General features: G+C 41.2%; 5 protein-coding genes, 1 long non-coding RNA gene and 1 pseudogene across 7 annotated transcripts; 3 read left to right on the forward strand and 4 right to left on the reverse strand.

The window, feature by feature from the left end:
• Positions 1 to 19,586: 19,586 nt before the first annotated feature.
• On the forward strand, positions 19,587 to 54,327 carry LOC307130392 (uncharacterized protein). The gene is given in 25 exon segments (XM_079823354.1): positions 19,587 to 19,772; positions 20,010 to 20,123; positions 20,295 to 20,405; positions 20,598 to 20,708; positions 21,130 to 21,237; positions 22,369 to 22,452; positions 23,394 to 25,145; positions 26,105 to 26,276; positions 26,280 to 26,347; positions 26,349 to 26,519; positions 28,161 to 28,334; positions 28,462 to 28,635; positions 28,761 to 28,884; positions 33,326 to 33,462; positions 34,019 to 34,129; positions 34,297 to 34,407; positions 48,399 to 48,524; positions 48,724 to 48,834; positions 49,332 to 49,406; positions 50,010 to 51,764; positions 52,259 to 52,423; positions 52,526 to 52,651; positions 52,779 to 52,952; positions 53,082 to 53,255; positions 53,403 to 54,327. Coding segments are annotated over 25 exon segments (6,438 nt in total). The 5' UTR covers positions 19,587 to 19,719; the 3' UTR covers positions 53,560 to 54,327.
• A 13,686-nt stretch (positions 54,328 to 68,013) lies between these two features.
• LOC307130393 (NACHT, LRR and PYD domains-containing protein 3-like) lies at positions 68,014 to 93,487 on the forward strand (annotated as a pseudogene). The gene is made up of 12 exons: positions 68,014 to 68,057; positions 68,344 to 68,457; positions 68,686 to 68,784; positions 68,983 to 69,093; positions 69,275 to 69,385; positions 70,491 to 71,177; positions 87,426 to 87,536; positions 88,344 to 90,107; positions 90,338 to 90,705; positions 91,583 to 91,756; positions 93,048 to 93,221; positions 93,325 to 93,487. The product of its transcript is annotated as an NACHT, LRR and PYD domains-containing protein 3-like (transcript).
• Positions 69,831 to 75,658, forward strand: LOC307131061 (ribonuclease inhibitor-like). Its single transcript, XM_079824474.1, has 9 exons — positions 69,831 to 69,905; positions 70,491 to 72,226; positions 72,347 to 72,511; positions 72,611 to 72,727; positions 72,839 to 73,012; positions 73,106 to 73,276; positions 74,525 to 74,695; positions 74,776 to 74,949; positions 75,061 to 75,658. Exons 2-9 carry the CDS (start codon positions 71,292 to 71,294, stop codon positions 75,215 to 75,217), a joined length of 2,064 nt encoding a protein of 687 aa, XP_079680600.1. The 5' UTR covers positions 69,831 to 69,905; positions 70,491 to 71,291; the 3' UTR covers positions 75,218 to 75,658.
• A 164-nt stretch (positions 93,488 to 93,651) lies between the features above and the next one.
• epha4l (eph receptor A4, like) lies at positions 93,652 to 149,313 on the reverse strand. Its single transcript, XM_079822658.1, has 17 exons — positions 149,131 to 149,313; positions 148,281 to 148,348; positions 140,186 to 140,849; positions 118,110 to 118,265; positions 115,802 to 116,137; positions 108,397 to 108,521; positions 107,976 to 108,135; positions 104,387 to 104,501; positions 103,990 to 104,042; positions 103,792 to 103,905; positions 103,523 to 103,708; positions 99,833 to 99,894; positions 98,605 to 98,814; positions 97,947 to 98,096; positions 97,554 to 97,747; positions 95,173 to 95,334; positions 93,652 to 95,075 (listed from the first exon to the last, which is right to left on the reverse strand). Exons 1-17 carry the CDS (start codon positions 149,225 to 149,227, stop codon positions 94,961 to 94,963), a joined length of 2,967 nt encoding a protein of 988 aa, XP_079678784.1. The 5' UTR covers positions 149,228 to 149,313; the 3' UTR covers positions 93,652 to 94,960.
• A 12,807-nt stretch (positions 149,314 to 162,120) lies between these two features.
• Positions 162,121 to 164,262, reverse strand: LOC307131154 (ladderlectin-like). Its single transcript, XM_079824641.1, has 6 exons — positions 164,225 to 164,262; positions 164,029 to 164,096; positions 163,725 to 163,819; positions 162,847 to 162,972; positions 162,565 to 162,673; positions 162,121 to 162,391 (listed from the first exon to the last, which is right to left on the reverse strand). Exons 2-6 carry the CDS (start codon positions 164,087 to 164,089, stop codon positions 162,324 to 162,326), a joined length of 459 nt encoding a protein of 152 aa, XP_079680767.1. The 5' UTR covers positions 164,090 to 164,096; positions 164,225 to 164,262; the 3' UTR covers positions 162,121 to 162,323.
• Positions 164,263 to 205,590: 41,328 nt separating this feature from the next.
• On the reverse strand, positions 205,591 to 209,371 carry LOC307130522. Its single transcript, XR_013817049.1, has 5 exons — positions 209,328 to 209,371; positions 209,140 to 209,204; positions 206,380 to 208,949; positions 206,098 to 206,206; positions 205,591 to 205,857 (listed from the first exon to the last, which is right to left on the reverse strand). It is a non-coding gene; the product is annotated as an uncharacterized lncRNA (long non-coding RNA).
• A 55,653-nt stretch (positions 209,372 to 265,024) lies between these two features.
• LOC307130395 (uncharacterized protein) lies at positions 265,025 to 266,186 on the reverse strand (the record flags this gene model as incomplete). The annotated part of the gene is made up of 3 exons (XM_079823357.1): positions 266,092 to 266,186; positions 265,857 to 265,969; positions 265,025 to 265,679 (listed from the first exon to the last, which is right to left on the reverse strand). The coding sequence occupies exons 1-3, from the start codon at positions 266,092 to 266,094 to the stop codon at positions 265,025 to 265,027; spliced, it is 771 nt and encodes a 256-aa protein (XP_079679483.1). The 5' UTR covers positions 266,095 to 266,186.
• Between the last annotated feature and the right edge of the window lie 22,172 nt (positions 266,187 to 288,358).

Genomic DNA, 288,358 nt, shown 5'->3' on the forward strand with positions numbered 1-288,358 from the left:
GGCTGAGTGTTATTCTCTGAAGCGTAAAAATAAGGCGGCAGGTCAACCAGCTTCTTATCGATCAGAGGTGGGTTTGTGTGTTTTGAACATGCCTGTGAGTGGGGACGATGCTAATAATGACAATCACAGTTTTGCACCTTTTATAATGGATGGCTTTGTTTCTTTGCCTGGTGAGTCTGGTGAGCGGTTAAAAATTCCTGTAAAAATTCTGCGTGATACTGGCGCCTCACAGAGTTTTATCGTTCAAGATGTGTTGCCTTTCAGTGAAAAGACTTTTACTGGTGATAGTATTCTTGTACGTGGATTTGAAATGGGGTATGTTAATGTCCCTTTGCATGAGATTTCTCTTGTGTCTGACTTAGTGACTGGCAATGTTACCATGGGCGTACGCCCTTCCTTGCCTATTGAAAATGTAGCAGTGCTACTTGGTAACGATTTGTGTGGTGGAAAAGTTTTGCCTTGCCCCATAGTGTCTCATGCATCTCTGAAAACATGTTCTGATGACTTGTCAATTAACTTCCCCGATGTCTTTTCCTCTAGCGTGGTTACGCGTGCTATGGCGAAAAATGAAAAAGAGAATGAAATTGAGGATCAACTTAATCTTAGTGATACTTTTATTGCTCGACCTTCACTCTCTAGCGACAGTGATTTACTTTTGAATTCTGCCTCACTGTCGTTTCCTTCTGATGTTCTTAATTTGTCTATGAGTCGAGAGCAGCTTATTAAGGAACAGAAAATTGACCCATCTCTGTCTTCTGTCTTCAAAGTCAGGGTGCACTCGAGAGGTTCCATCAAACGTTGAAAAATATGCTCAAGTGTTTTTGTCTCGAGTTTCAGCGCGATTGGGATGATGGTGTTCCGCTTGCTCTTTTTGCTGTGCGCGAGGTAGTGCAGGAGAGTTTGGGGTTTAGCCCGTCGGAACTTGTTTTCGGGCACACCGTTCGTGGGCCTTTGAAGCTGTTAAAAGAGTCGTGGCTCGCTGAGCCTAAGGAGTGTCTCAGTTTGTATGATTATGTGTCCAACTTGCGTAATAGGCTTAGTCGTGCATGTCAGTTGGCCAAAGATAATCTAGGTCTTTGTCAAAAGAGGATGAAGCAGAGGTTTGACCAGAAGGCTGTTTCTCGAAGCTTCAGTCCTGGTGATAAAGTTCTGGTGTTGATTCCTGGGATGGGTTCTGCTTTACAGGCTCGTTACAGTGGGCCTTATCGTGTTGAACGGCGCTTGAATGATTTGAACTATGTCATCTCTACTCCAGATCGAAGGAGAAAGACCACACTATGTCATATTAATCGTTTGAAATTGTATTGTGATCGAGAAGGTTCAATTTCTAAGCTCAAATCTCCTGGCACGTCTGTTGTCAAACATGATGCTTGTGCTACGGAAGTGGCGCTGTCTAAGACATGTGGTGCTGAAGTTGTTTCTTCACTGGTGGTGGTGAAGCCAGATAAACCTGCGTCTCTGTCGGTACAACAGGGTGTTGTGGCGAGTGCCTTGTTGGAAGATGAGGGTCGAGTTCCATCCGTTGAAGTTATTGAAGGGAGAATGAAGAATTCTGAGATTCTTAATGACCTTGATTCATTTTTGTCTAAGCTGTCCACATTAGAACGTAATGATTTAATCTCCTTGATTAACCAACATGAGAGTTTGTTTCCTGATGTGCCTCGTCGCACAACGGTAATTGAACATGATATTGATGTGGGGGCGACATGCCCAATCAAACAGCATCCTTATCGCACAAACCCATATAAAAGGTTGTTGATTCAGAGTGAGGTAAAATTTATGTTGGAAAATGGCATTGCAGAATCTAGTAATAGCTCGTGGAGCTCGCCCTGCTTACTTGTTCCAAAGAGTGATGGTTCCATGCGTTTTTGCACAGATTTTAGAAGGGTGAATGCCGTTACCAAACCTGACAGTTACCCATTACCGCGTATTGACGATTGTGTTGATCGCCTGGGTTCCGCTGTGTTTGTCAGTAAAATTGACCTGTTGAAGGGTTACTGGCAAGTCCCGCTGACCCTTCGTGCCAAAGAGGTTTCTGCCTTCGTGACGCCAGACCATTTTCTGCAATATACAGCCATGGCCTTTGGCCTTCGAAACGCCCCTGCCACCTTTCAGAGGCTCATCAATGGCGTTCTTGAGGGTGTGCCAAATTGCGAAGCCTATTTGGATGATTTGGTGATTTATAGCGCCACCTGGTCTTCGCATATGACCCACCTTTCAACGGTATTCCGCAGGCTGTCGGGAGCTAATTTAACCATTAACCTGGCTAAGTGTGAGTTCGGCCAGGCTACTGTGGTATATCTGGGTAAAGTGGTTGGCCGTGGGCAGGTGCGTCCTGTCCAGTCTAAAGTGGAGGCGATTTTGAATTATCCTCCTCCAACCACTCGTCGCGAGCTCCGTCGCTTTCTTGGCATGGTAGGTTACTACCGGTCATTTTGCAAGAATTTTTCAACTTTTGCCTCGCCCCTTACAGATTTGCTTAGTTCGAAAGTGATCTACCACTGGACTACACGAAGTCAAGTTGCTTTCGAGTCGGTTAAAGCTCTGCTGACTACTGCGCCTGTGTTGGCCGCTCCTGATTTTTCCCAGCCTTTTTCCATCGCTGTTGATGCGAGTGACTTGGGAGCAGGAGCTGTTCTCTTGCAACATGACAGGGATGGTCTTGAACACCCCGTCTGTTTCTTTTCGCGCAAATTTAACCGTCATCAGCGTGCTTATTCGACCATAGAAAAGGAAGCCCTTGCTCTGGTGCTCGCCGTCCAGCATTTCGAGGTTTATGTCGGAGGTGCTGCATGCCCGGTGGTGATTTATACAGATCACAACCCCTTGGTTTTTCTTGATCGCATGCGCAATTGTAACCAGCGCTTAATGCGCTGGAGTTTGATTCTTCAAGGTTACAGCTTGGAGATTAGGCACATTCGAGGACGTGATAATGTAGTTGCAGATGCATTGTCTCGTGCTTGAGGGAAACCTCCTTGCAAATAAATTGTGGGACTTTTATATATAAAATGTATTGTTTGCACATTAATATATATATTTTTTCCCCTTTGTTTCAGTTTAACAGTTATGGAGCCGTTGCTGAGTGGTTTGTAAAAAAAATTATTTTGAAAATATTTATTAATTATGTAGTTAATTTAAACCCCAATTTATTTATTTTTAAGGGTGGGGGTGTTACGCTAAAGAGTGAAGTGAACGGTGTTTATGCTGCTTTGCTGCTGTTCCTTCTTTTTCCCCTAGAGGCCGCGCTGCGTCCGCTGGTTGCTGATTGTGGGTTGGGCCACCGCTTTAAAGGCGCTCCGTTTGATGTCCGGAAGTCTCTCACTTTCTGATTACACCTGCTCATCTCGGTAGACGGGGCGGAAGCTCCAGGGGAGGTCCGCTCATACATCTCGCTATGTTCCTGGAAGGGGATGAATTATTGTCCTAGTTCATTAGTAATTTTGAGAGCTGGTGGGATTTTGGTGGTGGGTTTCATGTTGTTTATTTTAGCGGTAGTTTAGTGTAGCAGCTAGAGGAACCGGAAGACTCACAACCAACTTGTCTTTTGTTTTGGACGGGAGGTAGGCAAGTTTCATCTTTCTTTGCAGACATGTATAGTCAGGGTTGTTTCTTTTGTTATTTTTCCCACCATGCTCTGTTTGTCAAATTTTATCTTTCATTAAATTAATTTGTTGCACCGTCATTGCGTCTCTATGGTCTCATTATATGTTATGTTGTGCCATTCTCTTGTTTATTTAATGGTGACGCCTTTAAAAATCACGCCTTTTGTGGTCTGATTGGTTGAAGGACTATCCAATTGGGTACAGAGTCTTTTGAACTATGCCCGTTGATCACGCCTTTTGTGGTCTGATTGGTCAACACAGTCTCACTCCCACTCGTCACATATTGACGCTTGGTCAGGACCCCTCGTCGTCACTTTTTTACGTGCAGGGTACCCCTTGAAAGGCATTTTTCGACGTTAAGGGTACTGCAGTGATTCCAATGAGACACCTTTGGCGTCATACACAGACGTGTTGGGCATGTGAATGTTATCATGATGTAACTATTTATTGGGTTATAATTTTTCCATTATGACATGTTGGAGTATGATTCTCAATTTAATCAGCCAGCATTATTTTATTTACATTTATTGATTTGTATTTACGCTATTCAGACACGTTTGAAAGTAGCCCAACCCCGCCCCTTAACCTACCCATTTGCGTTATATGATATAAAACAGAATATAACAGACAACATGCACACTTTATTGAAAAATGTCAAGTATTCCAACTGTTCCGAGGCCAAACGATTGATTTGTGTGAAGAAAAGACCCAAAAGCGATCTGCGTTTCCCTCCGCACCCCGGCGTCATATTGAAGACGCCACAGGTACGGCCATACCCCTCGGCGTCAGTCTATAGACGAACTGGGAACTCCATTGCTTTCAATGGGAAACCTTTGCCGGTATTCTATCGGTATGAAATCTCGCTGAAGAAGTCTCATTCAGAATACATCGCGATGTTTGGCATCAGTGCACGTGGGCCACATGTTGGTGAGTAGCCATGAATATTTGATATAAAGTATTTTCTGTCGTTATTGATCAGATTATGTTCAGTCACTGCATTATATCTTTCATTTCCACTCAGGCTTCGCTTTTCTTTGCTTTCTAAATCAACACACCTTGCTAATTGGGCGATTAAACACTGTCACGTGACATGCTATAGACCTTTTAAACAGTTATTCATATTTAATAATAACAACTAGTGTAGTTCCAACGTGGCATTTGTAGTAGAAGCACAATAAAAACAACCTTAGTTGTAATGTGATGATTGTTGTAAATAGACAGTATCCACAACACTTACCATGCTTTTTAATGCCTTTTAATGTAAAATCCAAATATTGTGATGTAAATAGTACTTTGTCCTGTATATAATGTATCTGTTATATATTATGACTTTTTCTCTTTTTTTTTTTTTAACCTGAAACGACCAAAAGGGCCTTTCGGACTCAGTCAGCCCATTCTTGTTCATGGAAAAGTAATGGAGAAGACCGAAAGCAGCAACAGCAAATATTTGCAATGGTAAGTATGTGTTGGTTTGAACTCTTTATCAAGCATTTGTTGTTTCTTAAACATATTCTTACAAACCCCATGGCTCAATCAGTGAGAACATGTTCTCAAAGTCTTAATAATTCACAAGATTTAACAAACTGTCAAATTCATATGATACTCGTACATATTTGTACAAATACTCGTACATAATCCTGCAGCTTTTACTCCGACTCCTGCCATTGGCTACAGCCTCAATTCCTGTACATATTTATCATGATTTTTGTAAATCAGTTGCGCCCCTTCTTGGAAAGCAGTCCCAGAAAGAAAAGTTTATATTAGGTCCAATGTATTCTTTAAAATGATTACAAATTGGGCCATTGGGGAGGTCTCTTCACACCTCATGACCTACCTCTGTTTGCAAGAGCGGAAATGCTCACATAACATCAGATATTCAATTATTTTGTCATCAGTTGCACTGCTGATAACGTCCTGTTTGCATGTAAATAATTTACGTGATCAAAAGATTAAGTGAATAATCAACATTTTTAAACAAATTCATATGTGCTATTAAAAATATACTTTTAATAATGGAAATGCACACCTATCAGTGAACTTGTTACATAAATGTATTTAACATTTAATTATGCAACACTTTTTACAGAAGGAAATCCTACAGTTATGTAAAGGGACAACAACAACATCATCATCATGTCCTGTCCTGGGCACACTGGGCAACATGTGTCCTCCAACATATTCGATCTGTGGCCACGTTCTTCACATCTTCTCATGGAACACCTGCATTCTTCAGGTCTTCACGAAACATCTGTCTCATGTCTTCCTTGGTCTTCCCTGTCTCCTGCGTCTTCCTGGTGGTGTCCACTTCATAACTGTTTTGGGGTGTTGTTGTTTGGGCATGCGTAGGATATGTCCAGTGAGGTGCACCCTTTGCTATGTCACAGTTTCTCTAAGTCTTCACGTGGAGTACCACTCCTCCTCATGATCTCTTCGATATATGCAGAACCAATATTCATAAACTGTACTTGATATCTGCTTATGCCTTTATCAAAAAAGCATCATTGCTCATCAGGAGTTTTAGTAAAGGACATATTTATTGCCATCGACTTCATGATGCTATATTCCAATGTATATATCTGCATTTGTATATTTGCATATATATGCATTTGTATAACAGTGTTTGTTTGAACAAATGAAGATAGTGAGAGTGAACACCTTTTGAAATCAATATGTATTCATTAAACCTTTTATTACAGTGGGATAGTATTCACTATAGTAAATGTCCACCATAACTAAATATATGGTATCATTATATCACTACCTTGCTAATGTAAATGTAACATGAATGTATTTTATTAAAGCATTTTCTTACTGAAAATGGTTAACATTTATAATAATCATTAACTATTTGAATTGGCCTTTCATTTAGTTACAATAGAAGTGAACAATAATCACAAGGATATAGTTTATATAGTTTTAAAGTTGAGAATGTAAAATGTTCTTAATGTTTTTGCCTATTTATTTCTTAAAGGCAAGAAACCAATATATTTTCAGATAAAGTTTAACCTCATTTCTTTTATTTGTACCGCAGCATGGTTATTTTATACTGTTGTGCAGTAGTTTGGCCGCTACATTTGTATTTAAACTGTTTGACATTAAATATTGGAATATGCTTACAAAATTGTGTGCATTCATTATGCTTTTGTTACATTTATTTTAATTCCAAGAGTTCAGATGGTGAACGATGGCATAAAGAAGTGATCTAATATATATATATATATATATATATATATATATATAAATACACACACACACACATATATATATATATATATAGAGAGAGAGAGAGAGAGAGAGATTTATGCATCAGTTTAACCACACAAAGGAGATTTTTGTTTTAAAATGTGAGTTGTATTAATTAATTAGAAGAAATAAATATTTAGCAGCCTAAATATTAAATATTTAAGGATATCCCTTCAGTTGGAACCGGATGAGATCTGTCATCATTTTCCATAAATGGACAAGTAAGTGTGACGCCTCTGTTCTGCTGCGTTGTCATTGGCTAGGACTTTATCGCAGAACTCGCTGTGATTGGACTATCTTTTAACCGATATAAAACGGCGTTTCATGTTACAAAGTATGTTTTGGTGTTATTGTTACGTTAGTAATACGTTAAGTTAACTATAAAGTGTCGCTATGTTGTGAGAAATTACTCCTTTACCGAGATCCCAACCCTAACCCCAAGCATTTCTGCACACTTCAATGAACTACAGCGCCATGTTTCCCATTGCATTGATACACTGACAAAGGTATATGGGTAATGTAGTTTAAAACGTTTAATAATGAGACAATAAATGTTAAGTAAATGACATCTTTAATGGACAACTGGATATCTAATTATGTTCATTGTGTAAACCTTTATGACATATATGAGGGGCAGGCTGAAATTTGATATTTTACTGTGAGCACTTTTAGAAAACCTTTATGCCAGCTTTCCATATCTGTCTGAAAACTGTGCCCAACATTATTTAGTAAACATAGCATAAGCAGTTGTCCTGCCAATTTTCTCTGTGATACGCTAACCAGACTTTGAGTAACAGCCATTTGAAATGTGCTTTTTTTTGCCCTTCCAGGGGCCTCTACTGGGTCCCTGAGGGCGGAAGGGCAGTACAATATACACAGATCTATTTTCCTCATCATGGAAAACAAACTTTGAGTCACATTTAAATATCAGAGTATTTTCTCTTTTCTATTCTAACATCATGCTTGTATTAGGTTTTGATGGGTATTGTGAGACCATCTGATGAAATACAGAAATATTTGAAAGAAATGTAATATAATTATTAATATTTATTTTCTTTTATGGATAAACACCCATAAATATAATGGATGAACCCACAACAACTTGCCATTATCCAGTTTCCAGTGTTAACAAAAACTATTTAGATTTACACTTCACTATTATTATTAAATATAGGACAATGCACCATTAAGTAAAATAACAAAAGAGACATTGCCAAAATTGTATGTATTTTCACGTACCTGACATCGGTAATGTGCATCCTTTAATTTTTATTGCAGTAGTAGATGTACCGGATTTATCAACATGGATCATCGTCAGTTAAGCTTGAAGTGTTTGAAATCCTTCCCTTTATTTCACTGAAAACTGGCGTATTGTCACAGCATGCAAATACAACTTTTTGGTGCATTGTACCAAATATAATATAACCAGATGAAAAATTTTTATGTTTCAAGTAAAATAATATTGTTAATTACTTTGATAACCTAAATCAACTCATAAAATCTGTATTTACTTAAAAAACACCATACACAATATTCACCATACTTTATCACTCAACTCTTTATTGGAGGATACAGTATACAGTTGATAAAGTAGCATAAAGAAAAATTAGATTCAAGATAAATAAAAATGGGTCTTCAAAAATACATTAACATCATATTAATCCATTCACAGCTGCTGAAGCCACACAAATGAGTGCCACAGAATCCCATCCAGTCAACTATGATACAGAAAACAGATTTGATATTGTGTTGAAAAATAATGATTCATTATCACAGCTAGACTGGTTTCTTGCTCTTCCCTCTATCATGTTCATGTTCTATCCTGTTCTTCTTCTTCTAAACAGTTTGCCCACTTGTACCCTACAGTGTATAACTGATAAACAGATGATGTGGTCACTGATGTGGTGTAGCCTTTTCTCAACCAGAGGAAGAAGTTGTAACATCCCATTGTCAGGCATTCTCCAGTCCTGGTCTAAAAGTAAAAGAAAAAACACAATTCAAATTAAATTTAATGTAGTCAGGTTAGCATATGTTCTGCATGATTTAAGCAGTGGTTGGCTACTCTGGGCCTCAGCATCCATTGTCCTGCAGATTTAGCTCCAACCTCAAACCCACCTGCCTATAATTATCTATAAGTAAACCTGAAGACTTTAGTTACAAATTCCAGGCATGCTCGATTAGTCTTGGAGGTAAACTCTCCATTTCAAAAGGCCCAGATTTGCCCATTCCTAATTTAAATTTACAAAGCCGCAGTCAGTACATTATATAATATACACATTGAAGCATTATGTATATAATATTGCAGCACATTATATTAGCCAAGTACTGACAAAAAATATTTTACCCATATCAACAGCAACCTTTTAAACAGCAGATCTTTAAAAATATATTTTAGAAAGGCATGGTCTCTTCTTAGCCTTTGCCAGTGATGCTAGATTTCTTTTAAGACAACATACTCTTCTGTTACTTGTTTCAAGAGCATCACTTGTGATAGGCTGCACAATGTAAAATTGTTAAAATAAGGCAATACAATAGGTACAGAGGCACAAGACTTACCATGCTTATGAAGCACCCATGGCCATGCATAGTTCTCAGAGACTGGAATTTTTGCCTCTTGTATTCCTCCTTGGCTGCACATTAGTCTTTTCCTGTAGAATCTTCTGAAGTGTGTGCCTTCTCTTGCTATCCATCTTAAAACACAAATGCAATGTGTTTTAGTCTGTGGAGTATAAAGCCTTGTTTCAAGCCAAAAAACTAACCAGATATTTCACATAATTCAAAGAACATTTACTATTTGATTCCTAATATATGCCACAACTCATTATCTTCCAAAGCTACACAGAACCACCCATGGTCTACAAAACAATAGAGAAATACCTGGAGTTTATACCAACTAAATGCTTTTTTTAACCCTTCAATACATGTCTGCTTTTATCTAAGACAAACAGACGGTGCCATTTTTAAGAATTGAAGGCCAAAAGTGTTCCAGCCTTTAGGCTAAAAGGCAATCATTTTAATAATAATTGTATCAAAAAGGGAAACAAATATTTACCATTTTAGATAAATCCAAGATACAGAACCTAATTTGCTCATTTTAGGAGTTATAAAAAGATTTAGACATGAATAATGGTGTGTATTTTATCAGAGTATAGAAAGAATGATCACCGCTGTCCTTTGAGAGATCAACATCAAATTCTGTACTACATATTAAAGCAAGACAATACATCAATACAAGACATACCAACGGACTTGCGCACTTTTCTGTCGTCTTTGGGCACAAGATGGCCATGTTCCTTCCTCACCCTAAACAAAGGACTTATTCGATTAGCTTGCTTCGATATAAGGGTCTGGTCTTTCTTCTCTGCTGTAAAACAAGAAAGTCTCACTTACTTTATGTGCAATTACTATTGTTTTTGAAACATATACATTAAGACAGTTACAATAAAATGAATTTACATACAATTCAGGGGAGCATTTCATGAGTAAATACTGATATACTAAAAATATTATTTACCTGATTACGGCAAGATTCACTACAACTAACTAGTAGCTCTTGTGAGGGTTGGCTCATAAAAGTAATCTGCAAGTAATCCTGCAAAACAGAAAGAAAGGAAATTTCATTACATTGCATGCAAGTTGTGATTTCATACATAACTGTTTCTTTCTTTAAAAAGTGTTGCATAATTAAATGTTAAATACATTTATGAAACAAGTTCACTGATAGGTGTGCATTTCCATTATTAAAAGTATATTTTTAGTAGCACATATGAATTTGTTTAAAAATGTTGATTATTTACTTGATCTTTTGATCACGTAAATTATTTACATGCAAACAGGACGTTATCAGCAGTGCAACTGATGACAAAATAATTGAATATCTGATGTTATGTGAGCATTTCCGCTCTTGCAAACAGAGGTAGGTCATGAGGTGTGAAGAGACCTCCCCAATGGCCCAATTTGTAATCATTTTAAAGAATACATTGGACCTAATATAAACTTTTCTTTCTGGGACTGCTTTCCAAGAAGGGGCGCAACTGATTTACAAAAATCATGATAAATATGTACAGGAATTGAGGCTGTAGCCAATGGCAGGAGTCGGAGTAAAAGCTGCAGGATTATGTATGAGTATTTGTACAAATATGTACGAGTATCATATGAATGACAGCTTGTTAAATCTTGTGAATTATTAAGACTTTGAGAACATGTTCTCACTGATTGAGCCATGGGGTTTGTAAGAATATGTTTAAGAAACAACAAATGCTTGATAAAGAGTTCAAACCAACACATACTTACCATTGCAAATATTTGCTGTTGCTGCTTTCGGTCTTCTGTCCGAAAGGCCCTTTTGGTCGTTTCAGGTTAAAAAAAAAAAGAGAGAAAAAGTCATAATATATAACAGATACATTATATACAGGACAAAGTACTATTTACATCACAATATTTGGATTTTACATTAAAAGGCATTAAAAAGCATGGTAAGTGTTGTGGATACTGTCTATTTACAACAATCATCACATTACAACTAAGGTTGTTTTTATTGTGCTTCTACTACAAATGCCACGTTGGAACTACACTAGTTGTTATTATTAAATATGAATAACTGTTTAAAAGGTCTATAGCACGTCACGTGACAGTGTTTAATCGCCCTATTAGCAAGGTGTGTTGATTTAGAAAGCAAAGAAAAGCGAAGCCTGAGTGGAAATGAAAGATATAATGCAGTGACTGAACATAATCTGATCAATAACGACAGAAAATACTTTATATCAAATATTCATGGCTACTCACCAACATGTGGCCCACGTGCACTGATGCCAAACATCGCGATGTATTCTGAATGAGACTTCTTCAGCGAGATTTCATACCGATAGAATACCGGCAAAGGTTTCCCATTGAAAGCAATGGAGTTCCCAGTTCGTCTATAGACTGACGCCGAGGGGTATGGCCGTACCTGTGGCGTCTTCAATATGACGCCGGGGTGCGGAGGGAAACGCAGATCGCTTTTGGGTCTTTTCTTCACACAAATCAATCGTTTGGCCTCGGAACAGTTGGAATACTTGACATTTTTCAATAAAGTGTGCATGTTGTCTGTTATATTCTGTTTTATATCATATAACGCAAATGGGTAGGTTAAGGGGCGGGGTTGGGCTACTTTCAAACGTGTCTGAATAGCGTAAATACAAATCAATAAATGTAAATAAAATAATGCTGGCTGATTAAATTGAGAATCATACTCCAACATGTCATAATGGAAAAATTATAACCCAATAAATAGTTACATCATGATAACATTCACATGCCCAACACGTCTGTGTATGACGCCAAAGGTGTCTCATTGGAATCACTGCAGTACCCTTAACGTCGAAAAATGCCTTTCAAGGGGTACCCTGCACGTAAAAAAGTGACGACGAGGGGTCCTGACCAAGCGTCAATATGTGACGAGTGGGAGTGAGACTGTGTTGGATTGGTTAAAGGACTATCCAATTGCGTACAGAGTCATTTCAACTATGCCCGTTGATCATGCCTCTTGTGGTCTGATTGGTTGAAGGACTATCCAATTGCATACAGAGTCAATTGAACTATGCCCGTTGATCACGCCTCTTGTGGTCTGATTGGTTGAAGGACTATCCAATTGCGTACAGAGTCATTTCAACTATGCCCGTTGATCATGCCTCTTGTGGTCTGATTGGTTGAATGACTATCCAATTGCGTACAGTCATTTGAACTATGCCCGTTGATCACACCTCTTGTGGTCTGATTGGTTGAAGGACTATCCAATTGCGTACAGTCATTTGAACTATGCCCGTTGATCACACCTCTTGTGGTCTGATTGGTTGAAGGACTATCCAATTGGGTACAGAGTCTTTTGAACTATGCCCGTTGATCACGCCTTTTGTGGTCTGATTGGTTGAAGGACTATCCAATTGCGTACAGAGTCATTTCAACTATGCCCGTTGATCACGCCTCTTGTGGTCTGATTGGTTGAAGGACTATCCAATTGCATACAGAGTCAATTGAACTATGCCCGTTGATCACGCCTCTTGTGGTCTGATTGGTTGAAGGACTATCCAATTGCGTACAGAGTCATTTCAACTATGCCCGTTGATCATGCCTCTTGTGGTCTGATTGGTTGAATGACTATCCAATTGCGTACAGTCATTTGAACTATGCCCGTTGATCACACCTCTTGTGGCCTGATTGGTTGAAGGACTATCCAATTGCGTACAGTGATTTGAACCATGCCCGTTGATCACGCCTCTTGTGGTCTGATTGGTTGAAGGACTATCCAATTGCGTACAGTCATTTCTACTATGCCCATTAATCAAACCTCTTGTGGTCTGATTGGTTGAAGGACTATCCAATTGCGTACAGAATAATTTAAACTATGCCTGTTGATCACGCCTCTTGTGGTCTGATTGGTTGAAGGACTATCCAATTGCGTATAGAGTCAATTGAACTATGCTCGTTGATCATGCCTCTTGTGGTCTGATTGGTTGAAGAACTATCCAATTGCGTACAGTCATTTTAACTATGCCCGTTGATCACACCTCTTGTGGTCTGATTGGTTGAAGGACTATCCAATTGACCTATCGGTAAGCCCTGCCCCCCTTAGTTAGGTTTGTATGTTAGCAGGGACTTTAATCGTAACTTAACGAGAGTATGACAAACAGAAAATCCTCTCAGGATACCTGAATCAGTGTTACAGTACCTCAGGCACGACTTCTTAGCATTTTTGTAGCATAAACACCATCAAACCGATGAGAGCTTCGGATTTTCCAATGTTTCTCTATGGGGCTGACACCTAAAGATGTCCGAGTTCCGGTCCCAGCGCAACTGATACTCAACTGCTATTGGCTCATCTGCGTTCGAGGGGAGGGGCTTACCGATAGGTCAATTGTGTACAGTCATTTGAACTATGCCCGTTGATCTCGCCTCTTGTGCAGTAGAAAATACAGAGCAGACTCCCAGACCAATGTTCAATCTTAAAAAATAGAACTTGGTCTGGTGATAGCCAGACAAGATATGTACATCAAAGGTCATCAAACCTATACATCTCACCATTACAAAGATTAATTCAAGCTCATTTCCTGTTCTGGCGGTGAATATGCTTGTTTGTTACTTATTTGTTATTTGTGTATGGATTGTTTGGTGTTATAAAGGTTGGACTGACATTCTGCAGGAGTGAATGTGGACAAAGTACCAGCTCTCAGTCAGCACATGAAAGCATAGTTAACACACTAATAGTGGAAGCAGGACATCAGCTCACACATACACAAGTCACTCATTTTGGCTGCACTCTTTATTTGTAATGAATGCACCTGCTGTTCCTCACATTTATGGATTATGCAAATGTTTGTCAAATGGACTGTTTTAAAAGGAGAAAAATCAAACACTCAACCACCTCATCTCTCCTTGTCACGGCACATTCAGTACGCCTAGCTGCTCGCTGGTTCTAACAGGATTACGGTTCTGAAGGGGAGAACTGCAGGGCGCTGCAGTGACCTGTGGAGAGATGAAATATGAGTGTGATGTGCTTCAGGACGACGTCTCAAAGTGCACAAATCACTCTTCTTAATTTGGGTTTTGATAGAGGTTTATAAATTATACTTAAAGGACAAAACCTGAAGCTATAATTTAAGCCCACATTTAATAGCTGTATAAATAATTGCATAAATAAAATCCTAATAAAATATTATAATTTCTGTAATTGAATTATAAAAATATGTAATTGTAACTGAATCATAATTATATTATTTATTTATTTAGTGGAAACCTTTGTTACCCTTTTCTAGAAATACATCTGCATATTCATGGCACCCTTACTAGAAGCTTATTTGCATTAACATGCTGGGAAATGCTGAGAGAATTATTACATCATTGAGATGATCTCATGCCTCTGTCACCAATATGATGAACATGGAAATCTGAAGAAACCAGCGCAATAATAATATAGTTGTATGAGGAGTCCCGACTGATGTGTAAAATTCAAATGAGTGTCATAGTAAAATAACCGGAAAATTGATTACCCAATACTGTCTGTAATCCATAAAACTAGACTGCACTGGAAGGAAAATACAACAGACATATACACAGTGTAAACATAAACAAATAACATTTTCACACCAAGGCCTGTTCAAACCAAGGTCAATAACTATAAAGATAACAAATATATAGTTCTAAAAATTGATCGAGAAACAAGATCGTTGGAATCACTTTCAGAACGATTTTGTACAGCTGATGAATGATAAAAACATTGACAGCCAATCAGAATCCATCCTGCAGTAATGAGCTCAAGACATGAGCGACAGACAGAATAAACTGAAATATATCAACGACTGCTGTGGACACTAATATAGTTAACGTTGTTGGTTTACATCTCTTTAGTACGGAGCCCCTAAAGGGACGTGGTGGTGGAAAAAAATTAGGATGGGAGGATATTTTTTTTCCAAATCGTTTGCGTTCCCTCGCAAAACTTTTGCGTTCCCCCGAGAAACTTTGCGTTCCCTCGCAAAGATATTTGCGTTCCCCCGAGAAACTTTGCGTTCCCACGCAAAAGTTTTGCGTTCCCTCGCAAAGATATTTGCGTTCCCTCGCAAAAGTTTTGCGTTCCCTCGCAAAGATATTTGCGTTCCCATGCAAAACTTTGCGTTCCCTCGCAAAGATATTTGCGTTCCCTCGCAAAGATAGATGTCCCACGGGCCGTTTCAAACAGCTCAGTAGGCTACGTTAAAGATATTGTATCCATTAATGGAGCGGTTAGAGTTAATTTGAACTTGGACTTAGGCTATAGCCTAGGCGAGTGCTCAATGAGTTCGGTGAGCTAAACGTTGTTAAAACACAATGTCTCTTTAACGTAGACAACAAGCTGCAACCTATTTTTCCTCAAAACGAGCCTTATAATATAAATTAATTGGGTCTATATGAGCAGGCGGCTGAGAGACAAGTCCGAAGGGACTGTCTGCAAAGTGCAAAACCCGAAAAGCGTATAGCCTACTACAAGTCATAACTTCAATGTTACACACTGTGTCTCCAAATTCAGTTTACAAATCAATGGTCACTTAGTTTGATAAAAACACTTAGTTTGATAAAATTTGCTTTTGCATAATTGTTAGGATTATTTTATTAGGAAAAATGTTCAGCAAACTTCACTGAAATGCACTGTACTGTAGCCTACTCTCACCAAATTCAGTTCACACATCACGCTCTCCTGCTGCTCCTGCTGGTTATACAACGCTTAGTTTGGCAATAGCACATAAAAATAATAAAAGTAATAGCACATATCCATAGGCCTATTCTTTACACAAATGATGTTGGTACCCAGCTAAAATACAGTAGTTGCAAGTTCCATAGCTTTTGTATGATAATTGCTTACTAATTTTGATGGCATTACACTGTATAGCCTACTGTATTAGTATATTGTAGTAGGAGAGCATTGATTGTTATTGCCTATTTTTTAGTAACGCCTTTCGGGTTTTGCACTTTGCAGACGGTCCCTTTTTACTTGTCTCTCATATATTAAGGCTCGTTTTGAGGAAAATTATGTTGCAGCTCGTTGTCTACGTTAAAGGTGTCATTTGTGTTTTGAACGTTTTTAGCTCACGAGTTATTGATCCAGGAAGTTAAAATCTGTGTATACATTGCCAACTACTGAACTCCGAAGCACTGTATTATTTATACTTAAGCCCAAGTTCAAAATAACTCTAACCGCTCCATTAATGGATACAATATTGTTAACGTAGCCTACTGAGCTGTTTGAAACGGCCCGTGGGACATCTATCTTTGCGAGGGAACGCAAATATCTTTGCGAGGGAACGCAAAGTTTTGCGTGGGAACGCAAATATCTTTGCGAGGGAACGCAAAACTTTTGCGAGGGAACGCAAATATCTTTGCGAGGGAACGCAAAACTTTTGCGTGGGAACGCGAAGGTTCTCGGGGGAACGCAAATATCTTTGCGAGGGAACGCAAAGTTTCTCGGGGGAACGCAAATATCTTTGCGAGGGAACGCAAAGTTTCTCGGGGGAACGCAAAAGCTTTGCGAGGGAACGCAAACCATTTGGAAAAAAAATATCCTCCCATCCTAATTTTTTTCCACCACCACGTCCCTTTAGGGGCTCCGTACTTTAGAGAGAGCCATGTGTCTTTAATAATCATTATCGATTGTTAATTATCGATGTATATTGAACTTATTATTTGTTAATGATATAAACGAATGTGGGTATATTTACGTTTCATGCCTGAATATTCAGCTGTAATGCTGTCTTTGTGGGGTTTGAAACTTTCTGAGGTAAAATCGACTGAAGATTTTCGTGCACAATAACAGATTCTTCAAGAGTGACAGTATGAATTATGAAAATATTTTTTTTAAAGCTAAACATTGCTGTGCAATAACTACTATCATGACAACCAATGCCTTACAGATGTAAAGCCTTCGGACATTGGATTAGTGCAACGCTCACGACCAATTTGTACGTATTTTACGAGGTGGCTAATTCGTACAAATTTGTATGACCTCACTCGTAATTTGTACGTTTGGTCTAAACCCCAGTGACGGGTAGGTTTAGGGGCAGGGTTTGAGGTAGGTCATTCGTACGAAATTTGGCAACTCGTCAAATACGTACACTCTAAAAAATGCTGGGTTAAAAACAAACCAAGTTGGGTTGAAAATGGACTAACCCAGCAATTGGGTTGTTTTAATCCAGCATTTGGATTGTTTTAACCCAGCGATTGGGTTGTTTTAAGCAAACATTTAACCCAACCGCTGGGCTAAAACAACCCAAATGCTGGGTTAAAACAACCCAATTGCTGGGCTTATCCATTTTCAACCCGACTTGGGTTATTTTTAACCCAGCATTTTTTAGAGTGTAGGATTTAGCAAAAAGGTTGTACAAATTCGTACGGATTAGCCACCTCGTAAAATATGTACAAATTGCCATGAGATCGGGTTGGAATAATCAGCTGTAATGCTGTCTTTATGTGGTTTGAAACTTTCTGAGGTAAAATCGACTGAAGATTTTTGGGCACAATAACAGCTTCTTCTAGAGTGACAGTATGAATTATGAATGACATTTTTTAAGCTAACGAGGTGGCTAATTCATACAAATTTGTATGACCTCACTTGTAAGAATTTGTACGTTTTGTCTAAACCCCAGTGACGGGTAGGTTTAGGGGCGGGGTTTGAGGTTGTACAAATTCATACGAATTAGCCACCTCATAAAATATGTACGAATTGCCGTGAGATCGGGTTGATTGGTGTCATTACAAGGTAAACTCCAGCGAAGAGTTTTGCGCACCATAAATGTCCTGCAAACGTGCCACCAATGCTCACAGGATAAATCAAGATACAATATTTACACAAGATAAAAAAGCAAAACAAAAATTCATCAAAACACACTGTGACTAAGCAGTCTCTGAAAATGTACCTAGCAAGTATTCACATTGGTCTACACTTTATTTAGATTCTAACCCCCTCAAGCCAACCGTCGCGCTGTCGTGATCAACTCTTATCAGTGTACTTCAGACTTAGTGAAGTTATTAAGCGTAATTTCGGGAGGAGTACACCCATCTTATCTTCCAATTAATACCAAGGTATAAAACCAGCAGCTTACCTCTTCAAATGTTTGGTTCCTGCAGCATCCCTCCTCCTCCCCTGCTCCTCCTTTTGTACAATTTTGCCTGTTATAGGGGGGCAATCGGAGCTCAGGTAGAATATCCTCTCCGAGCCCCTCTATAGCAGACAGCAAGCCAAATCTGTTTACCACTTTCACTAAGTTTATATGGGCACACAAACTCGTGAACTGAAGTGTGGCTGATTATCTTTCATGATAACATGATATCAAATCTGTCTAGACTTTAATGAGCAAATGCCTTTGTTTTTCTATACAAGATTTGTTCGGAAAACATTGAATATTCAAACCAAATATTTAAATTTGTCAACATTCAAAATAGCTCATGAACCCTTCTCTTTCCTGTTTAGAGGGCAGTAAGTCATCACAAAGATTAACTCACTCACTAAAAACAAATCAGTTTTAAGAGAAATTAACAGAATGCTATCTATTTAAAAAATAAATAAAATAGAATAATCTGAAGACGAACAAAAATACTCAAACTGTAGTCTACACAATGCTATATGGTTTGTTTCACAGACAAGATGTAAGCCTAGTCCCAGACTAAAATGCATGGTTGAACTGTCTTCACTGAAAACAACTTAAAATATGTCAGTGCCATTGTTTTTTTTCTCAAAATGCACACTTAAAAAAAGCTACTTAAACGTCCTAATTTAAACTAAGGTCTAATCTTTTCTGTGAAACCGGGAGCATGGTTTTAAATCAAACTTTACAGTATTTTGGTACAAATTCATCTGTCACTTGGTAATGTGGTTCATATTTATACTGTAGCCCAGTATCTGCTCCAACTGTTGGGCTGATGAATCACCAACTTGTCAGTTTCAAGATTTACATCGCAGGTATGCAATGAGAAAAAGGAAAACATATCATTATGTTGTTTCATGAGACTGAGTGGAATCCAGAGCACAAACTGCACAGACAAGATAAAATCTCAAGTTTTTCAGTTATATTTTTTTAGAATATATTTGAGTGCTATAAAAAGCAAGGCTTCCACTTCAATTACATCTTAATTTATCATCATAAAATGTATTTATGTTTAGTCAGCCAAACCTGAAAGTATATGTGAACTATATATAACTAAACCAGGGAGGTACTTTACCCGACAGCTCATGAACCAGTTAAACCAGTTTGTGAAGATGTGTTTTAGTCGTTTCCTTTGTTTTTCTTCCTCATTCGCTGTTCTTTATTTGATTTTGATGGACACAGACTTCAGAATAAATCTGTTCAGCAGTTAGGAAGACAAAAACACCATTATGAATGCTGAAGAAGACACTGATTATCACAAGACTTGTGATGGAGAGAAAAGGTGAGAGAAATATTTTTGATTGTTTGTACATGTATCAAAACTGTCCAGATCAAAGCAAATTCAGTTCAAACCAACTTTAAAGTTAGTTTAAAACATACTGCTCATAGTCCAGCATAGCATTTTTACATTTAATGTACCATTATATTACAAAAGACATTGACAATCTTAACATAATTTGAGTGAACGCGATGTTGAATTGCTTTGAACTATAAAGATAGGTTGTGTTGTATCTGACAGTGTTCAGCAGGAGAGAGCACATTCACCTGTCCTCAGTGTTTTGTCCATGAAGAGTGACAGATCAATGAAAAAACCAATTCAGTTCAAAGCTGAAGATTCTCTGGTTAAACAAAGGTACATTTAATCACATTTAAGTTTGCATGTGGCTTTGCATACCTGTGCTGCTTTTGATCCTGTAGTAGCAAGATGAAAATATTTTCTTTGCAAATAAAGAATTATTAAAGATTAATGAAGCCAACTATTTAATGTACAAATTCTGAGAGACAGATATTTTTTTTTTTTCAGGTCTGAGGAGAGATCACATTCACCTGATCCCAGTGTTTTGTCCATGAAGAGTGACAGATCAATGAAAAAACCAATTCAGTTCAAAGCTGAAGATTCTCAGTTTGATCAGAGGTAAATCCAGTATATATTTTATGTGACATAACGTACATTACCTATAATTTTAAGGTGCTATTGTGAAGTAGATAAACTAAAAACTTGCTGGCAAATCATTTTTCTTTATATATTTTAATGCCATTGAAATGTTTTCTAGAAAATAATTATTATTTTAAATTATGGTGAGATGTATTATGTTTTATTTTTGAGGTCTCAGAAGAGAGCACATTCACCGGATCCAAGTGTTTGGTCCCTGAAAAGTGACAAATCAATGAAAAAACCAATTCAGTTCAAAGATGGAGATTCTCTGGTTAAACAAAGGTACATTTAACAACATTTATGTTTGCATGTGGCTTTGAATAACTGTGCTGCTTTTGATCCAGCAGCAAGATGAAAATTTTTTCTTTGCAAATAACGAATTATTAAAGATTAATGAAGCCAACTTTTTAATTTACAAATTCTGAGAAACATGAAAACACTTTTCATTTTGTCCATGAAAAGTGACAAATCAATGAAAACACCAATTCAGTCAAAAGCTGAAGATTCTCTTTTTGACCAAAGGTAAATCCAGTATATGTTTTACATTACATATAATTTTTGGTGCTATTGTGAAGTAGATAAACAAACAAAAAAAATGCTAGCAAATATTTTTTTCTTTATAAATTTTGATGCGATTGAAATGTTTGCTAGAAAATAATTATTATTTTAAATTATGGTGAGATTGATTATGTTTTTTTTTTAGGTCTCAGAAGAGAGCACATTCACCGGATCCAAGTGTTTGGTCCCTGAAAAGTGACAAATCAATGAAAAAACCAATTCAGTTCAAAGATGGAGATTCTCTTGATCAACGGTAAATACAGTATAGCTACAATATAGCTATTTTATATGACATAGCATTGATGATTTTAGCTCTATTGTGAGACGGACAAAAGTAAAAATTTGTTGGCAAATTATATCTTAACATTGATGACAAGCGGTTTGTTAGAAAACAATTATTATAAACTGGTCAGATGGATTATGTTGTTTTTTCAGTACTGAGGAAAGATCACATTCATCTGATCTCAGTGTTTTGTCCATGAAAAGTGAGAAAATAATGGTGCAAACTGACGAGCACAAACCTTAGTAAATCACCTTGCGTGATTCATTTAAATACTGCAAAAATAACCCTGTCCACGCCTTTTCAGCGCTAGTTATTTACTGCATGTCTTTAGTAAATCCTAACAGTAGTTCTTTAAGCAGAACTGCGCTAATCAATTGTGCTTCACGGACAGTTTATCAGTTCGGACCAAAATAGGTCAGCACAGTGAGCTACTCTCGATCATGTGACACAGTTACTACACAGTGCTGGGAGATCCAGTGAAAAAAATCTGTTGAATTTGCCACAGAATTAAAAACATCGCTGCAAAGTCTGTATATAAAGTCTTTGATCGCTGCGAGATCTAGTGAGAAGCATTCAGATTCGGTGCAGAGTTTTCTAACCACAGATATCAGATCAAACAGCGCTGATGTGAAAACCAGGAGCAACATTGAGCCATGAACAAACAAGTTCAGTCCACAAATCAGCAACATTCACCATGTATTTAATGTCGTGATACTACCTGTAACTATGGTATTGTGACAGAAATAGTCAAACGCTTACAAGTACTATACACATCTTTTTCCAGCACTTCAAAACTATAATATTATAATCTTTAAAGGTCCCATGACATGAAAATTTCACTTTATGGGTTTTTTTTTTAACATGAACTCAAATAACACATTCTACACTAAGTAGCTCATTGGTTAAGATTTGTGAAAATAAGAACAAAGTTTGGTTTTGATAGAAGAACATGTTTTTCAGTGAAGCATTCTTTTTCGACAGAAGTTTGTTTATTATGTATGAATTGTTGCACTGAATGTGTTTATATTTTTGAGAAATGTATATATAAGAAATGGAAAAAACTATAATTAAACAATAAATCTAAGTTTGTTGTTTTTTCAGTTCCATGGAGAAATCACATTCATCTGATGTCAGTGCAATACAAATACCAATTCATTCGAGAGATAAAGCAAATCTACACCAAAGGTATGTTTTCATAGCACATCAGTTCACCTGTTGATCTATGCTAGAGAAGTGCACTTACTGTGCTTCATAGTTCAGAGAGGGGGATCTCGTGACTCCCCATGTCAAACTCAGTTAATAAGGATAAATACAAATAATTTTTTAAATCTCACCAGATGCAGGGTTTCAGCAATGAACAGCAGAGCATTTCAGACTTACTTATTGTTCAGTGACAAGTTGCCTTCATGCAGATCTCTCCTCCCAGTTTATGTTTTTTGGGAAACTGAAAAATAACACAGAGTAAATGACAGTGAAAACTAGAAAGGAGATAATACAAATGTTTAAATTGATGTGCGTAAGGAATAGGCTAAAATCTAGGTTATTATTCAATTAATATATTGTCTATGGCATTCATTACCCTATTAATCAGTGTAACTTGAAATATATGCTGTAAAAAAGCAACTGAGACATTAATCAATTTAACAGCACTAATATATATATATATATATACACACATACATACACATTGATCAGGCATAACATTATGAGCACTGACAGGTGAAGTAAATAACACTGATTATCCCTTCATCACGGCACCTGTTAGTGGGTGGGATATTCCCCAGACCTCCAAATTCCCCAGATCTCAATCCAATCGAGCATCTGTGGGATGTGTTGAACAAACAAGTCCGATCCATGGAGGCCCAACCTCGCAACTCGCAACAGTACTTAAAGGATCTGCTGCTAACATCTTGGTGCCAGATACCACAGCACAACTTCAGGGGTCTAGTGGAGTGTTTTGGCAGGAAAAGGGAGGCCAACACAATATTAGGAAGGTGGTCATAATGTTATGCCTGATCGGTGTATATGTATGTATACATATGTATATATAATGTATAGATCACATACATTTTCTAACAATGAGAACGTTTTTGTGGTTTGCTTATGAAAAGATTTTATCTTTACAGACATGATCCGCAAACACATAATCCAGAGATCCACCAAAGTTTAAAATCTTACATTAAAACAAAGCATGAGTATGTTTTGGAAGGACTGGGAAAGCAGGGAAAACCAACACTCCTGAATGAGATCTACACAGAGCTCTACGTCATAGAGGGAGAAACTGGAGAAATCAGTAATAAACATGAGTTTACTAGGATAGAAAAAACTTTTACTGCAGCAAGAGCAACAATATCAATCCAATGCAATGAAATCTTTAGACCTTTACCTGGACAAGACAAACCCATCAGAACTGTGCTGACAAAGGGAGTCGCTGGCATTGGCAAAACAGTCTCTGTGCAGAAGTTCATCCTGGACTGGGCTGAAGGGAAAGAGAATCAGGACGTCCAGCTCCTATTTCCACTTCCTTTCAGAGAGCTCAATTTGATGAAGGACAAGAAGTTCAGTTTAGTTGGTCTTCTTCAAATCTTCTTTAGGCAAGAGACAAGTGTACATCTGATTCAAAACTCCTCTGTCGTTTTCATCTTTGATGGTCTGGACGAGTGCCGTCTTCCCTTAAACTTTCACAGGAATGAGACTCTACAGGATGCAACTAAAGAGACATCAGTGGACGTGCTGCTGACGAACCTCATTGCGGGGAATCTGCTTCCCTCTGCTCTCATCTGGATCACCTCCAGACCAGCAGCAGCTGATCTCGTCCCCTCTCAGTGTGTCCATCGAGTGACAGAGGTACGAGGATTCAATGAGCCACAGAAGGAGGAATACTTCAGGAAGAGAATCAGTGATCAGAGTCTGGCCAATACAATCATCACACACCTGAAGTCATCGAGGAGCCTCTACATCATGTGCCACATCCCAGTGTTCTGCTGGATCTCAGCCACTGTTCTAGAGAAGATCTTGAGTGAAGCAGAGAGTGGGGAGATCCCCAAGACTCTCACTCAAATGTACACACACTTCCTGATGGCACAGATCAACATCAAAATCACAAAGTATACTGAGAAGGAGGAGAAAGAAAAAGAGATGATTTTCAAACTAGGGAAACTGGCATACGAGCAATTGGAAAGAGGCAATGTGATCTTCTATGAAGAAGACCTGAGAGAGTGTGGCATTGATGTGACCGAAGCATCAGTGTACTCAGGATTGTGCACTCAGATCTTCAGAGAGGAGCTTAGCTGGTATCAGGGGAAAGTCTTCAGCTTTGTTCATCTGAGCATTCAGGAACATCTAGCGGCTCTATATGTGCACCTCTCCTTCCACAACAACAGCGAAAACATGATTGAAGCACATGAATCTGAAACGCCTGCGACAATGTTCAACTTACACAAGTGTGCTGTCAAAAAAGCCTTAGCGAGTAGGAATGGACATCTCGATCTTTTCCTTCGCTTCTTCTTGGGACTTTCACTGGAGTCAAATCACAGCATTCTAGAAGGGCTTTTGGTGAAAAAGACAGACAGCTCATTGGAAAGAGAGAAAACTACTGAGTATCTCAAGCAAGAATTCAAAAAACTGTTTTGTCCAAACGATTGTCTCCTTCTCTTCCACTGTTTAAATGAACTTAACGATCATTCTATGATTGATGAAATTCAAAGAAACATGACCTGTGGAAAGCAAAACATGTCCCCAGATCTCCTGCCCGCATTGGTTTGTATTTTAATAACATCAAATGAGAGGCCTGAAGAGTTTACTCTTCAAAAATATGGCAGATCAGATGACAACTTAGAATGGCTGCATGCTGTGATCAAGTTATATACAAAGGCCCGGTGAGAACATCTTAGAATTGTATTAAATGTATGCATGCACGAAATTGTTCATATACAAGGAAACATATTTTGTTGATCCTGGAACAACATTCCTGTCTGAAAATGTAGTCCTAACACTATCCCTACCCCTAAACCTAACCCTACCCATAACTTTCTGCAGGTTTAATGAAGGTACATTTAAGACGAATTTAAGGGATCATAACACATCAATATGTTCTCTAAATGTAAATGTCTAGGAAGAACAGTTGTATTAGCAAAACTTCAAAGTTAGAAAAAAACAACTCATTTTACAAAGAAGTTGAGATAATTTTGAGATAAGAAATCTTGTGAAAGTGATTTTATGATTAAAAGAACAAATATCTGCCAATGGGTTCATAAAAATCAACTTAATTCAAATGCAAGTTATTTTCTTATCCATTGACAGATATTTGTTCTTGTTTTAAGCATAAACTCAATTTATCTGAAAACAAGACTTAGTTTTAATGTGTTTAATGTTTTAATTAAATTACATTTTATTAAATCAAATTTAATCAAAAAGCATGTCTAATTAATTGCAATCATGAAACAGACAATTTAACAGCAATTTATTAAAAGTTTAAATGAAATACGTTTAATTTTTTCTCAAATTACATCTTTTACTTTTATTCCATTTTTATGAATGGATTCTGCAGTTCGGTCCATGTTTTCTGCATCGCAGAAATCATGGAGTCCTAATTGAATTCCATGATATTGAATTTAAGACTTTTCGCTCCAATTTAAGACATTTTTAAGGCCTTAAATTGTGGAAGGTCAAATTAAGACTTTTTTAAGACCCGCAAAAACCCTGATAATAGGTTAATAACACTGACATAGAAGCACCAAACCTGTAAACCTGTAAACTTGCCCTTCAAATCTGACTGTTTGATTAGAATTTCGTAACAGTCTTTCGTAAAAGATATTTATACAGCCTATTTTGTCAGGTTGAATGACTGCAATATCACAGATAAAGGTTGTGCACTGCTGACTACGGTTCTTACATCACAATCCAATGTGAGAGAGCTGGACCTGAGCCACAACAACTTGCAGGACTCAGGAGTAGAAATACTCTGTGTTGGAGTTAACAGATCACCACGTGGAGCAGCACTGTATGCTTAAATTCATTTAAAGGAATATTGGAAAATTATTACCTTGCATATCATACTGTACTTACACAATTTAACAAATTGTTTCTCATATCAGAATAAAGGAAACTGAAATAAAGATGCAAAACAAAGTTTTGGCACCAACATGTGGTTCACATAGTCAGCATAAACATGGGAATGAAGAAAGTCTCCTACATTTACATCACAGAACTGCTGGCCTACAGGACATGGAGTGCAGCCTGGAATCTCTGAAGTAAGTTCTCTATGGCCAGTTGCATTAAATGTTTAGACTAGTCTTACAATCTTTAAGACAGGTCATAACAACATAAAGGCCTGTTCACACCGGGACGATTTTTGTGCGCGTTTATCGCCGACGTTTAACGCCTCGTGACTAAACAAAGGGCGCCAATGTGAGTGTGCACACCGACGCGTAAAACGGCAGGTGTAAAAGCGTCATTTTAAAAAAAACGCCTCGGGTCCGTATTTTTATTTTGACGCGGCGCGTTAAAAACTGGCCGACCAATGAGAGCAGCGCTTTTGTTCACGTGCCTGGAGCTGCTGAAGTGACATTAAAACACGACTTGGTGGCGCTCAGGCACAAAACGGTCTTGCCGAGCATGCATTGATACGACGAAGAAGTAGTAAGTAGACAAAGAAAAAAATGAGCTGATAATGCTGCCTGCCAGTTAGCAAAAAGTGTTTGAATGGTTTTGGCCATAGACATAACATATCTGTGGTTTTGGCAAGCACATAAATACTCTCTCTCTTTTTCTTCTGAGTGACAAGCGAGTGTCAGAAGCGTAAAGTGGCACAGCACCACTTTGTGTACCGGGAGCGCTATCTACTGAATTTGCACGTTGGCTGAGAACGATGACGTTGATGACGTGTGCTAGTTTGATTTGTAGTTCAGTAATGGCGGCGGCGAAAAGATTAGAGCGAAGCCATTAATTCCGTTGTGGCACCGCTGCCGAATATCCAGAAGTTAAAGCCAGAGCAAGAACAATCTTTGCTGAGTTTTTTTGGAGGCCATGATGTTGTGTCCCAGGAAAAGTTTGATTTTCCAGCTCGCTCCGTTAGTGGTGAAGGAGTTGGCTCAGCTGAAGCCCCGATAAGTTTATTGTTTCGCGTGCGGTCGCAAGTTATTGTCATCATTTACAGGGGCTAGTCAGTGATTTTATTGCCGTCCGTCTCCCACCACCCGCGTAAAAATCCCCGGCCAAATTACCTACTGTTTTAGACAAACAGCAAGGTTGTGTGGTAATTGAATTGCTGTCCGAATCCACATCTCTGAGTTTTCAAGAATGTATAACTTCAAAATTCACTGTTTATATCCTTTTTGACCACTGCAGAGCACCGTGTGGTTGCGCTGTAATTTGGATGCATTTCTAGACTTGTATTTCTTTAAATGCTGGCAAGTATTTTCAAGAGCAATATATTTCATCACCTCTCGAAAAATAAAAGGAAGAAAAGCACGTAAACATTCGAATTGGGCCGTTATTTACAGCAGCATTTATTCTTATCATACCAAGCATATTATATTTTATTTACAGCAATCATGTTAAAGACCACGTGAGAGGCGCGTTCCCGAACACAAAACTCTCCCCTCCACCGTGAATAAATCACCATCCGAATGCACAAGGTTTTATCACTGAGGTGGCATGCACAATCTGCACATTTATTTTTACGGATTTCCAAGTGAGAAAAAAAGGCGAACGGCATTATTTAATTTAACTCTTTAATAACTCTTTTAAACTTGAATATTAATCATGCATTCATATTTTTACAAAACAGACTGACATTAATATGGTACAAATATATTTATGTACAGCAAATTTAAGTAATTTTGATGTGCAAGGTCTTGAGATGTCAAATGTATTACCTCTCATTGCAATAGTCTGAAGAACTGTGGAGTAACAGAAGCAGGCTGTGTTTCCCTGAGCTCAGCTCTGAGTTTAAACCCTTCTCATCTGAAAGTGCTGGACCTGAGCTGGAATAACATAGGAGATTCTGGAGTGAAACATCTCTGTGCTGCTCTGGAGAAGGTTCAGTGTGCATTGGAAACACTTAAGTGAGTTATAACACAATTTTATCTAAAGAGTTAATAACAGGTGTCATCCAAATGGTATTGAATGGAATAATGTCAATATAAAACATGTTAATAAAGAAAAACAATTATTTTTAAATTTTGCTTTCAGTTTGGACAAATGTGGAATGACGGGGAAAAGTTGCGCTTTTCTGGCTTCAGCTCTCAACTCAAAGACCTCCAATCTGACACATCTGGATCTGAGTATTAATGACCTACAAGACTCAGGCGTGAAGAAGCTCTGTGTCGGACTGCAGAATACTCACTGTACACTGGAAAAGTTGAGGTAAAATCTGGAAAACTTTTACTTGTATTACTCTGGAAAACTTTTAAAATCTGACTATGCATCTCTTAAACTAAAAAGTAATAAAACACTGACCTGGGCTTACAAATCCATTCTGCTTTCCTCAGGCTGTCCAACTGTAATGTTACACATGAAGGTGTGGCGGCACTGACCGAAGCTCTGAAATCAAATCCATCCCACCTGAAAGAGATCGATCTGCTTGAGAATGATCTGGAAGAGTCAGACCTGAATGTGCTTTCCATGATGCTAGAAAAGACATCATAAAAACCTAAGAAAAAAAACCTACACTAACAAAAATCTTAATGACACCAAGAAAGCAAAATTTAAGCTTTGATCGTTTTAATAAGTTGTATTCTGAATTATATTACATATGTAGCCTATGTATACAATTGGTTTAATAAACATCAAGTATACCATATACAAACTATTAGTTATTAAATTATTTTATGATCTACATACAGAAGAACATAATTTACGGTCATACACAAGAAGCACCAAAAGAAGTAGTAGAAACTGTGAAAATGAAAATAACTCATTTACATGTTTTAATGTATTTTTAAGTGCTACTGCTTGCAATGAGAAAGAGATTAATGGATCTAAGTGGACCGCTCTCAATATAGCTTTTCACACTTGAAATAGTTAACCCTGGGTAATTGTAAACCCCGGGTAAACCGTATCCTAGGTTATCTTGCTTCACCTTTCACATCGCTCATAATTCACCTGGGGTTAATAATTGCTCTATAGGAATTATCATATACGAATTTCCCAGTTAAAAATTGGACACGAACGCGATGAGCTCGTAATCACGGCTTCAGAAGTGGAAGTATGACATTTCCGATAGCACGTGAAGGCAGCATTAATCCAGGCAAAGTCACGCCAAACTGCCTGAGCGCAAGGAATTGTGGTAGCTAGATGTAAACAAAGCATGGTGGACAGTACCGGGCTTATGCTCATTTACAATCATTTATATTGCCAACGGTGCTTACTCCTTGCTTATTTGAGGGAAACGGAGGAGAAAAACAGAGCATAAGACAAGAGAAGCTGTTATACCTTTTATTTTATTTTATGTTATTTGTGAAACTAGTTTGAAACCTGCTGATAAAAATGTAACGTTACGCCGTTTTAATGACGGACAAATTGCACATTTGCACACATTCGCTGGTCAAAACCCCCTTAACTGCATCGCATTTGAGTTTGACTTTTGTAAAATGTTAACAATATATTGATAAGTATACAACATCTGAACAACATATAATTTGTTTTTTGTTCGCCCCGCGCTGTTTCATACTGGAACTTACAGAAAGCGACTAGTGTGATCCTCGTCGTCACCTAGGTAACATATCTTTGATTCATGATTGCTGATGATACACTTGATTTATTAACATTTAATCGTGTTAAGGTAATAATATAAAATGATGGTTATTATTCAAGGCTGTTAATATGCACACATTATTCGTTATCTAGCTATTTTTTTATCTACAGTGTTCTATACTCTCTCTGCTTGTCTTGTATAAATGTAGTAAAACATGGTTTGTTGTAGTAGTAACAACAAAAAAAAACTACAGAATCAGATCAATGCGAAATATTTATATTTTATCATGTAGAATGCAATATATATATTTGGACGGTAAGATTTTTAAATGTTTTTAAAAGAGTCTCTTCTGCTCTCCAAAGGCTTCATTTATTTGATCCAAAATACAGCAAAAACAGTAATATTTTGAAATATTTTTACAATTTAAAATAACTGTTTTCTATTTGAGTATATTTTAAAATGTCTTTTTTTTCTGTGACCAAAGCTACTCTTCAGTGTCACGTGGTCCTTCAGAAATCTTTTTTAATTTGCTTTTCACGGCAACTGTAGTTTTCACTCTATTTTTTTTTTCTGTGCTGGGTTATTTTAGGGAAAGTGTAGTGAATAAGAGACATAATATTTATGTTATTATGGTTGTTATTGATAGTGAATAAATCTAAAGCTTTTGAGACTATTATTTTGCATCATTGATTTTGTCATGAAGCTATGACCATTTCTTCCATTTATGTAGGCTGTAATAATTATGTAATAAATAATCTTTATTATATATATATATATATATATATATATATATATATATATATATATATATATATATATATATATAATAAAAAAAGGGGTGCCCTTTTTCAGTTTCAACACATGCCCCTCAAAAGGTCTGTGCACGGCCCTGGAAATAACGTGTATGGCTTCCATAAACACCGCATCCGTAGGCGCTGCCATTGCTGTTTCGCGGACTAGACGTCAGAGCTCGTAACTGGGAGTACATTGATCTAGTACGAGTTCACGGATGGGAAGTTACAGGTTTGACTGCCGTTCCAGTGCACTTTCATGGGTCGAAGGTTGGAAAAACATGGGTTACGGGTAGCCTAGAACACAGCATTACTCCTTGCTTATTTGAGGGAAACGGAGGAGAGTTCACGGGTGGGAAGCCACAGGTTTGACTGCTGTTCCAGTGCACTTTCACGGGTAGAAGGTTGGAAAACCACACATGTATTTTTTAACAATAAAAAATCATACAAAATCAACAAACCTTTAACTTATTATCTGTTAACATTACAAACGAATGTGTGCATTTATGTAAGTTACATACATGAAAAACCAGCTGTAATGCCTTTATGAGGTTTGAAGCTTTCTGAGGTAAAATCGAAGTGTTTCACGCGCTGTGCATATGTGTTAGGTCACAGTACTTAAACAAGAGTAAAGTAAAATATAGATATAGCCGGCTGAGGTACAGCCCCGGTATGATTGGCTGGTGTCACTCAAGCCTGTGAACCAATCAGTGTTTCTACTACACTGATTGGTCCGTAGTGTTTCACAAGTGTGTGTGTGGTGTAGGTATTGGGTGTGTGTGGTAAAGCTGAGGACCTCTCCTTATTTCCTCCCTTCCTTTTATTTTTGTATTTTGATTTGAGTTTTCTACTGATTGGATGTTTTTGTTTATTAATTTTTGTATGTTTAAATAAAGTGATTTGCCTTTTATACTCTGTCCACGTCTCCATGCTCACCCTGCCCTTAAGCAACGAACCTGTGTGCCCTTGTGTAGGGCTGTTATTTCCTGGTGTAGTCTAGGTGGCGTAGTCGAATATCAGTTAAAGTTGCCTTTGTTAACCTGCAGCTCTTTTCTAACCTGACCACTTCACCACATATAAAAAATTATCAAAACACACTGGGACTACAGTTTTCTCTGAAGATCCACTTGATAAGTATTCAGAGGCCTACCCTTTATCTAGATTTTAGAACGCTTATGACGTGTGGCTGATTATATTTGATTACAATAAAATCTGTCTATACTTTCATGAGTCTTTTTTATGTTTCATTTAGAAAATGTGATATGTTCACACAAAAGTAGTTATATTTCAACATTCAAAATAGCTAACCCCCCCCCTCTCTGGTTTAAAAGGCAGGTGATGGGATGAATGTCATCAAGTACATCAATAACACAGATGAACACAGTAACAATAAGTTTCAAATGAATAAAGACCTGCTAAAAACATAAAAAAAACATCAAAATCAAAATCAAATAGGCCTACAAACATCAGTAGATGAAAAAACAGAAAACTCAATACTACAGTCTCCACAAGTAGCAACATTATTGCTTTAATGATTTATAGCAGTATTTTCAATCAAACTTGGTAACGTGGTTCATATTTATACAGTATCTGCTCCTTCTGTTAGAGGCTGATGAATCACAAACCTGTCAGTTTCAGAAGATTTAGCTCCGCCTTCACAGAGCAGGTAAGCAATGAGAAAAAGGAAAACACCATCATTCTGTTATTTAATGAGACGGCGAATGGTGTCCAGAGCACACATGGTAAGTACAACTGCACAGACTGAGAGAGTAATGTTCGATAGGTTACATTAGGCAGGATCAATCATTTTGGGTTAAAACATAAATACTAAAATAGATTTGACACTGTCTAATCTGAAGCTTTTCAGTTATATTAGTTGCAGAATGCATTTGAGTGTTATAAAAGTGTTATAAAAAGCACAAAATAAATGCTATGATTCCACTACAACAATCTAATTTTATCACAAAATGTGTATTTAAATTGTGTATTTATGTTTAATCAGACAGTCAAAGAGTCAAAGCCTTACACAACCTGAAAGCATGTTAACTACATAACTAAACCAGGAAGAAACTTTATACTGACAAAACTCAAACCAGTCAAACCAGCCTCTGAAATATTTTTGACCTTCTTCCTCATTCCCAGTCATTCGATTTCATAGTCTTTGAGAAAGTAAAATAATGTTTTTTTGTCTTTATTTGATTATGATGGACAGACTTTAGAATAAATCTGTTCAGCAGTTAGGAAAACACAAGCACCATAATGAATGCTGAAGAAGGTTATCACAATACTTGTGATGGAGAGAAAAGGTGAGAGAAATGTGTTTTGATCATTTGTACATGTATCATATTTATATAGATATAAATCAAATATAAATTAATATTTTAAAGAAGCATATTCTTTATATTAATATGCTTAAATGACAGATTCAAATTCAGTTCAAACAAACTTTAAAATTGTACATTAAATGATACGGTTTATAACCCAGCACAGCTAATTACATTTTATTACAAAAGACATTGACAATCTTAACATAATTTGAGTGAACCTGATGTTGCTTTGAACTATAAAGATGGACTGTGTTGTATCTGACAGTGTACAGCAGGAGAGAGCACATTCACCTGTCCTCAGTGTTTTGTCCATGAAAAGTGACAAATCAATGAAAATACCAATTCAGTTAAAGGCTGAAGATTCACTGATTACACAAAGGTACATTTAATCACATTTATGTTTTTATGTGGCTTTGTATAACTATGCTGTGTTGCTTTTGATCCTGTAGTAGCAAGATGAAAATAATGCTTTCTTTGCAAATAACCTTTGATTAATAAAGATTAATGAAACCAACTGTTAATTTACTTGCACATAATATTACATTTTTGAGAGATATAGATTAATAAAACCAAATGTTTTGTTGACAAGAACATAATCTTTAACTTTGGAACTTTTTGAAAGGTTGTTGTTTTTCAGTTCTCTGGAGAAACCGGATTTACCTGTCCCCAGTGTTTTGTCCATGAAAAGTGACAAATCAATGAAAATACCAATTCAGTTAAAAAAAGGAGATCCTCTGGTTGATCAGAGGTAACTATATGTGAGATAGCTTTGATGTTTTTCGTAATATTTTGAGATAAAACTAAAATTTTGTAAATTTTTTACAGTATTGTCCTGGATCAGTTGTTGAAAAATCTTGATCACATCAACTTTTACTTGGAAGCACATAAATGTTGTTCAGTGGTGAGATTGAGATTAATTATGTTGTATTTTTCAGGTCTGATGAGAGATCACATTCACCTGATCCCAGTGTTTTGTCCCTGAAAAGTGATAAATCAATGAAAATACCAATTCAGTTAAAGGATGGAGATTTTATATTTGATGAAAGGTGAATACATTATAACTAATTACCTGGTTTGGTGCTATTGTGAGACAAAACTAAAAGTTTGCTTGCAAATTCTGTCTTTCTTAAAAAATATTTATGAAATCATCTTTCATATGCTAGAAAAAAATCATTTTGAACTATGGTGAGATGGATTATGTTGTTTTCTTCAGTACTGAGGAGAGATCACATTCACCTGTCCTCAGTGTTTTGTCCACGAAGAGTGACAAATCTATGAAAATACCAATTCAGTTCAAAGCTGAATATTCTCTGGTTAAACAAAGGTACATTTAATCACATTTATGTTTGCATGTGACTTTGTATAACTGTGCTGTGTTGCTTTTGAGCAAGATGAAAATGTTTGCTTTCAAAAGCTACACTCAATGCTGCATGAAGCTTATGCATATGGGAACGTCTAATCGTGACCAGCTGTTGAAATAGTGTGTAAACACGTCAATGAAATTGACCCGGAGGTATTTATAGCCTTGGCCGGTGACGTCATACGCGCACCTGCTACACGAGGCTATAAATAGATGAGCTCCAGTTGTAGCCATCAGGTCTTTTTGTTTTCAGACCAACTCTGTGTTGGTGTGTGAATACAAGTCTCTGAAAAACGTCTCCGGTTACGTATGTAACCTAGGTTCCCTGAGAACAGGGAACGAGACGCTGCGTCAGCTTGACGCTACGGGGAACGCCTTCAGCGTGACAGGTGTCTGAATCACAATCGAATCACGTCAATCCTATTGACCGGCGACAGCCCATGACATCATCAAAGTGCGACCAGGAAGTATATAAGGGCGCCTTACCAACATGACACCGCCTCTTCGTCTGAAGGGACTGTTCGGCGGGCAGGCCCTGAGGCATGGCAAAGCGACGCAGCGTCTCGTTCCCTGTTCTCAGGGAACCTAGGTTACATACGTAACCGGAGACGTTCCCTTTCGAAAGGGAACTCGCGCTGCGTCAGCTTGACGCTACGGGGAACGAAATACCAACGCCACCATGCCGAGGGGAGTGCATGCCCACTGGCAGTGACAACTGTCAGGACAAGCAAATTCAAATGAAATGCCTGAACCACTCCCCCTCTGGTCACACAAGGCTGTCAGTGACAGCATTCCCTACGGTCATAGCCCGAGCTATAAGCCTCGTCAGGAACCTTAGTGCGGCTGCACGAGGTCCTATTCAGGCCGCTCAAAGGCCTGGATCCAACCCATTCAAAGGAAGGGGGCTCCTTTAAGGGAATGTGGCTAGGGGGCCCTAGGGCGCCCCAGCCAGCCACTAACGCCGCCAAGGCGGCCTAGCTTGGTGCCTTTTTCAAGGGGCACTTCGGCCGGGCCATCCTTGTCTGTTCGAGAACAGAGCCTCTGGATACTCGCCTCCTGAAGAGGCATCCAGTCCAAGGGACTGCAGAATGGCAGTGTCCTCCTCGAGCCGGATCTCAGAGACGGGCATCCTGGTGAGCAGTACTCAGCATAGCGCTTTCTACCCTTGCCAGCGAGGGGAGTCAATCTGCTCGATCCTAGGATCTACTGAGCTATTATCAAGTAGAAACACTCAGGAGGCCAGACTGGCCTAAAAGCTGATCCAACTTGGGAGGCCTCGCGAGGGGCCTACGACCATCTGATCAGGCCCAGGCAGCTTCGGGCTCACAGACGACCCTCGGAGAGAGGGGAGCTTAGGAAGGGTCTGCCCGGTAGGTAAGCCAGGTTGTAGGCTAGATTCCCTCCCATGGGAACCAAGTAGCAGAAGCGACCTCAGTCGCGCCAGGGTAAGACCATCCTCAGATGCTGCCAAATAAGGGGCAGATACCACTAGCTGTCAGCATATGCCAGTAAACAGTTCTTGAACTGAGAACCCAACCCCTCAGGGAGGCCTAGTGAGGCCTATTGCATGATAGCAGTACATGCCAAATGCTCGAGGAACCGACTCGGGAACTCGGCCAAAGGGAGGCCAGATAAGGCCCATCCCCATAATAGCAGTCGAAGCCCACTGTCGATGCAGCTGGAAACAGGAGCTCATCCCCTCAGGGAGGCCTGGAGAGGCCCGCTACCTAATAGCAGGCTATGCTAGCCGCCCGAGCATTCTGACTCGGGAATTCCCCCTCAGGGAGGCCCAGTGCGGCCTATCGCCTGGTAGCGAGCTCACCGGGAGGCAGAGTAAGGCCTACCATCTGCTAGCAGTCCATGTTAGTCCACATGACTGAAACCTTGGGGTGTGCCATCAGGGGAGGCCCGGCTTGAGGCCTACTCCCCACGGCAAACCTTCAGGGGGGCCTGGTGAGGCCCGCTACCTGGAAACCCCACATGCCTGCTGCCAGAGGCATCCTGGTCCCGGGGCTCACCCCTAGGGACAGTCAGGCAGCCGCACTGACTTATCATGGTCGACTGGCGTCCATGGAGCCTTACAGCAGATCCGCGGAGGCGGCTTCCTGTTGTGGCAGGCACGAGACTGGCTGCTATATCTCCCGGCTGACAGCGGCTCCTCTGCTGGCTGACAAGACAACAAAGATAAGTTATTAGTTGATAATTCTGCTACTTGAGGCCGACATCGTTGGGGAGTAAACACATAGCAATACCAAAAAAGGGGCCGACTTTGCAAAGGCCAACTTTCCGAGGCTGACTACCTATCTAGGTTGCAGCTATTAATCGCTAACCTCCCCAACGTCGGGACTCACTCGCAAGGAGGCCTACTGAGGCCTACCACCTGACCCGGAGTCTACTGCCCAGACAGCCCAAGTTGGCTGCTCACAGCCAACTGGTTTCCCCAAGGTCCCAACCTGGGGCTAATCCATCCCAGCGGCCCACTTTTCGGGCCTACTGTATGACAGTTGCAGTCTTACCAGCAGCGCCTACAAGCTCTGGAACCTAATTACATTACTCATGACAGGATACTCGGCAAAACAACGCCCTGGACCCCCTAAACGGGGGGAGTACCACGTACGCCACCCGCCCAATGAAGGACCTAGCTTTTGAAGCGGCCTATCGTTTAAATGCAAGGGCGTCAGCCATGGCAATGCTCTGGCTACAAGGGAGCTCACTACCAGACCATTTTTTACAAAGGTTAAGAAGTGCTGCTCAACCCAAGCCATGGGTGAGGCAGAATGATACAGAGCTAGGTTAGCGAAATACTCTAATCTACCCTGTTTTAACAGAGGAGTACTGCCACATGCCAGGCATAATTCCAAAGAACTGGCGGCTTTAAACAACTAGCTCTGGAGGGCAAAGTTGAACAACATATACAACATCCTTACATCAAACAAAAAAGATGGCCTACCCCTCCAAGCGACCACTGGCTAGGTCGCTATCACATCCTGCACAGCACCATCTGCATTGCTAGTAAAAAAAAAAACCCCGAACACAGAAAAGGGGGCGGGCCTTGGCCGGACGACTCTACGTAAGAGACGGCTACATTAGGGAATTTTTTTTTTTTTTTAACCCTAGAAGCGTAGGCCAAAATAGATCTAAACCTGTTTTGTTTTAATGGGCTCTAGATCTAACTGTAGTTGTAACAGTCTGATCCCAATTCTCTAGCCAGTCTTACACTGAGAGAGGACGCAGGCCGCTCTACCCTGAGGTGGCTACCAGTTACAAGCTTGAAGCTGGGAATTCTTACACGCAGCCTTCCTACATTCAGAGAAAAGCGCTACACACCCGCAGGAATGAGCCGGTGATATTCCCGTTTTTTTTTTTTTTTTGAGATAAAAAACATAATCAACAGCGAGCAAAAACCTGCTGAATATACTTTTAAAGCAACTGGCTTGTAAAATGCATTCGTTCTGGCCGTCCAAACAGGGGAACTATAGACCCTACAGAAATATCCAACTACTCCAAAGTGATCCCGAAATCCTCAGCAGGGAGCATGGAACAGAAAATGTATTGATATTTTCCCCACAGGGGACTTACCCGCTCGCCTGCAGCGCGCCATTGATATTCAACCACAATCTTTATTCATAATGTGTGTGCTTAGGTGCAGCATTACCACCGACCCGCTCGAGGGCGCTCTCACACACCAGGCCTGGCGGGCCGTCAGAGATTGGGGTACTTCCTTTTCCCGCTCATCACGGGCCCACCGCCTGATGTAAGAGGCGTAGGGGAAAAGGGAATTATTAGAAGGAGGAAGGGCCTGCGTTAGTCTAGCGCCTCCTCGGAGGCGGAGACTGATCCCAACGTGGCCCTCCACGGCGCTGGTTCCGGGTCACTTGTCCGACGTCCTTCCTCTTCTGAGTGCGGGAGTCACGCTATTTCCACTCCCTGCTCCAACCAGGAGGGGGCGCGCGAGAAGCGACGCTGGCTCGCTGGTCCTGCCGCCAGTCCTCAGACCGTGACGGACTGGAGCTTCCCACCTGTCTGGGTGCCGCCCCGGATCTCCGCGGGATGCATGATCTAAATGCCGCCGAGCGCGCCCTCGCCTCTCTAAACCTTCCCACCACCGCCTCGACGGAGGTGCCGAAGAGTTCAGAGGGCGAGACCGGGGCATCGAGGAGAAAGGTCTTTTCTTTCCCCCCGATGTCCGCCAGGTTCAGCCACAGATGTCTCTCCGTGGCTACCATGGCCGCCATCGAACGACCGATGGCGACCGCTGTTTGTTTGGTAGCCCGGAGAGCAAAATCTGTGGTGCGACGCAGCTCGGCCATCGCATCAGGGGGTAGGCCCTCCCCCTGATCGAGATCCCTCAGCAGATCAGCCTGGTAAGCTTGCAACACCGCCATAGTGACGCAGCCTGACCTGCCGACGTGTATGCCCTGCCGTTAAGGCGTGAGGTGGTCTTCAGCGCCTTAGAGGGCAGGGCGGGAGTTCTCAGTGTCGATGGCCTCCCAGACGCGAGATAGTTTGCGAACGTCTCGTCGATTGGTGGCATCGACACATAACCGGACTCGGCGGATCCCTCGACATCAGCGAAATTCCCTTGCTGATAACGAAAGATCCGGGCCGAGTACGGCTTCTTCCATGCCCCCGAGATCTGATCATGAAGATCGGGGAGGAATGGAAGGCTCCCGGGAGCTGCTGGATTGACGTCCGAGAGAAACCGATCATCGAGGCGGCTCGAATGCGCGGGCTCTCTCCTCGCGCGCCGCCACTGTAGCTGCAGTCTAGCAGTGGCACGCTCCATCACTTCCAGCAGCTCGTCATACACGGGGCAGGGCGGCTGAGAGGGTTCAGCCTCAGCTGATACTTCGTCACCACCCTGCTCAGCTACCCCTTGCTCATCCGGAAGAGCACCAGCTGACGAAAGGGAGGAAAGGTCTGACTCCTCCCCCGGCAGCTGCCCCTCGCGATCTGACCGATCGTCAGAGAGAACCACGCCTCTCTCTAGACGATGAGCCAGATCCATCTGGGAACCCCATGATTGCAGCCGGCGCTCGACCTCAGCACCGGCGGGACCGTCCCCAGAAGCTGGACCCACTTCCCTCGAGAAGAGGGCCAGACGAGAGCGGAGCGTCTGGATGGGAAGACGCTCGCAGTTGGCACAGGAGGCTCCCTCGAGAACCTCCCGTGCGTGCTCTTCCCCCAGACAAAACACACAAAGGGTATGTGTGTCCTCAGGTGTAAGGAACCTGGGACACGGATCCGCGCACTTCCGGAAGTTATGCTTGGACTTCCCTGTGTGTTTCATTGTAGCTTTTGTGATTCTTTCTCTCGAAGCAGACAAACAGTCCCTGAAGACGAAGAAGCGGTGTCATGTTGGTAAGGCGCCCTTATATACTTCCTGGTCGCACTTTGATGATGTCATGGGCTGTCGCCGGTCAATAGGATTGACGTGATTCGATTGTGATTCAGACACCTGTCACGCTGACGGCGTTCCCCGTAGCGTCAAGCTGACGCAGCGCGAGTTCCCTTTCGAAAGGGAATCTAAAAATCTCTCTCTCTCTCTTTCAAGACTCAACTCGAGATCTTTGTTAGGAGTTAGTTTTCAACTGATAGTGTGCAGACTTCTCTCTTTCATCTCTGTTACATCAAGTGAAACGAGTTCAAGTTAAAAGAAGTTACATCAGTTGAGAATGAGTCAGCAGCAGTGATGCCAGTAACGCGTTACTTAGTAACGCATTACTCTAATTTGACTACTTTTTCCAGTAACGAGTAATCTAACCCGTTACTATTTCCAAACCAGTAATCAGATTAAAGTAACTTATCCAAGTCACTGTGAGTTACTATTTTTGTCATTTTCCTTAGTAAAAATATATATTTTTGCTTTCTTGTTTAGTCTCAGCAGTTGGTTTTCCGACATAGAGAATTACGAGGCGGTCGCTCCGTCTGTCGACAAAACACAAGACAGGCAGTCTTGCTCAGATTAGACATGTCGTGATAATTTAATAATCATCAGAAATATATATTGTCACATTATCCTTCAGCAATCATTATTAGTATATTATGATTTGCTAGTAGCCTACAAAGTCATCTAAAGCCATTCCATAGCTGAATGTCTTTCCTCCGCTGTAGCTGTCAATCATTCTCCATTCAAACTGCGCGTCGCGTTCGGTTCCAGTCAGCAGCTGCACGGTAAAGCTCACTCCAATATGATATATTCCCGTTATAATACTTGATATGTTGATAAAATAATTTATCTTCCTGGAGTTTATCTAGCGGTTTCTGAAAGATGTTGTGCTCGCTACCCATGTGACAACACAATGACTATTAATTAGCATCACACGCACAATAACCGGAATTTAAAACTGTGAAGAAACAAATCATCAGTGAATGTTTGGACCGATATAGGCTACATAGTAGACTAGGATTTATGGGCTCAACGCTCATCTTCTCTTTAAACCGTGAACTTTTCAATGTGCACTCGCGCTGCACTGCACACTCTGACTCCATGTTGCTTTAAGCGCATCATTCTGCACCCGGGATGCGCATAAGCGCTTTGTTGCCGCTCTGTTTTGACGCGTTTCATATATTTTCATAGTTTTGTGCACTTAAAGATTATTAAAAAATATATTGTTCTCACGTACCGATCATATATTTGTTGTCCCTTTACAGAGCTGCACATTACGTTTACAATAAAATATAAATCTTGTAATTTTATCTTATTTGTGTAGGCCCATATAATTATTTACATTCATATATAAATATAAATTAAAAATTAAATATAAATTGTTTTTCATAAATGTATTTAATAAGAACACAAAGTAATTTGTACCTTTTCATTAACATGTTTAGATTTTATAAAATTAGTCAAAATATTTTTTGGGAGATACAATTTCAGGAGATACATTGTTGACGTTACTGTTAAAAATGCACTTTCCAATAAAGTGTTGGCAAAAACGGTTGTCATTTTTATGTTGAGGCTGCAGAGGTGTTGTCGGCAACTGATGAATGTAACTAATAAAGTAACTTGTAATCTAACTTAGTTACTTTTAAAATCAAGTAATCTGTAAAGTAACTTAGTTACTTTTAAAATCAAGTAATCTGTAAAGTAACTAAGTTACTTTTTCAAAGTAACTGTGGCAACACCGGTCAGCAGTCTAAACGTTGTGGGCCTCCATGCTCTCGCCCGATAGCAGACGTGGACACTCACAATTACTGCTTTGTGTGTTTGGGGAAAAGCATGCAGTCACTGCATTGAGTCAGACGAGTGCGAGCATTGCGAGCCTTTACAGTTAGAATGCTTTATGCTCGTCTTGGCTACTTTCAGTCCACACCCGTGTTCGGGATCTCAAATGGGTTTGTTGACGAGCAAGAGACGGGTCCGTCCCTTTTGCTTGCTCGCTCACCAAATCTACTAGCCTGGATGCCAGCCGAACTTAGCCCCGCCCACAACATTTTTACTCGGGCAGTTCGGTCTGGACTTGTTCGGTAGAGAAGTAATTATGAAACTGTTCGGACCAATGAAATTGTCAGGGCGGGCAGACGATGATGGACAGATGATAAACAGTAACGTAATCATCCACGTCATCAAAGGCGCTCGGGTTGAGTTTGGTGTTCTAATCCTAAACGGAGAACTTGTTCGTATATGCATTCACCTTTACTATTTCTCTCAGAAATGATGATCGTGTTGGTAAGTACTCTGTGTATCCTTAAATTCTTTTTTTTTACAACACCGGCAAAGATCGTTTAAACTCATCTTTTTCTTCTAACGTTAGGCTACTTATTCCAGCGTGCGTGCAGGGTTGCCAAGTTTGGTAACACTTTATTTTGATGGTCCCTTTTGAACATTATGTTGACTATAAGTAAATTTGCAACTACATGTCAACTAACTCTCATTAGATTATCAGTAGACTGTCTGCTTAATGTCTGCTAACTCTTTATTGTGATGGTCCTCCAACAGACATTCTACTGACTATAAGTAACTTTGCAAGAACATGTCAACTTATTCTAACCATAACCCTACCAGTCTACTTATACTCTACTAACACTCTAATGAGAATTAGTAGACATGTAGGTGCAATGTTATTTATAGTCAACAGAATGTGTTAAAGGGACCATCAAAATAAAGTGAAACCCCAAGTTTTTACAACAAAACCCGCAATTGCTAACGTTCCTCAAAGCTAGCCCAAAACAAGCCCAATAGCTTTCCAGGGGAGGTTCTCCGGGAAAAAAAAGGCATTTGGGGGGTAAAATATGTGTTATTTTGGCAGGGCTGGCAGCTTAAAAATCGCATTCCTGGGTCTGTATATCACATAATTAGGGTCGCTTCAACCCGCGGACATGGCAACACAGTGCAGTTGAGTTCTGTTGACATTTGACAACTAACGTTATGCGTCGCTCCGTTGCTCTGATTGGTTGTAGGTCTATCCAATTGAGGATTTTCCTGGTTCGGTTGAAACACGCCCCATAATCACAGCCCAATGGAGCAGTATCAGACTCATATTCTGACTAGAATTGAGTATGACGACGTCAGGCTACAAATCTACATGTTTTCCCGCGCGATCTTGAAGCGCGCTCCGGCATTATTTCAGCTCGCACAGGGAATGATAATGAATCTCTGGGTCCGCGGACCTCGTGCAGCCGACCTGCGATCGTTTCTCACATGATAGTAAATCCATGATGAGGAGTTTATTGAGGTGGTTGTTCGCGCGGTGGTCAGGGCAAAGTTTGTCTGGCACCGTGAATGAGAGATCCCCAAACGCAGTGAGCTTGAGGTTACTGTCCGGTGGCAAAGTCATGGAGAAAACCATTTACTTCACGTGTTTTTGTGCCCTTGACGTAAACATTTTCGACTATCGTGGGTGCGAAATCACGTGGGTATGTAGAGATTCCCCAGGTGAAAGAGACAGTCGCAAGCTATCTCTCGCCTGGGTCTGCATTTTTCATTAAAGAGACATACCTCCCCATGAAGCCATTTAGAAAATAAACTTCGGCTTTCGTGGGCAAAGCTTATATACTGTATATGAATTATATATTATATATTATTTTATATGGAATATATATGAAATATATATTGTATATGATTTATATAAGAATAATAAATATAAGGGGACAGGCTGGTGCTGCGCTGCACACTATGGCTGTCTTGCAGGCATACCAGGCTGACCTCTTGAAGGATTTGAGTGGTTTATTTGGTGACTCAGTAAACTCTGTAGTGGCCAGATTTAAAGGAGTGGAAGAAACATGATGAAGTGTTCACTCAGTTTCTTCCTCGATGCACTCAAGGGGAGGGGCTGTCAGCCACATAACCTCTCTTCGGTCCTTCAAGATTAGGGAGGTAATAAGCAGAGTGTGGCCAGTCGCGCTCTCCTTCGTAAAGACTGGATACCGGCTCGTCCTCCTCAACAATCTCACAGGGCAGACCTCGGGACTATCATCAATATAAGAAGTCCGATGGTCTGGTGCCCAGTCTGCCCCCACGGGACAGGGTGTGTCAAACATTTGCTCACCCCACCCCATTATCCTCAAAACCACTCCATCCCTGCCGCCTCTGGTCCCACACGAAAAAATACTATAGTATATTATAGTAAAATTACTCTAGTAAATACAATAGTGTTTTTGAACCGTACTATAGTAAATATACTACAGTAAATTAAGTGTAGTAAATACTATAATATACTACAATATACTACAATTTACTGTAGTATCTTTACTATAGTATGGTTCAAAAACACTATAGTATTTACTAGAGTAATTTTACTGTAATTTTACTATAATATACTATAGTATTTTTTCATGTGGGGTGATTCGGGGAGGCAGCGGTTTCCAGTGAAATGTTAGACGTTCTGTGTTTAAATCCTGCTATCATCCCGGACATAGAACATCTTACAGCCCCTCAACAGGAAGTGTTAAAACTATCACTCTCAGAGTCTGGCAGTGTGGGAACTTCTGCCAGGCGTTTCTGCATGAGTGTTAAGCACAGTAAAATTAGTAAACTAATTTATTTGTCATCCTCCTTGTTTGAACGGCGTGGTCTCCATTTCCGTGAAGGCGTAGTTGGCGCTCGTACTGTCACAAGAGCTACAAACTACATTGACATTTATGCATTTGGCAGACGCTTTTATCCAAAGCAGTGCCCACAGTGCTTTCAGTGCCCTTAATACAGGGGCAATCCCCCTGGAGCAACATGGAGTAAAGTGCCTTGCTCAAGGACACACTGGTGGTGACCACTGGGCTCGAACCAGCAACCTTCTGCGCATCAGTTCCATGGTTTAACCCACTGGACCACCATCTCACCAAACTAGTCCAATCTTAGATCTTCGAGGCTTAAACCGTGAAGCAGTTAAAGTACTCAAGGTCAAGATATTACCGTGAAGACGGTCGTGCCGCATATTCAACATTGATTTGGCACAATTGATCCGAAGGATGCATGTATTCACATATAAAGACTGCCACAACACAGGAAGTTCCTGAGGTTCGCTCTTGGGGGCAAAAGCTTACCAATTTTGGGTCTTTCATTCGGCTAGCCATGTAACTGCACATATATACGAAATGCATGGATGTATTACTGCTCCATTAGGATTCCGGGGCATTCACATTTTGAATTACATAGGCGATTGCTAATATTAGCACAGTCGCATGAGATGGTGCTTCAAAACAGAGACAGTGTTAGCTCATCTAGTTTCTCTAGGGTTGAGACTCAACACGAGAACACAAGAAAAGTGTTCTTTCTCCTGCCCAGAGAACGACTTATCTAGGGTTTGTTTGGTTTTTGGTCACGAGGTGGGCACAACTGTTTCCCGCTCTAATCAAGACCATTCAGTATACCCTGAGCAAAGTCAGGCTAGACCATGATCACCTGATCATCAGCACCTAAGAGTGTTAGGTCTCATGGCATCAGCATCCACGGGTTTCCCTTTGGGGTTGTTGCACATAAGACCGTTTCAGTTGTGGCTCAAAGCCAGAGGACTTTAGGGGCAATCCTCAGGCAAATAAAGTGGTGCGCCATGTGGCTTCGTACACTAACTATGTGGTTCATTGTGAGATGGTGGTCCAGTGGGTTAAACCATGGAACTGATACGCGGAAGGTTGCTGGTTCAATCCCAGCGGTCACCACCAGTGTGTCCTTGAGCAAGGCACTTTATGTTGCTGCAGGGGGATTGTCCCTGTAATAAGTCCCTGTGACTTCCCTGTAAGTCGCTTTGGATAAAAGCGTCTGCCAAATGCATAAAAATGTAAATGTAAAATGGTTCAGACCCCGGTTCTTGCCTTGGGTCCCACTCTAAGTTACTGATGACAGACGCTTCCCTGACGGGCTGGGGTGCAGCCTTAAGTGGTCGTCCAGTCCATCAAGTTGATGGCTGTATTTCTGGCCCTGAAATACTTTCTCCCCCAATTGAGGGGCTGTCATGTCCTAGTGCGGGTGACAGTACAGCTACAGTCTCATATACAGGTGCTGGTCATATAATTAGAATATCATCAAAAAGTTGATTTATTTCACTAATTCCATTCAAAAAGTGAAACTTTAATATTATATTAATTCATTACACACAGACTGATATATTTTAAATGTTTATTTCTTTTAATTTGATGATTATAACAGACAACTAAGGAAAATCCCAAATTCAGTATCTCAGAAAATTAGAATATTACTTATGACCAATACAAACAAAGGATTTTTAGAAATCTTGGTCAACTGAAAAGTATGAACATGAAAAGTATGAGCATGTACAGCACTCAATACTTAATTGCCTTTTTGCCTGAATTACTGCAGCAATGCGGCGTGGCATGGAGTCGATCAGTCTGTGGCACTGCTCAGGTATTATGAGAGCCCAGGTTCCTCTGATAGTGGCCTTCAGCTCTTCTGCATTGTTGGTGTGGCGAGCAGCGAGGCTGAGGGACCGTGAGAGCGGGCCATTATGATGATGAGCGCCAGCTGCGTGCCGCATCGGTCTCACGGAGGAGTGACGGGAGTATAAAGGAGGAGCAACGACAGTGAAGGACGAGAGAGGACCAGGCCTGGATTATGATTTGTATTTTGTTTACGTTTTGTTTATGTATGTGCGCGGCAGTCACCCCACCTCCACCAAGGGGCACGGCAGCGCTTTTTTTTTTTTTTTTTTTTACATTCAACAATCAAATAAAAAACTTTAATCAAATAAATGAACAAACAAAGTGAAATTAAAAGCGGCAACCCCTCACGGACGACTGCCGCACACATACATAAACAAAACGTAAACAAAATACAACTTAAAGTCCAGGCCTGGTCCTCTCTCGTCCTTCACTGTCGTCGCTCCTCCTTTATACTCCCGTCACTCCTCCGTGAGACACGAGGCCGATGCGGCACGCAGCTGGTGCTCATCATCATAATGACCGCGGCCTCGTCCCGCTCTCACGGTCCCTCAGCCTCACTGCTCGCCACAGTTGGGTTTGGCATATCGCATCTTCCTCTTCACAATACCCCATAGATTTTCTATGGAGTTAAGATCAGGCAAGTTTGCTGGCCAATTAAGAACAGGGATATCATGGTCCTTAAACCAGGCACTGGTTGCTTTGGCACTGTGTGCAGGTGCCAAGTCCTGTTGGAAAATGAAATCTGCATCTCCATAAAGTTGATCAGCAGCAGGAAGCATGAAGTGCTCTAAAACTTCATGGTATACGGCTGCGTTAACCTTGGACCTCAGAAAACACAGCGGACCAACACCAGCAGATGACATGGCATCCCAAACCATCACTGACTGTGGAAACTTTACACTGGACCTCAAGCAACGTGGATTGTGTGCCTCTCCTCTCTTCCTCCAGGCTCTGGGACCCTGATTTCCAAAGGAAATGCAACATTTACTTTCATCAGAGAACATAACTTTGGACCACTTTTTTCCTGTTTGTCTTTAGCACAGGCGAGACGCTTCTGACGCTGTCTGTTGTTCAAGAGTGGCTTGACACAAGGAATGCGACAGCTGAAACCCATGTCTTGCATACGTCTGTGCGTAGTGGTTCTTGAAGCACTGACTCCAGCTGCAGTCCACTCTTTGTGAATCTCCCCCACATTTTTGAATGGATTTTGTTTCACAATCCTCTCCAGGGTGCGGTTATCCCTATTGCTTGTACACTTTTTTCTACCACATCTTTTCCTTCCCTTCGCCTCTCTATAAATGTGCTTGGACACAGAGCTCTGTGAACAACCAGCCTTTTTTGCAATGACCTTTTGTGTCTTGCCCTCCTTGTGCAAGGTGTCAATTGTCATCTTTTGGACAACTGTCAAGTCAGTAGTCTTCCCCATGATTGTGTAGCCTACATAACTAGACTGAGACTAACTAGACTTTGCAGGTGTTTTGAGTTAATTAGCTGATTAGAGTGTGGCACCAGGTGTCTTCAATATTGAACCTTTTCACAATATTCTAATTTTCTGAGATACTGATTTTGGGATTTTCCTTAGTTGTCTGTTATAATCATCAAAATTAAAATAAATAAACGTTTGAAATATATCAGTCTGTGTGTAATGAATGAATATAATATACAAGTTTCACTTTTTGAATGGAATTAGTGAAATAAATCAACTTTTTGATGATATTCTAATTATATGACCAGCACCTGTATACAAAAAAAACCAAAAAGTTTTAATGGCTACAGCTGGAGCTCATCTATTTATAGCCTCGTGTAGCAGGTGCGCGTATGACGTCACCGGCCGAGGCTATAAATACCTCCGGGTCAATTTCATTGACGTGTTTACACACTATTTCAACAGCTGGTCACGATAAGACGTTCCCATATGCATAAGCTTCATGCAGCATCTCGTTCTGCTTTATCAGGGAACAGGGTTACAGTCAAGTAACCCCAAGCGTTTTCTTTGCAAATAACCTTTCATTAATTAAGATTAATGAAACAAACCTTTTAACTGACTTAAGATATAGAGTAATAAAACCAAATATTTTGTTGACAAGAGCATAATCTTTAACTTTTGAACTTTTTGAAAGGTTGTTGTTTTTCAGTTCTTTGGAGAAATCGGATTCACCTGTCCCCAGTGTTTTGTCCATGAAAAGTGACAAATCCATGAAAATACCAATTCAGTTAAAAAAAGGAGATCCTCTGGTTGATCAGAGGTAAATATAACTATTTATATGTTACATAGCTTTGATGTTTTTGGTAATATTGTGAGATAAAACAAAAACTTTGCTTTCAAGTGATATAGTATTGTCCTGGATCATTTCTTGAAAAATCTTGATCACATCAGCTTTTACTTGGAAGCACATAAATGTTGTTCAGTGGTGAGATTGAGATTGATTAGGTCGTCTTTTTCAGTTCTAAGGAAAGATCACATTCACCTGATCCCAGTGTTTGGTCCCTGAAAAGTGACAAATCAATGAAAATACCAATTCAGTTAAAAAATGGATATTCTCCATTTGACCAAAGGTAAATCTATTTATCTTTATGTTTGCATCTGGTAAAGCTGTGATAATCGTAGCCTTACGGCTATAAATAACATTTTGTTTGTGAATGTTTTAAATATTTTTCCTCAATCCCTTACACACTAAATCAGATTATAATATTTTCAAACCATTTCTTTATTTCTAAAATCAAAGATGCATTTCTAAAACATATAAATATATAAAAACTTCACAAAGAACTGTCTCAGTCTCATTCAGAATGAAAGAGAAATGGATATAGATATAACAAACCAAACTCAAATAACACATTTTCTACTAGCTACTGTTCATTGGTTAATTTTTGTGAAACTGATGCCAAAGTTGCAATAGAACAGAGTTTTTGAGTGAAGTTTTTTATTATTTAACATTTTTTGAGAATGTTTATAGTTTTGACCAAATATTTTTTTAAGAAATGCATCTAAGCAATGGAGAGAAAACTCAAATCAATATGAATTTAATGTATATTAATAATGTATTTTTCAGTTCCCTAGAGACATCAAATTCACCTTATCCCAGTGCAGTACAAACGAAAGATAAATCAAAAATACCACACCAGAGGTAATGTTTCATTATATGTTCATTCAATGTTTACACTAGAAAGGTGCACTTCCTGTGCTTCTCAGGTCAGAGAGGGTGAACGGGGGTCTGATGGCTCAAGGATAAAACAAGGTTGAGTACAGAGTATTTGCCATTAACTCTTGCCAGCTACAGGGTTGCAGCAATAAACGTCAGGGCATTTCTGACTTCCTCATTGTTCATTTGCCATCATGCTGATCTCACACATTATTGTTATTTAGAAAACTGAGAAATAATGCATAGTAAATCAAAATTTAAGTACTATTCAATTAATACTGTATCTTGCTTATGAGAATAATCACTCTTCTATTTTTAGCAATTTGTTCAAATACAGAAGTCACAGTCTTCATTAGTAGAAAAAGCTATCTAATAAAATTTTCCACAAAAATGTACGACATTACTGAGATTACAAAAGAGGAAATACACATGATATCCGTGTTTAGGATATTTATCTGTTATAAATCAATTGATATTGTTGAATATAATGAAAAAGTTTTTCAAGTTTCCACTTAACTATATAGCCTACACAGGCTAGAGGCACTGTAGTTTTATTATTTGCTACTAAAAAGATTATGTTTTTAACAGACATGATGCTCCTCATCCAGAGATCCACAAATTATTCAAATATTGCATGAAAATGAAGCACCGGTATATTTTTGAAGGGCTGGCAAAGCAAGGAAACCCAACACTCCTGAATGAGATCTACACTGAGCTCTATATCACAGAGGGTGGAAATGGAGAGATCAGTAATGAACATGAAATTAAAAGGATAGAAAAATCATTGAAGGCTGCAGAAGGAGCAACAATACCGATCCAATGCAATGACATCTTTAGACCTTTACCTGGACAAGACAAACCCATCAGAACTGTGCTGACAAAGGGAGTCGCTGGCATTGGAAAAACAGTCTCTGTGCAGAAGTTCATCCTGGACTGGGCAGAAGGGAAAGAGAATCAGGACGTCCAGCTCATATTTCCACTTCCTTTCAGAGAGCTCAATTTGATGAAGGACAAAACACTCTGTCTTTCAGATCTTCTTCATGTCTTTTTCCCTGAAACAAAAGAAATGGAAATATCCAATGATAAATATAAAGTGTTGTTCATCTTTGATGGTCTGGACGAGTGTCGTTTGTCTCTGGATTTTCAGAGCGATGTGAGGTTGTGTGATGTAAGTGAATCAGCCTCAGTGGACGTGCTGCTGACGAACCTCATTGCGGGGAATCTGCTTCCCTCTGCTCTTATCTGGATCACCTCCAGACCAGCAGCAGCTGATCTCATCCCCTCTGAGTGTGTTCATCGAGTGACAGAGGTACGAGGCTTCAATGAGCCACAGAAGGAGGAATACTTCAGGAAGAGAATCAGTGATCAGAGTATGGCCAATACAATCATCACACACCTGAAGTCATCGAGGAGCCTCTACATCATGTGCCACATCCCAGTGTTCTGCTGGATCTCAGCCACTGTTCTAGAGAAGATGTTGAGCGAAGCAGAGAGTGGAGAGATTCCCAAGACTCTCACTCAAATGTACACACACTACCTGATGGCACAGATTAGCATCAAAAACACAAAGTATACTGAGAAGGAGGACAAAGATAAAGAGATGATTTTCAAACTAGGTAAACTGGCATACGAGCAACTGGAAAGAGGCAATGTGATCTTCTATGAGGAAGACCTGAGAGAGTGTGGCATTGATGTGACAGAAGCATCAGTGTACTCAGGATTGTGCACTCAGATCTTCAGAGAGGAGTTTGGCTGGTATCAGGGGAAAGTCTTCTGCTTTGTTCATCTTAGCATTCAGGAACATCTAGCGGCTCTATATGTGCACCTCTCCTTCATGAACAATGGCAAAAACGAGCTTGAAGCACATGAATCTGAAAAGCCTGTGACAATGCTCAGCTTACACAAATGTGCAGTTGATAAAACTGTAGCAAGCATGAATGGACATTTTGATCTTTTTCTTCGTTTTCTCATGGGACATTCAATAAACGAGAGCCTCCTAAAAGGGTTTTTGGTGAAGAGGACAGGAAGTTCCCTGGAAAGAGAGAAAACTATTGAGTATATCAAGGAAAAGATAAAAACAATCCCTTGCTCAGAAATGACTCTTGTTATGTTCCACTGTCTGAATGAACTCAATGATCATTCTCTCATTTCTAAAATCCAAAGCTACATAACCTCCGGAAAAATAAACAGCGACACTCTGTCCCCACATCTCTGGTTGGCTCTGGTGTACATCTTAATGACATCAAATGAGAAGTTCAATGATTTTGAACTTTGTAAATATGGAAGATTGGATGCAGCCTTGATCTGGCTGCTTCCTGTGATCAAGTTGTCGAAAAAGATTTTGTGAGAACATCTAACTTCTTATATGACCTGTTTAATATAAATAATATAAAAAAATAAATAAACGCCCATGTCTATTTACACTGAGTGCGGCTAATCGACTATATTGGCGAAGGCCATTTTCACTAATTTGGCTCACCATTGTTCAGATATTTTACCTTTAGTACAAATAGCAAATTACTTCCATTTACACTTTGCATGAGTAACATTTATCACTATTAGCATTTAGTCAAGGCGACCACTAGTCACTGCTCTATCCACTTTGCATTTGGGTGGTGCCAACCTTAGTAGTTGGTGCCCTATGCAGGCTCTGTATGCTGCGTATATTGAGTGGTGGTACTGCACTTAGTGTAAATAAGGTGCCAATTGTTGCTATTTATACTTGGAGCACACAGTATCTACCACAACTTAAACTCAGTGTAAATAGTATCTCCCTTTTTTACATTCAGTCTAAAGAGCCACTGCCAACTAATATAGGCTACTTGTACTTTTGGCAGGTTGAATGAATGCAATATCACATATAAAGGCTGTGCAACCCTGTCTATGGTTCTTTCATCACAATCCAATGTGAGAGAGATGGACCTGAGTCACAACAACCTGCTGGATTTAGGAGTAGAAATACTCTGTATTGGAATAAGGAGATCACAAGACATGGCATCACTGTATGTTTCTGTGGAAAAAAGCTAAACATCAGAACATTATTACAAATGACATTGTTTACAAAAGAAGCCATTTGATTGATGAATGTTTCAATCTCATTTCAGTGTGAAGGAATGGTTCATCATTAAGCAAATTGATTCAGATGAACTGTGTAAGCAGGGGAACTATGAAGATTATATATGTCTCACTGCAGGACTACAGGACACAGAGTGTAGACTGGAAACTTTGAAGTAGGTTATCTTAAATACTTTTAAATTATTCTTTATCACGCAAATTGTGCAACCTGTTTTATGACAACATGAGTTTTACTATATGATTGAGACTACATTATACTGCATATATTTCTTCTCTGTGTAGTCTGAAGAAATGTGGTATAACAGAAGCAGGCTGTGTTTCCCTGAGCTCAGCTCTGAGTTTAAACCATTCTCATCTGAAAGTGCTGGACCTGAGCTGGAATAACATAGGAGATTCTGGAGTGAAACATCTCTGTGCTGCTCTGGAGAAAGTTCAGTGTGCATTGGAAATACTAAAGTGAGTTATAACAAAATTGTATCTAAAGAGTTAATAACAGGTGTCATCCAAATGCTATTGTATGGAATAATGTCAATATAAAACATGTTAATAAAAAAAACAATTCTATTTAAATTTTGTTGATTTCAGGTTGGACAAATGTGGAACGACAGAGAAAAGTTGCATGCTTCTGGCTTCAGTTCTCAGCTCAAAGACCTCCAATCTGACACATCTGGATCTGAGTATTAATGATCTACAAGACTCAGGCGTGAAGAAGCTCTGTGTCGGACTGCAGAATCCTCACTGTACACTGGAAAAGCTGAGGTAAAATCTGGAAAATTTGTACTTGTATTACTCTAGAAAACGTGCAAAATTGGATTAAAAAACTATTAAAATCTGACCATGCATCTCTTAAACTAAAAAGTAATAAAACACTGACCTGTGCTTACACATCCATTCTGCTTTCTTCAGGCTGTCCAACTGTAATGTTACACATGAAGGTGTGGCGGCACTGACCGAAGCTCTGAAATCAAATCCATCCCACCTGAAAAAGATCGATCTGCTTGAGAATGATCTAAAAGAGTCAGACTTGAATGTGCTTTCAATGATCTTGGAAAATACATCATAAAAACAGAAAAAAAGGGAAAAAAAACCCCGACACTAACACAAACCTTTAAGACACCTAAAGCAATATTTAAGCTTTTGATAAGTTGTATTCTGAATTAGATTACATATGTAGCCTAGGGGTGTCGCAATATACTGGTATTGGCGATAACCATGATATTCAAAGCACAAAATATCGACATTGTGTTAATTTAGGGTGTGGCAATATACCGGTATTGGGGATAACCACAATTTTTTAAATGAATAGTCCAGTGTCCCGAGTCCAACTGGAGCCTGTGTTTTTTTTCTCTCGCTCTCTATTACACACTGTTGCAGCCATAAACATAGTTCAGCTCTGTTTTTAATGTCAAAGTAGTTATATTTCTATATTTATATTGTCTATTTTTGTATTTGTATTTGCAATCAAGTCATGGCCAATAACATTTATGTTAATATTTATTCATCATTGGCTATTGTTGAACTTGACAGTATTTTCTCTCTTGTTATTTCATAGGGAGCTTCAAAGAAGATTGATCAGTAACAGAGTATTACCCTGTGTTTATCAGTATCCAATTATGTTTGTTGGGTAAAAAAGAAAAACTAAATAAACAAAGTCAAAATGTATTTGAAATTTTAACTTTTTCCCCAAAAGTTTCTATAGACATCGCAATATATCGGTATTGTGATTTTTTTTTGGCCACAATAACCGTGGTGTGAAAAATCTAATATCGTGACAGCCCTAATGTAGCCTATGTATACAATTTGTTTAATAAACATGAAATATACCATATACAAACTATTTGTTAAATTGCTTTATGATCTACATGCAAAATAACATAATTTACGGTCATACACAAGAAACACCAAAAGAAGTAGTAGAAACTGTGAAAATGAAAATAACTCATTTACATGTTTTAATATGTTTTTATGTGCTACTGCTTGAAATGAGAAAGAGATTAACGGATCTTCGTGGACCACTCTCAATATAGGGCTTTTCACACTTGAAATAGTTAACCCTGGTTCATTGTAAACCCCGGGTAAACGGTATCCTGGGTTATTTTTCTTCACCTTTCACATCACTCATAATTCAGCTAGGGTTAACAATTGCTGCCTCCACGTGCTAGAGGAATTATCATACACAAATTTCCCAGTTAAAAATTGGACACGAACGCCCTCTCAAATCAAAATTTGAATGTGATGAGCAAGTAATCACGGCTTCAGAAGTGGGAAGTATGAAATTTCCGATAGCACGTGAAGGCAGCATTAATCCTGGATATTCAAAAGCTGATGGGTTAATTTTATGCTGCATTCCAGGCAGGTTTTTGAGCCCGTAAATTACGACTTCAAACCACGACTCACGACATTGTAGCGTTCCAGGCAAAGTCACGCCAAACTGCCTGAGCGCATGGCGGCCTGTACGGGGCTTATGCTCATTTACATTTACATTTAACATTTACATTTAGTCATTTAGCAGACGCTTTTATCCAAAGCGACTTACAAATGAGGGCAATAGAAGCAACTAGAACAGTCAAGGGCAACAATATGCAAGTGCTGTAACAAGTCTCAGTTAATCTATTACAGAACAATCATTTCTATCGCCAAAGGTGCTTAATGCTGCGTTCCAGGCAGAACAAAAAAGAAAACTCAATACTACAGTTTCCACAAGTAGCAACATTATTATTGCTCTATAGCAGTGATTCTCAATCAAACTTGGTAGACATATTTATACAGTATCTGCTCCATCTGTTAGGCTGATGAATTACAAACCTGTCAGTTTCAGAAGATTTAGCTCCGCCTTCACAGAGCAGGTAAGCAGTGAGAAAAAGGAAAACACATTCATTCTGTTATTTAATGAGACGGCGAATGGAGTCCAGGGGCCTCATTTATAAACGTTGCGTACGCACAAAAGAAGGCGTACGCTACTCTCTACGCAATAATTGGTATTTATAAAAAGCAAACTTGACGGGAAAATGTACGGTCCTTCATGCAAGCTCTGACCCAGGCGTACGCACAAAAACGGGTGAAATGAGAAATGGTGACACCGTCGGCAGATGGAAGAAACACGTGAAAGTGTGTGAAACTGTAGAGCGTTATGTAAAAGAAATGGCAATACTGCCTCTCATAAATAACTTGAAGACTTCATAAAGCAAGTATTACAATTAACAGCCTACACGAACACCCGGTTGATCGTTCTGCAGTGTAAAACAAACAAAATCAAACGAAAATTACAACAGAAATGCAAAAAAAAAAAAATGGTAAACAGAACGAAATAATGTACAAAACTGATATTCTCGTCAATGTGTCCGTCTGGCGGAGCAGATATAGATGCAATTAGATAGACAGATAGATAGATAGATAGATAATTAGGGAGATATATAGATAAATAGATGGATAGATGTATTAATTGTCCACTGGGGAAAGTTGTTTTCATAGTAAAAATTTCTTCATCAGCTACGGAAGCATGGTATTCATGCAAATGCCTTTAGTTTGTTTTATTTTCGATAAAATAACATATGACGTATGTCTCAACCATTCAGAAAGCTGCAAGAAATTACATTTGCACTAACATCCTGATGTTATTAATGCCTCAGTTACACTGAGTACGATATATGTGTGACATCATTATCGCGAGACTAGCAGATGGTTGAAAAACCCTGTGTGTGAAGAACATGAAGCTTGAGTAAACAGTGATTGAAGCTACACCAGTCTCTTCTCTTTATTGCATATAAAGCTAGAAAACCTGCCAAAGGGCAAATACAACATGGTGTCAGAGTAACGAAGACCCACGCACAGCGAAGATCATGGAAACGTATGGCATTCCCGCACCGCGGATGGATTGGAATTCAGCCAACTTGCCCGAAGCATGGAGGCGGTTCTAACAACAAGCCGAGCTGATGTTTTCTGGCCCATAGCGGGAGAAACGCGAATCAGAGAAGTGCAGTTACCTTCTTTTATGGATCGGGGAGAAGGGACAGGACATATACAACACCTGGATACTTTCAGAAGACGAAGCTCAAAAGCTACAGACATACTACGATAAGTATGCAGCTTATATTACTCCCAAATCCAACCCAATATATGCCAGATATCGCTTCCATGATAAAATGCAGGCCGACGGCGAAACATTTGAACATTTTATAACTGCTGAAGCTACTCGTGAAAGACTGCGGCTACCCAAACAGTGACGAAATGGTCAGGGACCGCATTGTGTTCGCCACGAACTCCCCGCGGGTCCGTGAAAAGCTGTTAAGTCAGGGAGCCGAACTAACATTAGAGAAGGCCATAGATATCGCCCGCTCCCACGAGCTTGCACAGATGCAATTAAAAGAGATGACTGGATCAAAAGACGCCCAAAAAATTTATGCTGTGAATGCAACAAGACAACGACAAAATGCACACAGATACATTAAAACGAAAGATCATAAACCAATGCACAGAGAATGTGACAGATGTGCAGGCTCACACAGCCCAAGGGAAACGTGCCCAGCTCAAGGCAGACAGTGTATGAAATGTAAAAAGTACAACCATTTTGCAAAAGCCTGCAAGACCAAGAATGCCGCTCCACCAAAGCCTCAGAGGAGACCTGTGCATGCTATTGAGCAAAATAATGAGGAAGAGCAGTGTGAATTGTTTATTGACAGCATCACAACGGTGAATACAAACAAAAGCAATGTACAGGCTTATGCAGACATTAAAGTTGGACCTAGCCAGCAACAATCAGGTTCAAAATAGACTCGGTGCGGAAATTAATGCAATACCAAATAACACTTTTAATGCATTATTTAAAAGAGTGCCCATAGCACCACCCGCACAATCTGTTACAGCCTATGGAGGCAACGCATTGGAAATCCGAGGCACCTGCACGCTAGAATGTGAGCACGACAAGCACTCAGCGCTGCTAGAGTTCCACATTGTCAAGGCCAAAGCACCGCCCATTTTAGGTTTAAGTGCCAGTTTAGACCTAAACCTCATTAAACTAATAATGGGAGTAAGTAAAGAGGAAACAAATACGTACAACGACCCGGAGACCATACTAAAGGAGTATGCAGATGTTTTCCAGGGCATTGGAGAATTCGCTGGAGAATGTACATTCCGGGTCAGCCCACATGCAACGCCAGTGGTCTACCCTCCACGCAGAGTCCCCATCGCACTACGAGCTCGGCTGAAGGAGGAGCTCGACAAAATGGAGGACAACAACATCATTGTCAAGGTAACGGAACCCACTGAATGGGTTAATGCCCTAGTGGTAGTCGAGAAACCTAAAAGCAAAAATCTGCGAGTGTGACTAGACCCCAGAGACCTCAATAAGGCTATTCAGCGGCCCCACTATCCACTCCCCACACTTGAAGATGTCACCACAAAGCTCACGGGAGCCCGCTACTTCAGTGTCCTAGACGCAAGGTCAGGCTACTGGGCCATTAAGTTAAGCACAGAATCATCAATGCTGACCACATTTAATGCACCGTTTGGCAGGTACAGGTTCCTCCGACTGCCCTTTGGGATCAATTCGACACAGGACGAATTCCAGAGGCGCGTAAATGAAACGTACGAAGGCCTCAAAGGTGTTGCTGCCATAGTTGACGACATCCTTGTATTCGGTAAGGACAAAGAGGAACATGACACTAACCTAAGAGCCATGCTACAACGCACAAGAGAAAGAGGACTAAAACTGAACCCCGACAAATGCCGTGTTGGAGTCCAAGAGGTTAGCTATTTTGGCCACAGGCTCTCATGTGAAGGCATCAGCCCAGACCCACAAAAGGTAAAAGCCATACAAGAGATGCAGCCACCACAGTCCAAACCTGAGCTAGAAACCTTGCTAGGCATGGTCAACTACTTGGCCAGATTCACGCCACACCTCTCAGAGGTGAACGCACCGCTCAGACAATTGCTAAAACAAGATTGCGAGTTCATATGGGATGCTATCCACGACAAAGCGTTCAAGCAGATCAAAGAACTGATCACAAATCACCCAGTATTGACATACTTCGACCCAAAGAAGGAACTCACATTGCAAGTATATGCCTCAAAGAGTGGCCTAGGTGCAGTTCTACTCCAGCACGATAAGCCTGTCGCCTACGCATCCAAATCACTTAACAGTACAGAACAGAATTACGCCCAAATAGAAAAGGAGCTGTATGCTGTACTGTTCGGGTGTAAGCGTTTCCATGAGTACATGTACGGTAGAACAGTAACTGTAGAATCCGACCACAAGCCACTGGAGGCGATACTCAGGAAGCCTCTCGCCTCAGCCCCCCCTCGTCTCCAGAGGATGATACTCCAACTCCAAAAGTACAATATTCACATCCTCCACAAACCTGGGAAACAGATACCAGTGGCCGACACTCTGTCACGCAAAGCCATCGAATATCATGACGACAGCTTAAGCGAAGGCATGGATGCGCAGATACACACCCTGATAACCAACCTCCAAGTAAGTGACAACAAACTGAAGGAAATAATAGCAGCGACAGTACAAGAGACCCAACTTATGGCACTGAAGCAGGCCACAAAGACCGGTTGGCCCGACAAAGGCAAACAATGCCCACTACTCATTCGGGAGTATTGGAACCACCGATGTGAAATTTCCGAAATCGACGGCATAATTTTCAAAGGAGAGAAAATCATAGTCCCCCAGAGCTTACGAAAGGACATGCTAGACCGCATTCACATGGGACATATGGGCATGGAGAAATGCAAGAACAGAGCACGAGACCTTTTATTCTGGCCGCGAATGGGACAGGAGATTGAAACAATGGTGGGACAATGTAACATTTGTCAGGAACGACGCAGTGCCAACACCAAAGAACCCTTAATATCACACATCATCCCTGAAAGACCATGGCAAGTGGTAGGAACTGACCTGTTCACGTGGAACGAACAGAACTACATCGTCATAGTAGACTACTATAGTCGATACTTTGAGATGGAAGGGCTCCACAGCTGCACTGCAACAGCTGTCATCACCAAACTCAAGGCAGCCTTTGCGCGCCATGGCATACCCGAGCGTGTCATCAGCGACAACGGCCCCTGCTACAGCGCAGAGGAGTTTCACAGATTTGCAGCGGCATGGGATTTCAAACATACCACCACAAGCCCCAGGTATCCTCAAAGCAACGGCCTAGCGGAGAAAACCGTCCAAACTGCAAAGCACAACCTTGGAAAAGCGAGAGCTGATGACAAGGACTACTATCTTGGACTCTTAGAATACCGCAACACTCCCGTGGATAACCTAAATTCCCCAGCTCAACTCTTGATGAGCCGCAGGTTACGATCAATTCTTCCCATAACTGCTGCACGACTCCAGCCCCAAGTCACCCCTCAGCATGTATTCCGGAACCGCAGAGGAGCATGTCAGCGCAGACAACAGTTATACTACAACAGGTCTGTAAAAGCTCTACCCCCTTTAACAGCAGGGACACACATCCGTTTCCATCAACAGGATGGCTCATGGCAGCCAGCCAAGATAACACAACCTGCTAGCACACCCAGGAGTTACCATATCCAAACCGAAGACGGACAAATGCTTCGACGCAACAGACGACACCTCCGCAAGACAAGCGAGAGCCCAAGTACACCAGAGAACCACCAGCCTACACCACCCCACAGTGATAACCCAGACCCGCAACCTGAACTCGTTCAACAGCCAATTAGCCAGCCACGACAGGAACAACCTGGCTATATCACAAGATTCGGCCGTGCAATTAAGCCCAGACAAATTCTTGACCTATGACCACAAGACTAACCAGTCATGCAGAACGAAATCGCTATTATACGTTCAAGCTAGGTTAACATGAATCGTTCATGCTGTACTGCCCTTAAGCAATACGAAAGTGGAAAGTTATGTTTCCAAGTTTTTCTACCAGGTTGGCATCTAAATGCATCCAACGCCATAAGGAGCCTAAGGGAGTATTTCATACCCTTGTTGTTATATCAGACGCATTTGATTTAACCATTTGAGGATTTTCATTTCTATCAAGGGTTGTTAATAATTCAAACCCAATTTGATGTTGAGTCATGTTTAAAGTTTGTTTGCGTTCTGTAAAATTGCTTTAGTCAGGATCTGCACACTTAGAGATCATGCCATGTTTCTTTAAAGAGGGAGATGTAACATCCTGATGTTATTGATGCTTCAGTTACACTGAGTACGATATATGTGTGACGTCATTATCGCAAGACTAGCAGATGGTTGAAAAACCCTGTGTGTGAAGAACATGAAGCTTGAGTAAACAGTGATTGAAGCTACACCAGTCTCTTCTCTTTATTGCATATAAAGCTAGAAAACCTGCCAAAGGGCAAATACAACACACTGAACTATTTCCCATTTCCACGTAGATAATAGGGATAGGGATTAATAGGGATTCCCCAATAATTGCCGCCAGTCTCTCATCAAGAGGGGTCAGCTCCGGTGTCCCCTTTCCCCCACCCGTGGCAGACACTCTGGCGATGGAGCACTAGACGCTTTTTTGCCTCGACTTTGATGTCCGACCATTTCTTTTTTTTTTCGGCCATGGTCCGAGGTTGTGAGGCTACAGCATACGGCGTCTGCAACCTTTTGCACCTCAAGTGCCTTTTTGGCATTAGTAATGCCCACACTGTGCCCTCCAAAAAATATTTTTCTCCTCTTTTCCACCTTGCCAACGATAATTTCTACTTCACATTGAGTGAAGTTAAGTTTTTTTGATTTCCTCTCTGTATTTGCCATGATTTTGCAATCGATGAATATTAACTTGTGGGCGTTTCACAGACTATTTATGGGCAACTATGGGCGTGACATGAAGCCGCAAAAGCTGCGCTACATTTAGAATTGATTGTGATTTATTAAGGGAAAACTGCGTAGGATGTGCGTGCGCACAGTTTTATAAATCCGAATATGTGCGTACGCACGTCCTATGTTTCATCCGTACGCCACTTCTGACGCAAATCCTACGCAAAGTTTTATAAATGAAGCCCCAGATCACACATGGTAAGTACAACTGCACAGACTGAGAGAAGAATGTTTGATATGTTACATTAGGCAGGATCAATCATTTTGGGTTAAAACGTAAAGACTAAAAATACATTTGACACTGTCTAATCTGAAGCTTTTCAGTTATATTATTTGCAGAATGCATTTGAGTTCAAGTGTTATAAAAAGCACAAAATAAATACTATGATTCCACTACAACAATCTAATTTTATTATCACAAAATGTGTATTTAAATTGTGTATTTATGTTTAATCAGAAATACCATGTTTTTAATCTGAAAGCATATTAACTACATAACTAAACCAGGAAGAAACTTTATACTGACAAAACTCAAACCAATCAAACCAGCCTCTGAAATTTTTGTGTCCTTTTCTGTTCCCTTTCGTTCAGTCACTACGACGTACGTTAGTGACTAACGAATGGGGGTTTCGCTTAGAAGCCAATCATCTTCATCGTATTCAACAGCGCCCAATGGCAGTGCCAATGCCATGGGCATGCGGAATTTGCATGCGTAACTCCGCCCCACCTCGTGGGTATATAAGGAAGTACGCTGCGAACATCGCATTATGTTTCTGCTTTGGAGCCAAGAGGATCTCTTCACTCCTACAAGCCTGAATTCTGAAGTCTTCTCTTCAGTCTTCGAGAGACCAGCGGTTCTCCAGGGTGTTGGTGTTACGGCGCGTTCCAGCGATCTCATGCTGCCTGCCTGCTGATCTGTGCAGTGATCTGCAACAGCTGTGTGTGTGTTTCCCTGGGCGCTTCGGCACTCTGCAGAGCTTTCCTCTCACAAAAAGAGCTTGCGCGTGGCACGTCTTTTTCAAGACGGTTCGCCCGTGCACTTCCGGGTGCGATCGATCTCCGTTGCTGTCTATGGGCACATTCACTGCTCGATGTGTTTGGGCTTCAGCACGTTCGGGCAGTGTTTGTGGATGCGTCATGTTCCCACTGCGGGAACGTGACCATCGCGATGTTGCGGTCGAGACTCAGTGATCTCCGTGAGGAGAGAGAGTCCCCTCTGCCACACCCCAATCTACCGTCTCCGAGTGAGGCGGTACTTTGGCTGGTGGCCAGGGTGACCTGAGTGCGGTGCCGTGGTATTAAGAACCCCGACGATCATTCCTCGGGCCACGCCCCCTCTTGCACATTGCTTAAACCCGCGAGTGTTGGACTGAAACAGCGGCCCGTCTCTGACGCCTCGTTCGTTTCGTTCACGCTCCAGATAGCAGTGAGATGTCGATCGCCGCATCCCAAGGTGGGCTGGAGTCCTTTGGGGATGACGATTAGGAGTTGTGCTCCGCCTCCGGGTGTATCAGCGCTGCCTGATCCGACCTAAGGTTGACAGCCATGTTATCTCGGGCAGCCGCGAGTCTCGCGCTGGTGTGGAACTCCGCCCAGTCGCGAGTGCTCGTGGTTGCGCGATTGGTTTTTGGGGACGGCACCCGACAGCTGTTGGGCCCCGCCCCCAATGCCTTTCGCTCCCGAGGTGCATGAGGAGATCACGCGGTCCTGGAAGTCCCCGTGCTTCCCGCGATCGTTTGGTGGCCTCCTCCGCCTTCTCTGCCCTTGATGGGGCCGCGGCCTAGGGTACACTGGGGCCCCCTCACCCCCACTGTTGAACTCTCTGTTGCGCACTACGGTGTCCACAGGGGGCTTGACGTGGCGTGGTGTGGCTGTCCTAAGCACCCTCCCAAAGCCTGTGGGCTCGTCTACTTCGGTGGCGTGGTCCTGCAGAGCTACGGGCAGGCCGCCGCCCCTTTGCACATGCACAAGGGTGGAGCCGACCCAGGGCTCTTCATTGAGCTGCGTGCCGCGACTGATCCCGCCCCCGGGCGGTGAAGGTGGCCACATGCTCCCTGGGTCGGGAGATGTCCACAGCTGTGGTCCGGGAGAACACCTGGCCTTACCTGGTGATTTGGAGGACGTTGAGTGGGCCCGCCCCCTCAACTCACCCATATCCCAGGCTGGCCTCTTCGGCGGCGCGGCTGGGAACTGCGCCCAACAGTTCTCGGCCGCCCCAGAGCAGACTGAGGCTGTAACACGTACTGCCCCGGCGGCCAGCTGCTGCACCAGCCGCCGGCTCAGTCGCCTCAGTCCGCTCGCCGCCGAGGGCGCCCTCCCTCTTCCCGCCCGGCCCCAGCAGCAGCCTTAACCTGGGCCGCGCCGTGGAGGTGGTTGAGGATGTCGCCCAGTCCGCTCCCCAGCCTGGTTAAACGCCACGCTGGAGGTGGACAACTCAGAGATGGGTTCCAGTTCTTCCCAGGGGATGGTAGCAGGGCCTCTCCTTCCCCCGGTGGAGGGCCGGGGGAAAATCCTTCCGCTGCTGGCCCCCGGGCTAGCAGCGCTTGGGAAGAACTCATGTTCCTGTCTCTGAGGACCCAGAGACCGGTGATGACAGTGCGCGCCACCCACGGGTCCCGCCACTCGCATCCCTCTCTGTCGCCAGCCTCCTGGCAGAGCAGACCCCAGTGGAACGCGCGTCCTTCCCTGGTCTCCTCTGTCAGGACGCAGCCGTTAACCGCACCCCCACACCGGGACGCCCAACAGCCTCCCTTGTCCGGGTCGGTAACGCTGCATCGCTGCCCCACTCCGGGTACACCTGTAGTCCGATTGACCCCGCTGGTGCAGTTCCTGGGAGCCTGGCTTCAGATTCCAGGGCTGTCCCGCTGGGTCGCGAAGACAGTCAGGTGCGGCTACGCGATTCAGTTCGCGCAGGTTCCTCCCCGCTTCCGGGGAGTCCGTTCCACTATGATCGGGGCTAATGCCCCCGTCATGCGGGCGGAGGTTGCCACCCTACTGGCGAAGGGTGCGATCGAACCTGTCCCTCCAGCCGAGGTGAATTCCGGGTGTTACAGCCCGTACTTCATTGTACCCAAAAAGACCGGTGGGCTTGACCGATCCTGGACCTGCGCGTCTTGAACCGTTACCTCCACCGGTTTCCGTTCAAGATGTTGACAGCGAAACGCCTTTTCGAATGCGTTCGTCCAGACGATTGGTTGCAGCGATCGACCTGAAGGACGCCTACTTCCATGTCTCCATTCTACCTCGACACAGACCGTTCCTACGGTTTGCTTTCGAGGGGCGGGCATATCAGTACGCAGTTCTACCATTCGGGCTATCTCTGTCCCCTCGCGTCTTTACGAAGATTGCCGAGGCAGCCCTTGCGCCCCTTCGGCAGCACGGGGTTCGCATCCTGAACTACCTCGACGACTGGCTCATACTGGGTCACTCTCGAGAGCAGGTTTGCGGACACAGAGATTTGGTGCTCCATCACCTAGCCCGTCTGGGCCTTCGGGTCAACTGGGAAAAGAGTAACTTTGCCCCGCGCAGAGGATCTCTTTTCTCGGTATGGATATCGACTCGGTCGCCATGTGCGCGCAGCTTTCGAGCGAGCGCGCGCAGTCTCTGCTGACTTCCCTTCGACAAGTCGAGGGCAAGAGTGCGGTTCCACTGAAATGGTTTCAGAGGCTCCTGGGGCATATGGCATCTGCAGCCGCGGTAACGCCGCTCGGATTGCTTCATATGAGACCGCTTCAGCACTGGCTACGCGATCGAGTCCCGAGATGGGCATGGCGGTCTGGCACGCTCCGGGTTCAAGTGACTCGGGCCTGCTTACAGACTCTCTCCCCGTGGTCGAACCTCAGTTTTCTACGGACCGGAGTGTCCTTAGAACGAGTTTCCAGGCATCTTGTTGTATCAACAGATGCGTCATCCATGGGCTGGGGTGCCATGTGCAATGGACAAGCAGCCGCGGGCTCCTGGATAGGACCCCAGCGCCTTCTGCATGTCAATTGCCTCGAGTTGCTGGCAGTACGGTTCGCCCTGCACCGCTTCCGAGCGTTGCTGAAGGGTCAACATGTACTAGTCAGGACAGACGACACGGCCGGGCAGTCTACGCTCCCGCCGTATGTCTCAACTCGCCCACCATCTCGTTTTTTGGAGTCAGAAGCATCTGAGGTCCCTTCATGCTGTCCACATCCCGGGAGTCCTGAACCGTGCAGCCTACGAGCTCACGGCTTCAGCCACTTCCTGGAGAATGGTGACTCCATCCCCAGACGGTCCAGCTGATATGGGAACGGTTCGGCGACGCACAGGTAGTCCTGTTGCCTCCCAGGACTCTTCCCATTGCTCCCTGTATTATTCCCTGACCTATGGTCGGCACGGATGCACTGGCGCACAGCTGGTTGTCGGGGCTACGCAATTTTGCGTTTCCCCCAGTGAGCCTTCTCGCACAGGTACTGTGCAAGATCAGGGAGGACAAGGAGCAGGTCATGTTGGTCGCCCCATTGGCACGGCCGGACCTGGTTCTCAGAACTGCTACTCCTTGCGACAGCCCCTCCCTGGCCTATTCCTCTGAGACTCCTCACTCAGAGACGGGGCACCTTTTGGCACCCGCGTCCAGCGTTCTGGAAGCTCCACGTGTGGCTTCTGGACGGGACGCGGCTGGTTTGAGTAGCCTCCACCTGCGGTGGTCGCTACCATCACTTCCGCTAGGGCAGAGTCTACATGACACCTCTATGCGTTGAAGTGGGACCTCTTCGTCACATGGTGCTCTTCCCGCCAGGAAGACCCCTGGAAATGCCCGATCGGGTCTGTGCTTCGTTTCTCCAGGAGGGGGTGGGACGAAGGCTGTCTCCTTCCACCCTTAAGTGTACGTGGCCGCAATATCTGCCTACCACGATCTCCTGGGAGACAATAAGGTAAGTAGCAGCACGACCTGATCATCAGGTTCCTGAGGGGGGCGAGGAGACAGAATCTTCCTCGCTCTGCTCTCGTTCCCTCTTGGGACCTCTCAGTAGTCTTAAGTGCTCTGTAGAGGCCTCCCTTGAGCCTTTGCGGTCGGCCGAGATTAAGCTCTTGTCTATGAAGACGGCTCTGCTGACCGCATTGGCCTCGCTTAAGAGGGTCGGGGACCTGCAAGCATTTTCGGTTGACGAAGCGTGCCTTGAGTTCGGGCCGGCTAACTCTCACGTGATCCTGAGACCCCGGCTCGGATATGTGCCCAAGGTTCCTACCACTCCGTTCCGAGATCAGGTGGTGAACCTGCAAGCGCTGCCTTTGGAGGAGGCAGACCCAGCCTTGGCATTGCTCTGTCCAGTACGCGCTCTCCGCGCCTACGTAGACATGACGCAGTGTTTCAGGACCTCAGACCAGCTCTTTGTCTGTTATGGTGGAGAGCGGAAGGGAAGCGCTCTCTCAAAGCAGAGGCTGTCTCACTGGATAGTGGACACCATTGTTTTGGCATACCAGCAGCAAGGCCGACCATGTCCCCTTGGTGTGAGGGCACACTCCACCCGGAGTGTGGCCTCCTCTTGGGCTCTAGCGCATGGCGCCTCGCTAACAGACATCTGCAGAGCTGCAGGCTGGGCGACACCCAACACATTCGCCAGATTCTACAATCTCCGAGTGGAGCCAGTGTCCGACTATGTACTCGCCCCTACGGGTGGCCGGTAATGGGCCAGGCTCAGGTGTCTTCGCTTGCTCGCCATTCCACTCCCATGACTGGATACGTGCGATATTTCCTCAGGTGAGCTCCCCGAGAGCCCTGAGCTCCTCCAGCACTGTCGACGCCGACATCAGTTCAGTCTGCCCTTTCGAGCCCAGACCCTCATGTCCGGCCAGGTGCTCTGTGTGCATGGTTCCCCTCCGGCGACCCCCACACGAGTATTCCCACCGTAAGCCTCCTCAGTGAGCAGGTGTCTTTCCCTTGGCAAGTCCCTGCCACCCCTAGGGTTAAAAATCCACCTTCGGCTGGTACCCTAGAGATCTTCCATATGCAACCCTCAGCGGGTCATATGTGTATTCTCTAAGTCCTCCCTACGGTAGGCATCTTGGCATTCCCTCACTGGGATATGCTTCCCAGTGTACCTTGATAATCCTGTGATAAGTGGGAGTCCTAGGGCCTTAAGTGGCGGGATCTCACACTTACGCAGGGCACTGGATGACAGCTGAGTGGCGTTGTTGAATAGGATCCCCCATTCGTTAGTCACTAACGTACGTCGTAGTGACTGAACGAAAGGGAACGTCTCGGTTACGTATGTAACCCTCGTTCCCTGAGGAGGGAACGGAGACGTACGTTTCCTTAGCCACGTCAGCTGTGCTGCCTGGAACGCGGAGTTCAGTCTTGGCTCCTGCAGCAGTAACATAATGCGATGTTCGCAGCGTACTTCCTTATATACCCACGAGGTGGGGCGGAGTTACGCATGCAAATTCCGCATGCCCATGGCATTGGCACTGCCATTGGGCGCTGTTGAATACGATGAAGATGATTGGCTTCTAAGCGAAACCCCCATTCGTTAGTCACTAACGTACGTCTCCGTTCCCTCCTCAGGGAACGAGGGTTACATACGTAACCGAGACGTTTTTCTTCCTCATTCCCAGTCATTCGATTTCATAGTTTTTGAGAGAGTAAAATAAGCTGTTTTTTTTTTCTTTTCTTTTTTTTTTCTTTATATGATTATGATGGACATTTGAATAAATCTGTTCAGCAGTTAGGAAGACACAAACACCATAATGAATGCTGAAGAAGACACTGATTATCACAATGGAGAGAAAAGGTGAGAGAAATGTGTTTTGATCACTTGTACATGTATCCTATTTATATAGATATAAATCTAATATAAAATAACATTTTAAAGAAGCATATTCGTTTTATTAATATGCTTAAGCGACAGATTCAAATTCAGTTCAAACAAGCTCAGTTTAAAATTGGAGATTAAATTATACTGTTTATAACTCAGCACAGCTCATTACATTTTATTACAAAAGACATTGATAATCTTAACATAATTTGAGTGAACGCGATGTTGCTTTGAACTATAAAGATGGACTTGTATCTGACAGTGTTCAGCAGGAGAGAGCACATTCACCTGTCCTCAGTGTTTTGTCCATGAAGAGTGACAAATCAATGAAAACACCAATTCAGTTAAAGGCTGAAGATTCCGTGGTTAAACAAAGGTACATTTAATTACATTTATGTTTGCATGTGGCTTTGTATGCTGTTTTGCACTTGATCCTATAGTAGCGAGATGAAAATAATGCTTTCTTTAAAAAAAAATTCATTAATAAAGATGAATGAAACAAACTATTTAGTATTCAACTTTTGAGAGATATAGATTAATAAAACTAAATATTTTGTTGACAAGAACATAATCTTTAAATTTTTGAAAGGTTGTTGTTTTTCAGATCTCTGGAGAAACCGGATTCTCCTGTCCCCAGTGTTTTGTCCATGAAAAGTGACAAATCAATGAAAATACCAATTCAGTTAAAAAATGGTAAAAAAAGGTAAATCTAACTATTTATATGTGGCATAGCTTTGATGTTTTTGCCACTATTGTGAGATAAAAATAAAATTTTGCTTTCAAATGATACAGTATTGTACTGTATCATTTCTTGAAAAATCTTGATGACATCGGCTTTTACTCTAAAGCACATAAATGTTGTTCAGTGGTGAGATTGAGATTGATTATGTTGTTTTTTCAGTTCTGAGCAAAGATCACATTCATCTGATCCCAGTGTTTTGTCCCTGAAAAGTGACAAATCAATGAAAATACCAATTCAGTTAAAAAATGGAGATTCTCTGTTTGATCAGAGGTAAATAAAACAATTTTTATGTGACTTCGCTTTGATGGTTTTGGATATATTTTAAGATAAAATTCAAATTTTGTTTTCAAATTATACAGTATTGTGCTTGACAAATTTTGATGATTTTGACTTTTACTTGGAAGCACATAAATGTTTTTCAGTGGTGAGATGGATTATGTTGTTTTTTCAGTTCTGAGCAAAGATCACATTCACCTGATCCCAGTGTTTTGTCCCTGAAAAGTGACAAATCAATGAAAATACCAATTCAGTTAAAACATGGTGATTCTCCGTATGACCAAAGGTAAATCTATATATCTTTATGTTTGCATGTGGTAAAGCTGTGATAATTGTAGCCCAACGGCTATCAATAAATTTTTTTTGTGAATGTTTCAATCCCTTACACATTAAATCTGATTATATTATTTTCAAACCATAACTTTGTTTAGAACTGTCTTCATTAAGCACAGGTTTAACCTCAGTCTCATTCAGGATGAAATATATGGATATAAATGGATATAGATATAACAAACCAAACTCAAATAACACATTCTCTACTAGCTAAGTAACTGTTCATTAGTTGATTTTTGTGAAACTGCGGCCAAAGTTGTAATAGAACAGAGTGTGTTTTTTGTTTTTTTGAGAATGTTTAGTTTTGACCAAATCTTTTTTAAAGAAATGCATCTAAGCAATGGAGAGAAAACTCAAATCAATATGAATTAAATTTCTATTAATAATGTATTTTTCAGTTCCCTGGAGACATCAAATTTACCTGATCCCAGTGCAGTACAAATGAAAGATAAATCAAATATACCACACCAGAGGTAACATTTCATTCTGATCCCTGTTAAACGTTCATTCAATGTTCACACTAGAAAAGTGCACTTCCTGTGCTTCTCAGATCAGAGAGGGTGAACGGGGGTCTGATGACTCACCATATCAATTCATATAGTGAACAAGGCTGAGTGCAGAGTATTTTTTGTTGCTAACTCTCTCTGGATGCAGGGATTTACTGAACTCTCACCTGCAGATGCAGATTTTCAGGATTGAACTTCCTCATTGTTCAGTGAAGTTGTTATCATGCTGATCTCTCATGATCTGTTTTTGAAAACTGAGAAATAGTAAAACACAATTAAATCCTTTGCACAATTAAGAATGTATCTTGCTTATTAGAATCTTATATTTTTAGCAATTTGTTCAAAAACAGAAAACACAGTCAGATGAAAAAGCTACCTAATTACATTAGCCACAAACAAAATTATATTACTTACAAAAAAGGAAAATACATATGATATCATAAAATATTTATCTTTTATAAATGAATCGATGTTGTTTGAATATAATGAAAGTAATAATAATGAAGCTTTGTAGTTTTATTATTTGTGACTGAAAAGATTATATTTTTACAGATATGATGCACAAACTCCTGATCCAGAGATCCACCAAAGATTAAAATCTTGCATGAAAAATAAGCAACGGTATATTTTCGAAGGACTGGCAGAGCAGGGAAACCCAACACTCCTGAATGAGATCTACACTGAGCTCTATATCACAGAGGGTGGAAATGGAGAGATCAATAATGTACATGAAATTAAAAGGATAGAAAAATCATTGAAGATTGCAGAAGAAGCAACAATACCGATCCAATGCAATGACATCTTTAGACCTTTACCTGGACAAGACAAACCCATCAGAACTGTGCTGACAAAGGGAGTCGCTGGCATTGGAAAAACAGTCTCTGTGCAGAAGTTCATCCTGGACTGGGCTGAAGAGAAAGAGAATCAGGACGTCCAGCTCATATTTCCACTTCCTTTCAGAGAGCTCAATTTGATGAAGGACAAAACACTCAGTCTTTCAGATCTTCTTCATGTCTTTTTCCCTGAAACAAAAGAAATGGAAATATCCAGTGACAAATATAAAGTGTTGTTCATCTTTGATGGTCTGGACGAGTGTCGTCTGTCTCTGGATTTTCAGAGCGATGTGAGGTTGTGTGATGTAAGTGAATCAGCCTCAGTGGACGTGCTGCTGACGAACCTTATTGCGGGGAATCTGCTTCCCTCTGCTCTCATCTGGATCACCTCCAGGCGTACTCAGAGGTACGAGGCTTCAATGAGCCACAGAAGGAGGAATACTTCAGGAAGAGAATCAGCGATCAGAGTCTGGCCAATACAATCATCACACACCTGAAGTCATCGAGGAGCCTCTACATCATGTGCCACATCCCAGTGTTCTGCTGGATCTCAGCCACTGTTCTAGAGAAGATGTTGAGCGAAGCAGAGAGTGGAGACATTCCCAAGACTCTCACTCAAATGTACACACACTTCCTGATGGCACAGCTTAGCACGAAAAACACAAAGTATACTGAGAAGGAGGACAAAGAAAAAGAGATGATTTTCAAACTAGGTAAACTGGCACACGAGCAACTGGAAAAAGGCAATGTGATCTTCTATGAGGATGACCTAAGAGAGTGTGGCATTGATGTGACAGAAGCATCAGTGTACTCAGGGTTGTGCACTCAGATCTTCAGAGAGGAGTTTGGCTGGTATCAGGGGAAAGTCTTCTGCTTTGTTCATGCTTTGTTCAGCATTCAGGAACATCTAGCGGCTCTATATGTGCACCTCTCCTTCAACAACAATGGCAAAAACGTGCTTGTAGAAGATGAAGCAAAGGAATCTAAAATTAACCTGACAGTGCCAATCATACTCAAATGTGCAGTTGATAAAGCTTTAGAAAGTAAAAATGGACATCTCGATCTCTTTCTTCGCTTTCTCATGGGACTTTCGATGGAGTCAAATCAGGCCCTCCAAGAAATTATTTTTAAGAAAAGAACATATATCCCCCAGGACACAACAGAAACTACTGAGTATCTCAAGGAAAAGATAAACGTCCGCTGTCCAGAAACAGCTTTACTTATGCTCCACTGTCTAAATGAACTCAATGATCATTCTCTAAAAGATGAAATCGTAAAGTACATAACCTTGGGAAAAGTTCAAGACATCCAGTCCCCAGAACTTGGTTATGCTCTAATGTTCATTTTAATAACATCGGATCAGAAGTTTGATGAGTTTGAACTACGTAAATATGGTAGATCAGACGCATTCCTCACCTGGCTAAATCCTGTGCTTAGGCTGTCTACAAAGGCACAGTGAGCACTTTTCATAATTGACTGTGTGTGAGGGCAACAAATTGTTAATATATAATGAAAGAGCAGAAAATAAAACACACAACAAATAAACAATCTTGACAGTCTTTCTTACTCTTCCAGGTTGCAAGACTGTAACATCACAGAAAGAGGCTGTTTAAAGCTGTCTACACTTCTTTCATCATCATCCAATGTGAGAGAGCTTGATTTGAGCCACAACAACCTGCAGGATTCAGGAGTGGAAATACTCAGTGTTGGAGTAAAGAAATCATGCAACGCATCACAGATGTATGCTTCTATAGAGTAAAGTTAAATATTAATGCATTATACTGTATTATTAATACACTATTTATGAAGATATTTAATGAAATCATTCTGTCATTTCAGGATTAAGGAATGGTTCAGCATGATACCAAATGATCCAAACAGACAGTTTTTGTATGACGCTTTTATATGGCTCACTGCTGGACTACAGGACACAGAATGCAGGCTGGAATCTTTCAGGTTGCTATCTCTTAAAAAAAGACATAAATGAGTCCTTATCACATAAATTGTGCTATACTTGGATTTTTGCCAATAGATTGAGACAACATATGTATATTCTCTTCTCCGTAGTTTGAAGAACTGTGGAGTAACAGAAGCAGGCTGTGTTTCCCTGAGCTCAGCTCTGAGTTTAAACCCTTCTCATCTGAAAGTGCTGGACCTGAGCTGGAACAACATAGGAGATTCTGGAGTGAAACATCTCTGTGCTACTCTGGAGAAAGTTCAGTGTGCATTGGAAATACTGAAGTGAGTTACAGCATAACATAAGCACATACACTGAATTGTGAAATTATTTGTAGTTAATAATGACTAAAGAGCCTTTAATTGCTTTATTAACAGGTTAAATAACTGTAATATAACACACACAAGTTGTGCAGCACTGGCTTCAATACTAGAAACAGATTCAAACCTGAAAGAACTCTCTCTAAGCAAGAATGAGCTCCTGGACTCGGGTGTGACGCTGTTCTCTGTTGGACTGCAGCACCCTCACTGTAAACTGGAGATCCTGAGGTAAGATGATTCTGAATACTTAAAGATTCACCATTAAACAATGTTGCTCCATGGGCTATTTGTGTTTTGTTTATAAATTACAGCGTATGTTTAAGGCCAAAATAACAGGGACATAAACATCACATTGGAGAACAAGTATAGGGATTATTGTAGTATCCTCCTCCAATATTCAGATCAACAAATATGGGTTTTTAATGGCTGATTATTTAACTATTAAATTAATGTTTACATTTTAGAAGCTATTCCTAATTACTAATGCTAAGCCTAACCCTACAGCACTGCATTATTTAACTTCTAAAACTACAGAGACTTGGCAAATATAACTACAAATTAATTTAATAATAAGAGAACAACACGGTCTCACACCCAACTCGTCACATATTGACGCTTGGTCAGTTCCACTTTTTAACGCACAGAGTACCCATTTAGTGCCAATTTCTGATGCGCAGGGAACTCCATTGATTTCAGTTATTTGCCCAATGCGTCAGATCAAGACACATTTAATTCTTTGCATTTGTAAATGTAGACATGATGGCTACTTTTATATTTTGGAGCAACTAACCCCACTCCTACCCTAAATCTACCTACTTCTCAATAATATAAAACACATAACAGGCAAATACAAGTACAGTCACAGATATTTATTGCAAAAACTGACCAAAAACAGTATAAAAGTATTAATTTATGTTGCATTCCAAGTCTTCTGAAGTCATACGATATCTTTATGTGAAGAACAAAGTTGATCAGAAATGATGATCCCGCCGCTCCGTGAACGCACACACTCCACTCAGTCATATCTCATTCAAATGATACACCCGACTCTTTAGCATGACGCGATCGGTTACGAGACACACAAGAGCCAATGCCATTTTACAATCAAAGCTGACGTAATGACGCAATTGGTCACGAGACATACGACAGCCAATGCAATTTCACTATCAAAGCTGATGTAACGTTTCTTCGGGCGGCATTATGTGACGCCGAAGGGAACTGACCAAATGTCAATGTGACGAGTTGGGTGTGAGACCATGTTGAAGAGAAACGTACCTCTGTTCGAACCACATTCCATGGAGGTCAGAAAGATAAGGCACCATTTAACAACACAACACAACTTATTACATGAATGCTTTCACTACCCTTAAAAGGCGCGACTAAATTGACAGTTTACAGCCTTGTAGGACACTTATTTCTATCACTGTATCAAATCAATCAAATAAGTTATGAATGTTTGTACTTTTCTTTCGATAGGCTTTCATGTTGCAAATTTAAAACAGAAGGCTTTGGATCTCTTACTTCAGCTCTGAGGTCAAACGCTCAGCTGAAAGAGCTAGACCTGGGCAACAACAGACCTGGAGATCAGGGAGTGGAGCTGCTGTCGGCTGTTCTCCATGATCCAAACTGCAGACTGAACACACTGAGGTTAAGATATCAAAATCAGGGAACACATTTATATTTGATGAAGTTGGAACAGTGTATATTATAATACATTTCTTTCTCAGGTTGGACAAATGTGGAATCACAGAGAAAAGTTGCACTTATCTGGCTTCAACTCTCAGCTCAGAGACCTCCAATCTGACACATCTGGATCTGAGTATTAATGATCTACAAGACTCAGACGTGAAGAAGCTCTGTGTCGGACTGCAGAATACTCACTGTAAACTAGAGAAGCTGGGGTAAATGTCTGGAAAATACTTATGTAGTGCAATCTCAGATCCAAAGCTATTCGAAACAGAATGTTTGTGTTTATAATACCTGTGCTTACACATCCATTCTGCTTTCTTCAGGATGTCCAACTGTAATGTTACACATGAAGGTGTGGTGGCACTGACCGAAGCTCTGAAATCAAATCCATCCCACCTGAAAGAGATCGATCTGCTTGAGAATGATCTGGAAGAGTCAGACTTGAATGTGCTCTCCATGATACTGGACAAGTCATCATAAAAACAACAATCCTTAAAATAACTAATCACACATTTGAATTTTTCAACGCGCAGGGTACTCCATTGATTTCAGTTGTTTGCCCAATGTGTCAGATCAAGGCGCATTTAATTCTTTACATTTGTAAAAGTAGACATGATTTTATAATGTGTCACATTATAATTGCATTCGAGAGCCAATGCAATTTCACTATTAAAGCTGACTTATGTTTTTTTCGGGCGGCAATTTTTGAATGTGTGAATGATCTCGGATGGAGAAGCTGATCGCTTTTGGGGAGTTTCTTCACACAAAAAACGGAACACTTGTAATATTTGTACTTTTTTAATAAATTGTGCCTGCAGTCGTAACTGCCTGTTATATCCTGTGTTTTATATCATATAATACACAAATGGGTAGGTATAGGGATGGGGTTGGGTTACGTGTTCAAATGTGTCTAAATAGCGTAAATAAAAAAATAAAAACATGTAAATAAAATTATGCTGGCTGATTAATTTGAGAATCACACTCCAACATAATGTCATAATGTCAAAATCATAACCCAATACATAATTTCATCATGATGAAAACATTTTAGAAAAGCCACAGATGACAATATGGAACACTGTGTTTTAATTATGTCATGTTATGCTATGTATATCAGCTCAGTTATTAAAAACATTAATATTACAATATAACAACGATAAAACACATATTTTAGGAACTATAACGGTAGTTACATATATGCGGAAACCTAGTAGCAATATGGACTGGGCTTTGCTGGCCCATTCTCCTCATCACTGCTATCCCTGTCACTTCCACTGTCCTCTGGGATATTCTCTATTATTCTGCACTGAGTGCTTGACCTGTGCTGTCTCTATTTGGAAGGCAAAATGCAAAATTGTCTCGGTATGTATGTGTAAAGTTGCCATTTAATGCTGTAATATGTAATTTTGAATGGTTATTTATGTTGATATATTTGTTAAATGTCTGTTTTATTACAATATAATACAATTCAAAACGTATTTGCAAAAATAGAACAGATATACTAGCAGGGTACAGAAATTATGCAATCTGACTCCACTGTTGCATGACGTCCACATACGTGGACAGTTCGTTTTTGGTGTATAAAAACTACATTTTACTCTAAATTTTAGTTTATAAAATACTAACCTATTCATCATACTTCACTGTACATACTAATATATTTTTTTAGCTCAATTGACCTCGTATAAAAGTTTTTCATAGATATGCCTGGAGCATTTGGCACATGGCTATCACTGTCAGCCATATTGGATTAATAATGTCATTGTCATCAAGCAATGAATATTTGGAATACAAGACAGTAGCCACTGTTACAATATTGCTGTCAATCTACTGACACTGACCTCAAGTGGTTTGGAGAAAATTACCATGATAAATGAACCCTAGATGGAGTTAAATTAACTGTCCCCAAATGTGGACACCATGCATGAAAGGGCATTTATTAATCTTAGTTAAATGCAAAATGTACTAATACATTATTAAAATCAAAAGTTGTATCTGTTAATATTATCTAATGGACCAGAGCAAACATGAACTAAGAACGATTTTTGTATTTTTATTAACTAATAAACAAAGATTAATACTATAACAAATGTATTGCTCATCGTTATTTAATGCATTAATGAACGCTTAATAAGACCTTATTGTAAAGGGTTACCACTTTTATAAAGGTTTATACATATACGGTATGCTATAAACATAAATGTACAGTATACATACATAAACCTCCATCCTTTAAGTCTGAGAATTTGACCCTTGCTGTGAAAAATGCATTTAGGAAAACTCACAAGGTTGATAATCCCAGAGTAGAGATCTGAATGACAATAAGAAAGACAAAAGATAATGGGGGAAGGGGGTTTAAATAATGGTGGTTGTATTTGTGATAATATAATCTACTTGTTACAGAGATTTAAACATGATTTAGTTTCCAGGTAGACTTGTGTCAGGTGTGCCCTTATTTGGGCTGCACTAAAACTAGCCAATTAGATTCAATTTATTACATTGAGAAGCTGCTTTCCAGTTTTGTGTGCTGTTAGCAGTAGGCGGTTAGTGGGAGTAATGCCTGAGACTGTAGGCCATTGCCAACTTCCTTCATGCCACAACATCGTCACATGTGGAGGAGCAGGCTACCCATGACAAAAGAACATTGTTCAGTTTGACTGATTCACGAGGACTGGCAAGTTGAATTCAGAAGACACATGGTAAGTACCACTGCAGCGTTTGATAGATCATAGACAACATGGATCCTCTTGAGTTAGAGCTAAAATACACCTGACACTGTGATTTAAAGAATTATCAAGTTTTCAATTATATTATTTGCAGTATCTTACAAAACATTGAGTTAAATGTATTACCAAATACATCGGAAGGAATTACCATCCAAAACCTTACAAAAAACCTTACAATGACTAAAGTAATTACTAGTGGGTTACCATGATCTTCACTTTAGAATGAATTATACATTAAACATTATTCACATTAATTATGAATCTGTATATAGTAGTTCTTAGTAAGCCTCTGGGAGATATGAAAAAATAGTATTATTGAGCAAATAGTGAGCTATCACATATATACAAGCACTACTACTTGCAAATGAAGTAACGTCTCGGTTATGTATGTAACCCTCGTTCCCTGAGGAGGGAACGGAGACGTACGTTAGTGACTAACGAATGGGGGTTTCGCTTAGAAGCCAATCATCTCCGAGAATTCAACAGCGCCCAATGGCAGTGCCAATGCCATGGGCATGCGGAATTTGCATGCGTAATTCCGCCCCACCTCGTGGGTATATAAGGAAGTACGCTGGCAACATCGCATTATGTTACTGCTGCAGGAGCCAAGACTGAACTCCGCGTTCCAGGCAGCACAGCTGACGTGGCAAAGGAAACGTACGTCTCCGTTCCCTCCTCAGGGAACGAGGGTTACATACGTAACCGAGACGTTCCCTTTCGTTCAGTCACTACGACGTACGTTAGTGACTAACGAATGGGGGTTCCAATACAACAACGCCACTCAGCTGTCATCCAGTGCCCTGCGTAAGTGTGAGTACCCTGTCGTAAGACTAGTACGGACGAAGGACACACAGGATTATCACAGGATTACCAAGGTACACTGGGAAGCATATCCCAGTGAGGGAATGCAAGATGCCTACCCGTAGGGAGGGCTTAAGAACACACTTATGACCCGCTAAGGGCTGCATAAGGAAGATCTTCTGGGTACCAGCCGAAGGTGGATTTTTAACCCTAGGGCGGCAGGGACTTGCCAAGGGAAAGACACCTGCTCGCTGAGGAGGCTTACAGTGGAAATACTCGTGTGGGGGTCGCCGGAGGGGAACCATGCACACGGAGCACCTGGCCGGACATGAGGGTCTGGGCTCGAAAGGGCAGACTGAACTGATGTCGGCGTAAGCAGTGCTGGAGGAGCTCAGGGCTCTCGGGGAGCTCACCTGAGGGAAAATATCGCACGTATCCAGTCCTAGGAGTGGAATGGCGAGCAAGCGAAGACACCTGAGCCTGGCCCATTACCGGCCACCCGTAGGGGCGTGTACATAGTTGGACACTGGCTCCACTCGGAGATTGTAGAATCTGGCGAATGTGTTGGGTGTTGCCCAGCCTGAAGCTCTGCAGATGTCTGTTAGCGAGGCGCCATGCGCTAGAGCCCAAGAGGAGGCCACACTCCGAGTGGAGTGTGCCCTCACACCAAGGGGACATGGTCGACCTTGCTGCTGGTAAGCCAAAACAATGGTGTCCACTATCCAGTGAGACAACCTCTGCTTTGAGAGAGCACTTCCCTTCCGCTCTCCACCATAACAGACAAAGAGCTGGTCTGAGGTCCTGAAACATCGCATACTGTCTACATAGGCGCGGAGAGCGCGTACTGGACAGAGCAATGCCAAGGCTGGGTCTGCCTCCTCCAAAGGCAGCGCTTGCAGGTTCACCACCTGATCTCGGAACGGAGTGGTGGGAACCTTGGGTACATATCCGGGCCGGGGTCTCAGGATCACGTGAGAGTTAGCCGGCCCGAACTCAAGGCACGCTTCGTCAACCGAAAATGCTTGCAGGTCCCCGACCCTCTTAAGCGAGGCCAATGCGGTCAGCAGAGCCGTCTTCATAGACAAGAACTTAATCTCAGCCGACCGCAAAGGCTCAAAGGGAGGCCTCTGCAGAGCACTTAAGACTACTGAGAGGTCCCAAGTGGGAACGAGAGGAGAGCGAGGAGGATTCAGTCTCCTCGCCCCCCTCAGGAACCTGATGATCAGGTCGTGCTGACTTACCTTTTTGTCTCCCAGGAGATCGTGGTAGGCAGATATTGCGGCCACATACACTTTAAGGGTGGAAGGAGACAGCCTTCGCTCCACCCCCTCCTGGAGAAACGATAGCACGGACCCGATCGGGCATTTCCAGGGGTCTTCTTGGCGGGAAGAACACCATGTGACGAAGAGGTTCCACTTCAACGCATAGAGACGTCTAGTAGACTCAGCTCTAGCGGAAGTGGTAGCGACCACCGCAGGTGGAAGACTACTCAAACCTGTCCAAAAGGTGCCCCGTCTCTGAGTGAGGAGGTCCGGTCTCAGAGGAATAGGCCAGGGAGGGGCTGTCGCAAGGAGTAGAAGTTCTGAGAACCAGGTCTGGCCGTGCCAATACGGGGTGACCAACATGACCTGCTCCTTGTCCTCCCTGATCTTGCACAGTACCCGTGCAAGGAGGCTCACTGGGGGAAACGCATACTTGCGTAGCCCTGGCAGCCAGCTGTGCGCCAGTGCATCCGTGCCAAGGGTGCCCTTGGTCAGGGAATAATACAGGGAGCAATGGGAAGAGTTCTGGGAGGCAACAGATCTACCTGTGCGTCGCCGAACCGTTCCCATATCAGCTGGACCGTCTGGGGGTGGAGTCTCCACTCTCCGGGGAGAGGCTGAATCCGTGAGAGCTCGTCGGCTGCACAGTTCAGGTCTCCCGGGATGTGGACAGCACGAAGGGACCTCTGGCGCTTCTGACTCCACAAAACGAGATGGCGGGCGAGTTGAGACATACGGCGGGAGCGTAGACCACCCTGGTGGTTGATGTACGCTACTACGGCCGTATTGTCTGTCCTGACTAGTACATGTTGACCCCTCAGCAACGCTCGGAAGCGGTGCAGGGCGAACCGTACTGCCAGTAACTCGAGGGAATTGACATGCAGAAGGCGCTGGGGTCCTGTCCAGGAGCCCGCGGCTGCTTGTCCATTGCACATGGCACCCCAGCCCGTGGATGACGCATCTGTTGATACAACAACATGCCTGGAAACTCGTTCTAAGGACACTCCGGTCCGTAGAAAGCTGAGGTTCGACCACGGGGTGAGAGTCTGTAAGCAGGCCCGAGTCACTTGAACCCGGAGCGTGCCAGACCGTCATGCCCATCTCGGGACTCGATCGCGTAGCCAGTGCTGAAGCGGTCTCATATGAAGCAATCCGAGCGGCGTCACCGCGGCTGCAGATGCCATATGCCCCAGGAGCCTCTGAAATAGTTTCAGTGGAACCGCACTCTTGCCCTCGATTTGACGAAGGGAAGTCAGCAGAGACTGCGCGCGCTCGCTCGAAAGCTGCGCGCACATGGCGACCGAGTCGATATCCATAACGAGAACAGCAGGGTCATTCGGACTACAGACGTACCCGGAGTGGGGCAGCGATGCAGCGTTACCGACCCGGACAAGGGAGGCTGTTGGGCGTCCCGGTGTGGGGGTGCGGTTAACGGCTGCGTCCTGACAGAGGAGACCAGGGAAGGACGCGCGTTCCACTGGGGTCTGCTCTGCCAGGAGGCTGGAGACAGAGAGGGATGCGAGTGGCGGGACCCATGGGTGGCGCGCACTGTCATCACCGGTCTCTGGGTCCTCAGGAACAGGGACATGAGTTCTTCCCAAGCGCTGCTAGCCCGGGGGCCAGCAGCAGAAGGATTTTTCCCCCCGGCCCTCCACCGGGGGAAGGAGAGGCCCTGCTACCATCCCCTGGGAAGAACTGGAACCCATCTCTGAGTTGTCCACCTCCAGCCTGGCGTTTAACCAGGCTGGGGAGCGGACTGGGCGTCATCCTCAACCACCTCCACGGCGCGGCCCAGGTGAAGGCTGCTGCTGGGGCCGGGCGGGAGGAGGGAGGGCGCCCTCGGCGGCGAGCAGACCGAGGCGACTGAGCCGGCGGCAGGGTGCAGCAGCTGGCCGCCGGGGCAGTACGTGTTACAGCCTCAGTCTGCTCTGGAGCGGCCGAGAACCGTTGGGCGCAGTTCTCAGCCGCGCCACTGAAGAGGCCAGCCTGGGATATGGGTGAGTTGAGGAGGCGGGCCCGCTCAACTTCCTCCACATCACCAGGTAAGGCCAGGTGCTCTCCCGGACCACAGCTGTGGACATCGCCCGACCCAGGGAGCGTGTGGCCACCTTCACCGCCCGGGGGCGGGATCAGTTGCGGCACGCAGCTCATTGAAGAGCCCTGGGTCGGCTCCACCCTTGTGCATGTGCAAAGGGGCGGCGGCCTGCCCGTAGCTCTGCAGGACCACGCCACCGAAGTAGACGAGCCCACAGGCTTTGGGAGGGTGCTTAGGACAGCCACACCACGCCACGTCAAGCCCTCTGTGGACACCGTAGTGCGCAACAGAGAGTTCAACAGTGGGGGTGAGGGGGCCCCAGTGTACCCTTAGGCCGCGGCCCCATCAAGGGCAGAGAAGGCGGAGGAGGCCACCAAACGATCGCGGGAAGCACGGGGACTTCCAGGACCGCGTGATCTTCTCATGCACCTCGGGAGCGAAAGGCATTGGGGGCGGGGCCCAACAGCTGTCGGGTGCCGCCCCCAAAAACCAATCGCGCAACCACGAGCACTCGCGACTGGGCGGAGTTCCACACCAGCGCGAGACTCGCGGCTGCCCGAGATAACATGGCTGTCAACCTTAGGTCGGATCAGGCAGCGCTGACACACCCGGAGGCGGAGCACAACCTAATCGTCATCCCCAAAGGACTCCAGCCCACCTTGGGATGCGGCGATCGACATCTCACTGCTATCTGGAGCGTGAACGAAACAAACGAGGCGTCAGAGATGGGCCGCTGTTTCAGTCCACACTCGCGGGTTTAAGCAATGTGCGAGAGGGGGCGTGGCCCGAGGAATGATCGTCGGGGTTCTTAATACCACGGCACCGCACTCAGGTCACCCTGGCCACCAGCCAAAGTACCACCTCTCTCGGAGACGGTAGATTGGGGTGTGGTAGAGGGGACTCTCTCTCCTCACGGAGATCACTGAGTCTCGACCGCGACATCGCGATGGTCACGTTCCCGCAGTGGGAACATGACGCATCCACAAACACTGCCCGAACGTGCTGAAGCCCAAACACATCGAGCAGTGAATGTGCCCATAGACAGCAACGGAGATCGATCGCACCCGGAAGTGCACGGGCGAACCATCTTGAAAAAGACGTGCCACGCGCAAGCTCTTTTTGTGAGAGGAAAGCTCTGCAGAGTGCCGAAGCGCCCAGGGAAACACACACACAGCTGTTGCAGATCACTGCACAGATCAGCAGACAGGCAGCATGAGATCGCTGGAACGCGCCGTCACACCAACACCCTGGAGAACCGCTGGTCTCGAAAACTGAAGAGAAGACTTCAGAATTCAGGCTTGTAGGAGTGAAGAGATGCTCTTGGCTCCAAAGTAGAAACATAATGCGATGTTGCCAGCGTACTTCCTTATATACCCACGAGGTGGGGCGGAGTTACGCATGCAAATTCCGCATGCCCATGGCATTGGCACTGCCATTGGGCGCTGTTGAATTCTCGGAGATGATTGGCTTCTAAGCGAAACCCCCATTCGTTAGTCACTAACGTACGTCGTAGTGACTGAACGAAAGGGAATCAGAGTTTCTTGTTAATAGCAGTTGCTAGAATAATAATGTGTTACTCATTTGTTCCTGTGTAGTTATTCATTAATGACGGAAGAGTATTCTAAAGTGTTACCAACAAATCTAGTAAAGCCGGTTCTTAAAAGAACACTTGCATACATAACCATATGTTTCTTTCATTTTACCAGCATTGTATGTTAGAAAAAAACAGTCTGTAGCCTACAGACGAACAGCATGTCTCTAATAATTGGTGATACTGATTCCTGCACCTCTGTCAGTGGATCGAATGGGTGAGACATATTTATTTACTTAAATTTTGTACATGCATGACCGACCAAATGTTTCAATTCACTTAAAAAAATCAACAACAACTAGGTATTTTCACTAGGGCTGTCAATCGATTATTTATTTTTAAATCTAATTAATTAGGTACTCTGTGATTAATTAATCTAACTTAATCGCATGCATATTTTTTGCTGTGAAAGTATTTTAGATATTTCAATTCAAATTAATCAATGAATAATCAGCATTAGTGACATTCAAGTTCAAAAACTCTTATTATTTTCACTGTTCAAATTTTGGCCATAACAATAAACAATATGACCTAATATGCTGAGGAAATAAATTCAAAAGTGCTTCAGGAAGATCTTGATTCAGTATCATTTCATATGTACTGTACATAACGAAAAATAAGTTCACCTTAGCCCTATTTTAGCAATATTTTAAACGTTTCTTGGGTTAAATTATATGTGCTTGAATTCATTAATATTCACTTGTGTGTCCTTATATAAATATCATTAAAATATTAGGTTTAAGTATATTTGGTATAAGTTATTAACGTTTTAAAATTTCACATTTAAAGAAATCTAGTGTTTGATCATGTCTAAATATTTATTAAAATGCAAAACCTAAAAATAAGTAAGCAGTTATGATCTGCAATACTTTTTTGAGCAACTACATTAGATACATGTATATTTATTAAAGAGCCATACAGGAACCTGGTGGGTAATGGCATTACAAATTAAAATTATTATTTTTCTAGCCACAACATGATTCTAATTTTCCTCTTTGATTTGGATTTCTTTATTGTAACTTTAATTACTACTCTAAATGTAATATAAATAATACAAATATTAGAAGAAAAATATTTTAAGTGGTCATTAATTGACAATAAGTATTGCACAAATAGTTTTATACTAGCAAAAGATCTCCTCAAAATGTTCAATAAATATTATTGAACTAAAATATAGAACATTTATTTAATTGAAAAATAGTTAAGGTGTCTGGTCACATTTGACCATCAATGAGTATGAGTGTGACCAATTAAGGAATACCTCAGTGCTAAATACAAGAAAAACATTAACATTAATGTTAACAATGTTGGATCTCCATCACTCTCCATAATAAAATGATCCTGTAAATATGGTTGACGTAATAATCAATGCACACTATGCTGTACTGTTTACCAAAACTAGTGAAGCAGTTGTCTATCTGCTTAAGCCATTCAAATGTATCGACACAGCGCTAGAAGTATTGAGAGCTCCATGAACCACGTGACCATGAGCTCTGGCTTTTGTTGTGCCTCATTAAAGGGATAGTTCACCCAAAATTGAAAATTCTGTCATCATTTACTCACCCTCAAGTTGTTCCAAACCTGTATGAGTTTCATTGTTCTGCTGAACACAAAAGAAGATATTTTGAAGAATGTTTGTAAACAAGCAGATAGAGCAACCATTGACTGCCATTGTAGGGAAAAAAATACTAATGTAGTCAATCTGCTTGGTTACAAACATTCTTCAAAATGTCTTCTTTTGTGTTCAGCAGAACAAAGAAACTCATACAGGTTTGGGACAACTTGAGGGTGAGTAAATGATGACAGAATTTTCATTTTTAGGTGAACTATTCCTTTAAGTGCGCCAAAACAATATTTATTATTTGAATTTTGTATTAAAACATAAAAAAAAGTAAAAGCTTAGACTTTGTTTAATATCAAAATCAGGTTTGGCAAATGTGTGAGAGTTGGCAACCCTGGCTAAATTTGCGTTTCAGTGTTTGCTCCAATGTGATTTGAAGATGACGTTGACTGCTAGAGTTGGTATCACAGGATGTGCTAGGTCGTACCTCCGGATTAACATTAACTCCTGGATGCTTTGCATTGATGTGGTACTAGTTGACTAACTCAGGTGATATGCAAATTCCTTGCCGCAGACCAACACGATCACATAATGCGTATCAATAGTTTGAGTGTGCAATGTTGTGGAATGTATACAATATATACAAAATGAGTTTTGGCGTGCAGCTTTTCGCGTGCATATGATACGCACTTTATGGCGTGTAGGCTATATGACACGCTCTTGGGTAGGATGGGGGTGGACATCGCAGACGACTATTTTTATCAACACTTCCATCAGGCCGTTTTTTATACGTAAATTTTCCAATCAATGATCCAGGCAGCACGTTCGCATCTCTCTCCTTCATTTTACAGCTCAGGGTCAAAGTCCAATACGGAATGGATTAGTCTGCGTTATTTTTTTTAAATGTTATTTTTTCTCAGATGAATTAATCAAAATTTCCTTATTTTGACAGCCCTAATTTTTACATAATTTAGGGAACTCCTTTCTTGGGAACTTGTGTTGCGTCGAGATTGATGCTGTAGGAATGCACTGCATGATTGTGTCGTGAAGCGCTCTGTGTGTAACTGTCTCTGTCTATTTATTGTTGTTTGTCCACAAGCATAATATATATCTAGACAGGAGTATAATGGCGAGCAAACAGCATTTTGGATCGTGTGTTCCTTCCTGCACTCGCTTCAGTACGAGTGGGGATACACGCCATGTGTTGTTTGTTTTGAAGTGAAGCATGCACAGTCAACTCTAGTAAAAAGGGGCTGACAGTGTTCATTCATAAATTCCCGACTTGTAACATATGCACTATCGAGAGTTTTAGCTCTGCTTATGATTCTCGAGGAATCTCGCGTTTGCCGAGGCAGCACGTATATTACGGGTCAGCAATACAGACGTGGTTGTGCATCTGTACATGGTTTCCCTGATTTCCGGGAGTTTTGGAGAACAGAGTTATGGAAGTGTGGGTTTGGTCTCTGAGGGGGCCCAACTCATAGACTCAGGTCTCTCAACTGAGGTTGTTTAGGCCACGATCACTCTAGAGCTTCCTGTGCAGGAAACAAACCGGTTTCCCCCGTGGTGCTTTGGAGCAGGAGGAGTATGGCAGCTTTGCAACCTTGTATTAGGGGTATCCCTACAAGAGGTGTATGATTTGGTGGGCTGTTCCTTTCCGCACACACTCGTCGGGTTCACAACCTAGTTTTGGGCTTCACCCCTGGGTCCCAGGTGTTTCTGTCTTTGTTCTGCTCGCCTGATTTCACACAAGACAGGCACTGTTGGTATAGACCAGTGGTTTTCAAACCTGTCCTGGAGGCACCCCAGCCCTGCACATTTTGTCTCCCTGGTCAACTAATGAGCTGATGAGATGAATCAGATGTGATAAATGAGGGAGACACAAAATTTGCAGGGCTGGGGTGCCTCCGGGACAGGTTGGAAAGCCACTGGTGTAGACATTCCCACAGCGTCAATCTCGACGCAACGTTGTGTTCCATCTTCAGGGAGCCAAGGTTACAGCCGAGGCGTTTTGTAATCACCATTACAGTGAATATTTGAACCAAATGAAGCACCATTCAGTGTCTGTCCATGGTGCCCAGCTACGACTATGAGCTACGAAATCATGACCATATTCTGCCTGCATTCATTCATTCCAGCATGCGAATTATGCAAGAGTGGAGGCGCGAGCATGGATATGAATCGATGGCACCAGTTGAAGAGATGTTGGCTAGCTATCTCTCGCTGGGGGAGGCATCAGTGTTGAAGGCTCCCACTCTGCCGACCAAACCGCTGAATGTGACGAATGTTTGAATGGCAGAATGTACGCGGCAGAGGGTCTGGCCTGGGCTGCCTTGCACACAATGGCTGTCGCAGAACAGCGTCACACCACATACCTTGCTCTCTGTGCCACCAAGAAAACTGCTGCTGTGATCAAATGATTGATGGTTGCAATGGTGGCCATGAAGAGGCATCTCTGGGTGAACAAGGCAGAATGGTCACCGGCCAATGTTATTGTCGTGTTTTGACTTGTGCTTCAGACACCGGTCATACTAGAGGCATTCCCCTATAGCATCCTAGGACGCAGGGAACTATGGTTACATTTGTGACCAGAGATGTTTTCTACAGTAAAATATACTTGCTATTTGAGCTGTAATGTAACATGGAGCTTGATAACATTAACCTTAAATTTACATAATATAGCATAACGTAATCTTGTGTTTCCTGTTGCAGTTTGATGGAGAGATCAGACTCTTCTGGCCTTAGTGTTTTGTCCATGAAGAGTGACCGATCAATGAAAATACCAATTCAACTGAAAAATGGATCAGCTCTCATGGTAAAAAGGTAATGACGATTTATGCTAAAGGTAGTCAGAACTTCGGTGCTGCAGTAGAAGGCACACTCATAAGGAGGATGGAGTTTCCAATTATTTTCTGATACATTCTTCATCTCAATGATTTGTTGTTAACTTTTTCTAAAACACTACAATTATATTTCACTAAAACCAAAAGTTTCACTGTCAGTCTTCAGCAGGAGAATTCAGAGTCGCCTGCCCCAAGCGCTTTGTCTATGAAGAGCGATCGATCAATGAAAATATCAATTCAACTAAAAAATGGATCAGCTCCCATTGGAAAAAGGTAATGACGATTTATGCTTAAGGTAGTCAGAACTTCGTTGCTGAGGTAGACAGACACATACAATGTCTCTGTAGTTCTCAGACAAACAAATACATTTTAAGAATGCGAAAGCATCAGAGTACTTTACATGGACTTGACAGATGAGAAGATGACAGCTATGTGGTGTGGCTGGATTATTTCAGTTTCTCTTTGTGGCTTGTTGTAAGTTCATGTAAGAGTGAGACCAGCAAAGATCAAGGGCAGAAAAAAAACAAAATGATTAATACAATATAAGATGGTCTCCTCTGAATGCTGGTCATGTCTAAATCCTTTGTAGTAAAGATAAGTGACTAATATCAAACTTTTTTTTTTTTGTCTATAAGGGATTTACACATAAAATCAGGTCAGGACGGTGAGAAGAATGGCAACGTTCCTGGAAGATGCATGGGATATCAGTAGGTTAAATGTATCTAAACTCATTTATAGTGTCTGAATTTGTGCATAGTTGTTGCTACTAACAACATATTTTCAACAGGCATGATTCAGAAACACAAGACGTCAAGATACAAAGGTTAAAATCACACATAAAAAATAATCACCACTACATTTTTGAAGGATTTGCAAAGCAGGGAAACCCAACACTCCTGAATGAGATCTACACTGAGCTCTATATCACAGAGGGTGGAAATGGAGAGATCAGTAATGAACATGAAATTAAAAGGATAGAAAAATCATTGAAGGCTGCAGAAGGAGCAACAATACCAATCAAATGCAATGCCATCTTTAAACCTTTACCTGGACAAGACAAACCCATCAGAACTGTGCTGACAAAGGGAGTCGCTGGCATTGGAAAAACAGTCTCTGTGCAGAAGTTCATCCTGGACTGGGCTGAAGAGAAAGAGAATCAGGACGTCCAGCTCTTATTTTCACTTCCTTTCAGAGAGCTCAATTTGATGAAGGACAAAACACTCAGTCTTTCAGATCTTCTTTGTGTCTTTTCCCCTGAAACAAAAGAAATGGAAATATCCAGTGACAAATATAAAGTGTTGTTCATCTTTGATGGTCTGGACGAGTGTCGTCTGTCTCTGGATTTTCAGAGCGATGTGAGGTTGTGTGATGTAAGTGAATCGGCCTCAGTGGACGTGCTGCTGACGAACCTCATTGTGGGGAATCTGCTTCCCTCAGCTCTCATCTGGATCACCTCCAGACCAGCAGCAGCTGATCTCGTCCCCTCTGAGTGTGTCCATCGAGTGACAGAGGTACAAGGCTTCAATGAGCCACAGAAGGAGGAATACTTCAGGAAGAGAATCAGTGATCAGAGTCTGGCCAATACAATCATCACACACCTAAAGTCATCGAGGAGCCTCTACATCATGTGCCACATCCCAGTGTTCTGCTGGATCTCAGCCACTGTTCTAGAGAAGATGTTGAGTGAAGCAGAGAGTGGGGAGATCCCCAAGACTCTCACTCAAATGTACACACACTTCCTGATGGCACAGATCAGCATCAAAAACACAAAGTATACTGAGAAGGAGGACAAAGAAAAAGAGATGATTTTCAAACTAGGTAAACTGGCATACGAGCAACTGGAAAGAGGCAATGTGATCTTCTATGAGGAAGACCTGAGAGAGTGTGGCATTGATGTGACAGAAGCATCAGTGTACTCAGGATTGTGCACTCAGATCTTCAGAGAGGAGTTTGGCTGGTATCAGGGGAAAGTCTTCTGCTTTGTTCATCTGAGCATTCAGGAACATCTAGCGGCTCTATATGTGCACCTCTCCTTCCACAACAATGGCAAAAACGCGCTTGAAGCACATGAATCAGGAATGCCTGTGACAATGTTCACCTTACACAAGTGTGCAGTTAAAAAATCTTTAGAAATTATGAATGGACATTTTGATCTTTTCCTTCGCTTCCTCATCGGACTTTCACTCGACTCGAATCACAACCTCCTAAAAGGGCTTTTGGTGAAGAGGACAGGAAACACCCTGGAAAGAGAGAAAACCATTGAGTATCTCAAGCAAACTATAAAAACAATCCCTTGCTCAGAAATGACTCTTGTTTTGTTCCACTGTCTGAATGAACTCAATGATCATTCCCTCATTACTGAAATCCAAAGCTACCTAACCTCTGGAAAAATAAACAGCGGTACTCTTTCCCCACATCTCTGGTCAGCTCTGGTGTTCATCTTAATGACATCAAATGAGAAGTTCAATGATTTTGAACTTCGTAAATACGGAAGATCGGATGCGGCTGTGTTCTGGTTGCTTCCTGTGATCAAGTTGTCGAAAAAGATCTGGTGAGAACATTTAGTTGTTAGCTTACATGAAGTCAATGATATGAACAAGCAGATATTTTCCCTTTAGTACAAATAGCATATTACCTTTATTTACATGGTGTAAATCACTATTTTCATGATGCTATTTTGTGCCATTTATACTTGGTGCAAAGGTATATACTATTTTACACAGTAAATAGCATCTACCTTAGTCTAAACAGCTGATGCCATTAATATATTTGTGCTGGCAGGATGCATGACTGTAATATCACAGAAAAAGGCTGTGCGGTGCTTTCTGCTGTTCTTCCATCAATATCTAATCTCAGAGAGCTGGACTTGAGCTACAACAACCTGCAGGATTCTGGAGTGGAAATACTCTGTGTTGGATTGAAAAGATCAGGCTACAGCTTAGAAAAATTAGTGTACGAGTTTTCAGTGATCCAAAACACAGATACATTATGTCTATACAAGCCCTGTTTACGTTTAAAGTTTATAATCAACCATATAAATCCATTGGCAGGAGGAGTCTGGGTTCTGAAGATTGTGACCCTGATCTTAATTTTGTCGTTCTTCCTACTGCTGGACTACAGGACTCAAAGTGTAGATTGGAATCACTCAAGTAGGTTTATTCTCTAAACTCAAGATATTGTACATTCAGGATTACAAGCTTACAAATGATAGATAGCAGCATTAAAGGCACAATTGAAATATCCAAAAACTACATGAACAATGTTATATATTTTGTTGACTTGTGTACTTACATTATATCCCAAATGTTTCCAAGAATGTTTCAATCCAGAGAAATTAGCAATTTTAACCAGTGCGTCGCCTATCAATGACATCATACCCGCGCTACCCTAAATTTCCGGTTTTATTTTGTAGAAACCATGGAAACACCAAAGAAGCTTTGATATATTATGTTTTATTAGACAGGTGAACAACTGTTTGGAGACATTTCTAGACAGAAAAGTAATTAGGCTTTTGTACAGTAATACAGCATTTTCTCCGTCATACAATATGTCTTAAAATTAATTGCATGCCATTTAGCAAGAAATCCATCCGGCATTTATTAATATGATATTCTAATATCGATCTAGCTTACTGCAGTGTGCAACAAGTGTCTCATAGCAGCCGCCGAGCGAACGCACAGAGTAACGTTATAACATAATTTTCAACACACTCATTAACACTCATCTCTTCAGCGGCCTCGTTCAGCTCCCGCAGCACTCAGCCCTGCTCTGCTTCATACTACAGTAACATTAATAATCTCATCCATGAATATGGTTTCTGCCCGAATCCCGTCCACTGGCTGTAGAGGTGAAGACTACATCTCCCATGACTCCACGCTCAATTTCATCATCATCAAGCTACGCCTTTGTTTTGAATAGGCGACCTCTAGCGGCGAAAAGCTACATAGTGTGCCTTTAAATTACACCTTCTCATTAAGAATGATAATGAAGACTGAAATGAGACTTTTTTTTCTATTCTCTCTGTAGTCTGACGAACTGTGGAGTAACAGAAGCAGGCTGTGTTTACCTGAGCTCAGCTCTGAGTTTAAACCCTTCTCATCTGAAAGTGCTGGACCTGAGCTGGAACAACATAGGAGATTCTGGAGTGAAACATCTCTGTGCTGCTCTGGAGAAGGTTCAGTGTGCATTGGAAACACTAAAGTGAGTTACAACAAACTTAAAATTAGTAAGCAGATAAATTAATAAACTTTATCTGAATTATTGATTATTTTAAAAAGTGTTATGCAGTATAAACAGTCAATGCAGAGAAGACCTGCTCTAAATCTCCTTTTGTAGCTTATTGTTTCTACCTTAAATTAATACATTCTTAGCTAACTGTGTGATTTGTATGTGTACATTTCTGAAATAAATTAATTGGACACAGCCACTCTGATTACAAATCCCTCTAAACAAGAGTTTAGCTAAACTTTAGCTAAACTATCAGCTTGAAGCACAAGCATGAGCCCAGCCCTTCCCATCATGAAATAAAGACGACTATTGAATGTTTTGTACATTAATAACCTCACGCATTATGTTCATCATGAAAAACTGCTTTAACGATAAATTGAGTCCCGTGACAAGTATGACTTTATTGGTGTTTTGTTCAACAAACTTTTGCCATTGCAATTCATGAAATCTTTTTTTTTTTTATCTTTACAATAATACCAGCATCATGTAGTGCAAATGTTTAATTGTAATGGACGTATTGCACAGGCTTTCGGAATTGACGAATGGCTCCGTCTGTTTATTTGGCAGTATAAAACTTCAGGTCAGGGTTTTTTTTAACTTACTAGAGGTGCAGAACATCACATGGCAACTTTTCGGGACTGCACCAAGCAAAAAATAAATCGTAATTATTACAAAGAGTACAGGTCTACGTGGATTCATTCTAATGGCTTGTTTTACCCCATGGCATATGGCAGATATGACGTTTTGTGGGCATTCCCAGTAATGCCGACCAAGTCTATTCTCACACTGAATGACGACTTCAACTTTTTTATGTTTAAAACTACATTTTAATTAAATGATATCAATGTGGTCTACTTTTATGATACCCCTGTTTTGAGGTTGGAATTTAAATTACCATTAATTTTGTATGAAAAAAAAAATTAAAATGACAGAAAATTTTGGGTGAACTATTCATTTAAAGTATTATTGTGTATTTTGTACAATTAAGAACTTTTTGACTTGCTTGTTATAGACTTTTAACTTGCAAAATCAACGCAGAAGGCTTTGAATCTCTGGCTTCAACTCTGAGGTCAAACGCTCAGCTGAGAGAGCTGGACCTGGGCAACAACAGACCTGGAGATCAGGGAGTGGAGATGCTGTCTGCTGTTCTCCATGATCCAAACTGCAGACTGAACACACTGAGGTTAAGATATATAGAAATCAGTGTATAGTTTTTGAAAAAGTTGGAAAACAAAACCTATTTTAAAATTAAATTCTTTCTCAGGTTGGACAAATGTGGAATCACAGAGAAAAGTTGCGCTCCTCTGGCTTCAGCTCTCAGTTCAGAGACCTCCAATCTGACACATCTGGATCTGAGTATTAATGATCTACAGGACTCAGGTGTGAAGAAGCTCTGTGTCGGACTGGAGAATACTCACTGTAAACTAGAGAAGCTGGGGTAAAAGATGTGAAACCTAATCAGATTTCCACAAAAACTAAACCATTTATACAATTATTGGTTAACTTTTCCGCTGTCTGAAAATCCATTCTGCTTTCTTCAGGCTGTCCAACTGTAATGTTACACATGAAGGTGTGGCCGCACTGACCGAAGCTCTGAAATCAAATCCATCCCACCTGAAAGAGATCGGTCTGCTTGAGAATGATCTGGAAGAGTCAGACATGAATGTGCTTTCCATGATCCTGGACACAAAAACAAATGTTTAAGATTACTCTTTAAAAAAAGAGTGAGATAGAGAAGAGTAGCATTATTAACTCATGGAAAGGATGTCATTCTTTTTTTACACTAATGCAGAGGTATGTGGATGTTGTAAAATGGATATGCATTTTTATTCTGGATACATAGAGTGCCAACTACAAACAATTTCTTTGAAATTTTATTTTATGAACTAGATACAAAAAGGTCATAAATAAAGCTCATAAGTTAGGTGCACCTAAAGGTGGAAATACAGAAACGGTGAAATTAAGATTCCTCAACATGTTACCAAGCCATTCTTAATTGTACTGCTGTTTTACAATGTTAAATTTACTGCAACATGAATATTATGCTCACTGTGAAAATTAAATACATCTTCTTGCACATGTAAAGGAAAAAAGGAAGAAGACTCGGAAGCTGTACATGGAAACGACTGCTGGCATTTTGTACACCAAGAAGAAAAACAATTAAAAACTATCGTATGTACATATAAAATCCTAGATTATGTACAGTGAAAAAAGTTTCAAAAAAATAGATCTGTGTCTATGAAATTCTTGCAAGGATTCAGCAGTTTTGAACATTTTATCAAATTACATACACAGATTTAATTATTTGCGCATTACCTCTGGTTGTAGATTCAATGGTACTCAAAAGGTAAAGACATGGAAGTAAATTAAATGAAATTGAAAAGGGGGGGGGGGGGGGCAAGACTGAAGGATTGACAAAAAGAAACCAGGAAGAGTCGTCAGATTAAGTCATTTACTTTGCGACTTAAAAAATGCAACGATTGGATACACAGAACATGAGTAACTCAAGACTAAATCTTATCTGGATCTATCTTCTCATTCCCTTTATTTTATTATTCTTTTTTTCAACAAATAAAGCAATATAATTTTCCATTCTGCAATGCCTCTGAAAGCTCCATCTGGCCTTCATAAAACAAACACACACCGGCCAAAAGGTCTGTTGGATTAGTTTACAATGTCTCAAAATCTCCCGAGGCAAAAGATCCGTTTGAATATAATGTTCAAATTTGATCCACAGGGAACGATTCCTTCCTGCTGATGACGAGCGGCCATCCTGAAAAGATCCTGAGAAGAAAAAGCGTCGTAGTCTGTTTGCACTTAGTTTAAATGGTTCTTTCCACTTACACGAGGAGGACACTTCCCAAACTTTCTCCTGTCAAAAAGTACTGCCTCGCTGCCTGGATCAAGAGGGTCAGAAACATCTCATCCGGAGAGACACATTAAGTAATTTTAATTGTCGGCAAAAGGCCAGTTCAAAAATCCTTGAAGACAATCAGAGAAGAAAATGAAGAAATTCCTCGTAAAAGCACAAAGCAGTCCAGAAAAGTGCAGTTTAGCTCCTTCATTCTGATCTTCATACCGTTCATATTCCATTAAAGTGCAAGAGTGAAATATTCCGTCCCTCTTGTAATTCATGCTAACCAACATGATGCATAGTTTTTTTCCCTTAGTCCCAGATCAGACAGGCATCTTTTTATCTTGTCTCCGATGCATTCCAGACAATAAATCCTGCACGCTGCTCAGGATCTTCCTCTGATGTGCACTGCATGAGATTCCCATTTTGGCCAGATCCCTGTAAAAGAGCAGCACAGGGGATTTTTGGTAAGCTAAAGTCATCTTCAAGCTCATCAGGATGTGTAATTAGGTGTGTAATGGGTTGTGATGCTCACTCGTGACTCATGGGTATGACGCTCTCTAAGCTGCAGTATCCTGCTGTGTTGAAGTTCTCTCTGTATTGCTCAAGTCCAATGATTTTCAGCCATTCGTCCACGGAACTCAGAGAGGGGGCGGAGCCTTCAGAGGGGGCGTGGTGAAGCGTGGATGGGTGGGGCCTGAGGACGACAACATTACATAATATATTTTATTCCAGAGTTTTGCTACTCTCATAGAGATAACATTTCTAAAAATGCCCCTTAAAAGAACAGAAAAACCTGATTAAACTTTATTAAGGAACTCAATAAAATATTTTCGGGTTAAGAAACGTACACTACTGTTTATAAGTTTGGGGTCGGTAAGATTTTTCAACGTTTTTGAGTCTTTTATGCTCACCAAGGCTGCATTTGTTTGATTAAAATTTTTGAAATATTATTACATTTTTAAAGAACTGATTTCTATGTCAATATATTTTAAAATGTAATTTATTACTGTGATCAAAGCTGGATTTTCAGCATCATTACTCCAGTCTTCAGTGTCACATGATCCTTCAGATCCTTCTAATATGAAACATTTATGATTATTATCAATGTTGAAAACAGTTGTGCTTTGATTCTTTGATATAGAAAGTAAAAAAAAAAAACGGATTTTATCTTTTGTAACATAAATGTATTTACTGTCAACTTTGATTAATTTAATGCATCCCTTCTGAATAAAAGTATTAATTTCCAAACATTTGTATGCAATGCATGTATTGCAAAAACATGGTCCCATTGTACATGCGGCTAAACGGTTTCTCTTTAAACTGTTGTTCCTGACAGGATTTAACTAGAAGTCAACTAAAATGCATTTTGAAACATTTTGGGACATGTAATTGAGTATTTTGCAGGCCTTAGGGTTAGTGTACAGCAATTATAAGCGGTTTCCTGTCAAAATGAAATATATGTCCCCAGAACAACAGATAAACCTAATAAATGTTCATAAGGGATTTTTTCTTTTAATACACTGCCCGGCCCCAAAAAAGTCGCTTGGATTTAAATAGGAAATGCTTAAGAGTCTATGATTGGATCATTATTGCAGTGATTATTATGTTTCTAGCATGTTATATGTTCGGCAACAGTTTTTCTAACCCTAGTTGATGGAGTGTGTAGCTTTTCATTTCTTAAACAACCATGCAGGAAGACTCATCATGGCCATATTCCAGGATGACAAGATTCATCAGCTCAGACTGTGAAAAAATGGTTGGGAGTGGGAGCATGAAGAATCATTTTCACCTCTTGAGTCGAGACCTTAAATTCATGGAAGTCTTAGGGATATGCTGGAGGAGACTTTACAGAGTGCAGGACATTGTCAATACAATGACATATGGCATTGTCAATACAAGATCTTGACCAAAAATGTATGCACCTTATGATGGAAATAACATCACAACATTTATCTCCATCAAGAGGTGCATCAATTTTTGGTCAAGATCTTGTATTTACAATGCAATGCAACCATTCTTACACAATTTGAGGCTGATGAATCTTGACTGTCATCCTGGAATATGGCCATGATGTGGTTGTTTAAGAAATGAAAAGCTACACACTCCATCAGTTAGGGTTTGAAGAACTGTTGCCAAACATATAACATGCTAGAAACATAATTATCACTGCAATAAGGATCCAATCATGGACTCTTAAGCATTTGCATATTTAAAGGTGCTGTATGTCGGAATGACAGCTAGTGGTTGAAATGGGTAAGCAGTCCAAATTAAAAATATAGTTTGCCCTACTCCCTCCTTCTCAGACTCAACGCTTATGTAGGATGCCAGTTTAAGGACACGCAACAGGAACAAGAACAACTGACAATGGAAGGCGAGGAGTCTTGCACACTGTAAGTTGATGAGTTGATTTATCCTTGTTTTAATATGCTCTCATTCATAGAGATTTTAGATGGATTCCGAGGCTTTTTAGATCGGGTAGAATCTGCGATCTCTGACCCAGTTTTGCTGGCTTCCATGGCAGAAATACACTGTGTTTTCTGCCAACTGGCAACCTGGGGGGTTGGAATACTATTGAGTAAACTGGCAATGTGCGGTATCGCACAGACCAAAATAAAACAGATATTCCGACACGGAGCGCACATTTCAAAGTAAAATAACTGGCTGTAGCATGTGAGTATGTGAACTCAGCATGTTTCCTAAATATCTGCATATGATGGTATTTGTATGCTTTAGTACAGTAAAACTTACATACAGCACCTTTAAATCCAAACAGCCATTTTATTTCGGCCAGGCAGTGTTAAGCACCTACAAAATGCCATATTTTAGGGATTTTACCAAAATATACCCAAAGTAGCAAAAGTCTCTACAAGAATAAAGAAGGCTGTGAGAGTATCTATAAGTGTTGATGTGCACCTGCTGGCGTCTCCTGCCGTCCTCTTGAGCGTGGCAGGATTGCGTATGAGTTTGTCCAGCATGTTGACTATCTGGCTGAATTTGGGCCTGTCTGCACGTTCCCTCATCCAGCACTCCAGCATGAGCTGATGCAGAGCCAGCGGGCACTCCATGGGCGGCGGCAACCGGTAGCCTTCCTCTATTGCCTTTATCACCTAGGAAACAGGGGAGAGGAAATGAGTGGCTGATCTTGCTGAACTACCGCATTCACTTGGTTTGTATAACTTGGCATGGCACACAATAGCACGATAAAGCAAAGTATTAATACTTTGCTAAGCATACCATGGGAACGCCAGTGCTGAAGGCGCGACAAGCTCTCGTAATTAATTAGATTTGTGGTGCAGTGCCACTTACATCCTGGTTGCTCATGTCCCAATATGGTCGTTCGCCATATGACATCACTTCCCACATGACGATGCCGTAACTCCACACATCACTAGCCGAGGTGAACTTCCTGTACATGATGGCTTCTGGAGCTGTCCAGCGGATTGGAATCTTCCCTCCCTGCGATTGACAGGTTCATGTTACTTGTAAAACTAACATCTCATTCTAAACAGAATTAAGGCCCGTTCACACCAAGAATGATAACTATAACAATATTAGCATCCACACCATCCATCTTTAAAGCAGAATGGATTTTGATTTGCTGTCTGTCTTTATTTTTCTTCAGCTTGTAGTAGTTTATTGCCATATCAGCATCACGATATTGTTTCTCTGTGCAATTATCGTTATAGTTGTGGTGTGATCTCAGCTATTCTTTTATATTTAGAACTATTTATAGAACTATATCTTTATCATCATCCTCACAGTTATCATCATTGGTGTGAACGGGCCGTTATGCAACAGTAAATTCCGATCCACAAATTTGAATAAGTGACATTCCCTAATTTGAATGAGTGACATCATTGTTGGTTAATGCATTAGCTAACGTTAACTAATAGGACCTTATTGTAAAGTGTTAGTGTTACCTATAAATCTAACATTGTATATGAATACATGTAAACACTCTTACCCTGGTAGTATACGCTCCTTCTGGTTCATCTTCAAGCACTCTGGACATCCCAAAATCCGAGACTTTGCACACCAGGTTGCTGTTTACTAGGATGTTCCGTGCTGCGAGGTCCCTGTGAACGTAACTCATGTCGGATAGATATTTCATACCGGACGCGATTCCTCTCAGGATGCCCACCAGCTGAATAACGGTGAAGCGGCCGTCATTCTTCTGAAAAAGGAAGGAACACTTCAGACCTGAATAGTGACACCTTGACAATAATCAAAGTTGCTCTAGTTGCGATTGTTCTTGCGAATCATTTAGGATCTATCTATTCTATATCGTCAAAAGTTTTGGGACGCCTGCCTTTACATGCACATGAACTTTAATGACATCCCATTCTTAATCCGTAGGGTTTAATATGGAGTTTGTCCACCCTTTGCAGCTATAACAGCTTAGACTCTTCTGGGAAGGCTTTCCACAAGGTTTAGGAGTGTGTTTGTGGGAATTTTTGACCATTCTTCGAGAAGCGCATTTGTGAGGTCAGGCACTGATGTTGGACGAGAAGGCCTGGCTTGCAGTCTCCACTCTAATTCATCCCAAAGGTGTTCTATCAGGTTCTACCAGTCATGTTCCTCCACACCAAACTCGCTCAATGGACCTTGCTTTGTGCACTGGTGCGCAGTACTCAAACTGTTTCCACAAAGGAACAGCAAAAATGCTGAAGCATTAAGAGTTCCTTTCACTGGAACTAAGGAGCCAAGCCCAACCCCTGAAAAACAACCCCACACCATAATCCCCCCACCACCAAACTGTACACTTGGCACAATGCAGTCAGACAAGTAGCGTTCTCCTGGAAACCACCAAACCCAGACTCGTCCATCAGATTGCCAGACATAGAAGCGTGATTCGTCACTCCAGCTGAGTTGCTGTTGTTCCCGATTGCTTCCACTTTGTTATAATACCACTAACAGTTGACCGTGGAATATTTAGTAGTGAGGAAATTTCACAAATTTACTTTTTGCACTGATGGCAACCTATCACGGTACCACGCTTGAGTTCACTGAGCTCCTGAGAGCGACCCATTCTTTCACAAATGTTTGTAGACACGTCTGCATGCCTAGTGCTTGATTTTATACACCTGTGGCCATGGAAGTGATTGGAACACCTGAATTCAATGATTTGGAGGGGTGTCCCAATACTTTTGGCAATATCGTGTATGTATGCATGTATGTAAACACAATCTTACCCTGAGAAACATGTCCAGTGAGCCGTTCTCCATATACTCAGTGATAATCATAACTGGCTTGCCTGCAATGAAAGAGAGAGACAAACAGAGAACAATTAAACTAAATAAATTCAAGTTTCTATAAAAAAAAAAATACAACAATTCTAGCCTGAACAATCGTGGAGTTTTGTATTATAGCATGTTAATGCCTTCTTAGGATGAATCATTTTGTTGTATTCCTCATTTGTAAGTTGCTTTGAATAAAGGCATCTGCAAATTAAATACATGTAAATCTATCTAACAAGCACTAAACCTTTCCCACTGACAGTATTTGAATGCCAGAGATGCATTGGGCGCTTGCAACACATCGCACAATCGTACAAAACAGTGTCAACCAACCAGATGTGAACACTAGGCACAGAACATGAATATCAGAATCCATACACACTCACAGGCCAGCTGATTGACACTCAGCCAATGCTCCTTTCCTATAGAGGAAGTGTGGTAAATAAAGCTCGACCAGACACATTGTCGGCCATCTTTGTTAGGCTGGCCTTTCTGATGACCTTGAAGCGAGTTTGACTGACAGCTCCTCCAGAGGGCCTGAGGAGCAGGTGACCTCTGACCCCTCCCACTCACTGTCGGAGTTTCCCAGCCCCGCCCCTTTCCACCCACCCTATTAGAATGCTAATGAAGTGTTTACTGACTTTGTCAAGTTTCTTGTGTATGGTTGTGCCAACATGTGTGTATGTTTGACAATGAACTCTGCAAGACGAGGGTTAGAATCTCCATCAAAACATAACTATTTTCCTCATAACTTCAAAAAACAAAAACACAGAAAGTACTAATAACTTGCATTTGAAACAAGAGTACCAGAAGTCATACGTCAAATAATCTCAAAGAAATGCTGTTGAATCATTGATGAGAGATACCGAGAGGCCCAGCGATCCCACACTACCTTATTTACATATTTAGATTCACTTCATACTCATTTACATTATGCAAATGAAGCATTCAACTCTATTAGCTCTGCTATAACACAAAGCAGGAGACTTAAGACGGCTTTATAGTTTCTTGGGGACATTTATGAGCTAAAATTAAATTAAACATTGACAGTGCTGGCTGGTATTCACCGGTTAGAAATGTCTCTCATCAATTTAATTTACTAAGGAATTATAAATCAACGGTTTTGATGTCACCTGCTGCTCAAGACATGAGACAAGAGTCTTTCTTGTACAGCCGAGTGTGGGAAATAAACACATACGTATACGTTATTATATTAATAACATACAAACAGAAACTGTTATATAAAACTATTATTTAAAAATAAATAAACATATTATTGTATATACAAAAATATGTATGTATGGTGATTTTAATCAACAATATACATACAAAAAAATATTTTAATATATTTTTTTGTTTAATATATTACATTTCTTTAAAAATAAATACATAAAAATTAGACTATAAGAACTTCTAAAAAATAACACTTTTTAAAAATAAAAATATTTTAATGGGTATTTTTAAATATTTTCATTTAGACAATTATAATGATATATTTTATTACTACATTTATTTTTAAATATATATATATATATTTCAACCTACAAAAATATTTAATTATTTATTATCACATTCTCTTAGGGATAAACTAATGCTGGTTTACTAAACATGAATTGACAGTTTGAAAAATAAAAAGAGACAAATAAAGTAGAAGGAAAGCCAAGACGAATAAGAAGCCAAATGTGTAGTGTGTGAAGGTTAACTTTCTCTCTCTCTCACACACACACACACACAAACAGCAGTGGCTGTAGGTTAGGGATATAGGGTGACACTCTAACCCCCAAACACATTTAGGTCTGACGACGTGATTAATGAGTCTGCTGTGCTTTTTAGCTCACATTAGCCCTCCAGAGCGGCCCACTCCATCTGGAGACCACAAGGGTGAGTGTGTGTGCATCACACAGCAGTTTTTGTCAGGACACGCTCAGCAAGCAAACACACTGATAAGCTGGACATGCATACATAAACACACACGACCATTAGCACATCAAAAGGAAAACGACATCACCAGCCTGTTTCTTCAAGGGGTTTAAGCCTACTTAATATCCAGACTTTTGACCATGTAGTGTTCAGGATAGGGTTGCACCAGGCAGCCATTCGTAAGTTCTTAAATTGGAACGTAAAGTCCAAACTAGCAACTACTAGCTTTTAACTACTAACCCTGTACTTTCTTCGGTTGGTCTATTTGTTCTTAAAGGGATAGTTTACACAAAAATGAAAAGTATCCCATCATTTGCTCCCCCTTAGGTGTTTATGACTTTCTTCTCTCAGCCAAACACAAATGGCTGTTAACGGAAGCCAGTGATTATAGTTTATAAAGTTATAAATATGGATAAAAGGCCTTTATGAACCCCCTAGAGCCGTGTGAATTACTGGATGTGCTTTTTTGGGCTTCAAAATCGGAGGTACTATTCACTGCTATTATAAAGCTGGAAAGAGCCAGGATATTTTTTTTAATACAACTCTGATTGTGTTTGGCTGAAAGAAGAAAGTCATATACACCTAGGATGACTTGAGGGTGAGTAAATCATGGGATAATTTTCATTTTTGGGTGAACTAATATTATGATATTACAACTGCTCTGTGCAAGCAGGGTTGTCATGTTGGTTTTGTTGACGGAAGTTAGCCTATTTTCAGGCGCTGCGTAATATCATTGCGCCACTGCACTCATGGTACGGCAGCAAAGATCCTTGATTATTATACAGGAATGAGAGATACTTCCTAGCCATATCGGCCTAGAAAATCACAATTTTTCGTTTTCCGTCAGTCTTGGTACACTATGTCAAGGGTTTTCAAACTGGGGTCTGGGGACCCCCAGGGGTCCTCCAGAAGGTCCTAAGGGGTCCCCAGAAAATTTCAGAGAATAAAAAGACAAAGAAAATGGATAAAGTCCACCGAATATTCTGTTTCATTTCTAAAAGTTCTCTCCTTTCTTGCCGTATACAGAGGCTACTTTCCAGAATTGTATGTTTTCTTTGTATCTTTCCCATATATATATGAGTCCCATTTATCTTGCTCACTGGGTTTGTAAGGCAGTTTTCTTAACGCAGTATGTAAGCTGCTTACATATATTTATTGGGAAAGTTGCTTATACAAATAATTTTTTATTGAAAAATTTTCTTCTTCAGGTTTATACATACAAAATGAAGTATAGCCAATTTATTACGTTTGGAAACAATATTTTATATTTATCATGTCACACAATTTAACTAACAGTTTAAATGTTTTTTAATAAAAATAGATGGAATTTAGGATGGGGGTCCCTCATAAAATAAGTATTTGGGGGTCCTTGACATCATAAAGTTTGAAAACCCCTGCATAATGTAACTACAGAAGAGTCAAGTTTTAAATAGGAAAAATATCGAAACTCTTTGGTCATTTTTGAGCAAGATGCTAACGGTATGATCAGATTCAATGATCTATGCTAAGCTATGCTAAAAGTTCTACCGCCAGACCCAGAGATCGGCTGAATGGATTCGAAAACGGTAAAACCCAACTGTTTAACTCTAGGGGAGTTGGAAAATGAGCCTATTTTCAAAAAAAGTGGTGTGTTCCTTTAAGGCAAGTCAAACCTCATGAAAACATTCCAAATTAAAAATGACTGCAGAAGACAAATAAAAGCCCTTGATGTCAACTTTGACTTACATTTGGTGACCACGCCCTCCAGGTGAATGATATTGGGATGTTCAAACTGGCCAATGACACTGGCCTCGCTCAGGAAGTCCAGCCTCTGCTGCTCTGTAAACCCCGCCTTTAGCGTCTTGATGGCCACGCAGATCTCACGCTTCCCAGGAAGTTTCAGACGACCGCTGCACACCTCGCCAAACTCACCTACCGAGACAGGAAGTGTTATTTACAAGCATCTCTCATCAATAGATGCCATGCCGAAGACATACAGTAAAAGGTTAACGTACCGATGCCGATCACCTTCTCGATCTTGATACAGGAGGTATTGATTTCCTTAGCGAACTCCCTGATGGCCTGGTTGGGGTCTTCGTAGGTGAAAGGGTCCACATATATTCTCACCCCTGCCGGCACATTAACAAAGGTTTGAGAATGGAACATTTTCATTTGTTGCTTCAGCTGTGGACTAATGAAAGGTGTCTGCTTACCTGGCTTCAGGTTTTTATCCTCGGCCTGTTTAGTTTTGCTGTATTTGCTCCTCCTGAGATGAAAATATCCACAATTATTCAGCATTTATTATTTTATTTGTCTATCACAGTGTTATTTTAGCATTATTAGATACTATTATAATATTTATTAATATTGCAAATTAGGTTTTATTCTTATATTTTCAGTTTTCATTTTAGTTTTATTTAGTTTTGTTTTTAAATATTTTAATTTAGCTTTAAATTCCGTTTTAGTAAGTTTACAAACTTTTTATCTAACATACATTTTTTATTTATTGCAGCTTTATTTCAGTAAATTTTTTAATAGTTGTAGTTTTAGTTAACAATATCAACACTGGTCTATCGCTATGAAAAAAAAAAAAATCAAATGTTCTGTCACCTTTTGGTGATGATGAAGATAATGATGAGGATGAGGAGGAGAACAACGCCACATCCGGCCACCAGCAGCAGCAACACGGCAGAGCTCATAACGCCTCCTACAACAGGAGCTGCGACTGAGAGAGACACAAACACTGCATTCATATACATTGATAAAAAAGTGCCTAGAAGAACCTAAAAAAACATTTTGTTCTCAGTATGAAAAATTGTTTAAAGGGTTAGTTCACCCAAAAAGGAAAATTAGCCCATGATTTACTCACCCTTAAGTCATCCTAGGTGTATATGACATTCTTCTTTCAGACGAACACAATCAGAGATATATTAAAAATGTTCTGGTTAATCCAAGCTTTATAATGGGAGTGAATTGTTGCTTTGTTTTTGAAGTCCATAAAAGTGCATCTATCCATCATATAACTGCTCCACACGGCTCCGGGGGGGGTCAATAAAGGCCTTCTGAAGGGAAGCGATGCATTTGTGTAAAAAAATATCCATATTTAAACCTTTATAAAGTAAATTATCTAGCTTCCACCAGATCACCTTCTGTATTCATTTTACGGAAAAAGTGTAGTGCCTCTCGCAGTTCAAAACGCTTACGCTACATCTGACGACATTGCAAACCAGTTAAATTTTTTTCCGATCTGGCGGAAGCTAGATATTTCACTTTATAATTTTTGTAATATGGTTATTTTATTTTTCTGCAGAAGCCCTTGATGTCAACTTGGACTTACATTTGGTGACCACGCCCTCCAAGGTAGAGGTCTTCACGGAGCCCCCGAGACCCGTGGAGCCAGGACCCGTACGGGTTCGGGTCTATATTTTAAATGATCAGCCGGGTCCGGGCCGGGTCCTAATCTATTACTTCGGGTCCCGGGTCTGTTTAACATTTGTGTGTAATACCCGAGTCGATCCGGACTCGGAGAACACCTGCCCGTGATCAGAGTCAGTCAGCACTGCTTGTGTGTTTTTTGTAACTTGCAACTTGTAAAATTAGGATAAGAAAAGTGTGAGCTGGGAAATAAGGTTTAAAAAAAAGAAAGAAGAAAAACACAAGCAATCTCTCTCTCGCTCTCAGCCGCTGCAAGCGCACTGTAATAATGGTTACCTTCATGAGTGATGTGCGAAAAAAGCTAAAAAAAAACGAATATAAAGAAGTTAAACCCACGGGCATCTCTTCTGTCTGGGCATCCTTCATGCATATTGTGGACAAACATGAGAAAAAAGTAAGTGCTGTCAAGTGTATTAGCCTACGTGTGACGCACTGTTGAAGTTTGATTTGAACTTATATTTAAATAATATATTTCAAATCAGCAACACAATCTCAGGTGAACTGTCACATAAATGTTTTCTATGACGTTTAAATTGCGTAAAAAAGCCGTTTCATGTTTCTATGGCAACCCGAGCTTCCGCTGTGACTGACTTTAATAATAATATGAATGAACTGTCTTATTTAATCTTAAAAGTTTTGGTGGTCAGGCTCGGCTCACAGAGAGTATAGCAAATAAATAATGCTGACGTCAGCGGCCACCGAACGAGCAATCGTTATTATAGTTCAAAAAGGCAAATAGTCAAAGTCATTATGCGAATTAACTAGAGTCGAAATGCAAATCTGCAAAGATGCATTTGTCATCCGTCACCGTGACATAAAGTGGACTTTTAAAGCTGAAATGATGAGTGAATTAAGCATCCTTGGAATAACAAGAGAGGAATAACATGGATTTAACTTTTTGGCAAGGATGTAACGTTAATGCATCACAATCAAGTAACGTTACAAGGAAGGGAGACGACGGCTAACATTATAACGTTAGGTAAGACAAAAAGTTATATTTTTCGCAATTTGTTTATTGACTTGTTAATATCAGTTTATTGTGGAATATGTGACAATCGGGTCCAGTCGGGTCTGTGTCTTCACGCCGGGTTCGGTTCCAGCTTTTAAATAATAGACGGGTCCAGGTCGGTTCCGAGTACTACATTTTTGGCATTTCTCGGATCTGCATGGGTTTTGAAATAATACACGGGTCTGGGTCGGTTCCCTTTAGCACATTACGGGTCTCTTCGGGTTCGGGTACTAATTTTTGGATCCATGAAGACCTCTACCTCCAGGTGAATGATACTGGGATGGTCAAACTGGCCAATGACACTGGCCTCGCTCGGGAAGTCCAGCTTCTGCTGCTCAGAACAACCCGCCTTCAGCGTCTCGATGGCCATGCAGATATTTTACTTCATAAAGTTTTAAATATGTATATTTTTCTTACACAAACGCACCACTTCGCTTCAGAAGGCCTTTATTAACCCCCCGGAGCCGTGTGGAGGAGTTATATGATGGATAGATACACTTTTATGGAGTTAAAAAACGAAGCAACAATTCATTATAAAGCTTGGAAGAGCCAGGACATTTTTAATTTTTAATCTTTGCCACTACAAACAATTTTTTGAACCATAAAAGGTTCTTAATGGAACATAAAGCCAAAAAAGAACCTAGTGTTGCACAAGACTGCGGTTTATTTAAATGGACACATGTGGTGCGTGTTTCAGAGTGAAACGCAGAACTCAGATCATTTGCACACGCGCAGCTCATGATCCAGTGTTTTTAGTGTCTTGATTCATAGTAAATGCTGCTCTAGATGAACTCATCTCTGCAGTTTGGGTCGTTTATAACATGCATTTATGAACAGAATGTGTGCTAACCCTTTTCCCAAAATTGTAATGAGAAGTGCTTATAAACTGGCTGTTTGCTGCGGTTTTCCAACAAAGTTAAAGCTTGATGGATTAACGTGTTAAAATCAAGAAATTAAGACAGTCATAAAAATTACGGTTGTAATTTTACATTTGCATTTTAATTATATTATTGTTTTCTTAAATGTGTAATTTAACAGTGAAATATCTCAATAGTAATATTTCTTATTTTGTTGAATACTTTATTTAGTAATAATAATAATAAAAATAATATCAAAACTGTAATAATAATAATAATAATTTTTATTTTATTTTATTATACATTGATATATCATTAAAACATTTCAAATTGTGCAGTCCTACAAACAAGCCTTTTTTCTTTCCTTCTTTTTTTTTAAAAGCAGCTTTCTAAAATGCAATTGCAATTTTTACCTAAAAAACTCGCAATTAGACCCCCCTCCCCCGAAAAAAATAATAATCATGCAGCCCATTTTTAAGAGTGTATGTCTTTTTTTGGGTAAGACTTTAGTTAGGGTCCAATTTTCACTATTAACTAGTTGCTTTTTATCATGCATATTACTACTAAGATATTGGCTGTTTATTAGTACTTACAGTATTAAGCACATATTAATGCCTTATTCTGCATGACCTTATTCTACATTCCTTAATCCTACCAATACCTAAACTTACTAATTATTAATAAGCAGTAATTAGGTTTATTAGGTTTAGTAAAAAGTTTATTGAGGCAAGTGTCATTGTTAATAGCTAGTTAATAGTGAGATTTGGATCCTAATCTAAAAGTGTGACCCTTTTTTTAAATGTCAGGCCTAAAATACTCCATATCAGTTCAGTGACCAATGCCAGTGACTAGCAGCTAAACAGATTTTGAATTTATTTCATTTTTTTTATTCACCCACCAGTGTTGGTGCTGAACTCGAAGGGGGCGCTGAACTCTCCGTAGCCCGCGGCGGTGCGAGCGCGCACGTGAAACACGTAGGAGGTCAGCGGGGTCAGATCTTTAATATCAGCATTACGAGACATCGTCTTTACAATGCGATAACTCCTCTCATTCTGATCCTGAGATTTATAAAGAAAGAAAGAGACAGAGAACGGAAGACAAGAGGAAGGTAAGAGGTCAATAGAGAGACGTTTGAGGGCTATTTTAACTCCAATAAAACTTCACTTCCTGTTTATCCCAGGGAACAGGGGACTGCTATACTGTATCTTAAAGGAACAGTGCACACTAAAATTAAAGTTCTGTCATCGTGAGGACTTTAGGATTAACTATTCCTTCTAAATATGGCAACAAAAAAAAAAACGATTTCTCCCATTATTCACCTTCTCGTAGTATTTAACCTCATATTCCAGTATGACACCGTTGGGTTTCTCGGGCTCATCCCAGAACAGAGAGAGCGTGTGGCGGGTGATGTCCTTACTCTCAACAGTCATGACCGTAGAAGGAGCTGAAGAGAGACAGAAGGAGTTAATATATTTATAAAAGGTTTATGTTTACTAAATTGTACTTTTGTCAGGTTTTCCTGAGACATCTGTCTGTCTTTTATCACATCAGAAACAAACAGAGAGAGAAAGGATAAACCCAGAGGACAAGGAGACCTTTTCTTCTTCTAAACTGTGGATTTGGAGTTAAGACCGCTATTGTCTGTTTGGTTTCTTTCCTCCCCCCGAAGCTGTTTTTGTTGAGGGTGAGAAAGTCAAACAAGACAGAATCAGAAACAACAGAGATCTGCGTCGTCTTCTCCGCTTTTCCAAAGACGCATCACACGGAGTCGAAAACACAATAATAAAAGAGAAAAACAGCAAAAGAAAGTGAAAACAGATCTGAGGGATGTGAAGGAAGAAGAAGAAGAAAAAAAAAAACACCATGTATTAGTTTCCTCTACCAAACAGAACGACTCCAGATATCAAAACCACAGAACGCTTGCCACATTTCCACAGAATTCAGATGCTGTCTTTGGCGAAGTCCTACACATCCCCTTCTGTGTATTTTGGCTAATTAAGGGTGTTTGTTAAATCAAGCATGAGTATAAGCATTGCTCATATTTGCCGTTGAACAAACTTCTAACTTTAAGGCCACAATATTTCAGAAAATTTGAAGTTTTGGCTTCACATCCACGTTTCAGGTGACTGAAAAAAATTGCTGCCTGCCATTCTGTTTTTTGACATAAAAACTACCTAGCAACCACCCAGAGCATTCAATCAATCATTTAACATCCACCTACCTAAAACCCAAGAAACCACATAGGCCACCACAACACCCTGGCAACCACTGACAACACCCTAACATCATGGCAGTGAGTTTTACATGGGTAAAACGTAGACTGTAAAAACATATGGACGTAGTGTCCGTGACGTCACCCATAGGGTTTTGAAGAGCAGTTTTGAAGCCTCAAAGTCGGCCGTTGCCATTGTCAGTGCGTCATCACGCGTCCCTCCTGGATAACAGAAAATGGGCAAAGAGGCAGGACGTGGCTGGAGCTGAGGTGATGTGATGACTTACAGACAGCAGACAAACGAAAATCCACCTGTCACTCAAAGTGGCCACGCCCTTAATTATACAGAAATTTAAGGCTTTATATGATGTAAACGAATGAGTCATAAAAAAATTCAGCTCCCTCACAGTTGTCATAAAGGGCAAAATTAGCCGTATAGACCAAAACCACAATTTGTACCAGGCTTTAAACATGTTTATTTCTGCTGTAAAGTTGGGCATTTTAACATGGAGCTCAATGAGATTCTGCTTCCTTCTGGAGCCTGTCTCTAGTGGCCAGTCGATGAATTGCAGTTTAAGTCACTTCCGTATTGGCTTCAAGAGAAATTGGGGGAGGTTGCCGCTTGGGGTAAACTCACACTTTCTTCCTCTTCTTCTTCAAAAAAACTTTATTTAAATCTTTATTAAAGCCAAATTAAATCTTTATTATTATAATTTTTTTAAAGCTTGTTTGTAGGGTTGCACAATTCAACCCAAAATTGTGCGATTAAATATCAATCCGACTATAAAATAATAAAATCATAATAATTTAAAAAATAATTAAATATTGGTTTTGTTAAAATAACTAACTACATAAGAAATATTACTACTGTAATATTTCACTGTAAAATAAAAAAATCTAGTATTTACAATATAATATTAATTTTATTTAGTTTTATTTAAAACTTTATATTAATTTAAAATCTGTAACATTGCAATACTAATATTTAAGTCTTAATTTTTCATTTTCAAACGTTTAAGCTTTTATTTTGGAGGAAATCTGTAGGAAGCCCTTAAAGCTCCTCTTTTGTTGACAACAATCGGTTTATAAGCGCTCTTAAAAGTTTGGGGAGATAATAGGCGGGTGTTACGTTTTCAAATGCAAGTTATAAACGACCCAAATTCAGAGATGAAGTTCATGCGGAGCTGCATTTACTGTGAATCGAGCCGCTCTGACACAGTATCATGAGCTGCTTGTGTGTAAATAAACACAGCTGCGCTTCACTCTGAAACATGCTGTGCATATATTTCATTAAATCGCAGCCTTTGTGATTTGATAATCAAAGTCATATTTCAGTTTTATTTCGATTAGTCGTGTAGCCCTAGGTTTGGGAATTGAAAATCAATTTAAATTCTGTAATCGGATACTTAAGGTCAGGAATTGGATACTTGATATAAAATTACATTTGAATTGCATTTCAATATGGCTTTAAAACATTCAAGTGCAAGAAGACCCTCTCATACTGAATTCATAGTTTTCAGTCACGTGACTGTCGCGAGCCCTGGAGGGCAAAACAGCCATAGAACTGCAGCACAAGCCTGTCAATTTTCCGTCTTAAAAACAAAAATATGTGAACAAGATGCTAGTTTTTGGCACTTGTGATCCATATACAGCACCTGCTGCAGTATTTCAATCACTAAAAACAGCGGGACGTTTTTAAAACGTTTAACGTGAAAAACACTATAGGGGGAGTTGAACCAATAAGGATTAAATTAAGCAAAGTTTAACGCTAATCACGGATTTATTGATCTGTGTTTTATTTTATATCGAGTTGTGTTGCACCACTTAATTTTAAACACAGATTAACTACATAGAAAGACCGTTAGAATTAAAGGGCTGATTGGGATGAACTGACGCCAGACTAAAGAATCCTTATTAGTGCAAACCCACCCTTAAAGTGCCTTAATGTACATAACAGTGATATTAAAAGATGATAAAGCATACTATATACAGGCGAGTAGATGAGCCAATAATATGAACGCAACGCGTTTTCTTTATAATGGTTTTTGATGGGAAAAACACTTCGAGAGAAACCTCGCGTTGCATTCATATTCTGTGTTCATCTGCTTGCCTGTATAAAAAAAAAGTATGCAACAAAGTATAATACTGACTACAAACCTGATAAAAAAATGACTGGCGGGCAATGCAGGAAAGCCTTGTTTTGCCCTTTGTTCCTATGGTGTGACGTCACGTGAAAACTACGAAGTATGCGCGATACGGAGTTCTCTTCTGCGTCTTTTTGCACTTGAACAGACAAATACACAAATATGTCAAAATATCCTTGTGAACACTGTCAACTCTTTACATTCACTTAAGACATAACTGACGTTAAGAAAACATTAAGAAAACGCATAACAGTAGCCCTATATTCGATCCGTGCAGCAGCGTAAAATTCCTGCTACCATTCCGATAATAACGTTAATCAAATAACAAAAGACAAAGAGAAAATTAACTCGCTGTTAATATCTTTTTAAACTATATTTGTAATGTATGTTTTATGTATAAAGCACAGTGTTATTTTACATTTGATTACAGTTTCTGTACCTGAATACTTTAAAACACTGTTTATTTCAGTCGTATCTTTGTTCAGTTGTATTTATTTGTGCGATTACTAATAATTTATATTAGGCTAGTTGTTTTTGCTATGGTATTTTTAAACCATAGTTCCTTGAGTAAGTGTTTTTTAGCCTGTTGATTTTTGTTCATGATATCTAACTTTTTTTAACTTTATTGGAATCAAAATCGATAAGAAGCGATAAGCAGAATCAGAATTAGAATTGTTAAAATTCAAACGATACCCAACCCTATGTAGCCCTAATATCTAGACCAACTGTCTATGAAAATGTACAAAAAGTGCACAGATCTATAATTGGCCTCTCTATAAGCATCCTAAATTCAAGTGCTAAAGCTAGAGTTTCATGCATTAGCGAGTGTGTGACTGTTAAACAATTCGATCCCCCACCAGCTGTAGCAGCAGCTCGACGGCGGTCCTCTTCCATCTCACAGATCCGTCTTCTTCTGCCAGACCCGACAGACTAAACGTGATTTAGGGGCGTCCCTCAGGGGGACTCGGAGACGACCCCCTCCAGCCAAAAACACAGGGGTCACCGCCCCCCTTCAACCACCTAACACACTCATCTCTAACACACATCCATCATGCCGTCTGCTCTGACAGATATGGGCCGTAATGGAGTTGTGGGTGTGTGTGAGTGTCTGGCTGAGATAACGTAAAAGGAAAGATGAGAATCTGCGCTCGTTCATCGTTAACACTCAAGCTGTAAAATTCAGTAAATATGATTTAGGAACATCATACTATACAGTATGTTCATTTGTTAAAGCTTTTAGTGCATGCTGGGATAGTCAGAATTTGCATAATACATAATTGTTTACATAATATTGTTTTATAGAAACACAAAAGCTAAGAAATGCAGTGTATCAGCTGTCGAGCCATATGCGTCTTCATTGCTCAAATACAAATTTCAGTTTTATAAATAATATTTCATTACTGATTACTTTTTTAGTTTTTTACTGTATTTTTTATTGATTTTTCAAGAAAAAGATTTACATTGTTAGGGAAAACAAAAAAAGAAGAAGAAGAAAAACAAAAAAATAGAAGGGGGGTATAAAAAATTTTTGGTGCAAGTATAGGTTCACATATACACTAGTCATTGATTGTTTACATTACAGTTATTATTTACATTACTCAATCCATTTCTTCCAGCATTTTATAAATAGGTCCTTTTGAAGTCTCAAGATGAAAGTTAATTCTTCCATATTGTATATTTCTTTAACAATTTCTATCCATTCTCCAAGTAAGTGGTTGTCCTGCTTATACCGATGTTTTGTAATACTCTTCATCAAAACCATGTTCCAGAAAGGTAGTATTTTTGGGCAACTCCAGAATACATGACCACACATCTTCCAGCATAACTGTGGTGTGGCTAATTGTTTACTTTTAATTTTGGGGGTAAAGAAAAAATGCACTAGATTTTTCCATGCAAACTCTTTCCATCTTTGTGAACAGGTAATTGTATGTTGTGTCTTGCAAGCAATATTCCATTCTTAATTTTGAATTGCTGCCCCTAATTCTCTTTCCCATTTCTGCTTAATATAGCTAGATGTAGGTGTGTTTTATTGTAACGGTTACTTCAAAATAAATGCAAAGACAATTATTTAGCATTTTTAAGGTTTTTATATGCGTATCTGGGCACAAAGTCTCATTATCGCTGCAGTGATGCTGTATCGTTTGTTAGCTAACAGTAATCTATAATGCAAAACAATTGTTTGATTTTACTATTATTAGAGGCGTCTGAATGATTTGAAAAGTGAACATAGGTCTTATCATCATATTGATTAATAAAGCAACGAACAGCATGTTACAGTACATTTTACTATGGTTAAGGAGGTTTTACACAGCTTCCCTTTCCTTGTGATGTTAAAAATCTCTTAATGTGACTTTTTAAAATGTTTTCACTATGACAGCAAGAATAAACTGTGTTTTGGATATACGTATTAAACATTATTTCAGTAGCAGCAACTACGTTAAAGGGTTAGTTCACCCAAAAAAGAAAATTAGCCCATGATTTACTCACCCTCAATTAATCTTAGGTGTATATGACATTCTTCCTCAGACGGATAAAATCAGAGTTATATTAAAAAAGTCCTGACTAATCCAATCATTATAATGCCATTGACCTGATGGGTCGTTTTTGAAGTCCATTTAAGTGCATCTATTCATCATATAACTGCTCCACACGGCTCCGGGGGGTTAATAACTTCTCTAATTTCTCATTCCAAGAAAAATATCCATATTTAAAACTTTTTAGATGAAAATAGCTAACTTCCGGTGGTCAGCAGTGTGCGAGTCGACTTGCGCTAAAAGAGTAACCCCCGATGTTTCTTTTTCTTTTGCTCTATCCTTTGCACTTCTGCATTCGTCAATACGAATGCGTCAAGGGTCAAGGGTAACTCTTTCGCCAGTAAATCAATTAGTACGGCAATCCGCCGGAAGTTAGCTATTTTAGTCTATAAAGTTTTAAATATGGATATTTTTCTTAAACAAATGCATCATTTCACTTAAGAAGCCCTTTATTAACCCCCCGGAGCCGTGTGTAGCAGTTGTATGATGGATAGATGCACTTTTATGGAGTAAAAAAAAAAAAAAACATCAAGTCAATGCCATTATAAAGATTGGAAGAGCCAGGAATTTTTTTTTATCTAACTCTGATTATATTCCTCTGAAAGAAGAATGTCATATACACCTAGAAAGACTTGAGGGGGAGTAAATCATGGGCTAATTTTCATTTTTGGGTGAACTAACCCTTTAAGAATATGTTAATTATTCTAAATATACCCACACGACTGCCCAGTGCACAACTAAGCAGGACACAAGTATTCAGGTCTTCTGTTTTATAGCCAAAGGCACGTCAATGCATGACAAAGCCCCACCCTTTCCCACTACGCCCTACACCCTACACCCTAAACTCCACACTCCGATCCCTCAGGCTGATTTACAGGCTTGGGCTGTCACAGAAAGTTCCGGATCTCCAGCTAACGCTCTATTCCGATGGAAACCCAAGACACCATCAAGAGCACAGACCGCATATCACAAGTCAGCAATTACACACACACACACACACACACACACACACACACACACACACACACACACACACACACACACACACACACACACACACACACACACACACACACAGTGTCATGAATCAAAATAGAGTGTATTTGACGCTCTACATGTGTGCGTGTGTGTGTGTAATGGAGCACAAAGGTCATATAGTAGTTCTCCGTAGGTGATTAGGCGAGTGAAATTGAACCTCGTGAAATGTTTTCTCTGAAGATTAGGCGAGAAATATAGTACACAACTGCGCAAAAGTTTTTAATAATTTTTTAAAACATGTTTTTGAAAGAATTCTCTTCTGGTCACCTAGGCTGCACTTCAAAAATACAGTAAAACAGTAATATTGTGAAATATTATTACAATTTAAAATGTTTTTTTGCTGCTTAATATTTTTGTATACAAAAAGAAACATCAAATTTTAATTTAAAATAGAAATCTTGTTAAAATTATAAACGTCGTTACTATCTATTTACTATTTATTGTACTATTGAGCAGCACAACTGTTTTCAACATTGATAATAATCATAAATGTTTCTTGAGCATCTAATCATATTAGAATGATTTCTGAACGATCATGTGACACTGAAGACTGGAGTAATGATGCTGAAAATTCAGCTTTGATCACAGGAATTAATTACATTTTAAAATATATTACAATAGAAAATGGTTATTTTAAATTGTAATAATATTTCAAATTTTTGTTTAAATAAATGCAGTCTTGGTGAGCAGAAGTGACTTCTTGTACATGTTAAAATATTAATTATTTTGGCCAGTAATGTGTCGCATGCAAACATGAAGCCTTATTAAATTTGAGCATGTTTGGACACACACTTACCAGCTTGGTTGGTGGTGAGTGTGACGGACACGGCCTGCTCCAGGCTGGGGTTGTGTTTGGACACCCCGTTGACGGCCCAGATCTGGAAGGTGTAGTTGGTGTGCGCCTGCAGCTGATGAACAGACACCCGCGTGGAGCGCAGACTCAGGCGCTGTGGAGAGTATCGCACATCGTCGCCGCACAGCGCGCATCTCTGCATGTCTCGCACACACTGCTTACACACCACGTTATAGGTGAGATCCTGACGGCCTCCGGAGGAGAGGGGCGGACTCCATTCCAACAGAACCGACGTCTCGTTGACATTAGATATCAGATTGTGTGGAGCGGATGGAGGACCTGGGATGAACACGGAGAGAAAGAGAGCTTTAGAGTGCACATCCATCACATACAAATAGGCTGCTAATTTAATTTTGCTAGAGATACAATTGGAAAATTGGTTTATTTTTGGCCCTGTTTACACCTGGTATTATGATGCGTTTTGGTTGATCGGATCACAAGTGAATGAGGCTAAATACAGGTGTAAACAGGGTCTAAAATGTTTTGAGCTTGTCCACTTTCGACCACTTCCAGAGGAAGTCGAAAATGCATTTGACCGGATTGCTTTCGTAGTGTAAACGCTCATTTGTTTGAATGTTTGAACAGCCACTCCGCCTACTGACTTAATGCGTAAACATTATGGGAAGCGCGCTAGCCAGACGGGATTTAAACCAAACTAAAGCTTGGTTTAAAGATGAAAAACATAAGCACAATGTTCTCTCACCATTCCTGATTTCTAACACTCACTCACAGCGTTCAGCTCGTCTTCCAGCTGTCAGAGCAAAAACGAAAGCTAGTGCTCTCCGTATGTAGAAAGATTCAGCTTTGATCACAGGAATAAATTACATTTGAGCATATATTGCAATAGAAAACAGTTATTTTAATATGTAATAATTTTTCATAATATTAATAGTTTTACTGTATTTATGATCAAATAAAGCAGCTGTGTTTGCCCACTGTAGGCTACAGATAATGATAACATAACCTTTTGAGTTAAAACTCGTAGATTTTTTTTCTAAACCTTGTGTCCATGACTATGGAAAGTGAATGTGTTTCCGTCAGTATGTCTGTGCCACTTAAATGTTTACATTGTGACTCAACTGGAAACACAGCTGCTCCGGATCGATTGGTTCCTGAAGTGTGTGTTTGTTTCGTCAGATGCGGTGCTGTCTCTGGAGGAGCTCCTCAAATTGGTCCCACGGACATTCGAAAGTAAGTGCGGAATCGGCGATGATAAAGTTTTAGCTCCAGTACAAAGATTAGCATACCCCCCTTCAGACTCTCTGTTCTTTAAGACCGGGTGGACTCAAAACCTTCTTTTCGGTATTTAAAGAAAATGAAAAGCTCGTCTTCACTGGATGATGAAGTGTCCGTGTTTTCTCAGCTGTCAAGGCGAATGTTTTGGAATGTTGGAGCTCTGAAATGTCACCGACATCGCGGCTGATGTGAATGGTTTTGACGCGAACTATTCGCACGCGAAATATTCGCTTTTTTGCTTCGCTTTTCCGTTACGCGTCCGGTGTGAAAAGGCCTTTAGTGAGCAGAAGAGACTTCTTTTCAAACATTACAAATCTTACAGACCCCTAACTTTTAAATGGTCTGTATATGTGCATGTTTGTGTACTTATCCAAGTTTAAAACTTTCAATGAATAGGAGGATGAGAGAAAGAGACAGAATAAGAGAAAAAACAAGAACAGAAGGAAAGGACAAACAGCGTCTGTTATACAAAGAGATAGAGCTGGTCATTAGTATGGAAGAGAGAGAGAGAGAGAGAGAGAGAGAGATGACAGACAGTTGGTAGAGTGAGACTGATTCGGTCTCATTTAAATTCATTTATTTGATGTGAGGAACATCTGCTGCACATAAAAGGATGTAAACAGAAATAATCACATGCCCATGCACAACATACATTAGAATTTTTGCTTTCAATTAGTTATTTCTGTGGATTTTAATTTGTCAGACAATACGTTTCAGCTCCTTTTTCATTTTAAAGGAATTTTGTAATGAATTTAAATGTATTTTTTTTTTTTTATATTAAATGACATTATGCAGCTATAGATTGTTCAAGATGGGACATCTGGCTTTTACAAATATATGTATCTTTTTTATTATTATTAATAAAGATGCTTATTAAAACTGTATTATTTGACCCAATTAAATAAAATATTCAAATTTACAGTAAAATCTTGAAAGAGTCACTCAAATACGCATTTACATGGTACATCATGGTACACCCACTTCAAACTGGTGCGTATGTTTGTGTTTAACTCACGTGTGCAAGGCATGGCAGCCGGATCAGTCTCCGATCTGTAATATCCCTGGTCACAATGACAGGAAGTGGCTCCTTCTTTCATGGAGTAACTGTGCAGTGGACATTTACGACAGCCGCCGTCTGAAGAAAGAGACCTGTAGTAGCCCACCTTACACACTACGAGAGAAGAGAGATACAGGACGACGTTAATTCTGTGTAAATGTGTAACCCAGATAACACAGTATGAATCAGATTATTATGAATCATTATTAAATGATTAAATTATGAAATTATTATATACGTACAGTATATAAGCAGACAAAGATGGAACATGAAAAGCCGCCAGGTTTCCATACACAAAACAATGATGCATTTATGATGGAGAGAGAAGCCAGGAAAGGGAGGTGAAGTCAAGAGAGCGAGAGACAGAGGATGATGAATGAGGAATTCTTGGTGTTTTCCCAGCATGCACCAGTCACCTTTAATTCTCCCATCCATATATCTGAGTAAAACATGTTTTGACATCATAAATAAAGAATGCGTGATGTTTAAATAATCTAGCGTGTCATGTCCTCCTACTCTTCCTGCCTGAAAAACATCACCGTTTTTCATCGTCCTTATCACTCACTTACGTGCAAACACATACGCGCCCATCGCTCTGTGTTTAGACGTCTGTGTACATATGGATGAAAACTGGGAGGATGAAAGATGCCTTAGACTCCAGCACACTACTATAAACTTCTATCCGACTCCAGAGACCAAACAGAAACGATGGAAACATGAGGTCAAGGTTTGGCTGGTTAGCATGACCCTGTTATCTCCTGCTGGCAGATGTGGTAACTACAACATATGATAGCAAAAGCATTTTTTTCCCATCAATAACCATTCAAAAGTAGCCATGAATGGGAATGCAAACAGATCCATTTCATAAATGTCAAATAAATGACTTCCAGCCACCTAGAAGTCATTTATTTTAGGGTACGTTTACAGGACAACGATGTACAAAAATGGAAAAGTTTTTCCATAGCATATTTCATGTACAGACGACAACATTGTCAAAACAATCCCCGTTCACATGAATCTGTTGTCTGGCTATCACCAGACCAAGCTCAATTTAAGATTGAACACTGGTCTGGGGAGTCTGCTCTGTATTTTCTACTGCACAAGAGGTGTGATCAACGGGCATAGTTCAAATGACTCTGTACGCCATAGGATAGTCCTTCAACCAATCAGGCCACAAGAGGCGTGATCAACGGGCAACAATCCATCGCTTCTCTATTCGTCATTGTGTCAAACCCTCCAATAGCGCGCCAGGTGGATAAGCCAGTCTGTGATTGGTTCCCGCAAAAGTGTAACAGAAGCAGCAGAAATTAATGTACAGGTTTCCAGACTGAGCTGCAGGGTGAAATCAAATCGCCCGCAGATCAGGCTGGGTTTACCCAGTCTAATCGATCTGTGAAAACAACTGAATTATTCATGCCAGGTCAGTAGTTGGCAATGTGACTTTGTAAAGAAACACTGCATGCACATGCCGTCACAATTTACACAAATTTGTGTTTTTGTAGTTTTCACAGAGACGAGAATGGTATCATTTTCAAAAACATGCACTTTGAAACCCATTTTCAAAAGTTGTAATTTTCAGGCCTCTACAAAGCCTTTGTTGTGTAAATGTTTTTTATGGTCATGAACTGAGAAATCAAATTTCAGAGCTGAAAACGTCCTAGTTTTTATTGTAACCAAGCCCAGAGAGCAACTCATTGTGGAATGTGCCTATCTATAGGTGAAAGACCGCCTCTGCAGAAGAAAATCAAGGCATACTTCTTCATTGCAACTTTGGCCCCGCCCCCTGCTGTGTTAGTGAGATGACGAGGAGAAAAGAGCTATACAGGATGGACTACAAATAACATCCCCTGCCAAAGGATCCTAATGCTAGGAATGTGGTTATTTATTCTCAACAATGTGAATGTCTCAGTTGAGCATTATTCATTTCTATTCGGTACATTTCACTGTGGATTCTTTGGTAAATCAGTCGCAATTTCGACGCAGGCTTTGTAAACAGACTTTTACGATATGGACTTGACAGTAATGCCACAACATGTAAGTAACCGTGTTAATTCTGATGCTTGATCTGTGACCAGTGATTTCTGATATGTAATGATTCATGTACAGTCAGATGTTCTTTGTCTATGTGTCAGTAAAATCAATCCAGTGACTAAACGCTCAACTTCCCATTGTTTCTCTTAGTAGGATGAAAATAATCTGTTGTTTAAATGGTTATTAAATTATATATAGAAAGGGTTAGCTCACTTTGCAATCGCTGGAGCTGTAAATCAAACAGCACGAGTTTATCAGTGACTGAGTTCTGGACTCGCGCCAAAACTCCCGTAATAATCAAAAAATATCTTATTTACATTTTGTTTGCACTGCAATGGCGCAATATAATGCCATAGGTCTAAATATAATGCTATAATTAACAATCAACATGATTAGTTAACCTTGAGATACTAACATTATAAGTGCATCACAGGGAACATTATAAATCAATAAAACAATGCTGTTCATGACCCCTTTGATAACTTAAGTCATTAATGCAAATGTTTTAGTTTTTTTTGCATTCAACAATATCACGTATAATACAAACACAATGAAAGTAATGTATGCATATTAACCCTGTAAAGCCTAACACACATGTATATATAAGATCAAAAGATTAATCGCGATTAATCGCATCCAAAATAAAAGTTTGTGTTTACATAATATATGCGTGTGTACTCTGTTAATTATTATTTATATATAAATACACACACAAGCATGTATATATTTAAGAAAAAAATATAATTTTTATATATAAAACATTTATATTTATATATATTATAGATTATATAAATGTATATACAGTATATACATGCAAATATTTCTTAAATATATACATGAATGTGTGTGTATTTATATATAAATAATAATTAACAGAGTACACACACATATATTATGTAAACACAAACTTTTATTTTGGATGCGATTAATCGCGATTAATCTTTTGACAGCCCTAAAAAAAATATTAAATCCAGTAAATTATCATCTTAAAATATTCCACTATAAAATGTATTCTTACATTTGCTATATAAAAATCAGATTTCACAGCAAAAAGACACATGTACCATGACCTGAAGGTGGACAAAAATGATACTAAAATGCTTTTTACTTGATGAGAACAATCAGACGACAGTAGAATTGTGTGAAACAGATTCAGCAGCGTTTAGAGAAATTCCTGCATCAAATATAATATCAAATATAATACTTTATAAGATTAAATGTTGCTGGAAACCTTCTAGGAGTAAAGAAAAACTTGACATTATAAAAACAAAACAAAACAAAACTGCCAGGAAAAAATAAACGCCACAAGGATTTCTTAAGGCTCTTAGATGTTCCTCTGCTAATCCTAAAGAAGGGAACAGACCTTCCGACAGATTATCACCATCAATCTCGGCCTCTAATCTCTGTTTAAGATTGATCCAGAGGTGCAGGAGACACCAAAGGAAGAGGAAATCATCTCTCATTCGCTCTTCCCACTGGACTTAATCTTCACTGAACTGAATGAGCTTTTCTGTAGGGAAAAAAACCTTCCCAGACATCCAAACACACACTATACGACACAACCCATCTGAGATAAGGGGACAAAGAAAAGTGTCTTCTGGTTTCCAACACGCATTCCAGCATTCCCTGACATCTGCAGGATGAAGAGCAGCTATATCAGTCACATTTCTGACCCCTCAAATCAACATCTTTCCATTAGTGAGACGCTGAGAGACGGACGAGTCTCGATGAGAGACGGACCGCATCAGTGGGTGGACTGAAAATCCGCAAAAAAAAAAAAAACACCACACACAGAAGACGCTTCAAGATCATCTTGTACTTTTATTAAACAACATCCTGAATGTCTCATCCTTCTCTCTTCTCTTGTTTAATTTCTTTACTCTACTCTAAAACAATGGTTTCTCTGGTCGTTCATGTTAAGAGGATAAATTATGTGTATAAAAATTTTACAATATAAAATCATGGAATTACTGACCCACCCGCATGTCAAACCTGTTTGACTTGTCTTCTATGAAACACTACCGGTCAAAAGTCTCTTATGCTCACCAAGGCTGCATTTGTTTGATCAACAATACAGCCTTATTACAATTTTAAATAACTTTTCTATTTGAATATATATTAAAATGTAATTTATTCCTGTGATCAAAGCTGAATTTTCAGCATCATTACTCCAGTCTTCAGTGTCACAAGATCCTTCAGAAATCATTCTAATATGATGATTTGATACTCACGACACATTTATGATTATAATCAATGTTGAAAACAGTTGTGCTGCTTCATATTGGAGCAGAAACTGTGATGCATTTAAAAGGATTCTTTGATGAATAGAACTTTTTGTGAACAGACCACAATTTAAGTCCATCATAAGTCCAGAATTTTTTTTTTTTCTTGAGTGATATCATGAGATAATTTTTAGGTTTTTAACTATCCCTTTTAAAATGACAGAAGTCAATGGGAAGTCTCAATTTAGATAGCTAGATAAGCGTGTGTGTGTGTGTGTGTGTGTGTGTGTGTGTGTGTGTGTGTGTGTGTGTGTGTTAATGATGGTTTGCAGAGCACTAGGATTTTTTTAGACAAAAACATCAAGATCAGGTTCCTCTCCTGAGGGCATGGAATATCTCTCTAAAACACACACACACACACACGCACACACGCACACACACACGCACACACGCACACACGCACACACGCACACACGCACACACGAAAAAAACCTTAAATTGGCTTCTTGTCTCACGGTCTGGCATCTGTTGTTCTACATGGTTTAGTCACTAATTAACAATTACCTTTGACCCTCCTCCCCCCTCACACACACACACACACACACACACACACACACACACACACACGGACGGGTCCATCAGTCTGATTGATGACAAACATGCGGAGGGCGGGCGGATCACATTGATTGATGACTCACTCGCTCCACATGTTGACCTTGACCCCACCCTGAGGCCTACAACACTAACCGATTCATACAAGCCCGACTTCACCTTAACAAACTCTATTCTCATTACCAGAGGAAGTCGTCCATCTCCTTGTGCCTCCGACGAGCTCTAGTAATAATATTAACCTGAACAAAAGCAAATGTCATTTAACTCTTGAGTAGATATCCACTGGTCCTCATCTGGCATCTTAACTACCCAAGCAGAGAAAAACATCAAAAGAGATCAGCGTAATATCTCAACTGTTGCTCATAGAAAGCAATGAGATTAAATGGAGAGCAAATAAAAACTCTCAGTTTCTCACATGCAGGGTTTCAAAAGAGATTCAGTTTTTGCTTAGATTTAGCAAGATGTCAATTTGAACTCAGATATTTCTCATCAAAATCACCAAATGATCTGAGCTGCTATTCACATTCATTTTATAGCTCTAAATTTTTACTATTTGGTCAAGAATCATCTGAGACAAACTTGGTACTTAAATTAAGCAGGATCTCCACTAAGTTCGCTGAGCTATAAAAGAACAACCTCTGAGCAATTCTGAACGAATCTCTTGAATGAATGATTCAATGACAAATAAAAAAATTTAACATTCTCTTGTCGCCACCAAAGGGTGTTATGATGTAATAGATACAATTCTTTTGCTCCATTTTGATCGCTTCGATAGACAGCAGTGTTTATATCTGAACTATAAACTTTTATCCCAGTTCATCTGTGATAGTATGAATATTTGTGACACAGAAATAAAAGACGTAGATAGCTTTACTGCTTGGTCAGCGAGCAGAGTCAAGATTGCGATCTTTTAACATTGTACAGCTCTGCTATAATAGTATATAAATAACACAAAAATAACAATGTTTTGGAAGGGATTCTGTGCCTGCTCAAAATTCAGGTGTCAAGACCAAGCGGCAACCTCCCTGTTTCTCTTGAAGCCAATACGGAAGTGACTTAAACGGCAATTCATCGACTGGCCACTAGAGACAGGCTCCAGAAGGAGCAGAATCTCATTGAGCCCCATGTTAAAATGCCCAACTTTACAGCAGAAATAAACATGTTTACAGCCTGGTACAAATTGTGGTTTTGGTCTATACGACTAATTTTGCCCTTCATGACAACTGTGAGGGGGTGAATTTTTTTATTTAAAGTTCTTCATAATTAAGGGCGTGGCCCCTTTGAGTGACAGGTGGATTGCCGTTTGTCTGATGTCTGTTAGTCATCGCGTCACCTCAGCTCCAGCCTCTTTGCCCATTTTTGCCCAGTTATCAGGGAGTGACGCGCTGCCAAGATGGCAACGGCTGACTTTGAGGCTTCAAAATCTCTCTTCAGAACCCTATGGGAAGCCTGACTAAATGATGCCTGCTCTGACCCCCTTCAGCTCTTAAAATAAAGGTTATTTATTGGCATTGATGGTTCCATTAAGAACCTTTAACATCCATGGAACCTTTCCATTGTACAAAATGTATTAGAGTAGAACGTTTAAAAAAAAAAAGATTACTAACATGTACTTCACAGTAAGAAAAACGTGGTTCTTTTAAGAGTGCAGTATCAAAAGTAAATAGTTATTAGAATTACTGTGCAAATGCATTTATGCCACCTCTGAGCAGCATTAAACAGCCTGTGTAGACACCTACACTGTAAATTGTTGTTACTTAAAAGTGTTCATGCTGCATTAAAATATCAGGTTTAGTCAACTTGAAGGGTACTATTTTAATGATCTGAGCACATGGTCTGAAGCGCACGGCACAGGTGCACTTAGGGTGTGTCCGAATCTACTTTTGCTTGTTTAACGACGGAAAAAAACGGTCGGCGCGCCAGGCACATGGTCCATAAGGGTTGTACCTATTCTCTTAAAGGTCCCATGGCATGAAATTTTCATTTTATGAGGTTTTTCAACATTAATATGAGTTCCCCTAGCCTGAATATTGTCCCCAAGTGGATAGAAATGTTGATCAGTGTAAAACCGAGTTGTGGCTGTCTTTCTCTGCCTTTGAGAAAATGACAGGCCAGACTAGCCAATCCTGAAGTCTCCTGGTTTGACGTCCAAGCAGGCACGGTTTCCTCCCTTTCCTCCGCCCAGAGAATCTGGCACGCCCATGCAAACGCTCGTCGAGAGATCATTGCATCATTGCTTGTGAACGAGTGAACGCTGGCAGTTTCTCAGTGTTTGGATGTACAAATGAAAACAGAAGTCTTTTTTCAGTTCCTTCTGATCTGTGATCAGTGATTTCTGATGTGTAGCTAATTATTTATTATTCGTGCACACAATGCGGCTTCTCTCTCTCCAGACAGAACGGTGTTTTCGTGTTTTATATCTTGTGAGTCAGTGTTTTTGTACGTCCTCGTCGCGTCTATCGGTTCTAAAATGTGCATACAGTCATGAGTTTCTGCTCAACATCAGCAGAGATAAACCTCACACACGCCGAAGCTCGGCCTTCAACATCCCCGACCCCCAGTACTGCATCTGGCCCACAGCGGAGGCACCAAACGCGGCGTGAGATTAAGCAGAAGGGGGGTAAGCTTGAGCATATCCGGGCTAGCCAGCCTAGCCCCACAATAAACTGGATTACATCCGATTACTGCTGTTGTGTCTTTGTTTGCGCTGTGTACTCAACGCGCGTCACTGACGCTTTTATTTTATTTTAAAAATAATGCTATTATCAACACTTACTTTTAACTCGTTCATCTCGACAGCTGTAATGGTACTTTGCATGTGTTACAAAGTTGGTAGAATAATGATGAAGAGACGGACTCGGTGTGACTGTTTATTCAGAACTCTCAGATACAAACACAATAAACTCGCGCTGACTGACAGCGCTCTCATAACTCTTAGTTACTATAAATAACTTTGTTAGCAATCGCTGAGCTCAGTCTCTGATACATTAGTGATGTCCGGTTCGCGAACGATCTTTCTTTTGAACCAGTTCTTTTTAGTGAACCGAATCAGTTCACCAAATCGGACTGAATCGTTCTAAACGGTTCGCGTCTCCAGTCAGCGCTGATCCATAATTTACTAAAGTTACTAACTTTCTGACATGAATGACAGCCCCTCCGACTAGAAATAGACTAATAACCTAAAGTATATGCTGTAACTAAAACAGTTCAGACATGCTGAGAACTGATGTGAAGTGAACTCAGGTCCATCCGTCTCCCTGGCAGACTCGTGCCTGCTCGTGCCTCGATAAACCACGCCCCCTCCGCTCATATAAAATGCAAAGATGTCAGCCAATCACAACAGTGGGTGTTTTTACTGAAGTCTCACAGCAGACACGCCTCTTGAAGCAGGGCATTCAGCCACAGGGCAAACAGCAGTATAGAAAAAATGCCTTTTATTTCTAAATTATGACATTTTATGATGTAAAAGTCATACTAACAATATAAGTACAGCTCAGGAAACATTATAAAATAATAGAAAAATGCCATGCCATGGGACCTTTAATGAGTCATGGGTGTGTTTTGGGCGTAACGTGCAATAAACCAATCAGAGTCTCATCTGCCATTCCCTTTAAAAGCTAGTTGTGCTCGCGCCATGGTGGATTCACTATTAACATGGTGGCATTGGCGAGCGGAACGACTGAACACTTCTCCAGAGAGGAATCCTTTTATTTTTAATATTTAAAAATGCTTGTGTGCTGCTGTGCACCCCTGTGTGTGTAATAAGCAGAGTGTATGCGTGTTGTGCACCCGCCTATAGGCACATATTACTAACACGCCCTTTAAATAACACAAAAAATACTGCGCTATTGACTTTAGACCAGGTTTTTCTTGGTCAATGGCTCAGTCATTTTCAGTTGCCTTAAAATAGCAATGTGCCAACAATGTGCCCGAACACACCTCGTTTTCAGACCAGCACGCCCAAGGATGAACAGATGGGCACGAATGCATTTTCCATTTAAACAATGTGGCGCTGGAAGTGAAAATGATAACTCTATCGGGGCTGAAACTAGCAAAAAACACTTGCCTGACGTTGCATTGCGCCGGGTGTATGTTAGGGCCCAAAATGTGAAATAGTGCCAACTTGGATATATTCGAGTTGACTAAACTTAAAATGTTGAAGCAGCACAATCACTTACTTTTTTACGTTGAAACCACAACATTGTTTTACAGTGTAAATGCCATTTCAGAAGTGCTTCTGTGCCACCTTTGCAGTGTAAATTTGACATTTGTCACCTGAGCTTGACCTCTCCTCAACAACACTCAACATGAACACATCATTTACTTCATTATTTATTGAATGCTGAACTATTTATTAATATACATTATGAAAGCACAATGCTGTTGGTATTATTGTGTCAAGGTGTATTGTTTTAATAAAACAGATTTGGCAGGTTTTTGAAGGTATTGATGCAAGACTTCCTGAAATGGCCTGAACGTCATGCCCCCTTGAACACGTACACCAACTTCCACCCTTCAGAGAGAGGAATTTCCCAAAATGTACTGCATGTTTATCAGCGGTAGAATCGCGTACACCCTGTAGGGCTGCGGGGGTCTTTAAAATCCGTACGCAATTAATAAAACCACAGGGTTTTAATAGCAACTACCGTGAAAAGAAAAGAATGGCGAGATTAGAGAGAGATGCTTGTCTGGCAAGGTCTGCACATATTGTTAAACATGAGAAGTTGTTGCAGTATTTTCTAATACAGGAAGTTTTGGCTCTGGAGGATATGCAAATGAGCTCAATACGCACAGATTTATTTCATGATAGATTGCATTTGTTGTGACACACACACATACACAGTACAGGTGAATCTATTAATACTCATCATGCACAACCATTTCTGACACTCCTTACCAAAACAAAAGTTTACAGCATGATGGGAATTTTTTTTTGATACCGTGTGTGTATGTGACTTATAGGGTCAGGGTGAAAAAATAAAGGGTGTGTATTTTTAGTTTGTTTATCTAAACCTCTGGAAATGCGGGACGACAGACAGTCTGGAGCTGCAACACCTTCCATTGTGCATGTGTGTATGTGCGTGTTAATGGGAAGTGGGAGAACAGCAGGGAATTTGGTACGTTTCTACTGATTTGTTGGGAAAACAAATACACACACCTACAGTACACACACTTACACGTGAACGTAATGATGCTGTGGCGGTGCAACATGATGACTATGGCAGCAGTGACATGACAAACTCTCTTATTTTGACCTTTAACCTTTCGGAACTTTCTCTTGACCTTTAGGAATGAGGTCAGAGAGACACGTCGTCAGTTCTCTCACTTCTGTGTATTTACTGTGTGGATGTCCTCAAAGATAAAAAAAAGGATATAATAAAGTAATTCAGTAATCTAAGTACATGACAACATACCATAGACTTCTATTGTAGCTATAGAGAAACGGATATTGCATTTTTAGAATTACTGAAACTTTTATTTTTGTATATTTACATGTTATGATGTGTATTGTGTACATTGTGTACTAAGACCGACGGAAATTGAAATGTTGGCGTTATTTTGTCACTTATTGAGCGGTAGGCTAGCTGGAGCCGTTTAGCTCCAGTCTTTGTGCTAAGCTAGGCTAGCGGTGGTGGCGTCAGACCGAGTTATGGCACGCACGGAGATGAGAATTGTCTGTATGGACTTATTTAACTCTGGGGGATACGGTAAATAAGCTAAAGTCCCAAAAAGTCGGCATGTTGCAGTTTATGCAATAATCTGAAAAGAACAACACAAAAAAAAGTTACTAAATATTTGTGTACTATGTATTTTTATGCTTATATTGTATTGCATTGTTACTGTATAGGTAGAAGAACAGCAATGGAGTTCACTAGGTTTTGGAACAGACTTATTAAAAAAACGAATATCTATCGAACGCATACATTTTTTACACCTCTTTACGTCCATCATTCCATCACAAAGACTAAAACTGAGAAAAGACCACCTACACACCTCCTACAGTTTGACGAGCTTAAGATTACAACTCAAAACCTCGCAATCACAGCCCATTGTTACAGGAGCGCGAAGAGAGAAACGGAGAGAGGGAGAAAGAGACAGCGTCTGTCATCACATCAAAGGGATGTTTAAAGGGAACGTGAAGTGAATGATGAGGAAAAGAAATCAAAGACCACCTAAAACCTCTCTTTCTCTAGACATCAGCTTCTTTTCATTCTCTCGTCTTTTCCTGTCTGAGAGGAGGGCGCTGACCTTCCCTGTGTGCTGACAAATCTGTTTTTCTCTGCGATCACCTCCTTTATTCTCGCTGTCTTTCTGTCTTTTGTTGTCCCCCCTTCCTCTTACTGCATGTCTATCTCTCTCTCTGTCTTTTTTAACCCCCTCTTGACAGAAAATAAAAGACAAATTCAAAGGCAGAAGGAAAGTGAGGGAGAGAGAGAAAACAATGCAGAACTTCCAGCAAGATACCAAAACTCAACACTGATGGTTAAAACACTACAACTAGTCTCAACGCCAAACAACATTATCCGAAATTACTAAAGCAGCGACACAGTTTATGCAAAAAACTGCTTTTTTCCCTCCATGAAGCACAAAATGAGAGAACCCCCATTTTTTTTGCATTCAACAATAATGAATGGGGACTCCAAAGTTTCAAGCTTCAGAAAAGGTGGCAAAGTACCGGAAAAGTAATTAATATCATGCACAATATACCAAGTTTGCTGAAGACAACTTCAAACTTTGAATGAGAAACAGCCTAAAATGCTGTCACTATTCACTGCTAGGTTTAAATATGAAAAAATGCACAGCATGTCATGGATTAATATTAGTGCTGTTGATCAATTACTTTTTTCTGTATTTAATCATGATTAAATCACACTTTTTAATCTATTTTTATATTTTATATCCCCAAATTATTATACAAACAACATAAAGACAGTAGCCTATATTTAAAATATTTTTTTATGAAAGAAGGCATCACTGATACCAATATGCGACAGATGTGTCTATGAAAAAAAAAAGTCCTCTCAATTTTAGCCATTATAGCCATTCATAATCAATTTTAACTTGTATTAGGCTTAACGACTTTTTCTAATTTAAGTGAACTTGAAACACTCTTCACATAAACCCATTATAATAAATGTCACATGTGCCCTTAAATATGTCAGGGCTCAATTTTTTTTCTAGTGGCCCAGTCAGACCAGTTCAGAAATGCCTTGTCAAAATGTACAAAAAATTGTTTTTGACCCAAGTAACCTTGTAAACAGTGCTTTAAGATTTGTAGGTAGGTCTAACAGGCAGGATATATACAGAAATTAAATAAAGTTGCCAAACACTTCTTCTCACAATATAGTCTATATTGCCAAACGTTTTGGGACGCCGGCCTTTAAATGCACATGAACTTTAATGGCATCCCATTCTTAATCTGTAGGGTTTAATATGGAGTTGGCCCACCCTTTGCAGCTATAACAGCGTCAACTCTTCTGGGGAGGCTTTCCTCAAGGTTTAGGAGTGTGTTTATGGAAATTTTGACCATTCTTCTTGGAACAGGAAGGGGTCATCCCCAAACTATTCCCACAAAGTTGGGAGCATGAAATTGTCCAAAATGTCTTGGTATGCTGAAGCATTAAGAGTTCCTTTCACTGGAACTAAGGGGCCAAGCCCAAACCCTGAAAAACAACCCCACACCGTAATCCCTCCTCCACCAAACTTTACACTTGACACAATGCAGTCAGGCAAGTACCGTTCTCCTAGCAAATGCCAAACCCAAACTCGTCCATCAGATTTCCAGACAGAGAAGCGTGATTGGTCACTCCAGAGAACACGTCTCCACTGCTCTAGAGTCCAGTGGCGGCATGCTTTCCCCACCGCATCCGACACTTTGCATTGCACTTGGTGTTGTAAGGCTTGGATGAGTTGCTCGGCCATGGAGACCCATCCCATGAAGCTCTACACACTGTTCTTGAGCTAATCTGAAGGCCACACGAAGTTTGGAGGTCTGTAGCTATTGACTCTGCAGAAAGTTGGCGACTTCTGCGTACTGTGACCCTCAGCATGTGCTGACCATGCTGTGTGATTTTACGTTGCTGTTGTTCCCGATTGCTTACACTTTGTTATAATACCACTAACAGTTGACCGTGGAATATTTAGTAGTGAGGAAATTCCACGAATGGACTTATTGCACAGGTGGCAACCACGCTTGAGTTCACTGAGCTCCTGAGAGCGACCCATTCTTTCACAAATGTTTGTAGAAGCGTCTGCATGCCTAGGTGCTTGATTTTAAACACCTGTGGCCATGGAAATGATTGGAACACCTGAATTCAATGATTTAGAGGGGTGTCCCAATACTTTTGGGAATATCGTTTATATATACACACTTTTAAATATGGGATTTTATGAAAAATGCATGACTTTTGAAGACTTGAAATACACTGTGTCATGTATGAAAAATGTTATGCTTAATTTTTGTCACTTAAATTTAGAAATAAAAAGTTTACTAAATATTTCTCAGCATGAGGGTGAGTAGGTGATGTTAGGGTGCACTTTCTCTTTAAGAGAGCTGAATCAGAGCTGAATTTGACTGAAACGAGAGAGGGAAATCCAGGTCAGCCGAGGCAACACGTCTCCTGTCGTTCCCTTGTAAGACTTCCAGAGAGTCCATTAAGTCTGGTTAATATAAGGGACTGTCAGCGGGCTGCAACATTATATCAATGTTACGGTGGTGCCGTCCCTCTCGCTTCTGTCATGCTCCTTTTAGAGGACCGTTGAGAGAGACAGTCGGAGATAAAGAAGTGAGGGAACAGAACACCATCCAGACCAGAAACCGCTCTCAACACCTCAGTAATGATGTTCGACTCATACACACAGGACTCTTTCTATCAGTTTCCTCTGGTGAGGAACTGGGTTGGGTTGTCCCAAGCTCTTTCAGGCAGAGGTAAACTCTGACCTGTTCCTTTTAGCCTGGTGTGTGGTTAAACCGTTCAGGCATGTCGGAGAAAAAAAAAAAAAAAAAGGAGGACACAAAAAGCTGGAACACGAAACATAGTTCTACACCGACTTTCCCTCAGCTCAAATAAATGACACGAGGAAAAAAAGCACAAGGAAAGTGATGAAGGTGAGAGGGATTGATTCCTTCCGCTCCGGTCCTTTCCTTCATTACCCAGAGGAAATTTTATGGCTAAGAGATTGTTCGTTCATAGCTCAGATTAGATCAAGCAAAAACTTAAGCCATAATAGCCACATGAACTTCATTTATAACACTACTGCAAAACTTTTTTTAAATAAATATAAAAAAAATGTAGGAGTTTTATGTGGTGATTCATAAATTACAATGGGAGTCGGGACAACAGACCCAGCATTTGCAACGTGTAATTTTTTCGGTCCTCTGCGATGGGTCTCATCACATCTGTGACATTGACCAATATGAGCACAGCAGCTCTTCCACACATACAGCTTTCAAACATGCCGACATGAAAGAGAAACAATGGCTTTGGTGCTGCTAGGTGGAATAATGCAATGGAGGAACAGATTGTGGAGCTATGGCAACAATACTCATGACTTTATTATGTTTTCTCGACGAGTGAAAAAAAGATAAATGCTGGCGAACAACAGCGGAGATTCTTCAGCAACCCAGTGAGTACTGGAATTAACTAGGGATGCACAGATATCAACATTTTGGCCAATAGGGCCTACTCTTTATTTTTGAAAGCCGAAAACAGATATATTGGCAGATAAATCTAAATCCAATCAAAAAAATACAAATAAAAATTTTTGAGTGACTGATTACAAAAACAAAAGTCTCACCATTAAAAGCCATGTCCCAAGCACACAACCATAATGTTCTCATTATAATTTTTGTAGTCTATATGACAGACTTGCACTGCACATGTTGCACTTCTGTATTTTCCTTTTTGAAGTGATTTCAATCGTATTTCAAGCAATTCAAAACCATCATGTTGAACAGTGCGTATCTGAAGTTTATCAGCTGAAGGAATAATCCATTATTTATCGGCTTTAGGATATCGGAGAGATTTTCTTATCGGTAACATTAAAAATGAACATATATGGGCCGATACCGATATGGTGGCATCCCTAGAATTAGCATTAGGCTAGTACAACCATTTTTTGTTAACGTTCTTGTTTCCAGAAGTCAGTCGTTAGTTTCACCTTCTCGATGACATCACGCACGTTGTGGTCGGGAAGCAACTTGTAGTCGGACATGTTTCTTGTCCACGACGCAAAAAGAATTTAGGACTCAAAAATCGCATAATCTTACAGGGACGAACATAACATAAAAAAATTGTGTAGTCTGAGCTCTCACGCTGCAAAAAATGCTTTTCTTATTTAGTATTTTTGTCTTGTATCCAGTCTAAATATCTAAAAAAAATTAAATCAAGAAGCATTTACCAAATAAGTAAAATGACATAAGATATTTTTTTATATTTTTTATATATATCTTACCCCATTGGCAGATAATTTAGCTTATTTTAATTTTGATTATTTCCCCCCAGAAAACTAATATCAAAGGACTAATATCTAATATCTTATGTCATTTTACTTATCTATTAAAAGCATCTTGATTTAAGAATTGATATTTGGACTGGAAACAAGTAATTACATTATTTTAAAATGTAAATGTAAATATGTGTGTATGTGTGTGTGTATTATACATACATACATATATATATATGTATGTATTCGGTAGGAGTTCAGTACAGCAGTTTTACAAAATTGCTTTTTGCTTTTACTGAAAACATTGCGTCTCCTTAAAATAATTCAATTATAACTAAAAGTTTCTTAAAGATAATGCTGTAAACTATATAGGGAGCCCTTACTTGCACATTACTATAATATTAAATTATTAACCTAAATTCAGTTGCTATTTATTTTTAGATATAATAATCAACACTCAAATAACACATTGTATGCAAACATGTAAACTTCACATAAGGCAGTTGTTGCATTAACTTCTAAATCTAATTTTAAAATTGTGTTTTTTCTCTAATTCGTTGTTGAAATCATTTAGCCAACACAGTGACTGTCATTTTCACGATGGATTCATTTATACACGCATTAAATAATCAATACATCACTAACAGGTTATGTAGAATATAATGAATATATAGGCCAATATAGTGCATATATTTAGCGAAAGAGTTCGTGGACACGCTGTGGACACTGAATGACTTCTGAGGTAAATGTAATGCAACATGACATTGTTTAAAAGCTGTTTTATTGACGTCTTTCCGCGATTGAAACACTTATTGAGTGATTACACGACATATGATATGTTTCAGTAAGTTGTAATATATCCTTAACATATATTAATTCATGTTTATTCTTTAGGAAGAGATGATCATTTTTAAAATGTGTATTTATTATAAAAAAAATGTATTATATACATTTTAACAACTGGTGCCTTTTTTCAGGAGAAAACTCTCAGAAGCAGGAGATGTTTCAAAAGAAAATCTCAATTAGTTTTGCTCTCCATGGTCTCACTGCCAGGAGAAACTATTGAGATTTTAAAGAGATTGCATTTGCAGGCCAAGCCAACAGTAGTGCAACTGTCCTGGAAGAGACAGAACAAAGAATATATTGCTCTATTTTTCATACAAATGTATATTTTATTTTATAATTCTTTATAGGTGTAATTTAATCCAATTTAAAGATTCTAATTAGCAATCTACTATCACTTCTAAAACTCTGTAATATTTCTTCTGCTTAATCTTACATAAGTATAAATCCCTATTTGTTCTCCCTTGAAAAACATCTCTTTCTAAAAAACAATTGAGACTGTAAAGATGTATCTGTCCTGTGGGTGTTGTTGATCATGCAACAGGCCGCTTTAAATCACACAGAACAAACAGCAGCTTCGTCCCCCATCGGGCCCATATAGAGACCAGGAGCCGAGATCACAGCTCCCGAGTCTCCATGGCATCCTGTGGAACCCCAGCTGTCAAGAGTTTTGATGTCTTAATAAATTTCTCTTCTCCAGCTGTCAGCCAAGCGTCAGAGATGGATGAAAGAGTCAGTGACCTTTGACCTGGCCCAGACCTCTTCTTCAGCTCCCCCCGGTGAACCCCCAAAACTCTCACAGAACCCCGAGACTCTATTGCAACTGCAGATTCCTTTCAGTACAACGTCAGCCCTGAAGAAGCCCAACAATAGAGTCGGCCGCATCCCACAGATAGTCTCACATGCAATGCAACTCTACAGAAGAAACTAGTAAAGTAATGCATTGCTTTTTTCACACTGTACTGTAAATACCGAGGTCACTTCTTCAAAATAATAACATACATTTACTTTTTAAATGTTTTTAGAAACCAACTGTCCTCATGCAGACCTATACAGTGTGAGATGATCTATTGTTAGACATGGCTATATGCTGTGCAAAAGTCTCACGTTTCACATTTGAAGTTTTCGCTTCATTTTCAAGTAAATGAAAGCAGTGATATAATGGTAAAAAAAAAAAAAAAAAAAAAAAAAAAAACTGTCCACAGTGAAACCAAAAAAAAAAAAACTAACATATGCAAGTCAAACAAAGCATTTCCATTTTGAAAAGAGGGTCTCAACAAGCTGATGATGACAAAAAGTAATGCAACTGTGTTACTTTGAAAAGAATTGTATTATAAAAATTATTTAAAAAAAATATATGTATATAAAAAACATGTATATAAGTACCGTCCAAAAATTTACTATTTGTAATGTTTTTGAAATAAATCTCTTATGCTCATCAAGCTCATATGCTCATCAAGCCTGCATTTATTTGATCAAAATTACAGAAAAAATGTAATATTGTAAAATATTAATACAATTTAAAATAATGGTTTTCTATTTTTATATTTTTTAAAAGGACCCACTTTATATTAGGTGGCCTTAAATACAATGTACTAACATTCAAATTAATAATTTGATACAATGCACTAACATTCAAATTAATAATTTGATACAATGCACTTATTGTGTACATACATGTTTTTACATTATACTTACATTTGAAAAATTACCAGCATGTTATTACATCTGTAATTCATTTCTGTAGTTGCATTTATAATTACACAGTTGACACTTCCCTTACACCTAAACCTTAAACTTACCCACCACACCTGTCATTAACTTTACCCATATCCACCTCAATATCAGCAAAAGTGTTTTGCAATACAATATGAACACAGTACATTGTACTTATTTTTTGATGTACATAGTAGTTAAGGCCACCTAATATAAAGTGGGACCCTTTAAAATATTATTTATTTCTGTGATGCAAAGCTGAATTTTCATCAGCCATGACTCAAGTCTTCAGGTGTCACATAATCCTTAAAATCATTACAATTGTGTTTTTTGTAACTCAGTTATTAATTGACGTTGGAAACAGTTGTGCTGCTTAATATTTTTTTGCAACCTGTACTTTTTTCAGGATTCATTGATGAATAAACCGCATTTATTCAAAATATAAATCTTTTCTAACAATATCAATCTTTAATATAATTTTTTTTTAACAATTTAACACTTCCTTGCTGATTAAAAGTATTATTTTCTTTCAAAAAAAGAAAGAAAAAGACTTTTGAATGGTAGTGCATATTGTTACAAAAGATTCAAATACCATCAATACTCATGAAAGCTAATAATCTGAATAACTAATAATCTGCCTGTAGCATCATTTTTCAAAGAAAATTCAACTCATCTTGGACTTGACGCACACTTAAGGAAACCTGAAGCAGCTCCAGATGACTGCACTTGCGGCCTGAGCGAGAACGTAACCTTTGATCTGTGACCTCTCGGGGCAAAGGTCAAGGGTGGCGCCGGCTTTCCCTCATCATCACGATGGAAACCACGCAAAGTGTTTGCAGTGCGTCTTTGCGGCACATCTACAAATAGCAGCACATGTCTAGAAGTCATTACGCACAAGAGAAGTCCGACTTTCCCTTTTCTCTGTCAACACTTCTGTGTGATGTGTATTTATTATTGTCACAGGCTCTTATTTGGCTTGATCTATGGCAGAATGAAATGTCAGTTTTAAAGATAATTACATTTTTTCTCCTCCACAGATCCATTCATCACACTCACGGCCCTCTGCCATTTTTAGATTCTTGATAACATGTCTCAACTCATTCCATCTTTCTGTCACGATCCCTCTCTCTCTCACACACACACATCCACAGTGAGTCACATCCTATTATGTGGCATGAAGTTTCCAAAAATCTGTTAATTACAAAGTCCAGAGCCGAACTAGTATGATTATAATGAACTTAGTTCCGTGAGAACGCTTGGTTGAGGACAGCACTCTTCTCTCTTCTACTCGGCGTTTGTAATCAAGATCTCTTGTTCTCACGTAACAGTCTCATGGGAGGAGCGATCTCAGTCCTCCTTATTACACAACCACAAACACAAACACTGATAAACCAATCAGAAGTGCTATTATTACCAGCTGATGAAAGACACTTGCTTGAGAGAAGGCAAAAGACGGACGGACGGAAGTGGTATTACAATAAATTAAAAATCCAAAGAAATTCATATAACTGCAATGATAGAATAGAAAAGCTTTGAAAATAGTTTAAACGAAACTTTATAGAATGCAACAGTCACCACCCTTTTTCAGCAGCCCTTTCCCATTTTTCCCCAAGTCTTCATTAAAGAGTTATAAGCCAAGTCAACCTGCTCTTAGATGAATTACAACATTACAAACTTTGATTCGAAGCAAAAAAGTATTTTGAAAATCGGACAAAAAGACAAAAGGCTACAATCCCATGAAGCATTCCGAAAGACAATCACATAACAAAAAATATGGATAAATACCAAAATTTTTATTCGAATATGCTGAGTATATATCATTAAAGGAATTTTACGGCTTTCAGTGTTTCCACTGTTATACGGTAGGGGCGATATTACACATCTTCTGGAAGAGTACAGAATCTCCTGATCAAAACACAGCCGAAGAAGAAGCGGAAACAAACGATAGCATATGTAAGCACATGTATAAGTAAAATAACATGATCATAGGGCTGTAACGATTTGACCAAAAATAAAAACCTTGATTAATTGAGCATTTTACCTCGATTACGATTAATGAACGATTATGTTGCTTTTTTTTTGTTTTCATTTTTTGCCCTCGTAAGGTTGAGTAATTTCCTGATAAGGTTTTTACTGTATATATTTTCTACAATTAAAGGTGGAATTTTTTTTTTTCTAATGAAAAAGTGCATTTCTTTGTGATTTTAAAACACTTGAAGGAAACTGTTCACTTTCAGCAGTTATTGTCTATGAGGCAGATTTCTGCTTGTTGTACTTCAGATACAGATACATTAACACAGTAGGCCTACATTACATTTATTTGAATGAATTAATGAGAGAGTGATTGTGTGTGAATTACTCATATCGTCTCTATTCATTATGAAGCTGTGGTTTGTACTTAGCCTACTTCAAAGGTATTCAAATATATGCTATAACGGTTGAGTTTCTAAGCTACTTTAGTGACTTTACTTTAGTCACAGGACAGGTTGACACTGCGTTTCTGCACTGCTCTCTGCGCGCGATCTTCACGTGATGTGCGAGCTTCTGTCTGAGTGTTCGTTTGTCACAATATATCAGGCATTAGTTCAACATAGCTAATACACATCTGATGGTCTAAACTCGCTTTAATGTTCAAACTGGCAGGGCTTAAAACACATACAAATGACAAAGCTTTGTGAGGACGCAGTTGAGGATGCGCGCGCATTGTCAGAGACGCGACACGGCTCGGCTCTCTGTGTCACAGAAAGAAGCTGAGCACTGAACGGATACGTATTATTTTTGAATAGTGCACAATCGCTTTAAATGTTGAAACTGGCACGCCTTTAAACGCATTTACTTGACAAACTTTATGTGCACGAAAGTGAAAGCGATCTGGCTTTGGGGCTTGCGCGCGCCGTCTGTGTGTGTGTGTGTGTTTGTTTGTCGGCGGCAGCGCGTATAGGCTATAAGAACGGTGATTAACTGACCTGTAACTGTGTAAAACATGCAGTTACTATAGTGAGTCTGGGCATCTATAAACACAGATAACTGCTCTTGCATCTCTGTGTGCCTGCAAACTGCACTTGATGTGACTGACGGGGCGGAGTCACGTGAAAACCGAAATAGACGACATGGGAATAATACGCCGGTTAGAGGTTCTGAATGTCGGTTTTGGTTATTTTTCGATTAATCGTACAGCCCTACATGATCATCAACATTAACGAGTGTGTAAATCAAAACTGCCCAATGTTAAAGATTGAAATGTCGACCCAGGACGAGCTACAGGACCGTGAAGCTTTGGGGGTGTTGATGGATTCGATCTACCCCATCTGTGTTTTGATCATTATCTTTGACAAAAACACATTATTCTCCGCTTTTTTGCTCAAAAATGCTGGCGCTGACTGGTAACTTTTTAAAAAAAAACACTGTCAGGGAAAGAGTTAAGTAGTGTGAGAACATAGAGAAACTGACTCTACGTCATGGGAGTGGGCGAGCGCTAAAGAGTTTTTAAAAAGAGATTTACTTGTCGTGATTTTCTGATAGGTGGATATTTCTTTGCAGAATCATGGGTAAAGTAGTTTATCATCCCCAGGAATAATAATGGCTAATGGCTTCAACAAAAGCATATACCATAACTTGATTATTAATCTTATAGCACAGTAGGTCTGTCTTTATAAGTTAGTATTAAAAATGAATGCTACTATGGAGAAAATATGGATTTTTTTTTTCTTGACTGTTGCACTGTAAAGGCTTTATGCCGAACATCACATGAACAGACCGGAAAACTGGTTTCATTGCATCCGCTTGATGGAGAAAGTGTTAACGGCAGCATGAACTGACTGTGATATCTATGGACTTTCATGTAAAAAAAGATAAACTTTTATATGTCAGCCAGCATATCAAATGAACATTGGTTTTACTCATATTTAATAGTCGTATTGAGAAAAACAGCTCTATTTGTAACGTAGCATGTTCAAAAGACCTGTACCGGAAGCAATGTGACCTGTTTTACAGTTTGTTGTCCATAACCCGCATAGGCCAGAGAGAATAACAAAACAATCAACTTCCTGTGGGTGTGGCCAATTCAATTCAAAATTCCAACTAAATTTAAAACCTAAAATTTGCCCTAGTTCTAAAAATAAAAAAAATTGCCCTAGTTAGACTGTAACATTGAAAGTGTCTTACCCTGACATTGCTCATTCCGCTCCTCATATCCAGGGTTACACAGACAATTCCCGATGGGCACCAGCCACTCTCCGTCTGCACCGCAGTACATTTTGGGAACCTCCTGCTCTTCCGAATTATTCACACAGGAGCCGCGCACCTCCACCAGGGATGACGTGTCCGCCCCAGTTACGGTGTCAGGAAACTGCGCTAGGTTCCTCACGGCTAATGGACACTTTTTGTAAAACACACGAACAGAAACCAGTGCGATACAGGCCCCTACATCCTGGAAGGCCAGATAGAAGCCAGTGTGGCTCAGAGCGCCGACATCCCGAACCTCAGTGTTCAGCTTCATGATCCGATCACCAATATCCACCTGCGTGAAGCTCTCGTCCGCCGCCACCGTGTCAATCTTAGCAAAGCGGCTCTCGTGAGCGTACCGCTCGTTATCAGAGTCAGACTCCAGGTAGTAGAGGTTGAACGTCTCTTTGCAGGTGCCGATGACGCCGGGCAGGCTGTTACAGTCACGCAGGGTGAATTTAATCTCGATGTAGATACGCTGGGCCGGGCCACGCTGTATCCAGTGAGTCCTGAGCCAATTGTTCTGACTGGGCTCCATTACATTACACACCTGGTATGTTCTGATGGGGATGTTCTTCTCGTCCATGATGCTCACCTCTTCCCACTGCATGAGACGGCACAAGAACAATGTTAGAAACGAGAAGAAAATTAAGAAAGTCATTTATTTATTAAATCTTCTCAATGTCAAATTGAAATCTTTTAATTGCAAGGTATACTGAACATTGATTTTTTTTTTTTTTCTAACTAAAACATATATGCATATATATTTTTACTTATTCCATGACAACTCTTGGAGTGTTTGGCATGCTAATGGGTCTGACAATCTTGATCTACACAGGTGGAGCTGGAGAAGGTGGAGGGTTTCTGAAAGCATGCTGCAAACTACTACAACAAATGCTGACCAAGTATTTTAAAGTTGAGCAGCGAGCTCATTGGCTACTGATACAGCAGGAACCAATCAACTGTGCCCTATAGAAAATGATGTGATTGAATAAAATGTAATGAGATAAAAAATACAGTCTACCATGAAATAATGACAAAAACACGTCTTTCTACTGAGTTGTCCTTTTCCGTTTCACAAATTTTTTTTTACTGAATCAGAAACAGCGCATCCAGTTTGAAGCCATTCACGAACACATGAGTTAGTTATGCTTTTAATCAATTTACTCACAAAGTCAAAGATAAAATACGAAGCAAATAAATGACAATGAAAATTATTTAATTTCACATGTGAGTTTTTTTTTTTTTTGTCAATTGCACTTTAAAAGGACAGTTCAAACAAAATTGAAATTCAGTCATTATTTACTCACCCTCATGTGGTTCCTAATCCGCAAGACTTTCGTTCATCTTCGGAACACAAATTTTATATTTTTGATGAAATCTGAGAGCTTTCTGTCCCTACACTGACAGTCGACACAACTCAACAACGCTTCAAAAAGTTCAAAAAGAGATCGTAAAACGAATCCATATGAATTGGGCGGTTTAGTCAAATTTTTCTGAAGAGACACGATCACTTTATATGATAAACAGATTGAATTTACGCTTTTATTCACATATAAACATTGATCAGCGAACATAAACAACCGAACCTGAACCAAACTTTATTGATGCGCAAGAACAAACCTCATTGGTTTTTGAAGAAGCTCAAACATGCTGTGTAACACACGATAATGAACCTCATTGGTTCTTGAGGAAGCTCAAATGTTCTGCGTAACATGAGAATGAACCTCATTGGTTCTTGCGGAAACTCAAACGTGAGGCGTAACACAAGAATGAACCTCATTGGTTCTTGCACTTCAACATGCTTGAGCTTCAGTTTACCACAACTGATGTGTGAGTTGATCAATGTTTATATGTGAATAAAAGCCTAAATTCAATCTGTACCTCATGTAAAGCGATCGAGAATCTTTTTTGAACTTTTTGAAGCGTCAAAGTGATAGTCACCTAGCTGTCTACGGAGGGACAGAAAGCTCTCAGATTTAATCAAAAAGATCTTCATTTGTTTTCCGAAAATGAACATAAGTCTTATGGGTTTAACACAACATGAGGATGAGTAAAATATTTTTTTTATTACTATCCCTTTAAATGTATTTTATTACTTTTTTGCTTATTTATTTGATTTTCAATAAATGGAAGAAGGTTATTTTGTCAACCAGCTATGGTACAACTCCTGATGAAACCAATAGATTTTTTCAGTTTCCGGTGACATGAAAACAGAAACGATCCCAACTTGAGCATCCCTATAAAAACTGATGACAAGTGGTTGACAGCTTAAAGTATGGTACTCATCAGACTCCCAAGAAACAGAAAACAACCGACCATTTAACTAAACAAACATGAGGTCATCCAGAGTGAAAACGGGATTGAACCATGTGAAGCTGTAGGGTAAATGTAGATCTAAAACATAACATCTGTTCCCCTCTTACAGGCTTGAGTATAAGTTTGCCTGAACTAACCTCAGAAAATCCCTACTATTCTTCTTCTTCTTCTTCGACTAGCCTCAGATACAATAACAACTCTAGACAGTCATTAATGTTGCACAGCCTAACACTTCTCAGCGTCTGCTAAACCAGAACTACAGCCACTGATTGGACTCATTGAGTTTTCATCATCTAATCAGCAGTAATGACTTTTATTACAGCAAATGAACGCCATCTAAACACATTCTAATACCCAAGAGTCTGACTGGGTATCACATATTAACTTACATTACCGGTTAAAAGCTTGGAATAATTGACATTTTTTAATGTTTCTGAAAGAAGTATCTTATGCTCACCATGGCTGAATTTAATTAATAAATTTTTTTTTAAATGCGGCAATATTGCGAAATATTTTTACAATTTTAAAAAAACTTTTTTCTATTTTTTATATATATTTCAAAATGTAATTTATTCCTGTGATCAAAGCTGAATTTTCAGCATCATTACTCCAGTCATCAGTGTCACATGATCCTTCAGAAAGTCTTCTAATAAGATGATTTAAAAATAAATAAATGAATACCATGAAAAGTTTGGAATAATTAAGATTTAAAATATATATATTAATCCTTTTATTTAATTTTTTTTATTGAAATAAATGTGGCCATGGTGAGCATAAGATACTTCAAAGGGAAAATTATTAATGCACAAACACTACAAAAAAAATCTGAATTATGTGCATTAATAATTTTCCCTCTGAAGTAGGGCTGCATAATTAATCGAATTTGTAAACGTGATTACAATTACGGATGCCACAATTATGTAATCGTTCAATAAAATGTAATTGCAATTACAAAAAAAAAAGTCCACTTATATTATTCTGTTTACTTTATGTGTTTTTTTTTTTCTTTCTACAGGTTATCTTAAGTTTTTTTTAGTATAACATTATAAAACAATGCATATTTTTCCTTTTTTTAATTAAAGAAACCAAACCAATGTATATTTGACTTTTGAGGCTTAATGCTATAGAATAATCTTAATTAATAATCGCAATTACCTTGTGAAATATATTTTAAAATTTAAAAGATTTGCATCATCATTACTCCAGGGTTCAGTGTCACATGATCCTCCAGAAATTCTTCTAATACGATGATTTAAAAAATAAATAAATACCATTAAAAGTTTGGAATAATTCAGATTTTTTGTAATGTGTGTTTTTTTTTTAAAATCATTATATTTACATTTTTATTGAAATAAATGCAGCCATGGTGAGCATACGGTACTTCAAAGGGCAAATTATTAATGCACATACACTACCATCAAAAGTTTGGAAAAATTAAGATTTTTTGTAGTGTATGTGCATTAATAATTTGCCTTTTGAAGTACCATATGCTCACCATGGCTGCATTTATTTCAATAAAAATAAAACATTCAAAAGCAGGAATATTGTGAATTTTTTTTTTTTATTTAAAATAATTACTTTCTATTTTTATACATTTCAAAATACAATTTATTCCTGTGATCAAAGCTAAATTTTCAGCATCATTACTCCAGTCTTCAGTGTCACATGATCCTTCAGAAATCCTTCTAATATGAGGATAAAAAAAAAAAAGTAATTATTCCAAAGTTTTGATGGTAGTGCATTAATAATTTGCCCTTTTATTGATTCAGCACACGATTTTATCCAAATGTGCACATCTCAGTTAATAGGCACAGATCGAATTACAATTTTACCAAGTGATTAGCAACAAAAAAAAAGAAAACATCTGTCAAAAATGTATTGCCTCAAATATGCACTGTGTAGTAAGTAATGTCCACTGAATGCATATGCACAATACCAATGTAATATTTTTCATTTCTGCCTATCATTAGCCAGAGTCCCACAAAGACCCTCCTGACGGCCCTTAATAATCTCCAGGAATTATTCACCATGCGCTAAACCTAATTGAGCGCTTGTGAGATAATAAGACTGACAGCAATCTGGCATCCGTCAGGGACCGTGATTGTCTCCGTTCGGCTCGTCCCTTCATCCGTGTAACTACGGAGGCCCAGAGGAGCAGCGCAGAGATAAGAGCCCGGAGCTGCCGATAGCAGGACGAGAGGAGAATAGGGCTAATTGGCCGTATTAAAGTCTGAATACCCGCCCACCGTCCGTGCCAAAGGCCTGTCCATCACGGGGAAGATCACAGAGGGAGAGGAACTCAGGAGCTCAATGAAACTTGGATCGATGCGAAAGGAAGCCGAGCTGCTCTGCAATGAAAGGGAATTCTGTGTGTTTTATTGAATCGCTGATTTGGTAATTTAGCTGCACCTGATCTGATGATGTTAAACGGCTAATTGGTGATGAGGGGCTCCGAACAGCGCAGAGATCCCAAGAAGCATACATTATCGGACAGAACCCGCTGACCCCCTCGATCTGAAATCTCTCTCACACACACACACACTCAAACAGACCTTTTCTCTGCCTCTGGGTTGCCAAGTCTCTCCCCCCTACCTCTTTTGAGAGAAAAGGGATAGAGTTTCCTAACAAAGGGCATTTCTGTCTCCCTCCACTATTTAGGAAATTTGACGCCCGTCGCTGTAACCTAGCTTTCCAAATTTACATCCGAGAGAAGTGGAGAGGGCTGGGTGATCTCATTCGTATTTGGAGGTATTCATACGTGAGAGGAACAATTTTGGACACTGAAACGGAGAATATCAACATGCTGACAGCTTCAGAAACGTAAACGCATATACATACGATATGTAAAAGTCTATATAAAATCCCTTTGGTTATACTGAAACGGTGACTTAAAGGGATAGTTCACCCAAAAAAGAAAATTCTGTCATTAATTACTGACCCTCATGTCCTTCCGAAAATGCTATTTTTGATGAAATATGAGAACTTTCTAAACCGTTCAATTCGGATCAGTTTTACGATCCCTATATGAACTTTTTGAAGCATCAAAGTGGTAGTAGTGTAGCTGTCAATGGAGGGACAGAAAGCTTTCAGATCTCGTCAAAAAGATCTTCATTTGTGTTCCGAAGATGAACGAAAGTCTTTCGGGTTTGGAACGACAAGAGGAAGAGTAATTAATGACAGAAGTTTCATTCTTTTGGGGGGAACTATCCCTTTAATACTCAAACACAATCCCATAGACTTGGTCGGCGTCGTTTCATAGCTGGGGGCGTGGCGTTGGGGCGGAGTCAGCGCGGGGGAAAAACACAATGTCAATTCCCCACAATGTAAATGGATGGTGTTAACCAAGTTTAGCCGCTGTAGAATCACTTTTGCCGCTCGACAGAGCAAGATATATAGAAAAACTGAACCTTATTGGGTCAGATTGTCCATTCAGTATCTGTGACTGATAAACGACCCAACGGAATCAATGGCCAGAGGTGTCATTTTCTCATCAAAATACTCCGGCCTGCTCCGCCGACCCCCATATAGGTATGACATGCCTACTTCATAAATCACCCAGTCTTTCCATGAAGACCTTAATTCAGTGTTCCTGAATTTAATGGATAAAAAGTATGTATTACATACATTTAACGTTTTAAAATGATCATAAAACGTGTCTTGTGCTATGAAATTGACATGTCAGTGTCACAATATTATTAGAATTACTGACAATAGCAACGTTTTTTTATTTACTTTTTTATAGCAACCGTCTTCATCAAAAGGCCGGGTGATTTATGAAGTAGCCTAGCTATTATGTTGTGTAATATTTGTGGGAGCAGCTGCATTCTGACGAGAAAATGTACAAGTGCTCATCAGCTTGAAGCACAACCCTTCCCATCACGAAATAAAGACTTTTGAATGTTTTGTACATTAATAAATTGAGTCCCGTGACAAGTATGACTTTATTGGCGTTTTGTTCAACAAATTTTTGTCATTGCAATTACTGAAATCTCTTTTTTAATCTTTACAATAACACCGGCATCATGCAGAGCAAATGTTTAATTGTAGTGGACGTATTGCACAGGCTTTCGGAATTGACAAACGGCTCCGTCTGTTTATTTGGCAGTATAAAACTTCAGATGAGGGTTTTTAACTTACTAGAGGTGCAGAACGCCACATGGCAACTTTTGGACTGCACCAAGCAAAAATCAATCGTAATTATTACAAAGACTAAAGATAAAGCGTTTAACGTGCATTCATTCTAATGGCTTGTTTTCCCCCACGGCATATGGCGGATATGACGTTTTGTGGGCGTTCCCAGTAATGCCGACCAAGTCTTTATAGCACTCAGTAATTGATGAGAAACTTTGCCAAAAAAGACAAATTTATTTATAAAAGAACTCCAGATGGGTCTAACAAAAATAGTCATCAGCACTCTTTGAAACTCTACAGAGTATAAAACAAAGATTAAAGCTGCAGTCTGTAACTTTTTGCGCTCTAGCGGTTAATAAACAGAACTGCATGCGTCTTGCGGAAGAACATTGCAGCCGGAGCTACTTCTCTCTGTTTATGTCTATGACGAGTCACGCAGGGACTGTGCTCCTCCACAGCGGCTCCTACCAGACCGGCCTGATATAGTCCCAATATAAACACTTATTATAAGTGTACCATAATGATTCAGGGTAAGACAAAAACACTGTTTGGAAAATGGATTCATGTTATACTTTCTCATTATATAATTTTTGTAAATCTTGAACACACACAAAAAAAGTTACGGACAGCAGCTTTAATTAAGCATGTTTTACCAGAAAATACTCTTTCAGTCTTTCTAATTAAAACGTTCATGTTTAATTCAATGTGTTACTTGTCATTATCTGATAAATTTAGCAGCAATTTCTAAGTGAAAATAGTTTCAAAGTAAATCCTACACTGGTTCAGCGTAATTTAATCATCAAAGCAGAAAATAATTTAACTGTTAGCACATCTGTAAATGTGTTAAATAATTGTGATGGTGTTTAACATCTTTAATTAATCTCATTTAATAATAATACAATGCAAATAACCAATTAATTAAACATCAAATGATTTGTTAACATCTGTACATCCTTTTAAAGGCATCCTTTTTAAATTTAATTTAGACGCTTTCATTACATTGATATTGTATCAGTAAAAATAAAGGTTCCAAAAGGGCGTTTTCACAGTGATGTCATAGAAGAACCATTCTGGGTTCCAAAAGGAACTCTGTTCAGTCAACAGAACCATTTTTTCTCTTAGTGTAAAGAACATTTTATCTTAATATTCTTTTTCCACTCTAAAGAACCTATAGTGCTATGGAAAAGCATGTTGAAGGTTCTTCATGGAACCATTGATGCAATAAAGAAGCTTTATTTTTAAAGGGATAGTTCACCCAAAATGTAATATTTCAAGATATTTTGAAGAACACTGGTCACCATTGACTTCCATTTTTCCTACTATGAAAGTCAATGGCTATCGTCAACTGTCTGGCTACCAACATCCTTCAAAATATCTTACAGAAATTCACACAGCTTTGGAACAGCATGGGTGAGTAAATGATGACAGAATTTTCATTTTTGGGTGAACTATCCCTTTAAGAGTGTTTTTATCTTACATTGATATTGTGTCGTATCTATCTAAACATATGGAAATGTGCTAGGACTATTCGTATGAATACTAAAGAGGTCAGGTTGGAGCGAGAGATGTTTTTTTTTTTACTCACCCCTCCTTCCGTCGGGCTGGCGACCCATGCCAGTTCTCCCTGCACTGATCTGGAATCCAGCAGCGGGACTGGAGGAGAAAAAGACAGAAGACTTGAGAATGAGATGGCCAAAGCGTGTGATTCTTACACATGGTGGAGAAAAGTGCTAGGATGAATTTAGAAGTCATAAATCTCTGATAAATAATGGCAACCACTGCAAACGACTCCAAAAAGTGTGCCAGACAAGTGCACAAGGGTTTGATCTAGTGAGAGAAGACTTGAGTAGGGAAATGGTTCATCATTAAACAATAGTAATTGACAAAGGAACGATCAAATTAAGAGACATTGAAAATTACTAAAAATTATTGTTCAACTAAAAGCACTCCAGACCACACAAGAGACCCTATAATAATTATAAAGCTCTTATTGTGAAGTGTGATATTATATGTAGGACAATGTTTATGTTTCCAGAAATCAAATTATTACTATATTATTCTTGTGACTGCAATACAAAAAAGTGCCAAGATAAAATTAAAGATACATGTCATTATAAATACTAATAAGGGAAAGGATAAACACAATGCTGAACAATTATAGATATAAACATATCTAAAATTTGTGCATATCTCCATGTATGAATAGTATTTTGTTTTTAAGCTGTTAACATGTCAATTGTCCTGCTGCGTGTATAGTAAGCTACATTATATTTCCATACATCACTTGCAACAAACTCCTTAAAAAAATGTAAGTAGGCTTTTCTTAATTTAAGTGGTTTGGTAACTGGCCACATCTCGTTAGTGTTTGGCTTGTATGTGCGCCTGAGTTTGACTTTGCGCCCTAAACTTTTCCTCTTTATCCCAACTCCTCTTACCTTCATTCGCCGGATGATTCCTCGGAGCGGACAGACCTGCACAAATCCCCAGGAAAAGCGAGGTGAGCGCGTAAATAATCCCGGCCCTGAGCGCCATTCGTCCTGTAACTGTCTCTCCGTTATTACTGTTTATTCCTCGTGCTGCTGCTCCGCGCGACTGAATCTGATCTTGAGGCGCACGAGACGCGCACTCAGCGAGCTCTGTTGGAGGGGGCGTGGCATTCTGTAGTGACGTACCCATCAATCAATCAAGAAAGAAGTGGTCATTTAAATTATATCTAAAATAATAATAATAATGTAAAAATGTCATGTATATATGTTATGCTTGTAGGTAAAAAAGAGTTAACAATTGCATAATGTTGGATGCAAATTACGCATTAATTTAATATGTGTATATGTAATATTTTATTTAAGTATAGTTATTATACCAATCTAATATTAATTTTAAAACATTTGTTTTAAATAACCTATTAAAAATATAATAGAAAATATTGCACTGTTTAAAAATATTTAAAAATATTTATCAACTAATAATATAAGGAATAAATAATGTGAATATATTAAATAATAAAAAGATAATGTGAAATATAAAAATAATGCTATTCAAACTATTGCAATATTATTATTATTATGAATAGTAGTAAAGTATTCGAGAATTCAGAAGAGCGGATGCTCAGTCTTGCTCATATGTTTATAATCTGTAAATGTTTATTCTGACTAAACGTAACTGTGACCTAATATTTTTTTAATGCTATTTTCATATTTTTATTCTTAGAATTTGTATTACTATGTTTTTGTTGTGTTTGTATTGTATATGTGCACTGGAAGCTTCAGCACCAAGACAAATTCCTTGTATGTGCAAGCACACTTTCTGATTCTGTTTCTTCGGGTCGATGAATTGTGCACTGATCTTATAGCGCCATCCAGTGTCCATTTTCCGACACGACAACAGGCCTAAGTAAAAACATAATTCCTTTCCCCACGCGCACACCAGCGCCAAATGAACCGTGACGTGGGCTGTTCTTTCATTTCTTTCATTCACTCTCGAGAGGGCGACGTGCCACATTCAAGACACAATAAAAGAAACCCAGCGAGTCAATATTAGACTGTTTGTGCTGAAAAGACACATTCTTATAGGGCATCTGTTTGGACTCAATACAGTATCCTGGGGCCTTACAGCAGGGACCCTCTGCATTTTATCATTCAACTCATTTTCTGTTTCATACTCATCTCAGTGTTAAGTAAAACGTTTGTATTGATTGAATTCCACCTGACACCTGGTTCCTCTCATGCATCCAGACGCTTCCTCAGGGTAATATGCTGTGGGAGATATTTCATCTCCAGCTGACTGAATCCAATAGTTTCCATGAGTGGATCCTGACCTCCATCGAGAGGGTCAGTAGCTGCTCTGTGGGCAGAGAGAGGCGGCGAGGCCCCTGGGGAACCTGTGGGACCTGTAGGTGTGAATGAGGGACAGCTGTAGCTTTATCTATCTTTTCAATCCATTCTGACCAGAGAGAAAGCCATTTTACCTCTCCCACTTTCTGTGGAATAAAGTAATGTTTAATTACCCACCATATTCCTAAAATTAACATCTGCACTGGACAAAATATTTAGCACTGTCTTTTATTCTTAATTTGAACACACACACACACACACACACACACACACACACACACACACAAACTGTTATTCATCCCAAAATATGAAATAAATGTCAAGAAAGCATTAAATTGAACTTTCTCATACATGTCGACCCATTGTTACAACATACATTTTATGTTTCAAAACAAATTATAAGTTTAGGTTTCTTGAAAATAATTACTTCAATTAATGTTTTGCAAGATAGAACAGCAGAATTTTTAGAATTAGAAGATTCTGCATTTGACCTGTTCCAAAAAAAACCATTTACAAATCTGAGAGGGTTTTGACATGTATCATGTATGATTGAGACTTGTTCCCCGTATAATTTTTCCTATATAATGCAACAACTGCTCAGAATGCAGAAGGAACCTTATAATTATACACTGCCATTTTTTATGTCAACAGGTTCCACGTAATTGGGTTATGTTGAATTTAATTAACATTGTTTATTTCAGTAAACTTGAGTTTTTTTTACATAAGGTTAATTCAATGCCATTTAGTTAAATCAGGTTACAATTCTTAATGTTGCCAAAACTATTACGTTTTATTTATTCTAAAATGAATATAAAAAACAAACAAACAAGTGATCCAGTTAAATTGATTCTTTTTATTTAGTGAAATACTATTTTTCCAACATTTACAAAACCTTTTACAAGATCTTATTGGCTAGCCAGAAGATGGTTTTGTTAAATCCATGGCATGCCCTGCATGGCCTGTTGCACAAAGCTGGTTTCAGTTGCTACCCAGGTAAGTTTGAGATTAGTTTGAGCAAACTCTGTTTTTTCGAAGTCAAGAAGGTGGATTGGTTTTTAGCAGTGTTCATCACCATAGGCTAACCTGCTCTGGAGCAGGTTTTATTCTGGTTTAGAGATCGCTAACCTAAACTGGACCAATCAGATCCAAGTAAAGATGCTCATGCAATAAATCCACACCCCCTGTATCTCTCGTTCTAAATTAAAGCAGTTTATAGTGAAAAAAAACTTTAGAGACAAAATTGCTCATCTTTTGGTGCTAATTATTTATTATATTTATTTATATTACATGAATTATAATTACTTTTAATTCATGTAATATATTCATATAATTATTATATTAATTGACAAGTAGCCTGATATTAATTTAAATATAATACATGCATTCATAATTCTTTTAAACAACGTGTATTAATTTGAGCTTTGTGAACCTATAATTATTAGGCATTTTTCTTTGATTTACATCATGCATTGATAGAGTCAGATATTCTTTATATACACAATGGTAACCTCCAAAAACACTAACATAACAAAAACTTTTTAATACCAACATAACAAAATATTAAGCATTAAATAGTCTCTACATTTTCTCATCTTGTTAAAATGCATCAAATAGCTGCAGCAGCAGTGTTTATTCCTGCTTTGTAAACGCATTTAATATCATGATAATTTTCAAAATGATCTCTCAATCTTCAGAAGAGAAGTGAATCAAATGGACAGTGATTGACTGTTTGTCGCACGTCACACATTCAGGTGAATGCGCTTCTGGGTTAAAGTAGTCAGAGAACGTTTATACCAATCTTTGAGAGACCGTTGAACCTGATCTAAACCAGGTTGGATTTATTTGGATTTGTCAACTCTAAACCTACTCTGAAATTTAGAGTTTGTTCAGCTAGCTTTATGCAACTTTCTTCAAAGTAACACCATGAATTGTTCTAAACAGGTTCTCACCCCAAGCACATGCTCTACACTTCACCACAATGGTAACCTCCAAAAACACTAACATAACAAAAACTTTTTAATACCACCATAACAAAACATTAAGCATTAAATAGTCGCTACATTTTCTCATCTTGTTAAAATGCATCAAATTGCACTTTATTTAAACATTTACTCTGCGAATTCAGCCCCTTTGCAAAGCATGATGGGAAGTGAAAGTCTTGTTTGATTGGGTTACTTTATTGTTATTTCAAAGGGAAAACATCAAGTTATGTTAAAGAGTAACGATTTTAAGTCAGTTTAACATGAAGCAATTACATTTGAACCAGAAACCTGATATAATTGTGTTAAATCAAGATGAATTGCTTAAATAAAGTGAACAGCATCATAAAATATTTTTGAGTGTAAAAAACAGTAATATTGTGAAATATTATTAAAATGTAAAAACATTTTTGTAATGCAATTTATTCCTGTGATCAAAGCTGAATTTTCATCACTACTCCAGTCTTCAGTGTCACATGATCCTTTAGAAATCATTCTAATATGAAGATTTGCTGCTCAAGAAACATTTATGATTATTATCAGTGTTGAGAACAGTTGTGTAAAACATTTTTATTCTTCGGTGAATAGAAAGTAAAAAAAAAAAAAAAAAAAATATTTATTTTAAATATAATCTTTTGTAGCAGTATACATGTATTTACTGTCACTTTTGATCAATGTAACGCATCCTTGCTGATTTAAAGGGATAGTTCACCCAAAAATGAAAATTCTGTCATCATGTACTCACCCTCAACTTGTTCCAAACCTGTATGAGTTACTTGTCAAAAGAACACAAAAGAAGATTTAGAAGAATGTTTGTAACCAAGCAGAGAGAGCAACCACTGACTACCATAGTAGGGAAAAAAATACTATGGTAATGGTTGCTCTATACTTGGTTACAAACATTCTTCTAAATATCTTCTCTTGTGTTCGGCAGAACAAAGAAACTCATACAGGTTTGGAACAACTTGAGGGTGAGTAAATGATGACAGAATTTAAATTTTTGGATGAACTATCCCTTTAATGTGTTAATTTCTTTAAGTTCTTTCCCCCCAAAAAATAAATAAATAATAATTCTTACTGACCCAAAACTTTTTGAACGGTAAATGTTGCAAAAGCTTTCTATTTCAGATAAATACTGTTCTTTTGAACTTTCTATTCAACTGAGAATCCTAAAGAAAATGTTTTACACAACTGTTTTCAACATTGATGATAATTAAATTATAAATGTTTCTTGAGAAGCAAATCATCATATTAAAATGATTTCTGAATGATTTCTGCATGCTTTCTAATTAATTATTTATGTATCATCTACATCTGTGCACAATATATTTGTAGCATTGCATATGTCACAGCTAATAACAGATAATGGAAGGATATCATAACAATAGAAATGACTGAATAACATATCACGTAATAATGTCTCTAGAGTGTTTAAATGTAATAATACTTGAACCACAAAAGATGCTTGATAAAAAGTATTTTATTTGCTCCAGCAGTTAGCAGACATGCTGACAATATCTAACAATAATTGGCATCTAATCAAGCACGCAATATCACATTTGCATTTTATGGATTATACATTTTATTTGCTAGTTTAAATGTTGTACTGGAATAGTCCCAGCTAAATAAAACTGTCTATAGAAGAAACTTATCTGTCTTCATACAGATGATCAGCTTTGTTTTCCCCACACTGATAAAATGGCAAATCAGGTGCAATCGCCTTCAGTCTTTCTATCACCGCATCGCTTTTATTCTCATCCTCTCTCCAGATTAATTTGAATGAAAAGGCTTTAATTCCCACATAGTCTTGTAACAGTATAAGACTGTCTATAATGTTGTTCGGCTCAGTTTCGTTAAGGCATGTTTTCAAACAGGGTGAATTTACAGTGAAATAAACCACACATTTATATTTTACATTCAAGATGTTCTTCAGATAATTCTTCAGGCGAAACTCTGAATGAATTTTTTTATTTTTAGTAGCCCTTGCAGCAATGAGGTCATCACTCACATAAACCTTATTCTTCTGAAGTGTTTGTTTCACTTGACTTAAGTCCGGACCTGAATAGCCAGAATTTGGAAGACTTTTGTCCTTCTCGACTCTGAATGCGATAGCGTATTGTCCTTTATCAAACCTGGAAATGAAAGCAGTGGGAATTTTGTGAGCTTATTTGTTAAATTAACAAATAATAACAGAAACAAAATGTACTATAATTAAAAATGATACAATTGTTTAAAGTTAAAATTATTGCATTATGATGCAATACAGTATTTCTCAATCGATTTGACACATTTCTCCAAATGAATGTAGTTACTCTAAAAACAATTAACAAACTAACAAACTAACTCACTTTTGTGTTGGCAAGTTCAGTATTCACTCCATAATGAAGCACTGCAGTTTATTCTATTAATGCATTTATCAAAAATAATGTTGATTTAATAACAAATTCAGAGACACAAATACATGTTTTTCATGTTCTTTAATCCTGTTCTTTAAAGTTCTTAAATGACGAGTTTAGTTAACGATGAGTTTAATGAACATCACAGCATATATTTTCACGAGTCATGCATCGTGGAGAAAAACGCTGTGAATGCTGGATCCATCTTGTGCCTCAACTTCTCCACAGGCCTCTTCCATCGCTTGAAGACGACTTACTTGGTTGTAAGGGTTGTGATCATATACTTTCTGGCTGAACTCTCTGTCCAGCTTCTCTCAAGGAGAGACTATCATTTATGACATGGTCAATTAGGATGGCTCTGATTTCATTTGAAACTCGTCTGTGCCCTATCCTTCTACCTCTCCTCCCTCCTCTTCCCTTCCCCTTCTGTCCATGTCTTCTTATATTTTTTCTTCTCTTGCTCTTTCCACTAAAACCATTGCCCTCCACTCTACCATCTCTTCTCCTCTTCCTACATCCTCAGCTCTTCTTACTCCATCTCCTCTTCCTTATCATCTATTCCTTTACCCTCAACTCTTTCTACCTCTTCTTGTTCCTCTCCCTCTCAACACTACCCTTCTTCTATCCTCTCCAAAACCTCTCACTCTTACCTCTTCCTTTTCTCATAGTTTTCTTTTTTTTTTCCTTTTATAGTTTTTGTAATAGAGACAGCTGTGTTAACAATTGGGAAATGTGCATTTCCTGTGTATTACTAACTCAGCAGATATTTATTTGGGGATAATTGAGAAACTTCCAAGTGCAACTAAGAATTTGACAAATAACAGTTTTGTTTGGAAAAATGTTGCACAAATGATTGGAATTTTTGTAAAACCAAAAAATATTTTCCAGATATATAAAAGTTTGGTTGGCTGTATGAACTACTGTGAAAACATTTGAGAATTGTGCAGTGTTTTGAGAAAATTATGCATGTGATTCGTAATTTTCATGAAATTAAGGAAAATTTACAACCTGTTTAGGACAATTATAAAGTGTTCAGGGGCCTCATTTATAAACGTTGCGTACGCACAAAAGAAGGCGTACGTCGCTCTCTACGCAATAATTGGTATTTATAAAAAGCAAACTTGATGGGAAAATGTGCGGTCCATCACGCAAGCTCTGACCCAGGCATACGCACAAAAACGGGTGAAATGAGAAATGGCAACACCGTCGGCAGATGGAAGAAACACGTGAAACTGTAGAACGTTGTGTAAAAGAAATGGCTATACTGCCTCTCTTAAATAACATGAAGACTTCACAAAGCAAGTCTTACAATTAACAGCCTACACGAACACCCGTTTGATCGATCTGCAGTGTAAAACAAACGAAAATTACAACAGAAATGCAAATTAACACATATTTGCAAAAAGAAAAGTGAAATATGTTCTGCAATAATATTGCCATGTTATGAAATTCATCCTCATAAATAATATGGCAAACAGAACGAAATAATGTGCAAAACTGATATTGTCGTCAATGTGTCCGTCTGGCGGAGCAGATATAGATGCAATTAGATTAATTAGGGAGATATATAGCCTATATAGATAGATAGATAGATAGATAGATAGATAGATAGATAGATAGATAGATAGATAGATAGATAGATAGATAGATAGATAGATAGATAGATAGATAGATAGATAGATAGATAGATAGATAGATAGATAGATAGATCCTATTGACCGGCGTCAGCCCATGACATCATCAATATGCGACCCGGAAGTATATAAGGGCGCCGTGACAACACGTACACTTTTTCTCGTCTGAAGGGACTGTATGGCAGATAGGCCCTGAAGCATGGCAACGAGACGCAGCGTTTCGTTCCCTGTTCTCAGGGAACAGAGGTTACATACGTAACCTGAGACATTCCCTTTCGAAAGGGAACTCTCGTTGCGTCAGCTGACGCTACGGGGAACAATATACCAACGCCGCCATGCTGAGAGGAGTGTCTGCCTATTGGCAGTGACAACTGTCAACACAAGTAAATTCAACTGAAAAACCTGAGCAACTCCCCCTCAGGTCACACTGGGCTGTCAGCGACAGCATTCCCTACGGTCATAGCCCAAGCTATGCACCTAAATGGAACCCTAACGCAACTGCGTGAAGTTCTATCTAGACAGCTCAAAGGCCCGGGACCACTACTTCGACAGAAGGGGTCCCTTTAAGGGAATGTGGCTAGGGGACCCGAAGGCGCCCCAGCCAGTCACTGCTGGGGAAACAAGTTTCAAAGCAGTAGGGAGGTCGGAAAGGCCTATGGACTGATCTAACAGGGAGGCCTCACGAGAGGCCTACGACCGTCTGACCAGGCTCAGGCGGCTGTGTGCTCATCAGTGAGGGGAGCAGCTGAACCTGCCTGGCGGGTAACCCCCAGCTGTAGGCCCAACTACCACAAGTTCTAACACAGAGAACTGGTAACCAAGAAGTGCCTAACTTGGGAACTTTCGCCTTCAGGGAGGCCCTGTGGGCCTACTACCTCATAGCGTTTTTTTCCCCCAGGGAGGCCTATAGAGGCCTACTACCTAACAGCACGCCATGCTGGCTACCCAAGCATCCTGGCTCGGGAATCCACCCTCAGGGAGGCCTAGTGAGGCCAACTACCTGACAGCAATATTTGCCAACTTTCAGAGCGTTCAAGCTCACCTCCAGGGAGGCCTAGAGAGGCCTACCACCTGCCAGCGAAGCATGCTAACTGCTGAGGTTACGTCTAGGGAGGTCCCGTGGGCCACCTGATAACAGTTGAAGCTGTCCGTCAAGGTAGCTGGAAAACTGAACTTGTTTTCTCAAGGAGGCCTAATGGAGGCCTACTACCTGACAGTCAAGCTACGCAGGCTAGCCGAGCATCCTGACTCAGGAACTCGCCCTCAAGGGAGGCCTATTGAGGCCCACTACCTGATAGCCAGCCTTTAGGGAGGCCTGGAGAGGCCTGCTACCTGTTTGCGCCTCGCTTTTTTTTTTTTTTTTGCTAACTGTTTCTCAAGTGACTGGGCCCCAGGAACGCCTTAGGGAGGCCTGATGAGGCCTACTACCTGCCTCTGGGTAAACCCGGTTCGGGCCTACTATCAGATAGCAATTTATGCTACTGTTCTAGTGACCACAACCTGGGAACTCACCTTCAGGGAGGCCTAGTAAGGCCTTCCACCTGATAACCTGCTAGGCCGCATACCCGGACGCCGTGCGCCGGTGCTCGCCTTTGGAGAGGCCTAGTTAAAGCCTTCCAACTAACAACAGGCCTTCAGGGAGGCCTGATGAGGCCTGCAACCTGCTAGCCAGCAGGCTAGTTGTCCTGATGTGACTATCGGTACCTTCCTCCAGTGAGGCCTGGTCGAGGCCTTCCAACTGATAATGCGCCTTGTTCAAGAGGCCTATTGAGGCCTTCCACTTGACAGCCGACCCTCAGGGGAGCATAATGGCTCTTCTATAACCTGATAGCCAGCTAGGCTAGCTCTACCTCGATGCCAATACATCGGTACCTGCCTTCAGGGAGGCCTGATAAGGCCTACCACCTGATAGCCTGCCAAGCTAGAATACTCCCAATGCCCACACATCGGTATTCACCTCCAGGGAGGCCTGACTGAGGCCTTCCACCTGACAGCCGACCGTAAGGGAGGCTTAGTGTGGCCTGTACCCTGATAGCCAACCGGGCTATTTTTTCCCGATGCCCCGCATCGATACTTGCCCTCCCAGGAGGCCTGTTGAGGCCAACCCTGATAGCAAGTCATGCTAGCTGCCCGGGAAACCTACTCCGGAAGCTCACCCTCAAAAAGAGCCTGATGAGGCCTTCTTTCTGATCGCAAGCCTACTAGGGAGGCCTAGTGAGGCCTACCACCTGCTAGCACTAACTCACCCGTGTTAACCGTCAAGTGACTGAGACTCAGAGCACTCCTCCAGCGAGGCCTAGCTTTAGAGGCTTGCCAACTGGTAACAAACATTTTGCAGAATGTGAGAGTAACAAGGAAGACCCTAGGGGCTCGTCTCCACGGAGGCCTGATGAGGCCTACCACCTGATAGCCCGTCAGGCTAGCCATACCGATGCCAATCATTGGCCCTGGCCCTCAAGGAGGCCTGATGAGGCCTACTACCTGATAGCAAGCCCCGCTAGCTCCCCGAGTACCTGGCTCAGGAACTCGTCTCCAGGGAGGCCTGGTGAGGCCAACCACCTGGCAGCAAGCTCACACTGACTGCTACGAAAACCTTGATAGTTAGACCACTGGCTGACTAATAGCTACCCATTGCACTGCTATGGGGACCCGTTCCCAGGGAGGCTTGTAAAGCCTACAAGCTGTACGAGTCTTACAATAGACGAAAAGTAACCGCCAGAATGACAAGCTGGCTGCTACTTAAACCAACGACTCTCAATGAGAGGAGGCTAACATACGCAGGGATGGTACAACAGGCTCAGAATCACGTAGTGAACAGCCAGAGGTGACAGTGCTTCAGCAACGCACCTCCGTCATCCACATCCCAACTGACGCAACAGTGCTCAGTCTCTATAAACACACTCTAAAAGAGACAAATTAAACCAACCTGCAGTGGCTTAGGGACACCAAAGACACATAGTAACCCTAAGGCGGTAGATAAACACTCCATTCTCCCAGAAGGGCGTGCTACCGCTTAGTAATCCGCAAACATTTCAAAGAAAAGAGCGGTGGCCTAAACACCACTCTCACTATGAGAGGAGGCCCTCATTACATACATGTGATAACCATGCGTGGTGGCCTGCCTCACGCCATCTTGACCGCCAAGGGAAAGCCAACACACGCTCACCTACACAGCCCAGCTCCTGGTGCTGCAGTAAGCCACCTACAGGGGGAAACTTCAGTTAACTCCTCATTCCTAATGGTTTCGTAAACCCACACTCTATACAGGGAACAACGGTCTGTAAGAAATACATATTTAAGTGTTATCACACAAAATAGACCAATCTCACCTGCGGCGTGTAGAGTGAAGACTCACCACACAGTTCTCATATGACGCGGTGTTCTACCGCCCTTGCATGCCTGAAAGGGCGCTCTCACTGATCAAGTCAAGGCGGGTCGCCCCAGGCCTGATGTAAGAAGCGCCTGGAGAAACGCTCTATGTCGAAAAACTATGAGGGATCCTTCTTCCTACGGGAGACCCGCCCTTTTGCGACCTCCTCCTATGAGGGGGCGCACGAAAGGCCATACTAGTACTCTGGCCCTGTCTCCAGCCCTCGGGCCATGACGGGCCAGGCCCTCCCGCCTGCCTGGGTGCGGATCCGGATCTCAGCGGTACGCAGGTTAAACGCTGCAGAACGCGCCTTCGCCTCTCCACACTTTTATTGAAAAGTTTGCAAGGCAAAAACCCGGCCATCGTGGAGAAAGCTCTTTCCTTTCTCCACGATATCCGCCGAGTTCGACCACAGTTGTCTCTCCGAAGCCACCATCGCCGCCCACGATCAGCCGATCGCGGCAGCTGTTTTGCTTGGTGGCACGGAGAGCTAGACCTGTGGTGCGGCACAGTTTGACTACCGCATCAGGGGTTAAAAAACCCACCCCTGATCGAGATCGCCCAGCAGATCTGCCTGGTACGCCTGAAACACTGCCATGGTGTGAAAAGCAGCACCAGCCTGACCTGCTGCCGTGTATGCCCTGCCATTAAAGCACAACGTGATTTAGAGAGGTAGACGGCAGAGTTTGAGCTCTCAGTGTTGATGCCCACGAAATGTGAGAAAAGTTCGCAAACTTTCTGGTAGCATAGCATCAACACATATCCATATTTCCCTATCCCCTCGACATCAGCGAAGTTAAAACGCTGATGTCGATGAATATTGGGTCGAATATGGATTCTTCCATGCCCTCTCGATCTCTGTAAGAAGATCAGGAAGGAATGGAAGGCTCATTTGAGCTGATGGTTTACGGCCAAGGAGAAATCGATCGTGCAATCTATCACAAGCGATCTCTCCTCTAAAGCGCCAACATGGCAGCCGCAGCCTGCCTGCAGCGTGTTCCATAACATTCATCAGCTCAGGATTCATACCACTCTCACCAGCCGTCCCTAAGAGCACTTGTCGATTAGTCTCGTTAGCCGCCAGATCGTCCGAGAGGAATATAACCTCTCGCGACGATCGGCGAGCTGCATCTGAGAACCCATGATGCATGCCAGCGCTCAGCTTCAGCATGAGCGGGACAGCATCATCCAGTCCCAGATGCCAAACTCTCTTCCCTCAAGAAAAAAGCCAGACTAGAGTGGAGCGATCTCAGATTGAAAACCGCTCACACTCACACACAAACAACTTCAAATGAACTGACGGTGCATGCTCTTGATCCCAGGCAGTAAATACACACTTGTGTTTTAATTAATTATTTTTTTTTACCTTAACTCGTATAGCACTTCAAACAGATATGTGTAGTTTTTTCACACTTGTGTATTAATTAATTATTTTTTTTTACCTTAACTCGTATAGCACTTCAAACAGATATGTGTAGTTTTTTTTTAATCAATACATAACATCAAATGCTCTGAAGTAAAGAGTAAGAAATGCATACCTGACCTCAAGAAAATAAGATACATAATGCTTGGTATTACAGGCGGATCTGGAGACAGAATCACGCCTTGAACCTCCAGCAACATCTCCTTAAATACTTAGACCAGGACAGAAACCTCTTTCAAATGTAAACATGAGTTCACAATGGGAATTTTTTTTCACAACCGACCTTTTGCTTTACTTCTGTGGGAATGAGACCATTGCACCAGTCGCACTGAGACATTTCAAATACTGTATTCAGGAATCATGTCTTGTGTGTTTTCTATCAGCTGTTTAGAATCAGAACTAGCAATGCCAGAATAGTGAATGAATCACTATCGATTTAATCGGCCAAACAGGTTTAGAAAATGGTCTTTAATTGTTTGTGATTCAGTTTGATTCGTTGAGACAGTTCACTCGATCACTGACTTGTTTTGCAGAGGTTTCTCACTCTTGGTAATGGGATATTTTATAAGACAGAAAACAAAAAGAGCACTGAATGAGGTTCATATTTGCTTACAATCCATCGTAGGAAACAAACACGCAAATGTCTTCTAGTGTTTGTCAATGAAGCAGCTGTGTGCAGCTTGCATAAACCCCTCCCCTGTGATGACATTATGCCATTATGACCATATCCTCAAACAATATTCTTATATTTTCATACATGAATTTGATTGAACTCCACAACACATGATTTGCTTTATCAATGCTTTTATTGATTAAAGGAGTGTTTCAGAGAAGATATTGAGAAGAGATTAAAACTTAGAAAATATTTAAATGCAGTAAATGAGGAATACAATTTTCTTAGATAAGAATATCACATAAAGAATATCAAAGACAAGATATGATCAGCAAGTGTACAATCAAAGTAACTGTGGCGCAGGATGACTGCATATGATCTCACAGGTTCGTAACACAAAGGGAGCCCATTTGGGTTGAACAGGTTATATCGTTCCAGCAACGGCCAGCTGTAGGGTGGAAAAATTATATTAGTTATTCTGATCATTATAGTCGTGTCAGAATCAAAAAACAAAAAAGAAACAAAAAAGAACCATTACATGTTAGTGTATGATATGAAATTATATTATAAAATTATAATTAAAAATTCTAAAAGTATTCAAAATTCAGATTGCATTCTCACAGGTCCAGTTGATCTCCAGACAGTTCTCAACACCCGCGTTGTTAGGTTCTGCAGAGCACCAGTAGGTAAAGTCAAACTCAGTTCCATCAGTCCACAACCACTGTCCTTCCTAAATAGACAGTGACAGTGATCATAAGATTGCATGACTGTACTCAGACTTCAGTACGAAGCTAATGAACTAAGTCAGCTTTAAACCTTCTTTAGAAATGTTGCATTTACTGTTTAAAGCCAAAATTTCAGTTTAGACAAACAGATCTCTTTAGGACACACAATTTAACTTACTGTTTCTCCATCATGAGCACCAGTCCAGGCACGGGTGGAAGAAGAAGGCAACAGACCCATCAGGAAATCATTTTCCGCTTTACTATGCACAGAAGCGAGATTCGCACCAAGACTTTGGCAGTTTTTCTAAAAAGACAGATTTTTTTTTATTGTCAATGCAAAATCGAATTTTTTTATCATAAAGCATAAGTGACTTTTTAAACAACATTTTAGTCATTTTCAAACAAAGTCTGCTCTGAATGATTATTTGCCCAGTATCAGTTTTTTTATTATTATTTATTTGCAGAAAATAAAGGCTTTCTTTAAAAAATTATAAAATTCACCATTCACTTTTACGGTAGTAACATTAATATTAATAATAAGATTCAGTGCTTGCATACATGTTTCCACGTTGTACTATTAAAAAATACCTGCATGTTATTACAGCAGTAATTCATTTCTGTAATTAGATCGATGATTACACTGTTGACCCTTCCCTTACACCTTAACCCACCCTTAAACCTAACCATACCAACAACACGCCCTAACTTTACTCGTATCCCACCCTAAAAGCAGCGAAAGAATACAGCATCAACACTATAATTTCCACCTCTGAAAGCGAAAATACACTAGACAAGGCCAAAAAGTTCTAGTGTTAAATCACAAACCTGACTCTCAATCTCTCCCATACCAGACAGGGATGCCCCGAATTTAGCGATTCAGGATTGTTATTTCTTATGCATATGTGATTGTTTTATCTTTATTTTAATACCTTTTCTATGTAAAGCACTTTGAATTACCATTGTGTATGAAATGTGCTATATAAATACACTTGCCTTGCCTTAAAGACACCTAATGAAAAGTGTGACCAAATCACCTTGTTGTAACCAACACATTACCTGTGCTGTAACCCAGTAAACCGTCTGAGGGAAGAACTTGTAGCACCGGAGTCCAAAATTTGTCCATCCATAGGGGCATCTTTCAACTAAATCAACTGCATCCAGTGCATACATGTTAGGGCTTTTGTAACATTCACAGCAATTTTAATTATTATCATTTCATGTAGCTTATTTTATGTTTATGTGATTATGTGACACTCTAAATGGCTCATTAATCATGCAAACATTAATCAATTGAATATTGTACATTTCCAAAATACTTTTAAAATTAAATAGCAAGGGATTTTACAAATAAATGTCTCACTTTCTGCATTCCCCATGGAGAAGATGATAAAAAGAAGCAGAAAACTTCTCAGCATTGCCATGATGAACCTGAAATTAATAAGCAGGAAAAGGTACAGTAAATATCTGCACTCATATGCTGCACACTGTGGCTTCTTAATATATTTAAAGACAAAACACTGAATGTTATTCAGTAGGTTTTCGTTCCAAAAACTCACCTTGGTTTGGTTGTTGCCTTTAGAATCTCAACGGAAGATTGGGTGAAGTTTCAGAAACAGCCCTGCTTTTATAATGTCTTTAATGTCAAGTGTTTTCATAGGCTAAGACACGAGGATGAAATGTGACCGTTTGATATGATACGTTTGACTTTTGTACACATTAAATAAAATCCAAATATTGGAGAACGGGGTAAGATGAGCCTATAGAAATGTAAATGTTGGTTTAACTAAATATTTATTTTAAGTGTTTTAAATATTCATAGTCAAGTTAAATATTAGTCATAAGGGACATTTCCCCCATTAAATAATTAAAAAACAAAAGAAAGTCACAAACATGATCCACTTGCAAAAGCTTTATTTGCTGCAACGTTTCGGTCCCATGACCTTCCTCAGGCCTGAAACTTTATTAGTATCTGTCTCCTACGCACCTATCCTGCAGGTTTTGCGAGGGTAATTGTTAATTGATTGCCCCATTAAATATATGAAATAGCATATATTATGAATTATAGTCATTTTCTTCTGTATAAACAGTTTTAAAATCCTAATGTGTTCATTCTATTGACTGATCTAGAAGAACGACAATACTTTGCTACCCATCTAATGTGCTGACAAAATTAAATAAAGGGCTACATTATGAAAATATTGACTCTCAATCAAACACAATGGAAGGCAGCGACAGAAGCACCTGGGCTGATCGCTGATCTTTGAACTGATCAGGATGAGATGCTCAATAGACCATTTACGCAAAAACCGGAAACACGTCAAGGAAACGTAAACCCAGTTCCGGTGTAAGCTTTGTTGACGGCGAAATGGCAGCTAGAGTGTTTCCCGACTAGCCTGACTTTTCTTCCAAAGTTCACCAGCGCCGATGTGGTGAAGAGGGTGGAGATACATTTGTCCACTAAAGGGAACAAACTGGACAAGGGATATAAATTCGTCCACGAAGAGTTTATCCACATTTACCAGGGTAAGTAACGAAGAAATTGCTATAGCTAGCTTTAGCCATATCACCGTATAACTCTGTATATCTGTTGACGTTAACTGTAAAGTAAGTAATGGTAAATCTTAGGTGTTGTGAATTTGTAATATAAGGTATAACACATTGTAGTGAATATGTCATGTGTATGTTTAAGTGAGATAGCATGAGATAACAACCAGTAATTTGATGAAGCTGTAATGTTACATGTGAAATGCTACTGACATTGTGTTGTGACTTAACGTTACAAAGTAAAGTTGTGTATATCTGTGAGATAAAATTGCTATATATATATATATATATATATATATATATATATATATATATATATATATATATATATATATATATATATATATATATATATATATATATATATATATATATAATAAGATACCATTGAACTTACATGAAATGCAATCATATTTGCATTCTGCACACCCATTACTCTCGATGAAATATCTCACCAACTCTTCACTGCTTTTTTTTTACCAACTCAAATCTGGTCACCCTACTGAAAGTTATAGTTTCATGTTATTATAAACATTGATGTAACAGCATAAGTATGACTTCAGTGTAACCTATTTGTTATTGTGTCTAGATATCACTGGCGGCAGAAAGTGCCAACCTGAAAGCTTTCTCCTGCAGTTGTGCGGCTGGTAAAGGATTCTGCAATCACATAGTTGCCCTTCTGTACCAGACCACACATTATTCACAGCTGGGTCTGCAGGCTGTCCCCCTCTCCTTGGCCTGCAAAGATGGCACAGACCAAGAACACAGGTGGGTTTATGATAAACATGTCATTGAGATTTCAGAACCGATGTGTATCTAACAACTGTAAATTATTATAAAAACACCCCTAGTAGTGACTACAGACTGTGACTGCTTTTTGTCTTCTACTTTTAAGGGAATCCATCCTGAACCAGTTAGTAAGCTGGTGGTGCAAAAGCTCAAAACAGTGGGAAAGAACGGTCTGAGGCATACTGTACACACTGTACAAGGCATATACAGGTGATTCATTTGCTAACTGTTTGATTGTTGCTTTGTGAAGTTAAGTGTTTTTTTTTATTTTATGTTATGACTAACATCATTATTGTTACCATAGATACAATTAATAAAATGTAAATGTAGTGAAGCACTCATGTCTAACTTATCTTTTGTGTGATCAATAATCTTGGTTATCTCTTTGCTCTTTTGTCTAGGGCCACTGTAGTAGGGCGTGTCGTGCAGAGCAGGAGTCTGCAGCTATTCAGATGATCAGAGACTCCACAAAGCAAACAGCTGCAATGAAGCGTGGTCTGCTGGTGGAGCCTGAAGTGCTGGCAAACTAATGTGCTACCAGCAGGATTCATCATTCACCCTGACTTTGTTACCGATACCCTATCAAATTTAACTGTGAAAAGAATTTTGCGTGATGATTCATTCATAGCGGAAATGAAAGAAAGAAATTAGATCTATATTATTATGGCACATACATGAATGCCTACCTAGTTCCCCTTCGAGGGAACTCGCACTGCGTCGTCGAGTGACAACACTCTGGGAACGCCCACAGCGTTACGCATCTGAAGTATGAATGAAATCAAGCAAATCTGATTGGTGATGCGTCATGACGTAGTAGATGACGGCATACCCGGAAGATACATAAGGGACGCTGATGCAAACACACAACAGCTTTTTGCTCTTCAGCGGAGCGCTCTTTGTTGAAATTGTTTGTCTATTTGGTGTTGTTTTGTCAAAAATATCTCTCGAAAAGATGGCTAGTGGGCAACAGTTTAAAAGGTGTGTGCACCCATGGCGCGATTCCTTTCGGGCATGGACACACACCAACTGTGTGTGCAATGCCTGGGCATGCAGCACGCAAGGGCGGCTCTTGAGGGAGCTGCCTGCGGCGAATATAATATGCTGCCGCTCAGGGTGTTGCGCCCACGGCTGGCCGTGTTTGATGAGGCCGGCCAAGCCTGCGAGCCCCAGGGATATGGGCCCGCCGTTGCTGAGGCAGCGCGGCGCCGTAGATCATGGGGCTCGCAGCGGGACCTCGTGACAGGATATGGGACTGCTGAGGCACTTTCCCTATCCTCGTCCGATGATTCTGATGTTCTCCTGCCCCGTGTGGAAGTCTGCGGGGCGGAGAAACCGATGCTTCAGCTGTCTGGCTCCGAGGAGTCAGATGTGCTGAACGTCGAGGCGGGTGATGTGGAGCCTGAGCCATCGCTTCACGTACCCGCTCCAGAGGAGCTAGTGGAGGTTTTGACCCGTGCTGTGGCCAAGTTACGAATTGACTGGCCACAGGAAGAACCTGAAATCCAGCCGCCCAGTAAGCTGGATGAACGGTTCTTCAGGCGCAGGCCTCAACCTCCACGCCGGGGCCTACCGTTCTTCCAAGACTTACACAATGAGTTGTGTAGGTCTTGGGACAAACCCTACTTAGCCAGTGGAGGCCTATAGAGGCCTACTACCTAACAGCACGCCATGCTGGCTACCCGAGCATCCTGGCACGGGAATCCACCCTCAGGGAGGCCTAGTGAGGCCTACTACCTGACAGTAATATATGCCAACTTTCAGAGACTTTTTGTAAGTCGTGATCCATCCTTACTGCCCTAGCCACCATGTCGCTATCTTCACAGCATTGCTGGATAGACTGACGTTTGACGGTTCTTTCATATACTGACTCTCTTCTCAAAGGAGCAGTAAAATTGTTCCAAGGGAATAGGCTTGGGACAACATCACTCTTCAGGCGACGAACGACGCAGCAGCCACCAACGTAATCATCCGGAGCGAAGTGCCGGCTGCAGACAAAGGTGCTACCTCTTTTTATATTAAAACTGTTCCCTTCCTCTCTTCGGATCGCCTGTATCCATTTGGATTTCAGGTTTGGATCCACAGGAAAAGAATGAAATGAAAGGTAGGGCTGTTTTTGGGTGGAACACGAACAGCCTGGAACACAACAGAAACTGCGACTCTTTGACTCTTTGTATTTTCGGTCGGAAAATGCGGAAGTGCGTAAAAGGTCTATGACTGCACAACAACAACACCTACAGTTGTAGGCCAACAAGCTACTTTGTGGAATTATATTAACCTGTTAAATATACCACTCAATGACCAAACAAGTCCGCCAGTGTATGCAGGCCATGTGTTGTCTGGCTATCACCAGACCAAGCTCAATTTAAGATTGAACATTGGTCTGGGGCATAGCTGTCAACCCTCCCGTTTTTTCCGGGTTTCTCACGTATTTTAGCTCTTTTCCCGCTGTCTTCCCGTTTTAGTATTTTCCCGTAAAATATCCCGTATTTTTACACTCTGATTGTGTAAACTCAGAACACGCAACTATCTGTGTCTGTGAAGTGGCTTGCACTTGGGTTGCTAGACCTCCAGTCAAGCAGGTGGCAGTACACAGACAGTAGCTTAGGCCAGTGTTTCCCAACCGGGGTGCCGTCTGACGAGAGCAGGGGTGCCGTGTAAAAGTCCTTAAAATTATTAATTTTTTTGGTGAAATTTTTCAAAAAATTCTCTCTTTGTAAACTCTGTTCATTGCATTCCGTATGTTCGAATATGACCAGTCATTTTCGCCGTCATCACCCGGGTGTAGTAGTGCCAGAAGACGGAAATGAGAAGTCGCTCGCACTGTGAGTTTGTCTCTGTGCACTCATCCGAAAGCGCGCACACGTCTCACAACGCGCAAATATTGAGTTCTCTTTCAAGTCTTGCTCTTGAACGGACAAACTCATGCAAAAAGTATGTCAACATGTCCATCTTGATGAGTATTCTAGCAGACACAGTCTGTATATGCCTTAAGTAAACTTTATATAGTCGAGAAAGATAACGCATATCCGTGCATTAGGTCTTAAAGGGGCAGTAGCCTTTACTGCTGTCTGTTTAATGTCAAACAACAAAAGACAAGGACATCCCTCACTGCTCTTAACTGAATAGCTTTTGTAAGCTTAATAGGATACATTTTTTATTTATACAGTCAAACATGCAATGTTATTTTACATTTGATCAATTTCTGTACCTGAAAACTAATGTTAGACGTACCTGAAAAACCTGAAAAGCATAGTTTATTTTATTAGTATCTTTGCGCAATAGTATTTATTTGGTGGACAGTAACGAAGTAAATGTAATTCGTTACTGTACTTAAGTAGTTTTTTCGAGTATCTGTACTTTACTGAAGTATTTCCATTTGGGGATACTTTTTACTTTAACTTCACTACATTTCAAAGTCAAATATCTTACTTTTTACTCAACTACATTTTGCGAAATCAGTCGTTCCTTTTTATTTATGAGTGGATTCAAAAAAACTGAAGAGGTCAAGCACGCGGCAAGCCACCAATCAGGGTACTGTCACAGACACGTCAGGTTCCACCCTCCACCAATCACAGCGCACTCCTTCCCCAGAGTACTGATCACCATCACCTGCACCTCATCACCACACTCATCACCAGCACTACAAGACTCACAACCACACAGCACTCCACGTCCGGTCTCGTTCGCATATACTTCAGGCTATGCTTACCTCAAGGACTCTAATACTGATACTTACCTGTCTCCAGCGTGTCTCCTTCCTTCCGTGTTCCTTGTCTGCTGTGTGAGTGTGTTCCTGTCCGTCCCTCAGTACTCCAGCGATCTACAGTAGTGATGGGCAGACCGAGGCTTCGTGAAGCACTGAAGCAGTTGAAGCAAATGTGTCATATTGTTTCGAAGCTTCGAATCAATCTGACACCCGTCTCTACGGCGCCATCTAGTGGTCATTTCCTTGTGTTGATCTGAAATACCTTGACAATGATCCATGTAAAAAAAATTGTTTTTAACATCTGTCTGACAACTACATGATCTTGGTTTTGTAACCTGTAGCCTCGTCATTGTAAAGAACTATATATTTTGTTTGTTATACAAAATTAACATTAATAAAATAAATAAAGCCACAATGTGTCACATTTGTCACAAAACATTTTTATTCAAAAATATGAATTGCTCTGCTGTTGAAGGACTCAGCCGACTTCTTTTTTTACATATAATTTCTCCAGCCTTTGAAAAAATCCTCTCACAAGCACAAGGGACACTTGTTGCTGGCATGCACAAATATTTTTGGATGATGTAAATACATGGTGTATTGTTGCAGAAGGCTAGCTGCCTATCACAATACACACATCTCACTTTATTTGGTGCTTCCAAATGGAAATGCTCCCACACCACAGATGTACGGCATCTCTTGCGTGCAGCCTCCATTTTTATATATTCTATTAATATATCTATCTATATATCACCTATGAATCTATATCTATATAATTCTATATATCTAACTTATGCTGTGCTATCTATCTGTCACTATCTAACTTAGCCTATATGAATGTGTCACTATATCTATCCTAACTATATGTCACTGTCTATACCTATCAGTCAATATATCTAATTTAAATCTAGCCTAAATATAACTAACCAAAGCGCACTATAAATCTCACTGCTATCACAAAATCACTGCTATCACAAAATCACTCTCCTCTCACAAAAACCCACGAGGTGAAGATGGATTTACTTCACTTTTAAACTGTGGGGAACAGGGCCGTGCAGAGAGTTCTTCAGGGGCAGGGGCTCAAATGTAAAAAAGGGGCAATAATATATATATATATATATATATATATATATATATATATATATATATATATATATATATATATATATATATATATATATATATATATATATATATATATATATATATATATATGCTCATCAAGCCTGCATTTATTTAATCACAAATACAGAAAAAACAGTAGCCTAATATTGTGAAATATTATTACATTATGTTCTTTTTAACTTTTTATTAATCAAAGAATCTTGAAAAGAGTATCACAGTTTCCATCATTGACATTAAATCCTCATATTAGAATGATTTCTGAATGATCATGTGACACTGAAGAGTGGAGTAATGATGCTGAAAATACAGCTGTGATCACAGGAATACATTATATTTTAAAGTATTTTAAAATAGAAAACCATTATTTTAGTAATATTTCACAATATTGCTGTTTTTTATCAAATAAATGCAGGCTTGATGAACATAAGAGACGTATAATGCTGCATAATATTCAAAAATGGTAAGTTAATATAATAAAGTCATTTCACGTAACCATGTCGCCAGCCTACACTTCACATAATAGGCCTGTAGGTGCCGGTGGCACTTGGGTTTTGTTAACTTTGATAGTTTCATGAAATAGTAAACGGTGTATCAATATACATAAATACAAGTGAATTTAACACTAACTTTACTTACCATTAATGCGACTTTTGCTGCTGTGGTTTTGTGCAGTGATTTGTTTGTTGTCAGTTAAAATCCATTTAGTCAGTGATGCAATTTATAAACTGACACAAACCGCAGGAAATCGTTCCACAAACGTTAGTTCGTCTGTCCATGTCATTTTCAACCGATTTATGAATAACAGAAAATTACCGCTCCACTTCACATCGCCCAATGGAATTTGAACTTGCTTTGCCAGAACACGATTGGCTGGTGTATATGACAAACGGGCATTGGTGAATTGTGTAATACTTATATAATATACAGATTTGTAATCAAATCAACACATTAGCTCTGATTATGGATGAAAAAAAAATATTGGTTTACTTTTTTCCCGTGAGGCCACACACTCTCTGAAAGGACCATATTTGGCTCGAGAGCCGTTTTCCGAACAGAGGAAAATCAGCTGTCAATCAAAACGCACGCGACCCATAGCAACGCGTTATAGCAACGCCTCAACAGAAATTGTCCTACTTTTGAGGCGTTCGTTACTATTGTATACATTGTCATGTTATAATAATCACATTTATTTAGTTTTATTGACCACGATATTATCATTGACATTTGTCTGAGAGGGGCACTTTTGATTCATTTTGAAAAAGGGCAGGGGCTCGAGCACCCAAAGCCCCCCCCCTCTGCACGTGCCTGGTGGGGAATTAGTTTCATACCGATGTGTGACTGTGTGGTTTGTTCCCGCCCCCTTTAATCAACGCAGTTTCGACAGGCGCCACCTGATGAAACACTTTGAAGCTTCATTTAGCCATAGTCATGTGACATGGGTGTTTCGAATCACAGTTCGGAGCAGTGTTTCGAAACATCTGCGCTTCGGGATCTCGGCAAAGCCCCGAAACGTCTGTTTCGCGTCTGCCATCCCTAATCTACAGTCTCCAACGATCTCCAGTCTCCAGCGACCTCCAGGCTCCAGCGTCCTTCCATCTACAAAACAAAAGACAGTAACTCTCTCTCTCTCGTATCACCTTCTAATCTACCAACAACCGGTTTACTCACCTGCTCCACAACACCTGCTCTACTGTGGTCTAATAAACTACCCTTACCTGTTAACATCTGTGTCTGCCTCATGTGTACTTGTAACAGTATCACATTTTTACAGTTTTAGTCATTTCAATCTCTCTGGTTCTTTCTTTTGTATAGATTCCATTCTGCTGTTCTTATATTTGATGCTAACATTTGCTATGTATTAAAATTTAAATAATAAATTCTTCATTTGCTTTTGAAAATTCTGTGCCATATTTCAGTAACCAATGATTTTAGTTTTTTTTTTTCTAAAGGGGTTTAAATATATTGATTTATACAGGGGTAATTTACTATGTAAATTCAGAATTGAGGTTTTCAGTAAAGTGCAGACCATGTAATAAAGAAAAAGACCAAGAGTCTGTCCTGTCCTATTTTAAGCTCTTTAGAGAATAAAGAAAAGAGATTCTCCCTTTAAAAAATAACCATGATTTTATTATAGTAAAATCATGTTTTTTTTGGTGCATTAATTACTATTTGTGGAGCCAAAGAAAGTTAAACTAGTTTTTGTTGCAAAACCATTGTTAATTTGTGGTTACAATAGTTTTTTAAGTGGTTACTACTATTGTGGTGTTCAGAGACTTGCCGTGTCATAGTTTTCTATCTATCTATCTATCTATCTATCTATCTATCTATCTATCTATCTATCTATCTATCTATCTATCTATCTATCTATCTATCTATCTATCTATCTATCTATCTATCTATCTATCTATCTATCTATGGTAGCCTACATGTACATATCCATAATTGGCATTATATTACGGTGTTGCTAACTTACAAAAAACAAAGTAATTCCGAGGTAGAGTCTACACCTATCGAGAGGATAATTGTAAATTAGACAATTTATTTTTATTCTGTTTGTTGTAATCCACCGCTCTTTCTATTTCTACTTCCACTGAATGTTGTTGAAACGCAACAATGACGAACAACGCAAAATGTATACAAGTTTATTCGTCTTTTCTCTACTTCCGCATTCCAAGGCTTCCCATGGCGTCATACTTCTCTACACCAATACGCTCATCGTAATCAGAATCCAATAAACATTGAGGTGGGCGCCCCGCCCCAACGTGTCGCCCTGCCCCATCGTCCATACTGCACTCTGGGGTGCTTGCTTGGCGCGAGCCGACGAAACGCCGGAGCGCGCTTCGGGATCACACAGGGAAACATGTATTTGGTGAGCGAGCAAGCGAAAGGGACGGACCCGTCTCTTGCTCGTCAACAAACCCATTCGAGAGCTCCGAACACAGGTTCGGACTGAAAGTAGCCAAGACGAGCATAAAGCATTCTAACTGTGAAGGCTTGCAATGCTCGCACTCGTCTGACTCAATGCAGTGACCGCATAAACTTCCCCAAACACACACAGCAATAAACGTGCGCATCCAGTTCTGTTATTTGAAAGAGAACATGGATATACAGCGTTTTACTCTGCTGACTCGTTTCCAACTGATTAGATTTAACTAGAACTCTTTCCACTAATGTTTCTTTGTAACAGAGATGAGAGAGAAAGAGAAATCTGCACACTGCCATGCTGAAAACTAACTCCTAACAAAGATCTCGAGTTGAGACTTGAAAGAGAGGGAGAATTTTTTTTTTTTTCAGAGACTTTGTAACACACCATAACACAGAGTTGGTCTGAAAACAAAAAGGAAAGGAAAAGGAAACACTTGGGGTTACTTGACTGTAACCCTGTTCCCTGATAAAACGGAACGAGATGCTGCATTGCTAGGACGTGCTGATGATGCTTCAGGACTGGTCTTCAAACAAAGAAGATCTGGTTTGCTCCAGCTGAAGCTCATCTATGTATAGCCTCGTGCAGCAGGTGCGCCTATGACTTCACCGACCGAGGCTATAAATACCTCCGGGTCAATTTCATTGATGTGTTTTCACACTATTTTCACAGCTGGTTATGTCAAAGACTTTTTCCATTTGCATAAGCTTATTCAGCATTGAGTGTAGCTTTTGAAAGGGAACAGTGATGTCATCAGTTCATTTCAATTATCATACAGTGACAGTGTGGGCTTTAGATCAGTCATTTAGTTTATATGGTTAATTTAGTTTAATAATTAGATTTATTTGGATATTTAGTTGAAAAATTTTGAAAAGTTTTAGTGTCCCTAACTGAGCACGCCAAGCCAGAAGCAACAGTGGCAAGGAAACCAAAACCCCATCAGGTGAACTAATGGAGAAAAATAACCCTTGGGAGAAACCAGACTCAGTCGGGGTGCCATTTCTCCTCTGGCCAATTAACAAACAGCGTATGATTATTATTCTGGCAACTTTACAGGTAAGAGATCTTAATAGATCGCAATATTCGAAAGATCGGAGGCAACACGCTGGAGACGGGTTTATTGAGGATGACATATTGATTTAAAGGGCATCTTGCAGGTTAGAGACTCCAGTGAGTCAATGTATAGAAAAATAATGTAGGAACTAGATTTTCTATAAAAAATATACTTATAAATACGCTATTAAGGCTTTTGGAGTCGTTTTTGTGAGAAAATTTTACTTCCGCATCTAAAAAGGCCAAAACCGGATGTGACATAACGAGAGGGAGTGCGGTGAATTTCAGCGATAGGAAAACAATGGATCGCAATGACAGTTCGGACGCTGAGAACATTATAAATGTTTATTAATACTCATATGGCAGACCACAGCCACATAATTATGACACACAATTAGGGATAGTCCAGGATTAGACAGAACAACAATTACAGGAGACAAATTGAGTTGTTGTGTGAGGAGAAACAGTGGAGAACAGCGGCAGGTGTCTAACGTTAGGTGAGAGAAGTGTTAGCTTATAGATATATATATAACGTTACGCTAGCTAACGATATGAATACTGTGCTCAGATTACAATACTGTACTGATTATTATCATGTATCAGGCAGTAGCAAAGCTTGTGATGTTATTGTCATCTAGTATTGATACTTACCAATAACAGAAACTAATAAGCTTTGACCATCAGGAAAAGTCACACTCGTTAATATCCGTCCACTCTAAACGTTATGTGATATAACGTTAGCGGTTTCTCATCACGACTGATTTGGTAATTAGCAAATGTTTAAAAAACAAGACTCACGTCACGGTGCACAGTTCACGTTTTTTCCGAGCTGCATCTCTGACGGATCCGTGACCATCACATCTCCCGCCGGCGGCTCAACTACAGACACTAGTGTTATTGTGTTTATCCTTTATTCATTAATTCTGTATTATGGGTTTATTTCGTGCCGATTCACCGATAGTGTGAGGATGTATATGAGTGAACTTGAATGTACATACATGGCATGAATAAAATATTTACATTACCAGCACATAATTCCAAACTTTTTTTCGAAAAAGTGTGAGACTGTATTCATTTGTGTTAATGTACATACTTTGTATTCATCAATGTAAACACGAAGGCAAAGAAGAATCGCGTGTGGATGTTTATTCATTTAATATCATCATTAAGGCAAGCTATACACTGCCTGTGTACTAACACGCGAGGCTCGAGCCGAGCTGAAAAGCCCATGCTAGAAATAGAACCGACGTGACACGCAATCGTGTTGGAAGCGTTTCCAGGCAAAATAGAATAGGAAAAGCTGTTTGTCATTTTGACACAAATACATATTAATAAATGACATTTTGATGTTTGAAAGTCTCTAGGTTTTGACATAAATGCAGATATAATTGTAATTAAGAAAAAAAAATCTTGATTTTCAAATATTGCACCTGTCAATTCAGAACAAAATATTCTGTAGCCTATTTTGCTGTCAATACTGCCGACATCGGGTGCGTCTCAATCAGATCCCTAGTTCAGTAGTCAGGGCACTGATCAGGGAGTCAGCCCATTGACTTATGTCCTGATCAGTGCCCTGACTACTGAACTAGGGGGCTGATTGAGACGCACCCCTAGGCTTTGCTCTATCAGTAGGTTTAACATGAAGTATAGCCCACCCTGTACGTCACCTAGCAGCAGCAGCTGTGTAAAGACATAGAAAACGCCATGCTCACGTCACTTAGCCAGTGTGTAGCCGGCCTTACATGATTATAACAATGTTTGACTCAATCATATCGCCGGGATGATAATCCTCCGGTCTAAAGCACTATACACACCACAGCGTGTTTCGAGGCAGATGCAGAAGAGAAGTCCCGTCTCTTCACCTGCACAAAACGACACCATGCAGAATTCCTAACTTTTTTTTTAGGAAACCTGTGGACTCTATGTCCTGACAGGCTGGACACAATAATTTACCATGACAATGATAAATTGGAATAGAAAAACCACCGAAAATACACAGAATCGTACTGAATACCAACCTATTCTGCACTGAGCCAACGCAGAGCTCGGCAAGCGACTCCCTCTCGTGGCATAATATGACGCAATGTTGAAAAGAAAGCGTTTTTTACAAGCGGCCAATGAAACGGCCACTTTATCTACTAAATTTGTGCTCTTATGTCTTTTTAAAACATTTCAAATCCTGCATTACCTTTTCATATGGTATTTTCATACAAGGTTATATATTTATCTAAAAAAAATGTAACCTGCAATATGCCCTTTAAGAATTATTAAATTGTAATATTCAAGCAATCGGAGCCATCACGCCGGAGACGTGTTTATTGAGGATGCCGTGTCGGCGATGCAATTTCAGGGGAGTCTAATTGACACGGTCTCTGCAGAAACTTCAGGGTCATGTGTTGGTCTTCTCTGGGCGCAGGTCCACCATCTGATCTGGATACGGCCCGGATCCGGTTGACTGCAGTAAACCTCGGGATTAAACAGAGAGACTATCATTAGCATAGATGCCATTCTTCTGATGATGTAATGAGTACATCAGGTGTTATGGGAAGTGTTCCCGGTTCCGGTTGACCTAGATAATGCAGCCTAACAATCAATTCATTAAAAAAGTGTTTTATGTGTATGCCACAGTAAAGAGATGTGTTTTTAGTCTAGATTTAAACTGACAGAGTGTGTCTGCTTCCCGTACAATGTTAGGAAGACTGTTCCAGAGTTTAGGTGCTAAATAGGAAAAGGATCGACCGCCTGCAGTTGATTTGGATATTCTCGGTATGATCAACTGGCCAGAGTTTAGAGAGCGCAGTAGACGTGATGGAGTATAATGTGTTAAGAGCTCGCTCAAGTATTGGGGAGCTAAACCATTTAGTGCTTTGTAAGTAATAAGCAAGATTTTAAAATGTATGCAATGTTTAATAGGCACCCAGTGCAGTGTTGGCAGAACTGGGCTAATATGGTCGTTCTTCCTGGTTCTAGTAAGAACTCGAGCTGCTGCATTTTGGACCAGCTGGAGTTTATTTATTAAGCGAGCAGGGCAACCACCCAGTAGAGCATTACAATAATCTAACCTTGAGGTCATGAACGCATGAACTAACTGTTCAGCATTTTGCATTGAGAGCATGTGCCGTAATTTAGATATATTTTAAAGATGGTAGAATGCAATTTTACAGATGCTAGAAACGTGGCTTTCAAACGAAAGATTGGTATCCAAGAGCACACCCAGGTTCCTCACTGACGACGAGGACTTGACAGAACAGCCATCAAGTGTTAGACAGTATTCTAGGCTACTACTTGTGGAGCTTTTTTGACCAATAATTAAAAATTACGTTTTTTCTGAATTGAGTTGCAGGAAATTACTGGTCATCCAATGTTTTATATCAGCTATGCATTCCGTTAATCTTGTGAATTGGTAAGTTTTGTCAGGGCGCGAAGAAACATAGAGCTGAGTATCGTCAGCATAACAATGAAAACTAACGCCATGCTTCCTAATGATATCTCCCAGTGGTAGCATGTACAGGGTGAAGAGCAGCGGTCCTAGCACTGAGGCCTGCCTGTTTTTTTAATAAGTGGTTTAATAATAGCCAACTTAAAAGGTTTCGGTACATATCCTAATGACAAAGATGAATTAATGATATTAAGAAGAGGATCTATGACCTCTGGTAGCATCTCTTTTAATAGCCTAGTCTGTACAGGGTCAAGCATACATGTTGTTGATTTTGATGATTTAACGAGTTTAGCCAATTCTTCTTCTCCTATAGCAGTGAATGAGTGTAATTTTTCCTCAGTGACACTACAATGCTCTGTCTGATGTGATACTGTAGTAGACGGCTGCATGGTGTAAGGTGGAAAATAATCAAAGATATTTGAAATGGAACAAAATCATCTGCTTTGCTGTTGGCAGCCATCGTCGTGATCAGGATATTGAAATTGACTCAACCCCCTCCCCCTTAACGCCATCAGAGGGGCCAGTTGGGGTTTGAAGAACAAAAGGCTGGCTGGTCAAAAGGTTTTCGCACCTGTGATACAATGGGGGAAGGTTTGGTCTGATTGGTTATTTTCAAATGTCTCACGGTTTGGTATAATTGGTCAGTTTTACAAGAGTCAGGTTTGAATTTGGTGACATCAGGAAAGAGGATAAAAGAGAATTTCAACTGTAGCTCGCTCTCTTTGGATTCTCTGGCTTTCTCTGGAGAGAGCTGTTCTTTAGCTCTCTCTCTTTTTTTCTCTCTCTCTCTCTCTCTCTCTTTCTCTCTCTCTCTCTTTCTTTCTCTCTATCTCTCTCACAGGTAACATTCTAGGCAGAGGCCTACAGAGCATAATTAATGGTTTATGTTTACATCTATTTGAAACTATTTAGAGTGTAACCATAACTAGAATTTGTGTTTCCTTTTAGAAGAGATTTATGTCTATGATGTAATTGACATTTTACATTTACTTGATTGTTAATAAATTGTAACATTTTGATCCTTTCTGAATTAATCTGTAATTATTAACTATCTCCAATGTGGAACGTTATAATTGCAACAAAGGGTTAAAACGGAACGATTAAATGTATGATTGACTATCAAATATAGATGACCAAACAACCGGTTGGGATTCTCTTCTAAATGCGACCACTATGATAAATGGAGTCAGATAAAGAATATTATAATCAAATCCATTCTTCCAGCTGAGACACTGAACGCGTAAGGCCTTCACCGCGGTTCGCTACCGACCCTTGGAGCGAATTCATGCGGTCTTACAATGGTTAAAATTTTCTTCCTAATATTATCAATCTTACATGTAAAGAAGTTCATAAAGTCATTACTGCTGTGCTGTTTACAAACATCAGAAGTTGAAGCTTTATTTTTGGTTAATTTAGCTACTGTATCGAATAAATACCTAGGGTTGTGTTTGTTTTCTTCCAAGAGAGTCGAGAAATAAGCAGATCTAGCAGTTTTTACAGTCTTTCTGTATGCGATCATGTGCTCTTTCCACAAATTACGAAAGACCTCTAGTTTTGTTTTCTTCCAGCTGCGCTCCATTTTTCTGGCTGCTGTTTTAAGGGCGCGGGTGTGCTCGTTGTACCACGGCGTTGGACTATTTTCTTTAATCTTTAAGCGCAGGGGAGCAACTGTGTCTAAAGTACTGGAAAAGAGAGAGTCAATAGTTTCTGTTGCAATATCGAGTTCTTCTAAGCTATCTGGGATGCTGAGGAGATGATACTGATGAGGAAGATTATTTAAAAAGCAATCTTTAGTGGCAGCAGTGATTGTCCTGCCAAATTGAAGCGAGGGGGCGGCTTTGCAACCTTAGCTAAATTAAGTATACATGATACTAGGTAATGATTAGAGATGTCATCGCTCTGCTGCAGAATTTCAACGGTATCAACATTTATTCCATGGGACAAAATTAGGTCTAAAGTATGATTATGGCGATGAGTGGGTCTTGACACGTGTTGCCTAACTCCAATAGAGTTTAGAATGTCTTTAAATGCTAATCCCAATGCGTCTTTTTCGTTGTCTACATGGATATTAAAATCACCAACAATTAGTACTTTATCTACGGCCAGTACTAACTCTGATAGAAAATCAGCAAATTCTTTGATAAAGTCTGTATTATGCCCTGGTGGCCTGTATACAGTAGCTAACACAAATGTTAAACAGGTTTTATCATGTACACTACATAGCGTTACATAAAGCACCAAAACTTCGAAGAAATTATATTTGAAACTAGACTTCTGAGTAATACTGAAGATATTATTATAAATTACAGCAATAATTTATATTGCTGTAATCCCTTACCCTCCCCCTTTACCTTTCAGACGTGGCTCATGTTTATAACAATAATCTTGGGGGGTGGACTCATTTAAAGTAATGTAGTCGTCAGGTTTTAGCCAGGTTTCTGTCAAACACAGCACATCTAGATTATTATCTGTAATGATATCATTAAAAATAAGCGGAACCGGGAACACTTCCCATAACACCTGATGTACTCGTTACATCATCGGAAGAATGGCATCTACGCTAATGATAGTCTCTCTGTTTTATCCCGAGGTTTACTGCAGTCAGCCGGATCCAGGCCGTATCCAGATCAGATGGTGGACCTGCGCCCAGACATGACCAACGCAGGACCCTTAAGTGTCTGCAGAGACCGTGTCAATTAGACTCCCCTGAAATTGCATCGTCGACACGGCATCCTCAATAAACCGGTCTCCGGCGTGATGACTCCGATTGTTCGAATATTACCATTCAATAATACTTAAATCGATATGTCATCCTCAATAAACCCGTCTCCGGCGTGTTGCCTCCGATCCTTCGAATATTCCGATCTATTATGACCTCTGACCTGTAAAGTTTCCAGAATAATAATCATAAGCTGTTTGTTAATTGGCCAGAGGAGAACTGGCACCCCGACTGAGCCTGGTTTCTCCCAAGGTTTATTTTTCTCCATTAGTTCACCTGATGGGGTTTTGGTTTCCTTGCCACTGTTGCCTCTGGCTTGGCGTGCTCAGTTGGGGACACTAAATTTTTCTAAATTTTTCAACTAAATATCGAAATAAATCGAATTATTAATCTAAATTAACCATATAAACTAAATTACTACCCTAATTACTGATCTAAAGCCCACACTGTCACTGTATGATAATTGAAATGAACTGATGACATTTTTTCTCCAGAATGGCTAGACGGCTGAATAAAATTATGCTGCATTATTTTCCTTTTTAACACTGTAAAGCTGCTTTGAAACAATCTGTATTGTTAAAGCGCTATATAAATAAAGTTGACTTGACTTGACTTGACTTGACATAACTCAGTACACTGAATAAATCCTCTTTACATCCCTTTGCATTACCGATCGATCTGACTCAACTTAGTGGGCGGGTGCGCTGACCTGCATATTCTACCCCGAGCGCTGATTGGCTCGCTGGACGGTTCAGCTGCGCCAGACAAACACTGCCAGTATGGATGCACAACGGGCGCGCGCTGCTCCTGCTGCACATTCACGGAGGAAAGCTTCCACAATCTTCGCGAGTTCAATGCAGGATTCGCACAACGGCTTGTCCTGAAAGATGGATTTAAAGACAGAAGCTGTTTACGGGCCACAACCTGTAAGTATGATTTATTTTTCATCGATGTGTTTTCCTGAAATAGTTTGTATTGTTAATTGTACGTTGTAGCAAGGAAGTAAACAAATGACAACTCTATTTTGCTCTGCAAACCAGTTTTATTAAATGCTCCTTCATACTTAACGTTATCCGACAAACACCTAACGTTACAAACTTTTTAAAAATCTCAACAGCGAACTTGGAATTAGTGTAAATTATTCTTTGATTAGAGCGTTTATGTATTGTTTATCTACAGGCATGCTAAACATGGTTCTGTGTTTGATTTGGCTACTATAGTAAAGCCAATGTTTAGTTTTCGTTTTGGGTTAATAGTTCCCTTTCGTTTAGTCACGACGACGTAACGTTAGTGACTAACGAATGGGGGTTTCGCTTAGAAGCCTATCATCTTTGAGCTTAGAGAAAACGCCCAATGCCATGGGGCATGCGGAATTTGCATACGTAACTCCGCCTCACCGCGTGAGTATAAAAGGAAGTACGTGGCAATATCGCATTATGTTTCTGCTTTCGGAGCCAAGAGTACCTACCTCTTCACTCCTCTCAAGCCTTCTGAGACTCTGTCAGCCTCTTCGAGACGAGCGGCTTTCCAGTCGGTGTTGGTGTGATGGCGCATTCCAGTGATCGCATACTTCCTGCCTGCTGATCTGCGCAGTGGTCTGCTAGACGGCTGGTGTGTGTTTCCCTGGGCGCTTCGGCATCGACTGCAAGGCTTCCTCTGACAAAAAGAGCTTGCGCGTGGCACGTCTTTTTCAAGACGGCTCGCCTGTGCACTTCCGGGTGCGATCGATCTCCGTTGCTGTCTATGGGCACATTCACTGCTCGACGTGTTTGGGCTTCAGCACGTTGGATGTGTCATGTTCCCATTGCGGGAACGTGGCCATCGCGATGTCGCGGTTGAGACTCAGTGATCTCCGTGAGGAGAGAGAGTCCCCTCTGCCACACCCCAATCTACCGTCCCCGAGTGAGATGGTACTTTGGCTGGTGACCAGGGTGACCTGAGGGCGGTGCGTGGTCCTTGGGTCACGCCCCCTCTCGCACATCGCTTCCCGCGAGTGTTGGACTGAAACAGCGGCCCGTCTCTGATGCCTCGTTCGTTTCGTTCACACTCCAGATAGCAGTGAGATGTCGATCGCCGCATCCCAAGGTGGGCTGAAGTCCTTTGGGGATGATGATTAGGTTGTGCTCAGCCTCCGGGTGTGTCAGCGCTGCCTGATCCGACCTAAAGTTGACAGCCATGTTATCTCGGGCAGCCGCGAGCCTCGCGCTGGTGTGGAACTCCGCCCCGTCGCGAGCGCTCGTGGTTGCGCGATTGGTTTTTGGGGGCGGCACCCGACAGCTGTTGGGCCCCGCCCCCAATGCCTTTCGCTCCTGAGGTGCATGGGGAGATCACGCGGTCCTGGAAGTCCCCGTGCTTCCCGTGATCGTTTGGTGGCCTCCTCCGCCTTCTCTGCCCTTGATGGGGCCGCGTCCTAGGGTACACTGGGCTGCTGCTGCTGCACCCAGCCGCCGGCTCAGTCGCCTCAGTCCGCTCGCCGCCGAGGGCGCCCTCCCTCCTCCCGCCCGGCCCCAGCAGCAGCCTTCACCTGGGTCGCGCCGTGGAGGTGGTTGCAGGATGATGCCCAGTCCGCTCCCCAGCCTGGTTAAACGCCAGACTGGAGGTGGACAACTCAGAGATGGGTCCCAGTTCTTTCCAGGGGATGGTAGCAGGGCCTCTCCTTCCCGGCAGCACTTGAAAAGAACTGGTGTCCCCATCCCTGAGCACCCAGAGACCGGTGATGACGTTGCGCGCCACCCTCGGGTCCCACCCCTCGCATCCCTCTCTGTCACCAGCCTCCTCTCAGAGCAGACCCCAGTGGAACGCGCGTCCTTCCCTGGTCTCCTCTGTCGGGACGCAGCCGTTAACCATGTCCCCACACCGGGACGCCCAACAGCCTCCCATGTCCGGGCCGGTAACGCTGCCTCGCTGCCCCACCCTGGGTACGTCTGTGGTCTGTATGACCCCGCTGGTGCAGTTCCTGGGAGCCTGGCTTCAGCTTCCGGGGCTGTCCCGCTGGGTCCCGCGGCCCGTCAGGCTCGGCTACACGATTCAGTTCGCGCAGGCTCCTCCCCGCTACAGGGGAGTCCACCAGACCGTGATCGGGGCCAACACCCCCGTCATGCGTGCAGAGATTGCCACCCTGCTGGTGAAGGGTGCGATCAAGCCTGTCCCTCCAGCCAGAACTTCATTGTACCCAAGAAAACCGGTGGGTTACGGCCAATCCTGGACCTTCGCATTTTGAACCGATCCCTTCACAGGCTTCCGTTCAAAATGTTGACTGCGAAACGCCTTTTCGAATGCGTTCGTCCTCACGAGGACGCCTACTTCCATGTCTCCGTCCTTCCTCGACAGACCGTTCCTACGGTTTGCTTTCGAGGGGCGGGCATATCAGTACGCAGTCCTCCCATTCAGGCTATCTCTGTCCCCTCGCGTCTTTACGAAGATTGCCGAGGCAGCCCTTGCGCCCCTACGGCAGCACGGGGTTCCCATCCTGAACTACCTCTATGACTGGCTTATACTGGGATACTCTCGAGAGCAGGTTTGCGGACACAGAGATCGGGTGCTCCAACACCTAGCCCGTCTGGGCCTTCGGGTCAACTGGGAGAAGAGTAAACTCTGCCCAGTGAAGAGGATCTCTTTTCTCGGTATGGATATCGACTCGGTCGCCATGTGCGCGCAGCAATCGAGCGAGCGCGTGCAGTCTCTGCTGACTTGCCTCCGTCAAATCGAGAGCAAGAGTGCGGTTCCACTGAAACTATTTCAGAGGCTCCTGGGGCATATGACATCTGCAGCCGCGGTGATGCCACTCGGATTGCTTCATATGAGACCGCTTCAGCATTGGCTTTGCGATCGAGTCCCGAGATGGGCATGGCAGTCTGGCACGCTCCGGGTCCAAGTGACTCGGGCCTGCTTACAGACGCTCACCCCGTGGTCGAACCTCAGTTTTCTACGGGCCGGTGTTCCCTTAGAACGAGTTTCCAGGCATGTTGTCGTATCGACGGATGCCTCTGCCACAGGCTGGGGTGCTATGTGCAATAGACAAGCATCCGCAGGCTCCTGGACAGGACCCCAGCACCTTCTGCATGTCAATTGCCTCGAGTTGCTGACAGTACGGTTCGCCCTGCACCGCTTCCAAGCGTTGCTGAAGGGTCAACATGTGCTTGTCCGGACAGACAACACAGCCGTAGTAGCGTACATCAACAACCAGGGCGGTCTACGCTCCCGCCGTATGTCTCAACTCGCCCGCCATCTCGTTTTATGGAGTCAGAAGCGCCTGAGGTCCCTTCGTGCTGTCCATATTCCGGGAGTCCTGAACCTCGCAGCCGACAAGCTCTCGCGGTTTCAGCCTCTCCCGGGAGAGTGGAGACTCCATCCCCAGACAGTCCAGCTGATTTGGGAACAGTTCGGGGACGCGCAGGTAGATCTGTTTGCCTCCTACGACTCTTCTCACTGCAGCCTGTTCTATTCCCTGACCGAAGGCACGCTCAGCACGGATGCACTGGCGCACAGCTGGCCGTGGGGCCTACGCAAATATGCGTTCCCCCCAGTGAGCCTACTCGCACAACTTTTGTGCAAGATCAGGGAGGACAAGGAGCAGGTCCTTCTGGTCGCCCCGTACTGGCACGGCCGGACCTGGTTCCCCGAACTCATACTCCTTGCGACAGCCCCTCCCTGGCCTATTCCTCTGAGACCGGACCTCCTCACTCAGAGACGGGGCACCCTATGGCACCCGCGTCCCGATCTGTGGAACCTCCACGTGTGGCTCCTGGATGGGACGCGGTAGGTTTGAGTGGCCTGCCACCTACAGTGGTCGCTACCATCACTTCCGCTAGGGCAGAGTCCACTCGGCATGCCTATGCGTTGAAGTGGAACCTCTTCGTCACCTGGTGCTCTTCTCGCCAAGAAGACCCCTGGAAATGCCCGATCGGGTCCGTGCTTTCGTTTCTCCAAGTGGGGTTGGAGCGAAGGCTGTCTCCCTCCACCCTCAAAGTTTATGTGGCCGCAATATCTGCCCACCACGATCTTTTGGAGAACAAAAAGGTAAGTCAGCACGACCTGATCATCAGGTTCCTGAGGGGGGCGAGGAGACTGAATCCGGCCGGTAATGTGCCAGTCCTCGGACTGGATACACGCGATATCTCCTCAGGTGAGCTCCCCGAGAGCCCTGAGTCCCTCCAGCACTGCTTACGCCGATACCTGTGTGTCTGCCCTCTAGCGAGCCAAGACCCTTGTGTCCGGCCCGGTGCCCCGTGTGCATGGTTCCCCTCCGGCGACCCCCACACGTGTATTTCCACCGTAAGCCTCCGCAGTGAGCAGTTGTCTTTCCCTTGGCAAGTCCCTGCCACCCCTAGGGTTAAAAATCCACCTTCGGCTGGTACTCTCGAGTTTTTCCATATGCAGCCCTTAGCGGGTCATATGTGTACTCTTAAGTCCTCCCTACAGGTAGGTATCTTGGCATTTCCTCACTGGAATATGCATCCCAGTGTACCTTGGTATTCCTGTGATAAGTGGGAGTCCTTCTTCCGTACTAGTCTTACGATAGGGTACTCACACTTACGCAGGGCACTGGAAGACAGCTGAGTGGCGGGATTATATTGGGACCACATTATCGTAGTGACTGAACGAAAGGGAACGTCTCGGTTACGGATGTAACCCTCGTTCCCTGAGGAGGGAACGGAGACGTAACGTCCCGTTGCCACATCAGCTGTGCTACCAGGAAGGCAGGAGTTCAGTCTTGGCTCCTCAAGCAGGTAACATAATGCGATATTGCCACGTACTTCCTTTTATACTCACGCGGTGAGGCGGAGTTACGTATGCAAATTCAGCATGCCCCATGGCATTGGCACGCCATTGGGCGTTTTCTCTAAGCTCGAAGATGATAGTTAGTCACTAACGTTACCTCTCCGTTGCCTCCTCAGGGAACGAGGATTACATCCGTAACCGAGACGTTCTTGGGACAGATATTTGGCTATAATCGTTCTAAAAATAAAAAAGTAACGGTGCCATTCAGTAGCGATCACTATAGATCCGCAGTCTTTACTCTTGAGGACTGAACAGGTTGAACAGGTTCTGCTCGATCATCTTCACTAAAATTGTCTGGGTCCGATTCGGGCTCAAATTGGTATGGTTTTATTGACGCCATTGTTTCTAATACTACCAAAGCACAGTCGACCGGTAAAGGTAAGCGGCGTGACGTTTCCGACAAAAGTGCACTAGCCGTTTAGCGAATCACAACACACTGGGCCAGCTAACCAATCTGAGCCCATTGCGTATTTTTGAGGGACCGGCTTCATAGAACCCGGAAATCATCAGACCGTTTTTACAAGGAGGGACAGAGCAGTGTAGAATAAAGGTAAAATATATGAAAAATAATGCAATCTTTTAAAAACGAAGCATCAACACATGTTACAGTGCACCCCACAAACACAATCAAGCCTTCGAAAGAATGTGTTTTACCACCCCTTTAATCTGGTATGGCAGGGAATTCGATGAGGCGTGCGACTGGGAGTGTGTACAACCTCTCTCCCACCTTAACTTGAGCTGTTAACAGCTTGAACAGCTTGATCCGATAACAGCTTGAATGGTTTGCCTTTGTCTGAGAGCCATGAGGAATGAATCAGAGTCGAGGCTATGAAGGACGTCAATGTAAACTGCACGAGTAGTTAGACATTTGAACAGGATGCCCCATTTCTTCTCATTTCTGCGACCTACTTTAACAGTATATGGACCGAAGCAATCCATTCCTGTTGAGTAGAAGGCGGGCTTGAATAAACGTAATCTAGCTGGAGGGAGGTCTGCCATTTTAGGTACCTCAGGGTTCCTTCTCCACTTCTGACAGTCCACACAAGCACTCTGACACCGTTTGATGGCCTCCCTGCCTCGAAGAATCCAATATTTACACAGAAGCTCGGCAAAAACTCTTTCAGGGCCTGGATGGTGGAGTTTAGTGTCATAAGTCTGAATGACCAATTTAGAGACCCCGTGTGATCGGGTCTAGGACAATGGGGTGCACTGTATCCGGATCTAGATAAGGGCTCCAATGTAGGCGACCTCCTACTCTGATCAGCTGAGTCAAGTTCAGGAGAAAGTGTCTTTAACCGACTGCTTCTGGGAAGTGATTTACCCGCGGTTAACTGCTCCAGCTCAAAGGGAAAGCACTCCTCTTGAGCTTGCTGTAGAATGCGAATTTCTGCTGTTTTGTATTCATCAGCTGTCAGACTATTGCCTGCCACCCCGTGACAGGCCCTGGACTCTAGTAGTTCTTCGAAAGTCTTATACCGGCCAATGTCAGGGAATGACTGGCTGGCTGTGAAGCAGGTAAGGAGGCAGTTTTACGGAGCTCCTCTTCATTCTCAGCCACAGAATGTGGGATTTCCGGCCACAGATTTGGAGGATCTTTGAGAAAGGATGGCCCTTGGTACCAATAGCAGTCTGGTCCCAGCTTATATAGGCTTTTTCCCCTTGTTATATCATCTGCTGGGTTATGATTCGAACACTTTATATTGACAAGAGTCTGAATGCAGCCAAGTGAGGACTGTGGTGGAGTCAGTCCACAGAGTGAATTGGTGTATGGGAAGGTTCAGTTCTGTTCTGACTACTTTAGCGAGCTGTGCCCCAGTCAGTGCAGCACAGAGTTCCAGACGGGGGATCGATTGCTTTTTTCTGGGTGCCACTCGTGATCTGGCTGTGAGGAAGGCCACCTCTACCTCTCCATGTTGATCCTTTGTGCGGAGGTAAGCGACTGAACGATAAGCATGCTCAGAGGCATCGCAGAAAATGTGTACCTCTCTCTGACTCATGTCTGTGTCTCTGATTGGGCTGGTGTAACAGCTTTGAAGGACTGTTTTGTAGGACAGGCAGCTCCTCTACCCACTTTGACCAGTTCTGTAGAAGATCTGCAGGTAAGTGTGGGTCATCCCAGTCTCTTTTCTTATCCCAAAGGTGCTGCACTATGAGCTTGGCTCTAGTAGTGAAGGGAATGAGATAGCCCAGGGGGTCATACTGACTTGCCACAATTTTGTAAATGGTATGCATGGTTGTCTCAGTAGTTGCTATAGGACGATTCAAATAGGAAAGCGTGTCCGTTTGGTGATTCCAGAGAAGCCCAAGTGTTGATTTTTGGGGGTTGCTCTGCCCATGTGAAATCAGAAGTTCGGTGCCATCTGATCTGGCTTCAGGAGGTAAATGGCTGATTGTCGAGAGCTGGTTGCTGGACAACTGCCTCAGGTCGAAGCCTCCTTCTGCCAGTAAGCTCCTGATCTTGTCTACAAGTCTCTTGGCTTCTTCCACTAAGGAGAAGCTCTGCAGACAGTTGTCTATGTAGAAAGACTTCAGGACGGAATGGCGAACGTCTTCCCCAGGTTAACTATGGTCCAGGACATGTTTTTGTAATGCAAAGACTGCACAGCAAGGCCTGCATGTCGTGCCGAAGGGAAGAACCTGCCATTCTAAATGTTAGGTGGATCCTGTGTCTTTAGATCACAGTTCTACCCCGAGCCCTGATTGGCTCGCTGGATTCTGCGACAGATGATGCGATTTCGGCAAATAAAAAAGTTTAACTAATATACATGAATATAACCTTAATGGTGGCCTTTTTTACAGGGGCAATTCCAACTATATTTCCGCAAGCAGTAAGTAGTGAATTTATCCACTTCAGTACTCTACTGTCAAACTGTACTGTACAAACAACATATTTACATGCTACCCAGTTCGCTGTTTATAGTTCGTGATTTAAAGTGAAGAAGCTATCATTGTAAAATCATACGGTGACACATTACAATAATTAAAATGTTTTTACAATGCTAAAACAAAGCTGTGACTGCTGACGTTATGAGTTAACATGTAAAGGATAGTTCACCCTGAAATGAAAATAAAGACATCTTTTACTCACCCTGCTGTTGTTCCAATGCCATATGTCCTTCTATCTTTTTCGAACCTCAAAAGCAGAAATTGTGAAAATACACATTTCTTCATATAATGGAAGTGAATAATGATCAGGCTAAAACATTACAAAAATGATACAAAAGTATCACGCAATGAAACAGTGAGATGCGCGCCATATATGGAAAGTGTTCAGGAGGCGTAATATAAGGTTTTGCGAGAAAGAAACCATATTATTCAGTCAAAATACTGAACTTTAGCATTCCTGTAAGTGCGTGCGAGCCGTCAGCAGGTGCTTATGCTTACTATAACTCGCACTGTTGTCATGGTACCCAGGATAAGCACACACACGCACCATTTTGAGAAATCAGGCTCAATAGAAACAAACGTGACTCTCGTCTTTTCTATAAGGTATTTCTGATAAGAAATAATACAAGAATACTAATAATAGTAACCTCCTGAAGTGAATGCTGTGTACTGTTGTCATGACAACATTGCGTGAGTGGCTGCTGATGTGCAGTGAAAATTTCAAAACATTTGGATGAGTTGGACGTATGACAGAGTATTTCTGTGCCAAATACTCTCCTTCCGGATTCATATACGTTTCGGAAAGTTTTTTTTGAGTATGGGCCTGTGTGAGGTCATAATAGGTGGAATTGCTTGTATGGGCACTTCTCCCGGATGAGTGCATGCGGAGCGCGCACATCAAAAAGCTTTGTTTGTGTTATGGAAGCTGTCGGCAGCACTGGCAATTTGTTTCAGACCACGAAATCAACAATGTCACTAAAGAAGTGTGTTTCTGGTTGTGAGGGAAAGCTTCCCAAATAACCCAGCGTTAAACAGTGGCTGGCTCTTTTTCCGGAGCAGCAACGGAGTTCTGCAAGCACGTCCCTTTTTAAAGCACTTTTTTGCTAATTCATCAGCAGATTAATTACCATCTATTCCTATTTGTGCTGGCACCCAGCAGAATCCAACTACCACTCCTTTTCTTTGTATACACCATAATAATGTAAATATTTCACACATCAAATCCTCTCTAGAAGAATGATGAATAGATAGTGATGTTAACACAGAAGCAGAGACGGAGCATACAACTACTGTCTGGTTTTACTTCCTCTACCCATGTTAAACCTATTATGATAGCAAACAATTTCAACAGCATATATTGACAATGTAAATGTAGATGTCTTTTAGTTAACCCTTTAGAACCTGACGCTAAAAAAAGGGTGTTTTCACATATTTTATCTTTTTTTTTTGACTGTAGAATTATAACACAATGTGCTATCCTCAAGTGCAAGGTGTATTTTTTTCAGAAAGCAATACATTTTCAATAAATTACAGTTATTGACCCTTACTGTGTGTGGTGAGTTTGAAAATATAATTTAAATAGACAAACATTTTTAAAATGGGAATACATTTTACTGCTTTTTATTTAGAAAAAAAAATCAGAAAACCCCTGAATGAAAAAATCTAACACTTTGAACTTGAAGAATAAACTATAATGCATATATACACGTTTTGTTTAGTTTTCTTGTGACACCGGGTTGCAGAGTTTTTACTAAGGAGCCTTTTTCTTTACCCCAGTTCTCCAGGCATTTTTGATCATTCACTCTAGTCATTCAAATGTGGTGCTGTCTGAAGCAGTTCCTATCAAGTTGCAAGCATAGGCCTACATCACACTCCTGGCACTTCCATGGGGTGCTCCTGCATCGTATGCAACGATGCCTACCCATGCTGACCCTCTATGACAGGTCCTGAATGTCACTCACAGGAACAGGCAGATGATCGCATCTCTCTTTGGGGCTGCCAACCAGGGGAACGCCTGTGAGCTGAGCAGCCAGAAGCTCCTGAAAGTTTTGCCGTGTCATGGGCTTGTCCTGAGATATGGCACACATCTCTTCGTGTAAAATGAAGCTGTTAGTCACTGCAATATCCAGGGAGTGCTGAAAAATAGTCATGTACCTCTTCCGTGTTCGCTTTCAAGTGAACTCGAGCTACGTCACCACTTTGGGAACGCCCCTGCGTGATTGCGTCGTGAAGCACGTATGTAATCAGTCCATTAGAGAGACGGAACGTCATGGGCGGGTGACGTCATAGACCCGGAACTATAAAGCATACCGGCAAACATACGCCCTCAGCTTCTGTTGTCTTCAACAAGCTCGCAATGTAACATTGTCCTTGTCAGCTCTATGTTTGTGTCTGGGTTCAGACTTTTTTGTTTTCATATAACAAGTTTGCAACACATACTGACACATAAAAGAGAGACACTATGGCGAGTACGAACAGCAGTACAGTTAGTGTGTTCCTCCCTGCTCTAGCTACATTGTGAGTGGGGATACACACTTGACGTGCGTTGTTGTTTGTTTTTTAGCAGCACGCTCAGTCGGCTCTCGAGGGGGCCAGTTGTGAGCATTGTGAGACGCTGCCTCTAGGAATGTTGCTATCCTGCCAGGCGTTCTTCGAGGAGGGCGCCGCGGCTCGCGTTTCCCACGGCATGAGCGGCGGCTTGTGTCACGGGGCTCGCACATGGTCCTGTCAGAGGGGTAAGAGATGGGTTCATCCCTTTCTCTGCCTTCATCTGGCAGGTCCAGTGCTTCCTCTCTGGGTTCGGGAGCCCGAGCTGCGGTTTCTCCCGCCCGGGGGGCGGCCTTGATGCTGCAGTTATCTAGCTCTAACAGTAAAATAGGAGGTTGATATCTGCAGTATCAATGCAGGTGGATGTGAAGACTCGCCACTTCAATCCCTTGCAAGAGAGGAGATGGAGGTGGTGAATAAGCAGTTAAATATTATGATATATATTCATTATATCTTATGTGTATATATTCATATCAGGAGCGCGCCTCAGTTAAAGCAGGCTTATGAGCGCTTTCTTTGTTTCTTTGTTCTATTCAGCCTCCATAGCTGGGCTCGCCGTCTCTCTTTAATCTCCACACCGAGGTGTCGAGATTATGGGAGCGGTCCGTGCCTAAGTAAATTTCCAGCCCCCACATCTGTGTATAGAATAATATTACGGGTCTGATGAGACATGGTTATGGTTCGGTGCCGAGGCTGGAGGAGACGCTTGCAAACCATCTCTCCCGATTCGGCATCGCCCATTAAGCCCCGACTTTGCCTACCAAGCCATTAAGAGCATTTTCTGCATCTATATTACCTAATTTACTGCATATACGGTTTATGAGCAGTCCTGGTGGGCAAAGCGTACTCGGCAGCGGGTCAGGCTGCCGCATGCCTGCTCACTATGGCTTTGTGCATGCTAAGCTGACCTGCTGAAAGACCTGGGTGTGTAACGCCAGGTCTCATCTGTTGTGGTGCGGGAGCAGCAGACACCGGGTACGAGCTCCTCACACCGGGCGCAGCGAAACAGAGTGTCGAGAGGGTGGGGCGGTGGGTGGCGCCCTCAGGCGCAGCTTCCCAAGATTAAGACGGTTCTGAGGGCCGTCATTATTTCAAGGAAGGCTGTGTCCAAGAAGCCATGACGCCAGTGGGCCCAGGGCGGTGAGGGCGGTCCCCCCCAGGGGGAAACGGAGCTCACCTCAGCATACGGGGCCCGTCTGCTTTCGGTGCCCTCACAGGGTCAATCCACCTACCCCGCCCGAGTGCCGGGGCGTGGAGAGCCCTCGCGGGTCATCCGAGGATGGCTCGTGCCCTCCGAGGAGGAAGGTGGCGCTGTCGAGTCAGTTGTTCCCTGCCGGTCAGCTGTTCCGGGCGCTGCTCTCGCGGTGCAGAGTACATCAGAGGCCAGTCTCGAGGGGCTGGTACGCTTACTAGATTTCTGTCAGAGTGGGAGAATCTGCCAGATATATCTTAGTGGGTCCTACAGATTATAAATTTGTTGGCTCTGGTTATGTCTCGTGCCAAAGAAGGATGGAGGGCTGCGCCCCAATCTAGATCTGTGTGTTCTATATATTAGGATGCTTACACCCATACATCGTGTCTCAATCAGGTCCGAGGAATGGTTTGTCACGATAGATCTGCTTATATCCTGTTTCTATCCTTCCGTAGCACAGGAAGTACCTGAGGTTCGCTTTTAGGGGAGAGCGCACCAATTTCGGATGCTTCCCTTCGGTCTTGCACTTTCACCCCACATGTTCACGAAGTGCGTGGACGCGGCGTTAGTCTCCTTGTGTATGCTGGGGATCCGCATTCTCAATTTTGCGGTGACTGGCACTGTCAGCTCGCCTGAGGGTTCGACATTGAGATGTCGTTCTCACACATTTTGGAGGTTAGGGCTGAGGCTCTCATCCAAGAAGAGCGTTCTTTCTCCAGTTCAGAGAATAACGTATTTAAAGGGGTGAAGCTGGACCAGCCGCTCACTGTCAACAGTTCAGAGACTGTTGGGTCTGATGGCAGCAGCGTCCAGTGTTGTGGCCTGTTGTACATGAGACTGTTACAGTGGTGGCTCAAGACCAAGGGTTTCCCCGAGCATTCGTGGCACATAAATTGTCTAGAAATGTTGGCAGTGTTTCAGGCTCTGAAGCACTTCCTACCGTATCTCAGGGGGCATCATGTGCTTGTTCGCACAGACAGCACATCGGTGGTCTCCTATATCAACCATGACGAGGTCTCGTCAGTTGTACAAACTGGCGCGCCTTATTCTCTTTTGGTCCCAGGGGAAACTACTCTCGGTGAGAGCTATGTACATCCCTGGGTTGTTGAATGTGGAAGCAGACATCCTGTCGAGACAGGGGCGTTGGCCCGGGGAATGGAGACTTCACACCGAGGTGGTGGAGCTCCTTTGGGAGAGATTTGGCAGGATGCTATGGTACAGGAGTGGCCGAGGCTGCCCCTGTACGCATGTCCCCTGATTGCTCTGCTTCCGGGAGTTCTAGAGAGAGTGCGCCGGGATGGGGCCTGTCTACTGCAAGTAGCCCCATTCTGGCCGGGCCGAGTATGGTTCTCAGACGTCGTGTCTCTCCTCGACGGCTCTCCCCTGGAGATTCCGCTCAGGAGGGACCTTCTCTCTCAGGCGGGCGGTGTCTTCGTAGACCCTTGCCCAGAGTTGTGGAAACTGTGGGCTTGGCCTCTGAGGGGGCCCAGCTCATAAGTTCTGGTCTCTCAACCGAGGTTGTTGAGACCATTCTTCACTCTAGAGCTCCCTCCACGAGGAAACTGTACGCACTGAAGTGGAGACTCTTCACCTTATGGTGTAGAGATCGCTTGTGGGATCCAGTTAACTGCCCTGCGAGCGCAGTGCTGGAGTTCCTGCAGGAGAGGTTCTCCGCTGGGTTAGCTCCCTCCACATTTAAGGTGTATGTGGCGGCCTTTGCAGCTTACCACACTCCTTTGAGTGGTGTTTCTTTGGGACGACACCCTCGTCCCTGTTGCGCCCTCGTGTTTGGAATTTGCTCCCGGTTGGCTAAGGCCTTCCTACATTCTATGCTGGTTCATGTTCCTAGGTTCCCACTAATCCTGTGAGACCCTTAGCACTGCAGGTCTCTTGTCCTCCGTTTCTGACGTCAGACCAGTAAGACTATCTGCTGTTACAGGCCTCCCTCGAGGGGGGGGTCCAGTCTTGAAGTAGAGGGTGATCAAGTTTCCAAAGTGGTGACGCAGCATCTCGTTCCCTATTCAGGGAACTAAGGCTGCAGTCGTAACCGAAACGTTTTATGGTGCACCGACTTTGTTCCTAGCATCTGGTTAGGGGTGTCAACTCCCCCCATGTACTTATTGTAGGGTACCGTTGAACTGCTGTTGGCCTGGGAACAGGGACCCTCAGTTTTTGCACATCCTTTTTTTGTCTGCCACCTCAGCACTGTCTCCCCACTGTACACGGTGTGGATAGTTGTGCACATGGAGCCCTCTCTTGGCAACCTATCACGGTACCTCACTTGAATTTACTGAGCTTCTGAGAGTGACCCATTCTTTCACAAATGTTTGTAGAAGTGTCTGCATGCCTAGGTGCTTGATTTTACACAACTGTGGAGGCACCTATTGGAGTACCTGAATTCATTGATTTGGAGGGCTGTCCCAATTTTTTTAGCAATGTAGTGTAATTTGCCCATATTCTCTAGATCATATGTTAATCTATGAACTATGCTCTTTTCCAATAATAATGTAAGTTTGAAGTTAAAGCAATTGGACAATAACTTCCTGGGTTTGTTGGATTTTTACCTGTTTTTACTATAGGGATTACAAGCAATTCCACATCTTTGGCAATATTCCTTTTGTTCATATTTTATTATATAACTTAATTAGCATTAATAATACACTATGAGACAAATGCTTTATCATTACCCTATCACACCCAGGAGCAGACTTGGCATAACCTTGATCAACCTTTAGGTCTCTCTGTGGGTTTTGAAGTATTTAACCAATGAAAAGTATTAAAAATAGCTTGTGCCTAAACCTTGTTACTCCAACAGATTATCTCAGCTCATGGTCATGCCTTCCGAATATATCTGCGTGAGCCCTGCGTACTGTAGAACGGGGTTACAGGCTGCAGTTCGGTTTCCCTCCCCCAAAGTTCAACGGGGTGGTCCGGACTGTGGTCAGCCCGGAGTAGGTGCGGGTTATGGAACAGGAAGTATGCTCTCTGCTGGTCAAGGAGGCTATAGAACATATTCCTCCGCCAGACAGGAAGTCTGGGTTCTACAGCCGGTATTTCATAGTTCCCAAGAAGGATGGATGGTTGCGTCCGATAATAGATCTCAGGTATCTGAACCGGTCTCTGAGGAGATACAGGTTCAAGATTCTCACAATTCCAGCCATCGTGAGTCAGATCCAGTTCGAGGACTGGTTCGTCACGATAGATCTGAAGGACGCATACTTCCATATCTCCATCCTTCCATCCCACAGGAGGTTCCTGAGGTTCGCTTTCGGGGGCGAAGTGTACCAATTTCGGGTTCTTCCTTTCGGCCCAGCTCTTTCCCCTCACACCTTCAGTGTGTATGGTTGCAGCACTGGCTACATTGAGACTCCAGGGCATCCACATACTCCATTATATCGACGACTGGCTAATTTTGGCCCAGTCTCGCGATATGGCTGTTCGACATCGAGATGTCGTTCTGGCCCACATAAGGGTGCTTCACTGCATGAAAAGTGGGATTTTCGTCAGTATGTGGCACTGTAGATTGCCGTGGAACTTCAGGTTTACGACTGTGCACGGGAATTTGCAGGCAACACCGAAAACTGCTGGAAATTGTCGGAAATTGACGTGGGCCTTGCTTTTCAGTTGTCCCCCCATGACCCCCCCCCCCCCCCCTTAATTCTAGGGGAGGCTTTAACATGTAAACGCTGTGAGCTACACAAATGCAAATCAGGGTAGCAGCAGGGGAATTTTTATCTAGGTTCTGAATTTTTTTAACTAAAACATTTTAAGTTAAATTTACTCGTTTTAGTTCACATTACTACATTTTTAGGGCAACCAGTTTGCTCCAATTTTTTAAGTAGATTCAACTTGTCCGGGCTAACAGTGTAGATTAATTACTCTGTATGTCATTAGCAATAACCAATGTTATGTAAAAAAAATACACACAAAATAATTTATTTCAAACATTTTAATTGTTTTAACAGAGTTTTAATCAGGCTCAAAATGTGCATTATATGCAAATAACATCAAACAACATTTTATGGCTTTCAATAATTGTGCAATTACATCACAGTTTCCTAGAGTTCAAATACTGTGCATAGTGTGGATAATTGGTGCATAGTGTGGTGGATAAATCCAATTATTTTTTCTCCCAAACTCCATTTTTGAAATAGCGCTTTCTGTGATCAAAATACTGTGTATGACACAGTTCAGTGTTGCAATGTTCACAGAAGCGCCGCGGTCGTTTCTTCAGTCTTGGGACTTCCATCTTTCAACTGACAGCACACCGTGTTGATATCACAGAGTTTCATGTGCACACCGCTTGCTCATAGGTATGCGAGCACGTCTCGCGAGATATTCCTTATAACAATAACCTTGCATGTGATTGGAGGAGCCCGACGAGCATCTCGCCCTCGTCCAATCACCTGCGAGTTCATGGCCATGACGCGTACAAGACGTGAAGACGAGCTTTAAACAGACGTGTTTTGGACTTTTTTTTTTTTACATTTCCTGTGTTTTGCTGCTTTGCTTTTTCGTGATCAACAATGACAGGACACCGTCTCGCCTTCAGCTCCCCTTCAACTCCTCTGCATGGACGCGACCAACTTTTTCGACTAATTTTCAGGAGGCTGTCTGGCGTCTTCACAACTCTGAGGCAAACTGCAGGCGCTATGAACCAGAGCATGGGTAATGTAATGTTACGATTTAAAGAATATGCTTTTATTCAGCTGTATAAGGAAATGGATGCGTTAATAGATCCGAGCTTAAAACTGCACATTTTGTTTTCACAGACTATCCTCGCCTCATAACAAAGCCGTGACCTCTTGCTTGGAGCGATTTCCGCGAGTCCAGATTTAACCGCTGATCATGACGAGATTGTGTGTAAGTATAACTTCTAATGTTTTTCTCACTCCTTGTTTAATTTTACTGTTACTGTTTTTATTAATACCTGTCTCATTTAATTGTTTTCCAGCTGCCTGTAAGACTTATTATGAATCGACACGCCGGAGCTTCAGATACAAACAACCTGAACTTAACTCGCAGGCGGAAACTGCGAAGTTTAGCTCGGAGTCGATCAAGAAGAAAAAGGGTAAGATTTATTTTATTAGATCCGTTTTTTGTCAATGTGAGTATTTTTCAGGTTGCTTATTGTCTGAATGGGTTGTATTACAGTTGCTGGAAGCGAGACGAACTGTGCTGGCTGAGGATTAGATGGACATTTGGTAGTGCGCGACCATTGAACTCATGTCTGATGAGGAAGACGGCATTGTTGACGGGGTGTCTGGATGGATTGTGCGACCACCGCCCTCTCGCAGCCTGGAGCTCTCCGAACTCTGTGCCACTTTGCAATACAGATTAGAGGCGATACCGAAATACAGGGGAACTCACCATATACGCCTGTGTTTCCCGAATGTGTTGGGCACTTCTTTTTGACTTTTTTGGAGGACAACATAAGAGACATTACTGCTGCACTGTACATAGTTGTGTGTTTAACAATAAAGCTCTTTCTTTGAATAAACAGCTGTGTGTTTATAAATGAAGCTCTTTCTTTGAATAAACGGCACGGTCCGGGCAAATTTTCCCATATATTCCTTGATGGTATGTATAGTGCAGTTCATAGCACAATAACATTAATATAAAACATAAATTATATCGCACCTCCGCGGTCTCTCTGCGGGGGGCTCTCCACCTACGTCATGGTTCGTTTACGACAATTTGTGGCACAGACAAGCGTGACGTTCGCTGCCTCTAAATTGTCGAAAACTGCCTAAAATTAGGGAGATTTCCGGGAGTCTACAGGCGTTTACGGGGTCGAAAATCCCACTTTTCATCAGAGGTGGACAGTAACGAAGTACATTTACTTGAGTACTGTACTTAAGTACACTTTTTGAGTATCTGTACTTTACTGAAGTATTATTTTTTAGGGAAACTTTTACTTTAACTTCACTACATTTGAAAGACAAATATTGTACTTTTTACTCCACTACATTTCTATCAAGGTCCTCGAAGTCAAAAGTTGTTTCTGTAGCAGCTTTCCAAGTCAGTGGATGATTTTTTTTCTTCTTTAAAAGCGTTTTTTTTTTTTTTTTTTTGCAAAATGTAAATGTCTGGGAGAAAGAGAAGCATAGACATATGGATGAATCTGAAAAAACATGATGAAAGAGCTCAGTTCAGTCTTTTTTGTGCCTCTGAGATGCCAGAGCACAAGTACTGAATAGAGCTTTCTTTTGTGTGTTTTTTTCGCACTTAGACCAATACACACAATGTCAATTTTCATTTTGGAAAGTATTCACGTAAATAAAGTTGATTATGTCTTAAGTGAACGTAAACAGTTGGGGGAATATCGGATGTGTATCAGTGTATTGGATTTGTGCATTCTGCCTTAAAGTGACAGCAGCTTTGTAAAAAGCTTTGTAACTTTTAAGTATTTAAATGAGTTCAAGGTGGTCGTATGCTAGCATGTCGGATGGAGCATCACTGACTGGCTTAACCCACCATGATGGCATAGCGTGCATTTATACAACAATGCAACAATAATAAAATAATGCATTGACATAAAAAGGAAATTTACTTTTGATACTTAAGTACTTTTAAAAGCAAGTACTTCTGTACTTTTACTTAAGTAAAAATAGTTTTTAACAACTTTCACTTGTAACTGAGTAATATTCGACCAGTAGTACTTTTACTTTCACTCAAGTAATGGAGTTGTGTACTTTGTCCACCTCTGCTTTTCATGCAGTGCTTGGGGCTGAGACTCAACATGAAGAAGAGCGTGTTGACGCCCTCCCAGAGGACTACGTTCCTGGGGGTCGTGTGGGACTCGACGACGGGCACAGTCCATACTGGCGATGGTCTCGAGAGTGAAGCTAGGCCGCAGTCTCACTGTGAAGCAGTTCCAGAGACTGCTGGGTCTCATGGCAGCAGCGTCCAACGTGATACGCTGCTGGAGGGATCTGCTATCTCAGGCGGGGGGCACAATATTTTACCCGCGGCCAGAGTTGTGGAACCTCTGGTTCTGACCCCTGAGGGGGCCCGGTACCTAGGAGAGGGCCTGTCAGCAGGTGTCGTGGAAACCATACTTAGCTCCAGGGCTCCTTCCACCAGGAGGTTGTACAGCCTAAAGTGGAATGTATTTTCCACTTGGTGTAGAGAGTGGGAGATGGACCAAGTTAACTGCCCTGTGGCAGTGCTGGAGTTCCTCCAAGACCGTTTCTCCGCCGTTCTTACCTCGTCCACACTTAAGGTGTATGTGGCTGCCATTGGGGCTTTCCACTCACCTGTAGGTGATGGGCCGTTGGGGAAGCACCCTTTGGTTGTATGGTTCCTCCGTGGGGCTCGGAGGAGGAGGCCTGCGGCTCGTTCCAGAGTCCAAACCTGGGACCTGGCGGTGGTGCTCAAAGGGTTGGCCGAGGCCCCCTTTGAGCCGCTGGAGTCGGCTGAGGCGAGAATCCTGACCTTCAAGGTGGCCTTTCTCCTTGCCATCACTTCTCTGAGGAGAGTGGAGGACCTCCAGGCCTTGGCTATCACGCCAACTTGCTTGGAGTTTGCCCCGGGGGGAGTTAAGGCCATCTTGCATCCTAGCCCGGGCTATGTCCCCAAAGTGCCATCTAACGTGGCATGATCAGTGGTTCTTCAGACTTTCCATCCTCCACCTCACGTGACGGCGGAAGAGGGCAGACTTCACCTCCTCTGCCCGTCTGCGCAGTGGGAGGAGATCAGACCAATTGTTGGTGTGTTTTGGTTCTGTAAGAGTCGGTTTTGGTGCTAAGACAAAAGCTGAGATACACACCTCAGCAATTGAACAATAAAAGTCACTAATCTTGAGGAAAAGATCTCACAGAAACTGTGACAACACCCTGACAAACATTCCTCCCCCCTCCCCATTTTGCCCTCTCCTTGTCCTGGTTTCAAGTCACCAAATGCAGATATACCAGTGATGATGTCTCTTGTAAATCTATTGTTTTATCCCTTTCATGTTTGATGTCTTTTTAAAGGTCTCAGTGCGAATGGTAAAATGGTCTCAGTTTCACTGCAGTCAATGGTAGTATTAGAAAGATTGGAAAACTAATGAGAATTCAGTTCTCCTTTGAGTAGTCTCTTCAAAGATATCTGATCCACTCCCCCAAAACCAGGTGGGGGTGTTGCAAATATTTACAGCCCTTTTGTTCTAGTTGGAGTATTTAAGGCTGGATGTTCTAACTCTCTGGGGGGAATACTCTGTAGCCAGACCCCCCCGTGCAAACTGCATGTAGATGTGCCAGACATGATGACTCTTTTAAATTATTTTCATATTGCTTTGCAATTGTGTTTTATGTTTTTACGCTGATCAGTTGTGTACCATGGATTCTTGTTTACTTATTTACTTTTCCGGTCTGGCCAAAATAAATGTTAATCTTGATTTATTCTGTATCTTTCTGAAATCATTATTTTATTCATGTCCATGCGGGGTTTGTAGGGGTTACCGCAGATCTCTCTGCCAGGGCAGGCCATACTGGGAACTCCATAGCGGGAGCATTGAGCCATGCATGAGGGAAAACCTGATTTCTGACCTGCCACTGTTATTATAAGTTGCAGTTTCCGTGACTATTACTAAAATTACATGTTTCACATGTGTGACTCACTTAGAGGTAAGATAGTTCACCCTGCAATCCTCTGTAATATCAGAACTGACTAATCTGTGACCGTTAGAGCAAGCGAAATCCGGACGCTTAGCCTATTTGAGACTCCGTGTCCCATGGAGGATATTAATATTTGAAAATAAGTGATACTATGAAAAATCATTGATCTAAATTAAATCGCAACTAATCTTCAAATCAGCTGATAAACTCTAAATGTAACACACTTTATGGAGTCAGATAGAATTGGAGTCAGATACAATTATTAATGGAGTCAGATTTAAAATGAGATATCAATAAATTAAAAGAACTTCACCTAAAGGCTGAAAAGGCTTACACGCAGAATTCCTTTTGACCACGTCATTAGTTTTCGGTTTTTGGGCTAATGGATGGAAATTTACAGTTCACCCAAGAAAGGGCTGCCTGCTTCAAAACAGACAATCAGATACTGGATTGTCCAGGCTATAGCCACGGCTTATCAGGTGCGCAATTTGCCTTCACCGATATCTGTGAGGGCTCATTCCACCAGGGGCATGGCCTCCTCGGTGGCCCTCCTTTCTGGAGCCTCTATGCAAGAGATCTGCGAGGCGGCCGGGTGGGCCACTCCGCACACCTTCATAAGGTACTATAGTCTGCATCTCCCTGCGACACCTGGCACTAGAGTGCCCCCTAGATGTGCCTGATTTCCAGTTTCACACTAGGCAGGGTATGATTGGTGTGGCATAGTGGGTAATCGTTCCCCAAAAGTGTTGTCACGACGACGCAGTTCGAGTTCCCTCGAAGGGGAACATCTCAGATTATGACTATAACCCATATTCCCTGAAAAGACATTTACATTTACATTTATGCATTTAGCAGACGCTTTTATCCAAAGCGACTAACAACTTGGGGGTACAATAAGCAAATGGTCGTGAAGAGTCGAGTGAGCGCAACAAGTGCCTGAAATACTTAGTCCGTGTACATTTCTCAGTGTAGCACAGGCTAGAGTAGGGAGGGAAAGAGGAGGAGAAAGAAGAAAGGAAATAATTTTTTTAATTTTTTAATTTATTTCTTTATTTTATTTTTTTAAGAGGTTAAGTGCTCATGGAAGAGATGAGTTTTTAGTTGACTTTTGAATGTTGTCAACGAATCAGCATTTCGGATGGCGGTGGGCAGATCGTTCCACCAGCTGGGAACGTTAAATGAAAATGATCTGGAAAGGGATTTTTTGCCTCTATGTGATGGTACCACAAGCCTTTGCTCTTTAGCTGAACGAAGGCTTCTGGTGGGGGTGTGGATTTGTAGAATCGAGTCAAAGTATGCAGGAGCTGAGTGCGTGGTGGATCTGTAGGCAAGCATCAGCGCCTTAAACTTGATGCGAGCAGTGAGTGGTAGCCAGTGCAGAGAGATGAAGAGTGGTGTGACGTGGGTCCTTTTGGGCTCGTTGAAGACCAGACGTGCTGCTGCATTCTGGATCATTCGAAGTGTTTGGATCGCACAAGAGGGGAGTCCAGCCAGAAGCGCATTGCAGTAGTCAAGTCTAGAAATAACCAGGGCCTGGACAAGAAGCTGTGTTGCGTGTTCTGTTAGGAACGGTCTGATCTTCCTGATGTTGTAGAGCGCAAACCTGCATGAGCGAGCTGTCTTAGCAATGTGTTCTCTGAAGGACAACTGGTCATCAAATATAACTCCAAGATTTCTGACTGATTTTGAAGGGGAGATCAGGGATGTACCTAGCTGGATGGTGAAGTCATGTTGCATAGTGGGACTGGCGGGAAAGATGAGGAACTCAGTCTTTGCCAGGTTGAGCTGTAGGGGATTTTTACTTTATTTTTACTATTTTTACTTTTAGGAGAAGAGAATGAGACACTGCGTCTCGTGGCCACACCAATCAGACAGAGCGCTCGCTTCATCGCAGAATGCTATCTGTGTTGTGTTCAGTCGTCCCTTTGTACAGTAAAACTTCAAATAATAGCCGAGTCCCAAATAGACGCCTGTCTCTTTTAAACGCCTGGTGTGACTACAGGTTTGGGTAAATAAAAGCCGGTCTCAAATAGAGGCCGGGTCTGTTTTTTAGTATCGGGTTGTATTTGATCTTCTAAAACCCATCAGATCGTCTGTTCTATGTTTGATTAGATTTCACGTGACAGACGCAACCGTTAATGAACGACTCCTAACTATGGCAACATAACAAAGAGGTTAACAAACTTTCAGTCTTCAGTTTTTCTTAATTCTCTCAATACCACCATGGAGACAAATAGAAAAAAGTATGATTTGACATTTAAGCTGACAGTTGTCAAATTTCAAGCGTGGGAAAAGCTGGATACGGAGCGGCTGAAAAAATCCTTCAAGGTATGCTTGCGCGCACACGTGCGCGTGTGTGTTTGTGTGTGCGAGGGAAAAAGAGGAGATAATATATTTCATTAACTTCGGGATGTTATCTTAGGTATGTGGCTGTCGCCTGACAGTAGCTTCTGATGGAAGCGAGGATATCCATTGTTTCAAAGAGGGAGAGCCGTGCACATCTGGGCGGGATCTGTTAGTGCAAGCAAGGTAGGCAGAGAGAGGGAGGGGGAGAAGAGCGACGAGGAGGAGGAATTCGCCAATGAACTTGTAATTGAGGATCGCGGGGATGATGATAGTGATGAATAGAGTAATTTTCTATCACATGATTGCAGTTGTTTTACAGGGTAGCCTTCATTCTTTCTTGTTGATGTGTTTCGGGCAACAAGTTCATATGCTCGATGGATTTTAGCGGTGACGTTAACTTATATTGTTCTGCCCATTGCTGTCACATCGTTTCGTTTTTTGCGCTGCCAATAATCTAAGACATTTCTTACATTAAATGATTTGTTAAACACATTCAAATTAATTATAAATAAAACGTAATATAATGTTGTAACCTCCTACCGTCATGCTTGAACATCTCAACACTAAATTAAAGGCCTGTCTCTTATAGACGCCTGTTTCAAATACAAGCCGGTGCAGTTCGGCGATTTGGGTAAATAGAAGCCCGGGCTATTATTTGAAGTTTTACGGTATCTTCCGGGTATGCCGACACATACTACGTCATGACGCAACACCAATCAGGATTGGACTTATTTAATTAATTCTTCAGACGCGTTACGCTGGGGGCGTTCCCCAAAAGTGTCGCCACGACGACACAGTGTCTCGTTCCCTTCTCGGGGAACATGGGTTATAGTCATAACCCGAGACGTTTTCTATTAGCTGTTTAGAATCAGAACTAGCAATGCCAGAATAGTGAATGAATCACTATTGATCCAATCGGTCAAACAGGTTTAGAAAATGGTCTTTAATTTTTTGTAATTCAGTTTTATTCGTTCAGACAGTTCACTCATCACTGAGTTGTTTTGCAGAGGTTTCTCACTCTGAAATAGAAATGGGATATTTTATAAGACAGAAAATAAAAAGAGCACTGAATGAGGTTCATATTTGCTTACAGTCCATTGTAGGAAACAAACACGCAAATGTCTTCCAGTGTTTGTCAATAATGAAGCAATTGTGTGTATGAACCCCTCCCCTGTGATGACATTATACCATTATAATAACCATATCCTCAAACTTTACAATATTCTTATATCTTTATACATGAATTTGATTGAACTCCACAACACATGATTTGCTTTATCAATGCTTTTATTGATTAGAGGAGTGTTTAAGAGAAGGTATTGAGAAGAGATTAAAACTTAGAAAATATTTAAATGTAGTAAACGAAGAATAAAATCTTTTGAGATAAGCATATCACAGAATATCAAAGAAAAGATAAGATCAGAAAGTGTACAATCAAAGTAACTGTGGCGCAGGATGACTGCATATGATCTCACAGGTTCGTAACACAAATGGAGTTTGTCAGGAATGAACAGGGTATATCGTTCCAGCAACGGCCAGCTGTAGGGTGGAAAAATGATATGTTATTTAATCATTACAGTAGTGTCAGAATAAAAAAAAATAGTGTATGATATGGCAATGCAAGGCAAGTTTATTTACTGTATATAGCACATTTCATACAAAATGGTAATTCAAAGAACATAAGAAATAAAAATACCATGTATAATATGAAATTATATTATTAAAAATTATTATAATTTAAAATTCAAAAAGTATTCAAAAATCAGATTGCATTCTCACAGGTCCAGTTGATCTCCAGACAGTTCTCAACACCCTGGTTGTTAGGTTCTGCAGAGCACCAGTTGGTAAAGTCATACCCAGTTCCATCAGTCCACAACCACTGTCCTTCCTAAAGAGCAAAGACAGTGATCATAAGAGTGCACGACTGTACTCGGACTTCAGTAAGAAGCTGATGAACTAAGTTCAGCTTTAAAACTTCATTAGAAATGTTGCATTTACTGTTTAAAGCAGAAAGTTCAGTTTAGACAAACAGATCTCTTTAGGACACACAATTTAACTCACTATTTCTGCATCATGAAAACCAATCCAGGCACGGGTGGAAGAAGAAGGCAACAGACCCAGCAGGAAATCATTTTCCGCTTTACTATGCACCGAAGCGAGATTCGCACCAAAACTTTGGCAGTTTCTCTAGAAAGACAGATTTTTTTTTTATTGTCAATACAAAATCTAATATTTTTATCATAAAGCATAAGTGACTTTTTAAACAACATTTTAGTCATTTTCAAACAAAGTCTGCTCTGATTGATTATTTGCTCAGTATCATTTTTTTATTCATTATTTATTTGCAGAAAATAAAGGTTTACTTAAAAAAAAAAAAAAATTCACCATTCACTTTTACTGTACTAACATTAATATTAATAATTTGATTCAGTGAACTTATTGTTTACATACGTTTCCACATATATTAAAAAATACCTGCATGTTATTACAGCAGAAATTCATTTCTGTAATTAGATAGATGATTACACTGTTGACACTTCCCTTAAACCTTAAACCTATACCCATACCACCAACACGCCCTAACCATACCAGTATCCCACCTCAACAGCAGCGAAAGTGTTTTACAATACAGCATTAACACTATAATTGCCACCTATTGGCATCTATTGTATTTCTTATGCATGGTATTTTTATTTCTAATGCATATGTGATTTATTTTATCGTTATTTTAATACATTTTCTATGTAAAGCACTTTGAATTACCAACATTTAGCTATTTTCAAACAAAGTCTAATTCAGAACTGAATTGAGAATGACTCCTAAATTCCAATTCAATTATTGAATTTGAATTGATGTCAAAAACAGGTTTTAGAATTACAATTTGAATTTGGATTAAAGGAAGCAGAATTGAAATTAAATACAAATTCAAAGAAATTCATATACATGTCCATCTTGCCATAGCAGCTTCCTCTGCACCTGTTGAGAGAATCTTTAGTGTTTCAGGAAAGATCTTCAGACAAGAACGGTGCAGACTCAATGATAAAACATTTGAGGAGCTATTGAGAATTAGATGCAACAGTGTTGCTCAGTGAGTTTTGCATTGGAATACATGATAACTGCATTTACAACGACTTTGTGTTATTTGATTACTTTGAAATGAAAATAACATTGGAACAAAACGAATTAAACAACAGTGAGGGGGTAATTTATTTCAATTGATCATTATCTATATTTTAGAACAAAATGTATGCAGGGTTGAGGAATGACTACTGTAAAAATGAATCATGGGTCTTGTAATTTTCATAGAGGTGATAATTAAAAATAGAGTATATATTTTCTTAATAAAATTATGGTTCAGTGTTGTATAGAAAATAATGAGAACATTTCACTAATAAAACCAAGAGATACATTTTCCAAAAAATGTTTTAAGGAAATGTAAGCAATTTTGAGGCTTCAATCGAAGAGCCGATTAAGATGATAAAATTAAGGAAAATAAGGTTACCTATTTATTTTAAGAGAATTATCTCAATTATGCAGTTTTATTTAGAGACACCATTGTTAGTTCCCAGCATGATTTGCATATGGCTGGAAATGGAGAGTTAATATTGAAATTAAGTGTTATTTTATGTGTTTTTGAGTGAAGGGAAACATCTGTTAATGTTTAATGTTCAGTTATGTTTGAAATTTGAAAGAGTTTCTGTTATGTTGAAGTTTTGACCGTTACCATTGTGCAGAAGAGTAGAGCTTATGGTTAGGTTGTGATGTGAATGATTGCAAGTATTAAGAGGCATGTTGCTGTGTTCAATGAGCAATAACTTTGCCAATGCTAGTGCTATAACAGTTTGAATATATTTGTGCTAGCAGCAAACAGTCTAATCATGGTATAACATAACTCAAAGTCAAATATAAAAAGTATTTACTCTAATTTATACCCTTTTAAAGACAACTTAAGTTAAAAAAGCCCATTCCACTAATAATATTAAATTAATCATGTGCTTTCATCATGTGCATCATATACTTAATTTAGAGTCCACTAAAAAGGCAAACTATAAAAACTACTGAAATATAATGTTTAATATTTTGTCCATATTTTTTTAAGTAGAGTGTGTGTAATATTTTTTTACAGTGTAGTTACGTGTAATGAAATTCTGTTATTAAATTACAAAATTAATGTAATTGTATTTAGTTGTATTACTGGGGTAAAATGTGTAATTCAATTAGTTACTAATCAAATTAAAAGGAAATTGCTTTTCAGCATAATCTTTCTGTGCGACTCTGTGGAATTTCTTTGAATTGTCATGAATCTAATTCCACTTCCTGTATTCCAATTCAAATTCAGCTTCCTGTGGGGCAAAGTCAATTCAATTAAAATTTCATTTCATGAATTGAATGGAGGCCAATTCTGAAATTCTGAATTTTGCACAAGCCTGAAGTCTACTCTGATTGACACTATAATTGTACTGTACCTTATTTATTTATTTGATGTAATTAAAGACACCTAATGCAAAGTGTGACCAAATCACCTTGTTGTAACTAACACATTACCTGTGCTGTAACCCAGTTAACCGACTGAGGGAAGAACTTGTAGCACCGGAGTCTAAAATTTGTCCATCCACAGGGGCATTCTTTACCTAAATAAATGGCATCCAGTGCATACATGTTAAGGCTTTTGTAACATTCACAGCAAATGAGTGTCGTGAAATGAGTTAAGTGTCAAAATGATCTGTATTTTGACACTGTAAATTCCTCATTAATCATGCAAATATTAGTAAATGGAGTATTACGGTTCCAGCAGGGTTTTTTTACAAATACATGTCTTACCTGCATCCCCCATGGAGAAGATAATAAAAAGAAGCAGAAAACTTATCAGCATTGCCATGATGAAGCTGAAATGAACAAGTGTGTTAAAAGTTAAATGCTGCACTCTGTGGATTCTCAATGTATTTAAAGATGAAACACAAAAATACTTTAGAAATGTTATTCAGTAGGTTTTCGTTCCAAAAACTCACCTTGGTTTGGTTGTTGCCTTTAGAATCTCAGAGGAAGATTGGGTGAAGTTTCATAAACAGCCCTGCTTTTATACTTTCCTTAATGTCAAGTGTGTATAGGCTAAGGCACGAGGATGAAATGTGATCATTTGATACGTAGACTTTTGTACACATGAAATAAAATCCAAATATTGGAGAATGGGGTAAGACGAGACAATTGAAACGTAAATGTTGGTTTAACTAAACATTTATTTTTAAGTGTTTTAAATATTCATAGTCAAGTTAAATATTAGTCATAAGGAACATTTCCCCCATTAAATATTTAAAAAACAAAAGAAAGTCACAAACATGATCCACTTGCAAATGCTTTATTTGCTGCAACGTTTCGGTCCCATGACCTTCATCAGGCCTGGTACTTTTTTAGTATTTTCTCTTACACACCTATCCTGCAGGTTTGCGAGGGTAATTGTTAATTGATTGCCCCCTTACATTTTTGAAATAGTGTAAATTCTGAATTAATTTTCTTCTGTATAAACAATTTTAAAAATCCTAATGTGTTCATTCTATTGACTGATCTAGGAAGAACAACAATTCGATTTTTTTATTTTCTTTACTTTGCTACCCATCTAATGTGCTGACAAATTTAAATAAAGGCCTACATTATGAAATATTGACTCCCAATCACCTGGGCTGATCGTTGATCTTTGATCTGTTCAGGACGAGATGCTCAATGACTGCACAACAACAACAACACCTACAGTTGTAGGAAAATGAGCTACTTTGTTGAACTATATTAACCTGTTAAAAATACAGCTCAAAGGCCGAACGAGTCCGCAAGTGTATGCAGGCCATATGTGTATCTCAATCAGCTAAAAAATATAAATATCATCCGCTCAAATGAACAAGATTATTTAATTTTGCTGAACTAAATTCAAAGTCATCAAATCAAGACAGTAAAATAATGTGATCTATCACTGCTGTGTATGGGTAAAGCTTGTTGGCACAGGCCACCACCCAATTTCCAAAGTTAACAAGACAATTTTATTAAGTTACTACAATTTATTTTTTAAAGAAATTAAATTAAAGGGATAGTTCACCCAAAAATGAAAATGCTGTCATCATTTACTCACCCTCAAGTTGTTCCAAACCTGTATGAGTTTCTTTGTTTTGCTGAACACAAAATAAGATATTTTGAAGAATGTTTGTAACAACGCAGATAGAGCAACTACTGACTACCATATTAGGGGAAAAAATACTATGGTAGTCAATAGTTGCTCTATCTGCTTTGTTACAAACATACTTCAACATTTCTTCTTTTGTGTTCAGCAGAACAAAGAAACTCATGCAGGTTTGGAACAACTCGAATTTTTGGAACAACAAAGAATTTACATTTTTGGGTGAACTATCCCTTTAAAGCAGAAATTTGAGTTTAAATTACACACAATATTAAGTTAATGTAATCAACATTTTTATGTTAACCCTGAAAGACCCAAATATAGGAAAAAACCTTTAAAAATGTTTCCACCTTATACATGTTGTTGTAGGAGGCCTCTAATGCAGAAATATTGTGACATTTTAGTAAGTTTCTAGGGGAATGTTGTAATAAGAGGTGTGTTCGACATCGGCTGCGGCTAGATGCAACTGATCAACGAGAGTAGCCGCGTGCAGGCGGGGAGGAGCTGCAAAAGGAGATGTGAAGTCGGACACTTTCTGCTTCCCGCTGTGACGCTTGCGCTGTGTTTGCATACTTTATCAGCTGAAGTGAAATAAATGCAATATTTGGCAATACACAGATGTTTCAGAGACATTATTGTCATGTAATACTTTATGTACTGCTTAATACAGCGTCTGTTTGTACAGGAATAAAGTTCAACATATAAGCCTACACTATCAATGAAGTGGGGTCTACGTTTTTAATCAGTTTTATTTTGATAAACATGACAATATAACATCATGACTACATGAAAGGAGGTTTTACTGTTATAAAAAACAGATTTGTGCGCATTAGTGGAGCTGGAGGTTTTAGAATAAACACAAAACACACGTGATCGCTGTCATGCGGTGAATCTGGCCAATCGTGGAACAGCTGTGTCGTCATCAGAGTCCGTGCAGCCTTATGCAGCTGCTCTGGAGAAACTGCACCGGCTGTATTAGCCGGCTGCTCTCGAATCGCTCTCGCGGCACTTTGTTGACATACGTCACCGTCACGTGGCGTCGGCGCTGCCTCAAGTCGGACTAAATTTCTAGCCGACATGCACTGCTTCAAGTCAGCCGCCGATCGGTCTGCGTATTGCTGGGTGAAGTCGAACAAGCCTATTGCAACGTTGGGCCTGTTGGGTAGCAGAATTTCAGTGATTTCCTCACTGTCTGAATAAATGTAGAGAACATCTAAGGGTTAATTTGCAGGGTGTAATGATTATATTAGTAGCATATGTATACACTAATAATCACACAATATTAATAATTGGACAAGTCATATTTTTATGAAAATAATTTATTACAAAAAAATGTGTTTAGATTGTATTTACAAAACATGATGAACTGAATGAAAACTTGGGCATTTATGTCATTTAGCTATGTTCATAGGCATATTCAGTTATGATAGTCCCAAAGGCAGTTATTGTCCTCAGAAAAGCAGTGGTGGACATTGCACTTGCTGCAAAGTGTGTTGGTGTAGCCTTTACCACAGTGTCTGCGGCATCATTTATTTTCTTAATTTCTGAAACAAACTTTCAGAAATACTCCAGTGGTGTATTAAGCACGGTATCATTAGTGATATGACCTGAATCAGTGTTGGGACTGATAAAATCCATTATCACAGGGCATGGTCTGTGTTCTTGAGGGACTTCCTTTTGTTGGCATGATATCCACATAATCATCAGACAGGTGGTCACTGGGTTGTTTATTTTACTTTTCCAGTTCATAGGCATCTCCACATTAATCTTCTTAACTTGTATCAGAATCCATTTCAAAATCGCTGTTTCCATTTTGGATGCCATCAACGACATCATACACTTTGTAGATAATACAGTCTTTCCTGGCTGGTAACATTCTGAAATGGAAAAAACACTGGTTATTTTCCATATCCCAATGATGCTTACACATATAAAGAATTCACACGTTCCACAGAATTCACACAATACTGTCTGGCTAGCTTATTGTGCCCTCTACTATCATGCTAATAGCACTATTACCCCCCACATTCCTGAACATTATCACCTGTCCCTCATGCAGGAAGCAGATATTTGGGCAAACAAAGCCCATAAAAGAAAACCAGTTAAGTGTGTTTTATAAATGATAAGAGACAGATTGCAAATACTGCTAAACAAATACTTCATGTTCATGTTCCATGTTTTCAGTTTATCATGTTCACTGTTATGTTTCTGAGTGTCAGGTTTACTGTCTTGTTTCCTGGTCTTGTCATTTGACTGCCATGCCCTCATGTGGGGCAAGTTCAAAGCTCAAACAGGTGCGCAACGTTTTGCTACGGTTTCCGGTTGAACGTCATGTTTCCTGGAAACGGTGTACAACGGTGTGCAACAGGGCTGCGTTCAGCCCCGACAAAACGTTGCAAAACATTTTTTTAAACGGAAACGGTGCTGCGTTGAACACCCTGTTCTGATAACTCAAGAGTTGCAACTATGGCAGCTGAGAAGGCCATTCTTTGTGTTCTTTTTGAGGAATTTTCGGAGCCTGATGAAATCGATATAAATACATGTTTAATACTGCAAAATACATGCAATCACTGCCCTTGCTGTCCAGAATAAAAGACAACATCCCAATCCAATTTATTTAACTTTTTCATCTCCTGGTAATCAATTCTAATTTAAATCCTTTTATTTCTAGTTCTTACTTTTTTAATAGCTTGTATTTTCTTTCTCACTTTATGTCAAGCACTTAATTACCATATATGAAATTTGGTATACAAATAAACTTGCCTTGCAATGAAGCTAAAGATATAAATAAATACATAATCATGTTGATTTTATATATATATATATATATATATATATATATATAAAACTACGACAATCATGTCTTCTAATACCTTCAATTGTTGCGTATACTGAGCTGCAGCGGACACATTTGTAAACATCTTGACTTGGACCCATTTTGCGAGCTGTCTCTTTAATACTGCGTGTTTTATATACATGTTGCTGCTGATTGGGCTGACATATTTGACACACCCACCAAACGAGAAAAAACGCATCTCAAACCCGTTGCACACCGTTTCCAGGAAACAAGACGTGCAACCGGAAACCGTAGCAAAACGTTGCGCACCGGTTTGAGCTTTGAACGTGCCCCAGGTTTGAGATGCGTTTTATCTCGTTTGGTGGGTGTGTCAAAAATGTAAGCCCAATCAAGATCAGCAGCAACATGTATATAAACATCTGTCATTGCTTCATTGTTTGATCACCGCTCACAGGTGTCACTTGTCTTGTCATTAGTTTCAGTGTATTTAAGCCCTCATGTTTGCCGTGTGTCTTTGTCTGTTATTGAATGTTGTAAACCACTAATGGTGAGTTTGATGTCAAGTCTTTGTTTTCGGTTTTGCCAAGTTAAGCCAAGTCTCTGTTTTCGGTTTTGTTTATTTTGTATAAACTGCACTTGGGTTCTGAACACTTGTCTCAGTGGATGTGTTACAAAATAACGTATTCCTTAATTCAACTTGAACTTATTTAATAATTAAATGTTGATTAAAACTCAAAATTGTAACAAAGATGACATTTTAAAACTTTTAAATGATCAAAAACATTGTTTCTTTACGTATTTACTTAACACGGAACAGGTGAGAAGTACATTTCATCCATGTAATATGCAAGGTGCACGGGTACATTTTGCTACCCCTTTCACCCAATGTTGTAAACTTACAACATTGACATTACAAGCTCAAAATCTAATATGATTAAAGTATTCAACAGTACCTTAATATCTGCATGATCTAGACATATTACCAATCACATCAAATATTTGAGTTCATGGGTTCACCTATTCACAAAATCACACTGCAAGACTAAACAATAGAACCTATTAGTTGTGTAAATGTGGTCTTAGAGAGAAAAAAAAATATCTACAGGTTTATTTTAGTAGAGCTAAACTTGATGTTGTTATATTACAACAGTGGGTCTTACATGGTTAACTGAACTCGCCTTAATAATGTTTGCAACTTGATAATGAAATCAATAAATTATCATTTTTAACTTGCAATCATGTATTTCACGAGTTCACACTTACATATAATTTATGGAGAGTAATTTAACTGCGTATTTGACGTGCTGTCCGGGGGGAGAGCTTTGAGCTCGGAATTTGGCCCGAACCCAGAGTACCCCCCGTATATGTAAGTGGCTGATAAAATAAAAGTGTGGAGAAGAGGTGGTGGAGGGATGCTAGAAAACTGTCAATGAATGGAGGTAAGACTGCTGCGTGTATATACCTCTTACTGTTGATTAGCTGAGTGCTCTCCACCTGTGTCAATTATCTGAACGTGCTCCTCCCGAACTATGTTTATAAAACATAATTTATTTAAGTTGTGGTAAAAACAATCCCTGAATTACCTTTTAGAGTGTAGTTCATAGTCAGGGCACTGATCAGGGAGTCTGACATATTAAGGCTATCTCCCTAAAAAGTGGGAGAAGCAAACTAGATGAACACTTCCTGCCTTCTCGTGAGCAACCTTCACGAAGGTGTTTGCAATTCTTTCCCAATCTCCACACTGAGGTGGAAAAAAAACGTTCATACAGTGTGTAACAGTGAAACAGAATGGCTATGGGGCGATGCCTAAGGTTGAAGAGATGCTTGTGAGCTATCTCTCTCATGTGCCACTGTACACTCTCCCCTCTGCCACGTCCACATCCCGGGCGTTCTTTCAAAGGATCGTTCCATTCCAGTCCACCAATCACTGGGTACGTCTCCAATACGTCCAATCAAGGCGGAGCTACCAGAGAGCGAGCGAGAGAGAAAAACAGAGAGAGATGCGCACACTAATCGGGAGGAAAAACAACAATACATCCCCTGGTGTAACACTCCCACCCATCAAAAGTCAAAACAAGGATTCTTTCCTTTCGTTTTGACACATTTTTTTAGACACAGGAAAGAGCATCTGCTAACACATTCTCACTACCCTTCTTGTGGCATATTTCAAGGTTTACATTTTTAACCATTAATGCCCACCGCATCAACATTTGATTTGAGTTAGACATTCGCAAAAGGAAGACTAGGGGTTTATGCTCAGTGTATACTACCACTGGTACAGAACTTCCACCATATAAACTTCAAAATGTTGAAGGGCTAGGAGTAATGCGAGGGCTTCTTTCTCGATTGTACTGTAGTTGCGTTGTGCTTCTGAAAATGTTCTCGAAAAATAGCTTATTGAATGGATGATCAATTCCTGTTTCACCATCCTGAATCAACACAGCACCTGCTCCTAAAGCATTTGCGTCCACTTCCAATTTGAATGGACGGGTGAAATTAGGGGCGGAGAGGACTGGGGCGTTGCATAGAAGATCTTTGGCAGCTGTTACCGGTGTTGGATACAGCAGGGAAGAGTCTGAATCGAACTTCCAACAGTAGATGTGTTGATTCAATGAGGGGATTAAATGGTAATAGAACATACAACACCAACCACAAGGAACATAACAACATTAAGAACGGACAAGGAGTGCTGGGAAGTGGGATAAAGGGTGTGAATGACAAAGACGACCAGGTGCAGGGAATCCAGGGAGAGCGGGAGAGATTATGAGGAAGTGAGTTCAAATGTGAGACAGGGAGGATCTTGGGAACTGGAGTCCGGGACAGGCGTGGATTGTAACAGCAGCCTTAAAAGCAACCTCACAATCTGCATTCCAACGAAAAACCCTTGATGAACTAGTCTGTAAGGGAAGACAACCACAGCAAAATTCTTACAGAATCCCCTGTAATATCCAACCATTCCCAAAAAACAACGCAGTTCTCGCTTTGTTTTAGGGACAGGGAACTCCAAAATTGCTGTCACCTTAGCATCAATGGGGCGTACATGACCTTGGCCCACTTGTTTTTGCATCAGGCGCTGAAAGGTGGCTGGAGAGTTCCACATTCCGAAAGCTCTAACGGAATATTGGAGAAAATTATCCGGCAGACATTTCTGACGCACGAGCTGTCAGAGGCACCGCCTGTCAGGGAAGAATACGGATTCAGATGCAGGAAACAGAAAAGTTTATTTATGAGCTCAGGAATGGACAGGGAAAAATATCAAGAACAAAAAACTGAAAAATCCAAATCAAATGTCCACAGGTCCGGTGAGCTCCCTTAAACAGGGACAATTCCCAACGTCATCAACGACGCAATACAGGAGTGCTACAGAGTCCTCCGATGAGCGCGGTGGGCGCAGTGAGCGTGCAGAGTGTAATTCCCCGGATAGAGTGGTGAGCGCGCTGAGGAAATGGAGAGAAGAATCCGTGTCTCCACAGAGAGAGGATCACCTGGGCTGGTAGCAAAGGAACAAAGGTCTGGCGGATGAGAGGGAATGGAACAAAAATATATAAATAAAAAACGAGAAAACAAACAGCACTTAGGAGACTGGGAAAGCAGGACACGGCAAGACTTGACAAATAACAAGAGACGGTCACGAGCAAAGGCGTTGCGCAACATACAACAACGGTCGGACAAACAAGTGAGAAAGAGAGGATCTTATATAGGGGAGAATAATGAGGGAAAATTAGCAACAGGTGTAAACGGTGAACACAAATGAGAATAGGGATAACGAGTGGGAGGGGAAACACCACAAAGTCAGCGAAACACCTGACAAACTTGTCAACCCAGACCATGTGCACAAGAAAACAAAGCACGCAAGACACGGAGACACAAAAGACAAAACAAGATCAGACCAAAGTCATTACAGTACCCCCCCCCCCCAGAAACGCCACCTGGCGCATCTGAGAGGGGCTCACCTCGTCGCCGACGGAAGTCCCTAATCAGAGTCTGGTCCAGAATATCCCGAGCCGGGATCCAACACCTCTCCTCCGGACCGTAACCCTCCCAGTCCACCAAATACTGGAAACCCCGACCACGGCGTCTAACGTCCAAAAGCTTTCTCACAGTGTACACTGGAGAACCATCCACTAGACGAGGAGGGGGGGGTGGTGGGGAAGAAACAGGATTAAGAGGGGACCAAAACACAGGTTTAACCCTGGACACATGAAAAACAGGGTGAACCCGACCAAGAGTGTGAGGAAGCTTGAGCCGCACTGCCACCGGACTCAGGACCTTGATGATGCGATATGGCCCAATGAACTTGGGGGCCAGCTTACGAGAAGACCCCCGGAGAGACAAGTCCTTGGTGGATAGCCATACCTTCTGACCGCAAACATACTGGGGAGCCGGAGTCCGGTGACGGTCGGCTGCCGCTTTGGTCCGTCTGGAAGCCCGGGCCAAGGCCTCCTTAGCCCTTCTCCAGGTGCGACGACACCGACGAACAAAGGCTAAGGCAGACGGAACCGCGGCTTCGGGTTCCTGTGCAGGGAAAAGAGGTGGTTGATAACCCACTGAACAAAGAAAGGGAGACATACCCGTAGACGCTACCGGCAGGGAGTTGTGGGAATATTCAACCCACGGTAGCTGCTGACTCCAGGAGCTCGGATTACTTGAGGTCAGGCAGCGGAGAGCTCGCTCGAGATCCTGGTTGGCTCGCTCGGCCTGCCCGTTGGTCTGGGGGTGAAAACCTGAAGACAGACTCGTTGAGGCCCCGATCTGTCTACAGAACTCTTTCCAAAACCGAGAGACAAATTGGGGTCCTCTGTCGGAGACCACATCCACCGGAAGACCATGGATCCGGAAGACGTGGTCCACCACCACCTGCGCTGTCTCTTTGGCAGAAGGGAGCTTGGGTAAGGGGATAAAATGGGCCGCCTTGGAGAAGCGATCCACCACCGTCAGGATCACGGTGTTACCTCTCGATGGGGGGAGACCGGTGACAAAATCAAGGGCCAGGTGTGACCAAGGACGAGAAGGAATGGGCAAAGGCTGTAACAGACCAACAGGAGGATGGTTAGACGTCTTATTACGAGCGCATACCGAGCAAGCCAACACAAACTGCCTGACATCTTGGACCATGGACGGCCACCAAAATCGCTGACGGATGGTAGCCAGCGACCTCCGAACCCCCGGATGACAGGCGACTCTGGACTCATGCCCCCACCGGAGGACCTCAGGACGCAGCGCAACCGGCACAAACAACCGACCCCCTGGACACCCCCCTGGGACCTCATCCCCCCGCACGGCCTCCCTCACCCGTCGCTCGACATCCCAGGAAAGGGACCCCACCACCACCTCCTTGGAGAGAATGGTTTCGGGTGTCAACTCTCCCCCAGGACCCTCGAAGAGACGAGAGAGGGCATCAGGCTTAACGTTCTTGGAGCCTGGCCGATACGAGAGGGAAAAGTTAAATCGCCCAAAGAAGAGTGCCCAGCGAGCCTGGCGAGCATTCAACCTCTTGGCCGAACGGACATACTCTAAATTCTTGTGATCCGTCCAGACCAAGAAGGGCTCCGCTGCTCCCTCCAACCAGTGGCGCCACTCCCCCAGAGCCAGCCTGACCGCCAGCAGCTCCCTGTTACCTATGTCATAATTTCGCTCAGCAGGACTCAAACGGTGAGAGTAGAAGGCACAAGGGTGCACCTTCCCATCTCTGGAAAACCGCTGAGACAGGACCGCGCCTACCCCGACATCAGAGGCATCCACCTCAACAATGAATTGCCGTTCAGGATCTGGAAGACAGAGAACAGGAGCAGAGATGAAACGGGACTTAAGAACATCAAAGGCCCCCTGGGCCTGGGAATTCCATCTGAACGGTACCTTAGGTGAGGTGAGTGCAGTTAAGGGTGCAGCGACCAGGCTAAAGTTCCGGATGAATCGCCTATAAAAGTTGGCAAACCCCAGGAACCGCTGCAGAGCCTTCCGAGAGTCAGGGGTTGGCCACTCGGCCACGGCCCTTACCTTAGCGGGATCGGCCTTAATTCCCTCCGTTGAAATTATATGCCCCAAGAACGAAACAGACTTAACATGGAACACGCACTTCTCCGCCTTGACATAGAGCTGGTTCTCTAGTAGCCGTTGTAACACCTGACGAACGTGTTGAGTGTGTACCTGCAAGGAGGGAGAGAAGATAAGAATATCATCAAGGTACACAAAGACAAATCGATTTACCATGTCCCTCAACACGTCGTTCACCAGGGCCTGGAAGACAGCTGGGGCGTTGGTGAGCCCAAAAGGTAGAACCCGGTATTCAAAGTGTCCCGTTGGAGTGTTGAAGGCTGTCTTCCACTCATCCCCCTCACGGATACGGATCAAATGGTAGGCATTACGGAGGTCTAGTTTGGTAAAGACCTTAGCTCCCTGCAACAACTCAAAAGCTGATGACATCAAAGGCAGAGGATACCTGTTTCTTATGGTGATGTCATTGAGACCCCTGTAGTCGATACAGGGTCGCAGGGAGCCATCCTTCTTCTTAACGAAGAAGAACCCAGCCCCAGCGGGTGAGGAAGAGGGACGGATGAGGCCGGCATTTAAGGACTCCTGAATATACTTGTCCATGGCCTCTCTCTCAGGACCAGACAGCGAGTACAGACGGCCCTTGGGCGGAGAAGTGCCTGGGAGAAGATCAATGGCACAGTCATACGGCCGATGAGGAGGTAAGGATGTGGCTCGGGACTTACTGAAGACCCGACAAAGATCACGGTACTCCGCCGGGACCCCGGAGAGATCTGCCTCCTCGACCTGAAAAACAGAAGACACAGAACCAGGAGACAAGGCAGCACCCAAACATGACGCAAGACAAGACTGACTCCAAGATAACACAGAATTCCCTGACCAATCCACGTGAGGGTTGTGCTGCACCAGCCACGGGTGCCCTAAGACAATGGGGGCACTCGGGGAATTTAGGAGGTACAGTTCAATTACCTCACGGTGATTGCCTGAGACAATAACATTTATGGAAGGTGTGGAATGGGTGATGGAGGTAATGAGAAGACCATTAAGGGAACGGACAGAGATAGGAGAGGAAAGGGGAATGGCAGGAATACCCCACAACGCTGCAACAGAGACATCCAGGAAGTTGCCTTCGGCACCTGAGTCAATCAAGGCTGAACAGGAGTGGACAGTGTCCTTATATTGAACAGAGACATTCAGCAGAGTACGTGAGATGGGGGAGTTGAAACCAGGAGTAGCGCCCACCAGGATTCCCCGGATTACTGATGGGCTCTGGCTTTTAAAGGACACAGAATAGCCCGATGGCCCGGCTTCCCGCAGTACAGGCAAAGACCCCGAGCCAAACGATCCTGCTTCTCCTTCGGAGTGAGACGAAGACGCCCCACTTGCATGGGCTCAGGATCTACTGAAGGAGGAGGAAATGAAGAAACAGCACCAGACGCACCCTCATCCAGTGTCCGAAACGGTTGAGCTGTCCACCGCTGGCGTCGACGTTGGAGACGCCCCTCCACTCGAAGTGCCAGCTCTACAAGGGCGTCAAAATCGTGAGGCAGCTCGTGAGTGACGATCTCGTCCAGGATGTCACCGTCCAGTCCCTCTCGAAACCTGGCCCGTAATGCTGCCTCATTCCAATCACAGGCAGCTGCCAGAGTTCTGAAGTGGATTGAATACTCTGTAACAGAACGTCTGCCCTGACTCAACCGCACCAACTGGGAAGCCGCCTCATCGCCCTGAGCAGAGCGGTCAAACAGCTTTAACATCTCGGCTCTGAAGTCCTCAAATGTGGAACAGAAAGGGGCATGAGCATCCCACACGGCTGTAGCCCAGTCACGGGCCCTTCCCTTCAGGAGGGTGATAACGAACGCTACCTGGGACTCCTCAGTCGCATAGCGGCGGGGCTGGAGAGCGAACACCAGAGAACACTGTGACAAGAAAGCCCGACACGAATTGGGGTCACCATCATAGGGCGGCGGACTATTGGCATGAGGTTCCGGCTCAGCATGAGGCAGAGAATGGCCGTAAGCAGCAGCTGACCTGCCGGTCATGGCCTCCCGCTGGAGCTCTTGTAACTGGAAACTGAGATCAGCTACCTGAGCTGACAGACACTCAACATCCCGTGAAGTGGTTGTTAACTGGCTGGAATGCTGTCCCAGAAGAATGCCCTGTTGACTGACTGCAGTTCTGACCTGATCCGCACCTGCTGAATCCATCTTTGGTCCGACCGTTCTGTCAGGGAAGAATACGGATTCAGATGCAGGAAACAGAAAAGTTTATTTATGAGCTCAGGAATGGACAGGGAAAAATATCAAGAACAAAAAACTGAAAAATCCAAATCAAATGTCCACAGGTCCGGTGAGCTCCCTTAAACAGGGACAATTCCCAACGTCATCAACGACGCAATACAGGAGTGCTACAGAGTCCTCCGATGAGCGCGGTGGGCGCAGTGAGCGTGCAGAGTGTAATTCCCCGGATAGAGTGGTGAGCGCGCTGAGGAAATGGAGAGAAGAATCCGTGTCTCCACAGAGAGAGGATCACCTGGGCTGGTAGCAAAGGAACAAAGGTCTGGCGGATGAGAGGGAATGGAACAAAAATATATAAATAAAAAACGAGAAAACAAACAGCACTTAGGAGACTGGGAAAGCAGGACACGGCAAGACTTGACAAATAACAAGAGACGGTCACGAGCAAAGGCGTTGCGCAACATACAACAACGGTCGGACAAACAAGTGAGAAAGAGAGGATCTTATATAGGGGAGAATAATGAGGGAAAATTAGCAACAGGTGTAAACGGTGAACACAAATGAGAATAGGGATAACGAGTGGGAGGGGAAACACCACAAAGTCAGCGAAACACCTGACAAACTTGTCAACCCAGACCATGTGCACAAGAAAACAAAGCACGCAAGACACGGAGACACAAAAGACAAAACAAGATCAGACCAAAGTCATTACACCGCCAGTAGCCTTTTAACAGGTCTAATTTGGTCGCAAAACATGCAGAACCAACGCGGTCTATACAATCCTCTATCCGGGGTAAAGGAAATATCGGGTTTGGTTACACTGTTTACCTATCTGTAGTCGGTGCAAAATCGGAAGGTACCGTCCAATTTTGGCACTAAGAGACAGGGCGAGCTCCAAGGGCTTAAGCTGGGTGTTGCTAGTCCCTGTTCTAATAAGTAATTTACTTATTTTCTCAAAATCTCCTTTTTCAATGGGTTCGCACGATATGGATGTTGCTTGATAGGTGCAGCATTCATAACATCAATATCGTGGAAGAGAACATTGGTTTGCGAGAGGTTGTCTGAGAATAATGAAGGAAACTCATGAATCAGCGATACAATGTTTTTGCAGTGTCCCTCAGAAAGATAATCTAAGTGACTTTCAATATTCAGCAAAAATTCAGAATTTGACAGTCGTGCACATAATGCGGTTTCAACGCAAACGCCTAAATCATCCACTTTACATGTGACGGAAGACAGTTTTGTCGCAGCAGCCACAGGTACAGACTCTGTGTTTACCTCTGCTCGTTTCACATATTGCTTTAGCATATTTACGTGACAGATCCGAGTCTTGCGCTTTTGGTCGGGGGTGCGGATATTATAATTCGTCTCATTCAATTTAGCATTGACTGCATACGGTCCTGAAAATCTTGCCTGTACCGGAGAACGTATGCAGCTTAGGGTACCAGCCACCAATTTTTCCCAGTCTGGAATCCGAAGTCACGGTCCCCTCCACTCATGCCTTCGTCCAGAGGTGTTGTGACACCTGGAGCAGAGCCCGTGAGACTCTGCTTCAGGTGGGTAGACGCACAAAGGCCCAAGCCGATCGCCACCGGTCTAAGCCTCCCGTCTACGTCGTGGGTCAAAAAGTGTGGCTTTCATCTAAGAACATTCCTCTCCGCTCCGTAAGTAATAAGTTAGCTCCTAAATTCATTGGCCCGTTCACTGTCACCAAGATTCTTAGTCCGGTGGCAGTCCGCCTCAAACTACCTCCCGCATACGGGAGGATTCACCCCGTTTTTCATGTTTCCAAATTAAAGCCCGTTTATCATGCTCGCATTAATCCGCCTGTTCCTTTATATGCAGGTCTCTCACCCACTCTCATTGTCAGATCGTTTCAGGCTTCCCTTGTGTGTGTTCATCGGCGTGTGTTTCCTGTTCCCTCTGTGTGATCTCCGTTCCGGTTCCTGGACTCCGCTGTGCCGTGTTACCCACTGCGTCCCTGCTTCGTTGCCTATCTGGGACTGCTCAGCCTGCACTGATCTGCCTGGGTTTGCCTGCCTGCATCTGCCACACTGCTGGGATCTGCCTGACCTGTTTCCATTGCTTCTTTTTATGACTTTGTTCGACGTACTGTCTCAGTCATACTGAAATAAATGAGTATTTACCTATCGCTATTGGATCCTCCTGTCTCTTATTCACAGCCGTAACAGTGACAGGTGTTTGTGTGTTGATATATTGTTTATTTATTTATTTTGTTAAAGAATGATAAAAGTATTATGTTTTTGTTTTTCTGTTTGACAGATCTTCCTTTTTGGAGTTCTATGCATATGGACCTTTGATGTCTAGGCCCTGCTGTTTTGTTTATGATTTATTTCTTTTTTCATAAGTTAAGCTGATTGCTATACATTGTTTGTTGTGAAATTATTTATTTTTGTTATTATTGATTTTGTTAATTAAGTCCTGTTTGTACCAACCACAAAGGGTCTATGTGTGTGTATCAAAGGGGAGTTGTTAACCCATATTTCTATCTTCTAGGAGCCAGCCTGCGTGGGAGTGCTTTCCTCTGGGGTCTTCTGGGTCTTTCCTCCACTGCATGTGGCGTGAGGTTTCAAGCACTGCATGGGTATTGGGAGTGTACAGTTATTTGCAGTATTCACTACACCTTTTTAAATTTGTTGGTTTGTGTACATCTGTGCACGTGTGGTGTGTGCTCTTGAAGCTGTGGGTCTTTGGCCTAGTGACTTCTTTTCTTCCTGCAGGATTGGTTGACCTTACATACAAGAATTGGGGTTCCTGATCTTAAAATTTTATTTAAAGATTAGACAATTTAAAATTGTGATCCTCCTTTTTTAGATGGTTATAAATGTGCTGCTTATTCAGAGATTTCAGTTCTGATTGTTAATAAAAGGGTTGCAAATGAAGGTCACGTTTCGGTTCTCTATTCATTAGCGATAGAACTTCTGTTGCTGTTTAGTTATGTCCGTGGGTATCAAAGCCCCGGTGGCGTTGTCGGACCAAATGTGATTATTTCACGATCCTCGGTTACATATGCTTACTATTGTCATCACTCCTGAAAAAGCTCCTCCAATAAAAAAGCTTAGAAAACATCCCATTTTATAGAAAATTGTTTTACATGTTTTACATTGATACATAGTAACTTCTCTCTTTTTTTTTTTTCTGTTCGCTTGAAAAAAATAAATAAATCATTATTTGCACCCAGTATGTGATTTCTGCAATTTATAACACATTTGAAAAATAAAAGAAGAATTCTGAGCTTTCAAAAATCTGATTTACAAACATTTTACCAGTAAGAAAAATAAAATAAAAGAACAGTTAATGGTACTCTTTTTAGAATAAAATTAATTTTGAAAATAACAAGAACATCAAATCAATCAGTACTAACTTTTTGTTTTTGTCTTAATACCGAAAACTGCACGTGTGCTTTCTGCATGAAGCACATTTAACCAGATAATCTTAAACTAATGTATCTTAATTGTTCAAAAATGTAAATATGCATCAAACAAAAACATTACGTTATCTTTAATCAAAGCTAAATTTAAAAATCTAAAGTTGAAATGAAACAACTCTGTTCAGAGCTCTGGTCTGTTTGTACAATACAAGGAAACTGAGAAAGGTGTTTTTACAGCAACACCAGCAAAACCAACAAAACCATGTTTATTGTGAGATGATGGATGATGATAATGGAGATAATATTGTTAATATTTAAATGCAGTTTAAAAGACAGACATGTTTAAATATTTGGAAAGTTTGTCGGCACGCACGCAACGTTTCTGGCCTGCTATGACATCCAAACGTTTTTTGCCATCGTCATCTGAAGATTTGGTGAAGATTTAGTTTGAAGAAGATTCGTAAGAAAATTCAGAATGGTGGAAAATATGTATGATAAGGTTATTTGGCTTAGGCCTGTCCGTAGCTCACATTCAGAGGGTACATTTACATTTACATTTTACATTTAGTCATTTAGCAGACGCTTTTATCCAAAGCGACTTACAAATGGGGGCAATAGAAGCAGCTAGAGTGCTGTAACAAGTCTCAGTTAGTCTAGCACAGAAGTATACAATTTATTTATTTATTTATTTATTTTTTTAAATAAATTAGACAGACAGACAATGAATAGAATGATAAGTGCTATTCTCGATCGGTCAGGTGTTGCTGGAAAAGATGTGTCTTTAGACGTTTTTTGAAAATGGCTACAGACTCGGCCGCACGAATTGAGATAGGCAGGTCATTCCACCAGGTGGCAACGGTCCAGGAAAAGGTCCGTGACAGCGATTTCATGCCTCTCTGATATGGCACCACAAGGCGTCGTTCACTGGCAGAACGCAAGTTCCTGGAGGGTGTGTAAGTCTGAACGAGCGAGTTTAGGTATATTGGTGCAGAGCCAGTGGATGTTTTGAAGGCGAGCACCAGTGCCTTGAATTTAATGCGAGCGGCTATTGGTAGCCAGTGCAGACTGATGAGGAGACTCACATTCAGAGGGTAAGACTCACATTCAGAGGGTAACACACTCTGCATTTCCTGCCTGAAAATTAAGGCAGGGGCACAGGCGACCCACGCGAGGTAAGGGCAGGGACCATCCTGGTGCTGGTGGGGAGGATGGGGTGAATGTTTCGGTCATGATCTGCGAACTCAGACATGCCTAAGTACCGACCTTTTATACTCCAAGTGTTAGATTATGATTGGTTAGATCTAAACATAATGAGTGACATAACAATCGAGTCTTCCTGGCAGAACCTACGCTAGAGCTTTAATTTATTTATTATTTGCTGTTTTTCTGCGTTTTTTCCCCCTGATAATTTGGCATGCAGTTTTCATACTCTATACGATTATACGATTTATCTATACGATTAGCCCACCCTGTTTTATGAAGGCCCGCTCATTTGAACATTTCTGGCCTCGCCCCTAACAGAGGTGATACGGAAAAAGGTACCACATGCAGGTACAAGCCACAAGATTTTCACAATGTAAAAGCAAACATGGTGAGTAAAGTCGAGGCGAGCTGAGCTAGTAATGGCCGGATTAGCATAGACACATAGAAGAGACTGGAACAGGGCAAAGGAGACCGAGGCTTACCAATGGCAGGTGTGCTAGTTTTGTGAGCACCAAGCTCTTATGTCAAAATCTTACCAACTTGTGCACAGGTCTCATCACACGCACACACACATCGGGTCAGACACAAAACGCACTGCACTCTGTGCAACACCGCACACGAGGGCCTACTAGCAGCCTGCCCTGAAGCCTTGGCTCCTGTAACGAAAGACAAAATTAATCCAAGCAGTTTTCAAAATAAACAATATAAATAATACTGTTTAACCTAGATTAACTGAAAAGGCATAACAAAACATAAATACACAAAAGAAAAGAAAACACCACCTGTAATGAGGTTCAAACTCAAAACATCAAATTGGAGGTGGATAATTACAACACTTTCACATAACCAAACAAATACCAAACATACAAACCAATTGAAAACCAATTATAACAAAACAGCAAATCATACATGCTGAAGAGCAGGTGTAAGGCCAGACACATAAACCAACCTGCAGAGCAGGTTTAACATGGAACACGTAGATCAAACGACTCGCGCTGGAGAGTAGATTTAACATGAACACGTAGATCAAGTGAGCTCGCACTGGAGAGTAATTCAACGTCACCGGAGGAACAAACGTCGACAGAGCAGCTCGCGCTGGAGTGTTATTTACAGTTACTGAAAGAACCAATGAAGACAAAGCAGCTCGCGTTGGAGTGTAATTCAAAATCAACGGAGGAACAACGGTAGACAAAGCAGCAGTATCGAAGAATGTTGCCCCTCAGGCTGTACTGCACACAATGGGTCCCAACTAGTTCTCCTAAAATGAATTAAAACGTACAATTACTTAACACAAAAATGGATATGTGTGAATAGCGGCAAATACACATACCTTCATGTTGCTATAGTTGCGACCCAGATAGCATTGTGACATTGAGTCAATGTTGAAATTCCATCAGAATCATCAATGTGGTTGAGGTTGAAATGTCAATGCTAAATAATATTGGATCAATGTTGAAAATTCGATGCAAAATAAATAGTGGACCAATGTTGAAAATGCAATGCTAAATAATATTGGATCAATGTTGATAATTCCATGCTTTTCAGTATTGAAAAGACAAACATTGTATCAATGTTGATTTTTGGTCCACTGGTGAGGCTTACTGTCAATCTATCTGTCCCATCATTCAACATGTTAAAGCAAATCCAAATCAATTGGGTACATTTCTGTGAAATGTGAGCACATTCATTCTCCTCAAAGTAAGAATCTCCACCAACGAGTGTGTGGATTAACAAAGAACTCCTACAATAAATTTAACTCAATGGGACGAACCAGTTGATTATTATTAGTAGGCATATTGTTAATATTACTGTTTTAATTATTGTTTTAAAATTGCCTCCATCATGGAAAACATCTCCAATCATCTAGTGTTTTCGGCTAGCTACAGCACATGCAGTGAGATATATGACTGGCACAGAGTCCTTAATTCTTGTGGTCATCCAGTTATATAAATCATAGCCTGTTTTAAATTTATAAAATGTAGGCTATTATTATTATTATTATTATTATTCAAATAATGTATAATTTATATACATTTAATTATTTATCTAAAGAATACAGGGTTAAGAAAGAATTTAGAATATTTTCCCCTACCGATCGAATGCGCCACAATCCAATCCAGTAGGTGGCGGTAATGCACCTTCAGATCAAAGCGTGGCTTAACAGACTTCAAGCACGAAGAAGACAGAGACAGGACAGCAACAGTGTTTTTTTAGAGGTAAGTACAAAAAGATTAATACAATTCATCTCAATTTTCATTTCGTGTTTTCATTTATCTTTATTTCTTACAACTTGTGTGCTTCTCCTGGGCGAGTCAGAGTGAACTGCGACGTTAATAGAGTCACGTGAATGCCCTCCATACACAACCAACGCCAAGGATATTCTTTAATACATTGAATTTCAGTTTGTTTTTCACCAAACCAAACCCTATCATATTTTTTTATTAATCTTTATTCCTTAAGCTGGGCATACACGGTGCAATTTTCGTCCGATTTCGAGTCGAATTCTGACTTGTGCAACTCTTATTTGGGTCGGGACGATTTTCAGCTTTGTCATGCATCGTTTGTTGTGAGGTGTTTGCGTGATTTTAGAATCAAAATTATTCATCTGTGCGTGCAACGAGTAAGATGTGCATTTGTGGATCCAGTGCCGCGCATGCATTCATTGACTCGTTTGTGAGTCGATCCTATTTGATTCATATGATTCAATGAATGCATGCGCGGCAACGGATCCACAAAAGCACATCTCGTTGCACGCACAGATTCTGACCAACATTAATACAAAATCGAAGTTTTGCATTCACAATTATGTCTATGCGTACAAAATGCTGCACATTCATGCAACTCTGTATTTAGCACACACAAGTTGAAAGGCATTTGTTTGTGGACAGTAAAAATATCTACAAAATGTATCAAGTTCATGGATTATTGTGCATGCATTTATTAATCATTTTGATAGTAAAATCATCCCATATTTGTCCAGTGTACAGGGAGAAACGAGCGGCGATCGGATGAATTTCTGGCATGTCAGTAATTCTGGTCGGCCCTCATGAGCTAATCGCACAGCTGAAGCAGATCTAGAACTGATCTAGAACTGATCGCCCGGTTGGCGTGGTGAGGGGAAATAGGACAATCAGTTCGTAACCCTGCCTCAGCTCACGAGGGGCGACCAGAATTACATAATTCCAAATTAATCTTTAATGCAGCAAGAAAGAAAACGAAAGAAGAGTGAGATCTTTAAGTTCTGTAGGCAGCTATATCAAACTGCAGAAATTTAGAAAACTGCTGCACCTCCAGTTTGTGTTGTAAAATGGATAATCTCTTACAAACCACTGTGTAGCCTATCCAGCTCCTTTTTATTAATTTAGCTACTTGATTATTGATTTACTTGTTTCACTTTCTCACGTTATTTGTTTATTTACTATTATTTACTATTAAATACAGTATTAATATTAGATAAAACAAGATAGATATCTGACGATATTTTCACCTTGCTTTTCCATTCATTCCTCCTGTGTGTCTGCAGGTGCTTTAAAGAGTTAGTTCACCCAAAAATGAAAATTCTGTCATTAATTACTCACCCTCATGTCGTTCGACACCCGTCAGACCTCCGTTCATATTCGGAACACAAATGAAGATATTTTAGTTGAAAGCTGATGGCTGAGAAAGGCTTCAGATAGGCCTCCATTGGCATTCAGTACATTCACACTTCCAAGATCCATGAAAGGCACTTAAAACGTCGTTGCAAAGTCCATCTCACCACAGTGACTCTACAATAATTTTACAATGCGACGACAATAGTTTTTGTGCGCAAAAAAATATACATTTAACACCTTTATCGAACTTGTTCTCCTCTTCCGTGTGTGCCTCCACGACGCATGCGCGAGAATATGACGTAGCGCCGGCGTTCGGGAATCCATGGAATGCACACTTAAGCCCCATTTTGAGCACTACGCCGAGACCTAAAGCACAATCAATGTAGAATTCAACAGCTGAGATACGCGCGTCTTCCTCTGCTTGTAAACAAATCGCTTCTGGGTCATATGTCCGAACGCCGGATCTGCGTCATATTCTCGCGCATGCGTCGTGGAGGCATACACGGAAGAGGAGAACAAGTTGGATAAAGGTGTTATTTTGATTTTTTTTGCGCACAAAAACTATTGTCGTCGCATCGTAAAATTATTGTAGAGCCACTGTGGTGAGATGGACTTTGTAACAAAGTTTTAAGTGCCTTTCATGGATCTTGGAAGTGTGAATGTACTGAATGCCAATGGAGGCCTATCTGAAGCCTTTCTCAGCCATCAGCTTTCAACTAAAATATCTTCATTTGTGTTCCGAATATGAACGGAGGTCTTACGTGTGTCGAACGACATGAGGGTGAGTAATTAATGACAGAATTTTCAATTTTGGGTGAACTAACCCTTTAAAGGGAAAAGTCTATATTAAAATTAATTAAATAGTCTTGAATTTAAATTCAGCGTGTTTTAACTGGAATGTAAAGATTTTGATCACATTTCAAGTTTCACTTCATTTTGTAGTACATTTGTAATGTATAATTAATCACATTTCCAAATATTTACTAACTTCTTGTTGTGTTAGGTGCATTACAAGTGAATGCTGATAAAAAGGAAGCATCAGAGTTCATCTTTGCTGGGACGGTGCACAAATGGCTCCGTTACGCCCCTGAAAGGCTTGGGGGCATTGCTCGTGGTGGAAACCCCTGAGTTTAGTATTCAGAGTATTTCATTCTTTCTTCTACCTTTTTTCTTTCAGTAGTACTGTCCCATTTCCGTCTTTATTGGCGAGTTTCCATTTGTATTTACTTCCGTTTTGCCAGGTTGTCATGTTTTTCACTTGTGTTATAAATTCAGATGTAATTGTTTTAAGTCAATGTGAGATTTCCTGTTGAAACTAAATAAGGTGGGCATAAATAAATACATTTGCATGTAAAGGATGTTGTTTACTTTGATACAAAATCATATCATTTGCTGCCATACATGAAAATTAACTGGCATAGAATCCTGCTGTACATAAAGCAAGATTGATTTTATAGTGTGTCTATGTTGATTCAGTGTTAAATAAGGGATTTAATTTAAATTGAAAAAATATAGATTTTAAGCCCATCTTGATCTATTTTTTATCGTTGAAATAACATTATTTCAAGGTGCAAACCTGATGAGAAATCAATGTTAAATATCAACATCATTTCAATGATAATTTGATTAATGCATTAACATTGATTCAATGTTGATTCAGTGTTAAATAAGTGATTTAATTGTAGTTGAAAAAATATAGATTTTAAGCCCATCTTGATCTATTTTTCATCATTGAAATAACATTATTTCAGGGTGCAAACCTGATGAAAAATCAATGTTAAATTTCAACATTGATTCAATGATATTTTAGTTGATGCATTAACATTGATTCAACGATGATTCAGTGTTGGTCTGCTATCTGGGGAGTCCGATCGTGCAAACAGACGTCAGGCCAATAAGGCACAGGAATACAGCGGGAGAATGTTGAACACAAATGATTGTCCGAAAGGATGCTATAAACGACATAATTTAGCGAATGACCTCAAGCCACACATCTCAATATTACTAAGCCTAACACCATACCTGAGAGCGGAAGGCGAGCGAAATCGGAAATGGCGGTCCACGGGCAGTGACGCACAAACAGTGCTCTGACACACGCGCAGTGCCTTAAAGTCCTGTTTATGTATAAGATACACAACATGTGATTGGACAACACGCATACAAGTCATTATTAAAGAATATATAAAAATCACTCCAGGCATTGTTTATCCCACTACACGTGTCATGGAAGCTGTCTGTATCTAAAATAAACTGCTTGTGTCCAACCAGCATCGTTATAAAAAATAAAATAAAAAATCCGAGAGGGTTCTGTTGTAAGGCTTTCACTGCTCTCTTTGTCTTCGGAGAAGGTGGCAAATTTTCGGTAGTATTAAAATGAGCAAAAGGATAAACTAAACCATCTGTCTTCCCTGGTGGGTTGCTGTCATTTATTAATAATCTTTTGGTGTTCTATAACCCTTTCTGACCACCACGTGGTGTGATCTTTGTTAGCTAGCCAGCTAGGTTAGCCAGCCATGTGCCCTTAGATGTCTCTGAACAGTGCGGATCCATCATTTCTCTTGGTCTCTTTTCTGAAAATGTCCCCTAGCAATTGAAAATACTCATACTTTCAGTTGAAACAGCCAAACATGCATTATAGTCTGAGAGCTTAAACCTTGTCTGTGAAATCAGTGGAATTATATTAAAATGTAAAAAGCAAAACAGCTTTGTATTCTTCAATAGACCACCAATAAAGAGAAAGGGATTGTGAGTGCTGGCGTCTTTATTCCACGTGAACCACACATCACCTCACCATCATATACAAAATACCACACCATTCCTTAGCTTTATACAATCCATTACTGCCACCTGCTGGAAATCATTACTCATTACTATTAGACTACTCATATTACATCCCTTTTCCTTAGATACTGTATAAAACAATTGTACATCAGCATCACATATTATGATAATTAAAAAACAATTCACTCCAGCCCAACGCAAAACCAGCAATCAATTACCAGTCCAATATACAATTCAAGGCATATTTTTTTCCCCTCCACAAACATTCTTTCTTCTTCTTTATTTCAGAAGTCCATTCGAATGGGTGTTTTCTAACACAATTAGATCCCCGTAAGAATGGAATGTCAGTCTTTGGACATCAATCCATTACTGCCACCTGCTGGATCATAAATCCGAGACTCCCTATTGTGGTTGTGAGTTAATTAAAGGTGCACTATGTCACTTTTTCTTTTTCTTTCTTCTCCTGTGGTAGAAGTACTTTCAAAGGCATATGGTTAACACTTTAGAATACTGTTCTGACATTAATTAAAGGTCCCATGGCATGAATTATTTTTATACATTTTTTTTGCAAATTTTCATTTTTAACATTAATATGAGTTCCCCTTAGCCTGTTTATGGTCCCCAAGTGGCTAGAAATTTTGATAGGTGTAAACCGAGTTCTGAGTGTCCTGCTCTGCCTTTGAGAAAATGAGAGCTCAGACGAGCCGATCTGGAATCTTCCCTGTATGTCGTCATACGGGAAAAGGTTACCTCCCCTTCCTCTGCTTTCCTCCAGAGAATTTGGAGGAAATGGATTCAGTTTATCAGTCGCAATGTCAGCACAGGCTTTACAAACAGACTTTTACAATATGGATTCGACAGCACCGCCACAAACAGTGAGTACCAGTGTTCATTCAGACTTTCTTTCTAAATCGTTTTATACTGTTTATGCATCAGTGAATCAAGCCAGTGACTAAACGATCAACATCGTTTCTGTTAGTAGCAAGAACAAAATCTGTTATTTAAAAGATTAAACTACAGAGTGCGATCAAAGAACTCTCTTTACAGTGGCGACTGGTGATAATTATTTCTAATAATCTATAATTATTTTCATGGGGGTGGGGGGGTGGCAGTATCAAGATGCATGTTAACTAAATTCAAGCATTAAAAAGAAAACAGTGTCTTCACTTTTATCTTTTTACACATTCATTTCCCACATATAATTGAATGAGGAAAGGAAAAACAAAAGAATAAAAAAGCATGTTGACTACTTGAACATAAATTTTGCTCTCCTTTCTTTCTGGCTAGCAAATTTCTCAATGACTCTCTGATTAAAGTCAGTCATCTCAGTAGTGTCATGACGTTTGCATTTTTTAGTTAGATATTTGAGGTCTCTTACCCCCGTTGTTGTCCACAAAACTTCAGTACCGACACTTTTAAATAAAAGACAGGGAAAGCAATAAAGGGCATTGCTAACAACACATCCAGCCAGCCACCTACGTTTCTCATAACAAGCGCGTGAAGCTCCGAGTGTAGCTTCATGCTCTGTCACTGGCCGGCTGCTGGATTTGTAAATCGCGTTGGTCCGGTTCGGGATCCTTTATCATTTTTTTTCTTCCAAAGAACGCCTTGTGAGAGAATTTGGTTGAACTGCTGCCATCTCTACGAAACTGATCATCCTAATAAGGTTTTGGCGGAGTCGGAGTGACTGTGTCGCCCGCGCACTTTCGCTTTAGTGGCCAAGAGCGGAAAGTTGAATGACAGGTGACGAGAACCAATCAGATTGGATAAAATAACACGCATCCAATTCTGATTCGCCTGGGATGCAACGACCTGCGTCCGGAGGAGGATCTTTAAGAACCAATTAGAGACCAGCTTCAGGTCACATGCTGCCCGTATATTTTTGGACTCAGATAGACATCCATTTGTCCGGCGTCCCTCACGTATGGAACCGCATGAAACACATTGAAGAACATATAAAATAGTTAACCCATCAAAGGCAGTTTTTATTAAATGCTGAGGCTCTTTCTAACAGCCAGCACATCGTATGAGTAAACTATTTTATTTTTATTTCACTTTTATATCATTTTTGTATACATGTATATTTCTGGAATTTTGATGGGGGCGGCGCCCCAGCACCCTCTATTGACCAGCCGCCACTGTCTCTTTATAATGTTCGGAGCTGTCAATCACACATCGCGAGTATATCTGCATACTTGCCCAAACTGCTGTTATAACGAATGACGCTGTTATGCTGCACAACGAATGTCAATGTCAATGTCAGCTTTATTTGTATAGCACTATTCAAACAATGTTGACCAATGAGCTTTACAACATCTAAAAAATAAATAAATACAATAACAATAATAAAAATAACGTCTCGGTTACGTATGTAACCCTCGTTCCCTGAAGGAGGGAACGGAGACGTATGTCGGAACTGACCGACGAATTGGGATCTGTTTCCAGAGACCGACCTACTTCGAGTGATTAAAACGAGCCAATGGACATTGGCATGCGGTTCACTCATTCCACGCACCGCCCCGCAGCGCGGGTATAAATACGGAAGTGGAATACCGCATCATTGCTTTTCAACTGAGGAGCCGAGATAAGTGACTCGGCCTTCAGCTGAAGCACAGCACCTGGCGACGGGACGTACGTCTCCGTTCCCTCCTTCAGGGAACGAGGGTTACATACGTAACCGAGACGTTCCCTTTCAGTCGGTCACGTTCGACGTACGTCGGAACTGACCGACGAATTGGGATCCCTACCAACACGCCAGGAGGCTGGCCCTTCCAGCGTCCTGCCTGAGCTCGCTGGACCACTCCTATGTTATAGTGGGAGTCAGGGCTCCGGGCAGGGAAGGACAGTCACTGCTGTTCCTGCAAGACCCACTCAGCGTGACTATTGGATAACGCTGGGAAAGCGTGCCCGTCTCGGGAGATGGTACGCTGTGGACCACATCCTTCAATGGAAGGAGAGGTGGAATACACATAAGGACTAACCTAACAGGGTAGAACGGGCACTTAGCGCTGCTGGCCACTGGGGGCGAGAATGCGGGAAGATACCGGCTCTACACGGAGGCTATAAAATCTAGCGAACGTGTTAGGTGTCGCCCAGCCCGCAGCTCTACATATATCTGTCAGCGAGGCGCCTTGAGCCAACGCCCAGGAAGAAGCAACACTCCTTGTTGAGTGTGCTCGCAACCCGAACGGGCAAGGTACGTCTTGGGACCGGTAAGCCAAGACAATGGCATCCACTATCCAGTGGGCCAACCTCTGCTTGGAGACAGCATTTCCCTTCTGCTGGCCTCCGTAACAGATGAAGAGCTGCTGTGAGGATCTGAAGCTCTGAGTCCGGTCAACGTAAGCGCGAAGAGCGCGGACGGGACATAACAAAGTTAGGGCTGGGTCTACCTCCTCCGAAGGCAGCGCTTGCAGGTTCACCACCTGGTCCCGAAAGGGAGTGGTAGGAACCTTGGGCACGTATCCAGGCCGGGGTCTCAGGACAACGTGAGAGTTGGCCGGCCCGAATTCTAGGCACGATTCATCGACCGAGAGTGCATGCAGGTCCCCTACCCTCTTGATTGAAGCCAATGCAATCAGGAGAACTGTCTTCATGGACAGGATTTTTAGCTCAACAGACTGCAAAGGTTCAAATGGAGGACCCTGAAGTGCTCTGAGCACCAGGGCTAAGTCCCAAGAGGGTAACGAGGTAGAACGAGGAGGATTTAGTCTCCTCGCACCTCTGAGGAACCTGACGATTAAGTCGTGCTTACCTAAGGATTTACCGTCTACTGCATCGTGATACGCCGCTATTGCTGCGACGTACACTTTGAGGGTGGAGGGAGACAGCCTTCAATCCAACCCATCCTGCAGGAAGGAAAGCACAACGTTAATCGAACACTTTCGGGGGTCTTCCCGGCGGGAAGAGCACCACTCGACGAACAGGTTCCACTTCAGAGAGTAGAGGCGCCTCGTAGAGGGGGCTCTAGCTGAAGCGATGGTGTCTACCACTGCTTGTGGTGGGCCACCTAGAACCTCCGCGTCCAGGGACCAGACATGGAGATTCCAGAGGTCTGGACGCGGGTGCCATAGAGTGCCCCGCCCCTGAGTCCTTCCTCAGGGGGATCGGCCAGGGAGGGGCTGTCGCGAGGAGTGTGAGTTGTGGGAACTAGGTCCGGTTGGGCCAGTAGGGCGCAACTAACAAGACCTGCTCCTCGTCCTCCCTGACCTTGCACAGTGTCTGTGCGAGAAGGCTCACTGGGGGGAACGCATACTTGCGTAGGTCCCGGGGGCCAGCTGTGCGCCAGTGCATCCATGCCTAAGGTACCTCTGGTCAGGGAGTAGTACCACTGGCAATGGGTCGAGTCCGGAGAAGCGAACAGGTCTACCTGTGCAACTCCGAAGTGGTCCCATATCAGCTAGATGCTCTGGGGGTGGAGTCGCCATTCGCCCGGAGGTGTCGACTGGCGAGAGAGCTCGTCGGCTGTCTGGTTCAGCGCACCTGGGATGTGAATGGCACGAAGTGACCTCACAAACTTCTGACTCCACAGGAGGAGATGGCGGGCGAGCCGGAGCATGCAACGGGAGCGTAGACCACCCTGACGGTTGATGTATGCAACGGCCGCAGTGCTGTCCGAACGGACCAGTACGTGCTTGCCCCGAAGCGGTTTCTTGAACCGGGCCAGGGCAAGACGTATCGCCAGTAACTCTAGGCAATTGATATGCCAACGCAGTTGGGGCCCCGTCCACAGACCCGAAGCTGCGTGCCCGTTGTACGTGGCCCCCCAGCCCGTGGATGAGGCATCCGTGAAGACCACAGCATGCCTCGACACCTGTTCTAGGGACACTCCGGCCCGGAGAAACGAGGGGTCTGACCACGGACTGAAGGTTTGGCGACAGTAAGGAGTAACTAGGACCCGGTACTGACCGCTCTGCCACGCCCATCTCGGGACTCGGTCATGCAACAAGCGTTGAAGCGGTCTCATATGAAGCAATCCGAGCGGCGTTACCGCGGCTGCAGATGCCATATGCCCCAGGAGCCTCTGAAATAATTTCAGTGGGACCGCTGTCCTGCCTTTGAACGTATTCAAGCAGTTCAACACTGACCGGACGCGCTCTGGAGTGAGGCGCGCTGTCCGGCTGACCGAATCCAGCTCCATACCGAAATAAGAGATCCTCTGCGCGGGGCAGAGTTTGCTCTTCTCCCGGTTGACCCGAAGTCCCAACAGGCTGAGGTGACTGAGCACCATGTGGAGAGGTGGTGGTCCAGTGGGTTAAACCACTTAACTGATATTCAGAAGGTTGCTGGTTCGATCCCAGCGGTCACCACCAGTGTGTCCTTGAGCAATGCACTTTACTCCATGTTGCTCCAGGGGGATTGTCCCTGTAATAAGTGCACTGTAAGTCGCTTTGGATAAAAGCGTCTGCTAAATGCATAAATGTAAATATAAATGTAAATGACCATGTCCCTGTGTTCGCACAACTGCTCCCGAGACTGGGCGAGTATGAGCCAGTCGTCGAGATAGTTGAGTAAGCGAACGCCGCGTTCTCTGAGCGGAACAATGGCTGCCTCGACGACCTTCGTGAAGACGCGAGGCGACAGGGACAGCCCGAAGGGCAAGACTTTGTACTGATATGCCCTCCCCTCGAACGCAAAGCGCAGGAACGGTCTGTGTCGAGGAAGGATAGAGACATGAAAGTACGCGTCCTTCAGGTCGATTGCTGCAAACCAATCTTGGGGACGGATGCATTGGAAAATGCTTTTCTGCGTTAACATTTTGAACGGAAGCTTGTGCAGGGCCCGATTCAGAATGCGCATGTCCAAGATTGGCCTTAACCCACCCCTTTTCTTGGGTACAATGAAGTAGGGGCTGTAGAACCCCGACCTCATATCGGCAGGAGGAACCGGCTCGACCGCGCCCTTCGCCAGCAGGACATCGATCTCGGACCGCAAGACATGGGCATCGCTGCTCCGCACGGAGGTGAAGAGGATGCCCCTGTACTTGGGAGGCCGGCGTGCGAATTGAATCGCATAGCCGAGTCTGATGGTACGGATGAGCCAGCGAGACGGCCTGGGGAGACCTAGCCAGGCCCCCAGGGACCGAACTAGCGGGATCAACGGCACCACAGACGTACCCGGGGTGAGGCAGCGAGGTGGAGTATTCAGACCCGACTCGGGAGGCCCGGAGGCGGCCCGGAGTGTTGCCTGAATACTCCAGGTGGGGCAGAGAGTGGGTGAGAAGGCCCGGGGGCGTCCTCGGTGCCCAATCTGCTGCCCCCTGGCGAGGGGTGAGAGGGGAGGAAAGGAGTGGCAAGGCTCGGGGGCGTCGCACACTGCCAACCTGTCCCTCTCTGGGCTCAGGGAGGGAAGAACTGCTCTGAGAATGTGGGCAGGACCGAAACCAAAAAAAAAATATATTCTCCCCCCGGTCCTCCTCCGGGGGAGGGAGGGGTGCGGACACCGTCTCCCCGAGCAATTCCTCTCTCGCTGGGCTGCCTGTTTCAGGGTCGCTTGCCCTTGTGCTTGCTAGCAGGCTCGCGGGACCCTGGACGGGTTGGGCACCTCCCTTGCGCCCGGCCACCTGCTGCCTGGGTGGAGGCTGACGCAGGGTGGCGCCCTCGGCGACAAGCAGATGGAGGTGCTGCGGCCGACGACTGGGTGTAGGCAGCAGCTGGTCGTCGGGGCAGGTTTTTTTTATTTTTTTTATTATATATATATATATATAATATATATATATATATATATATATTTTTTTTTTTTTTTTTTTTTAAAGCCACCTCCGTCTGCTTCTGGGCCACCAAGAACTGCTGGGCGAAGTTCTCGTTGGCGTCGCCTAAGAGGCCAGCCTGACAGACAGGGGTGATGAGGAACCGAACTTCGTCGGGCTCACGCATATCTGCCAGGTTTAGCCCCAGCTTCCTGGACCACTGGTGTGGACATCGCCTGACCCAGGGAGCGTGCAGTGACTTTCGTCACTCCGGAGAGCGAGGTCCATCACCGCACGCAGTTCCTGCATAACCCCTGGGTTGGGACTACCCTCATGCATGCAGGACAGAGGGCAGTGAGAGAGGGAAAAACTTATACAGGTTATGGCCCTTTTGGTGTTCCATATTTTGACACCAAATAGTTCCATGCTGTTAAATTTTTCCAATGCACATCCGGGCAGCCACCCCGGAAAGCATAGCTGTAAACTCTGAATCTGATTCAGCATGAGCACACACCATTATAGTGGGAAACTCAGCATTATCATTTCCAGCGCATAACAGCCCTCTCTCCGATGCAGCAATTGACATCTGTCCTCCGCCAGAGCGCCAAATGAAACGCTAGATCCCTTTTTTTTTTTTTTTTTTTTTTTTAAAGGACCAGCAATCCCATCTGTAAGCTACCAGCAGGCATGTGAGACAATGAGCGTGGGCATCAGACTTGACGGCACACGGCACGCTGAACAATCCAGCCCCTATGAAAGAGCAAGGTGAACAACACGCCGACGTGGTCATGTTCTCGTGAACCACCCACAAACAAAGTCTCAGCACGCTCGTGATGCGATAGAGGAGTGGGGGCCCGAAGAGATGTACTCGGCGGGGAAGCCCCACTGTAATCCTCAGGTCACCAGCGCTTATTAGCCAAAGTAATCCTTTTCTGGAGCCCCAGAAAAGAAACTAGATCGGGGAATAAGTGAAGGGACTCAACCCCGTTTGAGGTTTCATAGTCTCGACCGCGCATCAGAGCGCCGAGTGACACGCTGGGTTGCCGTGACAACCCCCGCTATCAGCCAGCGCGAGACGGCACACGGCGCGCTGAACGCTCAGCCCTTACGAGAAAGGTGAGACGAACAACGCGCCGACGTGACCATGCTCTCCTGAGAGAGCATGGATCACCCACGAAAGCAATCTCACATGTTTATATGCGAGAGAGATCGTGGCCGTCAAATGAGGACAGGAAACAACTGCATCCAGAATCACACGGTTTGAGTGACATCTTGAAAAAGACGCAGGTCAAACCGTGTTGCTCTTTTAGAAGGAAATGCTCTTTTAGAAGTGCTGAAGCACTCAGGGAGATGGCCGCGGCTCACAGCAGTCCGATTGCAAGCTTGCGTGTGAGCACTCAAAGAACGGAAACGCCTAGCCAACCAACACAGGAACAAGTGTATGTTGCAGCGGCCACTCGCTGACTCGCGCCGTCACACCAGCACCCAGGTAAGAGAGCGATCCTCCTCGAGACTCGTCTAAACACTCTTCGTAGAAACAGCTTGATACAGCAAACCGAAGTTAAAAAGCAATGATGCGGTATTCCACTTCCGTATTTATACCCGCGCTGCGGGGCGGTGCGTGGAATGTGTGAACCGCATGCCAATGTCCATTGGCTCGTTTTAATCACTCGAAGTAGGTCGGTCTCTGGAAACAGATCCCAATTCGTCGGTCAGTTCCGACGTACGTCGAACGTGACCGACTGAAAGGGAACAATACACACATTATTTCAACATTCAACGAAGCTCTTACTCTATTCATGTCGATGTCGTGTTTGCTGTTAGTTGTGGTGAAATTTGTGAGAGAAATAGCGCTGCAATTACGAGATTACTGCATTCACATGATCAACAGACTGTCTGTGTACTCAATGCTCATCACTGCAGCCTTTCATGTGATGAGAAAAGACCTAAAAATAATTCTATAATCAACACTTTCACGATTCGTTCATCTGGACAGCTGTAATGGTAAAAAAAACGTAGTAAAAGTATTCGAGAGGGGTTCCACATGTTACAAAGTTCGTAGAATAAGGTGGAGGAAGGTATAGGGTCAGCATGACTGGGACTCGTGTTTATTCAGAACTCTCAGATATAAACAAAATAAACTTGCGCTCACAATTATGACATTTTGTAATGCAAAAATCATACTAACAATATAAGTACACCTCAGGAAACATAAAATAATTAAAAAAAAATCCACGCCATGCAACCTTTAATACCTACACAGGAACAAATGAGTAATGCACTATTAACACACTAGTTACTAACAACATTCTCCTGAGTTAGGTGAACACATTTATTGATGTAATTTAAAGTATTAAATTAACTAGCTCCTCAAGTCTAAGTGGAAAACTATTAAATAAGTAAAAGCTTATTTTAGAAACAAAATTCATAAATAATTTAATTGAGAACAGGAAGTTCATCCAATTAATGTGTGTATATGAGTGGCCACAGCCTAAACACAGGCACCACTCTTCTGCATAATGGTAACCACAAAATTACAGAAACTCCTCTAAATGTCCAACATAACTGCACATAACACTAACATGAACTAACAACATCTTTCCATTTACTGAAAAGGATAAAATAACACTTTAATCCCTAAATTTACTCTCCTAATGCAGTCCCTTGTAAAGCATGCTGGGAACTACAGATCCACTGCCCAGTTTGTTCGTTTCACTCAGCAATGTTAAAGTCCCAGTAAAGGCAATTCTGAGATTTGTTTCTAAACACATTATAAATGTTAGAAATGTATTGCTGAAACACATTACAAAGACTGTGAACTATGTAGTACTGAATTCAGAAGTTAGAGCGTTAAACATTTTTTCACCGTTGCTGTGTTCAGGATTTTCTGGGCGGGGCTAAAACGGTGGCTCGATGACGCACTGGAGCCACCGAGCCTGGCTCCTCCCCTAACACGATCATAACTAGAGCACATTCGCATCAGTTTGCCCGCTCGATCGCGAGTTACTGTCAGTACTGTCAGTTATTACAGCCTACAACTTACAAAACAGCTTTCAAAACAAAAACGATGATCAAGAAGAGGTGGATTAATTTTGTGAACAGCTGCCTTGAAGGAGAGCTGAGGATCACCACCGACACCTGCCTCTGCAGTGACTTGCCAGATGTTGTTATGATTCAGATTTGGCTGGGGGGTTAATAACACATTTATCTGTGGTGTGAGGAACTCAGAACACATGTTTTGACTTTACAGGGACTTTAAGTTGACAGAACAAACACTTATTAAGTAAAGCTGACAATACTCATTTTTAGTAGAAACAACTCAGTAAATCTAAGTAAATTTAGTTACATGAGTTTTTTAAAGGTCCCATGGCATGGCATTTTTCTATTATTTTATAATGTTTCCTGAGGTGTACTTATATTGTTAGTATGATTTTTGCATCAAAAAATTTCATAATTTAGAAATAAAACTTTTCTATACTGATATTAGCCCTCTGGCTTGAATGCTCTGTTTGAAGGGGCGTGGTTTAGCGAGGCACTGCACGCACTGCATGCATGAGAGATAGGCTGACTGTGCACTCTTGAACCACGGAGAGCTGGAGGAAGTTTTATTGTACTGAGTTGTTGAGAGCGCTGTGCTGTTAGAGCAAGCTTATTTGTATCTGAGAGTTCTGAATAAACAGTCCCAGTCACGTCAACTCTGTCTTCTTCCGCCTTATTCTACGAACTTTGTAACACATGTAATGTACCATTACAGCCGTCGAGATGAACGAATCGTCAAAGTGTGGATTATAGCATTATTTTATGAGCTATTCCTATCACATGAAAGGCTGCAGTGATGAGCATTGAGTAGACAGACGGTCTGTTGATCGTGTGAATGCAGTGATCTCGTAATTTCAACGTGTTTTCTCTCACAAAATGCTTTCACCACAACTAACAGCAAACACGACATCGATATGAGTACAGTAAGAGCTTTGTGCAGCATAACAGCGTCATTCATTATAACGGCAGTTTGGGCAAGTGTGCAGATACACTCGCGATGTGTGATTGACAGCTCTGAACATTATAAAGAGTGTTCTTTGATAGCTCTCTGTAGTTTAATCACTTAAATAACAGATTTGTTTCATGCTACTAAGAAAAACGATGTGAAGTTTATCGTTTAGTCACTGGCTTCAAGACGCCGATCATTAAACGATCTAGAAAGAAAGTCTGAGTGAACTTGAATGCTTAGCTACACATCAGAAATCACTGATCACAGATCAGGCATTAATGAACACTGTTACTCACTGTTTGTCGCGGTGCTGTCGAATCCATATCATAAAGTCTGTTTGTAAAGCCTGTACTGACATTGCGACTGATAAACTGAATACATTTTCTCCGAGTGCTCTGGGCGGGCCAAACAGAGGAAAGGGAGGTAACCTTTCTTGGTATGACGTCATTACAGGAAAATTCAAGATCGGCTCGTCTGAGCTGTCATTTTCTCAAAGGCAGAGAAAGACAGCCAGAACTCGGTTTACACCTATCAAAATTTCTAGCCACTTGGGGACCATATACAGGCTAGGGTAACTCATATTAATGTTAAAAAACCTCATAAAATGACATTTTCATGCCATGGGACCTTTAAGTAATGTGAACAAGGATGATTTGAGTGTAACTAACAACAGCGAAAGTTAATTTTTTTGAGTGTATTAACTAATTTAAAATGAATTAAAAAGCCATAACCACAATGACATATTACTTAAAGGTCCCATGGCATGAAATTTTCATTTTATGAGGTTTTTCAACATTAATATGAGTTCCCCTAGCCTGAATATTGTCCCCAAGTGGATAGAAATGTTGATCGGTGTAAACCCGAGATCTGGCTGTCTCTCTCTGCCTTTGAGAAAATGACAGGCTTGATGAGCCAATCCTAAAGTCTCCTGGTTTGATGTCCAAGCAGGAACGGTTAACTCCCTTTCCCCCGCCTAGAGAATCTGGCACGCCCGTCGCCCATGCAAACGCTCAAGAGATCATTGCATCATTGCTTGTGAACGAGTGAACGCTGGCAGTTTCTCAGTGTTTGGATGTACAAATGAAAACAGAAGTCTTTTTTCAGTTCCTTCTGATCTGTGATCAGTGATTTCTTATGTGTAGCTAATTATTTATTATTCGTGCACACGCTGCGGCTTCTCTCTCTCCCGACAGAACGGTGTTTTCGTGTTTTCTATCTTGTGAGTCAGTGTTTTTGTACGTCCTCATCGCGTCTATCGGTTCTACAATGTGCATACAATCGTTACATCTTTAGAGATAAACCTTACACACGCCGAGGCTCGGGCTGCACTGTCCGGTCGGCCTCCAACATCCCCGACCCCCAGTACTGCATCTGGCCCACAGCGGAGGCGCCTTACGCGGCACGAGATTAAGCAGAAGGGGGGTAAGCGTGAGGGTATCTGGGCTAGGCTAGCCAGCTATTCCCACAATAAACTGGATTACATTCGATTACTGCTGTTGTGTCTTTGTTTGCGCTGTGTACTGTGTACTTTGTTTGCGCTGTGTACTGTGTACTTTGTTTGCGCTGTGTACTGACGCTTTCCATATGATAGGAACATCTAAAAATAATGGTATTATCAACACTTACTCATAACTCGTTCATCTCGACAGCTGTAATGGTACTTTGCATGTGTTACAAAGTTGGTAATAATGATGAAGACGGACTCGGCGTGACTGGGACTCGTGTTTATTCAGAACTCTCAAATACAAACACAATAAACTCGCGCTGACTGACAGCGCTCTCATAACTCAGTAGTTAATATAAATAACTTTGTTAGCAATCGCTGAGCTCAGTCTCTGGTACATTAGTGATGTCCGGTTCACGAACGATCTTTCTTTTGAACCGATTCTTTTTAGTGAACCGAATCAGTTCACCAAATCGGACTGAATCGTTCTAAACGGTTCGCGTCTCCAGTCAGCTCTGATCCATAATTTACTAAAGTTACTAACTTTCTGACATGAATGACAGCCCCTCCGACTAGAAATAGACTAATAACCTGAAGTATATGCTGTAACTAAAACAGTTCACTGAACTGAGACTGACAGAACCGATGTGAAGTGAACTCCGGTCCATCCATCTCTCTGGCAGCAGCTCGTGCCTCGTAGACCTCGTTAAACCACGCCCCCTCCGCTCATATCAAATGCAAAGATGTCAGCCAATCACATCAGTGGGCGTTTTTACTGAAGTCTCACAGCAGACACGCCTCTTGAAGCAGGGCCTTCAGCCACAGGGCAAACAGCAGTATAGAAAAAATGCCTTTTATTTCTAAATTATGATATTTTATGATGTAAAAATCATACTAACAATATAAGTACACCTCATGAAACATTATAAAATAATAGAAAAATGCCATGCCATGGGACCTTTAACAATTAGTTTATAGTGATGTGTCTCAACAAGTGAAGTCATGACATAATGAAACCTTTGCAAATCGTTATCTAATGATTAATTAAAGCAGACAACTGGACGTTGAAATACATGGCTTTGACCCATTGTGATAATTAACAGATTAATTTACATTTATTAGTTAATATAATATGTTATTAGGGAATTAATACATTGTGATATTTAATTAATATAAATTCATGTATTACTTAGCCTATTTGTGGCGAGCAGCGAGGCTGAGGGGCCGTGAGAACGGGACGAGGCCGCGGTCATTAGTGATGATGAGCGCCAGCTGCGTGCCGTCGGCCTCGTGTCTCACGGAGGAGTGACGGGAGTATAAAGGAGAAGCAACGACAGTGACGGACGAGAGAGGACCAGGCCTGGACTTTAAGTTGTGTTTTATTTATGTTTTGTTTATGTATGTGTGCGGCAGTCGTCCGTGAGGGGCTGCTGCTTTTACTTTCACTTTGTTTGTTTGTTTATTTGATTAAAGTTTATTGTTGAATGTTCGCCGGTTCCCGCCTCCTTCTTCCCACATGAACTAACCTTACTACACTATTAATCATAGAATGTTCAAGTTGCTGATGCAGTAATCATTAATAAATGATTTAGTTCTTCATGAGTCATACATTAACTCTTGATTATCTGTGCATTAGTTAAGCATGAATTAATGCATATTAGTGCACACGTATTGTAAAATGTTACCGATGCTTTCATAGTGTGCTGCGAAAGAAAAAAGTTTGGGAAACACTGAGCTAACGTTAGTGTGGCAAACCTAGTCAGCTTTTCCAAGTCTAGCCCCGACTGGATCATCCATGACCGATTAACAGCATGCAGGGAGAACCAGCTTACTAGCTTGATTCTCTCCTGCACCCACGTTTTTTGTTGGTTTGGAAAGCAAGTGTAATAAATACTTGGAGCGGGCATGGGGAAATGTATTGGAGTAAAAAGTAAACTTTGTCTTTAATATTGTAGTGGAGTAAGAGTGAAAGTAGATGCAAATAAAACATACTCAAGTAAAGTACAGATCCCCGAAAAAAATATTTAAGTAAAGTAACAAAGCATTTTTACTTCATTACTTACCACCACTGTATTTTCATACATGAATTTGATTGAACTCCACAACACATGATTTGCTTTTTCAATGCTTTTATTGATTAGAGGAGTGTTTCAGAGAAGATATTGAGAAGAGATTAAAACTTAGAAAATATTGAAATGCAGTAAATGAAGAATAAAATCTTTTGAGATAAGAATATCACAGACAGAATATCAAAGACAAGATAAGATCAGAAAGTATACAATCAAAGTAACTGTGGCACTGGATGACTGCATATGATCTCACAGGTTCGTAACACAAATGGAGTTGGTCGGGAATGAACAGGGTATATCGTTCCAGCAACGGCCAGCTGTAGGGTGGAAAAATTATATAAGTTATTCTGATCATTATAGTCGTGTCAGAATCAAAACAAAAAAGAAAAAAAGAACATGTTAGTGTATGATATGAAATTATATTATTATAATTTAAAATTCCAAAAGTATTAAAAAATCAGTCTGCATTCTCACAGGTCCAGTTGATCTCCAGACAGTTCTCAACACCCAGGTTGTTAGGCTCTACAGAGCACCAGTTTTTAAAGTCATACTCAGATCCATCATTCCACACCCACTGTCCTTCCTAAAGAGCAAAGACAGTGATCATAAGAGTGCACGACTGTACTCAGACTTCAGTAATAAGCTAATTAAGTTCAGCTTCATTAGAAATGTTGCATTTACTGTTTAAAGCAGAAATTTCAGTTTAGACAAACAGATCTCTTTAGGACACACAATTTAACTTACTATTTCTCCATCATGAGCACCAATCCAGGCACGTGTGGAAGAAGAAGGCAACAGACTCAGCAGGAAATCATTTTCCGCTTTACTATGCACAGAAGCGAGATTCGCATCAAGACTTTGGCAGTTTTTCTAAAAAGACAGATTTTTTTTTTTTATTGTCAATGCAAAATCGAATATTTTTTTCATAAAGCATAAGTGACTTTTTAAACAACATTTTAGTCATCTTCAAACAAAGTCTGCCCTGATTTATTATTTTCCCAGTATATTTTTTTTACTTATTATTTATTTGCAGAAAATAAAGGTTTACTTTAAAAAATAATAAAATTCACCATTCACTTTACTGTACTAACATTAATATTATTAATTTGATTCAGTGAACTTATTGTTTACATACATGTTTCCACATATATTAAAAATACCTGAATAATATTACAGCTGTGATTAATTTCTGTAATTAGATGTTTACGCTGTTGACCCTACCCTTACACCTTAACCCACCCTTAAACCCACCCATACCACCAACACGCCCTAACCTTACCCGTATCCCACCTCAACAGCAGCGAAAGTGTTTTACAATACAGCATCAACACTATAATTGCCACCTCTGAGAGTGAAAAGACACTAGACACTGCCAAAAAGTTCTAGTGTAAAATCACAAACCTGACTCTCAATCTCTCCCATACCAGACAGGGACGACACAAATGTAGCAATTCATTTCTTATGCATGGTATTTTTATTTCTTTTGCATATGTGATTATTTTATCTTTATTTTAATACCTTTTCTATGTAAAGCACTTTGAATTACCATTGTGTATGAAATGTGCTATATAAATTGCTTTAAAGACACCTAATGTAAAGTGTGACCAAATCACCTTGTTGTAACCAACACATTACCTGTGCTGTAACCCAGTTAACCGACTGAGGGAAGAACTTGTAGCACCGGAGTCCAAAATTTGTCCATCCATAGGGGCATCTTTCAACTAAATCAACTGCATCCAGTGCATAAATGTTAGGGCTTTTGAAACATTCAGAGCAGTTTTAATTATTATAATTTCATGTAGCTCATTTTATGTTTATGTCATTATGTGACACTTTAAATTCCTCATTAATCATGCAAATATTAGTAAATGGAATATTGTATATTTCAAAAACGCTTTTAAAATTAAATAGCAAGGGTTTTTACAAATAAATGTCTTACTTTCTGCATTCCCCATGGAGAAGATAATAAAAAGAAGCAGAAAACTTCTCAGCATTTCCATGATGAACCTGAAATTAATAAGCAGGAAAAGGTACAGTAAATATCTGCACTCATATGCTGCACACTGTGGCTTCTTAATATATTTAAAGACGAAACACAAAAATACTAGAAATGTTATTCAGTAGGTTTTCGTTCCTACTCACCTTGGTTTGGTTGTTGCCTTTAGAATCTCAGAGGAAGATTTGGTGAAGTTTCAGAAACAGCCCTGCTTTTATACTGTGTGTATAGGCTAAGGCACGAGGATGAAATGTAATTGTTTGTAATATGTAGACTTTTGTACACATGAAATAAAATCCAAATATTGGAGAACGGGGTAAGATGAGCCTATAGAAATGTAAATGTTAGTTTAACTAAACATTTATTTTAAGTGTTTTAAATATTCATAGTCAAGTTAAATATTAGTCAGAAGGGACATTTTCCCTGTTAAATATTTAAAAAACAAAAGAAAGTCCCGAACTCGCTCCACTTGCAAAACCTTTATTTGCTGCAACGTTTCGGCAGACCTTCATCAGGCCTTGTACTTTTTCAGTCCTTTCTTCTATTCACCTATCCTGCATGTTTGCGAGGGTAATTGTTAATTGATTGCCCCATTAAATATTTGAAATAGTGTAAATTCTGAATTATAGTCATTTTCTTCTGTATAAACAGATTTAAAAATAATGTGTTCATTCTATGGACTGATCTAGAAGAACGACAATTAGATTTTTTTTTTTTTTACTTTGCTACCCATCTAATGTGCTGACAAAATTCAATAAAGTAAAATATTGACTCTCAATCAAACACAACGGAAGGCAGCGACAGAAGCACCAGGGCTGATCGCTGATCTTTTGAATTGTTCAGGACGAGATGCTCAGTGACTGCACAACAACTACAACACCCACGGTTGTAGGCCAATGAGCTACTTTGCTGAACTACATTAACCTGTTAAATATACCACTCAACGGCTGAATGAGCCCGCCAGTGTATGCAGGCCATGTGTGTGTGTGTGTGTGTGTGTCTCAATCAGCTAAAAAATATATATCATCTGCTCAAATGAACAAAATTACTTAAAGATTATTTCATTTTGCTGAACTAAATTCAAAGTCATCAAATCATGTCAGTAAAATAATGTGATCTTTCACTGCTGTGGTTGGGTAAAGCTTGTTGGCACAGGCCACCACCCAATTTCCAAAGTTAACAAGACAATTTGATTAAGTTACTACAACTTATTTTTAACATACATTTAATTAAAGCAGAAATGTGAGTTTAAATTACACACAGTGTTAAGTTCATGTAATGCACATTATTATGTTAACTGAACTCGACTTAATAATGTTTACAAATTGTTATGTTTAATTAAATCAATAAATTAGAATTTTTAACTTGCAATCATGCATTTATTTAAGTTGTGGTAAAAACTATCTGTGAATTACATTTTAATGTAATCTTTTTAGTTTAGTCAGGACTGATCAGGGAGTCAAACATATTAAGTCTCCCTATAAAGTGGGAGAAGCAAACTAGATGAACGCTTCCTGCCTTCACAAAGGTGTTTGCCATTCTTTCCCGATCTCCACACTGAAGTGGAAAAAAAAACTAAAAAGTTTCATACCATGTGTTTAGCCCGCAAATCAGAATGAAACAGAATGGCTATGGGGCGATGCCTAAGGTTGAAGAGACGCTTGTGAGCTATCTCTCTCCTGAAGCATCGTCCCTAAAAACACCAGCTTTATCCACTAAGCCTCTCAAATCCACCTCAGCTTTAGTATGTAAAGCATATTCAGTGGCAGATCAAGCCGCGGCGTGCATGCACACAATGGCAATACTGCAGGCATACCAGGCTGACCTACTAAGGGACGTGAGTGAGAGTGAGGAAATCAGCCCTGGCATAATTCAAGAACTGTATCAAGCTGCCGAACTCTCTCTCCGAGCCACCAGGAAGACGACTAAATATGTTGGTCGGTCTATGGGAGCTATGGTGCCCACGGAGAGACACTTGTGCCTCAATCTTGCAGGCATGAAGGAGAAAGAAAAATAGTTTCTCCTGGACGCTCCTCTTTCTCCTATTGGCCTCTTCGGTAGCGCAGTCAACACTGTTGCTGAGAGGTTTCAGGAGGAGAAAAAGCAGGATGCAGCGTTCCAAGTTCATGCCCCGCAGGCATCACATCTCTGGGGGAGCGGGCCCCCAGCTGTCGTCTAGCTCCTCACACAGGGCGCAGTAGAAACAAAATGTCGCGACCCGAGCTCCTCCTCATAAGAACTAGGAGGTGGTGTGGCACTTTAAGATGAAAACAGATCTGAAGGCCGTTATTACTGCGAGGAAGGCTTCTTCTGAAAATAAGTCCTGACACCATGATGTCAGGCAGCTGAGGGTGTACCCCTCCGGGGGGTATTCGGATTACACCTCATTTTATGGTCCCTGGACTATTCTGCTAACCCAGCCGTCATGCCGGGGTGGGGAAAGTCTCAGCAGGCCTCCACCCGAGGGTGGCGGCTCGCACCCTCCGAGGAGGGCTTGCAGCAGTCAAGCCAGTTGTTCCCTGCCGGTTCGCCGCTTCAGGACAGCGATTGCTGTGCTGATTGCTCAAAGAAATCCAGAGGTCAGTCTCAAGAGACTGGTACCCTTAGTAGATTATCTGGCGGAATGGAAACTTTTACCAAATATATCTTGATGTGTCCTGCAGACAGTAGAAAAAGGTTATGAGATCCAGTTCAGGTGTCGTCCACCTCGTTTCAATGGGGTCCTTCCCTCAGTGGGCCCCGAGGTGGGACCCGAGCAGGCTCTGATAATGGAACAGGAAGTAAAACCTCTACTACAAAAGGAGGCCATAGAACGGCCCAGCAGGGAGTTAGGCTTTTACAGCCGTTACTTCATTGTACCAAAGAAGGATGGGGGGTTGCATCCAATTTTAGATCTGCGCCTTCTAAATCGCACTGTAGGGAAGCAAAAATTCAAGATGCTTACTCTCAGACAGATCGTGTCACAGATCAGATCCAAGGACTGGTTTGTCACGATGATCTAAAGGATGCATACTTTTACATATATCCTTCACAACACAGGAAGTTTGCGAAGTGTGTGGATGCTGCTCTGGCTCCACTGAGACTCCAGGGCATCCGCATACTCAATTATATCAACGATTGGTTGATTTTAGCTCAATCGGAGCAGTTAGCGGTTCGCCATCGAGATGTCGTTCTCACACAATTAAAACTTTCCTCACAGACATGAGAAATACATCTGTTGAAAGCTTGAAATGTCCATTTTAAATGGACCGATTGAAATGGAAAACAAATATTGTAAGATTATGTTATGAAACGTTCGTGCACTCCTTGCTGTTTTTTTTTCATGACACATTCATGATCATTACTTTTTTGTAACGACTATGAGTGTGTTTGTGCGGAGTGTGAAAGCTAAAGTATAGCATGCCTAGTGCATGACATGGAGGCCCAGGCATAAAAAAAAAAACACTTGGTGTATACTTGCCTTACAGACATGACACATATGTCAATAGAAAGTTTGAAAAGTCAATCAATTGTCAACCAATTCAAATGAAAAACAAATATTCTTATGCAATCCATCTGAGCTGAATGACACGCACCCATGTCGCACCATTTTCTGATTCGAGTGTGCATCAGTGATCATTCTTCGCATTATTTATTTTGATGTTTCTAATAATTGGGAGCTAGATGATGCCTTGCACTTTATTTGTATGATGGCTAAATACCACATTCACAAATCAAGATGCTTTAAATCTAAACCTAACTATAAAGTAGTTGCTTCTGATCTAAGCTTACTGTTGTCATCACTTCAGAAAAAGCTCCTCCAATAAAAAAGACTTTTTTTTTTTTTTTTACATGATTTACATAGATACATTTCACTTTTATTTCTCTTTTTCTGTTGGATTGAAAAAAAAAGATAATTCTTTGCACCCAGAATGTGATTTCTGCAATTTAGAACATAAAAAAAAACAAAAAAACATGCTTTCTGCATGGAGCAAATTTAACCAGATAATCTTAAACTAATGTAGCTTAATTGTTCCAAAATTGAAATATGCATCAAACAAAAACGTTACGTTATCTTTAATCAAAGTTAAATTTAAAAAGCTAAAGTTCAGCTACATTTTACATTGTCACTTCATAGAGTAGGCTATTTCTCATTACAGTGTTTCAGCTCTGGACTGTTTGTACTATACAAGGAAACAAAAATTGTGTTTACAGGAAAACCAGCTAGAGCAACAAAACCATATTTATTCTGAGATGATGGATAGTGATAATCGAGATAAAATTTAAATACAGTTTAAAGACAGACATGTTTAAATATTTGAAAAGTTTGTCGGGATGCACGCACACACGCAACGTTTCTGGCCTTGTATGACATCCAAAGGTTTTGCCATTGTCATCTGAAGATTTGGTGAAGATTAAGTTTGAAGAAGATTGTGGTTTGAATAAGATTGTTTTTGGAAAATATGCTTCATCTAGACCAGGGGTGTCCAACCCTGCACTTGGAGAGCTACCGTCCTGCAGATTTCAGTTCCAACCCTGCTCCAACACACCTGTCCGTAATTATCTATCACCCTGAACACCATGATTAGCTAGTTCAGGTGTGTTTGATTGAGGTTGGAGCTAAAATCTGCAGGGTGGTAGCTCTCCAGGACCAGGGTTGGACACCCCTGGGCTGCGTTCGAAACCGCATACGTCCCTACTATATAGTATGTAAAAAGCAGTAGGCGAGCTAATAGTATGTCCGAATCCTCAGTATTCATAAAAGAGTAGGCGAGAATTACCGGGCGGATGAACTAATTCTCGCGAGATTCGGACGTGCGTGTACTTAAATTGCGTTCGAATATGCCTACATACCTAATATATAGTAGGAGAAAACAGTACGTGAATGGAGTAGTATGTCCGAAACCTCAGTATTTATAAAAAAGTATAGGCGAGAAATCCCCGGATGGCCTACTGCGTCCGCCCAGATTCTGAAGTGTGCAACCGATGGACACTTTAATATCCCATGAGGCCATGGGGAATCATCATTTTCGAACATGTCGGAGGACGGAGACGCAGCTGTTTTCAAGTGTAAGTACAACAAACTGAATCGCTGTTAATTGTATTTAAATTTCACATATTTAACAACCGACGAGGAAACTGTTGGTTTTAAGACATTAATATATATTAAATATTGATATATTAAAGATATTAAATAGCTGTAAAACATTAAATTTTCATATAGCTAACGCACCAGTCGTGCTTCATTAAGCACACATACTTCTGAAGATTTGTTAATCATCGTTTTCTTGAAAGCATTGCTTTAACTGTGTATAAGAACCTGATAAACGTTTGTTTAAAGAAAAGGTGTGAATGCACTCTTAACCATATGCAATATAGACTTTTCCTAAATGTGCGTTTAACATTTGACAGGGGACATTTTCGATAAGTATTGCAGATGACATCACAGCATGAAATAGACATCTGATCAGAATTATGTGTGTGCTGTAATGTACAGTTCACTGTGATCAACACTGTTTACTTTACATGAACGTTAGTAATGTTATATCTACATAAAGTAACTAAACATAAGTTATCTTTTTTATTTGTCCATTAGTACTGTTGATGAATTGAGGAACATTAACACATCAGCAACTACCTCAACATTTAAATGTAGTATTGAGCACATAAACTTTTGTGCTTTTATCAAGGTGTTGTTTAAGATCCAGGTAACGTGAATGTTGTCTGATGTTACAGGGGCAGAAGAGCACGTGTGTGTGTTTATCTGGTGGAGACTGGAGAGAGGGTGATGAAGGAAGCCTGTCATCAAAGGCTTTAAGTATACTACAGAAATGAATAAAACATCAATTTAAATATTAAGTTGTATTTTAATTTCAAACAGAGTTATTTCAGCACTTTTCTGATTCTTGATGTCTGTGCGTTTGCTGCAGAGCTTCTGTGGTTGAGCCTTGCTCAAGGAAACCTGCTTATCAGTTCAGTGTTTAGCCCACTACACCACAAAAGTCATAAAGCTACAATACAAATAGCATGTAATTGTAAAAATATTACATTAAATATGGCAAGAAATGGGATGCTGACAACATGAATTGTAAAACGTTTTAAGTAGTCATGCTGATGGAGAGCAGACACACGGATGTTTGGAGCAGACATCAGCAGTCAGAGATTGTCCCACACATGTTCTCACTCTTGCTTCAAGGTTGTGGGGTTCAGGAGGGACATGATGGAGGCTGGGACAGGTGAAGGTGTTCACGGTGGTCAACTGCTTCATCAATATAAAGCCACAGAAGCACAGCTGTGTTGAGATGGCAGCAGATGTGGGGCTCACCGTCTGTAAATGCGTGATGGTTTGTTAGAACAATACGTTTGAATAAAGCTTTGTTTCATGTGTTGGAGACTTATTCATTTGTGATGTTTACTTTTATTCATTCTTTTACTCATTAATTCATGTTTCCTATTGTTGTCAGTAAATAAAATATTTTATTAACTCATGCATTTATTCATTGCTTGACTGAAAATTGGTATTCACATCGGCTGCATTTGTCTAGTGTGTATTCATGCATCGCTATGTCATATGACAACAAGTTGCATTTTGCTTGTTTTACTAAAACAATATAATTTTCAGTAAAAAAGAAAAAGTAATATAATTAAGTATTGGTCAGCATTTGTCATTATTATTGTAAGTGTTTTAGTGGGCTAGCAATGCAATTCTGGGGTAATCTTAATTTTGAATAGTGATACTTATATTTTTGGAGTATAAAATCATCAGTTTTCTCCAAAGGTGAGAACTTCGAGCAGCTGAAAGAGGTCCTCGTTGCAGACTCTGAGGGAAACCGCACAGGTCGGGCTGTGGAGTTATTGATGCTTTGAGCTCTCACTGCACCTGTCACTCATATCTTTTATTTTATAATTACATGGTCGTATCTTTAACAATCATAATGATAAAACAAATATCATGGGTTTGCATAGATTATATACAAAGAACAAAACAATAACAAGGTTAGATATCTTTGAATAATTCATCATAATGCAATAACATTTTTATTTCATAAGCTTGAGGGATAAAACGAGTTAAATTTAACAAGAAAAAGGAAAATATAAAGGAGGTTTAGGCCAATTTTGCTTGTGGATGAAATTTGTTTGCATATAAAATAAAGAAATGAACAACATATTCAAGAGATCACGATTTTGGGTTTTGGTAAGGATAAAACTGAGTCAGATTATAGGGTTAATATCACAAAATAAATGGGCAGCTGTTTCTTCAACAAGACCACAAAATTAGCAAGTTTAATCAATATTAAGATATTTATATCGATTAATTAAACCTGTCACTCGTCTTTCAAGTCGTTGCGCTTGAGATAACGTCGTAGGTCACATGATAACGTCAACATGGCGCATAAAGTGCGGATCGCATTCATACTTAACGAGATCAGGCAATACAGTACCTACTCTTTTAGCGCTCGTTAAGTAAGTACTTATTGAAAATGAGTACCTACTCAAGAGAGTATGCGGTTTCGAACGCAGCCCTGGTCTAGACCATTTGAATTATAAGTTCAAAAGCAAAATAAAAGTCAAACTTTGAGCCCTTTGTGTCACTATATAGGTGCTGGTCATATAATTAGAATATCATCAAAAAGTTTATTTATTTCACTAATTCCATTCAAAAAGTGAAACTTGTATCTTATATTCATTCATTACACACAGATTGATATATTTTAAATGTTTTTTTATTTTTTATTTTGATGATTATAACTGACAACTAAGGAAAATCACAAATTCAGTATCTCATAAAATTTGAATATTACTTAAGACCAATACAAAGAAAGGATTTTTAGAAATCTTGGCCAACTGAAAAGTATGAACATGAAAAGTATGAACATGTCCAGCACTCAATACTTAACTCGGGCGAGTTTGCTGGCCAATTAAGAACAGGGATACCATGGTCCTTAAACCAGGCACTGGTTGCTTTCCTGAAGTCCTGTTGGAAAATTAAATCTGCATCTCCATAAAGTTGGTCAGCAGTAGGAAGCATGAAGTGCTCTAAAACGTCCTGGCATACGGCTGCGTTGACCTTGGACCTCAGAAAACACAGCGGACCAACACCAGCAGATGACATGGCACCCCAAACCATCACTGACTGTGGAAACTTTACACTGGACCTCAAGCAACGTGGATTGTGTGCCTCTCCTCTCTTCCTCCAGACTCTGGGACCCTGATTTCCAAAGGAAATGCGAAATTTACTTTCATCAGAGAAAATAACTTTGGACCACTTTTTTTCCTTTTTGTCTTCAGCACAGGCGAGACGCTTCTGACGCTGTCTGTTGTTCAAGAGTGGCTTGACACAAGGAATGCGACAGCTGAAACCCATGTCTTGCATGCGTCTGTGCGTAGTGGTTCTTGAAGCACTGACTCCGGCTGCAGTCCACTATTTGTGAATCTCCCCCACATTTTTGAATGGGTTTTGTTTCACAATCCTCTCCAGGGTGCGGTTATCCCTATTGCTTGTACAATTTTTTCTACCACATCTTTTCCTTCCCTTCGCCTCTCTATTAATGTGCTTGGACACAGAGCTCTGTGAACAGCCAGCCTCTTTTGCAATGACCTTTTGTGTCTTGCCCTCCTTGTGCAAGGTGTCAATTGTCGTCTTTTGGACAACTGTCAAGTCAGCAGTCTTCCCCATGATTGTGTAGCCTACAGAACTTGACTGAGAGACGATTAAAGGCCTTTGCACCCAAAAATTAAAATAATATAATTTATAATTTATATTACTCACCCTCATGCCGTTCCACACCCTCCGTAAGACCTCCGTTCATCTTCGAAACACAAATTAAGATATTTTTGTTGAAATCCGAAGGCTCAGTGAGGCCTCCATAGGGAGTAAAGCAATTTACACTCTCAAGATCCATTAATGTACTAAAAACATATTTAAATCAGTCCATGTGAGTACAGTGGTTCAATATTAATATTATAAAGTGACAAGAATATTTTTGGTGCGCCAAAATATCCTAAATAACGACTTATATAGTGATAACTGATTTCAAAACAATGCTTCATGAAGCTTCGGAGTGTATCGAATCAGCGAGTCGATTCTGTGTTGCCAGCTGCAAAGTTGTAACTTCTGTTTTATAGTCTTAAGGAAGCAAATACTGAATATTTTAGGTTTATTGGGATCAGTGATCAAACATCAAACGCTGATCTGAGATATGAGATATATATTTTAAGATATGTCAGTGCAAGTTGCTTTCAAGTAAAAGAGATTAAACATGCATTTTAGTCTGGGACAAGTTTAAGCCTTGCCTGTGAAACCAGGGGCTTGAATTTGTATTGAAAACAAAACCGCTTTGTATTCTTCAATAGACCACCAATAAAGAGGAAGGGATTGCGGACTGGCGTCTTTATTCCACGTGAAACATCACCTCACCATCATATACAAAATACCACACCATTCCCTAGCTTTATACAATCCATTACTGCCACCTGCTGGACTAAATCATTACTCATGACTATTAGACTACTCATATTACATCCCTTTTCTATTTTACATCATTAACATCATATAATTAACAACATTTCACAATTCACACCAGCCAAACATTAGGAGGTACGTTATTTTCTAACACAATAGAGCATGATATAATTTTATTCTACACAGCAAGATTATTTTAAAATGGATTTTACTAGTTAATCTATGCATGTTGAATTTAAAAACAAAAGATAATAGCCTAGATATTAATACAGAATTTCTACCTGTAACATTTTTGTTTTGCTGAACACAAAAGAATATATTTTGAAGAATGTATGTAACCAAGCAGATAGAGCAACCATTGACTACCATAGTATTTTTTTCCCCTACTATGGTAGTCAATGGTTGCTGTATCTGATTGGTTACAAACATTCTTCAAAATATCTTCTTTTGTGTTCCGCAGAACAAAGAAATTCATACAGGTTTGGGACAACTTGAGGTTGAGTTAATGATGACAGAATTTTCATTTTTGGGTGAACTATCCCTTTAAGTATTACAAATCTGAACATTACTGACCATTGACGCTGAAGGTCCAGGGATGATGTGTGAGTCTTCTTCAGATGCAAGAGTGAGGATGTAATCGAGGTATAAATGCTGTTTTACTATTTATAATCCTGGACCCCTGACCAGCCCTCTTCCTCAACATCCAACATTTTCACTGGGGTCTTTGGCATTGGGGTCTTGGGTTTAAGCATCTCTTTATGTGAGTAAATAACATAACCCCCCACCTGAATGTCAAATGGCCGAAAACACATAGCCTGGTCTTACCAGACTCTCGTACATTTCTTTTGTACAAAGAGTCTGGCCACTCTCCATTGACAAGCATTTACTTCTTTGAAGGCGGGTACTCTGTTGAAGTTTAAAACTATTGGATCTGCCAAGACCCACTCTGGATCTGCCATTACCAATCGCTATCGTTTAGTATCGGTAGTGACGTATGTCATGCGTCGTTCACATTTTGTTTCTCACATGGAAGTCCGTATAAATAAATGTGCACGCCACATCAGTGATAAAACCTAAAACTTGTGCATTCGGATGGTGATTTATTCACGGTGGAGGGTAGAGTTTTGTGATCAGGAACGCGCTGCTCACATGTTCTGTAATAAGATTGTATGTTGTAAATAAAATGTCATATGCTTGTGTAGTGGGATAAATGGTTCCTTGAGTTTTTAATTAAACTTATATGCGTGTTATCCAATCATATACTGTGTAGCAGGGTATATAAACAGGGACTTTAAGGCACTGCACGTGTGTCAGAACACTGTTGTGCGTGACTGCCCGAGGACCGCCCGTTCCGGTTTCGCCCGCCTTCCGCTCTCAGGTATGGTGTTAGGTAATCTTCTTAGTAATATTGAGATGTGTGGCTTGAGGTTATTCGCTAAATTATGTTGTTTATAGCGTCCTTTTGGACAATCGTTTGTGGGTTGTTGGCGGCTGCCTTGTATTCCTGTGCCTTATTGGCCTGACGTCTGTTTGTGTACAATCGGACTAGCAACTATAGCAACACGAAGGTATGCTATTCACGCACATCCATTTATGTGTTAAGTAATTGTATGTTTTAATTCATTTTAGGAGAACTAGTTGGGACCCACTGTGTTCAGTACAGCCTGTGGGGCAACATTCTTTGTTGGTTCTTTTGGTGACTGAAATGACACTCCAACGTGAGCTGCTTTGTCTTCATTGGTTCTTCCGGTGACTGTAAATTACTCTCCAGCGCAAGCTGCTCTGTCGACGTTTGTTCCTCTGGTGACTTTGAATTACTCTCCAGCGTGAGCTTGCTTGATCTACGTGTTCTGTTTTAAATCTGCTCTCCAGCGCGAGCTGGTTGGTTTATGTGTCTGCTATTACACCAGGGCTGCGTTCAGCCCCAACAAAACGTTGCAAAAATTTTTTTAAACGGAAATGGTGCTACTTTGAACACCCTGTTCTGATGACGCAAGAGTTGCAACTATGGCAGCTGAGAAGGCCATACTTTATGTTCTTTTTGAGGAATATTCTGAGCCTGATGAAATCGATATAAATACGTGTTTAATACTGCAAAATACATGCAGTCACTGCCCTTGCCGTCCAGAATAAAAGACAACATCCCAATCCCATTTATTTTACTTTTTTATCTCCTGGTAAACAATTCTAATTTAAATCCTTTAATTTCTAGCTCTTACTTTTTTAATAGCTTGTATTTTCTTTCTCATTTTTATGTAAAGCACTTAATTACTATTTATGAAATTTGGTATATAAATAAACTTGCCTTGCAATGAAGCTAAAAATTTAAATAAATACATCATCATGTTGATGTATATATACAGTGGTTAAAGTGGGATTTGGCAGGATTTTGGGAACCCTCAATTTTGTGTAGGTGCAACAGGCAACATTTTGAGCATCGTGGTATAGCAATACTTTTTGGAACAAGAGTGTCACTGGCACCAAGTATCACAATGCTTATTTACTTTATATTTTAATGGTTTTATTTTGGTCCATCAACATCTACACTGATATGATGATGATACTATGTTAAAATAATATGGAACACAACCTTGTTTTTCAGATTGTAAATGTCAAAGCACAGAGATACAATGAGTATATAATGAAATCTAAATATACAATTTTAATATTAAGTAGGCCTATAAACATTCCAAGCTGCAACACATTAACATCATAAATACATTAACTCCAGATATGAGGTCAAAGCAAACCTGTTTCCAGAAACAGCAACAACTTTTGAGTATAAAACTGCCTTAAGGAATTTTAAAACCGGTGAGGTCCCAAATTCGAGCTATTTAGGGGTGTTTGGGGGGCATGGTCCCCCAAGAAAATTTGTATTTCTACCAGAAAGACTCAGAGATAGGATGATGAATGAAGCATACATTTATTAACAGCCCAGCAAGCATAATAAAGTTTTGGCATAGGCCCCGTCCATAGTTAGTAATCCGAGGGTAGCGGATCAGCATATCCCTGCCTGAAGATGAAGGCAGGGGCGCAGCCGACCCCCCTTTAGAGGTATGGACGGAACCATCCTGGTGGTGGTGGGGAGGGTGGAGGTTGTTGTCGCATCGGCATCTGCGAACTCAAACATGTGTAAGTACGACCTTTATACAGAAAATATGATGAAATTAATAAGTGACGAAGTGATTAAGTCTTCCTGGCAGAACTTAAGCTGAAGCTTCCATTTCTCTGATTTACATATGTGCATTTTAATGTGTTTGAATGCTAAACAAATTTTTATAATAATAAATAGCTTTTATCTTGTCACCACTGTTCTCTCCTCATTTTATCACTCTTTCATTTCCATGACTCTTTCTTTTTCTCTCAGTCTCCTTCTCTTGTCCTGTCTCTTCCCATCCTAAAGCTGAGCTCTGACTAGTCTCTTCATTTTCGCCTCAGTGAAGAAAGTAAACATAGGATCAACTGATATTTTTAGCCTATAATTTATTAATTCACTGAAGGCAACGAACGGTAGGTAAATACGTTTAATAAATTAATTCACAATATGTACACACACATTCATTATTCTATGCCTAATCTGGTTTAAATGATTTATAATTAAAGCTACACTATGTAACTTTTCCATCCACAAGAGGTCGCCTGTTTAAAACAAAGGCGTAGTTTGATGACGCCACGTTTGAGCGCAGAATCTTGGGACATGTGGTCTTCACCTCACAGCCGGTGGAAACGAGTCAGGATAGGACTCGGGCAGAAATCATGTTCATAGATGCGATTATTAACATTACTGTAATATGAAGCAGAGCAGGACCAAGTGTTGTGCATAGTCGCCGGCGGGACTTTTGTTATGACACGGTCGCCGGCGCCACTACCACTTTTCCAGTCATGAGCATGAGGTAACGCAACTCTGTTTATCGTATTAGATACATCTGAGTGTGTTAAAAAGTAAGTTATGACGTTCGCTCGGCGGCTGCTATGACACTGACACACTGCAGTGAGAGTACAGCGTTTTTGCTAAATTAAACCGGTAACCGAGGGTAGCGCAGATATGACGCAATCGACAGGCGACTCCCTCAAACGCATAGCTCACACGTCCCGGTTCCTTGGTTAAAATAGCAAATTCTCACGATTTACAAATAGTTGGAAACATTTGGGATATTCAAAGAACTCAACTGAACAAAATATATACCATTGACCTGTGGTTTTTGGATATTTTACTGCAAAAATCTTACATAGTTCACCTTTAATTAATTAATTATTTACATTTATTATATAGCTACACCTTGGAAAAATACAGGTGAGCTGACTATGGGGGCCATGATTACAGTCGTGTAGGCAGCCTATAGTTTACCTCAATACTTCACTTTACATGGTCGGACTCGGAGCTATTCAGTCTGGTTCAGCTAGTTTCTCCACAGAGCCTTTACTGTACACATGATGTTGGGCTTGTATTCAAACGGATAAAGCGACTGCCTTGGGCTCGTTATCAGTTCAATAGAGCGGCAAAAGCGGCGAACGAGTTTGTCAGCGCTACGCGTGAGATGATCCAGCTGCTCTCGCGCTGCTGCGACCGCTGGATCTATTTAGTTATTCATTTATCCGAGGTGCCTGAACGCAGTTCCGGACCGTTCCGGCCCACTTTAACCCCTGGATATAAATTTTTTATTTTATTTTATATATATATTTTTTTTTTACTATAAAACTTACGACAATTGTCTTCTAATATCTTCAATTGTTGTGTATACTGAGCTGCAGCGGACACATTTGTAAACAACTTTACTTGGACCCATTGTGCGAGCTGTCTCTTTAATACCGCATGGTTTATATACATGTTGCTGCTGATTGGATTGACATTTTTGACACACCAAACGAGAAAAAACACATCTCAAACTCGTTGCACACCGTTGCACACCGTTTCCAGGAAACATGGTGTTCAACCGGAATCGCACCGGTTTGAGCTTTGAACGTGCCCCTGCTCTTCAGCATGTATTTGTTTTCATTTGCTGTTTTGTTATAATTGTTTTCCAATTTGTTTGTATGTTTGGCATTTGTATGTTTATGTGAAAGTGCTGTAATGATCTATTTTTTGTGTGTGTTTTGAGCTTGAACCTCACAGGTGGTGTTTTCTTTTCTTTTGTGTTACTATGTTTTGTTACACCTATTCAGTTAATCCAGGTTAAACAGTATTATTTATATTGTTTATTTTGAAAACTGCTTGGAGTAATTTTGTCTTTTGTTGCAGGAGCCGAGGCTTCAGGGCAGGCTGCTAGTAGGCCCTCGTGTGCGGTGGTGGGATTTTGTCACAGAGTGCAGAGCGTTTTGTGTCTGACCTGATGTGCGTGTGCGTGTGCGTGTGCGTGTGCATGTGGTGTGATGAGACCTGTGCACAAGGTGGTAAGATTTTGATATAAGAGCTTGGTGCTCACAAAAATAGCGCACCTGCCATTGGTAAGCCTCCGTCTCATTGCTCGGTTTCAGTTTCTTCTATGTGTCTATGCGATTCCGGCCCTCTAGTATTTTAATGTTTTTTATGATCACTGCTGAATATTGTATTAATAACCTTTTGTATCTTTTTGGTATCCACGTCTCAGGCCCTCTTCCTTTTGAAACACGAACCTGTGTCCATTTGGGGTTTAGGAATAACTCATACGTAATCTTCAATCTTCACTTCTCCAGTCGGGATACCATTCATGGGAAAAAAATAAATGCTGTGTTGCTTAATCTTCAGGTATTGTCAACATGCTTGTTGCTATGGTTTATGTGGTTATTTGCAACATGCTTGTTGCTATGGCTTATGCGGGTATTGGCAGCATGCTTGTGGCTTTTTTATTAGTTGTGATTTGGGGATATCTGCATTGTTTTTTTGGGGGGTGGGGGTGGGGGGGGGGGGGGGGGGGGGGGTTCACTGCTCTCCTTGCTCTTATCCATGCTAGGTGTGCATGGATGCGCGGGGAGTTCTTGCCCAGAACAGAACCATACCGCCAATCTAAACTATATGCAAATTGTCTATCACTTTGACGATAGTGATCCTGACAGAAATCCAGCGTATAGCGTTATTTCTGGCAGGGCACTTTAGTCAAGCTTGCATCAGCTGACTGTCAGCTGATCGAGTCTACCTATAAGAAAACGATGCCTATCACAGCATTCATATATAAACTCCTTCAGTTTTATCAGCTGCTATTGCGTTCTCCGGAGCTAATTACCCTCCTCCATCCCCAGCTGCTCCACTCGTCAGTCAGGATTTGGCATTCTGATTTCCCCCTGAATCTAAATTCCCGAATTAGGTTGTATATTTTAATATTGACATTAATGTCATCGGCAATACATCGTTGCTTCTGTTCTGTTTACCCTAAGGGGGATTTATCACTGCTCTCCCTGCTCTTATCCATGCTAGGCTGCATGGATGCGCAGTGAGTTCTTGCCCAGAACAGAACCATACCGCCAATCTAAACTACATGCAAATTGTCTATCACTTTGACGATAGTGATCCTGACAGAAAATTTATTTATTACAGTCACCCCTTTCTGTGTGTGTGTGTGTGTGTGCTGGTACATGTTTGTGTAATCCTGTTCATTCCACATTGCATTCGTGCTCTAATACCAGGCCTTCAATTGTGTGTGACATATGTGACATTTTTAGATTTATGCTGGAATTATTGTAAATTCTTATATTTATTATATATCTTTTATAAATGTATAAATATTTCTATAAAAATGTGTGTGTGTGTGCGTGCAAGTGTGTGTGATAAGCATGACTCATGAGCAGAAATGTTTGCAAAGTCTACTTAATAAACTGCCAATAGACAAAGGAAACACGCATGATTACATTTTATTAGACACAGACATGTGTTCAAGAATAATCATTCATGTTTGGTAAGTATTAATTCTGATTTCATAGCCCAATATTTGCTTGTTATGATGTGCAAATCATTCAATAACACGCCACACACGTTTGATCATTGACAAAAGTGTTTTCTGGTAATAAAAAAGTAGTGGTTTCTTTTTAGGCAGACAGAAAGGAATCACCTTCCCAGTGTTTTCCTCCACACAATTCTGACATTCCATCACATTATTGTTGATGTCACACCTATAAAGAGGCACTTCTGCATGAATCTTTAGGAGATCTTTTTCCATGTCCTTCCTCCATTCGTCCTTCTGCCAGATCTTTTCAAAGACAAAAACATTCATTGCTTCTTTTCGCATATTCTTCCAGTTTGAAAGTCCATCCAAAATATTGTCTTCCCTCTGAATGCACCTCGTCACACAAGGAGAGTTGTAAGAATAGAAAACTATACAGCTATCCTTCTCTGCCTTTGCTAGAAGTTTGTCCATTGGAGAATCACCTAAAGGGTAGAGCAGAAAATGCTCAGCGTGTTCCCTTGGTGTGTCAGTTGGCCGTGCAGCAATGACATTTTGTGATGGTGTGCAGAGCACACATTTCTCTCTGTTAGTGAGAACATTTCTCACATGCTCTGCGTCTTGCTTGCTGAACACAGTCTGGATATCAGATCCGTCTTGTGTGCACTGAGCCTGTGGGACACTGATCGCTATTGCGTACTGAGCGCCAGACTTTGGCTGGACGCTGGAAGACATAAGACATTATCACAGTTTTTAAGAAATATTGAAATATATTTTACCCTTTTCCTTGTGTCTTTTTATATTCATCAACTCAACACTTCGTACATGCATTTTAATACAATTTAAATTTAGCATAAAAACGAAATATGTTGATTTCACATGTTGATACAAATAGACTTACTTTTTATCAAAATACTGTATCATTCTAGCAAGGACGGCAGGATTCACATCGCCCTGAATGCTTTGAACACACAGATGAAGCAGGCAGAGGACGACGACACACTTCAATGATGCCTGACGTGAAAACATTACTCATTTCAGCACAAAACTTGAGTTATGTTCATACAGGAGATGATCTGAAAGATTAGAGTGTTTCAAAGTAGAGAGGAAAGTTTACTTATTGAATTGAAACTTACCATTGCGACTGCTTGAATTATGAGGGAAAGGATGCTTTTATTTTCAGATCTGAAGCTCTGTTGTTTCTCTTCTGATGATCAGGAGGAAATGAAGCACATATAAAGACCCGAATGTAAGTTTATAATTTACAAATCTGATTAGTCAATTTACATTGCAAACATTTGGTAAACTGTTGAGAGATAAAGTGAGTGCATAGGTCAGTTCTCGAACATTTTCACTCTATAGACCTGAATGTGACATTTAGACTAACCACAGAGATTAACATTTACCTCTATAGCTCTTTATTTACCTTCAGTTTCACTAAAGAGCAAGAGTGTTTCACTGAAGTTGTTTTTTTAACCTTTGGCTCATGTAAACAGCCTCAAGGTTATTTTACACCGATTAGGGCTGTTATTGTGTCACATTCTCTGTCGACTTGGTTACTTAAAATGTACAAGACATTTTATCTTTGCTTATATAAAGAAATAACTTGAAAAAAGCTTAGTTCATTCTGCTTAATGAAATTCAAAGATCAAGTCAGTAAAATTATCTGATCTTCTCTTCACTTCTGTGTGTGTCGGCTAAAAGTAAAGTTATACACAACATAACTTGTATAAAGAGAAATTATTTTATGTACCGTCAGGTGTGTAGCAACCATTATAATCACTCAAAACTCTTTGGATGAACACAGAGTGATGAATCATTCATGAACAGTCACATTACTCACGTGCAAGTCATACAGTGATTTGAAAATCACTCATTAACGTACTGCAGTATGGCTTTTGGTAACAGTTATAATAAGTATACAGTAATAAAGTACGTATTAGGTAATAGTTAATTAATAGGCTATACTGTATTGTACTCTCTACATTGTAAATGTATTAATAGGTATACAAACAGTGATTTCTTCATTCATTGTCACTGTAATTAACAAATTATTATTGTTAAATTAGCTCATATGTAAAGAGGTAGATAATGTTGTTTTATGCTTTGTTAATGTATTAAGTGTAAATATTTCTCACTTTAGATCAGGTCATAGAAAATCAGAAAATGACTTTAATTAAGTGCTAAACCAACCTGTATTAGACATTAATTACATTAGTATCAAGTGTTCCTTAAAATGTTTACAAATACATATTTGTATATATGATCTCTTACCGAACATAACTTAAAGATAAATAAATTAAAACATAACACAATGCTGTCAATATGTCAATACTGTATGTAAGAAAAAGTATGTGAACCGCTTGCAGAATCTGTGAAAATGTGAATAATTTAACTTAATAAGAGAGATCATACAAAATGCATGTTATTTTTTTTATTTAGTACTGTCCTGAAAAATATATTTTACAAAAAAAATGTTTACATATAGTCCACAAGACAAAAAAATTGCTTTTTTTTGAAAAAAAAACCCTTGATTCTCAATACTGTGTGTTGTTCCCTGGTTGTTCTTGAGTCCCTTGTTTGTCCCGAGCAGTTAAACTGCCCAACGTTCTTCAGAAAAATCCTCCAGGTCCTGCACATTCTTCAGTTTTCCAGCATCTTTTCCATATTTGAACCCTCTCCAGCCAGGCACGGATTTAGAAAGCAGAGGCCCCTGGGCACAAAATCGGAGGCCCCCCAGAACTCGTGGCCCAAACTCACACAGCTTAAAAAAAAATTGTCCTAAACATGACACAAGCTTATATTAAGGGCTTCAAAATAACTGGTAACACAGTTAACAAGTTTTAAGCAGTTTGCCCTGTGTACAAGATTTGTGCTGTTTAATGCGTTTAATAATTTTTTTTGTTGATTTTCTGTAGCATAAAGCCTCAAACTTACATTCAAATATAGGCTACATTTGTTTGATTTCATTAAATAAATAAGTAAAAAACAAACAAAAAAAAATAATTAGGCTATAGGCCTATATATATATAATAATAATTTTATATATAAGAAAATTTTAATATAACCGTAGAAAGAAAAGTAGCTACACAGAATAATAGGCCTATAGCCTAAGTTACTTTTTTTTGTAATTGCGATTACATTTTATTGAACGATTACATAATTGTGGCCTCCGTAATTGTAATCACGATTACAAATTCGATCAATTGTGCAGCCCTGTCAGGAGAGGACGAGCTTTCTGCAAGTGAATCTCCGCTAAAATTCAAGCTTCCGTGAATGAGCGCGCACAATTGAATAAATCAAACGAAGCACAATAGAAAATAGTGCAATCATTCTGACTAAAACGGGCAATTCTAGGATTTTCATTTTATGGGGGCTCAGCCCCCAGTGAGGGTATAAAAAAAATGGTAACACTTTAGTTTAGGGTCCAATTCTTACTATTAACTGCATATTAGGATATTGGCTTGCTCCCCCGAGAAAATTTTGATTTCTATGATCTACCTAATGTGCATTTTAAGTTGTTCTGAACGCCAAAAAATTAGATATAGCAATACCTTGAAAACCATGTCAGTGGGTAGATAGGCTATGAATGATAAAGTTTTTCCATTTTTGTCAGTGAAGACAGTAAAACATATGTTTTACTGATATTTATATGTTTTATGAATCATTTTCATAGACATGTTAATTTACTGAAGGCTACTAGGAAAGCTAGGTAACTAAATTTATGAAATTAATTCACAATATGCACACAATCATTATTAATCTGCCCAATACAGGCTGTGAAAAAAGCTGAACTTTTTCATTTACTGAATGCTACAAATGGAATTATTAATTTACAATATGCACACATTCATTACTATTAATCTTATGCCTAATCGGATGAAAACGGCTTTGTTAATATTTCTTATTTGTTAATTAGCTATATTTTAAATGACATTACATTGGCCAATTCAATTGAAAATGTCGAAATTAGACAAAAGTTTATTCATTTGAGTGAACATTTCTGACTTAGAGAAGCAGCTGTCAAATATGAAATGTTTAGTTTAGCTTCATATCTCGCACTTGACGTCGAGTCGTGCTGCCAAAATTCGCGCTCAGCCTCAGCAGCTTCTGTGCGTTCATAAAGCCTGCCTACTCTGATTTGATTGGTTTTCTCAAATATTTTTACATTGACATTTATTTCCGTTTTTAATTATTTTTTTAAATCAAGTTAAACTAAATGGAAATGACAAATGACTAGCTGAAATAAAAATATATTTTATTTTACTTGAGTTAACATGTTTTCTAACATGTTCTTAGTTTTAGTTTGAGTCAAATTAGTTACTTATAACCCCAATAATAGCCCTGCAAGTTAGATTATATGATTATTAGTAGCTACTTGAGCAAATAGTTTATGTAAAATGCATTAAAAAAGCGCTTTTTAATCACATAAAATAGTGATTTAATCAGCCTAACGATTAAATATTAGCTTAAAGATTAAAAACAACAAAGCGATACTTCTGCAGTGATCTGACGGGAAAGACGAAAGATATAATTATAGAATTATAGAAAGAAAAAAATATGTGAAATATTACGTGAATGTAGGCTACCCTCAACTAGAGAATGAGTCCTACATATTAGGCTTTGCATTGATAAGCCTCGAAAGCGTATCTTGTCATACAAATGAACAGTCAACATTAATACAACAACGTTACATGATTTAAAAAGCAACATATCGTACGGGGACAGATGGGTGGTGAAATCTTATGAAAAGTTTAGTTTATGAAAGGTGCTGGGCTTGCCTCTAGCTTGCTCTAGCTAAATCAGAAAAAAAATATTTATTTAGGAGGTGGGTCGGTGGACACAGATTCGGAAGGCTTCTGCGCCGATCCGGGCATTTAATCAGGGTTTTTAATAAGGGGGAAAAGTAATAGATGCCTACGGTAATATAGCCTACGTTAACCTACCAGTCACCGCCGGTGCGCCGTGCAGGCTCTTTATCTGCGTCGAGCCGACTTTTGAAAAAAGTGGAGATGGTTGGAATAATGCTAATTAAATCCTCTCTGGTATCCTTCTCCCTTTTTAAATTACGTTTTGTGGCTCCACCGTTTTTTTTAATCCATGTCGGGGGTTTTTTCGATGTCCTCAACTCTCTTTTTTTCACACTTCTTCTACCACCTGTCTTGCAGCTATCAACAGTTTCCGCAGTAAGTTCATCAGACACAGCCGATACTGGTCATGATACTTTTTTTTGTGTGCAAATAAATTATTGTTAACACGCATACACACAAACACACACACACACTCATTCATTCATTTTATTTTAATTTTAAATAAAAAAAAGGGATGAAGCCACACAGTTAGTGGGGTCTTGGAGGCCCCCTAGAGGTCGGAGGCCCCCGGGCACCGGCCCAATCGGCCCGGTGGTAAATCCGGCCCTGTCTCCAGCAATGACTGTATGATTTTAAGATCTATTTTGTCACACCAAGGACAATTGAGGGAATCAAACACAACTATTAAAAAGGGTTCAAACATTCACTGATGCTCCAGAAGGAAACAATGCATTAATTTTTAAATCAAGGTAAACTGTACTTAATTTGTCTTCTGGGAAACATGTAAGTATCTTATGTTGCTTCTGAAGGGCAGTACTAAATGAAAAATATATATTTAAACAAAATAAGAAAACTTTGGACATCTTCATCCTGTTCAAAAGTTTTCATCATTATGTGGTCGCCATACAACATGGAAACCCAACGTGGGTGTTTAATATATTTGTAAATAATTTTTTATATTATAATTTTTATAAATATAATTTTTATAATAGCATAATCACATGTTAATATTCAACCTTTTCCATTAATATTTTAATAGTAGGCTACTTGTTGCTGGTTAAACATTCTACCCTTTTTAGCTACACAACTTTTGCATACAACTGCAAAATGGTAAATGCCCCCAACAATGCCTTAAAATAATCAACAAAGGCTATAGTACAGTACGTTACATTGAGATTTCATGTCAGAGCGGGATTTGAGTGCTTGGGCCATGAGCGACTGAGTGGAGCGCGCTGGCATAGAGCGGAATATTGAGTGGAGCTCCAACCTGATCTCACAGAATTCTGTGAAATGAACGGGTCCCTTAACTCAAAATCCGTGGCAGTTTCACGGAATCACTGAAAATTCCATGATGGGTCCACGGAAGTGATTCCTATATAAGTCAATCAAGTCAAGTCAAGTCAAGTCAACTTTATTTATATAGAGCTTTTAACAATGTAGATTGTTTCAAAGCAGCTTTACAGTGTTAAACAGGAAATGTGTTGAACAGGATGCAGCATAATTTTATTCAGCTGTATAGCCATTCTGGAAAAAAACGCTGATGTCATCAGTTCATTTCAATTATCATACAGTGACAGTGTGGGCTTTAGATCAATAATTCAATCAGTAATTTAGTTTAAATTGTTAATTTAGTTTATTAATTAGATTTATTTCGATGTTTAGTTGAAAAATTTAGTGTCCCCAACTGAGCACGCCAAGCCAGAGGCAACAGTGGCAAGGAAACCAAAACCCCATTAGGTGACCTAATGGAGAAAAATAAACCTTGGAAGAAACCAGGCTCAGTCGGGATGCCAGTTCTGCTCTGGCCAATTAACAAACAGCGTATTATTATTATTATTCTGGAAGCTTTACAACTCAGAGGTCATAATAATTCAGAATATTCGAGGGACCGGGGGCAACATGCTGGAGACGGGTTTATTGAGGATGATGTTGATTAAATAATTATTAAAGTGCAATATTCGAATGATTGGAGGCAACACGCTGGAGACGGGTTTATTGAGGATGACATATTGATTTAAGAATTATTTAATTGTAATATTCGAACAATCTGAGTCAACACGCCGGAATTCCGAGACCCATCACGGAATTTTCGGCGATTCCGTGAAACTGTCACAGATTTTGAGTTAAGGGACCCGTGTTCATTTCACGGAATTCTGTGAGATCAGGTTGGTGGAGCTCACATGCTCTGATTCAGAGTTATAACTATATATTCAGGATTGACATTTATATATTCCGAGTTATAACTATGTATTCAGGATTTACATTGATATATTCAGAGTTATAACTACAGCTTTATGCAAAGGTTTGGGCACCCCTGATAATTATCATAATTTCAGTTTATAATCTGCTGGATTTTCGAAGCAACAACTTTTCATTTGGATATAATTTATACCTTGTGGAAACAGTAACATTTCAGTTCTAAAATATCATTTATTGAATCAACAGAAACGATACAATGTGAGTCAAAACAAAAATAGGCAGGTGCAAAAATATGGGCACCCCAATGGAATTATCACATTAATATTTAGTAGAGCCCCCTTTTGCTGAAACAACAGCCTGTAGTCGCTTCTTATAGCCACTGAGGAGTCCCTGAATTCTGGCTGCAGGTATTTTGGACCATTCTTCCTTGCAAAATGTCTCCAGTTCAGTCAGGTTTGATGCTTTCCGAGTGTGGATGGCCCGCTTCAAATCATTCCATAGATTTTTGATGATATTCAAGTCTGGGGACTGGAACGCCATTCTAGAACATTGTATCTGTGTATGTGCATGAATTCCTTGGTCGATTTGGAACGATGCTTTGGATCATTGTCCTGCTGAAACAACCAACACCAGCGTAACTTCAACCTCTTAACTGATTCTTGAACATTGTTCTTAAGGATCTGCTGATACTGGATGGAATCCATGCGACCCTCAACTTTGACAAGGTTTCCAGTACCTGTCCTTGCCTCTCAGCCCCATAGCATGATGGACCCTCCACCAAATCTTACAGTAGGAAGCAAGTTCTTCTCCTGGAAGGCTGTGTTCTTTTTCCGCCATACAAAGCGCTTGACCATAACCAGAACTGACTAAGTTGTGTCCGTGAGAGCTAGTGAATCGTGACACTAGCCTCTGTGCGGCTCCGGGTCCCATGGTGGAACGAATATTTGGAGTCAGATAAAATTATTCATGGAGTCAGATTTGAAATTAGATATCAATAAATTAAGAGAACTTTACCGAAATGCTGAAAAGGCTTACACGCAGAATTCCTTTTGACCAAGCCGTAAGAATCCGTTTTTTGGGCTAATGGATGGAAGTTTACAATTAGTCAGTTCTGATATTACAAAGGATTGCAGAGTGAACTATTTTAACTTTAAGTGAGTCCCACATGTTTACTCATAACAAAAAGTGTAATTTGATTAATGGCCACGAGAGCTGCAACTTATAATACCAGCGACAGTCAGAAATCTGATTTTCTCTCATGCTTGGCTCGATGCTCCTGCTATGGAGTCCTCAGTTTGATCTGTCCCAACAGAGAGATTTGCGGTATCTCCTACTTACTCCGCATGCGACACCACTAAAATAATGATTTCAGAAAGATACAGAATAAATCAAGATTAACATTTATTTTGGCCAGACAAGAAAATAATTAAGCAAGAAACCATGGTACACAACTGATCAGCGTAAGAACATAAACACAATCGCAAAGTAATATGAAAATAATTTCAAAGAGTCATCATGTCCGTCCTTCGGATGAGACGTTAAACCGAGGTCCTGACTCTCTGTGGTCATTAAAAATCCCAGGATGTCCTTCGATAAAGAGTAGGGGTGTAACCCCGGCATCCTGGCCAAATTTGCCCATTGGCCCCTGTCCATCATGGCCTCCTAATCATCCCCATATGTATATATACGATTGGTATCATCCCTCAGTCTCCTCTCCACCAATCAGCTGGTGTGTGGTGGGCGTACTGGCGCAATATGGCTGCCGTCGCATCATCCAGGTGGATGCTGCACATTGGTGGTGGTTGAGGAGATTCCCCCCTTCTATGTAAAAAGCGCTTTGAGTGCCTAGAAAAGCGCTATATAAATGTAACAAATTAAATTAATTAAATGTCTGGCACAATACATGCAGTGTGTGTGAGTGTCTCAAAGACACTGACACAGACTGCATGGGGGTTCTGGCTACAGAATGTTTCCCCCCGGTAGCTCTGTTATCCCTCCTTAAATACTCCAACTAGAACAAAAGGGTTGTAAATATTTGTAACACAAACACCTGGTTTTGGGGGAGAGGATCAGATATCTTTGAAGAGACCACTCAAAAAGGGAGAACAGAATTCTCATTAGTTTTCTAATAACTGAGACCATTTTACCATTCGCACCGAGACCTTTAAAAGGACACCAAACATGAAAGGGATAAAACGTCTCGGTTACGTATGTAACCCTCGTTCCCTGAGGAGGGAACGGAGACGTACGTTAGTGACTAACGAATGGGGGTTTCGCTTAGAAGCCAATCATCTTCTTCGTATTCAACAGCGCCCAATGGCAGTGCCAATGCCATGGGCATGCGGAATTTGCATGCGTAACTCCGCCCCACCTCGTGGGTATATCAGGAAGTACGCTGGCAACATCGCATTATGTTACTGCTGCAGGAGCCAAGACTGAACTCCGCGTTCCAGGCAGCACAGCTGACGTGGCAAAGGAAACGTACGTCTCCGTTCCCTCCTCAGGGAACGAGGGTTACATACGTAACCGAGACGTTCCCTTTCGTTCAGTCACTACGACGTACGTTAGTGACTAACGAATGGGGGATCCTATTCAACAACGCCACTCAACTGTCATCCAGTGCCCTGCGTAAGTGTGAGACCTGCCACTTAAGGCCGTAGGACTCCCACTTATCACAGGATTACCAAGGTACACTGGGAAGCATATCCCAGTGAGGGAATGCCAAGATGCCTACCGTAGGGAGGACTTAGAGAATACACATATGACCCGCTGAGGGCTGCATATGGAAGATCTCTAGGGTACCAGCCGAAGGTGGATTTTTAACCCTAGGGGTGGCAGGGACTTGCCAAGGGAAAGACACCTGCTCACTGAGGAGGCTTACGGTGGGAATACTCGTGTGGGGGTCGCCGGAGGGGAACCATGCACACGGAGCACCTGGCCGGACATGAGGGTCTGGGCTCGAAAGGGCAGACTGAACTGATGTCGGCGTCGACAGTGCTGGAGGAGCTCAGGGCTCTCGGGGAGCTCACCTGAGGAAAATATCGCACGTATCCAGTCCGTGGAGTGGAATGGCGAGCAAGCGAAGACACCTGAGCCTGGCCCATTACCGGCCACCCGTAGGGGCGAGTACATAGTCGGACACTGGCTCCACTCGGAGATTGTAGAATCTGGCGAATGTGTTGGGTGTCGCCCAGCCTGCAGCTCTGCAGATGTCTGTTAGTGAGGCGCCATGCGCTAGAGCCCAAGAGGAGGCCACACTCCGGGTGGAGTGTGCCCTCACACCAAGGGGACATGGTCGGCCTTGCTGCTGGTAAGCCAAAACAATGGTGTCCACTATCCAGTGAGACAACCTCTGCTTTGAGAGAGCACTTCCCTTCCGCTCTCCACCATAACAGACAAAGAGCTGGTCTGAGGTCCTGAAACACTGCGTCATGTCTACGTAAGCGCGGAGAGCGCGTACTGGACAGAGCAATGCCAAGGCTGGGTCTGCCTCCTCCAAAGGCAGCGCTTGCAGGTTCACCACCTGATCTCGGAACGGAGTGGTAGGAACCTTGGGCACATATCCGGGCCGGGGTCTCAGGATCACGTGAGAGTTAGCCGGCCCGAACTCAAGGCACGCTTCGTCAACCGAAAATGCTTGCAGGTCCCCGACCCTCTTAAGCGAGGCCAATGCGGTCAGCAGAGCCGTCTTCATAGACAAGAACTTAATCTCGGCCGACCGCAAAGGCTCAAAGGGAGGCCTCTGCAGAGCACTTAAGACTACTGAGAGGTCCCAAGAGGGAACGAGAGGAGAGCGAGGAGGATTCAGTCTCCTCGCCCCCCTCAGGAACCTGATGATCAGGTCGTGCTGACTTACCTTTTTGTCTCCCAGGAGATCGTGGTAGGCAGATATTGCGGCCATGTACACTTTAAGGGTGGAGGGAGACAGCCTTCGCTCCACCCCCTCCTGGAGAAACGATAGCACGGACCCGATCGGGCATTTCCAGGGGTCTTCTTGGCGGGAAGAGCACCATGTGACGAAGAGGTTCCACTTCAACGCATAGAGACGTCGTGTAGACTCAGCTCTAGCGGAAGTGATGGTAGCGACCACCGCAGGTGGAAGGCTACTCAAACCTGCAGCGTCCCGTCCAGAAGCCACACGTGGAGCTTCCAGAACGCTGGACGCGGGTGCCAAAAGGTGCCCCGTCTCTGAGTAAGGAGGTCCGGTCTCAGAGGAATAGGCCAGGGAGGGGCTGTCGCAAGGAGTAAGAGTTCGGGGAACCAGGTCTGGCCGTGCCAAAGCGGGGCGACCAACATGACCTGCTCCTTGTCCTCCCTGATCTTGCACAGTACCCGTGCAAGAAGGCTCACTGGGGGAAACGCATACTTGCGTAGCCCTGACGGCCAGCTGTGCGCCAGTGCATCCGTGCCGAGGGTGCCCTCGGACAGGGAATAATACAGGGAGCAATGGGAAGAGTCCTGGGAGGCAAACAGATCTACCTGTGCGTCGCCGAACCGTTCCCATATCAGCTGGATCGTCTGGGGGTGGAGTCTCCACTCTCCGGGGAGAGGCTGAAACCGTGAGAGCTCGTCGGCTGCACAGTTCAGGTCTCCAGGGATGTGGACAGCACGAAGGGACCTCAGGCGCTTCTGACTCCACAAAATGAGATGGCGGGCGAGTTGAGACATACGGTGGGAGCGTAGACCGCCCTGGTGGTTGATGTACGCTACTACGGCCGTGTTGTCTGTCCTGACTAGCACATGTTGACCCCTCAGCAACGCTCGGAAGCGGTGCAGGGCGAACCGTACTGCCAGTAACTCGAGGCAATTGACATGCAGAAGGCGCTGGGGTCCTGTCCAGGAGCCCGCGGCTGCTTGTCCATTGCACGTGGCACCCCAGCCCGTGGATGATGCATCTGTTGTCACAACAAGATGCCGGGAAGCTCGTTCCAAGGACACTCCGGTCCGTAGAAAACTGAGGTTCGACCACGGGGTGAGTGTCTGTAAGCAGGCCCGGGTCACTGGGACCCGGAGCGTGCCAGACCGCCATGCCCATCTCGGGACTCGATCGCGTAGCCAGTGCTGAAGCGGTCTCATATGAAGCAATCCGAGCGGCGTTACCGCGGCTGCAGACGCCATATGCCCCAGGAGCCTCTGAAACCATTTCAGTGGAACCGCACTCTTGCCCTCGAGTTGTCGAAGGGAAGTCAGCAGAGACTGCGCGCGCTCGATCGAAAGCTGCGCGCACATGGCGACCGAGTCGATATCCATACCGAGAAAAGAGATCCTCTGCGCGGGGCAAAGTTTGCTCTTCTCCCAGTTGACCCGAAGGCCCAGACGGGCTAGGTGATGGAGCACCAGATCTCTGTGTCCGCAAACCTGCTCTCGAGAGGGACCCAGTATGAGCCAGTCGTCGAGGTAGTTCAGGATGCGGACCCCGTGCTGCCGAAGGGGCGCAAGGGCTGCCTCGGCAATCTTCGTAAAGACGCGAGGGGACAGAGATAGCCCGAATGGTAGAACCGCGTACTGATATGCCCGCCCCTCGAAAGCAAACCGTAGGAACGGTCTGTGTCGAGGCAAAATGGAGACATGGAAGTAGGCGTCCTTCAGGTCGATCGCTGCAAACCAATCGTGTGGACGAACGCATTCGAAAAGGCGTTTCGCTGTCAACATCTTGAACGGAAACCGGTGAAGGTAACGGTTCAAGACGCGCAGGTCCAGGATTGGCCGTAGCCCACCGGTCTTTTTGGGTACAATGAAGTACGGGCTGTAAAACCCGCAATTCATCTCGGCTGGAGGGACAGGTTCGATCGCACCCTTCGCCAGTAGGGTGGCAATCTCCGCTCGCATGACGGGGGCGTTGGCCCCGATCATAGTGGAACGGACTCCCCGGAAGCAGGGAGGAACCTGCGCGAACTGAATCGCGTAGCCGCGCCTGACGGTCCGCTCGACCCAGCGGGACAGCCCTGGAAGCTGAAGCCAGACATCCAGAAACTGCACCAGCGGGGTCATACGGTGTACAGACGTACCCGGTGTGGGCTTGCAGCGATGCAGCGTCACCGGCCCGGACATGGGAGGCTGTGGGGCGTCCCGGTGCGGGGGCACGGTTGACAGCTGCGTCCTGACAGAGGAGACCAGGGAAGGACGCACGTTCCACTGGGGTCTGCTCTGCCAGGAGGCTGGCGACAGAGTGGGATGCGAGTGGCGGGACCCGTGGGTGGCGCGCACCGTCATCACCGGACTCTGGGGGCTCAGGGATGGGAGTGTTAATTCTTTCTTTGACCAACATAGGGTGCTGCTGACCCGGGGGCCAGCAGCTGAACAAAGGATTCTCCCCCGGCCCTCCACCGGGGGAAGGAGTGGTCCTGCTACCATCTCCTTGAAAGAATTTCCCATCCCTGAGCCGTCCGTCTCAGGAGCGCCGCTTGGCCTGGCGTTTAGCGGGGCGCGGGGCGGCCTGAGGGGACTTGGATGCCTTCCTACGGCTTCCTCCGCGACCCGGCCCGGGTGAAGGCTGCTGCTTGGACCGGGTGGGAGGGGCGGGAGCCTTAGGAGGGCGTCCTCAGCGTGGAGCAGGCTGAGGCGACTGTGCCGGCGGCTGGGTGGAGGCAGCAGCTGGCCGCCGGGGCAGTACGTGTTTGATTGCCTCAGTCTGCTTCTGGGCGATTGAGAACTGTTGGGCAAAGTCCTCAACCGCCCCGCCGAAGAGGCCGGCCTGGGATATGGGGGCATCGAGGAACCGGGTTCTCTCGGTGTCCCGCATATCGGCCAGGTTCAGCCACAGGTGACGCTCCTGGACCACATTTGTGGACATCACTTGACCCAGGGAGCGTGCGGTCACCTTCGTCGCCCGGAGAGCGAGGTCGGTGGCGGCACGCAGCTCATTTAAGAGCCCCGGATCAACTCCACCCTCGTGCATGTCCCTGAGGATCCTGGCCTGGTAGACCTGAAGGATCGCCATGGCATGCAGCGAAGCGGCAGCCTGCCCCGCGGCTCTGTGCGATTTCGACACCAAGGTTGATGTGAATCGACAGGCTTTGGAGGGGTGCTTAGGATCACCACGCCAGGTTGAAGCGCTCTGAGGACACAGTTGCATCGCAACAGAACGTTCAACTGGAGGGACCCCAGTGTACCCTTTAGCTGCCGCCCCATCGAGGACGGAGAAGGCGGAGGAAGTCAGTGAACGGTTGCGGGACGACAACGTGGACTTCCAGGACCGTGTGAGTTCCTCATGCAGCTCGGGAAAGAAAGGTATTGAGGGCAAGGACTGACGGGTGTCAGCGCGAGCCCCCAAAAACCAATCATCGAGCCTTGAGCGTTCGGGACAGGGTGGAGGGTTCCACTCGATCCCTAAACTCGCGGCTGCCCGAGACAACATGGCTGTCAGCTCTGGATCTGACTCGGGCAATGCTGGCACGCCCGAGGGCGGCAGCACAGCCGAGTCATCATCTCCAGAGGACTCGAGCCCACCTTGTGATGCGGTGATCGACATCGCATCCTCCTCCGGAGCGCCAAACGAGATGCGCGGGGGGGCCGGAGCCGGCCCCGCGATCTGCGTCTGAACGCTCGCGGGTTGCAATGTGCAAGACGGGGGTGTGGCCCGAGGCATGGGCGTCGGGGCTTTGTTCCACACCGTAACCGTCAAGTCACCCTGACCACCAGCCGAAGTACTGGGCCTCTGGGACTCAGTAGATCGGGGTGTGGTAGAGGGGACTCTCACTTCAGTACGAAGGTCATGGAGTCTTGACCGCAACACTGCGATGGTCATGTTCCCGCAGTGAGAACATGACGCATCCACGAACGCTGTCTGAGCATGCTGAAAGCCCAAACATACCAGACAGCGTTCGTGCCCATCAGAGGAGGAAAGCAACCGACCACACCCAGAAGTACACGGACGAGACATCCTGAAAAGGACGCGTCACGTGTAAGCTCTTTTATGAGAGGAAAGCCTCGCAGAGAACGCCGAAGCGCCCAGGGACCACACACCAGCTGTCTAGCGGACCACTGCGCAGATCAGCAGGCAGGCAGTATGATGATCACTGGAACACGCCGTAACACCAACGCCTCTGGAAAGCTGCTCGTCTCGAAAGCTGTCGAAGACTCAGATCAGGCTTGTAGGAGTGAAGAGATCCTCTTGGCTCCAAAGCAGAAACATAATGCAATGTTGCCAGCGTACTTCCTGATATACCCACGAGGTGGGGCGGAGTTACGCATGCAAATTCCGCATGCCCATGGCATTGGCACTGCCATTGGGCGCTGTTGAATACGAAGAAGATGATTGGCTTCTAAGCGAAACCCCCATTCGTTAGTCACTAACGTACGTCGTAGTGACTGAACGAAAGGGAACAATAGATTTACAAGATACATCATCATTGGTATATATGCATTTGGTGACTTGAAACAGGGCAAAGAGAGGGCAACATGGGGAGGGGGTGAAATGTTTGATCAGGGTGGTGAAGATTAGTGACTTTTATTGTTCTATTGTTGGGGTTTGGATCTCAGCTTTTGTCTTAGCAGCAAAACCGATCCTTACATACATGTCGACCCATTGTTACAACACTCATTTTATGTTTTAAAACAAATTATAAGTAAACTATAAGTTGAAAATAATTATTTCATGTAATATTTTGCAAGATAGAAACTTATAATTCCGAGCCGAAATTTTCTATCCTGTTCCAAAAATCCCCATTTACAAATCTGAGAGGGATTTAAAATTGTACATTTGGTCTCTCTCATTTTCATGTATGATTGAGACTTGTTCCCCATATGATTTTTCCTATATAGAATGCAAAAGCTCAATATCTGAAAACTGCTCAGAACGTAGAAGGAACCTTATAATTCCAAGGTGGCGATATATGTGTAGAATATTATTTGTTTAAAATATTATACCATTTAAATAAAATCTAATTAATTTAATAACAATAAAAAACATGTTTTATCAGTCTTTACAGTTGTGTGAGTCTCCTTGATTCAGTCACACTCAACTTCTGGTCACATAATTATTTATTTATGTATCATCTACATCTGTGCACATCTGTAGTATTTCATGTCACAGTTTTTCTCAATAGCTTTGGTACATTTTTCAAAACAGTCATAACATTCTCTAAACTGGAAGCTCAATTGTCAAAAACTGTTTGCTGGAACATCAGAACATCATGTTTTGCAAACATTATGCATATGATTTGTAATTTGAATAAAATTAATGAAAACTTACAATCTGTTGAGGACAATATTTACAAAGTGTTCAGATTACTGTTTTAAGAGCAGTGATCTGAGTTTGGAGAAATGTGTCAAATTGACTGAGAAAAAAGTCTTTCTCTAACACATACCTATTGCTCTTCCATGACAAGAATTTTCAGCTTACATGTAACACATTTTTACAAAAATAAATGTACTGTATAAACAGAAATGAGAAAGTACACATTTTTACAAATAAGTACTGATGTAGCTGCTGCGGTTCAGGGCTGCGTTTCCCAAAAGCATCGTAAGCCTAAATTGATCGTAAAAACGATCGTACGAGTGATCTTAATATTAAGGTCTGTTTACCAAAAGCATCGTAACTTAAGTAGCACTTGAAAATGATCGTAGATCTACGAGTGCTCTGGAGTAATCGTAAAGCTCTAAGTGTATCGTAAGAAGACAGAGTTATGAGGTCACCTACAGGACAACCGGCAGATTACAGATTACTTTAACTTTATTCAAGTGCATTGTGATAATACTATAAGGTTTTGATTGTACTTTATTGTACACTTTTTTATTATTTTTTTTATTTTAATATTCTCATTATTATCAATGTTGATTAAAAAAAACAGTTCTGCTGCTTAATATTATTGTGGAAACTGACTTTATGATCACTGGATTTTATTATTTATTTTTTTATGAGGGCAGGATACAAACAAAAAAAATTATAAATACACATCTGAATTAAATGAGGATATTTATTTCGTCTTTTTTAAAGGTATCTTTTCTTGTTTTGTTTTTTTCTTGTTTTTTTTTTTGCCTCAGCCTGAAGGTAGTTGCTTTATATAGACGTGTTTTGATTGCTAATCCACATCAGATGACAATTATTAGGTGAAACGTTCAGAGGAAACGATTCCATATGAGGTTATATTTCAGAATTTCGCAAATGGACAGCGACTATTAAGTAGCACTTAGAGCGCGTTCTCGCGCGTTCATGTTAAGTACATTTTTGGGAAACGCACGTGGAATTGCTGCGAGTGATCGTAACTTCGCTCGTAGAACATGCTCTTTAGAGCTAAGATACATCGTTATTGGGAAACCAGGTTTGTGATGTTCCATGTTCAAAAATGGTGGATATATATAGTTTTCGTTTCAAACCGCTCTCCGTCCACACTAGCGTTTTTCCAAATGTTTCTCATCCACGCCAAATGTCTGGTACAGACATCATAAATTTATCACACAATTCTTCTGGCAAGATCATTTAATTTAGCAAAATATCTCACCATTCACTGATGTGTCCAGGTCGCACTTGGTCAACCATTATTATGTTTGGTCTAAAATGCAACTCCACTCGTGTTTTAAAAAGTACAAAAGTACATTTTCTGTCATTCTTGCAGGACTGTGATATGAAGTGTGCAAAGTAACATATTTTAGCAACTGTGTGAAAGTGAATAGCACATAACTCTGGCACAATAGCGGTATAAACATACATATCTATTGGTACAATACGCGTCACATGACTAAACATGCGTCATCGTTTTCAAATCCCTCCGTCTTCACAGTCCACACTACGACGTGAAGATGCTGGTTTCAAATGTATCTGCTTTGGAGAGCATTTTCAAAAAGTTATGTTTTCGTTGACTTAAAACGTGTGGATGAAAGAACACCGTCTCAAAACGGTGAGAAAAAGATGCGTTTTCAAACAAAAACGTATTAGTGTGGACATGGCCTTAACAAGCATTCCATAAATATATTATGTTTTATTAACAAGGTTCGGGAGAAGCACGTTCAGATAATTGACACAGGTAGAGAGCACTCAGCTAATCAACAATAGAGGTATATATACACGCAGCAGTCCTACCTCCGTTTGTTGACAGTTATCAGCAACCCTTCAACCACCCCTTCGCCACACCTTTTAACTCTAAAACCACTTACATATACGGGGGGTACTCTGGGTTCGGGCCTAATTCCAAGCTTGAAGCCCTCCCCCCGGACAGCACGCCAAATACACATTGAAATACTCTCTATAAATTATATGTAAGTGCAAACTCGTGAATTATGGAATATAACATGTCTGACAGATTTTGATCACTGAATGGATAATTTTGCATGTGATGGCTCATACTATGAAAGAACATTTATAAGTTGTGAAGAGTTTGACAGTTTCAGTGAGAATCAACTTTTGATCAGTTTTGATCAACAAGACATGTGCATTTAGTCAACTCTTTTGCACACGTGCCAAAACGAATGCAATTTGCTTAAATCAATAAGAAATTTTAATCTGATGTGAATAAGAAACTAAATGTTCAGAGATCTGAACTTATAGTTTTGAGGAAGTCTCATTCGAGAATTGAGCCAAAGCGATTGAGAAAAACTGTAAGATAATGGAAGGATATCATAAAAATAGAACTTAATAGACTAAATAGACTAAATATAATGTATCACGTAATAATGTATAAAGAGTGTTTGAATGTAATAATACTTGAACCACAAATGATGCTTGATAAAAAAGTATTTTATTTGCAGTAAGCAGACATGCTGACATTAGTCAATAATTAACTGACAATAATTGGCAGCTAATCAAGCACGCAATATCACATTTGCATTTTATGGATTATAGATTTTATTTGCTAGTTTAAATGTTGTTCTGGAATTAAAAAGGAAAAAAAGTCCCAGCTAAATAAAACTGTCTATATAGAAGAAACGCATCTGTCTTCTTTCTAGAGGCGACCACATTCTTCGTTTTTCTCACACTGATAATATGGCAAATCAGGTGCTATTGCCTTCAGTCCTATTATCACCGCCTCCTGTTTATCATACTTCCAGATTTTTTTGAATGCAAATGCTTTAACTCCCACATAGTCTTGCAACAGTACAAGATTGCCTTTAATGCTGAATTCCCCGGAATTTGATATGCATTTATCCAAACAGGGTGAATTTACAGTAAAATAAACCACACATTCATTTTGAACATTCAAGACGATATTCAGATAATCCTTCAGGCGAAACTCTGAATGATCTTTTTTATCTTTATCAGCCCTTGCAGCGATGAGGTTACCACTCACAAAAACCTCATTGTTCTGAAGTCTTTGTTTCATTTGACTTAAGTCTGGACCTGAATAGTCAGAACCTTGAAGACATTTGTCCTTCTCGACTCTGAACGCGACAGCGTATTGTCCCATGTTACTCAACCTGGAAATTAAAGCAGTGGGAATTTTGTGAGCTTATTTGTTAAATAACAAATAGTAATAGAAAGAAAATGCATTATATATATATATATATATATATATATATATATATATATATATATATATATATATATATATATATATATATATATATATATATCATTTTAAATTGTAAATTCTAGAAACATTTTTCAATCAGAACAACTTACTGATTCTCAAAGTTCAACACAATTTTCATGAGGGTTGTTGGGTCCACATCCTCACCCACAGCACAAGTACAAAAGTGAAGCAGGCAGACCAGGAGAATCCTCAGCGGTACAGCCAAAACCTGCAGCAAAAAAACACAAACACTTTATACACAAACATGTACACACAAAGCACAGACATTGAAACGACATTCTGTTAATAACTTAATATTCTTTGAAGCCTTATTGTAGTGCTCTTTTTAGGAGCTTTTTTTTGACAAGACCAGTTTTACAAACAACGTGAGCAATAGTGATGCTATTTTAGATCCACTAACAATGGTGTTATTAAGTGATAAAGGAGTATGAGTATAACTTACCATTTTACCTGTTGTTCAAATCAGAAGGTTCACAAATGCTGGAGTCATCAGGAGTAATGAGGAAGAGGAAGTAGATGGTTTTTATTCTGACACTCGACCAGCCCCCTTCAACACCATGAAAAGACCAATTAAAATGTCACTGAGCATCCACTTACAGTATGTTGGACTTTCTTAAAATGGTCAATAATTCCTCCAAGAACTCTAAAAAATGTCATGGGTTCCTCCAGTAAAACTATCATAAAGGAAATGTATTTAAGGCATAGCTACACGAAAGGCAATTGCCTTGGGCCCTTGAGTGTATATCCGTGCCGTGAGATGTTTCAAAAAGTGGTGGGGTTCATTTTTATAGGGGGGCACACTTTTTTATGATCTGAGAAATAGACATTCACCAAAACAATAACATCCCATATTTAGCCTAATATAACTGAAATAGACCAATTTCCCTATTAAAACTACAGCAAAACAACACATTTTCTGATTATAACTAGTGGAGGGTGAACCAACACCTTGAGGATATGCGCTTCCCCATTAAAAACATTTCTAGATTTCTTAGAAATAGTTTCAAGTTACCGGTCACCGCACAACCTATACATCAAGAGCTTAAACAACAAATTAGCCTGTTTGTTATTAAAACATCTATGTTCACAAACCACTGTTGATTTTATCAGAAGAGCAGGGGCAAATTTTTCAGAAAAACTTACGATAATCTTTTTTAGACAGAGATATATTTTTGCTGTGGTCAATAACTCAAAAGTATGGTCTATCAGTACCAGGTGGTATTTTGTAAAAATGTAGAATGACTACGGTATAATTTCACTTTGAGCATAAGTTGCACATTGTTACTTCTGACCCCGTCAGTTGGGACGAAAGTAACACAACAATACAAGCTAGATGTTTTGTGTTACTCTTGTTTTTATTCAATATACCTGACTAGGACCTTCATAATATGTAACTGCAATCAAATTTTGTCCTTTGCCCAAAAATTTTATTATATTTTCATTTTTAATTTCAGTTTCCATCAAATGTTTCAAGTAGCAGCATCAGGCAACTGAATGAGATAATTCTCTCTTACACATGCTCTGACTAATTTCTGATGCATATTTTTGAAGATAATGTGTTATTTAAAATTACTGTTGTAGAGATTGCTGTTCATGGGATCTAAATGCGACTGAAGATGGAATTTGTGAATGGCCAAACAGTGTGATTGGGGGGCATGTTGTGTCATCTGGGGAGCACTGCCTAGAAAACTGGTTCGGAGTTGCTTACTTGATCCAGAAGTTGATTCGTTAGCCAAAAATCTTCTGAAGGAGCAATTTGGTAATGAATTTAAAGTTGCTGTTGCATACATGGGCCTCAATAAAGGCCTGAGGATGCACAAGGTTTACATGCATATTAATTGTTTCTGCTTGATCAAAGAGGGCATCAGATCATATATTTGGATGCATTTAGGATAAGCAACCAAGTGCAGTTAGCAAAACATTCAAGGGAACAGTTTTGTCACCTTGCTACATATGTTGTTAAACCAGTTCCAAGGGGAAATGTAACAGATAAACCATTCTGTGTACAAGACCAAAGATAGTAAAGCTTGCCTGTTTTCTCTGTCAATCATTTAGAAAGGTGTAATCCCAGGATCGCACTGATTGAAGTGATACACAATGAATTCCAGGAACTGCGGCACAGCTTGGAATTCAGCCAAGAACAGATAGACACTCTTACTAAAAACAACTCCCCTCCATTGAAAGAGAACATTCTGGACTTGTAAATTTAGTCTTCACAGGCATCCGGAACAAACTCACCAAATACACCATATCAGATCTCAAAACAACAACAATTGACATTGACCAACCATCGCAAAATTTGAACCTTATAAACAAAAAGAGCTGGTTCAGAGGCAAGGCAGACAACTTAAAGGCACAAACTGGACTCTATGAGCAATACCCACTGGACATTCTTGAAAGTTGAAAAGAGCTTTTCCCATTCTGAAAACAGATGATAGATGAATAAAATAAAAATACAATCATTGTAGTGGACAAATTATGGCATGATAAGGACTTTTCTGAACAATTCACTTCCATTCCTGAGTTAATAACTGCCATGATCATAAACTTTAAAACCCACAAAGACTATCCCAATCCCCTGTCTGTCTCTCTCTCTCTCTCTCTCTCTCTCTCTCTCTCTCTCTCTCTCTCTCTTGCTCTTTTAAATCTCTAAGGGTGCGTTCACACTTGTAGTTCGGTTCGTTTGGTCCAGACCAAAAAAACAAAACAAAACATATAGTCCTGGTCCGCTTAGCGTTCACATTGGCAATTTTAACAGCGAACCTAAAGTTACGGCTTTTATGACGTATATTTTGCGACGGAGCTTGCTTACCGAACATTCAAAACAATGCTGTGTGCTGGATTAAACGCCATCATTTTATGCGTGTACATATGGTTTTATTTTTACCAGCTGAGAACTCACGAAGAGCTCATAAAATGTTCAAAACATTCAAAACAGCACCAGGATTTCCTCCATTGTCTGCAGAAACGAAGATCTGCATATATTGATGAGGCACTTTACCTCCTTGTTGCTCCACGTTTGCCCTCTACTCATTTTGGATACACTGATCTTTCCGCCTCGTCAAATCAGCTGACTTGTAGCGTCGCATCTTGTGACAGCACATCCTGTTTTTGGTTCGTTTACATGTCTTTGGTCTGTGTTGCGTTCATATATCAATCGAACCGCACCAGAGTTCGTTTGGAAGCGGACCGAGACCCATCTTTTTAGCGGTCTCAGTCCGCTTATTTGGTGCGCACCAGGGTTCGGATGGCAGCATTCACATATGTTCAAATGAACTGCACTAACCAAGCAATCGTTCCAGGTTTCGTTTTAATCGAACCAAACATGACAAGTGTGAACGCACCCTCAGATGTTCTCTTAAGTTGCACCTAGGTTTAATATCTTTGGTTAATATGGCCGCAAACATTTATAGAGTGATTGTACAAAAAATATACATTTTAATAATAAAAATTATATATCTTTTTTTCCGTTTACTTCTCATATATACATATATACTGTGTTTTGGGATATGAAGTATTGTTTTACTTATTTACTGCAAAATTCCTCAACCACACCATTAGCATGCAGATGAAATATTACATTTTCATTAAAAAAAAAAACACTTTAAAGCGATTTCATAAGTCAAATGTCACATCAATCATATGATGGTTTGTCATATGATGCGATTTCTTGTTTCCCTTTCAAGGGAACTCGCGCTGCGTCAAGCGCTGCGCTGCGGGAACGCCCCTGCGTTTGCGTCATGAAGCACTCGTAAAATCAGTCCAATGGCGTGACAGGACGTCATAGGCGGGTGACGTCAGCGACCAGGAAACTATAAAGCACCCCTGAACCAAACAATGTCAGCTTCTGTGTCTTCACAAGCGCTCCATGTGAAATCGTTTGTCCAATATATATATCAAAGTGTGTGTGTGTCTCTCTAAAAGAA

Source organism: Gobio gobio (assembly GCF_949357685.1).
Source record: "Gobio gobio genome assembly, chromosome: 8".
NCBI classification, from domain to species: domain Eukaryota; kingdom Metazoa; phylum Chordata; class Actinopteri; order Cypriniformes; family Gobionidae; genus Gobio; species Gobio gobio.

Excerpts from the sequence above, each read along its gene's own strand:
- LOC307131154 (XM_079824641.1), bottom strand. The coding sequence starts at position 164,089 with ATGGCAATGCTGAGAAGTTTTCTGCTTCTTTTTATCATCTTCTCCATG. Across the intron at positions 162,973-163,724 it reads TTTACTGGGTTACAGCACAG|AAAAACTGCCAAAGTCTTGG; the intron begins GTAATGTGTTGG and ends CTGTCTTTTTAG. Across the intron at positions 162,674-162,846 it reads GTGCTCATGATGGAGAAACA|GAAGGACAGTGGTTGTGGAC; the intron begins GTAAGTTAAATT and ends CTGTCTATTTAG.
- epha4l (XM_079822658.1), bottom strand. The coding sequence starts at position 149,227 with ATGGCGCTCAGGGCCGGGATTATTTACGCGCTCACCTCGCTTTTCCTG. Across the intron at positions 99,895-103,522 it reads GGAGGGCGTGGTCACCAAAT|GCAAGCCAGTTATGATTATC; the intron begins GTAAGTCAAAGT and ends CTTTCATTGCAG. Across the intron at positions 98,815-99,832 it reads CACTGGACATGTTTCTCAGG|AAGAATGACGGCCGCTTCAC; the intron begins GTAAGATTGTGT and ends TTCCTTTTTCAG.
- LOC307131061 (XM_079824474.1), top strand. The coding sequence starts at position 71,292 with ATGTGCCACATCCCAGTGTTCTGCTGGATCTCAGCCACTGTTCTAGAG. Across the intron at positions 74,696-74,775 it reads TGCAGACTGAACACACTGAG|GTTGGACAAATGTGGAATCA; the intron begins GTTAAGATATCA and ends TTTCTTTCTCAG. Across the intron at positions 74,950-75,060 it reads TGTAAACTAGAGAAGCTGGG|GATGTCCAACTGTAATGTTA; the intron begins GTAAATGTCTGG and ends TGCTTTCTTCAG.